This window comes from Rhinolophus sinicus, linkage group LG06 (genome assembly GCF_036562045.2).
Source record: "Rhinolophus sinicus isolate RSC01 linkage group LG06, ASM3656204v1, whole genome shotgun sequence".
NCBI classification, from domain to species: domain Eukaryota; kingdom Metazoa; phylum Chordata; class Mammalia; order Chiroptera; family Rhinolophidae; genus Rhinolophus; species Rhinolophus sinicus.
Window position 1 is genome coordinate 124,669,000 of NC_133756.1, and position 232,117 is coordinate 124,901,116.

The 232,117-nt window shown below is 45.5% G+C and overlaps 3 protein-coding genes and 2 non-coding genes across 18 annotated transcripts; 3 read left to right on the forward strand and 2 right to left on the reverse strand.

Annotated features, from left to right (window-relative positions):
- Window positions 1-2,957: 2,957 nt before the first annotated feature.
- Window positions 2,958-63,865, reverse strand: TRIM66 (tripartite motif containing 66). Of its 6 annotated transcripts, none has more exons than XM_019728508.2 (21): window positions 61,416-63,865; window positions 54,336-54,642; window positions 38,553-38,656; window positions 37,271-37,418; window positions 36,259-36,391; window positions 35,807-35,923; window positions 34,464-34,578; window positions 33,737-33,883; window positions 31,219-31,336; window positions 28,786-29,699; window positions 27,283-27,444; window positions 17,232-17,753; window positions 16,879-17,071; window positions 15,342-15,402; window positions 14,710-14,884; window positions 14,134-14,423; window positions 13,544-13,670; window positions 13,176-13,250; window positions 12,654-12,806; window positions 12,013-12,231; window positions 2,958-11,300 (listed from the first exon to the last, which is right to left on the reverse strand). In XM_019728508.2, the coding sequence occupies exons 1-21, from the start codon at window positions 61,422-61,424 to the stop codon at window positions 11,241-11,243; spliced, it is 4,149 nt and encodes a 1,382-aa protein (XP_019584067.2). In that variant the 5' UTR covers window positions 61,425-63,865; the 3' UTR covers window positions 2,958-11,240. The 6 variants fall into 6 exon arrangements, with proteins under 6 accessions (XP_019584067.2, XP_074192056.1, XP_074192054.1 ...); XM_074335954.1 differs by lacking the exons at window positions 54,336-54,642; window positions 61,416-63,865 and adding exons at window positions 45,108-45,276; window positions 45,820-45,922 and having other exon boundaries at window positions 2,960-11,300; XM_074335955.1 differs by lacking the exons at window positions 54,336-54,642; window positions 61,416-63,865 and adding an exon at window positions 44,851-44,856 and having other exon boundaries at window positions 2,959-11,300.
- Window positions 63,866-63,998: 133 nt separating this feature from the next.
- On the forward strand, window positions 63,999-66,901 carry RPL27A (ribosomal protein L27a). The gene is made up of 5 exons (XM_019728522.2): window positions 63,999-64,088; window positions 64,466-64,529; window positions 64,940-65,015; window positions 65,686-65,860; window positions 66,735-66,901. Exons 1-5 carry the CDS (start codon window positions 64,086-64,088, stop codon window positions 66,861-66,863), a joined length of 447 nt encoding a protein of 148 aa, XP_019584081.1. The 5' UTR covers window positions 63,999-64,085; the 3' UTR covers window positions 66,864-66,901.
- Window positions 65,162-65,291, forward strand: LOC141572558 (small nucleolar RNA SNORA3/SNORA45 family). Its single transcript, XR_012497883.1, has one exon. It is a non-coding gene; the product is annotated as a small nucleolar RNA SNORA3/SNORA45 family (small nucleolar RNA).
- LOC141572557 (small nucleolar RNA SNORA3/SNORA45 family) lies at window positions 66,498-66,626 on the forward strand. Its single transcript, XR_012497882.1, has one exon. It is a non-coding gene; the product is annotated as a small nucleolar RNA SNORA3/SNORA45 family (small nucleolar RNA).
- A 5,911-nt stretch (window positions 66,902-72,812) lies between the features above and the next one.
- On the reverse strand, window positions 72,813-213,518 carry DENND2B (DENN domain containing 2B). 9 transcript variants are annotated; one of them, XM_019728554.2, is made up of 23 exons: window positions 213,374-213,517; window positions 212,993-213,126; window positions 197,320-197,373; window positions 172,770-172,858; window positions 120,278-120,382; window positions 105,922-107,196; window positions 102,352-102,488; window positions 94,962-95,113; window positions 93,192-93,407; window positions 92,174-92,270; window positions 91,523-91,567; window positions 90,315-90,499; window positions 89,253-89,362; window positions 88,968-89,037; window positions 86,131-86,208; window positions 85,407-85,547; window positions 81,542-81,690; window positions 77,548-77,725; window positions 77,207-77,248; window positions 76,091-76,202; window positions 75,156-75,395; window positions 74,206-74,292; window positions 72,813-73,581 (listed from the first exon to the last, which is right to left on the reverse strand). In XM_019728554.2, the coding sequence occupies exons 5-23, from the start codon at window positions 120,355-120,357 to the stop codon at window positions 73,547-73,549; spliced, it is 3,429 nt and encodes a 1,142-aa protein (XP_019584113.2). In that variant the 5' UTR covers window positions 120,358-120,382; window positions 172,770-172,858; window positions 197,320-197,373; window positions 212,993-213,126; window positions 213,374-213,517; the 3' UTR covers window positions 72,813-73,546. The 9 variants fall into 9 exon arrangements, 8 of the variants coding, with proteins under 8 accessions (XP_019584113.2, XP_019584104.2, XP_074192059.1 ...); XM_019728545.2 differs by lacking the exon at window positions 197,320-197,373; XM_074335958.1 differs by lacking the exons at window positions 172,770-172,858; window positions 197,320-197,373 and having other exon boundaries at window positions 213,374-213,518.
- Window positions 213,519-232,117: the final 18,599 nt, after the last annotated feature.

Below are 232,117 nucleotides of genomic sequence, written 5' to 3' on the forward strand. Positions count from 1 at the left end.
CTGCAAAATTGCCTGTTTTGTCATGCTTTACCCTTACGCCATCCACTTATTTTAAGAGATTGTTTTTTAAAAATATACCTCTGCATTTACTAAAGGGATTATTTAAAGAATTATACTTATTGCATCTGTGTAGTAGAATCCTATCACATCACCCAGCCCAGTGTTTTTCAAACTTTTAGACCATAATCCACCAAAAGAAATATGTTTTACATTATGACCCAGTACATATGTACCTATACATTTAATAACAAGTTTTATAAAATATTATCCATACCATATGCTATGTACCCTGATACTTGTTCTCTCTTTTTAACGCTGGTTTCCCCCTTTTAAATCCTTTCTTAAGCCCTAAATGAGTTACAAGTTACATTTTAAAAAGCAGCAGTATAGTCAGAGGTGTTTTCTGGAAACTAGTCCTGGATCCTCAGACAAGGTACTAGGCCACCTGGCTACAGTCCATTTCTCCAATAGTAGGTAGGTGACTCGAGCCAAGCCAATCATATCCCTTTCCCAGGAATTTGCAATTAGGACTGAGAGATTTCCGTTTTTCTCTGGGTAGCTAACATAGAACATCATAACTTAGAAAGTCAGGAGCTGTACACAGACATGCTTTCTCACCATGTGGCCTGGAGAAATGCAGAAAGCCAAGCTGCGAGAAAAATGTGAAAAGAACAGGAAGGGTGAAAAAGATTCACAAAGAAGAGAGAGAAGAGACCAAAAGAGTTCTGACAGCTTTCCATTCCTTATCATAGTATTTCCTGAAATGAGCTGCATTCCTGCCTGTGAATTCCATGTAATATTTCAAATCTTTATAATAAAGTGCCCTCTTTTGCTTAAGCTAGTTCAAGTGGCTGAGTTATTGTTACTGCAACCAAAATGAATCTAATAATATTGGTTTTATATGACTGTTGTAACAAATTACCATAAATTTGGTAACTAATACAATCACTCTATGTCCCTTATAGGAAGGTCCATGCAAGAAATGTATTTCAATTCTGAGTGCCAGAAAAAAAATCGTTTTCCTTTTGAAAAATTGACACCTCTTTTCCTTAAGAAAAAAGCAAATCATGATATTGATTACATTTCCCTACTCTCCTCGGCTCTCGGGAAGAAAGGAACCAAATTTGCAGCTCAACTTTAACAACTTTGTCGAACTCTAAGCCTTGAATACAGACATTACAACTTTCTCCTGTTCTCTCTCTTCCATTTACCCTCATTTCTACTTTTTTCCTTTTTGCAGTTTTTCATTGTATTGACTATTATTTTAGCTGCTTCAAATATTTTGCACTTACAGTTTCCCCCTGCCTAGGAGGCTCTACCACCACAAGGCTGGTTCTTTTTCATCATTCATATCTCAGCTCACTTGCTACCTCCTCAGAGAAGCCTTCCTGGATCATGAATCTAAAGTAGTCCCTCCCCATAATCTATCACATTACCCTACTTTGTTGTCTCAGAGCACTTCACGCCAGTTAAAACAATCTTGTTTATTTTATTTCTTCTCTCACTTGAAGTCAAGCTTCAAGCTGATAAAGACCCAATCTCTTTGTTTATTGCTTGCTCCCAGTGCCTGGGACAAAGCCTAGCACTTAGAAGCTATTTCATAAAAATTGTGGCATTGGTAAATGGAAGGAAGGAAAGGAAGGAAGGAGGGAAGAAGATTTGTACACAGTGAGATATACTCATAGATGGATAGAAAAATAGGTAGGTAGACTGACGAACGGACAAATACTCATTTCTTAGTGTGCAAATGTCACTAACATTTGTAGAGAGGAATCAGAGAAACTACACCAAGAAATAGAACAACTCCCTAAAATATATACATAGAGCTACTGGGTTTCCTTGGGAAATCCTTGATGTAAAAGCCTTAGACAAAACAATTTTTTTGAAGTTTTCAAGTGGCTCAAGACAGCTACATTAAATATTATGGCTAGTTACCATAGCTGAAGCCAGCAATTCTCAATGAGATAACGGATTACATCACCATGACCACCAACATGACAAACACTTGATATTGCCAAGGGAACTCAATCTATTGCAGGGGTCATTACCACACAACAATCTGCTTTCATCCTATTCCCGTAGTTATTAATGTCACCATTGGCAACAAGTGTTATATGCTGTTGACTTAAACACGCTATGGTAACGCCATGGTTATAATACATTATCGAGTTGCTTGACACTTAAGAAAGAGAGATCAGAATTGAAGTTTGTCAATATAACAAAATATAGATGCAATTAGTACAGTTTGTTCCAGGGTTTGTTGACCCTGTTGGTAAAAATACCAAAGTTTGGCAGGGGAACAGATGGACCTCAGTTTTTTAAGTCAAAAAGCAGTTGATTTATGCATTAATTAAAATGTATCTCTGTTATTCAAAAGATTTTTAGGAGATCCTACATCACACAAAACAACTCATAATTTTTCTGTTCTATAAGAAATTCAGAGATGTTTAGATTATGTGTTATATTAAGATTTCTTAAATGGAGACATGTTTTTGAAAAGTATATATTGCAAAATGTAACTTTTTCACAATAGATCTGTCTTTGATTACGGGTAGGCTCTACCAATTTATGCAAGTTCTCCCACTTTTCTCTTCTCCTACCTTACTTAACAAAACTAAAACTATACTTTATCTCCACAGCTCAAAATAAAATAAAATCTGGCAATTAATTCAGTTTGTTTGATTAACTATGGATGTTTGACCCAGCCTCCTTGTCTGATTAAACTAATTAGATGTTAGGTTAGTGCACACTTAAACTAAATTATTGTTTCATGGACTCAAAGTCTTGATATTAAAATGGCAATACTCCCCTAATTGGTCTACAAATTCAATTCAATCCTTATTTAAATAAATATACCATGATAAAAGTTAAAATATATATATATATTTGTATAAGTATAAAAGTAGTATAACTTTTTTAAACACAAAGTTTGGAGAAAAGGCATAAATATTACCCACAATGCTACCATTCCTAATATAGAGCCACTGGCAATATCTTAATATATATGTATTCTATCTTTTTTCTTTTATTTTACATGTAATTCTGTGGTGGTTTTTTTTTATTATTTAATATCATCTCCTAAGTATTTTCCATGTTGCTATTCTAAATGCAACATTGTGTGACTCGTATTTCATTTGTTAAAATTATTTGCCCCTCCCCACAAGAATAATGCAATGAACACCTATATACACTTCATCTAGATTTAACAATTGTTAACTTTTTGTCACATTTGCTTTACTTCTCTCTAGTAATATAGTCCACAGTTTTTCTGAATCCTTGAGAATTAGAGCCCTCATCCCTAAATATTTTAGTATGTATCACCTAAAAACAAGGCTATTCTCCAATTTAGTTGTTCTTTTCTATATTATACACTTAAAGTTTCTTAGAAGGGAAATTTTGTCTTACAGTTAACTGATAGAATTTCAGTGCCCAGTCTTGAAAATTTAGGCCATTCTAACTGCTAGTGAAAACCAACCCAGTCTAACTACCACTGAAGATTAAACAATCTTATCCTCCTATCCAGTGTGGAGATTGCATGAAAATTTATAATAACAAAAAACAGAGCAAGATTGTTCAATGAGTCTTAGAAATGCTACTCATACAAAAGCATCTTTTAAGAGGCCTGTGCTTCAAAGAGAGTTACCTTTTATGAAATGTAATCTAATGTGCAAATCTGTTCGCTGTCATATAATTTATTTCTCTTTTGATAATTATTAAAACTGGCATCTCTGTTTTTTGAAATACCTGAGGGTTTTCTCAAGTCAGAAGAAGAAGCCTGGAGTTTTCTTCTCCCTGTATGCATCACATGACTCTGTTAGACTCATAGCTCAAACAAAGACTTGGAGCGTCTTCGTCTCCTTTAAAGTATGCCCTATAGACTCCTTAAATATCATTTTACATTGTATCCTATTAATTACTTCACCATCTTCTATAGGCTCTCCATTATTTCTAGTAGTCTATTACAAATCTTGATCACACCTAAAAAACATAAAAATAAAATGATAACAAAAAATAATTCTTAATATCATCAAATATCCTGTTAGTGTTCAACTTTTCCCACTTGTCTCATGATATTTTAAGTTTGTTTAAACTAGGATGGAAATAAATTCTATACTTTGCAATTGGTTTATATGCTTTCCAAGTCTTTTTAACCTGTAGGTTTTCCCCCCATCTGACTTTTGTCCCCTTGCAATACATTTGTTGAAGATACCAGGTCATTGGTCCTTTGAGTTCTCAAAAACTGGATTTTCTGATTGGATCGTTGTGAAGTCATTTAAAGCGTTCCTCTAGTCTTGGCATTTCCTGTCAATTGCGAGCTACATCTGAAAATTGGTAGTTAGGTCTAGAGCAGGGGGGTCCAAACTGCAGCCCATGGGCCAACTGTGGCCCGCGATCCATTGTTAATTGGCCCGCAGCAAATTCCAAAAATGTACTTAGTTTACTTAAATAAACCAGGTGAGGCAATACATACTTCACCTCGAGTGAGTGGCCTGGCTGTTTGTGTATTTTACCTCATATGGCCCTTGGTGAAAAACGTTGAAAAAAGTTTGGACACCCCTGGTCTAGAGGCTTGATTAGATTCAGACTCTATTTTGTTTGGAAACACTTCCTAGGTGATGTGTTTTTCAGTCAGAGACATAACGTCTGGATGTTTTCTATTTTAAGTTTTTCTTTAGAAGTCATTGTCTATACTGCGTCCTGGCCACATATGCAGGAGGAGGAGTGTGCTGCAGACCGCCTGCCAGGGCAGGGCTTGCTCTGGAGGGCGGGCTTGCTCTAGCAGCTTGCCATGGAAACTGAGGAGTGGAGAGTGGAGAGGGACCTAGAGAAGGACAATGCTAATAAAATTAGTAAGGCCCAAACACAGCAGAGAAAGCTCAGAGAAGGCGTGGGAAAGCTTTCACATACCTGGGCCAGTCTGGGCAAGGGTGAGGGATCAGGGATGATTTCTAGGTCTCATCTTAAGCATTGAAAGTAGTGCTCATCCTTTGCTGAAACACAAACTTCTCTGATTGCCTTCCCACATCCCTGGTTTCTGAGACAGGGAGTATGTGAGGAAGAATACGTTAAGGGTGCCAGGGAATGCCTCGTGTGTCAGGTGACATTGAGACACACAAAGCTGTCCAATAGACCAAAGGACTTGTGGATCTGGAGCTGAAAGAGTGGGTCCATGCCTTTATCAGATTATCTGAGATTTCTGCATCAATTAGTATGCTCAGTTGCAAGAGAAGAAACTAATCATGGCTAATTTAAACAGAAAATGAGTTTATGAATACTTGTTAGGTAGTTCACAGAATTGCTGGAAAGGCCAGAAAATTAAGCTAAGAGCTAACTGGTCTGCTGAGGAAACTAACACTGCCATCAAGCACCACGTGCTTCAACTTGTTCTGCTGCTCCTGCTGCCATGGAAACCCCACCTCAGTGCAAACAACACCATCACCACAGAAGTCTCTGGGGTCCCTGCTTTTTTTGTTTTAATTACCACCACTAGACCTGTACCCTGGCTGCAAGGGATGCTGGGAAGTCAAGATTTTAATATATCCAGCTTCTGTAGTGAGAAGTGAGCTCTGCCTCTCAAGACTCCTGAGGTAAGACATTTCCCCCAAATAGGAAAGAGTTCAGATTCTACGTAGTCAAAATGAACGACAAATATCCTTTACATACAATGCCCTTGACTCTGAGAAACCACTGATGCAGAGTGGGCAGAAAGGACAGGTAAGGCCAGGCAACTGGGGAATATCACTATATAAAGAACATTCTGGAAATGCTTAGCACCTAGAAGTGGTAGGCATTCATAAGATGCTTTTCCCCTAACCCCACCTCAGTCTAGCTGCTGCGTTTGGAAGAACAGGCTGTGTTTGTGCAATGAGAGGCAGAGAGCTGAGTTCTTCCCTAGAAAGAAGGCTTCCCAGTCTATTCCCTACCTTGTGTCCTCGATGATGCTGGGAGTCCAGGGGCAAGAAGACCATTAAGCAGGTTCGACTGTCGTCACTGAAAAAACACTCCAGGACACAATTATTGGTAAAGAAAAGTGCTATTTTTTAATTTGTTCTTGAATGTATAGGTCCTGTTCAGATCAGTGACACTTCCCCTTACAATATTCCTTCCTCATGCCCCCAACCAAAACTTTGGATTCCAATGGCAACTTCTAGAAGAGGCCTAGGAGGAACTCACCCTACATATCCAAGAAAGGGGTGCAGCTTGAGGAATGGGCATATGGCTCAAGAAACAGCACCAGCTACCACGGACTTTCCTGAAAGCAGCTCACTTTGGCCTGAGGGTCCCTTTGCCCTGCCTTGGCCAGGGTCCCCCAGCCGTCGTCCTGCTCCCAGGGTTCCCTTGTTCCTTGTGTGGCCTGAGCTTTAGAGCTAGAATCACCATTACCATCGTCAGAGCTGGAGAACTTCTGAGAGTCACCGTTTTCAATAACTCCCACCCCCAACACACACACACAACTTTATAGATGGGGAAACTGTACCCAAGGTCACACAGCTCCTAATTGGCAGAGCCAAAATTTAGGTGTTCAGCATCTCAAATCACATATCTGTCTATTATACCTTGCTACCTCCAAGAAAACGAGCCACGTCTACCTTCAGCTCTAGGAACAACTGGAGCAAGCAGGTGGTGGTGATCAGAACAGACGGGAAAGATCTGATTAAAGGAGGCCAGGCTGACCCCAGCTGAGGCCCCGGCAAGTGTAAATCACAGAACTTCTCAGTTTTTCCTCTGGCAGAATATTATCAGTGGCAGACGCCCACCCGGCCAAGATTCTTCTCCCGGCTAGCAGCACTAAAACGTGCATGGAAACATGTTTTACCATGAGCCCCAGCTCCTCACCAACTGTGGCAAGCTCTAACTGGTACGGGGGTCATGGTGAAGAGCTGCCGGCTAGCCTGGTAACCCCCTTTAGCAAACTGCTTCTGTTAAGACCCAAGTCGCGCTCTTGGGTCCCCTTAGCAAACATGGCTAAAATCTGTCTCTGTGATGGGCTGGAAGAGACACAGGGGAGGCCTCACAGATGCTGTCATCCCAGCACAGCTCATAAACATGCTTGGCATGGGACAACTGAGTTCAGGGGAGACACGGACTCAAAGAAAATAGGCTGACAGAGAGTGGGGAGCAGGAGCAGCTGCACTTCCTCTTGCCTCCCCAACTCAGGAGGAGGAGAGACCACAGAAAGCCATAGATGTGTCCCCCTGTCAAGGTTTCAAGGAAGGCTCAGCCTGTGCAGCTGAGAGGCAAGAGGATAATCCAGGGACTTGCGGTGTCATACAAGCCAAGGGAAGAGGATGTTTCCAAAAGGAACAGATGGATGGTGTGAAATGCTATCAAGAGCTCGAGACAGTGGAGAAGTGAAAGGTGTTTGATTTGGCAACTCGGTGGTCACTGGTGACTTTCATGAAAAACTATAGAGGGTTGAAGAGTGACAGAAAAGAATTTATGAAAAACATTAGTTTTTAAAGAAACTTGGCTGACACGGGAAAAGTGTAAGGGGCAACAGACTCTGAGAAATTTTGTTTTAATCCTGAAGAGACCTTTGCTTATTTGTAGGCGATGCGGAGGTAACCAATGAAGAGGGAGGGTGAAGACCCCAGGAAGCGAGAGCAGTGGGACAGGTGATGGAGCAAAGTCTTGGAGGACATATAACAGGATTCAGGAGATAGAGCACCCAACAGGAACACAGGGAGGGTAGAGACAGAGAGATGGATGGAAACGGGAGAGGAACAAGTGGGCAAGAAACGTCTTGCTTTAGGGCCTCCCTTCTGGGGGGCAGGCAATGAGGTCAGTCATTTGCTGAGAACAAAGCTACAGGGCATGGGTGGAAATCAGAATAATAACAAGTCAAAGCTATACCAGTCAACACTGAGAGACCAACTGAGGCTGTCAGCTGAATCTGCCATGCTTAGCAGCCCAGAAAGAGCAAAAAATAGGTTGAAGGAGAAAATGAAGAATGGTTAACAGTTTCAGCAAAAGTTGGAGGAGAAGAGAAAGTTCAGGATGCTGATAAAAATGTCAGTGTGTGATGGGCCATGGGTTCAGGCTGGGGAGAGGAAGGCTGAGACTGGGAGAACAGCTGAGGTCGTGGCAACGAGCTACAGGAGCAGGCAGTTTAAATAAATAACAGCGAGGAAGTGGGAGCAGAGGAAGCACCGCAGTAGTGATACAGAAGGAGCAAAGTCTCGGCTCAGGAGTTTAGAAAAGAAGGCTATAGGTGATACTATGGACAGAGAGCGTGGAGCCGAGCCTCGGAACAAACAAGAAGGGGCCTTGGTCATAGGAGCAAGGCAAAGACCTGTTTCCAGAAATGGGTACAAGGATTCAAGAGTGTGCCAGGGTTGATGGCAGGGCCTTCATAGAACAGAGCCTACGGAGGGGCTGGTGGCTGCCACTAGGGAGGGTACATGCAGAGGGTATGTAGTTAGCAGCTGCACAAGTCAGGCGAGCCAACCTACCCGTGTTATGGAAGAGTCCTCTGCAAGTTCATCCTGCACAAAAGTTTGCACTAAAATCCCCTTTGCATCAACTGAAGCCACTTCACTCTCCTGTTTCTCAACACACCCAAGAAGCCCAACTTCTCCTCTAGGACGGCAGAAGAATCCAGAACTTATAGTACCTCCATTTCCTGACTTTGTTAAGGGTCAAAGGACTGGACTGACTTCAAAATGGGGCCATTATCAGACTAAGTCCAAAGCAGGTTCAGCTCAAGTGTTTTCAAAGAGCCACTGAAGTCAATCATTCAGCTAATAGTTTTAAAAAATATTTTTTTTTCTAAAAAGTCATGATGTTTTCTGCATGCAAAAACAAAACAAAACATAACCATGACTCAAAACATTGGTACTAAGCACTCAGGAAAAAACAGAGAGAGGGCAGTGCTATAGGTAACCGTTGTAGGGATGGTGTGATGGGCCAGGGCCTCGAACCCTTGGAGGAAAGGACACCCAACCTCCTGCCCCTCTCAAATCAGGTGCCTGAAGAGAGCCTGTGACCGTGCAGGGTCTCTGTGATTGGAAGGGAATATGTGACTCTCTACCCCAGCACTGAGGTCCTCTGGCCCCGCACGCTGATCCCTGGGCCCCCATCAGGCTATACACAAGCTGGAAGCTTCACTGATGAAGGGAAGCCAAGCATCTAACCAAGCATTTCGGATTCATATTTGTGGCCTCCAGCTAGTCCTAGGGAAGCATCTCAATCAAATTTGAGCCAGTCACAGCTTTCACCTGGCTGCCCAACACAAAGCACCATGGAGTTCACTCACGGGAGGTGGGAATGTGGGCCACGCAAAGGAAAGATGATCAAGAGCAGGAGTTAGTGAGGTAATTACAGAGGGAACCCAGCAAAGCCAACCAACCAGAGAAAAGGGTTCAAAAATGGAAAGGGGAGTGGCCGCAGCCCAAACCAGAAAGCCCCAAAGAACAGAGGGCTAAATCCAAAGATTGCCCGGCTCCTGGAGTATAAGACGTAGTTACCCCAAACTAGACAACGGGATTATGGAAGCCCACCTGCTTAGGCGAGCTTGGCAAGTGCTGGTGAAAGAATGGCAAGTCACTGGGCACCATTTGCTTTGAAGTGGAGATGACCTTCCAGCCTGGGTGGAGAAGGAAATGAGCAGTGCCATCACCTCACAAGGAGAGAAGAAACGTTTTCTCTGATCACAGTGTTCTCGTTAGCAAAGGCCCTGCAAACAAGAACTTCCTTAACCTGCATCTCTAAGCAAAAATAAAGCCATGACCTACGATTCCCTTGAAATTCGCTAGAGCACGACGGGCCGAGGGAGAGCTGTGTCGCCAGGCCACTGAAATGCCGAGTACACAGCATTCACAACAGGCTCTCCGTCAGGCAAGGCTTTGCTGGCAAGGTGGTGGGCTCCCCGTGCCTGCCTATGTTTCTTCCTCCCAAACAGCCTGAACAGACCGTGAGACCCATTCACAATGCAGCCTGGAGCTCGGTCCCTGTTCCCGTGGCTTCTAGAACATTCTGGTTTCTAGAAGTCAAGTCCTGAAGTTGCTTCCGGGTTACTGAAGGACACTGGCTTCTCGCCTCTGTCTTCCCCTTCTCCACCCGACACCGTGCTTCCCATGAACACTTAGGTCTGGCTTCTGCCAGTCACTCAGCTTTCTCCAACCTCCAACAAAAACAGGGCTACCAGTAGAGTCTTGGCTTTTTCTGGGTGTGGACAGCCTGAGGGCAGGCAAGTCGGAGGACTCACTCCTGATCTTTGGCTCTGTGAACATGGACAAGAGGAGGACTGGGATCTCTAAGCAAGAGGAGAGGCCCAGCAGAGTGAGCTGGTTGTGGGTCACTCTCCCTGCCCAGGAAACTATCTGAAGCAGCTGCCTCACAATTTCCCAAGCGGAACTTGGGATCCAGACCCCTACCTAAATGGACATAATGAAGGGGTGGCCCCCAACAATCACTTCTAGGAAGGCAGGTTCTGACAAAAGAAGAGCTGCTATTAGCCTAAAGAAAGTGGCATTGAGGGCTGGCTCTGAAGATGACATCTTCTTAAGCTCAGTGAAATCTGAGCTTGAAGATGTAAGTACTCTCTGTGCAGCCACCGAGCCCGCTCAAGAATGCCATACTAACCAGAGCACTTTCACAACAGCCACCTAAGTCAACATCAGGAAAGGGGGCATGAGAAACAAATACCCTGAAAACCGTTAGAACCCATATAGGCACCAATTCGAGACTTCTCGCCTCTAGAAGCCTCCATTACCCTGCCCAGGGCACATGCCTCTGTCCCGGCAGGCAAGCAAAGGCAAACAGTGACAGTCTTTGGCTGTGCTGGACCAGGGATCACAGGCTGCCATGTGTCAGAGCCTCGCTCCCTTCCTTTACCCTCTTCTGAGCCCCAGAGGAGTTCAGATGTACACCTTGCTCCTGAGCCCTGCACACTAAAAGGTGTAAAAATCCTGCTTTCACAGCAGGAAGAATTCACCAAGGAAGTGAGGTTCCCCCGAGCCTGACCAGGCTTGGTCTTGTCAAGTGGACCCTACACATCTGATTTTTGTGGTAATAGAGAACACCTCCCTCTTTGCTGTTTATTACTGAAATCTTCTCTGTAGTGGATGCACTATGGCTCCCAAATAAATGCTGGAAGATGCAAATGGCAAAGCAGGGCACTACACAGCTCGACGAGACTTGTCTCAAATCCACAATCTGAAGAGAATGAGCTGAAAGGTGGGGAGGAGTGGTCAACAGGATGGGGCACCATCTGCCTGTATTCGGGCTCCTTACAGCTCTCACACCTGGGAGATGCTGTTGGTGAGGCGGAATGACATTCTTTTTGTTCTTTCATTCTCCTGGAAGAAAAAAATATATATTTTTGGAATTGAAACAGCCCAATGTAGGATTTATTAAAGTGAAAAGGCTGCAAGTATCCAGATGCCAAAGGGTTTTACTCTACCCCAGGAATGCAACAGCAAAACTTACTATTCACTGTGTGTGAAGTATCGTAAACAACAGGGGGTGGCAGGTCAGACCCTGGCACCCAGTGAGCAGGTAATTCATTTCAGTGAAATTAAATAGCATTGAATTGATATTTCAGGTCTGCACAGGTGGGACCAGCCAAAAGGTCAGAGGAGCTCTCTTTGCTGCAAGCACTACCTCTCTTTCCTTCTCTGTCCCCAGGGGCTGAATAGATCCCTTCCTTTCTCCCAAACCCCAGTTGAGATCAGGCACCGAGATACTTCTCCTCTTATGGTCATCAAGTGTAGAATAACCAGCACTGAACTGGGAGTCAGGAGCCCTCGATTGTCACCCCCGATTCTGCTGTTAATTTATTGAGTGACCCTGGGCAAGTACATCCACCTCTCGGAACTTTTGAACCTTAGGGTAATTGGAGTTGAGAGCCCCACACTGCCCTGCCTTCCTCGTAGGGGTTGGAAGTAAGGATTCATTGCCACCATTCTCCTGTGCCACCTGAGCAGCTTCACTCCGGGTTGCTCTCTATATGCTGCCCAGGTGCCCCCTGCCTGCCCAGTCACCCACCCACCCACCTGCCTGCCACTTTACCATGTGTCGCCGCCGCCTCTTGGGCTGGGTGCCCTCCTGCATGTAAGGGGGCCACGGGAAGCCCTGGGGAGTGGAACACCCACTCTCGCTGGACACCTCCTCGGAGTCCGAGTCCTCCTGCCTTGGCTGCGCAAATTGTTTCTCTGGGTAGATCTCCTTCAACCAGCCCTCAAAGAACACTTCCAGGCAGCGGCCAGCTTCTGCCACCTCCGAATCGGGCTGAAGAGGGAGGAGAACAGTGATGGCCTGGCCTGTTTCCACCAGCCCGTCTCTTCCAGGCCATCCAGAGCTATACAAAGAGCACAAAGCCTAGCTGGGTCTCCAGGAGGTCTGGAACTTGACATTTTTGTCCTCAGGACTCAGAGTAACCAGCTTGGTATTAGCTCTTAAAGCAGAAATAACCCTGACAGGTACCCACAGATGGCCAGTTATTAGCACCCCAACCCTCACCATCTTCCTCCGGAGTCCATACTGACGCCCAATGGGGGAGAAACCTTTTAAACACTCACTACTACAACAGGCCCCAGGGGTCTACTTCCAGGTCCTCGTAAGCAGCCCAGGACCAAACCCAACATCCCACCCAGCCATGAGAGTCTTCGGGTCACCACGAAATAGGGAAGAGGCAAACAGGCAAGACATACATAATTGAACTTAGCACAATTCCAGAACATGAGGCGCACGTCTGACACCACCTCCTCTGGCGTGGTGTAGTGAGCTGGGTCCTTCTTTTGCAGCTTCTTCCGAATGATTGACAGGTCCATAGGCCTTTTGATAATCTGGTAGTAATGCCGGGCCTGGGGGAGAAGGAGGCAAGCGGGAAGAGAGAAGAAGTAGAGATATAGACAAGAGGGAAGAAGAGATGGAGATTGGTTGGGTTACACGTAAAGAACATAAGAAAGAAAGGCAGCAAGAAGGAAAAAAGTGTAGCAAAAGAAGACAAAGAGAAAGGGGAAAGGAGGAATGTTTTACTTGTCAAGTTGGGTCTGATGCAGCAGTTGCGGGGTTGGGAGGCTGTGGTGGCCATGCCCCCGGTCCACCCACAAATGACTGTACCTCCAGTGGCTGTGCTCGGAGCCACCTGAACCACCATGGTCTGCCCCCAGGCCTAGGGCCCTCTAAGCAGGAAGCACAGTAGCAGGCAGACACAGTGAGGTCTTCCTTACCAGCGGGCTGACGGGTTCATGGAAAGGCAGGCTGAGGCTGTTGCAGCACAAGGACAGTACCAGCTTCTCACACTTCTGCAGAAATCAGAATTGGCAATGGTGTTACGTTGTTCAGGCCCTGCCTCAGTAAGAACTAAGGATAGTCACCCTAATAACTCTAGAGGGGTTGGCTCTGTCCTACAGGGTAGGAGCCACTAGACTAAGGCACAGTTCCACTGGCAGAAGGAAAGTCACAACAAACTCCCAATGGGCCAAGCTGTCAGGCAGCTGGAGAAGCCTCTCATCGCCTTGGAAAGGCCTCAGGCCTTTGGCACAGGGCGGCGGCCCCAGGCAGGGAAGCTTGTTTGTTCCCAGAGACTGCTCCCTACCTTCTGGTCGGATATGCTCAGGCCAGCAGGGCCCCGTGCTCCAGGCTGGTTATAGCGGGCGTTCTCGCAGTCGTACTCCATCTCGGGCTGGGTCAGGCTGCAGCACAGGGTGCACACCCAGTCTCCCCTGCAGAGGCGGGTGGGGCCAAGTTAGGCCTCAGCACATCGCCCAGCGCTCCCTCCCCATCCCTGGGCCCCAAGATGGGCATGGGGGGCGTGGGGGCGTGGGAAACCAAGTCCCTAGTTCTTCCTATGGGGAATGGCTTCCTAGCCACAAGTTTAAGAGAAATCAAGTAACTCAGGATTGAATGACTATGGAAAATAGGAGTTAGAAAAGGCTAGGACAGGACTATGGGGACAATCTGTGTGCAGGAGGACGCTGGGAACAGAGAAGGAAGGGAGCTCCCTGAGTTTCAAACCCCCACCTTTCAGTGTGCAGAAGGAACACAGCTGTAGGACCACTAACTCAGACCTGCAATTCCTACAGGCCCAGGGAGGGGAGGAAGACCGTCCACTGGCCAGGCCTGGAATAATCATCCTTGGAAGGCCCCCTGCTGGCCAGGCGATGGCCCTGGATTGGCATGACTCACCCCGGGAAGCTGAGCAAGGCTGGCAAGTGGCAGGAAAGGTGGTACACTTTGGGGCAGCGGTCACAGCACAGCAACTCGCCCCCGTTGAGGCACACAGCACAGAAGTCCTCGTTCTCTATTGGTGTTGGGGGCCCCTTCTTGGCTCCAGGGGCTCGAGGAATCAGTCTGTGTTCTTCCGGAGACGCCCCCTCCACCTCTGTTGACCGCTGCCCAGCCAGAGATGTGACAGTGACCTTTCTTCCTCCCAGACTTGGGGCCTGGATGGCATCGGGCGGGTTGTTCTGACTGACCTTGGGGAAGAAGTGAGCCTGAGCAGTCAGGGTACAACACCAGCAGGTTGCTGAGGGAGGGAGGCAGGGCGAGGAGGGAGCGATTTATGCCAGGACCACAAGCCAGCCAAGCCCATGATTCCTGGCAGAATGCACGTCACGGACCCCTTCAGCAGGGGACAAAGTCTGGCCAAGCTGCAGCCCCACTCGGGACAAGACCAGAGCTGGAATTCTGGCAGTTGCAGAGAGAAAAGAGAGACTCCTGGTCTGGGTCAAGGTTCAAGGCCAAAGCAGAGCAGAGTGGTACCTTAATGGACATGCTGGAGGATTCAGTGCCACACTCGATGACCAGCAGGAAGCTGCCGTCCTGGTCATTCTTCTGGGGCTTCAGTTTGAACACAGGCATCTCTCCCGAGGAGGCAGCACAGATCTTGAGCCGTTCCAGACGCACGTAGGGAATCTTGGGCTCACTACTGAAGGGTCTGTGGCAAGAGCGACACCCCTGGGTCTCGGTGGGGGCCTCCTCTGGCCCCAACCTCTAAGGCAGGCTCCTCCATGACCCCACCACTGAATTACGCTGAAGAGCTCCTCAGTCCCGCCCTCGACAGCACCATAGTCCGCCCCCCTGCCCCTTCCGCCAGGCCAGGCCCTGTCAGCCTCTGGGAAGCCCTTTGGTCAAAGAAGGGGGATCCTGGAAGAGGGAGGACTGCACAGAGCGCGTGCCTCATGGTGCAGGAGCCGCACATTCTCCTACAGCCCTCCCAGACACCCAACCCCACGCCCCACGCGAAGTCTGGGGGTCGAAGAAGACAGTGCAGGCTAACTTCCACCTCTAGTTAAGTCATCAAGGATGCTTACTTCCTGTGCAAACCTCCCAGGACACGAAGAGCGGGGCGGGGGCGGGGGGAGGAGAAAAAGGTTGGACCAAGAGTCTGTTACCTGATGCTCTGGTTCTCTTTTGCGTCCAGCTCTAGGTCTCCTTGTTCCAAATTCTCATAGTCTGAGGCAAAAGACAAATAAATACTTGCAACATATATTTATGACAACACATCCCGTCAGCCTCACCTTCCACTCACATCTGCTATTCATACCTTTGGCCACACACCTGTCACACACCTGTTACACACACTATAATCATTCATAGTGGTGACAATCCTGCCATGGCTCTCCTTCCTGAGACGGGAAGAAGGCCAACTTCTTTTAAACAGATAAAAACAGTAATACTCAGATGCTGCCTACAGGTGAGTGTTGTTGGGTCAGGCGCTGCAGGGCCAGCTTCTCACCTTCAAAGTGAGCTCGGAAACCACTTGTTGCCCATACACTGGCGTCACCTACTGTCAGGAGTCATTCTGTCCAGCCTCTGCCTTTTCAGCCAAGCGCTGAGATTCTAGGACTGCCTGAGACCCCAGCTCACATTCCACGGGCAAGAGGCTCCCAGGAGCCCTGCTCGGAGTAGGCGGGCAGGAGGTAGTGCGGGGCGAGAGGAGGAGACCAGCATTTACTGAGCTCGCACTCAACACCAGGCACTGTCCTGGGTACTTCCCACAGGCCAGCAGGTTATGTGATTGTGCGGTTAATAAGAACCAATAATTTTTCAGTTGCTCATTGAGTCAGTGTGAGAAAAAGAGGAGAAAAACTCTTTCGTTATCACTTATGAAACGAATAAATGAAAACGTTTATACGTTTTCATTTATATGTTACATTACAAACTACACACACATCATAGGCTGCACTGAAAAAGTCCCATATGATCACTAGTCAGTTGCTTCCTAACTTCCCAACTAGCCCTCCCCTTCCGCAGAAGAAAGGAGCTTTAGCCTAGCCCCACCAAGAAGGGGTATAGGTAGCTGAGAAGAGGATTCGAGGCCATCTCCATTGGTCCAAATTCCCTTTACTACGAGGCACAACACAAATCCCTATTACTGCCAGGTGCAAGGCAAATTCTTGTTACTACAGAGTAAGTCCCACGTAATTTTACTGCAGTGATTTGTTCCAGCAGCCTGAGGGCTAGCCCCATAAGATTAGCCCCATTCACAAAGAAACTAGCTCAGAAAGGTTACGTGTCTTGCCCAGGATAAAACATAGAGACAGAGCTGGTTTTCTAACTTAGATCTATCTGACTACAAAGTCAGATATGCTCTTTTCCCTAAAATAGTTTGCCAAGGCTAGCCTTTCTGGGGTGACTTCTTCCTGTTATCCACTACCTATAACCCAGACCCCAGAACTGTTTGCATGGAGAATGTTCCAAGGAGGCTAAGCCCTGGCCATGCCTGGGTCAGCCATAGCCCCAGCGAGGGAAATAGAACAGGCAGCAGTGAGCCAGTTCTGGAGGGGAGAGTAAAGTTGGCCTGAGAGAGAAACGCTGCTTCCTCGGACTTAGAGCCTGTCTGCTGACCTCTGTCTTACCTGGAAATGCTGAGCCCATCTGCTCAATCTGTGGCCAGCACGAAAGGAAGGCAGCTTACTTGAGTCTCACCTTTTGGATCCCGGTACTGCTGCAGAGCCACGGATGTGTTGACCACTGGAACCAGTGGTGGTTTTTTCACAGAGAGGTTAATTGGCTCCTCCAGTTCTGAGGGGATAGCCAAGTCCTTGGAAATATCCAGACCAGGGGCTGTGGGGCCTTGTCCCAGAGAGTCAGTGAAACGGGTGGAATCCTCACTTTCCATCTGTCAAAAGTAAAAGGCCAACATGGATCAAGGCAATCAGACATTTGAGCCACGAGCAGTCACAGAGCTGCAAAGCTAAAGCCACAGTAAGGTATTCAGGGTCCACCATTCTGCCCAGTGATGAGCAGAGAAAGTTGAATGGTGTTTTCCCAGGACTTACCTTACACAGGGCATTCCCCAGGGAGGGGTCAGCCCCATCACCAGGGCACAGGCTCCCTGCAGCTCGGCCAGAGCCAGGACTACAGCGGGATCCCGTTTCCAGCTGCATGTCTGAAGCCGGAGGCATGCTCTGCAGAGGACAAGCTGCCAGACTCGGCACGGCCTGGGTGGGACCAAGCATCAGGTTGGGCTCAGCCTGTGAGTGATCACAATCCAGGCTGGTGACGGCCCGAGAGGAATCACTCATCAGGTTGGGCATGGACTGGGGCGTGCCACGCACGAGGGTGGGCACAGTCTGCAGGTGACTGACTGCCAGGCGGGGCATGGCCTGGTTTTGACCACTCATCAGGCTGGCCCCGGTTGGTGTGGGGCCACTCAGCAGGCTCGGTCCTGTCTGGGGGGGCCCAGCTGTCAGGCTGCTCACACTCGGGATCTGTGGCTCCAGGGCCCTTGCCAGCCTGGTAGATGACAGCTCCATCTCCAGAGTGTTGGAAAAGCCCAGAATGCTCACAGAAGTGGAGTGCTGCAGGAGCAAAGACAGGGCAGAGGCAGGCTGTTAGCAGGGGGTGGTGAGAGGGCGAGGGGAGATGCAGCCCACACGAACTTCCCCCTTTGTGCTCTCATCACTCCTTAGACTTTATTCTCATAGCACAATCTGTGACACCATCTCATTAATGGCTGCTTCCCCTACTAAACTGTAAATGCCATTTGGGCATGGATTTTGTCTATTCTGCTTACCCTCTGTATTCCTCGACCCGAGAGCAGCGCCTGACTGAATAAATAAATCAATGAGCTATTTCAAAAAACAACAATAATGCATGAGTGTCTATTCTACAAATCTTAAGCCGAATGAATAGCAGCTTAGTTCTACGAGTAACAACTGAGTCTATGAGTCTCTCTAAAATAATGATTGTTTTTATATTGCTAATTTATTATATGCAAGGCAATTTACATACATTTCCCCATTTAATCCTCACAACAAACATTAAAGGGTTGCTGTGAAGGTTGAAATAAAGAATCCGTGTGAACGTTTAGAACAATGTCTGCACACTGGAGGTACTCAGTAAACCGCAGCTGCTGCTGCTATTATTATTGTTGTTGTTGTGGGCCCAATTTCACACTGAGAAAAATGAGGCTCAGAATGGCCTCAGAAGTTTTTTTGTTAGTGCTTTTGGAAACCTAATTTTGTAAATTTCTCTTTACTTCCACTCACATATAGAAATACAATTGATTTTCGTATGTTGACCTTCTACTCAGAGACCTTGATAAAGTTGCTTTGGGAGTTTTCTATGCACACAAACTTATGAATAGTTTTATTTCTTCCTTTCCTTATATTTTTCTTGTCTTACTCCACTAGCTCAGACCTCCAGTACGAGGTTGAATAGAAGTAGTTATAGTAGCCCACCTAGTCTCATTCCTGGTCTAAGGGGGAATCCTTTCATTATTTCTCCACTACATAAGGCTTTTATCGATTTAGAATCTACGTCTCTGGCACCGAAGCCACACTCTTCATTTTGGCCTGTCTGTCTCTCTGTGCCTCGCTTCTCTGTGCTTGCTCCCTTCCCCTATCTCTCCTACACGCTGCCATCTCTCTGTCCTTCCCTCGCCTGCTGTTTCTCTCTCTTCACCTTGTTCTCTCTTCCTCTCCCCTGTTTTCCTTTTTTCTTATCATCTCTCTTCTCTCCCAACTCTTTTCCCTTATTATTTGTTTAACTGCTTTAGTGAAGCTTTTATTTTCTATTCTTAATTCTCAGTTTTAAAAGCAGATAAGCTTTCCAGAGAAAAGTTTGCTTTTTATATGTTCCTTGGTAGTTCAATAGTCTTCCACTAAAAGGGTTCAATTTGTTCTATAGTCTAAGTCCAAAGATAAGAAAGGTTGAGGAGGAGGATGGGGGGAATGAATGCTCAAATCAAATTGGACAGACTAGGCATGGAGCCCAGCTGAAAGGACTGTGGTCAGACTCCAAGGGCTATCTCAGGCACGCCCTCGCCTGCGTCTGTCGGCGTCCCCATGCTGTCCTGGTTATGCACTAGCATAGCTTTTTAATATTTTATATTTCCTTACCTATGGACAGGAATATCCAATGATTGTTGCATTCCTTTTGTAAAATAAGACAGTCTAATCCTTTGCGCTGGATTTTTTCACCTTTCCCCTATCTGACATGTATATTTAATGCAGTTCTGGTGTTCACTTTATCTACCAATGACATAGATGGTTCTCAGGGAAATCCTCAGTGCAAAGCATTAAAAGCACCAAAAACCCATCTGGGACCATTCTAAGAAATAGTGGTCAGGTACTGTATGTCACAACATATGCACAAGATTAAATTCCCAAAGACAAAACTTTCCAGATTAGGGGTAGAGATCACATTTGTCGGATATCACCTTCCCTAGAAGAATTATGAAAACTCTGTCACAGTTTATTTTAAGACAAACCTGACAGACCTGCTCCCGTAAACACCTATAACAGTATGAGGTCAGCAACAGGTCCTAAGATACTGCAAACTAGGCTGGTCTCTTTGTCTCCGTGTCTACAGCCAATCTCAAGGAGGTCAAAGCTATCAGGAGGTGGGGTGAAGCTCTGGCAGTGGTAACAAGACCCTGGGAAACATCCATGGGGGAATTCTGAGAAGGGACTCAAAGCAAGTGCTATGAGGAAGCCAGCCCTGACTCCATTTCTACAGGCTATGCAAACACAGTGGCATTTCTGGAACTATGCATGCTGCTGTGTGTTCGTTATTTTTGATGCCCTATCTGTCTCTCTTGAGTGAAGGGCTATAAAACATTAAAACAAATTTTCACGTATAGAAATGAAGAGGGGCACTGAGAACCTCCGTCCTACGCTGCTGCCAGTGCTACAAGGTGAGTAGGGATAAAGGGGCGGTGGCGGGGGGTTGGGGGTGGCTACTTTCAGGGCCAGGAAAGCAGGCTGAGTCTCTAGGGCCTACAAGGAAGGAAAGGGCTTCTCAAGCACATGCTAGGGTTGGAGAAGGGCTGGGGAATGTGGCCACAACTGACATCTGGTGCCTCACACACAGGAGGAGCTTGTCTGTCAATGGAGATGCTGCCGCCTGCTTTCTCTAGCACCCAGGTCACATGATAAAAGGTGACAGTGTCTGGCCAGCTGCAAAGTCTATATAGGGCAATCACTGACACGTCCGACCTGTCAGGTATGTAACTGATACCTTGATTTCATCTTTAATATACAAACATACAAAAGTCTTCAGATTTCATGAGGGAAAATATGTATTCAAGGTTAGCAAGTGAAAATAAACCATTTTCTAATTCAGGGAGGAAAAGAACAAAAACATTCACTCTGATAACCCATTCAGGTCCCTGTGGGGTAAGAGGGGAGACTGCTCTGAGACTTAGCGTCTCCTCACTTGCCCCTAATTTTCTCTCCTCCCAAATGATATGCCCTGTCCCTGTCCCTTTCCTCTTCTTGTCTCTTATTTCTTTACCTCTGTCTCCTTATCTCTGTTTGCCCTTTCCTGACCTGTGACTTGTCTGAATCACCTCACTAGAATTTACCTGTCTGAATATAATTTACCTGTCTGAACCACCTGCCTCCATAATTTGCCTGGCCTGTTACCTACCAGATTTGTCTGACGCTCAACTACGAGTCACCTATGCAATCCTTCACCCATCTAACCTGTCTCCTGTTTGATCTGTGCTGTTACCTGCTGCCCTCCCTCTCCCCACCCTCACGGCCCAGATCTTTTTCTGGAGTTCAATGTGTTTATATTATTATTCTAATGATCACCACATAGTGTTGTCAAAATTCAGAGGAAGCATTGTTCTTTCATTTTAACAGGAAGGGAAGTTGAGACACAGAGTGATTACCCAGATTTCCCAAGCTCCTATCAGCCCAAAACTAGGTATGTGAGTCCAGCTTTAAAAATCTGCTGGCTCGCCTTGATTTTGTGCCATTAGCTAGAAAGCTAGTGCTCGAGCAAGCTGGGATTGAGAAGTCAATAAACAGACACTGAGTGCACATGCCCTGAGTTTAATATAAAGTTCAGGTTCTTACAAGCAAGATAATATTGCCAGGGATAAGGTAGCACAGATAGGGTGGTGTTCCACAGAAATTCATTTTCCAGATATCTGAAACATACTCTTCCAATTACAAAATGTAATTGGCTTAAAAATATTTTGAAGGGGAGTACTTCTAAAACACTTTATACATTACCCGGTCTTATTAAACAGAGTACATGGAGCCCAGTGAGACCATTTGTTAGTGATGCAAAGAAACCGATGAACTTCTGTTACTGGGGTGGGCTGTAGTTCAGTGGTGCTTCAGGGAACTTCTAAGACTGTAGGGCTTAGTTTGTCCTTTCAAGGTCCTCACATTGTGCCACTTCTCCAGGTGATGTTTCTTGCCTTCTCCCTTGTTGTTTGTTAGCTGCCATTATCGAAGTCCTGACTCCCTGCTTCTAATCCGCTTACTGTTATTTACAGGAAAACTAAAGCGTTCCATAGAAAACCATATCACTGAGCTTGCTAGACCAAGAACGCTGACTAGATAGATGCCTGAGTATGGCCTGATAATCTCACACAGAATATAATGTGTGGAATTTGTGACATCTGTTTTGTTGCTGCTCTGAAGCTTTGACTGGTCACTTCCAGTTTCAAGTTTTTGTTCCAATCATTAAAATTGTCAAAGACTGACCACCGTGTAAATGTGCAATGGGAGAAGGGACCAAAGACTTGGGAGTTGTGTCTTAGAGATGCATTGAAGGCCTGCACACACTCTGGCTGAAGGAAATAGATAAGGAGATGGCAGTAAACAGATGTGTGAACTAAATCCTTGGAATATTTGAGTGCTTCAACAGCTTCAGAATAGGCAGACTGTTTAACAGTATAGCAGATCTTGAAACAACTGCGTCAGATAGCAAAGGAAGGAACTAACTTACCCAGTAAGTGGTTTCACAGGCCAATTTTTAATAGTGAAATTGTTGCCCTTGCTCCTCCAGAGCAAGTGAAAAGCCCTGGTATGAATTAGGGCCATGGCTGCGAATGTAACAATGCTGATTTGTGCTAACTGACCAAGGTCAAACGAGAAAAGTTCCTGGGTGGTGAAGAGAGAAGAACTGAGTGCACAGTGCCTTGATGATCCCAGAAAGACAGAAAAAGCAGAGGATCCCAGAGTCTGAGGGACAAGGAAGAGGAAAGGAACAAGTGGACTCCAGTAAATCTGAATTGAAAGCCAGAATAAGTGGAAGCCTCAAAACACTTGGAGGGGTTCAAGCCTTGGAGACTAAGGAGAAGCAGGCCAGAGGTATTTGGCTGGGCCAGGAAGGGAATTTAAGGCCCAGAAGCAAGGACCTATTTTCTCATGGACCAGGAGAACTAGACAAAGAGCTGGGGTTTGGTCTATGAACCACATCAGACTAGAACAGGCTTCCTAAAGGGAGCTAAAGTCAGGGAACCAGACCTGGGGAATGTTTGGCTTGATTCCTGAGTAGGACAGAGTGGATCTCTGTATAGCTCTGCACATGCTAACACAGGCTATGCTCTAAGAGAGCCTCACCAGCTGCTTTGTTCAGCAACATTCTGAGCAAAAGCTGCTGTCAGGGCTGGGCTACAAGGAAAAGATCGTTCCCGAGATTAAGCACCCAGGATCTGGTCCATAGCAGTGGATCTGGAAACTCTGAAGGCAGGATGCTAAGTATTTCCACATTTATGCCGGGGTTTAGAGTATGAGTTAAAACCCATCTCTGGGCTTTAATTCCTTCCTTCCTTACAGGCTAATGTAAATTTCACTGAGTTGTAAGAATCACATTTATAGCTCCGGTATCAAAGTGCTTTAATAATGGTAATAATGCTATTTGTGTGAGTCATAACCCTTTATATTGCATCACTCTTAATACTGTGTTTCCCCCAAAATAAGACCTCACTGGACCACCAGCTCTAATGCATCTTTTAGAGCAAAAATTAATATAAGACCAGATATAGTAATATTTTACTATAAGACCAGATCTTATAATATAATATATAATATATAATATAATACCAGATCTTATTTTAATATAAGACTGAATATAATATAATATAATATAATATAATACAATATAATACCGGGTCTTATATTAATTTTTTGCTCCAAAAGATGCATTAGAGCTGATGGTCCAGCTAGGTCTTATTTTCGGGGAAACACGGGAATCTGGATCACAGGCATGCCTACCATTTCGGTAATGTTTACTGAAAATACATCCCAGACTCCTCTCAAGCCACAAACAGCGTTCTGGGGGCCTTAAAGTCCTCTGTGAAGATCTACGGTCACACTACGAGCAGAAGAGAGATCCCTCTTGCAGGTGAGCTGGGGTTCAGAGGGGGCTCTCTGTGATGCGTCAGCCTTGACTCCAGGAGAGCTTCGAGAAAAGGGCTGTGTGTGTTTTTCAGCAGTCGACTAGTTCAGAAGTATGAAATGAAGCCATCAAATGTCTTCCAGTTTCACTTGGGATGTAAGAGGTTCTGTTGTAGAGTTGCAACCATGGCCTTTCTTCAGAGCGGCTAAATCGAGATTAGGAAGCTTAGGCAACAGCTAGTGTCAGACAAATGCCAAAACTCATTCAAAAGCAGCCTGCTGGATGCAGGGAAGGTAGAGGGGTAAGATGCTCCTGAGATTGTGGAGCTCCAGCCACTAGAAACCCCATTCTAGAACTTTCACATCTCATTTTCGGCAGCAATCTGCTTTCAACCGCAGCTCATTTAGTACCAGCTCCTTGGTACTTGTGCACAGCGGCTCTGCGGTAACAGAAATCTTCCTTGTGGTGATAAAAAGTCAGTGAGACACTCAGAGCATGAACAAGTCCCTGTGGGACACATGGAGAGGTGCCCGGGGCCACAGGTTCCTCCGACCTGTGACCATCAGATAGACTTCTGACTCCCCTGGCACTCAGGCCGGCACAGGCTGAGGAGAGGGCAGAAGGCTAAATCACCTTTACCAGATCAAGAAAAAATAGACCAAACGAGGCTGGCTCCTGAGACCTCTCCCCAGCAAGGCCTCAGGCTACTTCAGAGATTGTACAGACAGGAAAACCCAGCGGGTAAAAGGCCAAATGGAGCCCTACCTCTCCCACTGCCGTGCACAAGAGGGGTACTCGAACCTAGTCACTGAACACAGGGTTGAGTCAGAAACCTGTACTCTCGACCTAACCTTGCCAATAGTCAATGGGAGAACCCTTAGAACGGTCACTTAACCTCTGTGTCTCAGCTTCCACGTCTTTCAAAGGGACATAAGAAAGTGGCTTCCTCATATCATTTCTAGGATAAACAAAGACATAAAATGGAAGAATCAATGTAAAAACTTATGGGAAAAAGTAGAAAATGCTATACAATGTATTAACACTCAGTGAGAAGATACTCAAAATGTTATTTGGTATCTTCAAGCTTCATACCCTCCACCCTGCCCACTCCCAGGCTCAAAGTAATGAACTCCCTCAAAAAGAAAGCCCTTTTTTTCTTATTTCAGTAGCTTTGTGTATAACCAGTGCCTCTCTCAGTCAAGTAGACACAAGGGATCCTCTGGGCGAGGATGGCAACCTTGAGGTTATTTTTTCTGGGAGTCCAAGCCTTGAAGAAGCCTATAAAACTGAAAAATTCCAGGCTGCCTGTCCTCCAAACCTCTGCATGAGCCCAGGTTAACAAGGGCCAGGGCAACTGAAACAGAGAAGTTCAAGTTCCTAGGACTTTCACTAACCCTACTGTCAACTTGCAGCCACACTCCCTGCTGCTCAGAGAGCCCGGTGGGCCACCCAGCGAGGCAGCACACACACCATGCTTGCGCGTGGCTCACTTCCTTTCCTCCGTCCGGTGTTTAGGAACAGAACCGAGGCTCGTTAAATGAGCAGGGCCTTTTCTGCATGGCTTCCACTACCACTCGAGCCCTGGCAATTCCCGTGCTCCCTTCCAACTACGGACATCCACAGCTCGCTGCCTGCTGGTCATCTTCTAACGCAGCTTCCACAGGAGAACATCAACAATTCAAAGCGTAACTTTTTCCTCCCCCCAAATATGCCTTCTTCCCGTGCTCCTGTCTCAGTGAATGGCAACCCAGGGGCCAAAACAGACCTGGGCGCCAAGCCGAAAGACTTTCTCTCCCTCAGATCCCACTGCAGATCAGACTGAGTCCAAAGCGCCTGTGGTCTGATCCCCTGAAGTCCTTGCTTCGTCTGTACTCCCATTGTTACTCATCTCCTTTAACGTCACCTACTTCTCCTCTGTACTATTTTGGTCTCCCTCACTACAGCTAAAGTGACCCTGCTAAAATTGAATTCAAACCGGGTCCCTCCTTGCTAGAAATGCTTCATTTACTCCTCACAACCCACAGGACTGAACGCCAACTCTAGAGCATAATTTACAAGGCCTTCTGACCTCTGTGGTTCCACTCCCATTGCTCAGGATACCTCAGGTTCCCACCAGGCCAAATCATCGGAAACCCCCTGACTTCCCCTCAGGCACTTCTGGAGCTTCCTACTTTCATTCCCTGTGACTAGTCATTCTAGCCCCACCCCCACGTGCCCCCTTCACTCGCCCAATAGCACCTAACTTCTCATCCTTCAAATCTCAGCTTAAAATCAAGTCCTCCAGGAAGTCTTCTGTGAACAGATCCTCCTCCCAGGGTTAGGTGCCCCTTCTGTACACCGCAAGCCCTGTCACAGCATGTCATCACACTTCATTGTTGTTGCCTGTTTAATTGTCTCTCCCTCCAGATTGTAAGCTCCACTGTGAAACTTCCTCATTCACCAATGTGTGCCTGACACCTAGCAAAATATTTGGCACATATTAGGAGATTAATATATATTTTTTGAATATTGAGTGAGTAAATAAATGTTTGGATGGATAGGCAGCTAGCCCAAGTATTAGAATTTAAGGACCCATTATTAAACCCTAAGGAGCCACAAAGGGCCTATTTACAGCATCGCTGTGGCCTCTAGGCCAAAGCGTTTTCAACAGGTAGGACAGGCCAGGCATAAACAAATAGCCACTAATACCAGAGACCTACCTAGACTTCAAGAGTCAACCGGAGTTTCTAAGTTAACATTTCCTTTTTGCCATCCCTTACTTTTCTAAACTCTCTCCTCAAGTATCACCGAGCTAGACTGATCTAAGACATACGGCACTGGTGCTGCCAGGGGAAACGTGGTCAGGGGTAGGTACACAGAACAACGCACAAAGCTGAGGCTGTAGGTCCAGAGGGATGCTGCAGGGCTGAGGGTGCAGGCTGGGAGGGCACAGAATCGCTGACAGCGCTTCAGGTGCAGGGCTAAGTGTGGCACCAGGAGGGCTGAGCGCACCAGAGCAGAGAGGGCAACAGGTAAGAGGACTGGGGCCAAGGCACAAGGGAGGGTTAAGTGCAGGACCTGGCACAACACTAAGGGGCAGCCAGGAGGAGGACAGGGGTGGGGTAAGGAGCAGGGGTAAGAGTTGTGGGGTTCTGGGTAATCGCCAGAGCAAACAAGCACACCAGCAAGCAGGGAGGGGGCTGGGCAGGAAGGCACCTCTGCAACCACTCACCCAACAAATCCCGTTGATTCCAATGCTAAGGCCAACCAGCTTAGAGGTATGGAATCACATACAATCTTTTCCTCATTTTCATCGCAGAGAGGAAGAAGTTCAGGCTTTGGATTCCGACAGATCTCGTTTTAAATAAACTTTAGCCCTCTCATCTACTAGTTACAGGGCCCTGGACCTCAGTTTCCTCAGCTATAAAATGGGGGTGCCAACCTCACAAAACTGTTGGAAGCACCGTGCACAGTTCCAGGCACAGAGTAAGTGTTCAGTAAATTGGCTCTCTTTCCCTTTTCCTTTCCACCAAATGAAGCTAAGCTGGTCCCATTTTAAGTGTGTGTGTGTGGGTGTGGAAATGGGGGTGGAAAAAGACCTATGGTGCTGACTCACTAGGACAGCAGGCATGAGTCAGGGCTGTGTAACATCCAGGGATGGAACAGGGACACCCCGCCCCCCGCCCAATCCTCCTCATCCGGCTCCCTGGGGTCTTGGCTGGCAGTGGGTCCCAGGTGTTCGGGGAAAGCAGGCTCCGATAGTACCTTTCGCAGCACATTTGGAGAGGAGTGCTGGACGGCGCTGTCCAGTGGGGGGACACTGGGAGGGGTCTCTTCCCCAGAGGCCTGGGGCAAGTTAGCAGCAGTATTCTTGTCAAGAGAGAGAGCTGGCTTTGGGACTTCCGATGCTGGGGGCTCATCTGTAGCCTGGAGAAGAAGATAAGAAAGTAGGTGGGTTTCACGCAGAGCAGCAGCAGTAGCAGCAGCAGTACTAAGAGTTAATGCCTGCCCTGCACTCCCCGTTGTCTCCACCTACACATTGTGAACTGCTTAACATTTTTTCAGAAACAAAGATACTCTTATCTAAACTCTTCCTAAGACTATATCCTAATGACAGTCTTAGGGTAAAACCCAAACCAAGAATTCTGAACTCTGTCATATTCACCTTAGCAATCCTAACAGTTATAACTTACATTTAGCTTGTGGTCCTCTATGAACCCTAGACCCTTCTCTGCCATCATGAGGATTATTCTACATCCCCTCAAAGGAAAGGAGCCTCAGAGGAAGACATTGAAGCATGATCTGGAGTTGTCAGTACTAAGCATAAATGTGAGGCCTTACGTTTTGTAATAAAGTCAAAGTCTATAGAGCTGCTTTGAAGATATAAATGTGATTACAGATTTAAAGGAGACATCGCTATGGGAAAAGTGAGAAGAAACAGAGGGAAGGGCTGGAACAGGAAGCTCTGGAATAAAAACACAAGAGTTAAGAATGAAGATGCAGAATGCAGCAAAGATCCCAGAGGTACAAACTGTACCTCTTCAGTTGGCTGTTAGCTGAGAAAAGAGAAGAGCAGCATTCATCATCCCCCCAGGGAAAGTACGAGACCTTCTGTGACATTAGTCAGCAGACCTAAACCCCAGTCTTGGCTCTACCACTCACTGTTTTACGATCTCTAGGCAGCCTCCTTGCCCCCTTGACCTCTGCACCTATCAAATACAGACAGTAAAGCCTGCCTAACCACATTGTTGATAGGATGAATGATACAGTCTATATAAAACATACCTAGCTTAGTAGGCGTGAAATAAATTTTAATCTATAGCTGTGCAGTTATAAAGCTGCTGCCCACTAGCATCTAATGCATACATTCCCTTCACTCCTAAAGCTCTCCCTTCCCCAGTCTGAGATTCATACGTTCCCAGCAAGGACGGGAGGAGGTTACAAAGAAAAGAGATGGCTTCCCTTCTGCCCTGGCACTGGCAGGAGTCTAGCACAGCCCACAGGGTTCTCGTCATGGACAAGTTCCAGTGTCCCGAGGAGGATAGGGCTAAGCTAGGCCTCTCTGAAGAGCACTGAGCCCAGCTCTGCGCTAGGACTCGAGCTTCCCTGAAATGGGAGGTAGAGAGAAAGGCAGACCTGAAATGTGAGGGCGGTGCTCAGGCCACAGATGAAGACCTGGTCCCGGGCCAGCCTGAGACTGGGGAGGCTGTGTTCCCTGAGAAATCCCGGGACGCAGAGAATATCTGCCTGAGCCACCCTGAGGCCCACCTGCACCGTGTCCTCCTGGCTCTGGGACTGGACAGGTGCCGGCTGCCTCACGATGTAGTTGATCTGCCCCACAATGGTTTGCTGAAGATGCTGAGGTGATTTGGTCTGACTCAGTTGCAGGCTGGGCTGTTGAGCCTGAAGGAGAAGCTCCAGGTCCTTCTGCATTTCCTCCAGCTCAAACTTGTGGTGCATTATGTCCACGTTCTGCGAACAGGCAGGCCCAGGAGTGCTCTCATGCTGACCGGAAGCCAGATGCTGGGATGGAGGGAGAGGAGGGGGTGGCTGCTGCTGGGGTGGAGGCGGCAGAGGCGGCAGAGGTGGCAGAGGTGGCAGCTGCTGCTGTGGCTGCTGCTGAAAGTGGCTGAGCTTCAGCTTCTGGTGGTGGCCAAACTGGACTTGGATAGAGGGTGTCTGTAAGGTGGGCGGGGCGTGGGCTCCTTGCTGAACGTCCTGTGGGGGGACGATGCACACTGGCTGGGAAGCCAGCTGATGCCCCAGCCTCTGGGGTGTGCTCTCCGGCTCCACAGCAGGCTGGGTTTCCAGCCAGGGCTGCAGCAGTTTTGGTGGATGAGGGGTGCAGGGAAGCTCCTTCTCCCTGGGCAGCAGGGTGGAGCCCTGCAGGGAGCCCAGCTGTTGGGGCACCATCTCAGAGGGCTGCCTAAAGCTGTGGCCCGGGTGTATGCTGGGTGGGGGCACCTGGCCTTTGAGAGAAGGCGAGACTGGGGAGCAGTGGGAGCAGCACACAGACGAGGAACACAGCGCTGGAGGCTGGAACTTGTGTGAGGGGTGGCTCAGAGCCTCTTGCTGAGCCACTGGGGACTGGTGGCCTTGATAAAAGGATGATGGTCCCTGTAAGGCTCCATAAGCAGGAGCATCTGCCCGGGACAGCTGTCCACCTTCAGTAGTTATGCAGCCTGCAAATTCAGAATGGAGAGTGTTTCCAAAGGTAATCTGCAGTTGTTCCCCACTTGCTACCTCGTGCTCCTGAGACCAACAGACCTCATGCAGCAAACCTGCCCCAGGCGCAGAGATTAAGAAATTCAACCCCTGATTTCTAAGACTCAGTCTAGAATGTGGCCACAATAGAATCTGTGGGGACCAGCGCTGGGGTCCTGGGACATTCGAGACATTGCTCTGCTTGGACCAGATGCTCAGTCCTGACTCCGTCTATAACCCGTTAGAGAAACCATAGCCTCCCTCAAAGAGCACCCACTCTTTTTATTAACAGAATGGCCCAACAGCGACTCAGACCGAAAAAAAAATAATTCAACACTGGGGGTTGGGAGGGAGTGTGCTGGAAAGCAGCGAAGGAGAGAGTGGCATCCCCAGGACAGACGAACAAGGCTTCACAGAGCTGGGGAACTGTGTGTTGGGCAAACAGGGTGGAAGACGGAGGGGGGGCTCCAAAGCCGGCTGACAGCCAGGCAGCAGCATTGTGCTCCCAGGCCCTGGGCGCTCGTGCATGCGTACAGGGTGTCTACCGCTAGCCCAGCCGAACGGCTCCTTTGGCTCATTGTTTCGATGGGGTTTACTTAGGGCAAGACTGAGCAACTTGAGACCAGGAGGTGTTTCACTCACTTTGGGCCACTCAGTGCCCAAGACAGAGCCTGACCTAGGGCAAGGGCCCACCCAAAGTCTGTGGAATTAAATCAAAAAGGAGATGGCAGCAAAATAAAACCCTAAATATCATTCATCATTCTTGTCAAGTTCAAAAAACTTTCAATGCGGTTAACAGCCCAGGTGAAGGCAGCATTTGGCCATTAGTTTAACACAGACCTACTACTAGGTTGTCAACATAAGCACAGCCACAAGTTGTCTGCATTCTGCCTAAAGACGGACTGTCAGCAAATAAGTTCAGCAGGGAAGAAAAATGCACATTCTCTTTCTCATTCTCTCTCTCTCTCTCTCTCTCTCTCTCTCTCGCTCTCTCTCTCATTCTCTCTCTCCCTCCCTCCGTGTGTCTCTCTCTCTCTCTCCCTCCCTCCCTCTCTCCCTTCCTTCCCTGCCCCTCGCTGAGATACCCATGGCGCCCACACCTATGTATACCCGCATGACCAGACCCAGGTTCACCTGCTCTGTATACAGCTCTCTGGGGAGCAGGGCCACTGTCTTGCCTCCTCTCCAGCAATGAGACCAGGGTAACAGGGACATTCGTGGAGAATGGGAAGCTCAGATTTCAACTGGCCCTGTTACAAAAGTCCTGTATAGCCATTGGGATTTAAGCTGTCCACTCTCTCACGCATACCCTAACGCCCCCCCCACCACCACTCTCCCCTCCCCCAAGGAAAGGTTTGCTGAATGACTCCATGACCTCTGGCAGTCTCAGTGAGTGCTTTCTCTCGGGCATATGCTGACCTATCCAGTAAGTTAAGCAGATGCTCTATAATCCTTTTAGCAATTATGTAAAAGCCCACAGGGTGGGCCTGGGCTCACCAAGGGAAGCCAGTTGCTTGGTCCAGAAGTTTGGCTCCCAAGTGAATCTGATACTCCAAGGGGAGCCAGGATCTGTGTTGCAATTTGACTCCAGCAATCGTTGCATCTGAAACACAATCTGACCACAGCACCAAAGGTCACCTCTTTGGACATTTTGTGCCTGAATGACAGTTCTCTTTCCCTCACTGTTTGGACAGGTTGAAGGACTCAAAGCCACGGCTCTTTCGCCTCGAGTCCTACGCCATGTGCTCATTTCCTTGCTTTTTAGTATCTTCATACCCTTCTCCTGCTCCCTCAACCTCCCACCCACCCTGTACTTCTCCCCACAGCCCACTCATCCCCTTCCTCTTATTGAGGCTTCTGGAATGCCTAAATTCTTATTGCTTCCAGGCCTCAAATGATTTGTAATTCTCCCTCAGAATTAGGGTTTCCAGGCGAGAATTCTCAGGAATTTTTTTCGCTTTCCCATTCCCAAATCCCCAGAAAAGTTGGTCGGGAAATCAGGAAAATCGGCTCCTTGAACCCAGGTGGTTGGTAGTATAGGCCGTCACTTTGTGGAAACGATTCATCGTGGAAACAGAAAACAGTTTATATCTCGGGATTCGGGAACGGGAAAGCGGAAAAAATTCCTGAGAACGGGCGGGAATTCCCGCCTGGAAATGCGACTCAGGATATCACTTGCCTGGCAGCCCTCTCAAGAGTGCTCCGTTCATTCTACCATATCTCAAGTTAAAAGCCTGAGGGGGAAGACATCCTCTGAGCCCCCACTGCTGTCCTTCCACCCACACAGCAAACTCCCTTCCATCCTAATCAACTGCCCTCTTCCTCCCTCATCTCTTTCAGATATTCACTAACTCTCCCCTTTATTTAGGACTTTGGTAAATATCCAACTTATCCAGCCATCGTCTAGTTAACTAATGTCCCAGTCAACATCTTGACCACTTACTTCTTTGAGGTCAATCAACTTCACCTCTCTTTTCAGTTCAGTCACCCTTTACCTCATCTAGAACCATTCTACCTATGAGACCTGAAATGCCAATCAGCTATTACCTGATCATAACTAGCTCTCACTCTTTCAGAACATGCTCTTCAACCTCACCAAACTCCCTAAGCCTGCTCCAATCCACAGGACCCTCCGAGCTCCCCATCATTTTCAGTAACACTAGCACTAGTGCCCTAATGCCCTCCCCACCACCAATGCCTCACGTTAGGTCAATCTAGCCATTCCCAAACCGTGTTACCTGGGGTTACTTCAGTGATCAGTAACCTCAGAGGCACGCTGTAGTCCCTTTTTCCGTCACTTCCTTTCTTGTCAGCTTCCTCTTCCAGTGTCCTTGGTGACTATTTAAAATCTCCACTTCTCTCCTCAATGCCACTTACTCAATGCCTAACCCTCTTATTAACACCTTCAACTTCGCAAAGGACAAAAGAGACCATAAAGGACAAACTCCCCCAAAGTTGTATCCCCTCTACCTCCAAACTTAACTACATTATACTGATACTTCCCTGACCTTCCAACTCAGAGGAAATGAATGGCTCTTATGTATAAGGTCAACAGCTCACTCTAGATCCCACTTCTTTCTGCCTTCTCAGTATGCTCACTCCACCACGCAACTTCTTCTCCCAAATAAATGTGTGCAAATGTTTTCCATACCTAAAAAAAAAGTCTGTCTCCCTTTTTCACTTCTGTCTCTACTTTACCTCTCATGCTCAGTCCCCTCATTTTAGCTCTTAGCCCTTCTACTTTGCTGGAATTTCTTTTCAAAGATCACCAGGGACCTCCTGATTCCCAGATCCCAGGGCTTCTCTTCATGACTCATCCTGTTTCTCCTGTGTGGCAATGTTAACATTGACCATTTGGAATTTGAAACTCTGTTAATTTCTGTGTACCACACTCTCCTATTTTTCCTCTGGCCTTTGCTTCTCACTTTCTTTCACTCATCCTCTTCTTCTCTCTCTGCTGAAAATCGTGGTATTTCCCTGGGTTCCAGATTTGTCCCCTCTTCTTTACATACTCTTCCAAGGCGATATTACAGTTATCCCAGCGACTCCTACATCTCTGTCCCCAACTCTGACGTTTCTTCTGACTTGCAGACCCATCCATCAAAACAGACTTCAGACATCTCCTTTTAGATGCCCTAAAAGCACCTTAGATTCAACACCTCCAAATACAAACCTCACCAACTTCTGTCAGTGTTGTTGCTCCTTCACCTGGACATCACCCCACCCCTCAAGCCCAACACTTCAACACAGCCCTCAACTTCTCCTTTGCTCTTAGCCCCCCACTTAAACCCAAATAACTTTGTATGGGGTGTCCAATACACTGTTAATGTCTAGGATAATGTCTGAATCTGTGACCCAAGACAAATCATTGCAGAATTTCCCAGCTGAGTTGCCTCGTGGAAGGCAGGACCATTTCAGCACCTAGGTCCTTTGCACTGGGGGGTTTGGTAAAAAATAAAATGGCACTAACTTACTAACTCAAAAGCAGTGATTGAGGAGTTGGAGTTCTTCTTACCAGCTCTTTGCTGAAAAGGAAAGGGACACTGGTTTTGCTGCAGACAGCCCAATTGATGAAATTCTGCACATGCTCGAACTGACGGTTGAGGACCATGATGCCCTGTAACTGCTGCTCCAGCTTCCGCTTTCTCTCATTAGTAATGCCCTGGGTACAGAGACAGAACACAGAGTCCATGATCCTGTTACTGGACTGGAGTCCACCTGCTTGGGAAGTCCACGGGCCTGTGTGTATCAGTGTGAACACTGATGGGTGAGATGAGACCACACCCCTGACAGGGGACAGCAGAACAGTGCTGTCGTGGGCTGCTGAGGCATGGAAGACAGGCCGGAGAAGGAGTGGGTAGATTTTATGGTACAAATATGGAAGGAGTGATAAACGAATGGGGAAATGAATAAATGTCTACATCTCTTGCATAACTTGATGACGAAGGTGGGTTGTTTCATGACTCTTCCAAGGCTATAACCCTGTATAGTTCAGGAAGGCAGTTGCCCTGGAGCCATAACATGGATGGGAGTTTGAACTAATTTTCCAGCCCTTAAGGAGCCACCCTCCCAAAGTTAGACTGGACATTTTAAGATATAGGGAGCAGGAGAGAGCTACGGAAACTATACATCCAAATTCCAGCCTAAGTGGTTTTGAGCTCTGGGATTAGTTTGATATGTGCCTGGTTTCTGAGCCAGGGAGAGCCAGAACCCATCCGTCTGACCCATCCGCCCGCATTTACCTCCAACTCTTCTATAAGCCCATTGGCCTGTTTGTTCAGCTCATTCATCAGCACCATCTTGGCCATTTTGATCTGGTTTTCCACCTTCCTGTGCTGATGCTTCACCTCAAAAATCCTGTAAACAGGATGGGACATAGCACGGTGAGCCCTTCCCTCCAGGCCTGTGACAGCAAACATAAGATCCAACAACTTGGAGGCCGCCTGTTGAGATCAGGGCCCAGCAGGCCCTTCTTCCACCACCCCACCCTTTGTATAACCCAGCCCACTCGATCTAAGTGGGCCAATGGCCCAACATGCAACCCTGTTTTCTCTAGGTAAACCGCAGATCCACACCCCGGTCAGCCCAGCAGCTAGCTCACCAGTTCACACAGCACTAGAGACATGACAGGGTGAATAAGTATGGGCATAATTTCATGTAATTTGTTGTCTTAAAAAGGAGGATGCTCCACTAAACAGTGCCATGCAGTAAAAAAAGCATAAGCAGAAACAGAAAGTAGACTAATGGCTGCCAAGAAATGGGGATGTTGGGAGAAATGGGGAGTGACTGCTAATGTGTACGGGGTTTCTTTTTGGGGTGATGAAAATGTTGTAAAAGTAGACAGTAATAATGGTTTTACAACTCTGAATATACTACAAACCACCGAATTATAAGTTTAAAAGGAAAATTTTATGGTACATGAATTATATCTCAGTAAAGTTGTTGAGAGAGAGAACATGGGCTTTAAAGTCACACAGACCTAGCTCCCAAATCCAGCTCGGTCACTGACAAGCTGTATGAACTCAGACAAGTCACCTGACCTCTCCGAACCTCAGTCTCTTCATCAGTAAAATGGAGATAACCCAACCCAAATAATTGTAATAATTGAACAAAGTAATGCATGTATTATGCCCAATCCAGGGCCTGCCACTGATAAGCTCTCAGCACTTACTAATTCCTCTTCATAGATAAAATACCAATGATTTCATATCATTTGTAGATTTCTACAGAAAACACTGGGAAAGGGGTACCGAAAGGCCGATTACCACTGACATGTTGCACTCACAGGATAAACAGCACTCTCTTCCCCAGTTATCTACTCCATGCCCTGTGCTCCAGCACCTACCTCGGCCTATTTCACAGCCAGTTTCGGAAGGCATGCACTTGGGTCCAGACGGACTCTGATCATCCTGACCTAGCTTGGTTCTCACACAGCAAGTGACGAGCCGAAGCACGTGCACTGGCCTGAGACCTCGAAGGCCAGACATATGCCTCCAAGTCATGTGCCCACATGTGCTTGATGGCATGCCCAATATGTGAGGGGACAGAGCATTTCCAGTGCAGACAAGGTGCTAGGCTGTGCTACCTGTCCTCAATTTGCTTTGCAGAAGTCTGCAGACTGGATTTCTTATGAGCCACCTGTGTAGTCACACTTTCCAGAAGCATCCTCTGGTTTTGCAGAACTTCTTCAAGATGTCTGCACCTAGAGGATGAGGCAGAGAAGAAAAAGCTGAGGAGGGCTGAGTCTTATTCTGAGCACGCCGGCCAACCAAGAATGACGCCAGTGCGTGTCTCAGTCAGGCCAATGAAGCCTGGGATTACCTCTAGGGAAAGTCAGAGGTAGTGCAAGCTCTTGGCCCCAAGAAGCTCTTGGCTTCTCCAGAGAAGCCCCACAACAGGAGCAGAGGAAACTTCAGCCCCGGGATGCAGGTTGACTTGGGCAGGGAGAGGATTTTGCTGCACTGGGAGCCCAGCACTCTCACAAGAGGGAGAGTCCAGAGCCTGCCCAGCCCCTGTCGGGCAGCTGGCCAGCCCCACCTGTGTTCCTTGTGTTCTACCATGAGGCAGCTGTGGCACGTGAGCACATCACAGGTCTCGCAGAATAGCTTGAGCACTTCCTGTGTGTGAAGAGGACAGTACAAGGCGAAGTCCCCAGAACCACCATTCACTCCTGCCAGACAAGATGGAGAAAGTGGGCTTCTCTCAGCTCAGGAAGACATCTCAGGTATGCTCTGCGGAGCAGCCCTTGGCCCTCACAGCACACAGGGGAGACACAAAGCTTAGAGAAAAGGTGGTGCAAACAGGAGAGGCTTTTCTCCGGGCACTGAGGTTCCAGGAGCACGAGAAGGAAAGCAGCCTTAGCCTGGCTGGATTAGCCCAGCTGTCCCGTCAAGCCCCGGGCGTCCCAGCACCTGCCAGACGCTGAGGAAGGTGCTTGCTACTGCAGCACATGATCTCCTGCAGAAGAATGAATCCTCTAAAACTTAACCTAAACCTCTTCATTAACCAGGATTTTGTATGTTGGGGCTGAAACCAGCTCCCCAGCCTAGCAAGCCAGGCTCCAGACCAGATCACATGAGTCATTAAATCTGGTTCCTGCGGGTGTGACAAAGGTAAAACCCCTCCCACAGTTCAAGGGCCTTGGAAAAAAACTTTCATAAAGATTGTCATTGAAAACAAAGGGCACTGGATGGACAAATGGACAGCCCTGATATAGGCTGTTCAAGTAAGTAACTAAATAGAAGCGAGGCGTGATTGCTCTACATAGAGGTGAAAGTAGGGAACTCATACAGCCTCCATGATAACTCACAACGATTCCTCCCTGCACCAGCTCACCCACTCTCACCCCCAACAGGGAGAGCCTAGAGTGATGTACGCTGTGACCGTGACTGTGGAGGAGACTTCTCTCCTGTGAGAAAGTCTCTGAGACTACCCCTCCCTCACCTGCAGCTGGGAAACAAGGTCAGAGAGCTGTTGTGCAGCGATTGGACAGAGCAGCACGGCTTCAGGGCATGTGACCTGGTGGGGAGAGCGGAGGGAGGACTGATACCTGGAGATCCCTTCTGGGCCCGGGGGAAGAGCGGCCCCCCGGGGACGGGGCCATGCCGGTGCTCCTCCGTGCACGAGCTGCACAGCCAGCGGTTGCAGTAGGTACAGAGGATGTGTGCTGCCCTCTTCTCCTTGCACTCAGAGCAGTTCTGGAAGCAGAGAGGTCTGGAGTTACTGCCATATCCTTATTTGGGCCTGCCTCTATGAGTGGTAAATGCTCTGGGAACTGGGATCCTATAGGGCGGTTCCTCCACTGTTTGGCAGTGTAGTCAGTTCTGGGGAGCTGCCTGGGAGCGACATGTGAGGGCATGTGAAGGAAAGCACCCTTTGTGGCTAAAAGAACAGTGGCCTCAGGAGCTAGTAACACAAGTGCTGTGCTGAAGATGAGGACACCCTAATGAATAAGGCAAGGATCTGCTCTCAAGGCACACAGCCTCCACGAGGTGACGGACGTTCAATGAGCAATAAAATGGAAGTGATAAAAGGAAGCAAAGGGAGCTTTCCAGGAGTTCAGTCTAGGAGGCCAGGGAAGGTTTCATAAAGAAGTGACATTTGAGTTGGATATGGAATGACAAGTAGAAGTTCACCGAGCAGACAAAGAGGAAAATGGGAGAGCACAGGCAAAAGCAGAAAGATCAACATGCCTGCAGAGAGGAGGAACCCACTGAGGTGGGGTACACAGAGAGTTGATGTAGGAAAAAGCAAGCACAGACCAACTCTCAGAGCCGTGTGTCCACCACTGGGGCTGGCTGGGCCCCAGAGCACCCAGTCCCCTCCTAGTCCAAATGCTCATTCATTTGCTCAGCAATTATCTTGCAGGGCTGGAGAAGAGGACATGTGGAAAAAATTAGCCTGTCTGTGCCTGAATAATACAGGCCACTAAACTGATGTGGATTCTGACAGCTTTCTCCTCACACTGGCATCTGGAAGACTTACGGGAGGGGGGGAAAAGGAGAAATGCAAGATTTACTAATTAAACAATGAATGCCTGAGGGTAGAAAACATGGGACTCTGTCTCCCCATCACCCAGCACAGGGCCTATCACCTGCAAGATACTCCATTTTGATTTCCCCAACTCAAGTATTTTGATTCTCTTCTGGAGAGAAGGAAAGAAGGAAAGGAGGGAAGGAGGGAAAGAGGAAGGGAGGGAGGGAGGATGATGAGGTAAATTGACAGAGGAGTAATAAGTTGGATGGAGTGATGAATAGAGAGACTGACTTATGGACAGGAGCACTACAAATCTGTGAAGAGGATCGGCTGCTTCTTTGCTTGTCCTGACTTACCCTGACCATCTTGGATTGCCCAGCAGAAAAGCAGTGCAGAAAGAAATCTTCAGTTACATCCCTGGTAAGGTATACTTGCTTACACCCTGGACAGGAAATGAACTCTAGGAGGGGGACAGAAAGATAGCAGAATCAGGGCAACATGGCAAATTATACATAATGTAAGGTCCAGACACGAAGATTTCTAATACACAACACCAAGATATGTGCCAATGCCACTTATGCCAAAATGAACTATGATGCTATAGCCTGCACTTATCCATCCAGGTACTCTGAACATGACCATGCCATTAGGGGTCTGCTGCACAGACCTCTTCACATCCTGGTCTCTGCCTGATCCTACCTTCCTTCTCCATCCCACAAGCCATGCTATTGCAGGCGCAGCCCTGCTCTCGTTCTGATAATCAGGTGCCTTCCTGTTGTTCCCAGTCCTCTATCCACAGCCTTGAGAACCCAGCTCTCACTATTGGCTAAGCTTCAGTGGGGCGGTTTAGGGCAGCGCACAGTTCCAGCCATGAAAGTTACCTCAGAGCAGAATTACTTTAAAGATCTCAAAGACTAGAGCTTCCAAAAGGCCCTCGCCAGAGAAAGGCAAAGCCCCGATGCCTGCTCATCTAGTAGGTAATTTTCTCTTGTTACAGCCGATGCCAATCGGTCTGCCCCTGGGGCTCAGAGAGCTTTCGTTGGGCCTCCTCACCCAGCCCATGTGGGGTGTCACACACACATGTAAGTTTCACCTGTGAATGTGAAATCTTGTCTTACCCTCTGTCCCTGGAGAAATCAACGGTCTCCAATACGTTCCTCTGCATGGTGGGCTCCTGAACAAAAGTGGCATCAGACTGCCACCCAGAGACTGTAGTGACCTTCAGGCCCACCCCAAGAGCCATCAGCCTGCTGGTGCAAGGAAATGAGCCTTCTGAGCAGGAGTGGGTACCTGTGCCCAGGAACGAGAACAGCATGGAAAGGGGCTGCCAATGGCCGTGAGTGCTGCAGTCCCATCACAGGCTTCTCTGCCTTGTATCGTCGGAACGACACAGTAGCCATTGCTCTAGACTCGCACTCAAACACCAGTTTACCACCCATGACCTTGGCTGGACAAGTCCCTTCATCTCACTTAACTCCTCTGTGCCCCAGTTTCTGCATATGTCAGAGAGAAAGGGCAAATAAGAGTTGCTGTGGGGATTAAATTAGATAATACTTGAGAAAGCACATGATCCTCCATGAATGTTGAATTTGAATTCAAAAGATTTTTCATATCCTATTCATGGTAATAACCTCAATTGTCAACTCTCCCAGGTGATGAAAGTCAGATAGTCTGAGAGGTAGACTGAAGAAATGGCCACAAATTCTTCCCCTCTGTGCATCCATGCCCTTGCAATCCTAACCATTAAAAGGTAGAGTCTGTTCTCCACCCTTTTTTTAAGTTATTTTTTTCAGTTATAGTTGATGTTTAATATTATTTTATATTAGTTGCAGGTGTACAGCGCAGTGGTCAGACATTTATATAATTTATGTGGTGATCCCCCAATTAGTCTAGTACCCACCTGGCACTCTTTACAGTTGTTGCAACATTACTGACTATATTCTCTATGCTGTACTTTACTTCTCCATGACTATTTTGTAACTACTAATTTGTATTTCTTAATCCCTTCACCTTTTTTTACCCAGCTACCCAAACCCTTCCCCTCCTGGCAGCCATCAGTTTGTTCTCTGTATCTATGCGTCTGTTTCTGTTTTGTTTGTTTATTTTGTTCTTTAGATTCCACATATAAGTGAGATCATATGGTATTTGTCTTTCTCAGCCTGACTTATTTCACTTAGCATAGTGAAATAAGGTCCATCCACGTTGTCGCAAATGATGAGATTTCAATAGATGACTTGATAAAGAAGATGTGGCATACATATATACAATGGAATACTACTCAGCCATAAAAAAGAATGTTCTCTGCCCTGTAAAGCTAGGCTGGCCTCATGACCTGCTTTGGCCAACAGAATGCAGCAAAAGTGACCCTGAACAAGTTCTAAGCCTAGACCTCAAGTGGCTTTAAGACTGCCGGTGAATAAGCTCCTGTTAGATCGCTGGAAGGTGACAGACCAGCAGAGAGTGGCCTCAGGTGCGTCAAGTGTCCCACCTGAAACCATCAGAAGCCAGTTAGCCCCAAGTGACCCACCAGCTGAACACAGACACAGGAGTCGGCACAGCTGAGATTGGCCAGCCTGGCCCAGAGGAGCCCAGACCACACTGCCAACCTGCAGAATCCTAAATGAAATCGTTCAGTTGTTGTTTTAACCACTAAGTTTTGGAGTGGTGTATTATGCAGCAAAAGCTAACTGATAGATGCTGGGTAAATCAAAAGCCACAAATTATGCAGAATAATACTTTAATACTCTTCTTCCCCTCACCCCCCTCCCCACCAAAACAAGTCTCCCCCAACCTTCAAAGAGCCATGGACGTTAATGACAGAACTAGATCTGGAATCTCCTGGATACTCTCCTGCCTGTCAAGAACAGTGGCTACAGGTGGAGAAGGACGCTCTCCACAGGTGGCAACATCCAGGGGAATCAGGTAACTGTTCCTCCCTTCCACTTGGCTCGCCCTGGGGAGACCCTCCTCATCTACCCCTAGGCCAGAAATGCTGCTCTAATGGTTGAAAATAACTTCCACAAGGCTCCCAACTCCCTGGTACCAGATGCCCACACATTAGTCATAATAACACAGTCTCATTCGCATCATGAAAAAAGAGAAATAACTGAATAGGTCAGAGAAGGCCCCATCACACATCCTCTTCCTCCCGTGGTCTTCAAGGTGCAGATCCTCAGCTTCGTGCTCAAGGCCTTTTCACGCTCGCCTTACTTCTTTCTAGTCACATCCCTAGCTTCACCTGCCACACACCTATGTCCTTGCCATGACAAATATCTCTGCTACCTCCCGAACACACCAAACCTTTGCATAACTCTGTGTGTGTCAAATGCTGCTCCCTCTCTCTGAAATACTCTTTCTTTTCAGATAAACTCCTATTCATCCTTTCAAACCTGTTCCAACTGTTCTGCCTTTGAGAAGCAAGGTTCATTTCCCTCGGGATGAGTTAATTACCCCCTCTTCTGGTACCCCCACAGCATCCTGAACCTTCTTTTAATATAACAAATATCACATTGCATTTTAACTATCTGTTCATATGTCTGCGTACAAAAATGATCCACAATTGGTGTTAAAAAATATTATTGCATGATTTTTAGCAAATTGGACAATAATGTTTCTTTTGGATTTGAGTATTCCATGTGTATTCCTTGCACTCATAGCCACTGAAAGTAATAAGAAGCCATCTGGAAGTTTTCAGGGTGATGGAAAACAAAAGCCAACCCAGGATGATAAAGGAATCATCTCTGAGGAATCAGCAGAGGTGTGGGGTTTGGGAAAGGCTCTGAATTGGGAGATTTGGGTTCCAGGCCCAGGGCTGGCACTACCAACCACCTCAGGTAAGTGACCCCTTTCTCTGAACCTTACTTTCTACATCATTAAATTGAGGGGAAGGGAATAGCAGGGGAAGTATGGATTATCCAATCCTCTTCCTCTGCCTACTGCAGCCGGGCTTCAGACATATTTCCCTGGGCAAGATGGGAAAGCACAGGCAGCCCAATAGCGGCCTGGCCGTGACCCTTGTCAGAAAGTCAGGGGACAGGCTTGTGGCTGAGGGGAGGCCTGGACCTAAAGGTTCATCCTGTCTGAAGTGGGGCTGCTGCTGCTGACAGCAGAGATGGAGAACCATGGCCGGGGTGCGAGCAGGTCCCAGGGAGGCTCTGGGGCCCAGAGTGGACAGAGAGGACATGTGATCTCTTTGTGTCACAACAACCTTGGCCACAAGTTCTTATCCACCCTCAGAAGGTCCCTAACCCCATCAAGCTGTGTCAACCTTGAGGTTTTTTAAAGAGAATTCCCCATTTTTCAACGAGGCTACCAAAACAAAACAACAAAAAATGTTTAAGACAACTGGAATACATGAACTCTGAGGGCTATGGATGTGTCTAAAATACCCAAACATCTACTTACAATATTTAACATCAATATATAGTTATAGTAGTTATTAATGTATATTTAAATCACATATTACATACACTATTATTTAGATATATTGCTTTTTTTCTATTTGAATTATTCAAGCAACAGCCTTGAGCTTTTATTTCATAGACAGGAACATCGATTCTGAGAAATGTAGAGCCAGGGCCCAAAGGCCACACAACCGTCCCTGAAGGAGGTGGGGCTTCTACTTCTAGAATAAAGAAGTCACCGCCATGAGAGGTCCTCCTGGGGACCTAGGGGCCTGGTAGAGGGGCTCTGAAAGCCGAGAATGTTCAGTCTGTCTGTCACAAGAGTGAGCATTTCTGGCCCCCAGGAGGCGTGGGACAAATTTATCTTCTACCACCACTCCCTGTACCAGAGACTTTACATGTGTTCTCTCATTTAATCATCAAGCCATCTCTGAGAGGTAGGCATTTTCCCCATTTCACAGTTGGAGAAACTGAGGCTCCAAGGAGTTGTCACCCATCAAAGATCATACAAAGCAGGGGCAGAAGTACAACTGAAACCCAAGTCTGTCTCTAAAACCCAGCCCTTTCCACTTTGCCATGCACTTCTCTAATTCAAGTGTAAATAAACAAGGTAATTTTAATTAACTAAATAATTTGATTTTACGAAAATATTCCATAATAATGATCAGACTCTAATGATGACAAAACTAGCTCTGGACCTGGAAATCCAGAAGGAACTGAAAGCCAACCCCTGCTGTGCTTAAAGTTTTAAGAAATATCACCTTTGAGAAAAGGCAAGTGGAGCAGTTTTTCTGCCTGGAGAAAATAAATCTGGGGCAGTTTCCTTCCATGACCGGCGGTTCCCACACTTTGTTACACATCTGAATCACCAGGTGCTGGTGAGCACCTCATGTCCAGTCTGCATCCCAGAGCAATTAAATCAGAGGTTCAGGACATGGGATCCAGGTAGCAGTATTTTTAAAAATTCCCCAGATGATTACAATGTACAACCAACTTTAAGGGCCAGTGCCTTAGAGAGAGCACCCCCTGCCCTGTGTCTGAGCCTGATAGCTCTGTCCCCTGTATCATGCAGCTAAGAGAGGCGGGCTCACCCAGTTTTACAGAGGCGCCAAAAAGTTACAGACTCTGAATGTAGCTCTGATATATTTCCCGCCTGGCAGAGAAGAGTGCAGACGCCCAACATACAGGAAGGTACCCTGATACCTAGGTACCCGGGCGGGTGGTGGTGAGTCGGCTGACATGTTTTGCCTCCCCTAACTCCCAGCTGCACCTCCCCTAACTCTCACTGCACTGAAGGACCCATGAGTAGGCTTAGGGTGCAGCCTGAGGTTTGGCCCCACAAGACTGCCGCTGGGGCCTGGACAGTGCGCTCACCCGGGATCAGTGAGGCAGCGAGGAAGGGGGCCGAGACTGGGTAGTCCACCCTTCAGACGTGACCGGCAGAGACAAGGCAACCTGGGCACCTGGGCATCTGGGGGCTGGGGTGGGAGAGAAATCCCCCAGAGTTCTCCGAAAGTAGCACTGGGTCAGCTCAGCCCACCAGGAGGGATACATACCCCCCAGGCGCATAAGCCTGAGCTCAGTGCTAAGCCACCCTCTGAGGGGAAGACGCCCGTCGTTCTACAGCTCCTGCCCAGGACTCCAGGAAACTTGGCAGCTGGGGCCCAAGCTCTGACTCCAACGGAGCAGTGGCACCCTCTGAGGCAGCCTCATGCTCTTCTGCCAGCTCTCACCTATAGAACCAAAGCTGGACAGACCTAGTTTTCAGACCTAGCTTTTCTCACTGCTCATCTAGCCAATCCCCTCACCGTAAGGATGGTATCATGGAGACCCAGAGAGAGGGAGGCACTGAGCTAAGAACCACAGAGCCCTTATAAAACACAGGTGGTGCCCTGAACCACTGAGCACTTCTTGATTACCTCGAGAGTCACATGTGAGACATTCTACCTCCCTATGCCCGTCAGACACTATATAAGGAGAAAAAGACATTCTGGTTGTATCCTCTGCTGGGCTGACCATCCTCACCAACGATTCCTGTCCTCCCAGCCAAGGGCAGCTCCACGGTGCTGGGCATCAGCTCAGGCCCCCACCACACAAGTCCCTGAAGCCTTCCTCTAGCCTATAGCTCAGGCCAGCACCACCTTTGAGAAACACATTGTACCCACTCCCCAGATGCCCAGTCCTTGCTAGAAAGATAGATTTTGATCCTAAGCTGACTGCTGCTCCTGCCCCTGGCTGCCAGTAGGCTTACCTGTGGCCCCTGCTGCCCTGTGATTAGAGCAATACCTGGGAGAGAAGTCAGAAGAGCGACAGGTGAGACCAGCACAGGTCCCAGAGGATGGTGCTTCCCAAGCGCCCAGCAACACCCACCCTGCATGCTGCAGCCAGCTGGGCCGCAGGGCCTAAGCCTCGGGGACCTGGGTACTGGGTAGGGTAGGGGGAGCAGCCTGGATCCTCTCCTCCTTCCTCTGATGCATCCTCAGCCAGGGCTGCATTTCTCCAGCTCACCTGAGATGCTGCTGCAAGAAAGGGCTGGGTTGACTCCTCCTGTTCCTGTTTATCTTGAAGGCTCTGCAGCAGTTTTCCCAAACTGAACAGCAAGAGGGAGACCTCAAAGAGGCGACTCTCTTCCTAGCTGCATCTCCTTCCTAATCCTCTGGGTGCCTTGGAATAGAAGCTCAGAAGGAAGAAAACGAGATTTTCAACTTTCAGGAACTAGCTCTGTCGCTCTCTGCTCAGCTCAGGAGGCCATCACTCTCAGCCTTTTAGGACTCGATCCAAAAAAAATCCTTCAGCCCTCCATGTTCCCCAAAATGACAATGCTCATGTGTGGCTGGAACCTGCCCGGATCCGGCAGCTCATTTAAATAGAGCTCATCAAAACAACAGTGTTGGTGGAGAAGTGAGTAGCTGCAGGGCCCTGGGGACCCCCTGTTTATACGTAGGAAGAATGATGCAATCTGTGTATCAAAATAGCAATCCAGAATGGAATAACAGGCTCACGCAGCAGCGGTGCCTGCACAGCCAGAGCTCAAGTTGACACACTCTGTCAGCCCCACACTGCTGCAGCACGCAGATGCCAGGCACACACTCTCACCGGATCATTCTGAAAATCAGCAGGAGCCCGAGCTATCCCTCCATGCCCCCGAAACTGAAGGAGGGTGTTGGGGGGAGGGGAAGGACTTCGACAGACATTAAAAATCTGTCTCCTACACACTCACCTGCTCCTGCCACTTCACCTGAAGTCCTAATCCTGTGACGTCACAGTCAGTTGCCATAGTGACCAATTGTCCGTCACAAGTGGAGGATTAGGACTTCAGATGGAGAAGACACACATTTTATGATGCACAAAGGTCCTGGGAGGGATCCCTTGGCAGCTAACTCCACCCCCCAGGGAGATACAGTCATACACAAGCAGGGAGAAAAGAAGGGAAGGAGTAACAGGATCAAGCGCGAGGAAGGACATCAGGATGGGGCAAGGCTACAAGTGTAGGATAACTGCAAAAGTAGAAGACAGGAAAATTTCAAAAGCACAGAGAGGAAGTGGCAGGGAATGAGCCTGGAAAGATTGGCAGGAGAGTAAGCTCCTGAAGGACCCTGAATGCTAAGCTAAGGAGCTTGACCTTTATCCTAAAAAGCAAAGGCAGCCCAAAAAGTTCTGGGGAGAGACCAGGCTGGGTTTTATCATTAATTGGAGACAGGGGTGTCAGGGAAGAGGCTTGGGTAGTCGAGCACTAATGGGATCCTGAACCAGGGTAGAAATGGAAAGAAAGGGACAAAAGAGTCGTTTCAAAGAGAACAGACAGGATGTGACCAAAATAGGGTGTAGGGGGGAGTGGTGGTGTGTGAAGAAAAAGGAGTCAAGGGGCAGCCGGATGGCTCAGTTGGGTAGAGCGAGCTCTTAACAACAAGGTTGCCAGTTCAATTCCCGCCTGGGATGGTGGGCTGCGCCCCCTGCAAAGATTGAGACGGCAACTGGACTCAGAGCTGAGCTGCGCCCTCCACAACTAGTTTGAAGGACAACGACTTGGAGCTGATGGGCCCTGGAGAAACACACTGTTCCCCAATTTTAAAAACTTACACACACACACACACACACAAAAAAAAAAGAAAAGAAAGAAAGAAAGAAAGAAAGAAAAAGGAGTCAAATGAATGGGTGGGCTGTCCTGAACAGAAAGGTAACAGGCGTAGGAAGAGGGCAGTTGCCAAATCCCATCTTACCTGTGTCCTCCTTTCTCGGGCATCCACAGCCTCTGAAGCTCAGGCCTTATCCTACCTTTGCTGGAGCAGGATTCACAACCTGGAGGGTTTGTTAGAAATCCCAAATCAACCAAATCCACATCTCTCAGGTGTGGGTGTGGGACTAGGAATCTATGTTTCTATCAAGTTTCACAAATAATTCTTAGGCATCCAGACCGGCTTGGTTCAAGGACCAGTAATCTAGAGCCAACTGCAGTAGCCTCCTAGCAGGTTTTCCTGCATCCAGTCTTGTCGTCTCCAAGGCAGAATGACTTTTTAACAATACAGATTCGATCATATTCCACTGACCAAGAACTTTCAGTGGTTCTCCACTGTCTACTGAATAGCTTACATTGATTGGGAGCCTTCATAATCTGGCCCTAAATTTCCCTTCCAGTGTTCCCACTTCTCCCCTCCAAGCTATCCTATATCCCAGCCAGAAAGGCCTCCCCTCCGTGTGCCTCCTTCCTAACACTATTCCCTACCTGCGATTCCCCGACAGAGTTTTCCGGCCCTGCCTGGCTCCTGCACAGCTATTCCTACTTGATGCCACCCACAGGTTCAAATCCACCCAATTCCCCAGGCAGAGCCTGAAAAGGGCGTCAGAAAACTACAGTGCACCTGTTTTTGTAAATAAAGTTTTATTGGAAGTCATGCCTATTAATTTCCATATTGTTTATGGTTGTTTTTGTGCTGCAGTGGGAGTTCAGTGGTTGTAAGAGAGCCTGTATGACATGCAAAACCAAAAGTATTTATTATGTAGCCCTTTACCGAAAAAGTTGGCTGACTCCTGGCCTAAAGCAACAGCTACTTAAATTATTCCAGCCTTGCCCTTTGGAGTTTAATTCTGGTAATGGGGATCCTGCTTCTTCCCAAATCATCCCACATCTCTATGTGCTCTAGTTCTGATAACTGGGTCACATTTGAGCTGGGCCTTCAGTTGGGGGTAGGATGTTACTAACAAGGAAAGGGCATTTCAGGAGTAGGGGACATCATAAACAGGATTACAGATGTCAAAATGTGAGGTCTCTTAGGGAAAGATTGGCAAAGCTAGATCACGTAGAGGAATGACAGGAGATGAGGCTCTAAAATTAGTTTGGGGTCAGCTTGGGGAGAGCCTTGAAGACCACGCTAGGTTTCTGTTCTGAAGTGCAAGCAACTGGGATCCTTTTGGGTAGTTAGAAATGCAGGCCCAGAACAGGAGAGAGTGATCAGAATTGAAGCTAAAAGATTTGAGAAAATAACCCACAGAGGCAAAGGGTGAAGTGAGATCAGGCAGGAAGACCCAGGGCTGTGGGGCAGGGCCAGGCAGCAGATCTGAGCCAAGAGTCTGAATCTGGGCACGAGGGCAGGTGCCAGGCTGACACAGGAGATGGAGGGTCCAAAGCCTTCAGAGCCCATGCTGCTAGGAACCACTCAACTGTGAAACAAGCTTTCTGTGCCAAGAAGTACCCATGGGGGAATGCAGAAGCCACACGTAGGATGAATCTGGGCTCATCTCATCTCTCTTTTCACTTCAAATCTCAAGAGATAATCCAGGGATTGATGCACTGACATACTCCATGCAAAGGCACTGTCCCCATTTCCACTGGGCCTGGACAGAGGGACAGTGGAGGAAGCAAGGGCAGTTTCCTACTCTAGGTCTGCAGTTCCTACTGGCTCTCAAGCCCAGGCAAGTCCTGGACTGGCAGGCAAGGGAGTTAGATTTTCTGGTTCTGTAAGTGACATTCAGCAGGATTCTAGCCCTTTCTGGGGCCTCCTGAAGCCCCGATGCAGTGAGGGGTTAGCGATAAGCTCTCTGGCCTCCACAGCACCTACTAGGATGGGTCCCCCTGAATGAGAGAGTTCCAGCAAACAAGAGGTCCCTCCAAGACCTGTCCTTCAATGACAGCCACCTTGAACTCCCTCCCTCAGCAAATCCGTTCTAGCTGTAGCCTTCCCAGCAGTGCTGGCAGCAGCAAGCACAGCCCCCTGCCTCCTCCCTATTACCAGGGGAAGTGCTCTCCCAGTAACGGGTACTGTTCTGAGGTGCACAGTGCTACTCCCAGGCCCCTAGAGAGCCAATTAAGGTGAGGAAACTGTTCAGGAACTAAAACACCATCCCGCTGGTCGGGCTCTGGAGCTCCAGCTTCTGCACCTGCTGCACGCCCCACTCAGCCCAGCTCAGCACCCGACCTCCACGTGGGAGAGCTGGGTCGCTGCCCACCACAGACCCCACAGTGGTAGGACACTGTCCAGCACCTGGAACAGGTAAATAGCAGTCACCTTGCCTGCCATGCTCCTGTAGGCATGGTCTCACCCACCCCCCTGCCTCCCACCCTCACCCAGGCCATTAGAGCCCCCCCAGCTGAGCTGCTCATTAAGGTAGACGTTGTTTCCCTCTCTGACTCTCAGGTTGTAGCATCTTGCATCAGTTCCCTCTCTTTGGATCTTCCCAAAGCCCCAAGGCCTGTCCACTGAGGGACAGAGATTGCTCCCCCTTTCAGCATTTGTAATTTACAAAGGACATGCTGTCACCTGTCACTAGCTTCAGGAGGCATGAGGCAATGGTGATTATTCGGTGTTCTTAGAGCTCTTCAAGTCCAGCCCTGAAAGCCAGAGAAGACCCAGAATTGGGCAGACAATTAGTACTAGAGTCCAGACCAAGTTCCCGGGGCTACAACTGCCAGACCAGGGCTCAGGCCACATCTCAACTGCATCGCCCACGTTGACAACGGGAAAAGTAAAATTCCAAATTAATTCTGGAATTTAGATCTCAGAATCAAAGTCTCCTCACTAGGATTTGTCGTTTTGTAGATTTTAAGAGAAAGTATAATATTCTTTTTACTTACATGGGGAAGGAAATATCCAATTATTTGCCTTTTCTCCCCTAAAACAAACAGAGCCATAGGAGCTCTGAGAATTTTGAAGACCGATCCAGCACATAGTGAATGTCAGTTTCAGGCATGCCTGCCCCCTCAGAGCTTGCTACAGTTATTTAAAATATCACTTTGGGACTCAATGGCCAACTTTCCAGATAGAATTTGATCTGGGACCTTTTCAATTCGGCTTAAAAGGAAATAGTCCCAAGTAGGCATCCGCATTGGCTGAGTAAATCCATTTCCAGTATCAGCCTTTCTGCACAGAGCCCGCAGCTCCAGCCGCCCAACTCGCTGCAGCGCTGAGCCACCGCGTGCTCAGTACACTGCTGCCTCTGCTCTGTCCCACCACCAGCCTTCAAAGACCTTCCCAGCTGGTCTCCTCAGAGCCTGAGACCTGACGTGGACCCATTTCCTAGTGTGATGGGTTGCAGGGGAGAATCTCAGCTAGGCTGCCTTCATTAAAGATGGCTCAGCTTGCAGGGTTGGTTCTTTCCTCAAAGATTCTCCATGGAGTCTCCCCATCAGTTCAGTGATTCCAGGTGAGTGTGAAATCTCCCCTGAGCAAAGTGCAGATCACAAGCTTGGAAGACAGGGGAACTTGAATTTGACTTGACCTGACACTTAGTAGTTGTTAAACCTTAGACCTTACATAATCACAACCCCCAGGTTTTTCATCTGTAAAATGGGAATAAAACTTACTTTATAGGGTGAAGTTTGGAAAAGATAACACATGTACAAGTACCCAGTACAGTGTCTGCTCACCAGTAGGTGCCTGATAAATGTGTTCTGAATCTTGCAACTCGAGGAACAGAAAGGGGCTGTGTCACAAGTGAAAAAAATCTTCTTCTAGGCAAATGCCACGGGAGATCTTTGTGGATTCACAGGTTAAATCAATTGTTCAATAAACATTCACCTCAGGCCCCCCATCCTATGGAGGTTCTGTTTTACGCTGTGGGGTTGTAGAGAGGAAAGGCACAGTCTAGCTGAATGAGAAGATGCCCAGCTCAGGCCCTCGCCCGGTGCTGAACCCCACTATAGGCCTGCAGGCCTGGGGAGGCCCTATTGAGAGATGAGGACTGAAAACTAGCTGGACAGACCCTGAGTCCAGGCACAGCCTCTCTTCCATTCCACACAGCAACTGCCCGGTGCTGCCCAACAACCAAGAGAAATCGATGTATGGAAATGGACTCATCTCTATGCAGCGTGGCCCCATCTGGCTGCAGGCATTGATGCTAGAGACCTACGTTTTTTCAGCCTCCACCTGTCTGTCCTGCCACCTCTACCTGCTCCCACATTTTACTTTGAAAACCTCAGATTGGCAGAAATTGGATAAGCCTTTTAGGAAGTCTGTGCTCCTCCTCTGCTGGATAAAAGCTCTTTCTGAAGAACCAGACTCCAAAAGCATGGCTTCTCAAATTATGGACCAGAAATCTAAGGTCAGGTATCGGGTATCTCACTAGACTTACTGGAGATAGGCGACAGCTCTACTTCTCATTGGTCAGCTCACTTGGGCGCCATTCTTTTTCAGTCCTTCAGAAAACATTCAGTGAGAAACTGATATCACCAGTCCTAGTGCATGAAGAACCTCCCAGAGGTGCTGTTCCTTTGCCTGAACGTGAAACAATCTTCTCTTCACATCCCTGCTGCACGGTATGATTATCATCTGTTTAAGTGTCTGCCCTTTTGTAGAACATGAGTTCCTTGAAGGGAAGGACCCGGTCTTTTTATCTCTGTACCCTAAATGCCATAGAGTCTGGTACACAAAAGTCAATAAATACCTGTGAATAAAACAGACAGACACACCAACAAATTCCATACAGCATAAAGTCCTAAAATCTCCAAGTGATACAGGAAGCTTATTCCATTCTTCACCTATAAATGCAAATATAGTAGGTAACAATCGCCTGGCCTGACCATAGGACTTACTAAAGATATAAGATGCCACATATTCAAGAAATTGCCTCTGTCTCCAAAATAAGCATATTCATATCTAACAGATTTCTTCCTACTTCAGTTTCACAAGTTCTAAATAATAGTATTTTTTCCCATTGCTTGGTCTTACTATATCCTAAGCATAACGCAGAATGTTCTATGTGTATATTCTCATTTAATCTTCCTAACAATCCAAGTTAATTACTACTATCATTAACCCCACTTTATAGGCAAGAAAACTTGCCCACGCTACTTGGCTTTTAAGTGGCAGGCAGAGCAGGACTCAGACTCAGAGGCCCAGATATGCTGACACCAAAGCTTATGTTTTCAGTCTCCATTGCACTTAGAAAACTCGGCAACAAACACAATGGTTCTGATAATTGTCATTAATATGAATTTAGTTTTTTGACTTTAGAGTCAAAGTCTTGAGACATGCATATTAGTTCATGTTAAAAATCTTAAGGGAGATCAAAGACCTGAACATAAGAGCTAAAACTGTAAAACTCTTAGAAGAAAACATAGGATAAATGCTTCACACAATGGATTTGGCAATGATTTCCTGGATATCACACCAAAAGCACAGGCAACAAAAGAAAAAATAGGTAAGTTGGATTTATCAAAATTAAAACTTTTACACATTAAAGGACACTATCAACAGAATGAAAAGGCAACCTAAGGAATGGGAGAAAATATATGCAAATCATGTATCTAATAAGGGTCTAGTATTCAGAATATATAAAGAACTCCTACAATTCAACAACAACAAAAACCTGATTTAAAAAATGGGCAAAGCTAAAACTATACCATTAAACAACAACTCCCCATTTCCCACATCCCCTCCCCCCAGCCCTTAGCAACCACCATTCTACTTTCTGTCACTATGAATTTCACTGCTCTCGGTCAGTATTTGTCTTTTTGTGACAGGCTAATTTCATTTAGCATTATGTGCTCAAGATGCATTCATGTTGTAGTATGTGCCAGAATTTCCTTCCTCACTAAGGCTGAATAATATTCCATTGTATGTATATATCACATCTTGTTTATTCACTCACTTGGGTTGCTTCTACCTTTTGGCTACGGAAAATAATGCTGATATGAACGTGGGTATACAAATATCTCTTTGAATCCCTACTTTTAATTATTTTGCGTATATACCCAAAAGTGCAATTTCTGGATCATATCGTAATGCTATTCTTTAATTTTTTAAGGAAATACCATACTGGTTTCCACAGAGATTGCACCATTTTATATTCCCACCAACAGTGCACAAGGATCCCAATTTCTCCACATCTCACCAACAATTACCATTTTCAGTTCTTTTTTTCTTTTTTTTTAATAGCAGCCATCCTAATGATCCTAATGAGATGATATTTCATTGTGGCTTTGATTTGTATTTCCTTAAAGATTAGTGATATTAAGCATCTTTTCATGTGCTTATTTGGCTATTTGTATATCTTCTCCAGGGAAATGTCTATTCAAGTCCTTTGCCATTTTTTAACTGGGTTGTTTATTTTTTATTATTGAGATGTAGGAGTTCTTTATGTATTCTGGATATTAACCCAACAGTGCTGGAACTTTTAAGACATATTTAGGATTCACTATATTGATCAGTTAAATTTATTGGATTTCTAAGAGTTCTTTCAGTAATTAGGAATGCTTATTTGCTAGAAAATTGCATCACTTAAAAAGAAAATACATTTAATTGATAAAAACAAATATTAACTAAATTTGTAAATATGTTCAAATATTAATGAAAAGCCCTTAAAAATGATTGTTAAAATTTGCCATATTTATTAATAGTGTAATATTTGTAAGCTAAAATCAAAGCTCAAGGAAGAACAAAGTTTAAGTTATAAGCTTGAAAATCATATATTCAGTTAAAAAATCAAAGTAGACCATATCTTCTGTGCTCCAAACTCTCAACAGAGACACAGAGAAGTTAAGTAGCCTGCCCAAGGGTTTAGAGGGCTCAAAATTCAGATCTAAAGACAACGCAATGTTACGCTGCCTCAAAGACAGCCTAGATTTGTGCTACAAGTCACTTTCAAAATACTGCAGACAATGAAACAAACCGAAAAGATAATGCTGCCAAATGCTGTCAACTTATTTGACTTTCTCATCCTGTAAGTTCATTCAATAGATACTCACTGCCCCTCCATAACGTGCCCTGAGCTACAATACTGAAATGAAGGAACCTGGTTCCTGTCTCTGAGGACTTCACAGTTTTCAAAGAGATTGTTTCCTAGGAAACCTGACATTCAGAAGCAAGACACAAGCTCCTCCCTGCTGGGCCACAGCTTAGACAGTGAATGGTTCACTAGTCAGCCTGTCTGTTCAAAATCTGTTCCTGACCCAGGAGCCCAGCCCATCTCCCCCTGCCTGCCTCGGAAGTTTAGTGAGCCAGGCCACGTCCTCTCCACCTAGGAAGTCAGCCAAACCTTGGATCAAAACCTTCCCAGGTTTCTTAGTCTGCTACCAATTTAAGGAAATCCCAAACATGAAAAGTCCCAGCTTACAAAACAGATATATTAGGCATCAAGAGGATTTGTTTCGTCTCACAGATTCCCCAAAGAATCGCTTTCAGCAACAAATGTCCCTTGAGCATTTAAACACTGATTCTTTCTATACCTGAAATTCAGTTCTTATGAAACAGGAAGAGACCTGTTACATAGAAAGAGGTGAACACGCGGGGCTTTTTTACTTACCGTCTGAGACAGTGCCATGAGCCTTGGCAACCTGCCCCAGCTCCTGGATCAAGCCCTGGAAGCAGTGCTTACAGAGCAAATGCTGGCCGGGTAGGAGCCGGGCACCCACGTACCGCAAGTCCAGCCGGCACAATGAGCAAGTCAGTGCCACGGCCTCCGTCTGTCCACTGCTGTGTTTCTGGTCAACTGGTGGCAGCCCCATAAAGCTCACGCCCATATTCATGCCCATGCCTGTGCCTGGGACAGGGGCTTTTCCATTGATATCCTCACGCGTGAAGCAGCGTGGAGAGCGAGTAAGCTCCACTACCTGTAAGTGAAGCACAAAGCAGAGTGATTTATTTCTTTGGGGAGGAAGATGTTCCTGGACAGGTCAGAAAGGACTCAGAGAAGAAGGCTTCAGAAATGCAGGCCATATTCCTCCCAAGAACTAAAGCGCATGTCCCACAACAGGGCGCAGCCTCAACCTCTCGCTTGGGCCCAAAAGAGTCCAGCATGTCTGCTGTGGAAAACAAAGCCTGGCGGGGGCTGCTAGGTTGTGTGTTTCTTACAAGGTTTGTTTTTGCCTTCAAAAGGGTCCCACATCTACCCATGTCTCTCTTTATTAGTGGACAAGCTGGACCTAAGATTCCATTTTGGAAAAGAGGAGAAAACGTATTAAATGTCAAGTTGATGCCAGGTGCTTTATATACTTTATCTCAATCCTCACAACTACCCTTGGAGATAGGGATTATGATATTTTCACAAATTACATAAAACCATGAGGGACAGGCTGAGGAAACTGAGGCTCAGAGAGGTTGGGTAATTGCACAAAGACAGGTGGTAAATAGCAGAGTTCAAATTTAAATTCAAACCCAGGTCAGTCTGATTCAAGACTCCACGCTCTTAACTACTGAAATGTTTCTCAAGCTGAGGTTCACACACATATTTTCAGGAGTTCTCTCCAATATTTTTTTTTAATTACTGTTTCATTCAGGTAAGAGTTTTTTAAAGTATAAATATTGGACCATCTACATATGCACAAAGATGAGATTTTTAAGGGCAGTGTTAAGGGTTTAGGATCTAGTTCACCCCAAGCAGTATTAGTTTATCTCAGGCTAATAAGAAAAAGTGGTAGCCTTAACATGTAAGGATGGATTCTTGCCACATGAAGGATAAATGACATAGCAGCACAGAATGACAAATATTTCACAGTACATACTTGAAATAGACGAAGGAGGTAGGGAAACTGGGCCTTATCATTGTGGGATAAGTCTGCTAAACTTAGCCCCGACAGGGAGCGCCACATTTCAGTTCTAGTGGCAATGTAGTTTAGAAACACATCATCTGCAGATGGAGTTAACATTGTTATTCTTTTTTATATTTGTAAACATAAGAGCAAAAAGAATGTGCCTAGTTTTATATTTGTACTTCTTTGAGAAACGAAACAAAAATCATTTAATTCAAATCTGGAGCTCTGCAATGATGCAAATTTGAGAGAACTTTCACTTCGGTCCACAGACTTTGGGAGCCAAGTCCATGGAGGACAAAAGGCGATGGGGCTGGGAGAGGCCAAGCTGCTTGGGGGCCCAGCAAGACGCCACTAAATAAAGTAATGGATGGGCCTTCACCTTGAATCCACTGCGGAGCTCTAAGGACAGTTATTTTCCAGAGAGCAGCCATAGTGCCAGCTGCAGTGGAGGTGAGGGCAGTCTCTCTTAGAAGTTTTAAGTGGCTAAGTTTATTTCATTAGACTTTGAGAATACCAAACTTTTTGGTCTTAGAACCCCGGTACATTTTTAAATTTTTGAGTTACATCTAGTCCTATTTACCATATTATAAATTAAAACTGAGATCATTTAAAAAATTAATTCATTAAAAAACACTAAACCTATTACATGTCAACACGTATAACATACTTTTTAGAAAAAAATAACTATTCATATGTTTCAAAAAAATAAATTGAGAAGAGTGACATTGTTTTTTCTTTTTGCAACCCTCGTTAATGTCTGGCTTAATAGAAGACAGCTGGATTCTCACACCTGCTTCTGCAGTCTGTTACATGTTTTGCTTATAGTATATGAAGAAAATCCAGCCTCACACAGCTATACATTTAAAAAAGATAGGAGTATTTCATAGCTTTATCAGATAATTGTCAATATTCTTCTTTGATACTACACCAAAATTCAATTCAAGGGGCAGTTTCTTAAAGGTTAGTTGTAATGTAGAATCTGAGACTACATTAATGAACTTTTCTCATTCTATTATATTAAATTCCACTGATCTGTCTTGCACTTTGAGCTGCTCTTTTACCCAGGAATAATTTTATAACACAAGCATTGGTTATCTGGAAAATACTGGTTCAATAACTGTCATGCGGGAGACCCTGCTCGCTGCGCCATTTGTCATGCAGGGAGGCCTGCGGGGTCTCTGCTAGCGCTCCCCACACAAGAACGCAGGATATGGTGAGGCCAAAAAGGAACACCCACGGAGCCATAGGTAGGGGAGTCATACCACTATATTCTCTCTGGCGGCACTATACTCTCAATGGAGGCTGGATTCACACTGTCCGCAAACCGCCATCCACACTTGCCAGCCCAGCCACCATCTTCTTGCTAGCCCCCATTCTTCTCATCTCCTCTCTAGCGTAGCCACAGCAGTTATATTAGTGGCCAATGGCTCACTGGTTACAGCTGACAGCCAACTAGCCACAGCTGATGGCCATCCCATCACAGTTGATGGCCATTTACTACCTGAGCCAGCACCTGTCTATGTGAGGCCGAGAGCCTGGAAACTACTTTCTGGGGCTCTGCCCCCACAATAATTTATGCAGATGTTCCAAATTTTGACACGTTTTGTTATATAATGAGCAAAAAAAAAATCACTCTCTTTAATAGCACCTCTAATCTCATGGAAAATTCTTTAACTATTAGGAAGTTTTCAAACATGGAGGCAGCTATAACTTTACCAGAATTCTATTTTTTGCCTGAAAACTCCAATTTTATCAAATACTGTCCATTTTTTCTTTGAAATGACAGGCTCACTAAATTTTTGAGAAAATATCTGCCAAATTCACAAGCCTGAATAACCAGAGTTTGCCTGTCAGCTGTTCTTTCAAGTAAAACAGGTGTTCTACCAAAAAAAAAAAAAAAAAAAGGAGGTGGAAGCTAGTTAGGTTGCAACTCAAATAGTAGCACAAGTGCTTTTTGCATACTTGCAATTTCTTCACACAGGATATTAGAAAGACATGTATTCAAGGATTGAGATTTAATATAATATTTACTGCTTCATCATGGACATTCTTAAGTGAAAATGGTTTATTTCTTTTCTTTTTTTTACTGCAAATGCCTGGCAATGTACGATGACTGGTACCAGCAGTTTTATATCAGCTTTGGCTTTGGCTTTGGCACCATCAGTGCAAATGTCAACGCAGTGAAAGGGGCAAATAACATCTTAGTATTATTATGAAAGTTGTTTTGATCTTGTAGACCCCCTGAAAGGGTCTCTGGGACCCCCATAGGTCTATAGACCACACCTGGAAAACTGCTGGATTAAACTTTGAATTGTTATTCTGAGAATTCAAGGGGGTGGCATGGCTTTCCAACATCAGTGGGCACCACCTAGTAAAAATATAAAGAAATAGGTATTTCATCCCTGTCTTAGAAGAGCAATTGAAGTAACTCTATGGGGATAAAGATTAAATTAAAGGCAGAGCCAAGCAATGAGTCTCTGATTTGAGGATAAGGAGGGGGAGGTCAAATGACATTTTCTATCCCCTTCTTCTGGCTGCTTTTCACTATCACTTAGTCCTTCCTTCTCCTTCCTATCTCCCCTGACCTAGGAAAGTGAATGGGGTAGAGTTTGGCAGAATGTACCTAAGCCAGGGGTAGCAAATTCAAATGCCTACAAGGGCCAGGCATATAAATAGTGAAGTGCTCGACCTTAAAGAATGTGGGTCAGTGTTGCCAAACCTTAGTTTTTCAAAACACCAGAAATTCAGATTTTTATTTAAATTTTAAAACATTGGCAACTACTTAAATTAAAAAACAAGAAAACATCATGAATCGAATAAAGTATACCAGCAATCAGATTGTGACCTCTGCTTTAAGTCACGGAAAAACCTGAACTATCAAGTTTGGAAGGACAGGAAACCTCACATACAAGATTAGCTTGCTCACAAACCACCTCCTTTTAATATTCCAAACTCAGGGATTTGAGAGAAGGGAAATGTTTACCAGGTTTTTGTAATCTTGCCAAGGAATGACAGAGAAAATCATTCCATAACACATTGGGAGTAAGAATTTCAATGATTGTTTGTATGGGTAATACAGAAGAAATTATCATTAAAATGTACTCGTTTTAGGGAGAAAATGAGAGAGAGAAAAACACTATGTAATGAGAGAGCACCTAGTCTATGCCAGACTGTGCTGAATGTGATATATTGTTTGTTTACTTGTTTACTGTCTGTTTTAGACACAGTCAGAGGGCAGGACTTTTTCTTGTTCACCTCACCTTTGTATCTGCCCCTCCCTGCCTGGCATATATATATATATATTGTCTGAACTTAGCACACACTCAACAAATATTTCTAAAGTGAATGAATGAATCTGTCATTTTTCATTATACAAACAAGAAAACTAAGACTCAAAGAGAATATGCTAGTTGTTCAATATCATTCAGTTAGTAAAAATAGAATTAGGAAATGAACCCAAGTTTCTGTGTCCTTTGCACTAATTTTATCATCTGAAATTAAACTAAAACTCAGATATTTAAGGCCCTCTTTGTTGTGCTATTGGATAAACTGCCCACAAAGATCCTATAATTCCTCTCTTCACATTTTGCCATTTTGAGTTTAATGGCAGCAGGGTTTCCCAACCTAGCTTCCAACAAAGTTTCTAGGAATGCACTTGTCATGTAGTACACTGAGATTAAAAAAAAATAATAATAATTATCCAACACAGAAAAGATTCCTAGAAATTCCTAATCCTCAAATTAGACTATTTTTATTTGTGCTGATGAAAACCTTGTGGTCCTATAGATTTCCCCCCTAGATGCCATATTGCCATATATCAAAAACTACTGATAAAAGAAAAATAAAACAAAACCCTGAGCCTGGAGTAGTTGAAATTGGAAATTATACATGCTGCTGATGCATAAATTGGTACAATTCATTTGGGAAAAATATATAGCAATATAAAATGAATAATAAAAATGTTCATACTCTATAATCTAACAGTCCCACTCCTGTGAATTTATCCTAGACAAGTTATTCAATAGAAGAAAAAAACTACATAAACACAAATGTCCACTGTACCAGTGTCTCTAATAGCAAAGAACACAATAAGAAAAAAATGAAAACAAAATACACTTGAAAATGGCTTAGTAAGTTATAATACATGCTAACGATAAATTACTCTTCAGCTGTTAAAAATAATAATCATTGGAATATTATGCAGCAATAAAAGAAATGAAATCTTGCCATTTGTGACAACATGGATGGATCTAGAGGGTACTATATGCTAAGTGAAATAAATTAGGCAGAGAAAAACAGATACCATATGGTTTCATTTATATGTGGAATCTAAAAACAAAACAAAAACAGACTCACAGAAACAGAGACCAAAGGGATGGTTACCAGAAAGGAGGGGGTAGGGAGATGAGTGAAAAGGGAAAGGGGAATATAGTCAATAATATAGAAATAAGTTTACATGGTGAAAGATTACTAGAATTAGTGGGGTGATTACATTGTAAGGTATAAAAATGTCAAGTCACTACACTGTACACCTGAAACTAATATAACCAATATAAGATTGTATACAAACTATACTTAAAAAAAAATAATTAAACAAAATAATAATCATGAAGACTGGGTAGCGATACAGATAAATATTGCATTAAACGAAAAGCAGAATACAAAGGAATTTGTATACTATGGTCATCAGCTTTGAAGACAGCTATGTCTCCCTGTAGATGAGAGCTGAAAGATAATATTCAGACATGAAAACAGCATTGTATGGTGTTATGATTTGAGATGTTTTTACTTATATTTTTTCTCAGAATTTTCTTTAATGTTTTACTGTCGTTTCTATTACATAAAAAAATGTTAAATTCTGAAATAAATTTGGATTTCAAAGTTTTCTCAAATTCTCACTTAGAACAGAAATCTGGCCCTTTCCATCTTAAATTAACAATCCTCTACTTGAAGAAGAAAGTGTATTTCCAAACGTCCAAATCTAAAGATGAAGAGCCAGAAAACAAGGCTGGATCCATCCATGCTGTTGCTGTCTGAAGAACTGTTGATGGACTCAGGAACCCAGAGAAGAGAGAAAGAGAGAGGAACCACCGGCCCTCTTCAGAGTGGCAGTGTGCTCACAAGGCCACCTGGAAAGAAGTCTGAGATAGCAAAAATGTCAGCACCACTTTTATCTGCTTTGCAAGGCTGCTGCCTGGCATCAACTCCCTTCTGCTCATTTCACAGGTTTATTTTCTGAGGCTCAGACTCTCTGGGAAAGCCCAGATGCCTGAGATGTCACAATGCCATGCTCTACTTCAGAAGAGATGTCACAGAGAAGATGTCTCAGGCGTCAATCACATCCAGGGTCTGTGTGCCCTGATGGGGACAGGTGACTTAATGCCCAATATCTGGCTGCTGCTCAACTTTGCAGATCTAGAACTCAGCTTTGTTTGCTCTCTCAGAGCTGGCTGACCTAGGGAAACTGACCCACACTGACAAACCCCACATGAGCCTTATGTTGAAGCTACATGATTACCTTGTGAAGGAGAGGGAGCTGGCTGGAAACCGGATCCCGACAACCACCCAGGCTCTCCCTACCCTGGAGACCATCAATGAGAAGAATGTTAGGTAAGCACAGAACCCAACGCAGGTGCTGGTCCACTCAGGGAGGCCTCCCATTCAGCTGGATGGCCTGACAGATGGGATGTAGCTCCTCTATAACCAAGGAACCTGGCAAAACTATCCAGAAGCCACGTATCATCACCCAGAACCTTCCCTCCAACCCCAAGGACAGTCTTAGTTCCTGCTCCAGGCCCTAGTTACACGACACCTGATGGTTACCTTTCATTCCCAAGCACTGCCTAGCTTACCTCCTCCATTCACAGACCATCCTCCCAGGGTAGTTTCCAGGTAGCTCAGCTCATCCCTTGTACACTTATTGGCCAGTTTTGATGTCAAATAGACTATGATCTCTTCTTAGACCTTGTCCTCCACCCACAAGGCCCCTTTCTGCTGGTCACAGGCAGTAAGTGATTAAGGATTGAAGGAGTGATGAAGACCACAATGCTGTGAGGTGAGAAGTGGTCACTGCGGTAAAAGCAGCGGATGTGGAGAGAGAAGACTGAAGTTTAGGTCCAGTCTCTCTATCTTAGCAGCTCTGTAGCCTCTGGCAAGTCACTCAAATTTCTGTGTATTGATTTTCTCATTCACAAAATGGGGTTGGTAGTGTGCCTTCTCAGGCAGACGCATTTTGTACACTGCAAGGTGTATTTGGCTATTATCACTGTGGACTGGAGTGTTTTAGGAAGCAGATTATAAGGTGGGCTTTAAAGGTTAAGGATGATTCAGGCTATCTGGGCAGGAAGATGAGCACTTCAGGCTTGAGAAATGGGTCGAGCACAGGCAAAAAGGCGGAGCAGATGTACCAAGTTTGCCTGCAGTCGAAAGCTTGTGCAGGGGAGAAGCTGAGGTAAGGCTGGAAAGACAAGCAGGCTGGATTTTGTTGGTAACAGGGAGATATAGAACTTTTTGATAAAGTGAAAGAATGAGTCATGTTTTAGGAAGATGAACCTGGTGGAGGCGTGATGGATGGAGGGATTGGAGGAGGGTCAGAATGCAGGCAGGATAATCACAGGAGGGCGTTGAACTCAAGAGATATGATGGCCTTAATGAAGTCAGTGGCAAGAGGGCTTAAGAGGAGGATTTGACAGGTATAGAATAAAAGTATATAGTGACAGTGTATTAGAGGAAAAGAAGGCTTGGGGACAGTTTTCAGGTGTCCCTCACATCGCTATGGGAGTCAAGGGTGCTATTCACCAACATACAGAATAAAGGGGAAGGTACCGGTGAGCAGGGAAGATCCAAGTTTTTCGATATGTTTATCTAGTTTGTCTCTAGAATGTCCAAGGGATACTAGCCAGAAATTAAGTGAATATATGAGAGTGGAGCTCAGAAACAGATGTGAATTGAAGCCACCCAAGATGAGTTCACCCAAGACTGCGTACCATGAAGAGGGGGAAGGACAGGAGGCTGAAGAACACCAACATTTAAAGGGTGGTCCAAGTTAGAACCTGAAAGGAAGACCAAGAAGTAGCCAGAAAGATAGGAAGACGGTGAGTTTCTTCAGAAAAAGAAGTTAAAGGGGTAAAGTGCAACAGAAAGAACAGTGGTATGAGGAATAGGAAGTCCATCCAATTTGGTGTTTAATTGATGACTTTGCTAAGAGCAATTTCATTGAAATAGTAGGGCTGAGAGGTAGGCTACAGTGGATTAAACAACCAATGGGAAGTGAGCAAATAGCATTTCAGACTTTTGGGGAAAAGAGTAAAGGAGCAAGGATAGTAGATGAGACAGACAGTCAGAGAATTTAGGATATTTTAGCTAAAATATATTTTAGCTTAAGAAAACAAAACACATACACGCAGAATAATTGACGGAATAGGATCTTGAACACAGGTTGAGACTGTGAACTCTGGTTGACTTAAGACAGGAGGGTTGCCTCTTCCACTATTAGTGAAGAAAGAGGCAAGGGTAGGTGCATTCATTCACTTAATCATTTGTTGAACATGTACTACCAGCCAGGAACTGGGGAGGGTGGTGCATGGATAAAAGAAAATAACCCTCGAGCTCCTTAAGGAATTTGGTCTAGTAGGGAAGACAAATGTACATTAACAATTATCTAAGAGCTATGTACTAGATTTTGTGGTGGCACAAACCGAGTAAGTGAACAACTACGACTAAATGGGTCAGGGTCAGAGAAGTTTCATAAAACGCTTGTAGTGGAGTCAAAAGTGGGGGCCACAGGCGTGTCGAGTTATTTAATACGGTGGTTATAAAATTCACAAGGTCTGGCTAAAAAGGACTCTAAAGCAACCAGGTGACCAGGCCCCTGAAGCAGAACAGGTTCACAGTGAATAGTCCTCGATGATAGCACCAAGGCAAAGGAGAAAGGCGCCCATTCAGGAGTGTGGGAGAGCAGGTCCCAGAGGGTGGTAGCGACATCTAGGGAAGGACTTCAAAGGCCCCAGAGCGAGACACACGGAGGGCAAGCTAAGGGTCAAATAGTGCCTCGTGGGTCCTCACCGCGGCCTGGGAACAAGCAAGCAACGGCAACCAGCGGGGCCGATTAGATCACTAAGAACAGAGCAGGGTGCGTGGAGCCGCTCGGGGCTGGGGCGTTTGATGAGGAGCTGAGAGATACGGCGGCCTAAGAGGGTTCCTGGGCCATAGCGCCAGGAAAAGGGCCGGCCCACAGTGCCCCAACTCCCACATTCCGCGACAGCTCTCCGCCTCCGAGCCTCTGCGCAACACGGACTGCGAGCAGGGATCCCAGACGATACAACCACCAGCACAGCCCAGGGACAGCGAACTGAACCTGCAGAAAGAGGAAGCAATACAAGCCATAACGGCGCGAGACCGGACACCCGAGACATGCCTTAGGCCCGGCCTCCCGGGCCGGAAGTGAGGTATTGGTTCCGCCCCCATGTTCCATATCTCGCGAGACTTCGCAAAGGCTTTCCTTTTTCGTCTCGACTGTCGACATGGTAGGTTATTCGTTTCATGCCTCCTCTTCGTTGTTGGGGCAGGCCACGAGCTCTCCTCGCCTTGCACCCCAGGCACCTACCCTCGACCTTATTAGTCCGGTCTTCTGGGCCGCGCACAGCGGGCCGCAGGGTAGGGGGCCGGTGTGGGCCTGGGAGCCTTGGGGCCGCGTGTTCCGACCAGGGTTCGCATCTCTTGAGACGCGCAGGCCCTGGCACCGCCCAGATGAGGTCGCCGGCTCCGGGCCGGTCTGTAACCTCAGCTTTGCTACAAGGCAGATGCTTGATCTTAAGACCTCCGGGCCTCTCACAATCTGGCAGACTTCGCCCCCTGCCCCACCTCCCTTAGGCCTAATCACCAAGCACCTTTTCCCACACAGCCATCCAGACTGAGGAAGACCCGGAAACTTAGGGGCCACGTGAGCCACGGCCACGGCCGCATCGGTAAGTGCTGGCTTTCCATCCTGGCCGGCTTGGGCTCCCCTGCCTGGTGCTTAGCTCGTCAAGAGGTAGATAGCTTAGAAGTGAGGTAACTGAGAGCTTTGTGCAGTCGGGTCGGATTGAATCTGACCTTTGGCTGTCGACCTTTTTCTTTGAGAATCCTGTAGTGCTCAGTTACAGAGAGTTGAACATCAATTGGGGAGTGGATGAAAATTGAGCGGGGCACAGTGTTGAACTGGTTGGCAGTGCTGGGAAGAGATGTTTAAGCTGGAGTCTTGAAGGAATAGCAATGCTGAAGTATTGCAGATTGGGAACAGCATAAGCAAAGGCAGAGAGGTGGGTAAATACTTTTGCAAGAAGTATTGAGGGGCTGGAGAAGGCTGTGTTAGCCATGTAGCTTTGTTTTCCTGCAGGCAAGCACCGGAAGCACCCAGGAGGCCGCGGTAATGCTGGTGGCTTGCATCACCACAGGATCAACTTTGACAAATAGTGAGTGTTTGTTGGACTGCTTTTACTAACAGTTTTGGCGTTAGGGACAGAGGGCTGGCTCAGAACATCTTCAGTGGGAAACAAGCCTCTTACCTTTTGATGGCTTTTACCAAGTTAACACTTGATGTGAATTGAGCAAATTTGTCATCGAGGCTAGAGTCACGCTTGGGTATCAACTATTGCCTTAGTGTGCTAGAGTCCTCGAAGAGTAACTGCTGACCTTATTCACTGGCTGTGGCCCCCATGGTATAGTCAGTCACCAGGTTAGTGACATGCATCAATCAGGTTGACCTATACGACTGTTAGATTCACTTATGCCCACAAATTAGGGATGGTATTTTAACTATTTGTACTGAAGATCTCTTGTAGGAGTGGCTAGCATATCCATCAAATGCTGTCAAGTGACCTGAATTCTAGTCTTGCTACTGCCTCCGACTTCCTCAGTGACTTATCCTGGTTCCATAAAATAAGGCTAGTCTTTTTCCTCCTGAAAGTCTTTGGTGGGCTTTTTTAAAAGATTTGTTTCGTTCAACAAATGGAGTACCAGTTATGTCCCCATTCTACACCAATGAACAATTTACACTAATTGGGTGGGGCTGGACTATAAAGATGATAAACAAAGCTTCTTAATTGGAGTGAGGTTGTGAAAGTGTTTGCCTTCTCTTCCCAGTCACCCAGGTTACTTTGGGAAAGTTGGTATGAGGCATTACCACTTAAAGAGGAACCAGAGCTTCTGCCCAACTGTCAACCTTGATAAACTGTGGACCTTGGTTAGTGAGCAGACACGGGTAAATGCTGCCAAAAACAAGACTGGAGCTGCTCCTATCATTGATGTGGTGCGATCGGTGAGTGAATGAGTATTTTTGCTGTTACACGGGTCCTTACCTCTGAAAACTCTAAATAATCTAATCTACTTGATCTCCACCTCAAGTCTATAGCCAGTTACCTACTAGAGTTCCACCTTTTGGAAGAATTTCCAGAGGTAATTCACTGATCAGAATTAAATCTAGTTCAGTTGAAGAGTAATCCTTCCTCTCTCGCTCTTTCAGGTATTTCATTTTCACCTGAATATTTTTCCAATCAGTAATCTCATTCCTACTGTTATGCCCTGATTAAAGGTTTGCATTTCTCACCTGAGCTATTGGCAGTATCTTAGCTCAACTAGATTTGGTCTGTTTTACACAAGACTACAAGGCCCTACATTATCTGAAGAGATCCTCCCCCCCCCAAAAAAAAAAACAACACAAGCATTTTATGTATCATTTGGAGTTCTGGTCTTTGTGTCAATCTTATCTTCCATGGGTATAAAAGTCGTCTGAACCCTGAGGGGGCTTTTAGTTAAGGTTTAAATTCCCCATCCCAGCCTGTTTACCATTCCCTGAGCAATTCTGATGGTCCAGACTTCGTGGAACACGCTGGGAACATTATTTTCCTTTTTTGGTTATTAGCCCATAACTGAGTGAGAGGGGGGTTTGTGTTTTGTCCGAGACTAGAGTCACATCCTGACAGCTCTTGTCCTGGTGTGCTACAGTTCTCGGAGAGAATCTGCTGGTCTTGATTCACTGGCGAGGGCAATCAGTGCCCCCGGTAGTGCCCAGATCAGAAACATGCCCTTCCTGGCTCCTACATAGAGTGGGTTGATGTGCATCTTTCCTCATACCCATCAAGGAGTTAGTACCTGCCATGGTGTGCTATAAATCCTTTTCTCTGTTCTTTTAGGGCTACTACAAAGTTCTGGGGAAGGGAAAGCTCCCAAAGCAGCCTGTCATCGTGAAGGCCAAATTCTTCAGCAGAAGAGCTGAAGAGAAGATTAAGGGTGTTGGAGGGGCCTGTGTCCTGGTAGCTTGAAACCACACAGGAAGTTCATTAAAACTCCAATGTTTTTCTCTTCTGGTCTGAGTGTAGGTTCTTTGGCACCTCTACCTCTCCCTTACCTATATGTCAGAAACCTGCTTAACAGGTTCTGGGAGTAAGGGTATGAGGGTCTGGGCTCCAGCCAACTCCCCTCAGAAAGTGTGCAAGAGATAGCACCAACGCTTAGGAGGCCTTGGCCTGTTGCCTAACTTGAACCTTTTCATTTATCAAGCGATAATACCTGTTGGTGGGGTGTGAGTGTGTGTAAAATAGTTGAAAGGCGTGTTTTCATTGTATACTCTGAATTTACATTGAGTAGAAGAATTTGCCCTTAACTGTTCCATGGGGCTCAAAAGGGGACAGAGTGATAGGAATGAGGCAGTTCTTCTGGACAACTGCTGAACTTACTAAGGGTTTTCCACCTGGCTCCCTGATCTTGGACTAAACCATTCTAGTTTATAACCAAAATCTTGAGATGGAGCCCAGCAATCTGAATTTTAAACACACCAAGGCTTTTACCTATCAAAGTGGTTTGGATTCTATGAGGCAATTGTCAGGATTTTTGGGTCCCTGAGCGTAGGAGTTTTAAATGTTCAAAGAAATACATCATGAAATGCTAACAGTTTTTCTTCTAGTCTGAAATGTATCTAGTGGAGAAATTTGGGAAATCATAAAGGACTGAAACTAGAATCAGGTTTTCCAGGGTTTGTATCTCCTGCAAAAATGATGACTAGTGCTTGCACATAGGACTCTCATAGATCTCAGGGTAAGTTATAACTTGCTAGCTTTTATAGTTCCAAAAATTTTGAAATTCTTTTCCACCAAAAATAAAACTCACAGTCTAGAACCCTGGCCAAAAAAATAGTTAAGATGGCACTTAAACTTGAAACTCGGCTACTAGGTTAATTTGGTGGAGAGTTGTTTCCTTAGTGTTCTAAGGGATCATACATGGGCTAAGAACCATTACTTTCTATGGGACTAATCTGTCATGACAAGCTTTAGAGGATATGGGGGGCCATCAAATATTAGGTTGGTGCAAAAGTAATTGTTTTTGCAATTTTCAACCCTTTAAACTGCAATTACCTTTGCACCAACCTAATATATAAGGAAGCACGGGAAGAGACTTAAGTGAGTTAAATAATGGGAGTTAAAAGGGGTCAGGAAGGCTTTCCTCAGACAAACTAATAACTGGACTGTTTGGATTTGCATCTTCCATAATGGTGCTGAGAGAAAGGTAAGGTGATAGGTTTTCCCTTAGTGTCTTCTGGCTAAGGGTATGGATCAAAGACTCTTAGCAACCATTATGTAAGTGAGCTGTTAGGGGAGCAGACAAATCAACCTTGGTGTGATTCAGTTAATGGGAAAAGGGTCCAAGTAGAAGAGCAAATATGCCTTTGGGAAACCAGTTTGGAAAGGTTAGGCAAGGTACTGGATATGTGGAAGATGAGTCTGGGGAGGCTCTAGTTTCGGGGCTGGGGTACAGGGTGAGGCTGGAGGCAGGGCCAAGAAAATGGGAAAAGTATTCAGAAGACAAAATAAGCAGGACTTGGTGACTCACCTAATTGGGGTGGGGCTGACCACAAAATGGTTAGGCTTGAAAAGGTGGGATTTAGGGGGAAGATGGGCACCAGTCCCTTAGTGTCCAGGTCTTACCCAGGAATTTGTTGGTACCCTGTAGTGGTAACTCCAGAAACAGGATGGGGTTGGATAGGATAATACTCATCTCAATCCTATATAGGGGAGATGACCTACCGTGTTTACCTGAGAATAAGACCTAGCCGGACAATCAGCTCTACTGGTCTTTTAGAACAAAAATTAGTATAAGACCCGATCTTATATAGTAAAATAAGACCGGGTCTTACATTAACTTTTGCTCCCAAAAATGCATTAGGGCTGACTGTCAGGCTAGGTCTTATTTTCGAGGAAACAGGGGATTTTGAGCTGCCTTGTTCCAGCTTGGTCACTCACCAGTTTCTACAGCTAACACCTGGACAAATTCTCCCACTCCTTTCCAAGTAGTAATGTTGCCAGAGGAAGCTTGGGTGACTGGTGAAAAGCAAAACGTTCATGTCTGAAATAAGTGAGGGACACAAACCTAGAGTGACCACTTGGCTTTCTTTATGGAACCAAAGACAAACCTTATATTTTGATGTTATATTTCAGTTGAGAATGAAAGGTGCCACAGCTGACACGTAAAATACAGTCAATGTTCATGAGACTAACGTGTCCTGTAGGCACAGCAGCTCATAATGCCCCCGTGTCTTTATTGGCCGATAATGATGTTCTCCCATCTATGGGGAGCTGAGCTTTATCAGGTACCCCTCTAACAACGTGGTCTTGAACCTTTCGTTCAAGTACCTCTGGAAATAACTGGGAAAATGGTAATCACCTAGCACATTAGGCTGACAGCTAAATTTTCTGTAAGTTGGAACTGCTAACGACATTTCCAGCCTAATAAGTGGGCTGCCTAGCCTAATCTCTGGGCTGCAGCTATAAGTTAAAATTTATGGGCGACGTCTACCACATATTTTGCAAAATCAACTAGGTTGGATTTAAATTTTCAAATATTTCTACTCGATGACTAGCCCACGAGCAGTCAGCCCCAGGGACGAAAGCAAACCTGCGGCGCGCAGCACCGGCGGAAGATGCACAGTGTCCGCCTACACTGGGAGGCCGTAGGCTGCGGGAGTTCAGGCGGCCGCAGCCTCGCTCCATTTACCCCGCCGGACCTCCGAAACGCCCTCACGGCGAACCAAAGCTCGGTTCACTTCTTCCCCTTCCGCCCCTGTGCCACTTCCGGAGTGAGGTGGTTCCGGGGGTCACTGACCACCGCGTGACCGGAAGCACGATCGGCGCCAGCTCCCTCCCCTTCCGGCAGTGGGCGGGGCCGGCCCGCCTTACGCGACGTAGATACTTTTGCCCGGCGAGGCGGGAGGTTTAATTCCGGCCCCGGTCCTTGGACAGCGTGGGTCGCCTTCCGAGCGGAAGACTGTCACCGTTGCACACTACAAATCGCGCTTTGGCTGCGCTTAACAACAGAAGGCGTGGTCTTTGTACACATTTTCAAGGTGGGAATTTCCAAACCTCAGGATTAACTTTCAGTTGTCAAAAAGGTAACGAGCGCCAGCTATGTTCAAAGCACCTTCGGCTAAAAAGAAAAAAAAATGCTTGTACAGATAGAAATGTTCTGGAAGAACTTAAAACAGACGGGATTTCCCCAGTTTCGGAAGGTGAGGTAGATGTTTTGGTACAGTTTGAGTTTCTTGCTTAACCAAATTCATACTATTTTCATATTAAAAGGCAATATAAACGGACAAAAAATAAGATGCTAGTAATTTGCCAGTGCTGAAAATGAAAAATAGTATTTTTTCTTGTTCTAGAGTTTTCATTTATACTCATTTAATTTATACCCACCCTCACCTCCGTAAATGTAAGATACCACCACACACTCTGGCTGTAGAAACTACTTTTGTGTATCATCCCTAGTAAGAATATAGGTTAAAAGTGTATGTTTCATTTCTGGCTCTATTTTACAGCCCACTTTTTGTTTTATTTCCATTTTTTTAACCTTGTTTCTGTATCCTTATAAATAAGTCATTTTATGTACAAGGCAGGTTTCAAGTCCACATGTGAAATAAAAGGTATTATTTTAAACAAAAATTTAACGGTTGTGACTAATTAGAATGATTTTCTTGGAGCCCTAATTCAGACAATCGAATGTGAACCACATTTGGAATAATACTACTTTCCAAGGGCATTGCCTTCCAAATACTGCCTTTGAAAAGCCAACTCCAAATTTCTGCACTACAACTTACTACCAGGATGCGATTCCTTACTGAGAAGAGCATTTAGAAAGATGTAGGGCAGCCTGCCCTGCTTTAAAAGTTACCAGACTGATTACAGGAGAAAACCCAGGGCCTTTAACTCCTGAATAGAAGAGGGCTGGCTGACACCACATAGGCACTGGGACCTCTAGCACAGGAGACACCACTGCTTTGCCCCTAAGCAATTGCCCCAGGACCAAAGTGGGGGGCTGGGGGAGGGTGGCATCCATAATCATGGAGGGGGAACAACCAGGGATGTTAGATGTTGATTCTTAACAACAAAGAAAAATCTAGCTTAGAAGCGACTCCATTTATACAAAATAAGTTGGTTTTTTTCTCTCGTTTGCATATACTTCTCAGTTTTCCAGGATTCCAAATAGTTTAAATCAGAGGAAGCTCATACTGTGTTTTGTTCAGAATATTACCAAAAATTGTTCATTTCAGAAAACTGCCAACGGTAACACCTACTCAACAGAATGTGAGTTCTGATGCAACACACTTTTCTCTGCATGTGTAGCTATTCCAGTCCCAGTAATTCTGTACAGGTAAAGACATGTTATTTTCTAACAAAATACTTTCCTTTTATTTGTCCTCTTTTATATTACAGTTAAGAGGTGTCTAGGTAGGTTATACTATCTATAAATTTCATTTCAGGATAATAAAGGGAGGAGTTACAGTATTGGCTGTAGAAAAAAGGCGAGTGTTAGACCTGACAGGGTTGAGAAGCAGCTGTTTAGGGGTCCAGAGATCATGTGAAAGCAGAATGTGGAAAGACGCCCCGAACACTTGTCAGCCCCAAACCAGGCCCCCTGGACACACCCCCCTCTACCATCCCCATGAGACTTCTGTGCCTTGGTCTACAATGTTAGAGTAGTCATTGTATGGACCCTTGCAGCCCATTCCAAAATGTTATGTGCCTCAGTTTTCTGAATTGGGGTAAGAGCTGTGGCCATAGAGGAAGAAATCCCTAGGGTTAGTCTTAGGTCTCTTAAAATTTCAAAGATACATAAAAGTTTCAAATTTTGCAAAAAAATTTATAGCTATATATCTTGTCATCTGATCACATATCTTAAGGATGCTTTGAAGCCACATTAAAAAAGGGGGAGGAAAGGAGAAAAAGCACCTTTTGGAAACTTATTTTATTATTAAGGAATCCACTTCTGACTGTCATGAAGCCCAGGCTGGGTAAACAGTGACACATTCGGGAGGTAACTGAAAAACCAGACGAATGAGGCCTCAATCCCCGCCCTATCCTGGAAGATGCCAAGGCCCACTATGTAGGAGACTTTTTCAGAGAAGATGACTTTGTCTTCCCAGAAGACAGCCCTCTACTTTGCTTTATGAAGCAGAGCAACCCCAAACCACAGACAGGTTGGGACCTGCGCAGGTCTCAGTGGAGATGGAGAGGAGGAAAGGGAGCTCAGGATGGAATCGCCTCCTAGTAGCTAGGATGGAACGACAGGAAAACTTGACTCCATGGCTCAAATCCTGCCAGATCCAAACCCAATACCAATGATGAAAATTGCAGCTTAATGCCTCATCTTGGGAATTTCCAAGGTCTCTACTCTGGGAAGGCCTTGCGTGGGTAGAAAGCCTAAGTCACCCATATTCCCCATCCTGCTTATCTCTCTCCTTGCTCTTCATGGAATGTAGCAGAATGTCTGTATTCAAACCTACAGTTGCAAACAAATGACTATTTACAGAGTAATAGGAAAAAGCCATATGAGCAAGCTTGGTTGGCTTTAGCTGTGCTTCACTCCACCGATGTCAGGATACCCAGTGCTGTCCTGTGGGCTTCATACTGAATAGGAAGATGTTAAGATTCACCTAATAGTGGAGCCAAAGGGCAATGAGCATTCTTTCCATCACTGGAAACACTGACAACAGAATTAGAAACACTGAACTAGAAAAATGATTAGGTAACTTCTAACTCTAAGACTAGTCAGACAACCAGGCCAGAGAACCCGATATCAGGGGAGGTCAGTGACCCACACTGAAGTTAAATGCTTAATCAAGTACTCAGTTCACAGCATGATGGTGTTTCACCCCTGAGTGGCCTTCTCAGCCCAACCCCCAGGAGAGAAAGTTCTGGATAATGAAGCCAAGAAACACATGGGACTCGGGCCCAAACAACTGTACACTGTTTATTGAGAACACCCGTAGATGGTGGGAAGGAGGGATGCCCTGTACCGCATCAATGGCCACCACTGACGGAGCTGGGCCTGCAGAGCACTGGCAGAGCCAGGGGTGGGCTTCCCATGACTCACTGACCATCACCGAGGTGGGAGGAACAAGAGGCCAGGCCCCAGAGCCTGGTACCATGCAGCAAATGGGGATCAATTGGCCTGTGCCCTTCAGAAACAGGGGAGGGGGACTACTAGAAAAAAATAGAAACTCTAAGATTTAAAAAAAATAGTCCTCCTGTACATAACAAGATAGCATCTGCTCTCCAGGGCCCAAGACTGGCAGCAGGGGCCTCAGGCAGGCAGGCCAGGAGCCTCCAAAGGAAGATCAGAGGTTCGGCTGAGACAGTCAGCTGCACATAATTGGCCAGTCACCAGCACCCAGCAAAATTTATCCATCCTCAGGCAGGGCAGGAAAGCACCCTGCCCCTTGGGAATATACAAATATTTACCAGATTCTCTTTGCTTGTTACAAAAACAGATAAGAAAGCTTACAGCAGATTATTTACAAACAGTATCCTGGGATATTGTGAAGGCAGGGGTGGGCTGGCTTGGAGGGTGGGGTCTGTGGGGGCAGAGCAGCCACAGCAGCCCAGATGGTCCCAGGCTGGGCCCGCCCCCCAGGCTCCAGGCTCTGCAAGGCACTGGACTCTGTTCCTAGGAAAGGAGCTTAATTCTTCTTGTGGAGGAACTTCATTTTGTTGCCTGTGGGCCAGAAAGGGCAAGAGTGAGAATGTTTCACTATCATCTCTTCCAACAGCCCTAAAGCTTTCAGCGGGAGAGAAAGCATTAGAATGACGAGTATAGCTGTGATCCATCTGATCCAGGAAAGGGAAAGCACTGGAGCTCTAAGGAGGCCACTGGTATTATTCACTGTGTGGCTTTGGACAAGCCACTTCTTGGGCCCCAACTTCCCTTTAAACTGACACATGCTATGATTCTATGATCCAACTGGCTGAGCTCTTTGAAAGGAGTGGAGGTTTTCAGAGAAGGGTGCTCTGGCATGGCTACTTTTGTAGACAGACCCCCTTATGGCCTAGAAGAAAGCTCACTGGTTCTATGGCTTTCATATTAACTAAGGAAGGAGTGCAGCCTCTTAGGTGAGTTGCTGTGGTTTCTCTTGGTTCTACAGTTTCGTAAGTAATGAGCAAACTGCCCTTGGAACACTGCACTGGGAACCTTCTCTTCACCAAGGGATTTCTTCCTGCTCTGTCTGTAGCCCCAGTGTAAATGCCCATTGGCACTGGTTTAGAATAGTTTGGGGGTACAGATGCCCCAGACCCTCCCTTTTTGCTTAGTGTCTATCTTATCTGTGACAAGGCTACTTACCCAAACCTCGAAGAAACTTATTCATTCCACTCTGCTCAGTATCTGGAAGTTCCTCTAAATACTGCTCTACTCGCTGCTCAAAGAGGCCTGGGGAAGAGGAGAGGCAGGCAGGGAAGAGAACAGTCATTGGCAGAAGGGAAAGGGCCTGCTGGAGGGGGGCCATGAGGCACTGATCCCCGAGAGGGAGAAACCAAGGGTCTACAATTGTAACTTGTAGGAGCATCTCAGAATTCAGACGGGCTCATCAAAACCAGCATTAACGACATTGTACTGACATTCACTGCTGATAGCAAGAGGCCCTTAATACTTGCTTCCCGGTACACGTTCCTGAGCTGCATTACGGTGAAGGTGCCACTCCTCGTTTCTAAGCTGCCCCTGAGTGGACACCGTCTCTACTTCTGATTAGACCACTCTACCAGGTTGTTTCAAAAAGGTTTGTCAGACCAAATTATTGGACAATATTAGTGGACAGAATAATAACCCTGAGGTTAGACAGAAAGATCTTGATGAGATGGGAAAGCCCTGGTGATCAGAGCTGATGAAAGAACTAGAGATAAGATGACCTGCTCTGACTGCAGACTGCCACCACCCCAAGATAGCTCAATTCTCTTCACGAGCTTTCCCAGCCTGGATTCTCAGAACCCCCCACATCGCTCAGCTTGGTCCTTTTCCCTGGATAAGAATGGACTGGGCAACAAATGGCATGCAGCTCTTGGTGGAGATCACATGGCTCCAGCCTGTGAACAGCCTTGGGAAGGCATTTACTGGGACAGCAGGAGAGGAAATCTCCCTTGGAAGTTTCTGTCAGAAGAAAAGGGATGTTTGGAGGCCTGGCCCTAGACAACACCCACAAGCTGCCATCACAGTGCTTAGCTATTCAGCCCTGCTGTTAGCAGAGAAGTTAGAGAAAAGGGCCCATTGCCCCCAACCCCAACCTCTTCTAACCTTACCCTTTGCCCGACACTTCCTTAACTCCCTGTCTTGGATGAAGCCAGCAAACATCTGAGACTCCATAAAAACCTCGAGAAAACGGCGGATGCTCTTGGAGGCCACAGACTTGCGGAAGGCCTCTCGCTGAAAGGCCCTCTCCCCCTTCTCATTCTGGGTCAGGAAGAGGGAGTAGTGCCCAACAGTCTCCACAAAGAACCGGATAAACACCTCCGACACCAGCCCATTGAGGGTATTACATTCTGGAAGAGAGAAGAAAACCTTTGAGGTTCAGGTCAAGAGCCTGCAGTCTCCAACCTACAACCCCAAATTCCAGCTGGTGTTGTCTGTCTCTCCCCAATAAAACTCCCATCCAGAACCAATATCTGTTCTTGCAACTCTATCTCCTATGCTCTTGGTCTTGTACTAGCCCACAAGCCATGAGGCTGGCAAATACTTGCTGGATGAATGACAGTGGACCCTTTTCCCCACACCCCTCACCCTCGCTGGTTTTACTGGCTTCACAGGAAGAGGAAGTTCCCTCTATCTCCTGCAGTGGCTCGTGGAAAGGCCCAAGAGGGAAGAATAACTAGTTTCCTGTCAGCAAGAAGAGTCTGTAGTTGCCACATGTCTTTGGGTTTTCCTTCCCAAACCTCCACAGGTAGAGAAGAATTAGAGAGAAGAGGGTACTTTGTCACCTGGGCCACCCTAGAAGCAGCCCCAATGTGGTTTATGTTCCTGAGCTCCCTGACAAAATACCACAATACTTCCCTGTCCTCAGACCCAGGCCAGCCGTAACTCCCTGAACCCCACTGGTAGTGGGGCTAGAGAATTCGAGGCTAGAGTGAGACCAGGTGCGACATCTGGAGGCTCATCAGCCAGAAGGATCTGCACAGAAACAGGGTCCCAGCCCCACGACACCCAGACCCAGAGCTGACTGCGCAGCAACCTCACTCACCATCATCAGACTCGCTGTCAGAGTCCTGGGAGATCAGTTCATTCTTCCTCTCTAGAGCCTGCTCTAGAGCCGCCTGTAACTTCCTAGGTAACAGCGTGTCCTCATCATCCATCTGCAGGAGAAGGAAAACACACAGTGACAATCACAGCTGACATGACTGAGCACTTACTATGTGCCAGGCCCTGGCGAAGAACTTGAATATACAATTTCACCGAATTATCCTAATAACCCTGATATTTATCAACCTCATTTTAAAATAAGAAGCTGAGGCACAGAGAGAAGTTAAGAAACTTGTCCAAGGTCACACAGATAAAAAGTGGTGGGGCGTGTGGCATTCACTGACCAGGACAAGCTAGGGGTTCCTACCCCAGCACCCTGATGAAGTCTCCCCAATTCCTCCATCTTCAGCGCCAGGTGAGAAGCACATCTGGCTCAGGATGGGGAGACTGTGGCCCAGCCTGTCTCAGGTATGAGGTTAGGCTGTCGTTCCTGTCTCTACATGCTGGTTCAGTGTCGTACCTTGATGTCTTGTACCTAGGAGTCACAGCTCTGTCAGTGGTGTGTAACAGACTGTACATTCTCCGAGGGGACGGCACTGGGCCGTGCTCCTTTGTGGAGAGCCAGGAGAATTTCTGTGACTAACAAAGGCTTTTTGAAGTTGACAGCAATGATTGCAAACCTTTATATTCCATGGCCTTCTATGCATCATGTGTAGTCTCCTAGAAGTATTCCGAGGCAGGTGCTATCGACATGCCTGGTGTAGAGATGAGAACTCTGGCTCACAGAAGTGCACGGATCTGTGTAAGATCGTGTGGCTCAAAGGTGGCAGAGCTCACACGTCAAGTCTGTAGACTTCCAGGCCATGTCCCTTGCGCTCCCACACTGCCTTCCAGAAACTGGTGATGCCAACCGGAAAGGCACGTCCTGCTTGAGGACTAGACGTCTCAGATCAGCTTCTCCCCACCTGTGTCTATCCGTGAATATGGAACCCAGGGAGCTCAGCCAATAGGCTGTGAGGGTTGAGCAGTGTATGTGACCGTGTTGGGTACTCTGGAGTCTGCGTGGAATAAGCACCCACCCGAGAGCAGGCCACGTTCTGCGGTGTCCCACTCTTACCTGTCGGATGAATCGGTCAGATCCCAGATTCACCATCAGTGCCTGAGAAAGAGTCATTGGTAGCAGTGATTCAGGGTGCGAATCCCTGCAATGCCCTCCCCAGGCGTCCAGACCCCCAGATTCCCAGGGTCAGATGAAGGGAATAACTCTAGCTGGGGACAGTGCTCCCAGGGAGAAAGGTTAAGAGCTGGGTAGAGAGACCCAGAGGTCACAAGTGAGAAGATCCAGTGCCTTTCTTCCCTCCGCCCCCCCTCCCCCCCCTTTCTTCCTGGGGGTTTCTGTTCCTTCCATCCCTTCCTTCCTCCACCCGTTCCACCCAGCAGGTTCCCCAGGTGGCCCACCTCCTCCACTGGCAGCTCCTTCAGTTTGGGGAGGGAGCTGGAGAGCAGGCCAACCAGGAAGGGGGTGGGACAGCAGACGATGTCAATCATGGAGGCCGGGAGGACAGGAATGAAGGTGTGCTGCCAGGAGAAGGGGTAGAGCAAGGCCACCACCGCGTGGGAGCAGCTGGACAGGGTACTAGAGACAAACAGAGGCGAAGTACCTGAGCCCCGGCCCAGCCCCTTCAGGGAAGGGGAGTTAGAACTGACTGGGGGCTCAGGACATCCTTTTATGTTAAGCCTCCCAATGCAACAAAAATGCTAGTGGGGCTCAGGCCTGGGTCTGACCCTACAGATGGTGAAGTCGCCACATTCCCACCGCTCAGGGCCCCGAGGACGCTGGTACTACCCTCTGTGGTGACACTACCTAGAAACAGCCAGGAAGGTGTCGCCACATTCCCACCACTCAGGGCCCCAAGGACGCTGGTACTACCCTCTGTGGTGACACTACCTAGAAACAGCCAGGAAGGTATGTAGCAATACTTGAACACACAAAGGACTCACACACACACCCAAAGGGCCACCCAGAGGCAAAGGCAGGCCTGACTCGGGCGGGAGCATCAGCTCAGGGAGTACACAGGTAAAATGTGTAAGAGTTGCTCACACATCCAGCGTGTAAGAGCTGGAGGGCCTTACAGAGGTCATCTTATCAATTCTACATTTTACAGCTGGGGCCACCGACAGCCGGGGTCAGTCTGGTCATAAGTGGAGACCTGGGACACAATCACATTTCCTGTCTCTCAGTCCGGCATTATTTCTATTCTCTGTCCTCTACCCATTCCTGCCTCCCCACTGAAGACCACTGACAGGTGAGGGGCTGGCACCATTCTTACCACGCAGAAAAAGGTGCCCACTCCCACCTTTCCTTTCAGGCACCCCAAAATAACCACAGGTCTCAGTGGGGTTATTCCTCTTTTGATCCAAAGAGGAGTCCAGGCCTCTAAACCCAGGAACACAACAGGGCTGACTGTCCAAGCAGGATGACCACCGGGAGACGTAGGAAAACCCCTAGGGTGCTAGCTAGAAGGTACAGAAGTGAGTGCACACTCCCCATGTATGTTGAGGGCTGGGGAAGGGCTCCAGTAAACACAGGGGACACACCGGGCCTGAACTATCCATCTGTCAGGAGGAGAGTCAAAGACCCTCCCTTAGGGACCATATTACAGATGATGAGACAGAGGCCCACAGTCAAGTTCATTTTCAAGCTTGACTTTCCTAGGCTGTCCGTCCACATCTATTGGTCCCATCTATTAGCCAGAAAGCCCTGGTCTCTACTTGATCAGCTCTAGTAGGGACTCTCACCCTTTCATGACTAATGCCCCACCAGTCAGAGAATATGGGTCTAATCCATGACAGAAACAAACCCCCTCCCTCTTCTAGAAGGATCTCTGGATGTTCATAAGTGTTTTGTCTGCCAGTGCCTTGATTGGCTGCCCTGCACCCCCATGGACACCTGAAATACTGCTGGGCCTTGAAGGAGAGACACAGGTATCCTGGCCCCCAACAACCCTTCCTCCGGGACAGCAGCTTCCCATACCCCAAGGAGAGCCATCTGAAAAAGATCTGGAAAAGCGCTCTCTCAGGGCCAAGGGACACACTAATCTCCACTGTCCCCTCCCTTGGGCCTGAGAGGCAGACAGCTTTGTACACCCCCTAGGTCTGACCTGCAGAGCCTGTGTGTGCGCACGTGCATACACACATAGCCACATTCACACACTCCCACATACAGATGTCAGAGCGAGGCCAGAGGGACAAAGGACTTACGGAAAACCTAAAACGTGAGCAATGAAATATGAACTGGCTGCACTTCCTGAGCCCTGAGCCCAGTCCAGGCCTGTGTGCCGTCCCTGGGCTGCCTACCCTGCCTGTCTCCAGTCAGAGGCAGACCCCAGATGGGAGGACATCTTCTCTAAGATCCAAGACTGGCAGAACTTGAATGCCAAGCCAGGCCAAGAACAGGGCCCTGGGGCATTTTCTCCCAGAATGGCCCTGGAATGTGCTCAGAGGCAGCTGTAGCCACGGGGAACAATAGCAGTATTCACGGCCCTATTGGAGCTGGGCTGAGGGTAGGGGAGAGGCTCTGCCCCAAGTGAGGGAATGGAACCTTCAGGAAAAGCAATCTCAGGGTCCTGGCTCTGTTAGGGGCACCAAGGTCTGGCCAGCCCAGAGCCTCACAGCTGGGTAGCGGGGGTTTGCTGGAGGACAATGAACATGGATGGCAGAGTGGCGGCAGGGCAGGCAGGGGTCGTGTGGAGCTGCCGGACCTGGCTAGTGCTAGCTGTGGCCCCACGAAGTACACAGAACTGTGGGATACAGAAACACCAGGCTGTGACAGGAAGTGAGGCGACGTTTCCATTTCTAAACCTGACATTTTCTAAAAAGTCAGCTTCGGTTTTTCCTCTTCCTTCTCCTAGGCTGAGGGTAGACCTCGGCTCTTGCCCTATGAGGGAGTCCATTTATCCTGTTCCCCTCAAGACCCCTCATACATACTGACAGAAATACCCTAGGGATCCTGAGTTTATCGGGGGACAAACCAGAAGATTTTTCTTTTCTGCCCCTCATATCAGCACGTGGCATATGTATGGTATGGCACACAGCAAGTAGCTTAATAAATATCTACATGACTGAATTAATTCTACCACATTAGGGAAACTCTGCTTCCTGTGGATTGACAAAAAGAAATAGGCAATGTGTTGCCCAGATCTCTTCCTCTTCCTGCCTGTCCCACCTCCCATATATACACTTTGCTATAGTCTAAATGTTTGTGTGCCCCCAAATTTATATGTTGAAATCCTAACCCCCAAACATGATGGTATTAGGAGGTGGAACTTTGGAAGGTGCTTAGGTCATGAAAGGAACCCTCATAAATGGGGTTAGTGTTCTTACAAAAGAGACCCTCCAGGCCCGAGCCCCTTCCACACGTGAGCACACAGTGAGAAGGAGCTGGCTATGGACCAGGAGGCAGGCCCTCAGCAGAATGCGACCATGCTGGCACCTTCATCTTGGACTTCCAGCCTTCAGAACTGTGAGAAATACATTTCTGTTGTTTGTAAGTGACCCAGTCTATAGTATTTTGTTAGCAGCCCAAAGAGACTAAGACACTCTGTTTTGTTAAAAACGTTGGCTGCCTAGAAGAGCTTGGCTTCTTCCAGTGACCTTATGTCCAGTGACACTTCTGCCACCCCTCCAATGGCCACAACCAGATCTTGGCATCTGGAACTCCTCTACCTCTAATATGCCGATACGTTGGAATGAGATTTGTGATCTACCCAGTTCTTTTCTTATTCCTCCTAAACCAGCCTCCCGGCCTCATTGGCACCTCGTTCCCAGACATCTTGTTCCCTTTCCTAGTTTGACTGGCCAACCTTCCTGCACTCGCCTCCCCAGCACCCCCAATGCCTCACCTCATCCACAAATTCCCAAGTGCCTGGCCCTGAGTCCCTCCAATCAATCGCCTTCTCCAGGTGACGCCTCACCTGGCCCCCTCAGTGGATGGCTCGGTGCTCCCTGTACTACCTCCGGGCAGTGCCCTGGCCCTCTGCTCATGGTGGCTCTTCCTAAGGTTCATCATTCTCCTCACTCAACAGCCCACAGAGACGGCCTTGCCTCTCCTTCCAGAGGAAATGTGGCCATCAACCAGAAGTCTCCTTACTTTCTTATCTTTCTCTAAATATATTTGCATCTGCACAATATTGCCAAAGAAGTGTCCCTCGTCTTCCCTCTGGCCACATCGTCCATTGGGCTCTCAATCCTGCCAACTTGTGTGCTCCCAAGGGCTGCTCCCTCAACCATCCTCTCCTCCCGGGTTTGCTAACCTTTCCCTCTCCATTTGATCTTTATTTCAACACAGACACACACCAAGGGGCTGGCACATACTAGGGCTCATAAATACACGTTGGATGAATTAGCGGATATGCCTCCCTCCTCTTCTTCACCTTGCCCTATTGGGCCCTACCTGAGCTTATCTGCCACAAAAATGACCCGGCGCTCCAGCAGCAGTGAGGCAAAGATTCGGATCAACTGGCGCACACTGAGGCAGGTAAAAAGGCACTCAAAGTCCACGTGCTCCAGCCGGGAATCCATGGGCCGCCGCAGCTCTAACACCTGCAGGGGAGCGATGGGGAAAGTGGTTCAAGGTGGCCAGGTGGTGCCACTCCCAGGTCCTTCACAAAGTGACTGGAGGCTGGTTTCTCTTCCCACCCTCTCTTTTCCAGGGTCTCGAAACTACCCCACTATGCAATAAGACCCCATCTCTTCCTCCCCTCAGACCACAGCTCTGTTCCCCATCAGACACCCAACCTGAGGGCAGGAGGGCTAAGTCTGTGAATGTAGGGGAGGCTCCAAAAGGAAGGATCTGACGGGCCGTCCATCACGCTCTCAGGAAAGGGAAGAGGACAGCTGACTGCGCTTACAGATAAGAAGGATGAAGGAACAGCATAGCTTTATCTGTAGGTCCTCCCTGCCGTCTTACCCATCTCCCCAAGCAAACATCTCGGCCCCCGTGCTGACCAGAACCCACAACTGATGGCTGCTCCCCAGGCCTAAGGAAGCACAACATCTCTGTATCCCAGGACTCTATTCGCACCCATCTCTGGAAAGACAATGCTAGTGTCCTTGTTGCCATGTCCCCTCCCTTTCCGGCTAGAAAGAGTTTCCTTCCACAGGCGATGTTTGTCCTGCCATCCTGGCCTCTATCTCTATCAGCCTCTCTAATCCCTGTGCCAGGGACAAGAAAGGGCTGGCTATTCCACAAAGTCGCCAGGAAGCTGGACTTTCTTTATCAGGGCCAGACCTAGCAATCCTTCCTCCAAAGGGTTTGCTAGGCCACTCCCAAGGTCAGTGCCATGGCGCAGAGTCACCTCCCTGGGTACAGTTATGAGGGTGGAGGGTAGCAGCTGACCCAGCAGCGCGAGCAGGAGGAACTGCTGATGCGCAGGCCACAGCAGAGCACTGTCCCTGGGGCTGCCCACTCTTGCCCTTGGTCCCTCAGCATATGATGCAGGCAGCACGGACGTGCAGAACTACAGCCCACTGGTATCAGCTCTCCTCAAGGGGCTTCCCCCCAACATCATCTCATTTGTTCCCCAAGGTCTAAGCAAGTGAGGTTCTAACTCCAGGCTCAGTATTCATATCTCTGGCCCCAGAGAAGCAGCAAAATGGGCACAAGTTGCCCTAACAATCGCTTTACACTCTGTCTCTCCCACCAGCTGGTGAACTCCCAAAGGCCCAGTGACTAGCACGGTGCTGGGTGTACCCCAAATGTTCAGTGAAGGTGGGCTAAGAGAATCCTCTATCACAGTTAGGCCAGAGGCCTTTGGACTCCTGCTGTCTTTCCCAGAAGTCATAGTGAAGTCCCCCCGTCCCCGCCTCCTGAGAGCCTGTGTGTGGCCCAAGGGGCCCCGCTCTGCAGCACACAGCCCCACGAGTGAGAATTCAGCCAGGCGGCTCCCCATGATCTGGGCCTCTTTTCAATCATCCTGCCCTCAGGAGATCACAAAAAGACTGGTGTCGGGACAGAGAAAATGGATGAGAAAATGGATGATTAACATCTGCAGAGGCAGCTGACAGGGCTTTGAGGAAGGGTGCCAGCCCCATGTGGGGCAGGGAGGGGGCAGGGCAGCAGCTCAAAACACAAGGTGTTAACTTGGTTGCCCCACGAGAGAAGGAAGAAGTATCTTCCAGGGAAAAAGAATCAAGGGACAGCAAGCAGTTAAGTCAGTGACGAGACATGAGGCTGAGGGGGCTGGGGCCACGACCTGAAGAACCCCAGGCTCGCTGTTGGGCTCTCAGGACAGAGTCTGCCGTCCCACCCCCAGACCACTCACGAAGACTGAAGTCCCTCCAAACAAGAGCGGGCAGAAAGAGGCTAAGAGAAAGGCCTGGAATGGTATTCGCCAATGCCAGCAAACCCAGTATTTCTCCCACTCTCTACAACAACTAATTGATTTCTTCTTCCCTCTCCTAGAACTCAACACCTACCTCTCACTCTCAGAGGATGATCTTGTTTTCTATTTTGAGAAAACCAAAGCCAGCACATGAGAATCCAAACTCTACAAGCCACAGCCCTACCCCGCCATTACATAAGGAAGTGCCCTTCTGGCCTAAAACCAAACAAAAGCTAGTCCCTGCCTGGCCCCTAGCACCAGTGCCTGCTCAGTGACAGCCTGAATACCCCTCCCTCCTGCTTCCTTCTTTAACCTCTTCCTGGAGGGCGATTCCCACCAGCAACCAAACAACCATCTTCAACAAACCCCCCTGGCTCCACATTTCCTTTCAACCACTGCCTCCTGCCTATGTCTCTCCACAGCTAAACCTCTTGAAAAGATGCCTAGACAGGCTGTTTCCACTTTCTTACCCCCACTCAGTTCTCAACTCACTCCACTGAAGCTTCTGGGGCCCTTGCCCCCCACTCTTCTGAAATCCACTCTTCTGAAGGCATCTTGCCATCCTCATCCTGACCTCTTGGCAGTATCTGGTCACTCCTTCCTTCTTGAGATGTTCCCCCCGCCCCTTGGCTTCCAAGCCCCCTCCTCTCCTGGTGTCCTCCTATCCTCTCACTCTTCGGGCCGCTACTCCTCTACTGCAGGGCCTCTACAGTTAGACAGAGTCCCTCGGACTGGAAGGACCGAGGCCAGGGCTCTGTCCTCTTCCCTCACTACACTCTGCTACTAAACACTTCCTCTCGGGTGTCTCCCAGGTAGAACACGTACAAAACCGAACTCTTCCTCTTCCTCCTTACAAACCTGCTCCTGCTTCGGGCATTCTATCAGCTACCGTGATGCTCAAGCCAAAAAGCAGGGAGCTAGTCTGAAAATCTCCCTAACACTTCTTCCTTATTGCTCCTCATTCTGAAATACATCTCAAGCCCATCTATCCCTCTTCATCTGTTCTCCCGCACCTTAATCCAGCCTCCTACCATCCCCTACCTGCAGGACTGCAACAGTAGCCTGGCTACTATGCCTATTTTCACTCTAATCCATCATCTACAGAACAGCCAGAGTGAAATTTTAAAAACCTATCTCAGATCTTATAACCCTGCTTTAGATTCAAAATCCTTATGTTGGCCTAGCAGGCACATCGTGATTTGGCCCTGCTGCCTCCCCACCCCGCTCACCTCGCTTCCTACCATTTTGGCCTGTTTCAGTTCTTTGACGAGTGTATGCATTTCCCCCAATTTTACCTTCGCATGTGCTGTTCCCCCTGCCTGGGATAATCTTCTCCCATCCACACCCTTCTCTTTCAGTCTCCTTCCTCCCACTTCATTTAGTTGACTCTACCCATCTTAGGTCCCTGGTAAAATGTCACCTCCTCAGAGGAGGCTTTCCCTGCCCCTGATCTAAAGCAGATCCCTGTCACACACCCTCACTCCCGTGCTTTCACTTGGCACTTAGCACTTTTAGGAACTCGCTATTTATATGTAGAAGGACTTCTTTCATATCAGTCTGTCCCACGAGACTGTGAACTCCACGAGGACAGAGCTGTGTCCCTCTGACTTTACGACTCGGCCCTAAGGTGTGACCCGATCCCTGACTATGAGCGCACGTACTCAGTACCTATCTGATAAACGAATAAAAGGAGGGCAGACGGTGTGCAGTTTAGTACAAACAAGTCAGGGAAGGCCCCCAGGAGTTGCAGAGAGTTGGGCAGAGAGAATGGCAGTTCCGTCATTCACTTTTTCAGCCCCTATCGGTTAGGTGTACAAGCATGGTGAGCAAGGAAGGGGCCGTGCTCTGCACCTCCCAGAGACCACAAACTTGGCCAGGCAGGCCTTGCTCCAATGCCAGTCCATAGTCTGCGAGAAGAGGCAGCAGAAAACCTACCTCATTGCCAGCCCCTGGCAGGAACGTCTTCACTTTGATGGTCTTCCCTGGAGCAGGGAAGGGCGACTCCATGAGACTTCTCATGAACGGATAGACCAACGCAGCGGAGATCCCACGCCGTCGCTCCACCTCATCTAGGACCTGTGCCCCCCGCCAGCAGCCCAGAGAGGAAGGGTGTCAGGGCGCTGCCCTTCCTTAACTCCTGGGCAGAGAAGAGGGCAGCCTGGCATCTGACCAGCCTGGCACAAAAGCTGGGAGCAGGAGGGCTATCTTGCCAGGAGCTTCACACCCTACTTTTCCCACTTCCCTTGGCACTCACTGACTGCTCTGCTTCCTAACCAGTCCTTGCCTCAGACCCCAAGAGCTGAGTAGCTGCCCAAAGCAAATACCACTTGAGAGTCAGGTCCCTGGGCACTGGGCTTCCCCAGGATGGTCTCTGTCCCCAGTAACTCTGGCTCTGCCCATGGCCCAGGCTGTGACATTAGCAGACACTGCTGGTGCAGGAGCTGGGGACATGCCAGCTGGTTAGATGAGGAGCCATGCTTGGGCATCAGGAGGGAGTCAGAGAGCTTGCTTACACTTGCTCTTGCATTCTCTCTTTCTCTCGTCCTCTCACTCACTCACACACACACAGGTGGTTTTCTCATCTCAGCTGGCTGCACATACTCACATGGGAGCTGTCAGCTGCGGGGAGGAGGAAGGCGGGAAGCCAGAGCCCTCTTACCTTGGAAAACAGGCCGAAGCAGCCAAGGCGGCTGATGACACAGTATACCTCTGGCAACCGAGGTCCTTTCCCACTTGGCTGGGCCGGGACGAGGAGGAGGAGGAAGGCAAAGACACAGAGAGAAGGCATAATTACTATATCGGGCTCCTTTGCCTTGGGACCTGAGGACTAGGGACTGCTCTTCTAGGAGAAGAAAGACTCCAAGACTCTTCGAAACCTCTACTCAACAAGGTCCCAAAGTAGGGGCTGCCACTCTTGGGGGGCAGGCTTCAGCCTCTGTGGGCCTTCCAGCCCAAGGTGCCAGACACTTGCAAAGCTCCACACAAGCTCCCCCCTGCCCCCAGGTGGACACTGATGGGGCTGGCAAAGGACAGAGCAGTTTAGCAGAGGCCATAGCACGATTTGTGGATTTATATCCCTAAGGCTGAGACTCCCAAGGACACAGTGGGAATGAGAGGGACTTGTGTACATTCTTAGCAACAAGCCATGTAGTCTTCTGCCCCCCATAGGGGGCATTCCGCAAAACAATCCTGTTCCCCGTTGCTCTTTTCTCCCTTCCTTGACCCACCCCCTTCTAGGAAGGGTCATTGAAAATAGATTAAGAAAAGCAAACTACTATTTATTGAATGTTTACCACATCTGAGTCCTGGGCTTGGTACTTTACAAAAAACTTATGAGACTGGCATTATTATCTTCATTTTATAGATGAGTATCCTGAGTTTAAAAATATTAAACCATTGCCCAAGGTCCTGTATCTCGAAGTCCTGGGACCAGGAGTCTGTTTTGGCCTCTGACATGCTGCTGTCTTACCTCTAAAGCATGCTGCTTTCTGATAAGACGAAAGAGACACAAAGACACAGGATAGAGGTATGCTACAGAGTAGAGGAGAACAAAGAGAAAAAGAGATTTAAAAGGTAGGCAGCTGGAGGAGATGTGCACCAAGAGCGCCCCACGCCAGCAGCCCCCAAATGCAGCCTGAGGTGAGTCCACAGGAGTCTACTTCTCTAGCCAGGGGCTGGCAGGGCTCTGTGGCTGCCTCTGGCTCAGAGGCCTGGAGTGCCTGGCAAGGTTTTGTGCGGTGGGAGGAGAGCAGCAGGTGCTGGCCCCTCATGCAGGCAGCTAAGCAAATGCAGATGGGACTATTTCAGTCTCCAAACCTGCTGGCCACACGTCACAGATCTAAAGAGAAGGCAGAATCTGTTTTTGTCCATATTAGGCCTGAAACTCACTCTTCAATCTTTCCCTCTCCCCCGCCTCCCCTAAAGCCCCAAGTGATTAAATCAAGTATGTGGGATTTGGGTTAGAATCATTGTGTCCAATCTGCAGGAATGCCGAGCTAGTGCCAGCCCCCTTGGCAGGGACCCAGCCCAGGCCCTCTCTGAGCACGCCAGGACAAACATGCTCTTCCCTGGGGGCGGCAGGCCCGTTGCAAAGGAGCAGCTCTGCTCCATCTCTGCTCCTGCAAAGGGAGCCTTCGGAATGCTCCCCTCCAGGCCCAGGTGAACCTGGGGCATGTCGGCCTCTGCCTGGCCCCCACTGCATCTGCACTGCTCCCCATTCCCTTAGCCTCACTCACTGGGCAATCTGGACCCATATATCACTTCTCCCCAGACCACCCTTTGGGGTGATCCAAGAGTACCAGACTTGGTGTTAAATGGACTTGGGAGTCAATCCTGGCCTGTCCCTCACTGGCTGTGTGACCTTGGGCAAATCATTCCACTCTGAGTCTCAGTTTCTTAATCTATAGAATGGACACAATGTTATCTCATAGGCTATTATGAGGATTAAAGAAAATGACATACTTAAAGCATCTAGCCTGGAACATAATAGGTCCTAAGTAATAATTTATTCCCTTTGCCTTCCTTTCTACATTGAAAGTCCTACCTCCTCTGCTTGACTCTCTCAAGTTCCTTGAGGGTAAGATTCATGTCTCATCTTTATGTGCCTTTAGCATGTTGTTGACCCTCAATAGGCGTATGACACGTGTTTCTGAATGAATGAATGCATGCATGGCCCCAAATCCTTCAAATGGGGTCCCTGCTATACATTACGCTTGTCAAGGAGCCCCCTCCCCTGCCCCTAAACTGGCATCTCCTGAGGTCTTCTCCCACTAAGGCCTAGGAACCCTGACACACACTCGACAGCCCAAGCCAGCAGCATCCCTAGTAAGCTCCAGGATGGAGTGCCACAGGACTCTCTCTACTGCTACCTTGATCTATTTCCCAGGAATAATGGGAAGGAGATGGGGAAGGACTGGCTAATATTTTCAAAACCTTCCCTTTCCCCTGAGTTCAAGGCGTCTCTCCCAGAATCCCATAGAAAGAGCTGCTCCGTTCCTGCTCAGTCTCCAGCCCTACCAGACCACAGACAGGACACCTCCCCACATCAGCCTGGCCAGGTACGGAGGTGAGGAAAGCTGTCCTCCACCTCCATCTGATGCACACACACAGTGCTGGGTGAGATGGTCCTGCAATCCAGGACTGGCAATCAGAGCTCAGAAACCTGAGGCAAATGAATGATAAGAAAAGTATAGGCGAGCTAAAAACATATGATGGCCCAGTAGAAGGCAATCCACTCTCTCCCCTTATTACAGATTATCTTAGATCCCAGGGCCCAGTCAGAGAGGCCACTCTGAGTCCTGCCATCCCAGTAGTGCCTCATCTGGGAGTGTGCGTGTCTGCGTGTGCGTGTGTGTGTGTGTGTGTATGTGTGTTGGGGTGGCCTCAGGGAGCGTACAAGGGAGCAGAACACAGGATTTTATATAAGCTGAAGTTGAAGGGAACACAAACATAGAAACATGGGGGCCCAGTCCCTGAGGACTGAACAGCCCTACTCACCAGTAAGCGCCTACAGTAGCCAAAGCGTCTGCTGCCATCCTCCCCAGTCAGCATGAAAGAAAAAGTCTCGCTGGAACAGGGAGAAGTCTGGCATCAGGGAAGCATCAGAGGACCCAGGAGACAGCCCCCAAGAAGAGTGACTGTCATCCCCGGGAGGGGGTGAAGGGCCGGGTTGCTGTAGGAGAGGAGGTGGGACTAGGGTGGGCCCCATTCAGTTGCTCACCGCTGTGGGGGTACAGAGGCCTTGCCCCCTTCCACCCTCTGGTCGGGGCGGCCGGGCCTCACCTGCTGTACTCTGACACGGGGAGCCAGTCCTTGGCGTCGGGGAAGCAAAACTGGGGAATGGCCTTGAGCCGCTCCTCTGCCTCCCGCATCTGCTTGGTGGGTCGGTCCAGCTGCAGGCAACAGGAATGTGGGGAGACAAAGGAAAGCATGGAACCTGGGGTGGTGGGGGTGCTGAGAGGCGTCTCCTCCCCTCAGAGCCCGAGATGGCATCCTACCAACGGCACGCTTCTCAGCAGGCCCTGTCCCCACTCCCAGTTCTCACAGAGGGGTCTGGGGTGGTTTGAGTCACCATTTATTCATTCAACACATGCCAAATGAGCACTTTCCACGTGGCAGCTGGCACTGCGCCATGTGCTGGGGCTACCAATGGAAACAAAGTGGACAAGGTCCTTGTTCCTGCACAGTCTGGTCTGACACCAATTTCAGAGGGTGTTACACATGAAATAAGTAGGGTGATGTGACAGAGAGAACTGGGCAGGGGGAGGGGCGACCTTAGGGTACCTGGAGCGATCTCCTGGGAGAGGTGCTACTTGAGCAGAGAATGAAGAATGAGAAAGAGCCAGCAGCCATGTGAAGAGCTGGAGAAAGAACACGCCAGGCAGAAGCAGTGGCAGAGAGAAAGGTGTGAGCATTAAAGGAAGAGAATGGAGGCCGGGGTGGAGGTGACGAGCAGGGAAGGAGTGGTGAGAGATGAGACGGGGGGGATGAGGAGTGACTGCTTCTGGGCACAGGGTTTCTTTCTGGGGCAATGAAAATGTTCTGAGATTGATTGTACAACTCTGTGAATGCACTAAAAATCATTGAATTGGACATTTAAATAGGTAAATTATACAGTACCTGAATTATATCTCAATAAAGTAGTGAGAGAGAGTGCGTGTGTAAGCAGGAGAAGTAGCTGGGGACCCTCGTGGTCCTGGTAAACAATTTGGATTTTATTTTAAGGACCCTGGGTGGTGCTCTGTCTGCCTTCATCCTCAGCATAAGCACTGGCCCAAACCCACAACCCCGAGCCCTCTCTTCCCTCTGCGGTGGGGGCCGGGAGGGGAGGGGAGATGGCCTCACCTTGGGAAACTGGTAGGAGACTTCAGGGAGGTAGGTATTTCGGGACGGCTTCTTCTTGAGGGATACCACCACAAAGTACTCGAAAAGCTCCCGCTCCTGCCACTCGAGCAGCTCCAGCTCCAGTGTTCGGTAACTGGGCGCTCGCTTCAGCATCGACTGGATGTGGACTAGACGTTGCGTGTGGGCTGGGGGCAGGTCACACATCAGAGGACAAGCGGGCTTAGCCTCACAGACCCCTCAGCAGCCCCCTCCACACCAATCTCAGGGCTGGGTCTCTGTGGATCAACCCTAAGTGCATGAGCCTAATCTGACACCCTTACCCAGGTAGGTCTGGGCGAGAAGCAGCGGGGCAAGGTGTCTACATCCGCACAAAGGCTCCACCCTGACAGAGGGAACTACTGGTCCGGCCTCTTGGAGCTTCTGGAGGCTGAGCTGGGCCAATAGGACTGCCCACGCCAGGCAAACCCAGGGATGTATCACGGGCACCCACCCACCCCTGCCCCTGCCCCTGCGTCAACAGAACTAGAAGATATGAACATCCAAGAAAGCTTCATCCTTGGGCCCCTAGTCCTTGGACTTGAACACTTTGTCCCTGTTCCCAGGCCAAAAGTCCACTTGCCTGGGGCCAGCAGAGGAGAGAAACAGGGAGCTAGCTCCCACCTACTTAAATCATCCAGGAAGGTCTAGGCAGGGCTTCCCAGTAGAGAAAGAACGAGATTTGTCCAGGCCCCTGGAATGTGAAGGTCCCAGAGCCTTTTCAGGGAGGTGGCAGTCCTCCACTCCAGGGATAGGGGAGATGAGTGGCCTCACGACCTCTAAGGACTAGTTTCCTCAAACTATGACACATTTCTTATAACCAGAAGAGATATTTGTAATCTTCTGAAGCCATCTCTGACGCTCCAGATTCACAACATTTACCAGGCAAATCTGGCACCAATTCTCATGGGCAACGGCTTGGGAAAGTATGGCAAGGTCACTAGCCTACGACTGAGGCAAAAGGTCCGAAGTTAACCTCCCAGGGCTGAGCTTGCAGGACCACAGGGACACACTCCCCTACAGCTCCTTGCTCTGCTGGCCTGGTATCCTGCTGGCCTGTTGCCCCTGCAAACCAGGCCAATTTGGGACATGGGAACTATCCATGCAGAGATGCAAAGGAAGGGAAGGCTGATCCCCTACAGCCAGGGCTGGGAAAGGGTTCCATGCCTCACCTTTGAACCTGTCGTCAGAGTCGCTCTCGCTCTCACTATTCTCATCTGGAAAAGTAACAGCAGGAGTGCATGCTTGCTGAACCACTGCCCACAGCAAAAGTTTTCTGTGTCCCCCTCCCAACTCCTCTCACAAGGGATGAAGCTGTACCTAGTCTGGGCTCCTAGGGGCCCATGGCCAGGTGCTGAGTGGCCTGAGGCCAGGGTCCCTCAGAGCTCAAACTGCAGGTGCTCATCTATATACAAACCACCATCCATCTGGTCCAGATCTGGGGGAAGCTGAGGGCCCCAGTTGGAGGCTGAGCCAGCAGAGAGGCCTACGGGCCTGAAACACAAGGGCCCTGCCTCCAGGAGACCAAGATTTGAAATGGGAACCAGACCACAGCGCTCAGTGAGTCTGAACTTTCCTTTTGCCAGAAGCAGATTCCCACACCCACCTCCCTACTCAGGGCCTCACAGCCCAAGGCCTGAACCAGCGCATCCCAGGACTTTCTTCCCTCTTTGGTCCTCCCTTCTTATGTGGCCACTTCTTGGCAGGGCTCTACCTGCCTAGAAGGCCCACAGAAAGATAAACTGAGGCTAGTCCATGCCTCTCCCCATTCCTAATGCCCAAGAGCCCCAGACCCGTGAACCAGTTCAGCCATCAAGGCCTACCTCTCAGTGACGCTGTCTCAATGCTGGACATGGACAGCTTTTTTAACCTCTTCTTTCCTCTCTTGGCATTGTAGATGGAGTTAATTCTTTGGACAAGCTGGGTGAGAAAAGCCGGAAGGATGAGATAACCTAAACACCAGCTATTCCTACTTCCGAGAAGGTTGATTAGCACAGGCCGTGTGTTCCCTTATTGGTCCAAGCTTTCTGCCCCCCACCCCCACCCGGCCCACTACTGGTCTCCCTGCTGCACTGACTCCAAGAGCTGCCTGGTAGCTCTCCATCTACCTAACCCCCCAAGTGGTCTTCTGCCCCATTAAACTTAGTTCCCCAGAGGAAGGAACTGTGATCAAACGGGACAGGATGGGAGCTCCTGGGTCCCAAGAGTCACTGAAGCAACTGAGACAAAGAGCTCCTCAGATGCAATAACAGGAACAGGGATTCAAGTCTTTCCCCTCTGGACTACAACCTGGAGCCCCGACAGGAAGAAGCTCAATTCCCATTATACCCAAGCATTGTTTGCAGGCTAAAAATACCAGTTGCCTAAATCCTGCTGCTTTGGGCTGAGGATTTGGGTCTGGCTGCCTATGTGTGCAAATCACTGCTGAAAACTCTCAATTCTGAGAGTTATAGAAAGGGAGACCCACGTTTGAGTCCGAGGTCTTTCAAAGCCTGGAAATGTTTATGTGTGCGCAGAGACCTCAACACCCCCCCCCCCCCCAGCCATTAATGTGGAGCCTCCTGAGGACAGGTTTCCACCCACCCAGAGGCATGGAATGTTCCCTGGGTGCAGAGGCTGGCTTGTTCTCGTAACATCTGCCTACCATTTATCACTTAATGCATCTTTATTGATAAGAAAAGGGAATAATTGGCCAGATGAAAAGGAAAGGCCAGTGCGTGGACCCAGGATATGCTCAAGAAGAAGTGAGGAAGCAGCCCCAGATGAGGGAAGGAAGGAAGGAAGGAGAGAAGAGCCGCCCGCCTGCCTGCCCAGTGGCCCAGACCCATCTGGGAAGCCTACCTTGGGAATGCGGCGGGCCCGGCGGCTCGAGAGCAGCTCACTCGTGGTGCTGAGGCTGTCCTCGTTGAGGCTGGAGGGTGAGGACGGCAGACTCAGCTGAGCCAGCAGCAGCATGTCGTCATGGCTGTGCCTCTTGGGTAATCGTGGCAGCCGGTGGCTCTTCCTTTCCGACCAGTTCCCACTGCGCAGGGACTGGCTGCCGGGTTTCAGGGAGAGCTGGCATGGGGGAAGAGCACATGGGAGAGGAAATCACCACTGAAGCCTTGGCCGGCATCTGTCTGCTAGGGCCTGGACAGAGCAGCCACAGGGGGCATCCCTGGCTCCCCGAAACCTGGAATTTCCATCCACCAGGGTTTCCTCTTTCAAGACCTCAGCTGCTAATCAGTAGGTCAGGGTTAGATTAGATACTAATCTTCCACAAAGGAAGTTTAACTACTTCTGCCAGAATAAAGAATGCAGAGGCTAAGAAAACTAGACTCTGAGTGGAAAGAGAAGGCCAACTGGGAATTCTGGGAACTCCTCCTGAGCTTTGGGACAAGGCTTAGACTTTGCTCATTACTAAGCCTGGCTGATGGAGCCAGTCTTCCCGTCTCAGCCCGATCCAGTCCTAAAAGGCTTCACTAGCAGAGGCCATAATCTACATGCCAGCCTGGTCCTGCTCACGTCTTCCAGGGGGCACAGAAGGGTTTCGGGCTCTGACCACCAAAGCCCAGCAAGGAAGGCCTCATAGCCAGCTGGCTCCCTCCCCACACAGCTCTGGCCTGCCTCCATCCCCAGCCCTGATCTACTTCCTGCCTCCCTCCATCCAGACTGACATCTTATAGCACAGACCACCTGTCTCTCAGCAGACCCAGCTCACTGCTAGGAAAGCAGCACCCTCTGCAAACTCAGCATGCAACCCACCCATTGTCTAGAGCTGGCATTTCCTCTCATCACTCTTCAGCAAGTCCTCCTTCCTCCCTGTCCCCCCATTTCCTCTTCCCACCCAATCAGTCTGGCAATACATAGTCCATGGAAGCCTGTACGAACAGAGCACATTAGAAAAGTAAATCTTTTATAAACACAATCATACCATTCCAAAGCCAGAGGAAATAATTTTTATATTCTCTAGCCAATGTTATAAAATATCTGGGCCCCTCCATTTGCATAGAGAGTCAGAGTAGCGTGGGTAGATCCAGAAAGCATCTCAATTCTTCTGCTTCCTTTCGACCCTGGACAAGGACAGCAGTGGAAGGGCCTCCTTTGACCTTTCACCTGTCTTCTCATTCCATCTTCTGTCAGTCCATTCCCCAGAGATTCATCCTTCCCCCCTCCAACACGAGTGGCTCCAGGTCTCGTGCACACCTGGCCAGCTCTCAGATCCGGTTTTTGGGCCTATGCCTGGCTCCCAAATGCTAGTACTGAGATCATTTCTGCCAGCGCTGCAGAATACCAAGACTCCAACCAGGGCCCTGTCTTCCTGTTTCCCACAGAGGAGGAATAATAAGACAGCAGACTGCAGGAGCTCCTGCTTTAGTTTGGCAGCTCAGAGCTCTCGTACTGAAAGGAAGATGATAGGACAGGATGCCCCTCAGAGCATGTCTCGATTGTCCACAAGGGTTTCAACAAGGCGGAAGTGCCGGAGTGCAGCGCTCTTTCCTGAGGTCACCTCCTTTGCCAGCACTAGTGAGGGAAAAAGGCCGAGCAGAAGCTGGCCCACGCCTTGGTAGAACAGGCCCCCACTGTGGCCCTCGTGCTGACCCTACAGGCACAAGTAGGTGCTGCTGTTACCTGAGTGGGTGGGTTGTTGTACTTCCTGTCCTGAGGACTCCACATCCTGTGCAAAGAGTCCAAGGAATTTTCAGACAGCTGCTGGGATTTTCGTCCCGCTCTTCTGCTCTTCAAGTCCACATCCTCATATGGATTTTCCTTGGGCAGATCTCCTGCAGAGGAGGAAAAGTTAGAGTAGGGGGAGAAAGGAAGACGGAAACATATGCACACACACACACACACACACACACACACACACACCCCAGCAGAATTCCTGTGAACCAAAGAGAATGGCTTCTGCCTGGCTCTTCAGCTCATGAGTCATGCAGCTGCCCGTCTGCAGTGGGAGGCTGCAAACAGATCCTGGCTCCAAGTGCAGAAGCTGAACTCCCCCACCCCCGGTTCAGCTCAGCCTTGTCTGGCCTCTGCGTTATAAATTCAGGCATTGCTCATGACTGGCTCAGCCACCCCTGCCTGTGCCCAGCCAGAGGACAAAGCCAACACCAGGCAGCCTTCCTTGACTCCAGCCCCTCCGCTGTGAAACCCCCTGAGACATACAGTTCAAGGTAGAAAAGGCTTTCAGAGGTTACACGGCTGTCCCATTACCCTTTACCGACTGCTCCCTGAGGACCCACTTGTGGGGCGTGGGCATGGAGGAACTCTAAAGAACTCCAGGGAGCAGGGCTTTCGCAGACCTCCCTCTCACCTATTACATGGCTCAGCAACGCTTCAGGGCGTCTTCTGCCTGGTCCACAGAGGGAACCCCGCAGCAGTGATTAGTAAGTAGTGAGTGAGTGCTCCGTCATTATTTGCTCAATGAGCGGCTCTTACCACTGTGTCACTCTATTTCCTCTACTGCTGAGCTCAGCAAAAAGAATGGTCCTCACTCCGCTTTTGGAATAAACTCTCCTGCTGTGACCCAGGGAGGTGTGAAAGGCTTGAAAGGAGTCTGGCCAGAGGGGCAGGGCTGGGAAGAGTTCTCGCTTCTCAAATCTCTGGCAGCAGGCACAGTAGTGGTAGGACCAGGGAATGTCCGAGTCCAAAGCATAGACCCTGCCCTGGATGAGCAGCCCCTTCCCATAAAGCCTTCCCGCCAGTACGTGCCCATGTGCCTGGACTTTTCTAAAACACAACATTATGAGCCAGGTCCGTCCTGCCTCAGTCCCGCAGCAGCAGCAGCACGGCGGTGATGAGGGCCCTGGGGACTGTGAGTGTCTTGCCTTACCCACTCCTCCATGATTCCCACCACTGTGTGGGACGTGGGACCTAGATACCAGTGAGGAGAATCAGGCTTCGCTGGAGGCAGCAAACATGCTGAGCGCTGGGCCCGCTCATCTCCTCTCTGTTCAGTAGCAGGACTGAACCTGGGTGACCACTGAGCCCCCGGGAAAAGGATCTGGGACTGGATCAAGTGGTTCCCAACACCAGCCGAGTCCCCAGCCACTGAGCAGCTGTTTTCCTGTAACACAGTCATGATATGAAAATGACTTGTCTCCATTCCAGAGCCCTGACTAAGCAGAGCTGGCCCAACAACCCTGCCTCAAGAAGCCAAATATTAGACCTGGCATCCCTGCATGTTTTCCCCAGCCTACCCTGCTGTGGGCACTCGGGAGGAGTTAGGACAGACTCTGTGCTTCTTGGCGCCCCTCCAACACATATCTTGTAGCAGTGAGGTGGGGGGTCAATGATTAGACAATGAAAGGATGGTCTTCCTGCTGCTGGGAAACAGGACCAGGGCATCACTGTGCAGATGGAGACGGGAAGAACATTTATTCCAAGCTCCAAAGTGAAATCCAAAGTGCCTTGGGCCAGATGATCAGCCAGAGACCTTATCATCATCCCCCAACCTTGTCTCAACTCCTTTAGACAAGGATGACCTTGTCTCAACTGCTTTCGATCAGACTTTCTCCGAACTACTGACATTTTGGGCTGGGTAATTCTTGTCATGGTGGGCTGCCCTGTACACTGGTGGGATGTTCAGCAGCAACCGTGGCCTCAATCCACTAGAGGACAGTAGCAACCAAAAATGTCTCCAGACACTGTCAAATGTCCCCTGAGCAGATGGATGGATGGGTGCATGAATGGATGCTAGAAGGAAGGAAGGAAGGAAGGAGGGAGGGAAGAAAGAAGGAAGGAAGGAAGGAAGGAAGGAAGGAAGGAAGGAAGGAAGGAAGGAAGTAGGGAGGGAGGGAGGGAGAGAAGGAAAAAGGGAGGGAGGGAAGAAAGGAGAAAAGAAGGAAGGAAGGGAGGGAGGGAGGGAGGGAGGGAGGCAGAAAGGAATTGCTCCCCCTTAATTAAGAACCACTGCTTTAATAGGGAATATGGTAAATAATATTGTAATAATCATGTATGTTGTCAGATGGGTACTAGACTTATGGGAGTGATTACTTCATAAGGTATATAAATGTTGAATCACTACGTTGCACACCTGAAACTGATATAATATTGCATATCAACTGTAACTGAATAATTAATTTTTAAAAAAAGAACCACTGCTTTAGATAGATGTTTCTAAATTTCCTAATAGTTTGAATACCATGACGAGTCCCAAATCAAACCCTGTTTTTCTCTATTCTTCCCCCTCCCTCCCTTCTTTCTTTCCCCATAATGAGAGTCTTGAATATTGATACAAAATCCAAGTCTCCAAAAGAGAAACACAGACGCAGGAGGTTGAGGCCCAGGAAGGAACAGATGCACATCAGTGATACCCTGGGAGGGACCAGTTGGGAGCAACCGGGTTCTCAGCACTAGTCTTATCTCTGGAAACTAAACTCAAATGCCTGCTCCTCCTGCCTGCCCAGCCCTAACACCAGCCTCTTTCTTCTCCAACAATGTTTAACATCCTCTCTGATATGGCAGGACACTAATCCTTTGGGAAATGACCACTGCCCCAGCCCAAGTCCTTCCTCCCCATCCTCAGCTTGGGCCCTTCACAGCCCTAGTTCACCTGCTACTCTCCACTTCCTAGACTGTTCCTGACTACGCCTTTGGAGCTGTCTCACAGAGGCACTGCCAGTTATCCCCCAGGTAGTAAGGGTGCCCAGGGGCTCGGCAAGTGCAGAGGCTACGCAGGCCCCGAGTCCTGGAACCACTCCACGGAACCTGCTGAGATCAGCTTAATACCAAAGCAATGGCTTAGCGCTGGGCAAGGAGGAGGTCTGGGAAACAGGGCTCAGGACTTCCTCCGGGGGAGCAGAGCTACAGCAAGGCTGGAGAAACATGGTGAAGATTTAGGAGGGGCACGGATGGGAGACAGAAAGCCTGGCAGACCACAAGACTTTGATGTACACATCTGCCCACACAGCTTCCCTGAGGGCAGCCCACGTGGCCCTGGGAGAGGGAGAAGAGGTAGGCCCTCTTCCCTGGAGGCCTGGTCCTAAGCAACCCCATCTCATCTCATGATGCTCAGCTGGGGAAGCCAGAGGTCTCAACCCTTCCCAGCTTTGCTGATGAGATAAGGGACAAGGGCATGGCAAAGAATTTCTGCTCTGCACTCTTTTAAAGGGGCTTGTCACAGCCCAAACTTATCACACGGATTCTCTTGAAGGGAGAACCCAGCCCCTCCCGACCCTGCCCCCGCCCCTCCCCACAGCTCCTTTGGTCATTAACCACATGTGCCAACACGCCCCCTCCCCCCAACACACACCCAACTGGAAGAACCAGTTCGGGAAGGGGTGTGTGTGTGAGTGTGTGCTAGCGCATAGACACTAAGGATTTCTCCAAAAAGAATCCTAAGTTTCCTGGACCACACCCACGGCTAGGGCCCTGGGTCTGCAGCTTCCTTCCCCATCCCCTTCCAGGTTCCAATTAGCCTTTTCCCCAGGTTCTCAGCCTCTCCACCTCACCCCAGCCCCCTCTTACCCACACACACACAGCAGAGACAGCGTCAGGATAAAGACCGCCCCCACCCCCCACCCCGTCCCCAATGCACAGCACATCAGATCGGGAGTTCTAAGGAGCCTCCAAGCCTGGACACCATTTCCCAACTGTCCGGGCACCACTCCCTGGGCTGCAGCCTCTATGCTGTGAGGTGCCCGCTGCTCCTTGCTGCTTCCCAGCCTGGGCACAAACAAGAGAAGAAGGCAGAGAGAGCAGAGGCTCAAAAAGCTTTGCAGTCAGGCTGATTGGCCCTGTCCCCAGCTCCTGTCCCACTCAAGTTCCTGGAAACTGTCCCTCAGCCCGAGCTAGCTGACAGGAGTGGGAATCTCTGGAGGAATGCAGTCCGGACTCCTGGGTCAGGCGCCGAGGCCACTCCACACAACTCCCTATCAAGCTGCTTCCTTGGATGTATGTTTTTAAGGGTCAGGCTCAGAATGCAAACGATTACAAGGCTTTGTAGAATAGCAGCATCTTCCAGGGGCAGATGTCAAATTGGACAGGCAAGAATTAACAGCCCCAGGAAGCACCCCAAGGCAGTCGTTTTGTTTTTGAACCCCTCTATTGCAAATTAGCAGGATAAACCTCAGCCTGCTTTGGAGAATCCCCCCCCAGTTCCCCAGGGTACAGGGCCAGCAAACTCCCAAGGCCCCTCGTTCAAGCCCACTGCTCAGAGAGAAGACACGTTGGTCTCTGGCCCCCAACCTCTAACAGACCAGGACTCCAGTCCAATCGGTCGGTCCCCAAGATGGAGACTTGGCAAGAGTGTTGTCTAACCCCCTCTCCTCTCCACGCCCCCACCAATCCCCCTAATTATCACACATCCCAAATAGAGCTCTGTCTTTCCCTCTGCAAGAGGCAGGTCATCCAAAAGGAACCGGAAATGCCCATACCCTCACAGAACACAGGCTGGGCCAAGAACGGAGAGGCTCCTGGGAAGTCCGGCACTGGTCAATCTGAGGCAAAAAGTAAAACTGACATTCAGAGTTCAGCAACAAGCCCCCACCCCCCAAGCCTCTGGGGGAGGGTCCAAATTCTTGAGCCTGTCTCCAGGGATGGAGAAAGGGATGAACCAACCAGAATCAAAGAGAAAGAGATATTCTCCCTTGTATTTCCCTCTAGCCTCCACAGTCAGGTCTAGAAATCCAGACACAAAGAAGGAAAACATGCCCAGGACACCAAACTAACTAAGGAAACCCACCCCAAAGCAAAACCCAGGTCCTGGGTCACTCCCCTGCCCTCCCTGCTACACTGTCCCATGTACTCCTCCCCTGCTTCTCTACACAAGGCACCAAAGATTCCAGAATCTTGTGAGCAGCGAAGGAACATGCCCCAAGTCCGACCTCACCCCGTCCCAGCCCGACCCCTGGCTCAAGCTCATCCATGCAAGAAGCATCCAGCTGCTCCTGTATTTTCTCGCCTCCTCATGCAACATCCCACAATGGCAGAAAGTCCCCTCTCCTGAGGGAGGAGGCTGAGGCGCAGGTACATTTGCCTCCCTCTTCCTCTCTCTCTAACCTGACCTAAGAAGTCCTAGAGAACAGTTCTGTTGCTCGGGACAGTAGCTCCAAAATTCTGGTGTCCCCCACCACCAGACACTGCCCTCAAACAACCCCAAACAGACCCTGGACTCATGGAACTCTGGGCAGTTCAAATGGTTGAAGCCTCCCTTTCTCTTACTGCAGTTCAGTTGATACGAGAATATTCCCCCACCTGAAGTTCCTGGGCAGCACAGAAGGGCTGCCGAAGCTTCTCAGAGAAGCGAGAACAGTGATGCCCGCAGTGTTGGCAGTGCCTCCTCTGCCCACTGCAGCAGCCACCCGGGTGCTCCCAAGGGCCCTGGGCAGTAACGACATTACAACTCCTTTCAACTAGAGGAAGTAGGAACGTACTTGCAACAGGGTGGGAGGGAGATGGGGTTGTGCCTCTCTCCGATCCCCACAGCTCTTGACCTCGACTTTGGGTGACCTATGCGTACAAAGCTTGTTCCCAGTGGTCAGGGAACAGGCCTCCCTCCTCAAGCCCTTTTGCTGTTCTAGGGAATCTCCCTCCCACATCTTCCTGTTATGACCTAATTTTGGATGGCTGCAGACTGTACACTCCATTCCCGGGAAAGCAGTGCCTGTGTGGATCTGAGCACCGTGCTGTCGCCTCAGAGATGCTGGCCCAGCAAGTTCTAAGGAGCAAACTATGAACCTGATGGCTCAGATCAAATGAGGGAATCAATGATTCTCTTCCTAAGATTCCACAGTCTTAGGGGAACCTAGGGGGCTCTCCACTAGGACACTCTTCTCTAACGTGTTAACTAAAATTTTGTTCTCAGTCTCAAGGCCTAACAGAGATAAGGCTGAGAGGGAGTGGACAAGCGAACAAGCACACTGCTTCTCTTTCTTCAGCCACCCCACACTCGGACACACATTTCACGTGAGCAGAATTGAAGCCCCCACTAGGGAATGAGGCCAGAATTAAAATGAAAGCCAAAAAGAAACCCAACCCAACCTAGTATTGGTGTTTCATTGACCCTCAAACACAAGTTTGCCAACACCAAGTTCTCCCAGTTGTTGGAGGACAATTCTCCACGGTATCTTACATTTCTGATTTTCTGAGCAAGAGGAATTAATGGTTCCAGACTATCTTTCCAAAGATGTTTATATAGCAAACAGCCTTGGAAGATAGAACTAGCATCTCCCTCCAGGGCAGGGGCACATGTGTTTCCTGACAGAGCAAGAAGGGTAATGTCTTCTCCTGGGCAGGTTTGTTGGCAGCCCCTTAAAAAGATGGGGGTTTCCTAAGCTGAGTGCAGTCTCTACCTGGACCTCCTCCTCACTGCCCCATGGGAGGGGGGAGGCAGGGAAACCCATGAGAACAATACACTCATGCTGCTTGTTGTGCCACGAGTGATAAAGTCCCTTTCCTGTGATCCAGGATTCTTGTGTCTCCTGCCAGCATCTGTGACACTGGGGCAGGCTAAACTCATTAACTTGCAAGCAGAGTAAAATCTCAGATGCTTTCACAGTTCTTAACACCAATTACTTTAAGGGAAGAATAAGGGAGATACATATCAAGAAACTAGGTACTGGGCTAGATACTCTGATGTGCATTTTACCTCATTTAATCCTAACAATAATCCTATGAAGTATTATTATTATTGTTGTTGTTGTTTTTGTTATCATAACATCATCAATTGAGAAAACAGAGGCCTCAGGAATGTTGAGTTGCCTAAGGACACACAGCTAAGGAAGGGCACTCATTGGACTCCAAAGCCTTCTGAAAATAAAAGAAAGGGAAGGATGTGGTTTTCCACCTTTTGTGGTCCCAGAGCCCTTTCGGTTTCAGTTCATTCAAAGCCAGGTTTTAATCTCTTAGCTGCTCAGTCTTTGCTAAGCTGCTCCCTGATGCCCATTTCCTTGAGAAGTTCCAGAAGCTGGGCCGTGGTTGCCCACGGTGAATGAACTGGAACCTGGGCGCGTTCCTCCTATTCCTGTTCTTCCGTAGCCCAGAGACAACCCAGCCCACCACCTTGGCCACTGCTTACCCACAATATCTTCATAGGCATTCTCTTCTAAAGTGCTTTTGGATCCAAACTTGGGTTGGCTCTCAGTACCATTCTCAGTGGGAGAAGAGGGGTACAGGGACTGGAGACTGGATGCATCCTCAAACTCAAAGGATTTTCTGTGGATGACAAGAGCATGAGTCATTCCAGCGGAACCAGATTCCTGGGGCCTTCTTGGGGAACGGCCATGGGCAAGAGCAAAGCTGAGAGGTCCTCCTCACAAGACCAGTTACTGAGCAAAGCACAAGTTGGATCCAAATTTACCACCCCAAGTAAAGAACTAGATGATGTGCAAGGCCCCAGCCTGGGTGACTGCAAATAATACCAATAACAACCACCACCGCTGGAAAGGGTGCTGAGTGCCAGATGCTGTGTCAAGTGCTGAGGTGTGTTATTTCATGAGTCTTCATAAGGCCGCTGCTAGGTACTGTGCCATTTTTTACCAATAAGGAGACAGGCTCAAGGGGATGACGTGACAGAGGCAGGACTCGCCCGGGCTGTCTGACTCCAGGGTCTGAGCTTTTGACTGGGCCTCTGAGCCTTGAGAATATCCTCCTTGAGAAGTACCTGCCCTTGCCACAGGAACTGAGTGCCAGATCTGCCTTCAGAGCCTCACAGCACAGCATGGCTGCATCCGGGCACGGGCTCCTGCATGGAGCAGGCAGCAAGGGCTCAGCACTGGAGGGTGATGCCCAGGGTTGTTTGGGGGTCAGAGAAACAGTTCGTAGTGAGTGGTTTGTAGAAACAGGAGGGGCTGTCTTCAGAACAAATCACACCACTTCTGAGGGGGAACTAGGAGGGTGATTTGCAGCCAACAGCTACTTCTAAGCTCCAGCTTCCCTTCCGTTTGTCACTGGCTCCTTTCCATCCCCCAGATACCCTTCCCCTCTACTGTAGAATTTCAAAAGCACAGTTTGTTAGCTCCTCAGATATCCTGAGCCCACAGCACTCTCTACAACTGTCCTTCATCATGGAGGCACTTCCCTCACCTAAGACTTGACCCAGCTGTGTCCTCTCCCTCTCTGAGGCAGGTCTGAGAGGCTACCAGAGAAGGAGAGAAAGAAAGGCAGGGACAGATCCCTCCTCTCACCCATTAACACCTCCCTCTTCTTTTGGGTACCATTAGATCTTTCAGCCGACGAAACCTTATTTAATGAGCAACTCCTGCTAAGAGTCCTGGGGTGTGGGTCAAGGATTAAGTGTTCTAAAGGCCACGTCTTGTTCTCAGCTTGCCTGGCTACTCTGTAGCACTTGACAAAACCGAATATTCTACACTGGCACCCGCCTCCTTTTGCCTCTATGACGCAGTTTCTCTTGGTTCTCAATGGCCTCTCTGGCAATTACTTTTCAGGCTCTTGTGAGAGATCTCCTTTTCCACTTGCCTTTCAAATGCCAGGGTCTCTCACAGTTCTGTTGTCAGGACTCTTTTGCTCACTGCACTTTCTGGGGGTCCAATATTGATGGCCATCACCATACCTACCATGATGACTCCCAAATCCCTGACTCTAGCCTAGACATCTCAACCAGTTAAATAGCCAATGACTGAGCACAACGGTTCTGGAATGTAGGCCCTCAGACCTCTACTGGTCCGAGACCAAGCTTTCACTGATGTATATATAGTGGAGCCAACATCTTACGCAGGTAGTTCTCAAGTCAGCACATAAGACACAAATTATGTTCAGCCAAATGATCCTTGAAAATCCCTTAGGGAGGTACCATGTCGAAGATCAGCATACTGTCTTTCATTAAGACTGATCTAGTCAGTTTCTCCCTCAGATTTCGTAACAGATTTCTTTTCCTTTGGTCCAATACCAGAAGAAATATTTGGCTTGTCTTTTTTTTTAAATTACCAAGTACATTAAATATAACAATCATACCTGGCACAACACATACAAACTTACCATCTCATGCTCCTCAGGGGAATACACTCACTGTGTGGAGAGGCAAACAAAACAACCTGTACTTTTTGAACCGTTTCTCTTTTTTTCCCCAACATCACAGATTGAAATTAGCTAAGTTAATTCTTACAGGAAGTGAGTCCACCATATATGGCATATGTGTGTGTACATATTCTATAAAAATGTAATGTGTGTGGGAGTATGTGTAAAATCTTCAGGCTGATGCACTGTCGCCCCATCCCCCCCTTTCACCCAGCTGCTTTCTGCTGTTCTAAATTTAGCTCAGCAACTCCATGAGAAGGCTTCCCTCACTCCGCAGTCTAATTTAAACGCCTCTGCTCCCTCTGGGTCTCTGCAGGGCCTGCACTGACATGGACTGGGGCACGTAGCACAGCATCTATGATTTATTTGTGCATCAATCTCCTCCACCAGACCACGAACTCCTTGAATGGAAGAACCATGTCTTATTTGCCCTTTTCTCCTCTTGAGCAACACAAGACCTGGTGTACAGCAGGCTCTAGATAGGTGTTTATAGAAATGGATGAATAGAGACAAAGCAAACATTCTCGGTAGGCTGTTAAAAACTTAAAGAGCCAGCGACCTTGTTGGGGTGGGACAAAACAAGGGATTACCCTTCGCTAAGGGCTGTTGTGGCTCATGGCTCTGAACCTTTATGATATCTTCCTGTCTGTACATGGCAGGAAAGTTTTTGTATGAGATGGGATGTGCTGGATGAAGCTGGAAGAGTGGGGTCAGACTGAAGAATCCCAGAAGTGAAACAAACCCGAACGCCCACCTGACTTTGGGTTAGAAGAGAAAGGCTTAGGGGTAGGAAGACAGGCGTCCCAAAGGGAGCCCAGCTGCCAACCTATCCCAGTTCAGAGAACAAGATCCCTGTTAACTTTCCCCAACTCCAACAGCTCCAACTCCCAAGTCACTATAATTGTGGAGATGGCCTGGGGAGTCAGGGTCAGGAATGCTGAGACTGACAGGAAAGCAATGCGAGTCTCAGAACAGGTCATTCTGGGACCCGGCCAAGATGTAGGTGAAATGTTCTTTCACTCCTGTCCCATCAGTCTCCCGCTGCAGGATCCAAGGATCCCCTCTTCATACAGGCCCAGGTTCGTGTATGGCCAGGCCGCACTCAGGAAAGAGGCAATCATGTTCAATGTGCCAGGACTACTGTGTTGATGATAGCATGCAGTATTCAGACATTGCCGCACTCAGAGAAATACATTTCTAATAGCATTTCAGGCAGCTATAGGTTAAGATCCTACTAGTCTTCTAGGCACTGCCTAGTCTGTCTAAAAACAAGGTGGCCCTATCCTCCCACAGAGGACTGAGGAAGTTCCGGCAGGGCTCGGAACACAGCCTAACTCGACTCCAAAGGCTAAACCCAGCCAACATCTTCAGTAGACTGCATTTGGAAGAAGCGCTGTTACCCTCCCACTCATGTTTAAGTCCCCTTATCCTGAAAGAGCAGAAGAACAATCTCTTTTTCACCTAAGTCATGTTACCACCAACAATTATCTGGTGCCTCAGAACTTACAAGGCACCACTGACTGTGACTCACAACTACCATCAGCTTTTGCATCCTCCCCTGGAAAGAAAGCCACCGTGCCCAGCTACAAGACACGGGAGAGGCATGCATTACCTGCTCTGGGACTTGCGGTGACCACGCATGTCCTTCTTAGGTCTCCGGGTGACTGGTGGGGCTGGGGTAGAGGGCAGGGGGGGTGGAGCAGCAGGCGTGGGCGAAGGAGGTAGACCATTGCTTGGCTTACTCTTGGGGTTCTTGTCAGCCTCATATTCAAAGGTGCGCTTGGGTTTGGGGACAGGATTCACAGCGGGATCAGGGGAGCTCTTCGATGGCAGCAGCTGAGAGCTCGGGCTATTTCCAGGGGTCCCTGTCTTAGTGGAGCCACTGCTTTCCCTTTCCAAGGGTGGGCCCGCCTCCCCCCCAACTCCAGACACTCCTCCTGCCCGGATGCCAGCGCTCACACTCGCGCTTCCTGTTGGTTCCTCCAAGGTACCCAAGGTCCCAGTCTTCCTTCTCCCTCGGTCTACACTGTAGCAGCTGCTGGGGAGCTGCGGAAGTCCCCGGCCTGGTTGCTCCTTCAGGGCCTGTTCAATTTTCTGGATGCGACTCAGCACTGCTGAGCTCTCTTTCCTGCTACCATGCCCCCTGAGGAAGGCACTGGGCTCACTCCGACCTGGCCGTTTCTCCAGCCGGTAGAAAGAGTCCCGGACAGGGAGTGCCTCTCCCTCCTCCTCGGTCTCAGGGTAGGAACACTCAGAGAAGGTCCTGCTCATCCTCCGGAGACCCTTGAAATCAAAGGTCTTTTCTGAGCTACAGGGGGATGGCACCACGCTGGGACAGCCCACGCTGGGACAGCCCACACTGGGGCAGCCCTCACTGACCGCCCACTCGCCCCCAGAGCCCTCCCGTTTCTCTCCACACATGCTCATTCTGGGCGAAGCCTCTTGGCGACCCTCCCATGCTGAAATCTTCTCCCGGATGCCCAGGCTGTGGGCACGGGGGCCAGTGCGGTTTTGAAAGATGCTCCGTGGGCCAGCTGCTGGTCCCAGGGACGGAGTGCTATGGGCAAGAGGGAGGCAAGCAGCTACCCCCTCTATATCCTGGGCTGCCCCGTGAACATTCTCCTTCTGGTCTTCTCTCTTGCACACTGTAGGGCTTCCGTCCAAATAACTGAAGCTGGTGGCCTTGAGGGGACAAATGGGTGGTGAAGTGTCTGGGGAGGAAGGTTGAGGATTCTGGGGTGAAGGATCACGGGGGTGCCAGTCCTTGAGGAGCAGCCGGGAGCTGGAGCGGCTTGAGTACCTGCAGGCTGACGTTTCACTATCACTGAGGGGGTAGATGGGACTCCTTGGTGGGGCAAGAACTGGAGGTGGAGAGACTGACTGAGACCTAGGAGCAAAAAAAGAAAGGGAAACAAGAGAAAATGGCAGTGAGTGAGTGAGTGGCCTGACAACCACAGGCATCGTGTTTTAATCTTAGAGAGCTCAGTACCTCCTTCCCATAAAACTCTCAAGCTAAAAGTACTCTATTGAAGTCATGCACCTGCAAAGCTGTCCTCAAGAAAAGAAATAGCTCCTTATGCACAGGAGGCCAAACTCAACGGGTCTCATCGCCAGACACTCCACGTACTGTCTGGAACAGAAGCCGGTTCCATGACAGGTGAGAGCATCCCAGGAGACTACATCTGCCAACTAGACAACAGTAAGACCAGTGGTGTGCTGTTATATGTTTAACAATCAACTCTCTGGGGAAAAAACATAGATATGTAGCATTTGCCAGGTTCCATGGTATAAATGTTCCTACAAGGCTGATTTCAAGCTATCAATGTGATGTCTTAGAATGTGGAGCCGGGAAGGATGCTAATGATCAGTTTTCATAAGCTGGTGTAAAGCAGCTCCAGCAACCACTTCCTGAAGGAGCCCCCAAAATACATTCAAGCCCTTTGATCTGTCCCCTTAACAAGAAGTCTATCTCCCCCTGAGACTTCTACCAGACACAAGCTACTGCTCCTCAGCTTGGGTCTTGATCAAAATTCAGATCCTCGAAGGTCTCAAAAGGATCATGAGGGCCCCTCAAGAAAGAGACCTTCCCAAGCGGATGGGTAGCTCAGTTGGTTAGAGCGCGAGCTCTGGGCAACGGGGCTGCCAGTTTGATTCCCACATGGGCCAGTGAGCGGCCCCCTCTGCAACTAGAATGAACTCAATGAGCTGCCACTCAGCTCGCAGGTGGCCAGATGGCTCAGATGGTTGGAGCGCGTCCTCTCAACCACAAGGTTGCAGGTTCAACTCCCACAAGGGATAGTGGGCTGTGGCCCTGAAACTAGCAACAGCAACTGGACCTGGAGCTGAGCTGCACCCTCCACAACTAAGACTGAAAGGACAACAACTTGACTTGGAAAAGTCCTGGAAGTACACACTGTTCCCCAATACAGTCCTGTTTCCCTTCCCCAATTAAAAAAAATAAATCTTAAAAAAAAAGAGTCCTTCCCATTCTAACCATTCTAACTGAGAAGGCCAATGGGAAGGGAGACACCTCCTTATGCAGCTCTACCTTCCAGCAGGGGCATCCCATCAAACAAACAGCAGCCATTTCCCAGCTCCAAGTCCACATACAGATCTTGGCAAATATTGTAGCAAATATTGGGAATAGTTGTAAATAAATGTTTTTATATATATTAACTCATTTAATCATCATCAAAACTCTATAGTGTTATTATCACTTATTATCTTCATATTATAAATGAAAACACTGAGGCATAGAAAGATTAAATATGTCATCGAAGATCACTCAGCTGGTTAAGTGGTAAAGCCAAGACACGAACTTACACTACGTTGCCTCTCTAAAGGGGAAGCAGTGGCCTCTGTTATCTTTGTGAATGATGGGGGCCCCCCAGACATAGCTCAGCAAAAACCCCCAGAGCACTAGGCACAGCCGTACCTTTTTTTTTTAAATTACAGTTTATTGGAGGTGACAATGGTTAGAAAAGTTACATAGGTTTCAGGTGTACAATTCTGTAATACATCATCTAAATATCACATTGTGTGTTCAGCACCGAGAGTCAGATTTCCTTCCATCACCATATATTGGATCCCTTTTACCCTCATCTGCCACACCCGCCTGCCTCCCCAAAGCCCTATTGTGAATACAGCATCATTCAAGTGTCAGAGGACCTCTTGGCCTTCCCTGCTAGACCATGATTTCTCCTAGGTGGAGAGACACATACTCAGTATCTGGAAGGTGCTCAGTGAATGATGAACAAATAAAGAAAGAAAAAAAGATAAAGGTGAGCTTATTGCACAGAACTGATTATACTTCCTTTTCAGTATACTTTTCTTGTTGTCTACTTGGGTAATCACTGTCAACTTGCAGGGTTCTTCCTACTTTTAGCTCAGTGACAGCAGGACATTGCCAGCACTGCAAGCTACAAAGGCCTACCTGACCCTAATGTCACGCATGGCCCTCGGAGCTGGGCAGTCCAGCCTTGCAGGCTCCAGAGTGCCATGCCATCCACAGGAAGGCAGCCAGCTGCCCCCGAGCCAGGCGGCTGTCACTGCTTGCTCACACACAGAAAACTAGAGCTCGGGTGAGTCAGGGATTGGCCGACAATTCCCTGTTGGGTCATAGCCTCTGGCTGCCCCCGATCAACAGGAAACCTCAACATGCTTAAGTTGTTTTAAAAAGGGCAAGTCAAACAAGAGCCATCCCACGTGTACATGGGCACAGATGAGAGAAATTCGGTGCCTAGCCAAGCCAATGACCAAAGAGACTATGCTCAGCGAGGAAGTGTGAACAGAATAAGCCTCAGCACTCCCTAGGGTAGGCAGTGGCAGGGCACTACGCCAGCCTTGAGCCTGGGGAGATCCCAACCTCCTCATAATCAAGAGAGGCCTTAGGTCCCTCACTTATTTTACAGAACCATGGATGCAAAAGGTCATCAGTCTAACCCTGAGAGCCAGTGACTGTCTGAGCTACACAAAGGACTCTACATTTCAGTTATTCTCAATTGGAAGTGGAGAAGATGCCTTTAATAAAGGATGACCTTATCAATTGTTTATTCATTCAACAAATACTGAGTAAGCACTCACCATGTGCTAGGCCCTGTACTAGATGCTAGATATAAGAATAAACAAAAGAGACAAAAATCATGTCCTTGTGAAGCTTCACTTCCAGTGGGAGATGACAGGCACTTAATGAGACTCAGAATCTCTTAGGAAGCCTTTTCAGACTACGTATGTCTCATCGCTCCAGACATTTTGATACATGCTCCCCTAAGGATGTGTCTCCTCCAACCTCAAGGTGAGAATTTACCAGTCCATGAAGCCACTATTACTTATGCAGGCGTGGTAGTAGGGTGGGGTGGTGGGTGGCACGGCTCCCGTAGGTGGCACAGAAAAAATGTTGATGATCTCTGCTTTGTCTAATTCCAGCATGCTTTCAGAAAGAATAATTCTTAACTTCCCTTAGTAGTTCTAGCATGTAGAAATCCCAAGTTAAGAAATTCCCTCAATGCCTAGCCTGCTTTAACTGAGTTTTAGTTTATTTCCTCTTGTGAAGGAAAACACAGAGAAAAGACTATGTGTTTCCTTTAAAGGTCCTGGCTGTGATCTGAGGCCCAGAGCTGTAAGGGCTCCTTGCCCAGCCTCCCCACACAGGCCAGGCCCAACGTGCTCCAGCAACTCAGGATGGAAAAGGGGCCCCACACTGACCTGGGGCACAGGCATCCGTGGGCTCATCACAGAGAAGGCAGCATTCACTCACTCCACGCTCCTCAGGGTGAATGTGTAAACAACTTCCCTTCCCTCATGGGGTGTGATTCTCACTTGAGGGTAGAACTCACTGCTATTTCCCCATGTTTATTGGGAATGTGACCATGGGCAAGCCACTCACTCTCTCTGAGCTTCCAGCTTTAACTCCTCAAAGTTGTGCTAATACATCACAGGGTTGTCCTATTGGGCCAATGAGACTGTGGGTGTGAAATGCTGTCATACACCGTAACTCACTGTGACTTAATTATCATTAGTATGGAGTTTTTCAGCAACTTATTCCAGGCCAGTTGTTCTCAACAGAGAGTAAAAACACAATGGCCCTGCGGTTCAGGTTTCAGCACAGCCACGGAAAAGTTACCAACTTTGGGCAAATAACCTTCTCTCTCTCAACTTCAATTTCCTGGTCTACAACAATGGAGGTTAAAAGAACACGTATCTCGGAAGGTTGTTGTAAGGAGCAGAGACAGACAATACAAGTCAAGTGCTGAGCTCAGTGGCTAACACATAGTCTTCATTCTTAGCTTGGTAATTACTAGTATTAACAGGGAACTGATGATTCAGTCACTGCTTGGCAAACTTTTTCAAACAGCTAACTTCTCTGTCCCTGGATTCTAAACATTCGGGGCAGGAGGAAGAGGGAATAAATTAAATATGGCCATAAATGCTTTGCAGCTCATGCTATCAAAAGGTGGAATCTATTTTTCTGTCCCTTGAGTCTAGACTGACCTTGTGATTTGCTTTGACCAATAGAATGTCATGGAAATTAAGGTGTCAAAGTTCCAAACTTAAGGTCTCAAGAGGCCTTGCCGTTTCCCCCTGCACACATTTGGAATGCTGCCCTGAGACTGTCATGTAAGAAAGCCAGTCTAGTCTTTTAGAGGATGAGAGGCCATGTGGAGCATAACCAAGGAACCTCAGCCAAGAGCCAGCTACCACGTGAGCCTGACACGTGAGTGTGGTCATCTTGGAGCCAAATGAACCCAGCTAGATGAGTGAGCCCGGGGGAAACCAGTAGAGGAACTGCCCAGTGAATGCACAGAAATGTTGAGAAATAATAAACTGTTCTAAGTCACTACATTTTAGGGCGGTTTGCTACAATGCAATAGTAAAATGATGCAGGTGGGAAAGGCCAGACTTGTGTATAACTGGCCTGCCTCCTCCCCCTGCAGAGACACTGCCCTGGGCCTTGTATCCCCATGCCCGTCTCTTTCACGTCCCATCCTCAACTGGGCTGAGTGTCTTCTCACATGGTCTCATCCCTATGCTGCTTTATGCATCCTCAAACCCTGATTTTTACTGCTACATTTCCAACTCATTCCGCAGAGGACAGAAAAGGTCCATATTTGTCCTTTTTCTCCCCCTTCCTTCAAGTATCTGGATCCAGCTCTATCCCCCAAACACTGATCTACTTGATGACTAAGTCCTGTCAATTCTACATCCTTCGCATCTCTCAGACCTGTCCCCCTCCTTGCTATTTCCACTGCTCCCGCTACTTCCTCAGTTCAGCTCTTATTTTTCACCACGACTATTAAAACAATCTCTCAATTTACCTCTCTGCCTTCGGTCTTAACCCAGTTCCAGTCCATCCTCTCATCTTCCGACATTTTTATAAAATACAAAACTCATCATGCTTGAAACTCCCCACTATCTATAGAATAAAGTGCAAATTCATTGGCACGGATGACAAGGCCCCCCATGATCTCGTCAATGGCTGTTTTCCTTTGTCATCTCATATGGTCTTTTCTTCAACACAAGCCTACCTCCCACCCTTAGCCACATCCAGCTCCTTGCTTTTCACACCTCTAGGCCTTCACACATTTTCTTTCCTTTGCCTGGAATGCTGGCCTATCCACTTGCATATCTCTGTAGCTCCTCTACAGAATCTCTCTTGACTTTACTCCTCTCACCCAGGAGGAGATGGCCAATTTTTGATGCCTATACTGTGCCTGGAAAAATGTCTATTATAGGACTTGTAACACTCCATTGGACTCTATTGTTTCCTCACCTACCTCCCTTACTAGACAATGAGTGGACCTACTTGAAGGTTGTGACAGTGTCTTGTTAATCTTGATATCCCCTGCTCTTTGCAATTTAGTAGGAATTAACACAGTATTTGTGTTGAATGATTAAATTAATGAGTAATAAATAAATGGCTAAAACCTTGGTGTCCTTATGCCTGCCCAGGGCATTATTCACAGACTTCTTGATGCCTCCTTGTGCCATGTGGCCGGAAGAATAACACAGAAAGGGATACTTAGTACAGCCCAGAATGGCTGTCAGTCCCCACATCCTTTCTCGTGAGGCAAAAATCGTAGATTAGAACAAGAGTCTAGTGAACTGGGTTCTCCTCTGGTCCCTGTTCCATCACTTCCTGGGTGTGCTCATGGGCAAATCACCTAAAAATTCTCAGAGCCTATAAAACAGAGGGAAAAAACTTGCTATGAGTATTTTAAAATACTAGCTGGGTGACTGAAATGATGTAAATTTTGAAAGTACACCATTATGAGCACCATAAATAGTTCCATGAAGGCAGAAGAAATATGAAAGAAGGGTAATTAATTATAAAGCGGCTAAAAGACACTGAAGACTCTGCTCTTCTCATCTCTCGCTCTTTATTCTGAAATCACAGAGCTTGCCCCTAGGGAGACAAAACCTGTGAAAATGGGCACTCATGCCATCGCCGTGTCAGCAGGCAGCCAATTGTGCTGTTCAGCACAGACGTGGATGCCAACACTGCAGCACATGACTGGCCAAAACCAACATTTCAGGAGAGGGAGCAAGATAAACAGATAAAGGCGAAGGGGGGAGGAGAATGTAAAGGAAATTTAAAAGAAACAGAGGAGCATAAATGCTCGCACACAGACAAATACATAAGACAAATGGGTAGGATAGAAAGGGTATGAAATAAGGTATGGAAAGAGAAATTTAAAGAGAAAGCAGTGTGTGTGTGTGTGTGTGTGTGTGTGTGTGTGTGTATGTGTGTGTACATAAAGTGAGAGTTAAAGTACAAAATACTGCCCTCCCTTCTGGTACTGTTTCACAAGAACATGACCCAGCCCTTGGGTTAGTGACCTGGGCCACTGTCAAGTAACACAGCAGGAAATATTTGTGGCTAGGGATGCCTCGTATATTGTCAAGTGCACCCAGGGACTTTTTTTTGGAAGAAAGGCTATCTTTAGTCCTTAATGACAAGCTAGTTCTGAACTCAGCATGTTCTGGCCACAGGGCTAGCAGGAAGAGGACCGAGTTGGGGCCCGCTGGGGAAGGTTTCTGAGAGTGCAGGAAATAGCTCAGGGGCACCGAGAGGAGCTGTGGGTGCCTGTCTGCAGGTTAAGGTTACACAGGGCCCAGCTTCCAATATGCGTAGTCCCTTCTAAGCAGCGGTTTAGCCTGGGAAACGGCCATTCACCATTCCAGGTGGTGCCCATTGGCTCAGTGGGCAACCACATCCGCCCACTACTCAGCGACTGCCCCAGCTCTGGACGTGGCATTCCCACTGTGCTCTCCAGAGGCCATCCTCTGCAGCACCCAGGAGGAGAAAGTGGAGAAAGGATGCCTGAGTTCTCCATCAGCAAGTCCTCCAGTTTGTTCCCTAGGTCAGAGCAGAGGCTCAGCTCAACTCCCACTGACACCCCACTCTGGGACAGCTCTGATACAAAGCCAGAGGACAGGGTGACACTCACAGCTTGGCTTTCCCGTTCCCAAACAACCTCATCTCGAATGGGTGGGAGGCTGCATTAGGGTCTGGGACAGCCTCATCCTCCAGGTGGCGCTACATACAGGCCACCAGCTACAGAGACTCCTGAGGTCAATCTCAGGAGCTGGCTAAGTAGAATGGTAGCTACCTAGAGTCGGAGCAGAAAGGGAGCCACCTTTTCACCTCCAGAAAGCTCACCAAAGCCTTACCTGCCTGCCCTCAAGCTGATTTCTAGGGAAGCACAAAGAGGATTGGTGAGCTCTTCTCTGGCTGGGAACCCCAAGTTCTTCTAAGAAGTAGCAGCAATGAACATAGAAAATTTACAAGGTAGCTGCCCTGTCCGAGGCACGTAAAAAATGATGCCTTATGGGAACATCCCTTGTGCCCTAGTCGAGTTAAAATGGGAAGGCTATACAAAGCAGAACCAGGCACTATGTAAAGCCCAGAGGGAGAGAAATGCGGGTCCAGGAAACCATGCTAAAGACACTTGTGATGGTTTTGAAACATGCCCCCAAATTCTTTGACATGTCTCCTGTCAAAAAGGCCCCTTCTCTTGAATCTAGGTTCTGTGACTGCTTTACCACCAGAATACAGTGGAAATGAATGTGTGCCACTTTTCAGATCCAGACTTCAAGAAAGCAGCAGCTTCCACTTCCTGTCTCCCACGCTGTGAGGAAACGCAGGCTGTGTGGAGAGGGCACATGTGGGTGTCCTGACTGACACCAGCCAGCGTCAACCCCCAGACATGCGCGGTAAGCCACCCAAAGGCGATGCCAGTCCCTAGCCAGTGAGTCACCCTAGCCCCGAAGTCTTCCCAGGCATTGTGGAATGGGGACCAGCCATCCCTGCAATGTTCTGTAGAATTCCTAATTTATAGTCTAGAAGCACAACACAATGGTTGTTTTACACCATGCATTTTAGGGTAGTTAGGTAGCAGTAGATAGCGGTAACAGGTTTGGGTGACTAGAACTGGGGTACTGTTGAAACAAAATCCTAAAATAATGACTTTGGGATTGAGTGACAGGTGGTCAGGAGGAGCTGAAGGGAAAATAGGAAAATGTTCTTAGAAGCTAGAGGAAAGAAGACCGTGGTAATGTTGAAAAGTTTGGTAATTCCGTCATCTGGGGTAACACAGAAAACAGGAAACATGCCTAATAAATAGATAAACTAGCTAAAGATATTTGCAGGCAGAGTGCTGAAGATGCTATCTGACTTATTCTAGCTACCTACAGTAACAGAGAAAAGAGATGAGTCAAAAAGGGAATTGTTCAGTTTTCAAGCAAAATTTAAAGGAAACATAAATGGGCTTTCTGGATTAGAAAATAAAACATGTTTCATTCTCAGTCTCTCTAGACCAGAAAAATTCTCAAATTAAGAAATGACTTCCAGATGATGGTGATAATTTTATGGCATGTATGAATGTGCTTGTGTGTGTGTGAGTGTGTTTGTGTGTATGTGTGAAGTCATCAAACTGTACACTTTAAATTGCACAGTTTATTGTACTTCAATTATTCATCAATAATTTTTTTTTTATCTAGAGTAGGACTGAAAGATCCTTTGTCAAGACGAGAGAGAGAGCGAGAGCGAGAGCGAGAGCGAGAGAGAGAGAGAGAGAGAGAGAGAGAGAGAGAGAGAAAGCATCCCACTGTCACTTAGCTGTGTGGGCTTTAGCTGCCTCATATGTGACATCAAGTAACTGAACCAAATGAATCCCAAGGTCCCCTCCAACTCTAACATTCCACAGGAGTACGTGTGACGCCTGCAAAGAGTTCCAACTGAGTAGCGAAATGAGCCTCACACAAATACCCATCCTATGAGGTGCTGTTTAAGTGCCATTTGGAGGCTCCAAACTGAGGGTTCTAAGAGTGAATACAGAGGAGAAGAGAATCCTTCCTAGCGGGGTGGTCAAGAAAAGCACTGGGAGGGAAGTCACATTTGCATCCAGACTGGCAGAAATGTAAGGTGTGCGTTAGAGAGCAAAGGAAGATAAGGGTAGAAAGAAAGACTAGGGCTTTTTATGAAAGCTTTACAAGCCAGGCCAAGTTTGACTATATCATAGATGACAGCAGATTTTGAGTAGGGAGAGCCCAGTAATGTTTGCAGGGAGGTGAATGTAGTAATACAATAAAACAGCAGAAGGATCAAGAGCGCTAGGCCTGAGTTCCTCCTCCCATTAGCTCTGTGTCCTCAGGGAGCACCTCCTTTTCTCTCTGTTTTCCAAGCTGTAAGTGGGTTAGATTGAAGGAATTCTAGGGTTCCTTTTCGGCTCTGCCTTTCTAAGAGTTTCCGGACTGAATGCAAAGGGAACCCAAAGTTAATAAGACCCATGAGGAAGGTACACAGGACTCAGGTGGCACAGTGGCCTATGCTCTAAGAAGCTGAGCTCCCAGCCATCTACTTAACTGGTCCACAAATAGTTACTGTTTTCTACATATTAGGTGTTGTTCTAGGCTCTCGGGGGAGATGGAAAGAAGTCAGTCAAAGTCTTGACCTCAAGAAGTCTTCTCTCACCTACATCCGGAGGCAAGGTTCCCAAACACAATATTGACAGCCTGTATTTCCAAGTCGCAGTGACCCAGGTGCTGGGGTTTCATAGTGAAGAAGCTGTGGAGGAAATCAGCAGGCACGGCAACTCTTCTCACAACAGCCCCTGCTGCCTGCCAGGCCTTACAGGACAAGTGAAGTCTACCGAGAGCAACAAGTGGCAAACTTCATTCCATGTAGGGGCTGAGTTAGCGCTAAACATAACTCTTCCTTGTTTGCAAGTCACCAAGCTGCTTCCAGTCCCACCCCAGCTCATCAGCAGCGACATCAGAAAGCCTGACCGCTGGAATTCAGGGGAGCTCTGAGAATCTCACCTCCCACCCCCAGAATTGGATGCAGCCAAATCTTATGAGCTGGAGTAGGAACAGCCTGTGGGGAGCGTGTCTCTGGTAACTAAGGGTGAAGCTCCATCAACAAAGGAAAAGGGAAACTTCTCCGGGAGACCAAAACAGCAAAGAACAAAACTCTGTTGGTTAAACGAAAAGGCTTAGAGATCCTCCTGCTACATACATATCTTGCCAAATCAAGACTGGGCTACAAAGGAAAAGGAAGAATATAAATTAGCAAAACACCTGTAAAAACCTAATAATGGAAAGGAATTTAGGATCCTTAACTCATACTGGCTTAGCGGTAACACCAGGTAAAGTCTTATTCAAATTACAGATACAGCCTTGCAAATACTTATCCTGACAGTCCCACAGGGTCCCATCTGCCCTTCCTCACCAGTTTTCCATGCCCCAGAGTACACTCTGCCTCCAGAGCTTGATAGAAAGGCCTCTTAATACCACTGGGCTCCTCTGCCTCCATGTGGATGATGTGGAGATCCCCAAAGCAGCCAGCAGTCAAAGGCCCAGCTTTCCAAGCCCCCCGCACCCCAGCAGCCCCCAACCAAAGTTCCAGTCACACCAGGGAGCCACTGGAACTCCTGGGCTGTCAGTAATAAAAGGGCCCCAGGTCACTGCCAAACAGCTACTGAAAGGTCAGACTGAGAAATTCAGGTGCTAAGGTCATCAATCCCAGTTGCAAATGCCTTGAAGAAAGAGGAAGGACCATCCCTCTTTGTCCCCTACAATCCACCCCAGAGCCTGGCGCCTAGGAGGAGAGCTCCCTGAGTTCACTGACAATGACTTCCTAACAACTGGTGATTTACCGCCCCACTCAGCCCAAAGAACACCCCCTAGATGTGGCTGGGGGTGAAGGCAGCCACAGAAAGTACCAGATGACAATTTTGAAATGACACCTGCAGTCCCATGGTAGCCTCTGAGAGAAGGGTGTAGTTAGCCCCAGAGGCATATGAGTCCCTGCAAAACGTCCAGGAAAGGAGGGAGGGAGGGAGGGAAGGAGGGAAGTGGAAATGTGGCAGGAAGGAAGCGAAGACTTAGAAGGGAGGCTGGAAAAATGCTTTTTTTAGGCACATCAGAGGCTCAGATATTTACAAACATCATCCATCATGTTATGATGGCAAGTATGCTGGGAAGCTAAAGAAAGAGCAATTTCTGAAAACGTTTAAAGCCATGTAGGTGTGTGTTCCAAATAGAAACTGGGAACCCTGTCAGCGGTCCTCTCTCTGCTCTGTGACTGATGTAACCAATGCATCTCCCACCCCACCCCTACATGATGGAAATTAGAAGAAAAAAGTGATTAAGGGCTGTTGGGTGTGGTAATTTCTGGTTCAGGTTCTAAATATACCATTTCTTTAAAATTAAGAATAAAAGCATACAATCACATATAATGCTTATTTGCCCTCTACAGTTTCACATAAAAGAAACGGGAACCTCAATTCCCAGACTCCATCTGCTACCAGCCGGGTGAGAGCCCCACAAAGTGGTTCCCCAGAAACAGACAATGGGAGACAAAGAATCTAAGATGGAGACCTATTTCTGCCTTAGCCACCACAGGCCCTGGGAAAGTTCAGTTTTCCTATCTGTTTTACCCAAGACGCTGGCAGTCCCTGCCATTCTCAGCCTCACCCAGGTCAGGGAAGCAAGCAAGCGAGCCACTGCAGGCTAGGTTAGAGAGGGTGCGTGAGCAGCGGCAGGGGTACTTATTGGTCCTGTTGTCACAAAGTGGATATTCGGTTTGTCTAAGTACTTAACAAGTCAGAACCTACCAATCTCTGTTCGTTCGCTTGGCACAGTCCACCCAGACCATTTCCACTGGGACCAAACCCTGTACGTGTGGTGTAGGGAACTCCTCCTGCCTCATGCATGCCAGTCGCTCCCCAGGGGCTACGCCCTACACGCCATTCTACCAACCATCTCTGGACTCCAGCTTTGAATGAATCAACCCCCCAGCACCGCCTCTGGCCAGACCTGGGTGTGCCACATCCCGCTGCACTCAGCCTGTCACTGCATAGCCCAGGCATCTAGGAAGGAACAACCCACCCCAGCCCCGGCTGAGCATCCTTCTCGTAGCTGTCCATTCTAGCAGCCGAGGTAACAAAAGCCAAATTTGTTCATCTGAGATTCAGCAGAAGGGGCTGTGAAAAGTATGTGGCTTTAATAAAAGAGTCTGGAGGTTCTTCTAGAAGATGCTTCAACATCCAGCCTTGGCCAAGACCAGAGAAGCCCTGGTGAAAGCTGTACAGACGTCTACCTGCCGGCTCTGAAAGCTTTCATCCTCTCATGGGGAGGAGGCTAACATTTATTGAGTGGCTTTATGCCTGACGCTATGCTAAGCACTGACATATATTATCTCATTTTATCCTCACAGCAACTCTGTGAGTTAAGTATTATTATTATTTTACAGATGAGTAACCAAGATTTTAGAGGGCATAAGAAAATTTCCTGAGATCTCACTATTTGGTAAGTAGTTAGAGCTTGGATTTTAAGTCGATTCTATATGATTCCAAAAATCCATGGTTTTTCTATGGTCCTACATTCCCACTTTTAAAAAGAAGACAAAACCAGCAAAGTAGATTATAGGTTACACTGGCTAAAATTCTCCAAGCTGCTTTGTTTGCAGCTCAGCCTAAATTTGTATAGAACCTAGACTTCTGCTGGCAACTTGTACTAATATGCATAACTGCTTCCCCACCGTTACCCCCAGTGTGGTCCGCCTCCCTCACTATAGCACTGCCTAGCTCAGATGGTGACAGTTCCTAAGCTGTCCCCATCTTGGGAAAAAGATACAGGCAGAAGACCATCAGCTGCTTCTCGCTGGCTCCATTCTTGGAGCTCTAGGCTCCTCCAATAGTATAAAGCAAAGTTTGTTTTAGGGTCCCTGCGTGCTCTCTCCTGTGGAGACTGAAAGAACTGGAAAATGGTATATACTCGTATATTAGAGACGACTTAATTCATGGTCAGCACCAGCTGGGCCCAGACCATTTACATGGATGACTGTCAGTCATGATGATAATCATTTACACTTTGGCAGGGATCCTACCCAGGACCCAGGCCATTGGCTGTCCCTTGGTGCCACCCTCCAGTGAGCCCCATTCCCCCAACAGTGATCCCCTACTCACCTGCTCAGAGTCCCCCGAGGGGCCTTAGTGCCTCCAGCTCCGTGGGTGATGCTGGAATTCTTGTTGGCAGTCATGGTCATTTCGGCTCTCTGCAAACCCAGAGCCCTGCAAAGAAGAAAGGCCTATAAGCCAAGTTTCCACGGGCAGCCAAAAGCACCTCAAACATTTCCAGATGACCTCCAAAACTGCCAAGAGGGTGTCTGTGGCGGGGGGTAGGAACCACTTTCCCATACATATTTAATTCCACGTGTTATAGCTTAAGAGTCTCAAGGGCCCCCTGATCTGGTTTGGGAAAAGAGTCCGTGAGCTAACAGATAATTTATCTGGTTATAGAAAAATGATAAAAAACTCCATCTCTATCCCACCTCATCTCACTTAAGTTAGAGTTTCCCAAATTTCTAGCATGCCATCCATCCTTTGTAAATGTTGCCATATTTGCATACCTCCTGAACAACTATTTATTCAATATTTTTCTTGAATCAACTTGAAACTGACTTGCCTTTCTTAAAATATTTAAGCTTGTCCTAAATAATCATTCATTTATTGAACAAATATTTACTGAGCACCCTGTGTCCTAGGCACTGCCATCCAGCGAAGAGTGAAATAAAATGTCTGCTCTCATGGAGCGTATGTCCCAGGTGGGAGAAACAAACAACAAGCATGCACGTGTCACATGTGTATGATACATCCATACATTTGTATATAATATGGATGGTGATGACAAGTGGTGTGAAGAAAAAAGGAAGCAAGGTAGAGGGAGAGTGAAGAAGGTCTGTTACCTTAAATACGATGTTCAGGGAAGAACATCTTGATAAAGTGACATTTGAGCCAACACCATAAAATCATGAGCTGTCATATTTTTTCTAATACCCATTAGAATAAAATTAATATACACGAAGGTATTTAAGTACTTACAAAGTGAAAAATGTCCATTCATGTGCCATATACAGTTAGCTAACATATCAACATTATTTAGGGAATATTATTTTATGCTAAAATAATGCAAGGAAGAACAAATTTAAAACTTAAGGGTACATCCATATTGGAAAGGAAGAAGTAAAATTATCTTTTATTTGCAGATGTTATGATCTTGTATGGAGAAAAATCTATGGAATACTATTCTGCCATAAGAAAAGATGAAATAGTACCATTTGCGACAACATGGATGGATCTTGAGATTATTATGCTGAGTGAAATAAGTCAGACAGAACAAGTCGAGAACCATATGATTTCACTGATATGTGGTATATAAATCTGAAAACAACAAAAGAACAAGACAAAAAAATGAAGACACAAAAACTCATAGACGCAGACAATAGTTTAGTGGTTACCAGAGGGTAAGTGGGGGAGGAGAGCGGTAGATGAGGATAAAGGGGATCAACTATATGGTGATGGAAGGAGAACTGACTCTGGGTGGTGAACACACAATGTGATTTATAGATGATGTATTACAGAATTGTACACCTGAAACCTATGTAACTTTACTAACAATTGTCATCCCAATAAACTTTAATTGAAAAAAGAAAATCCTAAGGATTTCCCTAAAAACTCTTAAACTAACATATAAAATCAAGCAAGTTTGCAGAATATAGAGTATTATGTTTTAAAATCAATTTGATTTCTATAGACTAGCAGTGAAGAATCGGACAATAAAGTCAAGAAAAACATTTCCATTAACAATAGCAGCAAAAAGAATGAAATACTTAGGAATAAATTTAACAAAAGAAGTGTTTAAGACTTGTACACTACAAACTACAGAACATCACAGAAAGAAATTAAAGAACACAAACAAATAGAAAGACAGCCTATGTTTATGGATCAGAAAACTCAAAATTGTTAAGATGGCAATATTCACCAAATTGATCTAAATACTGAACAGAATACCCATCAACTGCAGAACTGACAAGGTGATCCTAAAATTTTATGGCAACGTCAGGGACCCAGAGCAGCCAAAACAATCTTGACAAAGCAGGACAAAGTTGGAGGACTCATTCAGACTTACCAATTTCAAAACGTACTTCAAAACCACACTAATTAAGACAGTGTACACAGGCACAGGAAGAGAAATGGAGATGAATAGACTTAAGAGTCCAGATATAAACCCATACATTTATGGTCAACTAATTTTCAACAAGGATATCAAGATAATTCTATAGGGAAAGAAGAGTCTTCTCTACACATGGCACTAGGACAACTGGATATCCACATGTACAAGAATCAAGTAGGACGCTTACCTCAGACCATACAAAAAAATTAAGTAAAAATGGATCATAGATTTAACTGTAAGAGTTAAAACTACAAAAGCCTTTAAGAAAATATTGAGGTAAATCTTTGTAACACCGGGTTAAGCAATGATTTCTTAGCTATGACACCAAAAGCACAAGCAACAGCAACAAAACAAAAAGACATAAACTGCATAATGTCAAAATAAACTTTTGTGCTGTTAAAATAATACCATCAAGAAAATAAAAAGACACCCACAGAATGGGAGAGAATATTTGCAAATCATGTATCTGCTAAGAAACTTGTATCTAGAATAAAGAACCCTTACAACTAAGTAGTAGAAAGACAAATGACCCAATTAGAAAGCAGATAAAGGATTTGAATAGACATTTCTTCAAAGAAATAAAATTGGCCAATAAGCACGTGAAACAATGTTCAACATCACTAGTCATTAGGGAAATATAAATCAAAACCACAAAGAGGTATCACTTCACACCCACTAGCATGACTATAATCAAAAAGACAGATAAAAACAAGTATTAATGAGAATGTGGAGAAACTGGAACCTTTATTCACCGCTAGTGGGAATATAAAATGGTGCGGCCACTTTCCAAAACAGTTTGGCAGTTCCTCAAAAAGTTATACACAGAGTTACTGTATGATCCACTCTTAGGTACATTACCCAGAAAATATTATGTCCACATAAATACCTGTACACATAAATGTTCATAACAGTATTATACATAATAGGCAAAAAGTGGAAACAATGCAAATGTCCACCAACAAATAAATGCATAAACAAAATGTGGTACATCCATACAATGGAATATCATTCACACATAAAAAAGAATAGAGAACATCGATACATTCTACCTTCTACAACATGGATGACCCTTACGACATTTTTTTGAAATGTCCAGAATAGGGTAAATCTATAAATACAGAAATTAGCGGTTGCCAAGGGTTGGATTGAGGGTAGAAGAATGGGGAGTGAATGCAATGACAATGGGAGTTTCTTTTTGGGGTGAAAAAAAAGTTCTGGAATTAGGTAATGGTGATGGTCACACAACTCTGTGAATATATTAAAAACAACCGAATTATACACTTTATACGGGTGAATTTTATGGTATGAGAATATCTCAATATAGATGTTAAAATAAACTTAAGGGACTATCTCAATATAGATGTTAAAATAAACTTTTAAGTGCCTTGGAGAGTGGGTGTGAGAGCCTATCATGTGAATGTGCGCTCTGGCCTGGGCTGACTCCACCTTCACAGAAGCTTAACAATTCAGGAACACTAGTTCTCTCACTCTGATTGGCATTCTCATCACATTGACCGAAATGAAGTATTTGGATGTGAAAGTTAAACATATTTATTTATGGCCACTAATGACCTTAATCCAGGAGGCCATCTATGTATTACCTTGGTGCAAATAAGTGATGGGTCTCCATGATCAAAATAAGCCAAACCCTAGTTCCTGATATCGTTTATAGTTCTTTCCTCATTCGAACATGAACTGCGCTACCTCTAATTTCCTTAACCTCATGGAAGCTCTCAGGGTTGTGCTTCTGGTGATGGCGGTAGTGGGCAGAGTTGGAGTTGGAAAGGGAAGACGCCGCCAGTAGACATAAGGGCGGTTATCTGATGGTGACAGCAATGAAACACCCCTCCCAGGTGAATGCTACAGATGCTCTGGGAAAAGGGAAGCCAACCCTGAGCCCCATTTTTGTCCTTTATAAAGTGGAGAAAAGCCATCCTTACCTGTTGGGAAAAAGGTGTTTGTAGACTTAAGTACCCAGTACAACGTTAGTGAGGATGATGAGAAGGAGGAGGAGGAGGAGGAGTCCATCCTGCCTCCAGAGCATCTGTGCACACCGGCTGTGGTGAGGTGTTCGTTAGCTGCACCAGCCCAGTGCCAAGTTAAGTGCTTGGTCTACGGCTGGGTGTGCGACAGAAAGAAGGGAGAGAAGAGGCAGCTTCTGGAAGCTTTCCCAGGCCCATTCTCAGGCTCCTCCGGGAGCGCAGTGCTACCCGCTAAGTATCAGCTTTCGGCTGTGCCCATGGTAACAAGGGTCGCAATCACCATCCTAGGCCATGAAAACAGCACTGGACGTGATGGAGCAGCTCCAGGGCAGGCCCTCAGGGAAAGGGCAGAAGACTGGGGGAAGATCGGAAACTGAAATAATTAAAAGTGAGCATGATGAAAAATACATTCTTTCTCTTCCTGAATTTCTGGCCTAAGGAAGGTGAACCCACTGCTCTGAAATGCTATTATGTCACTGAATATGAGAACAGAGACAGCTTAGTAAGAAGGACAAATGTAGATGACTGACATTTGCTTGGGCCAAGAAGAAAAATCCTGTGAAGATGTAACCAAAATTGTTAATCAAAATTGCTCCCAGGCCCACGGAGTGAATCAAAATTGCTCCCAGGCCCACGGCAGGGATCCTTGGCCACACTTCTGCAGGGGCATAGCTGTACTCGGAAGTGGCCTAAGAGTTAACGGCGTCTTGGGCAGACACTGCAAAAGCCCCAAAAGGACCCATTATGTCAGAAAAACAGATGAAACATATATCCTCCTCACTGCCCTCCTTCCCACCTGCTCTCTCTAGGCCAGGACTATCAGGGTCAGGGAATAATCTGGGGGCTTGAGGAACTGAGGGCCAGGCTGACCCTTTACACCTGAAGCTCAGACTTGAGCACTCAGCGTGGCTAGCTTCCAGGGGGCGCTGCTGCTCCCGGGGCCTGAGGAGCAACTCTAGGCTCTCACCTAGGCTTTCGGTCTGACCCCTTGGCTAGTCAGGCTGCAAGGAGAGAAAACACTCCCAAGCAGAGGAAATGCCCACTGGGAATAGAGCAGAGAAGCAAGTGGGATGAGAGGCTGTTCCACTAGTTCCCAGGCCCATCGATGGCAAAGTCCAGGCAGAAACTGTGTGTTTGGAAAATGAATCTGTCCAATTCGCATCTACCACCAATCACGAGTTGCTCAAAAACCCAGCTCCGACCAATTATCAACAACTATCTTACAATCCAGAGAAAAGAACATAATAAAGTACCTCTAGAACTTTTCTACAAACTCTGCATTAAGACAAAGAGCCCACAGTCTGAGACACTTGAGGTGCAGTGGGAAGAATACCTGACTTGGAGTCAGATAACCAAGTCCAACCCTGCCTCTAGCAACTGCCAGTTAGGTGACACTGCAGGAGTGGAGTTCCAAAGACTCAACTTTCTCCCTGTAAGAGCAATAATAATAACATGACCTACCTCACATGATTGTTATGCCTGGCACATAAAAGCTTCAGAGTCAATGGGTTTTCTTCCAGTTCATGCTTCTCTAGGTTTTGGAAGGCAACCTCTCCATTCACAAGCTTGAATCATTTTTCAGACTCTCTGGCAGTGCCATTCAATCCTTTTAACTCTGTGCTAGGCGGCATGCAAGGTATCAGGTATAAAAATGGGCTGACACAACACATTAGCTGGAGGAGCTAACTGGAAAGGGAAAAAAGTCAAGTAAAACATGGACTCCAGGAAGGCCTCAGAGTGAGGTGAAATTTGAAGTAAGCCTTAACCTACTTGTTAGTCACAATAATTGGACCGAAGGAAAAGCAAGGGTACATTTATTATGAGACATGTTGCTAGATTCTTCCTGTAATTAGAATAGCTAAAGTTATAAGCACTTCACATGTATTAAATTATTTAATCCTTATAACAACCTTATGAAGTAGGTTCTATTATTATTTACACGTTACCAAGGAAACCAAAGTACAGAGCAATAAAACAGCTTGCCCCAGTCACACAGCTAGAAAGTGGCAAGGCAGGAATTTGAGCCCTGCACCAGGGTCCCAGCTCTGAGTCAGGACTCTGTATTGCCTCCAACCATCTTCTCATTCAGCTGTCACCGTTCTACAAGGCAGTAGGTAATACAGACCCATTTTTCCAATCAGGATATTTAGATTCAGAGAGATTAAACGACTGGCCAAAGATCACTCACCGAGTGAAGGAACGGAGCAGGAATGCAGACTCAGCTCTGTCGGACTCCACCATTCACTTGCTTTCCTTAACACTGATGGGTGCTTGTTAAAAATGCAGAGTCCCAGGTCCTTCCTCCATCTCCTGAATGGGAATCTGTGGGGATGGAGCCTAGGAATTTGCATTTTCAGAAAGCACTTTAGGCTAGTCTTATACACCCGTAAGTATGGAAACTTGTGTCCTACGACTCGCTCTCCGAGGACTTAGAAAAGTATGAAGGGTCACTCCTCACCATCTTCCCAAGAGTTTGCCCAGCTGTGGGCAAATAAAAATGGACACTCGGTGGCTCTTCCCCCTCCCACCCCTCAGCTTCTTCACCCCGGCACAGAGCCACTGACCCTCAATGACAAAGGAGCAGCTACACCACTGGACCCAGCGGAAGCATTACCAATGTCTCCTCTAAACAGTTTCCTCATTGCTTGGGTGTGCTCAGAGTTCTTGGATCTCAAAACAACCCTTCCTGCCACCCACTGCTTATAGCTAACAACGGCTGTCCTCACTTCCCCCTCATTTCCAAGCTCCTGGGGAAAAGAGTTTATACCCAAAGACACAAACAGGTTGGTTGTAAGAGCAAACGTGTGTCTTCCCTTTATTTTTAAACACTTTGAATTAGTTATCAAACATTTTAAAAATTAGGTGTGTGCAAATAGAATACAAATAAAAACTCACACAGTGGCTTCTCTTGAAAAATCAGAAACTCGACCATCACTATCTGCACTTCTACATGGCAACCATGGGCCAGCCCTGAGTGGAAGAGGCCCATTTAGATGCAACAAGCTCTCTCCCATTTACCACTGTCCCTTCCTGCCCACTGCCTACAGCTGGCCAGCCTTACACAGCTCTGAGGCCTGACTGGCCCAGGCAGCAGGGGAGTGGTACAGCCCCAGCCTGCATCCCAGCAGGAAAGGGTTAGGAGGTACTGCACTGGGAGCAGCCACACACAGCCTCTGGACGGCTGGGCGGGCTGAGCCTGAGCAATGCAGGGAAGAAGAGCCTGTCCTAGAGCAGGGCACCGCCTCTTGGCAGCTTGGGAGTCCCCCACCCCCACCACATCTATTCCCCTCTCTACCACTGGAGGAAAGAGCATCTGAAGTCTCCCTGCTTTTCAGGCCAGCCTTCATTCTGCAGCATCTCTCTACCTCCCTTCGTGCTCCCTCTCCCCACAATGCAATCTTATCACCCGATCCAGATGCTCTCCCCAAGGTCCAAGAAGGGACCCATTAGAGGTCAGGCTCTGCAGGGAGTGCCTTCTGAAGGGAGCCCAGCCTCTAAGAACGAATCTTCTTATCCTAGAGCAAAACACTGTTTCCCCTTGATTAGGGGACGTTTCTAAATGTCTGTTTGGTACTTTTCCACAGGCCTACCTGTGGACGTGACAGTATGCTTTGCCCCTGAAGAAGGAGACATTTGAACCCCAAGAGTGACAAGGAGCAGATGCAAGCATTTGGAGGGAAGCCTCCCATGCCCCTGGGGTTGAAGTTGCCATTGAGAGGAAACACAAACACTGCCAAGCATTCTGCTTTACTCGTCCAGGTAAGAAGCCAAGACACCCGACAAAGGAAACCTCGAAACCACATTAGAGAATTTCTGCCGACATCTACATTCCACCAATTTCTTAAGCAATCTCTCATGTGGAAGGAATAGCTTAGGAAGCAATCCGAAAAAAGGAAAAGGTGGGAAAGGGAGCTGAGCTGTGTGTGTGCCCTGAGAACCTGGTTCCAGCCCAGAGACTGCAGCTCTGCACAGCTGTAGTCTGTCTAAGCGCCCTGAGGTCAACCTGCCTACTCACCCAGCCCAGGGAGCACCTACTCAGACCCTCTTGACTTTCTCACTGACGCTGTCCTACAACCTTCCCTCATCCGGAGGCCCCAGTCAATGAGATAATGAACAAATTGGCAGCTCACCCACAGGAGGGCCTATCTCTTCAATTTCTTCCTCTAAGAGTCTCAGCAACCACTACTGGCACTGCGAACGTCAGGGAGGTTCGTCATTAGAAAGAGCTCCTTTTATTAATAAGTACCCAAACCACCATTCTCTAAAGTGTGAGTGTGTGATGCTTCCTTTCTCTCCTGTGGGCATCCCTGCACTGGGCTGAGGTGGGAAGGGCTTTATCTTCCACAGCTCTGCCTGGACTAACAGTTCCAGGCCTTGCTGAGCAGTGTAGCTGCACAGCCTCTCTGTTGTCCAGAATTCCTAGGAAGTTCACCCACCCCACTGGCCTCCTGACATCCTGGTCCCCTGACCCCACGTGGCTGAGAAAGCTGTAGGGCAGTGCTAACTAGTTCTCCCGTTTTTGAACAATCCTCTGTACTTAGCAGAGAAAAAAAGGTGCACAAAAAAAGGTGCTCAAATAAATGTTAACTGACTTGTTAACTAATGACAGAAGAGGGCCCTCAAGGGGTCACAGGCAAGGATGACAAAGGACCCTAGAAATTCTAGCACTGGACACATCCGTTCAGGTGCACTCTTTCCCTTCCAAAAGTCACAGCTGCTATAAAACCGATGGAAGGGTGTTTTCCAGCTGCAGCCCCACCCAGTAGGGCTGTCTGTGGCAAGCCTTTTCCTCACATCCCTCAGCCAATCTTGTTCTAGCTCCGGACTTTCAATCTCCTCACAAGCGTCCCTATTATCTTCCAGGACTCAGTTGCAGTAACAGGTTCTCAGCCAACACACCCGTTCATGTTGGTTTTTCTCCGCCCTCATCCCTTTATTCCTCCCCTCCTTTCCTGATTCATTTCTCACTGGTTTATCTGCCCACAACCTTGGCTTTGGCTCTACTGTGCCTAAAAAGAAGGGATTACAAGGGACGGGGAGCAAGGAGGCCCAGAGATTTGGGGGTGGACATCAAAAAGCTTCAGAAAGGGAGCCAGGAAGGGTTTTCTCAAGTCTATCCCATCACCCCTTCCAGAATGCCGGACCCCTTTTCTCTGTCACTACTACATACCTCGTACCTCGGATCTTTTCCATTCCAGCCCCAGGTTCTGGGATTTTAGGTTCAGGAAGCCCTTCAAGCACAAATACTGAGGAGATTATAAGCCCAGTCAAGTGGAGAAGACCAAGATTTGTTTTGCTGGAAGGTCAAAAGAATGGCCGGGTGTTTTGACAGATCCCTATGAGGCTGAAATCCTCCTCAAGTGGCCACAGGAAAAGACAGTTTTGTTGTTGTTGTTGTATAATAATAATTTAAAAAAAATTAAGTTCTCTTTCCATCTCTTCACTGTCCACTTATCACTCCCACATCCTCTTTCCCAACCCTCCTCCTCAAAGAGTCCTTTAGGTTTGGGGTTTAACCTCAACCATTTTCAATCCCTTTTCCTGCCAGATGGTCCTTCTCCACTTCAGTACAGATTCTGTAGAGGTTTGAAGCTGGTTTTAAACATTTCCTGAAAGCCTGGAATGGGGTGAGGGTTTGTTAGGCAATTCTAGGCCAAAGAAAATCTGGTTGCTTCCAAGATCGTTTTAAAAACCTAGACACAGCTGTTTCTGCCAGTCTGGAAACAGCCTCTCAGCAAGCGGCTTACCCCCTGCTCTGTGGGATGAAGGAGCCCCCTCTGCCCGATGACTTGCCACCACTTGGGAAAAGAAGGTAGAATGAAGGTTTGCTCTGCTCCTGGGGGCTAACCACTGCCTCTGCACGTGGGCAGGGAAAACCTGGCGGGTCCTATAAGCTGATGATGATTCAGGGGCCACAGACCTATCGCACACCAGCAGCTACAGACCAGCCAGCGCAATAGCCTAGTTCCCGTTTCCGGCACATGCCAGGAATGTCCGGCCTCCAAGCTTTGGTTCAACCAATTCCTTCTATCTTGACATCCTCCACACCCATTCTTCTTAAATATCCAGTTCAAGTGTCAGCTTTTTTCCGAAGCCTTTCCTGATCCTAACTTAACCTCATTCTCACCTCTCCCAGGCTCTCTGATCGAGTTGCTCAACCTGATTGATGGCAAAATGCCTCCCCTGCTCTCGAAACACACCAGCCCTAAGCCTGCTTTCTCAGAAGCAGACTAGGAAATAATAAGGGTAAAGTGACTGGGCAAGTCTCAGTACCTCCGTTTCCTGTCTGTAGCATAGGGAACATACCCCACCACTATAATGAAGACATGAAAATCAATGAGAAGCCATCTATAAAAAAATAGAGGACACTCAGCTCCAGGGAATACACTTGAAGTCTCTGGGCCGGGGTTTAGCTTTTCCTCAACTCGCAGCCTTAAGACCTCACTCTTTTTAGCTGACTTTGCTTCCCATTTCACTGAGAAAACAGAAACAATCAGAAACAATAAGCTACCACCATCACACGTACCCACCATTAGCATCGGAGCAGATCTTGTCATTTCTCTGCTCAAAAACCTCTATAAGCACTCAAATTAAAAGCCAACATTTTTACAATGACTTACAAAGCCCTTCATCATCTGGGTCCCCAGGATATCTCTGACCTCATTTCAACTACTCTTTCCTCTTACTCTTTCCACACCAGTCACACTGTCTCCTTATTTCCTTAGACACACCAGGCACATTCCGACCTCAGGGCCTTCACACCTGCTGGACCCTGTAACTGGAACAGACTCCCCTGAGAAGACCTGCCCCTCTTCTCCCAGGTCTTGGTCCAGATGTCCTCTTCTCAGTGAGGCCTTCCCTAACAACACCATAAAAAAATTAGGATTAAAAGAAAACCTTTTTCAACCTCACTATTTCAGTTTTTATTTTTCTCCATAGCATTCATCACCATCTAACATACTACTTTTCTTTTCCCCTTATTTATTATGATTATAGAAGATCCACGAGGCTAGGGATTTTTGTGTTTTATTCACAGCTGTATTCTCAGTGCCTAGAATAGTCCCTGGGACGAAGTACGCCCTCAATAAATGTTTTTTGTATGAAAAAACATTTGCCGCCTGCTCAGAGTGGCCTTCCCTGGACAGGGTGAGCAGCTTCGGGCTCCAATCTCCAGGCCCATCCTCCAACCCCACCAGTCTTCCCAGTTCAGAGTCTGACCTACCTGCAGCAATCAGACCCACTCAAAAAATTCAAACGGGGACCATGCCCTCTGAGCACCCAAAAGATTCAGGGTAGGGATGGCTTTAGCCCAAGAACTCTACTGCAATTGCTCTCTGCAGAGATTACAATCACTTTCCTATTGCAAAACGCAAATGTTTCTCTGGGGCTTAATGATTACAGGGCCTTCCTTTCCTCATGCCGACCGCCTTGGACACTGCTGAACAGCCCTCTCTGAAGCACCGTAATGCAGTTAACTCTCAATCTGGAGCACACTCCCTGGGGTAGCATTGCACAATCGGCCTGAGAGAGCTTTATGGTCATCAAAAGGAGGCACAGGTTAGAAAGGCTGGGAAAAGTAGAGAAAGAGAGACAGGTGTGGGCACCTGAGGCTTTCATTTCTTTACTTATTTGAACCCTTTGAGGGCATCTTCCCCAAGCTACTGTGCTATACTCTGGACCTTGACCTTGAGCAGTTCCCTGTCCTGCTTGAGAAAGAAAAGTAAAGATTTTGGTACAATGTACCAAGAGCGGTGATAGCAGTATGGACACAGAGCTCTGGGAGCAAGGAGAGAGATACCCAGTTAGGTGAGCAGGATGGACGGTGGGGAGGGCTGCTGCAGGAGACAGGAAGTAACATTGTGTCTTCCGGACTTGGGGGAAATAAAGAAGACAGAAGAACATTGCGAGCAGAATTAAAACCATGAGCAAAAGCCAAGCAGAGCTTGGAGCAAGCTGAGATTTTTTTCACTAGGACACAAAAAGCGATAATCCTAACGGAAAACATTGATAAATGAGACTATATTAAATAAGAACTCTGTTCATTAAAAATGCTATTTAGAGAGTGAAAAGGGAACCTACAGAGTGGGTACACGGGTTACAGGGCTCAGCGGATTTGGGAACATAAAATACACAGAGCAAAGTTATCAAAACGTAGAGTAATCCTCAAACTGCAGAGCTAAACCAGATCATTAAGGCTGAATGTCCCTTTGGAGAAAAGCCTCAGTTTTGGAAGGTAGTAGAAGAAAGTACACGAATACAGCCAGGCTCTGCTGGTTCCATCTGTGCATCCATCTCATTTAATCTAGCTGTTGTTATCTCTATTTTACGGAAGAAGAAACCGAGGCTCAGGGTAAGTAATCTGCTCAGGGTTTCATAGCAAGTGGCAGACCCCAGAGTCTGGAGAGGTTGGCACTGAGCTCTATGGTGATACCAGGCCACATTAGTCCTTTGGTCTCAGTCATATCTCGTGGCCAGATGCCATCCTCCATCCCAAGTGCACCCTTGCAGCCCAGCTCCGTCTGGACGGAGTTGGAAAAGAATATCGGCAGATGTCCATGTCTGACTTCAAAATTCTTGGTGTTAAAACCCCGTTGTCTTTTTTAAGCCATCGAGTTCAGAGGGCCCTGAATCAACACAAAATAAATACTAGACAAACTCCTCTCTTGCAGTTCTTCAGGCCTTTTGTCTTCATCATTCCCCCACCCCCACCCCCAGCCTCCAGGGATAGAGACACTGGTCAAAGTAAGGCCTTCCCACAACAATGCAGTCCAGCTAGAGCTGAGACTGCAGATAAGGGGAGTCTATCCATCTATCTGTCTAACTTCTTTAAGGATCACGATAGGGGCAGAATTTGCCTTTTTCTTCCTTTACACAAAGCAAGTGCTACTTGGCAATTGCAGGTCTGTGGTTCTCAGACTGTGTTTTGAGGTGCCCTAGAGCACTGGCATAAACTCACAGGACTGCTGCAAGAGATTTTTGCACTTTTGAGGAAAACAGAGCAATACTCAACGTTTGTCAGATACCCCATGAGTTCAGTTTTAACATTAGATTACCCTACATTCTTTTCAATGATGTCATTTCTTTGTGAAACTGGGTTTTCAGCAGCTGCTGTGGTAAAAAGTTAAGTACCATGTGAGAAGCAACATGGAACAGGAAACAAGGATGGCAGTATTCGCTCTGACTCCAAGATGTGAGATGTGCAGTGCACAGTACATCCCATTAGTTAGAAATTAGTTAGTGGCTACTGAAGCAGGAAATAATATTTTTCCTTTCACTTTATGTGTATAATTTTTTCAAATGGCTACTAGTTGTTAGGCTACAAGCACTCTTACTAAACTGTTTAGACTAAGTACTTAATAAATGAAACAGGTTTCCTTTCGGCCTACGGACACTGGGAAAAACCTACTGAGGCACTGAGGGCCTATGTACTGAGAAGGTCCGGCTGCCTCCACAGCAGGGCTGTTCAAGTCTGCATTCGGGAGCCCAGGAGGAGTTCCCGGGGCAGGCCCAAGCCTGTCCTAGAAGCAGGTGGACAGCGAGCCTTGGGACTACGGACGGACGGCACACTCAGGCCTCCCACAGCGGCTGACAGAACAGTGGCCCCTCTGCCGGAACAGAAGTGGCTGCACACCAGCTCCCTGTCAGCCCAGAGGCTGCGCACACCTGCTTCAGCTTCAGCCCAGGCTCCCAGGCTCTCTTCAGAACTCCCTCCTTGAAAAGCTCTACCTATCCAGCACCGACCGCATGACTAAAACCCAAAGTCAGCCCAGAAGCCAGCCAGCAGGGGACTTCCACACATGCTCAGACTTGAGCAATGCCCACAAAGCAAACCATTAATCCACAGACGGAGGGAGGGAGGGAGCGCTGGGATCTGGGAGAGGGCATCCACTGACAGCCCAGCCACTGAAAGGCCAGCAGGGCTTTGCGGGTGAAGATTTGCATGAAAATAACTCCTTTGTTCCCAAGGGGTTTCCTGCCAGATACACTCCTTTTCTCCATTCTTCCCTGAAGTCCTAATCCTCAGTTGGTGACATCACAGCTGTTGATACAATAACCAACTGTTGTGATGTCACAAGACTCAATTTTGGTCGTTTTCAGTGCGGTGGGTGGAGGTAGAGAATGTGACAATGGGCTGGAATAGAACCAAGTTATAAAACTGGAATTTGCTTTTTCATGCTAATTTCCCTGGTAAGGAAGGGCAGGGACTCAGAAAAGGAAAGGCCAGCTACGGACAGCAAGGCTGTGTGTAGATTCATCTATACCAAGGGGAGAAGGGCAGGGAGGGCAGGCAAGAGCAGAAAGGGGACACAAGGAAGGAGTTTTCAATTCCAGGATTAGCCAAATATGAAGGTCCTCTCAGTCTGGCCCAGGCCAGATCTTTCTCTTTCCATCATCCATCGTGTGAGCCCAGAGTAAGCGGAGAAAAGCTGAAACGTAGAAAAGGCTGAACCATTCCATGGAAATTGTTTGGGATGTTGAGTTCTGGACTCCACACTGTCAGAGGGACAGGCTCTGACTGGATTGCATCGTGAGGAGAGTGACCAGGTAGAGCGCGCACTCAGAGGCCCAGACAGGGAAGCAACTGGAGGACTGAGAATGTTCACCTTGGAGAAGAGAAGGCTATGGCGGGGGAGGCTGATAATTGCCTTGAGAATTCTGAAAGGCTGTCATGTGAAAAAGGGACTAGATGTATTTTCTATGCCCCCCCCCCCCCCAAGATCCAGAATGGTCAAAATGAGGGAGAACTTTTTATTTTTAAATTCCAATTAGAGGGCTGGCCCGGTGGCTCAGGCGGTTAGAGCTCCGTGCTCCTGACTCCGAAGGCTGCCGGTTCGATTCCCACATGGGCCAGTGGGCTCTCAACCACAAGGTTGCCAGTTCAATTCCTCGACTCCCGCAAGCGATGGTGGGCAGCGCCCCCTGCAACTAAAATTGAACACGGCACCTTGAGCTGAGCTGCTGCGGAGCTCCTGGATGGCTCAGTTGGTTGGAGCCTGTCCTCTCAACCACAAGGTTGCCGGTTCGACTCCCGCAAGGGATGGTGGGCTGTGCCCCCTGCAACTAGCAACAGCAACTGGATCTGGAGCTGAGCTGCGCCCTCCACAACTAAGTCTGAAAGAACAACAACTTGAAGCTGAACAGAACCCTCCACAATTAAGATTGAAAGGACAACAATTTGACCATTGTTCCCCAATAAAGTCCTGTTCCCCTTCCCCAATAAAATCTTTAAAAAAAAAAAAATTCCAATTAGAGACTGCAATTTTTATTTTCATTCCTTCTCAATTGGGGGCTATACTCTTGAGGACAAGGATTATCTTGTTCACTACACTATATCACAAAACACAAAGTAAGTAGCACATAGTAGGAGCTTATTAATATTTGTCAATTAAATGAACAAACGAAACAATGACAATGGTCTACTGAAGTTGTGGATGTTTCCAGGGACGCCCTCATTTGACAAGTATTTTCTGAATCCTTACCAAAAGCCACTCAGTCCCTTAAGATGCTGCGGATACAACAATGAAAGAGGCAGAAAAGCTTAGACTATCTTGCCCCACCCCACCCCCTACTCCATGCTTTGTAGGTGGTATGTAAGGTCCCTTCCAATGTTGAGATTCCTTGATTCTTAGAGGTGACTAAAAAATTTAAAACCCTGAGGAAAGATAATAAAACAATAAGACAAACCTTACCTATCTATCACCACTGCTACTCACAATCTAAGGCTGTCTTTCCAGCTGAGGGGAGGCCTCACGCTAAGATAGCATTGTGCTGGAGCGCACCAGACCACAGCAACCAGGCTGGGCATTTATCAAAGGACCACCACCACCACCAGACAAAGTACCTCCAATATGAACCTGGGCTCCCTCAGCCCAGCAATAAATAAGTATGGTCTAGTTAGGTAATATGAGGTATTTCAGATACCCTCATTTCTCTCAAGGAACTTAAAAATTCCCCATCAGCCTCAAGCAATTATCCTCCTAGGGGCCATTTGAATGACAACATAGTTACTACTGAGCAATTTTCAAAGAAATAATTCCTAGATCTTCTTTACCTAGGTTGTACTAGGGCTATAGGCTTGATTCCAACTGCTGAGGGCATGAAAGTATAACTACAGGTAATGAAACAGATTACTTAACAATAATAATAAAGTAATCCCTCTTATTCATGGGAGGTACGTTCCAAGACCCCCAGTGGATGCCTGAAACCACGGATAGTACCAAACCCTATATATATTTTTCCCCATGTGTATATATGATAAAGCTAAATTTATAAATTAGATACAGTAAGAGATTAACAATAACTAATAGTAAAATAGAACAATTATAACAATATACTGTAATAAGTTATGTGAACATGGTGTCTTCCTCTCAAAATATTTTATTATACTGTACTCACCCTTCTTGTGACAAAGTGAGATGATATAGTGCCTAAGTGATGAGGTGAAGCGAGGTGAATGACGGAGACATTGTGACACAGCGTTAGGTTACTATTGAACACAAGCACTGTGATACCTAGACTATAAATCTGAAGACCAAGACAGCGACTAAATGATTAATGGGCGGGGAGTATACAGTTGACCCCTGTATCTGTGGATTCCACATCTGCAGATTTGACCTACTGCAGATCAAAATATTTTTTGCAAAGTTACATTGTTGTACTATGTAGTTATGTAGGTGGCATGTACTATGTAGTTATGCCCAAGACGGTTGTGTCTGTACCAAACATGTACAGACTTTTTCTCTTGTCATTATTCCCTAAACTATATAGTATAACAACTATTTGCATAGCATTTACATTGTATTAGGTATTATAAGTAATCTAGAGATGATTTTAAGTGTATGGGAGGATGTGCCTAGGTTATCTGCAAACACTGCGTCATTTTATATAAAGGGCTTGAGCATCATGGATTCTCGTATCCACAGGAGGTCATGGAGTCAATTCCCTGGGGATACTGAGGAACAAGTGTATGCAGTGTGGCTACATTGGACAAACGGATGATTGTTCTGGGCAGGACAGAGCAGAATGGTGTGCGATTTCATCACGCTACTCAGAACAGTGCACAATTTAAAACTTATAAATTGTTGATTTCTGGCATTTTCCATTTAATATTTCCGGACTGCAGTTGACCACAGGTAACTGAAACCTTGGAAAGTGAAACCGCGGATCAGGGAAGACTACTGTACACAACATACCAGATGTTATCCTCTTCAAAGTAGTCCTTAGAGGCCTGCACTTTTATCTCAATATATTCTCAAAACATTTCTGAAATTCCTGTTTGGAAATTGCCCTCAAAAATTTGAAACATTATTTGAGTTTTCTCTAATGGAAAATTTGCATTTTTCAAGGATGCTAACTCATTCAGAGCCATATGACAAAAAAATGGTACAAACTAGAGAAATCCATCTTAGGTCATCATAAGCAGTAACTATCAAGTATACTGTAATGCCTTGGTATCAAGGGAATGCATATTGAGACTGTCCCCAATCTCTACTTTTTAGAGGGCAGCAAGCAGTTGTTATTCACTTGGAGGTCACAGAGCCCTGTAAGTAGTATCTATACACCCCAAGAACCTCCACAGAAAAGTTATACTTGTATACACATAAATTTCTGTCTACCATTTTAGGGGGTTCCCAAGCTCCCAAAGTTCCTTCATAGACTCATTTTAAGAATCCTTGTCCTAACTCATTTTACTTTCCTCATAAATGCATGATCGTTTTGAACAGAGGTCTACAGAGCTGGGCGCTAAGGTGGGCACACTTGCAATAAGGCATCCTGCTTCCCTGAGTCCATGCAGCACTGTGTCAAACGTGGAAGTCAGTAATTTACAGACTACTATCCATCACAGGCCTTCAAGAGTTTTAGAAATAGCTGAATCCAAAAATATTAGACTCACAAATGTCTGGGGTCCTGAGATTCAAATGTGACATTTTCTAATGTGGTTTGCAAACTGGTAGTAGAGACAATTCCCAAAGAAAAGTCAAATCTGCCCTCAGGTAACCACATTCCTTTAGCTGTGTAAGCACAGGTATGAAGAGCAAGCTATGGTCACAACAGGTATTTGCTCCCCTTCCCCTAAGTCCCCAGTTCTATTGTGTAAAGCATGGAGAAAATGCCTCCCCGCTGCGGGACCAGCCGGCATGCTCGCCAAGCAGCTCCCAACACACTAAAAGCCACCCAAGTCACTCTGACTCATGGCATTGCTCTTGGTAATGAGGTATGACATGTATCTAAGCTCTTGTATATTTTCATATTTGTAGCCTACAATTAGGCATTTTTGAGGGATGTAGCTGACTAGTGGTTCTGTTCAGTGACCTATAATTACTCACACAGGCATCCCGACCAATCCAGCAACGAGCAGGCTGGAGGCACTCTGAGCTCAGAGCTCGTGGAGGAAGCCCCGTGGCTCTGAGGCGGGCTAGAGAACACTGGTTAGAATGGGCCTCAGGAGACCGTCCTGCTCTTCCTTGGCTGCACACAGATACACTTCCCCTTCCCCCCTCTATCTCATCCACTGCCTGGCTCAGCACAGCTCAGTCCCCCAGACCAAGTGTTGGCACATTCGAGGGCCAATGCCCACAGAACTGGACGACGGGGCTGTGGGAGCCGACATGGGCCTCATCGCTGAGCCAGCCTCTCTGCCACCAGTTGTGGTGGCCTCACTGCTCCCAAAGGCCCAACAGAGTAATTCTCCCCCATGCAAATGCCCATCACCCTGCTTCCTCACCACTCTCCCCACTGGGAGGGAAGATTAGCCCTAAAGATCTGTCCTTAGTGACATTTCCCATATACATTTGGCTCCAATGAAAACTGTTTTCTCCATTCTTTAATGGCAGCTCAAATCCTGATTCTAAATATAATCAAAGCTATAGCCACCAGCCCGCCAGTGAGGCTGTGAAGTACAACCGCAGCCCATACTCCGAGCAGCGTACGCATCCAGTATGAGCCCAATGTCTGATGCAAGTTTCCCTTCTTCCCAGCTCCAAAGTACTTTCGAGTGCTTTACACTTTTCAAAAACACTTTCAAGTGTTTCCTCATTTGAGTCTACCAAACAAGCTTGGGAGGTTAAATGCAATAGGTATTTTCTTCATTTTACAAGGGAGACTGAGGTTCAGGGAGGCCTTCTTGCCCCCAAGGTCACTTAACTCCTAAGTGCAGAACCAGGTCTAGAACTACTCTGTAGCTGTGCGACCTCAGTTCTTCATATGCAACAGTTCATAGTAGCTCCCTCATGGGGCTTGTTGTAAGGATACATGGGCTAATATAAAAAATGTGCTTGGAAATGGCTGTCATCAATAAATCAACAAACAACAAGTGCTGGAGAGGATGTGGAGAAAAGGGAACGCTTGTGCACTGTTGGTGGGATTGCAGATTGGTGAAGCCACTATGGAAAACAGTATGGAGGTATCTCAAAAATCTGAAAATGGAACTACCTTATGATCCAACAATTCCACTCCTAGGTATCTATCCGGAGAAATCCAAAACTCTAATTCAAAAATCTTTATGCAATCCTATGTTTATTGCAGCACTATACACAATAGCCAAGACATGGAAACAACCGAAATGCCCATCGGTAGACGACTGGATTAAGAAACTGTGGTACATTTATACAATGGAGTATTACGCAGCCACAAAGAAGAAAGAAATCTTACCATTTGCAACAACATGGATGGACCTAGAGAACATCATGTTAAGTGAAATAAGTCAGACAGAGAAAGACAAATACCATATGATCTCACTTATATGTGGAATCTAAACAAAAGAATAAGTGAATGAACTAATCAGAGACAGTTTTGGAAACATGGAGGAAAAACTGAGGGTTGCTAGAGGGGTGGGGGGGGGGATAAGGGGGAAGGTGAGGGGATTAGGAAAAAAACATGTGCTTGGAATGATGTCTGGTCCATAGTAAGGACTACGTTATTGTTGTTATTGTCATTGAGAGTAATACCATGTTTCCCTGAAAATAAGACCTAGCCGGACCATCAGCTCTAACGCGTCTTTTGGAGCAAAAAATTAAAATAAAACCGGGTATTATACTATATTGTATTATATTATATTATATTATATTATATTATATTATATTATATTATATTATATAATTTTTGCTCCAAAAGACGCATTAGAGCTGATTGTCAGGCTAGGTCTTATTCTCGGGGAAACACAGTATTGCCACCACCACTCAGCATCTCCAATCCCAAGTCTAGAGCTCTTTCCTCTCCATCCTGCTGCAGTTTTGCAAAGATTGCTCAGGAAGCAATTTCATCTCACCTTGAGTGAGTCCAGACTAAATCCCTGTAATTTGCCTGTGGAACCTAGAACTCACGGGGCTCTCTATCTTACCACTCCACAAACTTCTTCATACTTTTGTGCACACACGTATACATACACACATACATCACCTCTTCTGCAGGTTTGGCCTCTGATGTCACTCGTGCTACACGTATGTTAGCCACCCTTCTGTGGCTTGCCCTGCCTGTAGTACCCAACTTTTGCTTATATCCAACTCTTCTTTCATTCAGTTCCTTCCTTCAAGAACCATTTCATGAGCACCCACACTTTACCAAACACTGTACTGGGTACTGGGGGAAGTACGGCTTGCCGTCCACATACACCAAATGAGAAGTGCTGGAAGAGTGGGATGTACAAGGGCAGTGATGTACAGAGGTACCAGAAAATAACTGTCTGAGGTCAGCACAACAGATTTCAGAGAAGGCAGGGCTGAAATGAGTTTTAGAGTGACCAGAGTTTTCTAGGCAGACAAAGGGAGAGAAGCACATTCCGAGCTAAGGGAACAGCATTTCCGTAAGGATTATACAGCATCACACACGGAGTATGATAATCTCATGCTGCCAGCATGTGGGAGGGGGCGGGGGGACGGCACACACGCGAGCAGAAAGAGACAGAGACAGAAGCAGAGAGAGACAGAGACAGGGAGACACAAACAAAGAGAAGACAGAAAAATTAGATGTGGGAGAGTAAGCCCATTACACCTGGGGTGGCAGGCCACTCGGACAAACATCGCGTCTGCCTTTCTATGAGCTGAGTGGCAATTTGGACTCCTTGGCTATGCTTACACTGTACCAATTTTAAATTCAAAATCCTTTAACAATTGTTTTCTCTCTCCTTCTGTTTCCCCCTCCTTCTATATAAGAGCTGTTTATCCCTATTCTCATTTCTGCCCAGCTCTGAGCCCTGAGTTTTAGTGTCAATGCTTTAACACAAATCCAGCTTCATGTCCTGAGTGAAATATAATTTCATAGGAATGTAATTCTGGAATGATCTCATTGAAAAAGCACATCCAGCAAAGGCCATGAGCAAACTCTGGGCCAGCCCATTCACACCCAGAGCCAAGGAGATTGCAGACCCCTTTCCCTTAAATGGAGAATGTGCCCGGGGCCCAGAGCCAAGTACACCAGCTGCCCACAGATATTATCCTGCCCACAGCAAGGCCGGGGCCCAGAGCAGCGACCACCACAAACCCCTTTGTGCTGCACAAGCACAGACTCCAGAGAGCATCCAGGCAGAGAGGCCTCACTACACAGATGCCCCGTGCTCCTAGGAGCGCTCTGGCTCCAGGCCACGAAACACCAGCTGAAACTATTAACACTCCCGCCACAGCCCCATCAGACAGAAGCAGGCCCAGAAGCCACGCTGCTCAGGATGCTCCCCACAGCTACCTGCCTTCCCTCATCTCTGAAACTCACCAGTTATCCAACTCTACGAAGACAGTCCAAAAGTAGGGTATTTGAAACGAGATGTCAAAGCCAGGTCCAGCCCAGTCCAGCGGAGCTGAGACAGAGTGGAACTGGGGAAGAAATAATATACTCTGATGGACTCTAAAAAATCCTAGCTGAAAAATCACCAAGTTGGAATCTTTAGAAAAAATGTTCTCACTCCAAATCTGTACCCCACCCCCAATGAATCCTCATAAAATGGACCAGAGGAGGAGAAAGAAAAAATTAATGGCTTATAGGGTCTACAGGAACTCTCTGTACTATCCTTGTAACTTTTCTGTAAATCTAAAACTATTCTAAAATTTAAAAATTTTCTAAAATTAATGGCTTGTCAGTTTCCTCTATAAGGAATGATGGGAAAAGAGTGGCCTTGGGTATAAATTCCAGCTCTGCCCCTACTAGTTACAAAGCCACGCATGAGTTAACCTGACCTATCTAAGCTTCAGTTTCCTCATCTATAAAATAGAGCTGACAGTTCCAACCACGCAAAACTGTTGTGCAGATTAAATAAGATATTGTACGCAGAGGACTCACCACTACCAAAGTGCTATCTTTTGGGGCAGTAGCAGTTTCTCGGTTCCCTCAGCCTTCACCCTGCGTTCTTGGCAGCTGTCGTTGGAGGCCCTTCTCCTACTCCACAGCCCTACCTGTCTTTATGATTCACAGTCCCTTCCACACATGGCATTACACTTTAAGCCCACAGTAATCACCCAAAGGGCTGAAGGCCGCCTCACAGCAAGTTCCAACTAGTGAGTGCACACCTTTGTTGACAGAAACATGTTCTTCTCCTTCCTGCTTTCTCTTCTTCCATTAGGGTCCAATGTCACTGCCATGAGCTGAAATACTTTCCTGAGGTTCGCAGGGGCCAACCAGAAGGAAAGCCAAAGGCTGACAGACAGAGTTGGGCTTCCGGTATGATTAGCTGTCCACGGTAGGGGGTGAGCAGGGGAAGTATGCTCTCAAAGTTGCCACAAAAGATTCCTTCCCCTCAGCAGCATGACTACCACCCATCATCTCCACTCATACCCCTCCCTGCACCCACCTCGACCCCACATGCAGCCTCACTGAAAAACTGCAAATCCACCAAGTCAATGGGCATAAGTTCCCCAAAGCCAAGAGACATGTCCCAAGGATGGGCATGAAGTCACCCCCCCAAACCCTGGAGCCAGACTGTCAAGCCTCAGCCACCCTGACTCCTGGCTCCACGATGTGTTATCCATTTATCCCCAAGGAAGAGGAGGTGAAGGGACAGGGCCCCATGCTGGTCTTACAAGTGGATGGGCTATGGGCCAAGGAAAGAATCAGGTGAAGAAAGGCAGGGCTCTGATGTCACGTTATCTCTTTGAAAATCACTCACAAGGATCTCAAATCCTTAAAGCACTCTCCTAAACCAAAGGAGAAGTCCAATCTCACCCTGAAAATTTAGTGTCCAAATAAGGGAGCAGGCAGTGCTAGAAGTTAGCCTGTTCCAACTTTGAAAAGCCCTGTGAGAGAAGCAGTTCCCAGGCTCAGGATTCCACTGACAGGTTGTAACCCCTCAAAGCACTAATGGGCACATTCTAATGGCTAATTTCTCTGACCTTCCAGATGGCTGGATTGGGGACACACCCCAGCTGAGGCCCAAGGACATTAGTTCCTGGCAGGGAGTATGCAAAAGCTCAGCAGCCCAGCCAGGCCAGATAACAGCCTCAGTACAAGCGTCAAGGGCAAGTTTTGGGAAGCGGAGCTCAAAAAGATGTCCTTGGAGCCATTTCTTATTTAACCAAATAAGAGCCAAATATAGCCAGATATGAAGAACTATGTTGTCTTTCGTGCAATTTTTCTCCAGTTCATCGCCTCATACGCAGTTTTACTACAGTGAACTCTGATTGCATGTAAAGCGCTGCCAGCCCATGGGAGGCACTAAATAAATGTGAAGTATTACTGTTCTCATTATTAGTCCCCTTTCCTCTTCCATCTCCAGTCCTCCCTGTCCATAAATGATGGACTTAATATCCTGGAACACTATCATGGCATTTGTCTGGGATCCTTAACTGCCAATCACACTAGATCCAGATTCCTCCAGAACCCTGTCAGATGCTACCCACCGATCTCTCTTCCCTCCTCTTCCTTCCTCCACCCTCCACTGTACCACCACACCCTGCATTCCCCTGCACACAAAGACACACACGCACGCACGCACTTGTCTCTCTAGACAGGACACCCCTATGCTCAAAAAAATGTCCATTTCTGACTCCATGCTTTTGTGTTCAAACTATTTCCAGCCTAGAGCACTCTCCTTCCTCTCTGCTTATCCAAATCCTATCTGTGCTCCAAGGCCAGTCTAAGGCACCTCTTAAACTCAGTTTGGGAAACATTTGATCCACAAACAATGACCAAGCACTTCCTCTGTGCTAGGCACGGGGCAGACACTTGAGGACACAGGAAGGAAAACAACACAGTTATACAGGCTCCTAACTAGTGGGAGGGGCTTCAACATATCCTCCCTGCTCACCTGAAACACAGGTAGGGGACTCAACCACCAGACCTCACAGACAGCTCATTCTGCTACTGTGGGGGCCGAGGTGGGCGTGGGAGAGGAAGTCCAGTTGGATGAAGTCCAGTTGCCTCTCCTTCGGCCTTTCCAAGAAGCCACCCAGGCCTGGTGGTTTATAACACGTTCTGTGACAAGAACGGCTGATTATTCTCTGACCAACCTGAAGAGCAGTGCCTCCTGCCCTGCTTTGGAGTTTTATTAGCTTCAGAACTCGGCTGGGTCCAACCCCATTCAATAATAGCCCTAGTCAACCACTCCTGCTAAGGACCAGACACGGGCTAAGCCAGAGAACGGAGAGAAAATGACCGCTTTCCACAGGAGTTCCCAGACTCTGTGCCACAATGAGTACAGATGATAAAGGTCACAAGGGAGGGGACTCTCCAGAGCAATGTGCAATTCTCAGACCCTCATGGTTACTCCGCTCCACTCTCTACTGTGCAAGAAAGGTTATCAGACTATGAGTCAGGTTGATATCATTATAGGGATAATCTTGCATACCTCTTCAATTATAAAAATAGATAACCCATTCACATATACCTTGGTCCTTTAACTCCTATAGTAAGTCACAAATGTAGTAACTGTGACGTATCATATGACATATCATATCAGTGCGGCTCCTTTTCCCCCCTGCATCAGGAACAGAAGAGGTGATCCAGATATAATCTTCGATGCCTTCTAGATCCAGAGAGGAAGGAAGAGAGAACACCCAGCCCGTCCCTATTTATATTTCAGCAATGCAGACTCAGTCTTCTTCATCACAATCTATCTGAATAAGCTCATCTCATGTGAGATACAACTGTTACTTCTCAGAGCACTAACTATCCCGCCTCCTGCTTAAGACCACCCTTCCCCGTGAGGCTGAAGCAGTCTCATACAAGGAAGCTCCCAATTTTGAGGCATTCACCCATACCACCAGTCACATGTTGAGGCGTACAGGCCTCAGGAGGCTTTCATAGGTCAGGACCGCCAGGAAGGCCACAGTTGCTGCTGACCAACATACACCACACGTGAGCACTAAAAGGGATCAGTGAGCAAAGCCTTAAAGAAAGGGCGGGACAGAAGGGAAGAGGCTGCCATCAGCCCTCAGATCACCAGCATCCAGCTTGGAGGAGTGTCTGCCTGAGCAAAGCTTTGCTTCCAACCGAAACAAGCACCTAGTCTTTGAAACCTGTGGCATCCAGATGCTATCATCTGCTCCTCGGCTGCCCAGGCTCCGCGCACTCAGCTGCTCCTAACAGCAGGCCTATCTGTCTCCAAAGGCTGGAGGGGAGACCCAGGGCATACTAAGTATCCTGAGACTCAGCCACACATTTTCAGTCCCCTTCTACTTCAGCCCTTCCCTCCGCCCCTGACAACTCAAATTTTCAGTCTCCGCATATATGTCTATGTGCCTGTGTGTCTGTGCTTTATTTACACTACCCATGTCTGTTGTTAGCAACAGAAACAAAGTACTTTAAGGCAGAAAAGGCAAGTCAGCCAACTGGCTTACGGCTCCCCATCCTGCTTCCAGCTCAGGGAAGAGGCTGGTAAAGGATGTGTCAAGCTCCAATATCTCATGTGTGCCTACAGCTCCATGTACTAGGGGCATGGACATGGTCAGGGCCGCAGGGGCCCCAGCCACCAGCCCCCCCTCTTCCCTGGAGGCCACACCCTGAACACCTCATTCCCTCACCCGCCCGGGTGCTGGGTGCTGACTGCTGTTCAAAGGCAGAACTTCAAAAGCCAGAATTCAGAAAGCCCACTCCCCTCCCTTTTACACTAGGAGATTGGAAAGATGAACGGGCATTGCCTCCCCACACCCAGACTCTGGAGAAGCAGCCCAAGGCTAAGTTTTACCTTCCTGTCCTTTTCCACCTTCAGTTATTCAGCTACTGATAATCTTCTGAGTTCGGCTATCAGGCTCCTCAATAAAATCAGTGGTCATTACTGATCACTGCTTTGTTTTCAGCAGCGAGAACAAAACGTGAGATGTGATTCTTGCACTCAAGGAGCTCACAGAGTAACTTAGGGAAACAAGACGCCATAGGAAATAATCCACATGGGACATACAGACTAAAAGCACTATCAAGTTTAATGGGTGGGGGTGGAGGGGCTGGAGTAACTTGGAGCAGGATTTCTGTGGGAGAGGAAATGTGAGACAGACCTTCAGGACAAACAGTAGTTGGGCAGAATGAGACAGGAGGCTGTTAGAAATGAAGAGTTAGACGATGACGCAAGGTCCCCAGGTAGGAATCATGGCAACTACCATGTCGATGTGTTTTCCCATGTCCAGCTGAGGCTCAGCCTGGGAGGTAAGGAGGAACGAGACTGGCCTGACGTGATGAAAATAAAACCCTCACCCCAGGGTCACCACACTCTCCAGCCCCTCTGCTCCCACCTCTGCCAAGAGCACTCTGTTTCCCGTACGACTCTGAAATCCTCTCCTCTCCAGTGCCCGGACGTAGCCAGCCTAGCGCCCTAAACCTGCCGACATCCTGATGGGACTCTTGCTACTCAAGCTTCTCACTCCCACAGTAGAACAAGCTTCATGCTCTCCCAGTTACGATGTGGGTCAGGAACGTGGTCTCTTCTGCTGGGCCAGGTGAAGCTAAGTTTTACTCTTGACTCACTAGCGCGGGAGAAGAGGAATGAAATTGTAAGTACAGTCTCTGATAAGCCAAGTCAACAGTCTCTCCTCCATCCTTTCACACATACAATCATGCGTGCGTTCAACTAAGACGTACTGAACACCAACCACGTGTACATGAACGTACTTAGTGCTGGTTGGGACACCAAAATGCATCAGGCAGGGTCCATCCTCAAAGAGCTTACATTCCAGTAAGGTAGATATGACAGACACATAAACATAACAAATACCAGGAAGACTATTTGAACTGTTATTAGAGAGATGCCATGAGATTGCCGAAATGCTGTGGACTTAGGGAGAGGGGGATTACTTCCAACTGAACAAGCAGAAAGGGTTGCCATCACTCAGGGCCTGGAAGAGCAAATGGCAAAAGAATCACGGGGCAATCCTGGGCAGATGGAAGTCCACGAGCAGAGTCTTGGACACAGAAAAGCAGAAGAAACATGAAGAACAGCAAGACGTTCAGTCTGATGGTAGTTTAATTGGAAGTAGAACAGGGAGAAGGAGAGTTGGAAGGACAGTGAAATGTCAGATTATAGAGGCCTTTGAAAGCCAAATTAAGGATCTTATCTTTTCTCTGGGAAATCACAGAAATTTTCTGAGAAAGGAATGCTAGGTCAGGAACTATGCTTCTGAAAGATAGAGCTTCTAAAAGATAAAGTAGTAGTCACAAATTTGGGGCTACAGAAAAAAAAAAAATTGATCGTGTAGCCCTCCAGCACTGAAGATCATAGGAAGAATAGAGAAGGAGGGAACTCAGGTAATCAAATACCTAACTGGAATTCTTTTGTCTTTGAGGCTCAAGCTGAATAAGAAAATAATTGGGCAGTCCCAAGGGCAGCTAAGAGGCTGTACAAGCAGGGAAAGCCAGAGAACCAGCTGTCCAGAGCCGGCAATGAAGGAGTAGGAGTCATAACATTCAAGAGACTGGAGAGAAAAGGGACTTTCAAAGTGCAGGATCCTGGAAATGGAATGGCTCCAAGTGATGAGGCCGAAGGTATGGCCATGCTATGAGCACTTAACAGGAATGAAGACGAAGTCTTTAGAAGTGAAAAGATTGAGGGACTGTGAGGCCAGAGCATTGAAGGATTCTCGGTATAAATTTTCAAGTCCTAGTTAGGCTACAAAGGGGACATATGAAGAAGGTTGTAAGCAATTAACATGGACGTCAAGAGGGAGTCCGCACCAAGAATGCGAAGAGGAGATACATGTGAAGGGAGAGACTGACTTCAAATGGGAAAGGTTGCCAGGCAAAGGCTAGAGACAAGGTCAGGGAGCACTAAGCACAAGTCGGGGGAGGGGGGGATGAAATTGCTTCATTAGAATGGGTCACAGGGAAGTGAGATCTTCATCGAAAAGCCAGGTTTCAGCTATAATAAAGAGGTAGGAATACTCAAAGAAAAGGTAGAAAACAAGGGAGAATACCACTTTTGTCTGTCAGATCAGGCAAGACGATAAAACTATTCCCAGAGTCAGATGGCATGGTGAATGGGTTATTTTCATACACTGATGGAAATACTATAAACTAGCACAACTTTTCTGGAGGACAATTTAGGAATATATATATACTTTTTCCCCCCAAAATGCTCTGAAAAATGCATGCTCACAATGATACCCTACACAAAGTCAAGCCACAGACAGGAAGAAAATAACCAACTGCAGAGCATATGACTGACAAATAATTTAAAGTCAGAATATATTGAGAACTTTGAAAAGCAAGAGAAAACAGACAAATAATCCAACTGAAAAACAGGTAAAAGATATGAACAGATGATTCAAAGACAAGGAAACCCAAATAATCAATCACATACAAAACAATCCTCAATCTCTCTAGTAAATCAGGAAAACGCAAATTAATGCAATGAAACATTATTTCATATTCATCAGACTGGAAAATACTGAGAAGTGTGGAATCTCCAAGTGTTAGCAAAAAATTGGGGAAATGAAAACCCGTACACGGGCAAATATATACAACCGCTATAGAGAGCCATCTGGTATGACCTAGGAAAGCTGGAGAAGACGCGCCCCACTACAGGTACCCAGTGTACATAAACTCTTGCACATTCCTTGCACAAGGATGTTCATCACAGCATTGTTTGTAATACACAAAAAGGAGAACTACTTTAACCATCGCTCACTATCATACAGTGGTGCATCATATACCAATTAAATGGAATGATTTTACATCAGTAACAAGATGAAGGTGGCAAGAGGGAGGAGGGAGGAGGTCAGCTGGAGATGGTTGTCCATAACTGACGGGCAGAGAGTATGGGTCAGAGAAAACAACGTAGTTCCCAAATGCCACAGAAAATGTTAATAATAATTCATACTCCATTACACATTCTGAACCCCATAGAGACCAGTTTCTTTTGGTGCAGCTTAAGTGATAGAAAGAAGAGTCTTGGTTAAGCTTCCTTGTATAGAGTCTATCGTAAGAACAGGCCCCAGGGGAGTGGATTTTTCAGCCCAAACTATCTTTCCTTTACTAGATGCTCCCCTCACCCTCCCACCCCGCATACACCTCCAGAAGCCCTAAGGAAATGCTAGGCATGACTGAAATATCTGCCATGAGGAGGGTGACTAAGGCAACCAAAGCCATGGCCTTGGTCTCATCTGCACAACCAGCAATTCTATTTCTCTAGAATTAGTGAGATAAAGGCTAGAGAAGCTCAAGGAACAGAGTGAGAAAAGAGGGCTGGCAAAGCAAGGTGGTAATCACAAGCTAGTCTTGCATTTAGGCAAATGTGAAACAGCAAACCTAAAACCCATGAAGAAAGTATTTGGTGTGTGGCATCTACGTAACAACACGGGCGTTCTCTTGGCTTGTCTGTCTTCCTTCTGGGTATGGTACCCCCTATTACACAAGCCCCAGAGGGCTGAGTAGCTGTTAAGAAAGCATAAGAAGGTACACCATCTGAGAGTCCATGGAAACTTACGCCACTCTTTGTACTTTCGGATTGTGGACCTCAGCCAAGGAGCCAGCTACCTGCATTTCCATAAGCAGTCAGCTTCATCCCCAGACCTCAAAGCCTGAATTCGCCCTATGTCAGTGAAAAACCGCCATCAATTTTTCTTTACATTAACTGAAACATTGACTGTGATCATAGCAGTTATTCCTGTTTTCTAAGATCACTGCTGCAAAGAGGAAAAGGTACAGGGGGATAAAAGCACACACATGCAAATGCTTTGGTGGCTCCAATTCCTCCTCTATCTGCCTCTGACCAGCAAGGATGGCAGAGAGCAAGGGGCACTTCTGCATTTTGAAGACAGTCACCTGCCTACCCTGTTGTTTTTCATCTTCTGGAAAAAGTCACCTACTCCCAACTAGGATCTCTCCCTGGTCACTATAATCCCATGATTTGTTTGTGATGTGAGCGTCATTCAGCAATTGCCCAGGGCAGGTGTTATCTAGAAGTGATGATGGTCATTTCCAGATCAGAAACAGTCACACAGATAAAGCAAAGGGCAGTCCCTGCCTGGCATTTATGACCCATGAGATGGAGGGGAAGAAAGAAGAGGAATGCAGTGGGCTTATTCATGGGATCTCTCAACAATGAGTCAGCCTCCCCTCTGTAAATGGAGGAAAAGTCCAATACTTGGCACTTCAGAGGGAATTCAACCTTTGGTTAGTCCCCTTCCTCCCAGGTCTATTATAAAGATTAAACAAAATACGTCGTGTTTTTGATACAGGCAAGAGCACAAGTTACACGGCTCTGACTTTCTAGTAGGAAATCAACCTTTCCATCTGTGTTCCAAAGTCTGCTGATCTGCTCTCAGTTGGAAATACAGAGTAAAGAATATAGAACTCAGAATTTCTAAATTGATTGCTGTTGAATTCTCACAAAATTCCATCTGAAAAAAGTGATATTTAAAGAAGACCATCTAAGAGGTGTGATGAATAACCATGCCCCTGTTACTTTAAGCTCCATTTTTCTATCAGATCACTGGACAGTTATACAGATATACCAGTAGCTCAGCTCCTTATAGGGTGGTTTTCACTGAGTGGAATTTCATGTAATACATTTGTATTTTATGAGCAGTCACCATTAGTATTAAGAGAGCTATAGGAAATCGAAACCATGTAAGCATTTGTTATAAAAATGGTTAAAAAAAAAAGTCCTTGTGGTTGTAAAAACAAGAAAAAAATAAAACACAACTCTCAATTTAAAAAATGGTAAAGATTACTATCTATCATTCAACATCTTCAACAAAGATATCCATATAAGAAATTTCATTAAAATGCAAAAGTAAAAAACAAATTTTGTCTGTTTTGAGAAAACGGTGTTTCCTCTCTCCTAAAGGTAAGGTATCAGAAGGTCAGTCGATTTCCTCAACTACCAAGGAACTCAGAGTCTAAGTCCAAGGTCGTTCACAGAAACCATCTTAATAGCTAGATTAGGACATTTGCATGCTCTTCTTTCCTTTGGTGGTGATGATCTGTTTCTATGTTATTAACATGATTAACGCCTCCTTTTCCCAGTTATCTACTGTGTGCCAAGCATTGTTCCCAAGTGTTAATTATGTTAATTCATCTAATACTCTCAACTATCCTATGAGGTAAATGTTATCAATTCTATTTTACCAAATAAGAAAACTGAAACCCAAGGTCATACAGCTAGTAAAAGAAGAAGCCAGAATTCAAACTAGATCTCGCTTGGAAGTTCCTGTCCTTCCACTAAGTACAGTAAGGTGTTCTCTCTATTATGTCTTCGCAGCCAGCCACCTGAGTTCCACTTCTGAAAAGGTAGAATAGACAGCCAATGAAATAATGTGTGTAAAAATATTTTATATGTTGTAAGTTACTATTCATATGCAAATAACTATCATTATCCTCCATAAAGAGATGCATAAAGCAGAGCTGACATTTCTGCTTACACACACACACACACACACACACACACACACACCAGTGAAGTCAGCAGGAAATGAACTCCAAATGCAGCCAAAGGAAACATTTTTTTCTCAACATGAAAACTAGGTAAGCATGAGGGTCAGTCACTCCCTTAAACATAGGTGTTTAGCAAAATAGTGAGAAATCATCCCACTTCCAGACTGCACTGGGCACAGACTCTGTTTGCTTCAGAATCAAGAAGATGCTCGTATCAAGCCAGGTAAGGCCTTCTTTTCTCCCAATTCCCCTTTAATCTCTTCTCTTTCAGTGATGAACATCCCAAAAGTATTATTTCAAGAGATATCTTGGGAAAAGGAATTATCATTTCACATTTTCATTTCCGGTTCTTCCACAAGTCCATGACTTTAGCTCAAAATTCTTTAAAACATTGAAACCTTCAATGTGCTTCTTTCCTGTAAGCAAAGGACTTCCCTGGTATGTTAGACACAAAGTTCAGAATAGACAGGTCAGAAAAGGGGACAACACGCCACCTCTAGTCCCAAGGCATCAATGACTTTCTAGAAGTTTATAAGGCAAGTGGTCACTAGCGTCAAGAAAATGCTGGGAATTCTCTAGACCAGGCTTCATCGAGGGACAGGCACCCCCTCTACCTGCCCCCACCCAAAGACTGTTAGCAACGTGTAAAGAATGCAACATAAATCATCACAAAGATTGGCTATGAAAACAAACCTCAATCAAAAAGGCATCAGGGGCTACTGCAGTGAGCAGGGACTCACGGGCCAGTTCCTGTAACGCTGGCACTGCTCAGGTGATCAAGTGCGGCTCCTCAACCCCACCCACATATCACACTTCTTTTCCTGTTCAGGATTAATCCCCTAGGCCATTAGTCTCCGCCCACCCCAACCAGGGGACAGAACTGTCGACTAGAGCACAACAAGCTTAAAAGCTGTTTAAAATGATGTTTTGTATTCTTTTCACCTTGCCGTCTCCCACCACTGACTGTGCTTCCAACCTATTCCATAGAGCTACTGCTCTACCCTAAAGCAACGAACCCCACGTCTCTAGGCTTTTCACAGGTGTATGCACCGCCTCCTGCGCCAACATGCACCAGGCTCTCCCTGCCGGCTCTCTCTTCACCCTCGCAACTTCTTTGCCTATGTGGATGGATCCACTCCAAATCCTCGCCTCATGGCTGATTCCCTGGCTTCAGGTGACTTTAGTCATCCATACCTGTGGACAAACCTCGGACCTTGTCCCTGCCTGAGATTACATACCTCAATCTTGTCCTCCAAAATCCTGCTCCGATACAACCTCCCTTCCCGCCTGCCGCTTGGCCCTTTTACTACCCAATGGCTGCTCTTTGACTTTGGGGTAGGGCTCTCTTCCCTGGAGTCCTCCTCCTTCTTCCTAGTTTACATCAGCTACTACCTTTTTTGTCCTTCCAGGCAAGAATCCACGATCCATCACTCCCTCAAATCCCTAGCCCCTTTCTCCTTCTGCTGGACCTCCTCGTAAAGCCCTAACTCTGGATCGATTCAATCATTAGGACGCCCCGTTCCTTCTTAAGGACAACTAAAAATTGCTGGTCAGAAATCAATATGTCTAAAACATGTCTGAAAAGTCTTTTAGAGATACATTCTGAAGTATTTAGGGATGAAAAGGTATGATGCCTAGAATTTGCTTCCAAAAATACAGTAGAGAAGAAGGTAGGATAGTGAATAAGGATAGAGATAAAATAAGCTAGTCCACATGTTGGTAACAGTTGAGGCTGTTTGATGGAGATATGGGTGTTCATCTTCTAGTCTCTCTACTTTTGTGTGTGTTTGACATTTTCCATAATAAAGTTAAAAAAATAAAACCACTTAAGTGAAAGATTGATGGGGAACAGTGCCAAAAGTCACCCACAGAATATCTGTTAGTTATAAAATGAAAACTATAATTTTACAGTGGAAAACTTTGCCTGGCCCTACCGTAAGGAGTGACCAAAATTAACATCTATAATATTGGGAACACCAGACATTATGTGCCTCTGGTCTGCTGCATCATTTATAAAGGGTCCCTGCACCCTCAAAAAACACTTAACTTAAATCGAATCAAGCCTCTATATCTAATTTACAGTTTACAGAAAATACAAGGGAGAAAGAACCTAAGCAATAACCCATGGAACAATCAGACAAATCCATAAAGTGGCAAGTGAATTCATGTCTAAAAATTTAAGAAAAAGGAATGCCCAAAACTGAACTCATCATTTCGCACTCCACCCCTAATAAAACACTTTCCCCTCCTGTACTTTTTCCACAAAGTCACCCAAATTTCTACAACTCATCCCTGACTTTTCACTCTCTTTCCTCTGGTTCAATTCATCACCACGTCCCGCAAGTTCTACCCCCTGAATGTCTCATATTCACCTCCTCTATTCCCCTGCCACTCTTTAACTCAGATTTTATTATCGATTGTTTGATTTACTGCAATAATCTCCTTGCTCCTACTTTTTATTTTCCTTAAATCTGCTCTCTACATGTCAGCCGAAGTGATCTTGCAAATTGATGTCACTGCAGTGCTTCAATGCTTCCAGCAGCTCCACTGCCCACAGCAGTGCCTCCCAAAATGTGGTTAGGAAACTGCATGGCAGGCACTGGACATCGTATTACACAGCATTAAACGGTGTGAAACCACAAGGTGATCGAGTCATTCACTTTTTAATTCTTTAAACATTCTCACTAGATTAAGAAGAAAGTCTCCACTTGCTGCTGTCTTTATCTAACACTTGATAATCTCTTAAGAGATAAGACTTTCATAGGCAGATTATCTGGCTAAAATATTAAAACATCTTTTGTTTTCATTGTATTTAGCTTAAAAGTCATCCTCTATGTATAGCAAGTAGTATTGATTTTCCACTTTAAGAAAGTGAGATACCATTTCCTTTGAAAATAAATTTAAGTTTGAAAGTTAGCTGATGTAAACATTATGTCCGAGCACCTTATAAGAGGCTATGACAATATTGCGAAGATGGTAAGCAATGAATTAAGTCTGGGAAAAACTGCCCTACAGCATAAGATTCAAGCTTCTCTATAAGACTGTGGTGATTTCAAAACAAGTTTGCACATAGTTTGATATTCCTCTCCTTGAACCAGATGGCCCCTGTAACTACCTCAAGGAACGGAAGGTGGCCTACGTGAGGGCACCGGAGTTCCAAGACTAGGTTAGAGAAAGGCCAGGCAACCTCTTTAGGGGCACTGGCTTTCGGGTCCTGAGCCACCTGATAAGAAAGGCAGCTACCCCTGAGGCCACCAGGCTGCAGGGAGCACAGGAAGTAGTAATGCGGGTGGGGTGAGGGTGGAGTGAGGCTGATGGACTGAGGAGAGCCAGGGACCCAGGGCTTGAGTTTTCCCAGCTCAGGTACCACACAAGGGGCAGAGCGAGTCTTCTGATGATTCCAGCCCCAGCCACCATCTGACTAAAACTACACGAGAAGACCCTGAGCCAGACCCCCCAAACCATGAGAGAATAATAAAATTATTGTTGTTTAAACGCCCACTACGTGTTGGGGTGATGTGGCACACAGAACAATGGTAGATCCAGCCTTGCAGGAGCGAGTCCCTGAGCCACGTCTCTGGTCTCATCTTGACCCTGATGACTCTCGCCGCCATGGACAGTCAGACGACCAATGGGTAGTTACGTGCACCTACCTCTGCACTTACTGCTGCACTCCTGTCTTTGTACGTGCTAATCCCTCTGCCTGGAATGCCCCTCCCTGCCTTGTCCACTTAAAAAATAACTATTCCTATTGGTCAAAAAGTACAAATTTTTTTAAAAATTGATTCCTCTTTCAAATTCTGAACAGGCGCCATTTCCCTTGTGAAACCCTGTGCTCATCTTCCTCACGCTCTTTCCTCCCAGTGCCACTTGTATAGCGGCGTAAGTCACACTACAGCATATTGACCTTTTGTATGCCTGGTCCACTACAGTATTAAGTTCCTTAAGGGTAGGGATTGTATGTGTGTAGCTGGTCTTACAAGGGGCCTAATGAATGTTTGCTGATCTGAAGTAGTTTCTCCTTCCGCTTCCTTATTTAGCCTATTTCTGTTAAAACCATTTCCTTCTAAACTCCCGGCTGACAAGAAAAGAAATGTCGGATCAATGTTCTTCTCCTCAGTTTCTCAAACCCTAAATTTCGGTTCCAGGATTTTACTTACTCTGACCCTTGAAAAGGCTTTCTTTTCTGGGTTCACAACCCTTAGAAGCAGCAACCCTAAGTTGACCCAGCATTAAAAGCTGACTTTTCAAATACAATTAGGTGAGACCTACCAGTTTAATATCTGGGACATAAGTGGATCCTCAAAAACATTATTCCTCCTCCTTCTCTCACTTCAGAAATCCTCCTTAATCTGTCCTCTAAACAGAATATGAAATTTCTTCACACATCTTCCCTGCTCCTCTCCCTCAGAGTCGCGCCATCCTGAGTCTTCACATCCCTTCAGACTTTGGCCTTTCAATCTCCTCAGCACCAAACCATGCATCTTGCAATTGCCTCTCTGTTTGCACCTCAGCCAGACGGAGTTGATCAAATCAGGTATAATCTGAGAGGAAGGCTTTTATGTCACAATATCTAGGTCTAGTGTTTCACTACAATTGCATATAGGATTCACTGTGAAGTTTTTCACAAGGGGAGTGATGCAATTATCCCCAAACATTAAGCAAGGGAGTCTGGCTGTATCGTATAAGAACAACAAACAAACAAAAAACAGGATTGGGAATCAAAAGACTAGACTTGGGTGCAATTTCTTGATCTGCCTCTCTCACTAAACGCTTTTTGGTTTTGTTTTGTGGGGTTTTTTTTGTAAACTGAGTCTAAGATGTTCCTCTATACATGCTACGGAAAATGTTTTTAATGGTTATGGTACAGACTAAATAAGAAATACAACAAGAATTTGAATATAGATAGCCTCACTCACTAAAAACACTAAAGTGGACAGATGTTTACAAATTTTATATAAAGAGCAAATTAATAGGGAAAAAATTATTTTTGGTTTTTATCAAATTACAAACTTACAGTTTAAATGTAAAAATTGGAACCATGAAAACATGAGTAAATTATTTTTATAATTCTGATAAGTGAAGAACATTTTTCAAAGTATGACAGAAAATCCAACTCAAAAGCTATGAAGGGCCGGAAATGCTATGAAGGAAAATATCATATATTTGCCTACATAAAAATTTAAAACGTGAAAGGCAAATAATTAGCATAAACAAAGTCAATTAAAAAGAAACAAACCGAGGGAAAAAATAAGGCAAAGAGTTCTAATGCAATATGTGTATAAAAGCTCTTACAAATCTAGAAGAAAAAATAATGACCACACAGAAAAGTGAACATAGTATTAAAACAGAAAATTCACATAAAAATAAGCACAACTGCCAGTGAGCATAATGGGTGTTCAATTTCATTAATAATTAAAGAAATCCTAGGTAAAGTAACAAGAAATCCTTTTTCATCTGTCAGATTGGCAAAGATTAGTAACACCTGCATTGCCAAGGGTGTGGTGGAAACAGGTACCTTTATACACCGTTGACAAGGACCAAACTGACGTAGTGTCTTTTTTGGAAAGCAGTTTGGCAATATTTATTAAAATTCTAAATGAGCATACTCTTTGATCAGCAGCTCTTTCCTTCTAGGAATTGTGCCTAAGGTAATATAAGCACTAGAACACTTGGGCAAAGACAGCTTATCTACTGATGTTTATTGCAGCATTGTTTATAAAAAATTGGAAACAACTCAAAAGTCCATCACTAGGGCTTGGTTAAAGTCTGATTCATCCACCTGACGAAAGACAATGCTGCTGTTAAAAGGAATGCACCGACATGGAAAAATAGCCTAGGTAAATTATCAAGGCAGAAAGTTTTCAGTAGAGTATAATCACTTTTCTTCCCAAATTTTATGTGGTGAAAAAATATATATAAAATTTGCCATTTCAGCATTTTTACGTTAACAATTCAGTGGCATTCATTACATTTACAATGTTGTGCAGCCATCAGCACTATGCATTTCCAAACTTTTTCATCACCCCAAACAGACACTCTATAACCATTAAGCAATAAGTCCCCATTCTCCTCTCTCCCTAAGCTCCTGGTAACCTCTAATCAACTTTCTGTGTTTATGAATTTGCTCATTATACACAGTTCATTTAAGCTCAGGTGGTTGGACCACGATGCTTGTAACACCAAGATTGCCGGTTCGATACCTGCATGGGCCAGTGTGGGCTGTGCCCTCCATAACTGGATTGAAACAACTACTTGACTTGGAGCTGATGGGTCCTGGAAAAACACATTTTAAATAAGCAGAATCATACAATATTTGCCCTTTGGTATATGGCTTATTTCACAGTGTTTTCAAGGTTCATCTGTGTTGTATGTAGCATGTATCAGAACTCCAAATCCTTTTAAGACTGAATAATCATTGTATATGCCACATTTTGTTTATTCATTCACCTATGAACACCATTTTCACCTTTTGGCTACTGCAAATAATACTGCTATGAACATTGGCATACAAGGGGTCTGAATCCCTGTTTTCAATTTTTGGGGATTTATACCTAGAAGTGGAATGGCTGAGTCATATGGCAAGTTTTAGGTTTTTGAGGAACCAAAAGCATCTGGTTCCACAACAGGTGCACTATTCACATTTCCAACAGCAATGTATGAGGGTTCTAATACGTCCACGTCCTCACCAACACCTTTTATTTTCCATTTTCTTCTATTAGAGGATAATCTCTTTTTCTAAAAAGAAAATAAATGTGTATATAAATCTATTGTAGAAAAAGCAATCCATTGTTATCCGACTGTTAACAATTATTGCATTTCTGGGGCAGGAGTTTGTAGGAGAGGCTCATATTCTGACATCTATTTTTCTATTTTGTAAATGTTTTTAGAAATAATGTATTGCTTTTGTTATTAAAAATAACAGGAAGAAATTCTAAAACAAAGATTAGCCTGAGACAGTTTCGTGCATGTTTGCTAATCTGAAATTGTAACACGTTACAGTTCTTGTGTTATGCAAACAGCAAGACCCTGAATCAGCAAAAGTGAAAGGACCTGACTGGGTCCCAGTCCTGGCTTTGCCACCTTGGGTGCTCAGTTTTCTCACCTCTAAACTCTGAGTTCCCAACAGGTATGCCAAGAATGGGTTACAGCTGTGCAAACATGGTGACTCCTTGGCCCCTGGGACAGCACTGGGGCTCAGTGCTACCAGTAGCCTCCTCCTTTTATCCCAGTGTGTCTTACAAAGATTATCACCTCCTTAAGGAAAATCCAAGTCACTGACCGTGAAGGAGAAATGAACATATGCTCCCCAAAAGAAGCATGCACAGACAGAGATTCAAGAAATGAGAACTCCGAGGAAGAGAGGGCGGCTTATATTTACTAATTCAAGTGTGTCACCTGAAGCCACGGGTCCCGAAGTCAACAGTAGGGGGCAGAGCCTGGAGCCATGCTACTCTGGGAGAAGCTTCCCCAGATCACCTGCTTGGGCAGAGGACAAGTAGAAAACCTGACCTCTGTGGGAAGAGGCACTGAGGCCTGGATAAGTGAAAGCCAAGTACAATCCTCTCCTCCAGGTGTTCTCAGCCTCTCCGCTGCCAGCAATGGACTTTGCCCTTGAAATTCAACTCTGGGGCTAAAGAGATAATCTGCCAGGCACTAATCAACTGACACAGTCAGTGCTGAGCCTGCGCGGCTGCCAACCAGGAGGCGGTGTTGAAGGGCGGGGGGAGCTTATCTCAGCATACATGTCACCTATCCTGATAGAGTCAAGTGGCCAGGATGGGCATGTCCCCAAAATCTGTCAAACTGCTGTTTAGAGACAAGCACATAGCTGGAAACCTCACTGTGGCGGGGTAAGGGTGGGGGCTGGGGGGTGGAGGGCAGTCTCTGTTGACGCAAGCCCAGGAGATTCTAAAGTACAGACATGAAATTCTAGGTGAATGAAAGGAGGTTACCTATTAGCGTCTGGCCCTCACACTCTCATTTGAATCTCAGCTGCTGAGCCTCTCGGGCGATGGTTCTCAGCCTACAGCAGCACTTAGAAGTTTATTAAAAATGCAAATTCTCAGGCCCCACTTCAGAACTACTGGATGGGAAACAAGCTCTGCAGGTTCAGTTTGGTGCACACGCAAGTCAGAAACCCACTGCTCTAAGGCTCCACAGAACTCTGCCACGTGGAGTTCAGCACCCCCTAGACTTTTCCTACATTCTGTTTTAAATGAATTTTGAGGGACTGGAATATCACCTCTTAGTGCCACCCAGTAAGATAAACAAACTTCCTCCCACACCAATTTTATCTTCTGCATGGTCACATAGGTTCTTTGACCAACCAAATCCAATTGTGTTCCTTTGCTGCTTTCAGAAGAACGATTCCCCAGTTCCCAAGAGTTCAAGCCCTTCAAGATCTGACCTTGATGGATCTTTTCAAACCTCATCCCCTTACTCATCTGTGTGTTCCTGCTCATGGAGCATGACTATTTATTGTCCGCCAAGTGAATCAGTGCTAAAGATAAAAACACCGTCTAAGGAATCTTCCCTAACCACTTATCTTTTCCCTCAGAAGCCAAGTAGTTACTAAAACAGGCAGGGATAAGGAAGATAGGAAAGGAGAATCCTATTACTTACAAAAGAAATTCCTGTGTGTGTCAGGAATCTATGCTAAATCTGAAATTCAATCTCACCCTGTTCTGCCCGTCACAAACTATTCATCTAAGCCGGCTGGCTAGGCCGAACACAGATCACATGAACACCGAGAAATGTGGGTTTATAAATACCCTACACATTTTCATTTCAGAATTCTGACCCTTGATTTACAGACTCCAAAGAGGACCAGTCCCTTGAAAAAGAGGTGTCCACCAATGGAAACTACTCAATGTTCAATTTCCAACCAGTGAAAAGTTGTGGCCTGACAAACTTCTTTCCTCAAACATTTCCAACAAACATGGAGACTCTAAGAGAGACCTGGTAAACCAGGAAATCAGAGTTTATTTACAAATGTTAGGTTACTGTCCTTTTTTTTTTTCTTTTCCAAAAACAAATTCTATTTTCTCACTATCTAAAATAGGAGGAATGGTAACCTCAGAAATCCAATTACTTATGGAGCATTAACAGAAAGACCACCACTCTTCCTACCCAGATAAAGAGAGGTGTTCGGATGATCTGTTCCCAAGTCCTGCCACACACACACCCCCACCACAGTTTTTGATGGACTGGCATTCTCTATATTTTACCAGGTACTCCTTCCAGAGAAAGCTAACAACACAAACCAACAACAAAAACACTCATTCAACTCCACAAATATCCTTGCTTCCAACATACGGAAAGGAGAACATGACAGTAAACAACTCATGACAATTCAGGAAAAAATGCTCCTTAAGTATTACAGATAACTAAGAGTAAGTGCGTGGGGCATACGATGACAGTGCAGGCGTAGAAAGGGCACATCCTTTGGACTCATACAGATTTAGATTTGATTTTAAGCAAGTTGGCCACTTGGAGTTCCTTATCTATAGATATCAGAACATCAACAAATTCATTCATAGATTTTATTAAATTTACTAAAATCATAGATTTTACTAAATTCATAGATTTTATGAATTTACTAAAATAATGTAAGTGAAAATGCCCAGTATAACACAATGCCTGGAACAGAGTAAGCATTCTCCTAATGATATACCACAAACCTAAAATCTACAGAAATTTTTAAAACACATATTGTTTGCTCCGTAGAAATATGCAGAACTAAATTATATTTACTCAACTTCCTTTAGCTAATAAGCTATGTGCCTATCCCCACTCCAGATAACTTCTCTTTCCCCATATTCTTTTTCTTGATTCTTCTCAATAGAATTCAATGTTCCTCTTAGCCCACCCTCTCTCTCAGATTCTGCAACCTTACCCCTAGTCATGCTTACAGACCTAGAATATATGCCCCTCATGTTGTTCTCTAAAGCCCTTAACGCAGCCAAAAGGCTCTGCCTGAGCTAGCCTCCACCAATACCTCACACCCTCCAGCCAGGGGATCCCTATGTTCTGACAACAAAGACTTTCTTCATGTTCTGTCAACATCCCAAGCTCTTTCCTACCTCAGGGCCTTTACCTTTGCTGTCACCTCTTCCAGGAATGTACTTCCCCCAAATCTGCACATTCACGGTGTCCTCTCCTCCTTGAATTCGCTGCTTCAATGTCACATTCTCAGAGAGGCCTTCTCTAGCTTCTCTTTTGAAAAGAGCTTTCAAGTTCCTGTTACTCTCTCTCTCTCTGACACCCCAATGGTTTCCTTCGTAGCTCATATGGCTATCTTGGTCTCATTTATTGATCCCGTTACTCATCTACTGACTGCTCCCCCACTACACTTGAAGCTTCATGACATGTAGATTTTGCTGCCTCGGTTATCTCTACATCCCCAGCATGGAGAGCAGTGCCTTATACAGAATGGATGCTCAATAAATACGCATTGAATTAATAAATAAATTCAGACAGTTTCTAAACCAGAGAGGCAGAGCTGGACACCCCCCTTCTTTCTCTGACTAACAAGATAGGGCTATGAGCTATGAAGGAAAGGCTAAATTAAAAAGAGAAAAGCCTGAGGAGAAATAAACCCTTCTGGAACACAAGCTGAGAGTCACCCCACTGACAAAACATTAACATTAGGGGCTGACAGGATGTCACAGGTGTTGCCACCTCCAGTGTTTTGTTTTGTGTTTTGTCCACTAGTTTTTCTTACTGTGGCAAAATACACATAACTCCACGGTTTTCTCCTTTAGTTTCTACAGCTTCCCAGGGCTCAACTGCTTCTAGCAAAGCTATGTAGACATCAGCCCTTGGGTGTTTTTCAGGTAAAAAGAAGTCTGGATATCACTGCTTTTGAAAACCACCTGGCTTTACCAAACAGTTGTGGGTTTTGAGATTGAAAAAAAGCTTTTCTGTTTCCATTTAAAGAGATTTAAATAAAACAAAAATTTCCGGTTGTTCCTCGTTGTTTTCTTTTTAACTTGATCCCTGCCACTTCCCTTTGGGCACTTACTCAGAGTTAACAAAACCCACCCTCCTTACCACCAATATCCTCACTGCTGGCTCTCTGAGCGCAGCTGAGTAGTAATTCCATCCTGAGCAGCAGTGATGACTCAAACTCGGAAAGACGGGAACCCAGAGAGGACAGTGATGCCCATTTCATTTCAAAAACACCAATTTCTCTGGCAGGTTTTGATTTTTTTTTTTTTTTTTTTCATGTCTGAACCCAAAGGGGTGAGTGAATCAGGGGGTCAGAAGGAAGCAAAAAAAACAAGGAACTTCAGTGCTCTTTTTCTTTCTAGATTCCAAAGCCTCAATTCTCTCAACACAGCAGCTGAGTTAGTCAAGTCACAGACTGCAAACCAAGGTCACCGCCATTGCCAAGTTCATGTCGGCTGTCTCAGGTATTTTCCTCTGGCACTCAAGTACTACCACACTTCTTTATAGTTGCCAGGGTCAGTCAAGTTCTTGAATTACCTTTCCCTGTTTGCACCCATTTTGCCAAGTGACAAAGTAGGTACCGTACACTCATGGGTCTGACCTTCTGATCCTCAGATCTTTACAAGTGAGTAAAAGCCCCATGTGTGGTTTGTACACCATGTGGTCTTCACCTCTTTTAAGGACTCCTTCAGAACACACGGTGGGTCAAAAACTGCTAATAAATTGAATAGGGTGAGGGATCCTGGCACAACTTTGTGCCAAGGAAACTTGCCTCCAATAAGGAGCATCGGGCATAGTTTTGGTAGCTGTAAGTACCACCGAGGCTGAGCGTGTCCTGATTGTACAGGGAGCTACTGTGGAGTCTGAGCTCCTGCCTGTGACAGTCTACAGAAGTTACAACTGAAAAAGAAATAAAATGTTTGACCCTGATCTGCAGAGTTTGGTCTTCTAAAGGACAAGAAACCTTAAATTATCAGCAGCCTCTCTCAAAGGAAACATTTGTGAAGTACCTACTCCCAGGAACTCCCCATCCTGCCCTAGGCCTGCCTGGGTTCAGCAGACCCATAAATTGGCACTGTTGATATGACCTTTCCAGGCTATATTTCAACAAGAGATAACAACAAAGCTGAGAGCTTTGGTAGCACTCAAAGGAGATTTGAGGGACTTAAAACACACTGCTAAGTTTGGCAGCAAAAGTTCCTGTTTCTTGCAGATGGAAAAGGAAATCTCTTTATAATTACACTTGTAGATAAGATGCACCAAGCGACTCATGCTACTCATTCTTGTTAAGAACAAATCAGAGCCATTTCTCCCAATGCCCCACTGCTCTGAGAGCGGTCTGAGTGGTCACTGATGGGGCAAGTCTCCCCTGGCGCTGGGACGTCAGCATGTCTCTCAGCAAGATAAAGTGCCAGGAGCTGCATGATGCCGCTTACTGTCTCACCCACAAGCACTTGCCCAGATACATTCACCAGTCTTCATACCTAGCTCTCTCGGAGTGTACACGCTCCCTTGGTCCACGCCCCAGCTCTTTTACCTAGGGTTCTGCCATGTCCCACCCCCTCGTGCCATACAACATATCTTACTTATCAGACAAGGTCCTTTCAACCTAGATGTCCCTTTGGTTCCACCAGATCCCCCCTCTGGTTTATAGATGTCTTTATCACAGCAAGGTGCAACAGCTACAGCCTATGTACTGACTGGGAGACACTTAGTATGGCTCTGCTCATACTAGATATCTGCCCAAGACACAGAGGAAGGAGATAGCATTTCTCAGCGGAACAAACCCGACAGACGAGCCACTCAGGAACAACTCTGCTTGGCTTACAATATAATAATGAATACAACAATTGCTCACATATCATTCAGCACTAGAAACAAGGTAGTATTCTAAGCACTTGACTTTTGGGCCTCACCACAACCCTGTGAACTACTACTGTTACCGCCTCCATTTTACAGGAGAGGAGCTGGGGCATGGACAGGCTAAGTAACTTATCCGAGGTTACAGAACTAGTAAGTGGCAGAGCCAGGATTTGAACCCAATGCTATGATCCCAGAGCCCAGGCTATAAACGTTACTCTTTCCTTGGATGGCTCTCACTTATAGGTTTGTTTTTTAGCACAACTGGCTCACTCCAAAGTCTAAAAGGGAGAGGCTCAGTTAGAAAACTGCCATTTTTCTCCACCCAGAGAAGGAAACAGCAATGCCAGTTATTTATTCACAGAACTGGTCTAAGTCTATACAGCAGAACAAACAAGTACCCCTCACATTTGTGGACCAAAATCTCCCCAGGGCCACCAAGTGGAACCCAGCTGCTTTCTGACTGACCTGGTGGGCTTTCTAGCTCACTATGGGCTGGAGCCTCTTTGCAAGTTGTTGCAGCCAAGCCCTATGCATCTGAGAACAAGCTGCCACTCTCCAAGTTATGAGAACTGAGTACAAATGCTTCCTAGAATCCAGGTGATGGGGTTCAAAAAAAGTTACTCAAATATTTTTTAAGCATAAACTTTATATGCTGGCCAACTAAGGAAAATAAAATGTATAAAATATTATATTTAACTTCATAGAACTTCAGGGAATCTAGTTGGAAAGGTAAGTCCAAGTGTCAATGAAAACAGTCCAAACCTCCCACTTTCTAGAAGTGGAAACTGAATCCTAGAGAAGCCAAGTTACTTCCCCAGGGTCACCCATAAAGTCACAGATAGAGCCAGGTCTGCTGACTACCTGGCCAGGGCTCTTTCTACTACTCTAAATACAGGCCGAGAAACTCATAGGCGGAAGAGACCTGTAACACAGTTAAAATTTACTGAGCGCACTGGTGCCAGGAACTAAGTAAGCTAAGTGATTTATATAAATGAACTCATTTAACCCTTACAACAAACCTTTGAGATGGGTAACATTTCTCCCAACTTACAGATGAAGACACTAACGTTTACAGAGGTTAACTCACCAGAGGTCACAGACAGTAAGAGGAAGAGCCAGACTAGGAACCTCCAGAGCCAGCTGCAAAGCCTGTGCTCTAAGCTGGGTCCTGGAGGACACACAAATAGGGTTCATGGAAGTGCTGGGGGGTGCTGGCGCAACCTGTGTGCAGAGCACTAAGAGCGGCTTGTGAAGGGCCTCCCGTGCTGGCTTAAGGAGGACCTCAGGCCCTGCCCGGGCTGCCCCGCAGCAAAGGGGCAGGCGAGAGGCAGTTGTAGTCTCCCCCGCCTGGAGGGTAAGCATCCTACAGGAAGATAAAGCTGAGCCTGTGAAGCTTGGGGGAGAAGGACCACCTCGGAGACTCTCCTGGGGTCTTAATGCGAAGATGAATAAAATACACAGTAGAAACTCCTACTGAAAGAAGAGTCTGGTTTGACTTGCCTAGCATAGTAACCCAACCTACCTGAGAGATGCCAGTCTTACTCTCTTGGAAATGCTGCTTTAGGTGGATAATACTCATGGAAAGCACTGAATGTTTACTATGTGCCAGGCACTGGGCTGAGAGCTTTATAAGTTATCTTTTCATTTTTCTTCTCACCGTAACTCCAACAAGCTAAGTATTATTATTATATCCATGTTACAGATGCCTCACAGAGAACTGAGGCTCAGAAAAATTAAAAAGCTTGCCCAAGGTCACCCAGCCAGTAAACAGTAATATCAAGTTCTAAATGTAGGCTTATCAGACCCCTGAGCTCCAGCATTTAATCACCAAGCTACACTGAATGTAAAACAGTCATATTAAGTGCAAATGGTCCCATCAGAGCTGCTCTAAGGCAACACCATACACTCACTGAGTAATCATCACTGATCGTTAAACAAACACGTCACAGGTTGCTTCATTGAAAAGCAATCGATAAAACAGTTACCAGAACTCCACAAGGGAGCACAAGTGAGCCCACCAAAATTGCTCCTCAAACAGAGCAAAAGAGTTCTAAAACCTAACTGACTTTATAGTTTTCTTTCCAATTTTCCCAGTTCCCTTTTCCTATTCCTCCTCCACACACCCCACCCTTTGACACTCTCAGAGAAGCTTCCACCTACGTCTGGAACCCTGGCCCTCCTCATATTGCCAGTCCTTAGTTGGCGCTCGGCCATCATCCAATCAGTGCTTTAAACCAGTGTCTAAGAGTTGGACCCGCCCCATTTTTCCCAGCCTAAAGAATGAGATGGTCATTCACCCTACCATCAAAACCCACCACTTTAGGTCTATGTTCTTTTCTCTTCATCACACAGACAGAGGCTCCCACTGAGGAGAAAATAACTATATCTAATAAAACATATATGTGTTACGTCCCACCCTTAATACTTTTTTAGATCCTGCCCAGCTCTTCGCTCAGATCCTCCGTGTTCACCAACTAAATGAGTGAATAGACCAAGAGAGCACAGGGACACCAGAGATGCTGCGAGGCCCAAGAGCAAGTGAACAGGGGAACCAACCCCAATGCCAGCCCCCCAGCCCCCCAGCCCCCTGTCTCCCTACCCCCCCCCCCCAGGGCTAGTTAGGAGCTACACACCAGTCTCCTTGAGTCCCCTGGGGGCAAGCCAGCCTTCCGCTGGATTGTGAGGGCCTCCCAGGTACCACCTTCTATTGTGTTTATCACCCCTGCTGCCTCTGGGAACTACCTTCTCCCCAGTCCTTCTGCCCAGGGACTCTCTCCTATTTCCTTCTAGTCGTCTTCCTACCACTTCAGAGCTTGTCTCCCATAACCTTCTGTTTATATAATTTTTCCCAAATAGTCGTTCATCCACTGTGCTACTTCCTATTAGTCAATCTCCAGCTCACATACAAACCCCTTCAGTGACAAGTCACACAGAAGAGTCTGGATCTTTGAAAACTGGGGGTGGTTTCAGAACAAACCCTTAGGAACAGGTCAGTTTTGGTTAAGAAGGCTTCATACCCCTATTGTATATAATTCACCCTTTATAGGGAAAGTGCAATCAACATTCAGGCAGTTTTTAGATGAGACGAGTATTGTGATAATTTCAACAGCCTCTCAACAGAGCCAGAGAGAGAGAGAGAGAGAGAGAGATAGAGAGAGAGAGAGAGAGAGGATCTTTGGGAAAATCCTTCAACAATGTAGTCTAGGCTCATTTAACATCTTGCTTTTCCCTCAACACACATACACATACATACACACTCACACACACGTTAAGTTTTCTAGGGCCTCTGGCTAGAAACAGAGACCCTAGGTTTTGTCTATCAGACACTATTGCGTGGCATGTTCCCCTAAGACAGATGCACCCAGCACTTCCCCCCACTCACCTCCTGAGACAGATGTGTACTGTGTCCCCTCCCCAGCATAAAATAGACACACAGAGCCCCCCTTCCCTGCCCCAAGAAGACACTCGCTAAATTCAAGTTTTCCCACAGGCTTTAAACAGAAATCCCTGCAAACTATGCCAGATGGTCATTTTATTTTTTTTCTTTCATGCCCTCCTGGCCCCTTCTCCATTTTCCATGGTTCCTCTAACTCAAAGAACTCAATTATCTGCCCGCAGATTCCCCTTCCTCTCCCTCCCCCACCTACCCTCCACAGCCTGTCTTCCCAGGTCATGTAGCACACAGAAGGGAGACCAAGCCAGAGTCTGCAGGGCTGTTGCCTGGTCTCCTGCAGCCTCAGATACATGTTCCCTTTGCTTGTGCCTCAGAAAACGCTCTTGGCCCCGACTTTTTGGAAATCGGGAGCCTCTAAGGTAACAGCTAAGAGAAGCAAAAGGAAGACGTGCTTCCACCAGCCTGCCCGGAAGGGCTGTGGAAGGCCTAGGACTCAGACCCTCCCCGTTCCCACCTCCTGGGGGGCGGAGGGGCCAGGAAGGCCTCTCCAAAGCAGTCCTTAGAGTCAGATGAGGCGGGGAACAGAGCACAGTCTCTCTCTCCGCTCCGGGCCAGCAGGGTGGCCACGACACCTGGAGTCTGGGGGCCCCTCCCAGCTGTACACCAAGCCCTCAGCCCGAGTGTGGAACGGAGGATGCTCGTGGCCTGTCCTCCAAGGTATTTCCAAGGTTCAGCTCCTTGGGTAACTGATCATCCTCATTTTAGAGAGAGGGAGCACAGGGGGGCTATGTAGGAAGGGGAGTGGAGGGAAGGGGAGAGAGGGAGTGAGAACAGGAATGTTACTTTTTAATCCTTAAGGAACATGGTGAGATCCAATTTGTGACTCAGCTCTGGGACGCTGGATTGACAAGGAGTCGGGGAACAGCTGCAGCCCCAATCTAAGCTGCGGACAACTTCTCCTTCGGGCCTTAGTGGCTGCTGTGACATGATTCACCTGGAGAAAGGGCTCCGTTGTTTAAATCCAAAAAAAAATCTGCCTACTCTGGGTCTTTCCAGGGCTTCTTCCCAGACAGCACTCCAGGGCATGGCTGGCAGGTTTTCCCCTGTCTGACAGCAAAAGCTGAGGCGCCAGGTGGGTGCTCAGTCCCTCCCTGTGTCCCCACCTAGTACTCCATAAGACTGCAGAGTCCCTGAGGACAGATCTGGGATGTCCTTGCTGGAGTCTCCCCTCCCCTCCAGTTCTGTTCCTTGGCACTGTCCCATGGCATATCAAGTATCTCTGCCCTTGGAATTCCCACTTCCTCGTTTCTTTCTTTCTGTTTCCCTCTAAACTGTAGCCACACAAGTTCCTGAAAGAGCTGCCCAGCCCCCAAGGAGCATTTCAGAGCAATAGCTCTGTCTGCCAGTCAGAACCTTGCCTTTCAAACTCCAAACAGAGGAGAACGGCCTCTCCGGGCTCTAAACAAGTTTCCCCAGCAGAACCCAGCAGGATGAGGGAACCAGCCCTGGCAAGGAGCAGCCTCTCTTCCAGCTACTAAAACTGATGACATCAAACCTTCCAGGCAGCTGTGGGACACTGGGAAAGCAAAGGGTCTTTGGATTCCCTCTCCTCTATACTCAAACATATGAGTCAGGTGCCCTAAGGAAAGCACCGTCTCGGAGGGATCATTCCTGAGGCTCAAAGTCTATAGCGAACACCACTCACTAAACTTCCCAATCCAAAGAAAGCACTGTTTTTTCTAACATCTTAAAGAAGTCTTTTAAGGTTTTTCTCATTTTTTTTTTTAATTTATAAATGCAAAAGAGAAGAGGTACTTTATAAATGGGGAAACCAGAACGGAAGCAAAGTGACTTTCCAGAAGAGAGTTGGGCCATCCTTCAAGTTTCAATTCATCTTACATTATATAGGACTTGACTTGTTTAAAACTACTTCCATGGAAATTGTCTCATTTGCTCCTCTCAACAGTCCTGTGAAGCAGTTTTATCACTAACTTCACCTCTGAAGGTCATAGAGGTTAAAGGACTTGTCTATGGCCACCTGGAGAACCTGGCCATGGACTCAAGTCTCCTAACCCCACATCTACTATTCCTTCTGCAACGCCAAAAGAAAGGTCATCTGCTAGGCTCTTCCCACATGTAGGGAACGACAGAATGAGAGGGGCCCCAACCACATCCACACGAGTGGAGGAGAATTGAGATCCTGGGTGTGCATTGCCCACCGACGGCCCACAGACTCAGAGAGGCCTCCTGCTCCCCTGCTCCAACTTTAATCCCAGCCGACAGGGCTATGCCCTGTCCCCCAATAAAATGGCAGTTTCAACCCAGCAGAGGGCTGTGGAGTAGTAAAAGGAGGACTTAATTTAGAAGTGGCCTATCTGAGGTCCAGGACCACCGCGTTCACCCTCGTGGAACCTCAGGCCACCACACTCACGCGTGCATGTCCACATTCAGGGAGCCCTAACTTGGGGGTGGCCGGTGCTTTCACTGGCAAGCTGACCCGAAGTTAATCAGAAGGCCCCCTCATTGTTCGCCAGAATACAAAAGCCATTCTGTTCAGAAAGTCTGTGAAGAGAAACCTAAGAGCCAGGATAGCAGCTGTTCCTTCATCCCACAGAGAAACCAGCGGCATCCATGAGGTTGCCTGAGGTCCAAGAGTAAGTTAAGATATAACGTGGCTGAGCAGAAGCCCAGCTACTGGGTCCCCACCACAGGGAGCGTCCCCTGCATTAACCCTCCTAAAATGATTACTGACAAGCTAGCTAGTTACCCTATCACCTAGGAAAGTGCCTTTCTGGAAGGATCTCCTCTCCTAGGCCACACTGAGCTCACCACTCTGCTAGGTCAGAACAAGTTTTACCCAAACACAGGACAGAGTAGGAATCCACAGCAAGCACACTGCGCGCCCTGAGAGCTGGTTAAAATATTAACCCAGGGAACCCATCGGCACAGCCCCAGCACCTCATGTCTCCTCAGACAGCCCAGCTTGTAGCGGCTGCAGCTGAGAACTCACTGAGATATCTGGATAAGGAACCTCTTTGCAGGGCCCCCAACCCCAAGACCCACCCCTCACTCACTTCCCCCCTATATGTCTTTAAGAAAAGCCTGTGATGGACCTTCTGAATGGGGGAGGACAGCTTGCTTCTTACCAAGCTACCTGGGAAGGAGGGACACACACACACACACACCAGATATCCCTAAGATAGTCCCTCTGTCCTAATAACTGCTCCAGAGAGACTTAGAATTCACCACAGGCTCCTAGCGGAGTTCACTGGCTTTCTGTCTTTCTTTTTTTCATTACAGGTCAGACATAGCAGCACCAAGAGACAAAACAGACAGTGATCACTAGAACAGACCGAGCCACGCAGAAGACACTGGAGTTTCCATGTAAGAACTACAAACACAAGGCTGGAGTGATGATAACTCTTTTTACATATAAAAAACTCTTCTTATCCGAAGCCTTTGTTCTAAATAAAAGATGATGGTTTCTATAGTGAAGTCTGAACACTTCAGGTTCAGCAAGAGTGAGATCAACTAGATTTGCAAAGTCAAGAAAATTGGCTGTTTCCCTCCTCCTTGAGCTAATAGAATCCAACTGTTGGAGCATGACATCATTCCTGAGCCCCAAACCCTGAGCAGAGAGTACAGACACTCGCCTGCCTCCCACCAAACAGCCCAAGACTATAGCCAGGAAAGGAGGAAAAACAATCGGAGTCCAGAGCTGACCTTACCTGAAAGTCCCGGTGCTTTCCTGCCCACTCCATTTTCTGCAGAGTTAGGCTCAAACCACAGTTCGTTAGGGAGCCCAGGGCCCCCAAACACACTCGCTTAAGCTCTGATACCTGCTGTGAGCTTCCCACAGCTCCTTCCTCTGACCTTTCGCGGTGCTCCTTCCAGCCAAATGAGCGGAGCACTGCTAGCCGGCCAGGCCAGTTGTCATGGAGACCCTGTTCTCACCAGCGTGCTAGCTCTGGCTCGCTCTGGCTTGCTCGCTCATGCTTCTCTCTCTCTCTCTCTCTCTCTCTCTTCCCCCCCCTCGCTCTCTCGCTCTTCCCCCGCCCCCCCTCAGTTCTGGGAGGCTTCCATGAAACAGCACTGTCTTTTGATCAGCTCGGTTTTTGCACGCATTCCACTCCTCCTACCTCCCTTCCAGTCAAACAAGGGCTCTGGGCTGCTCCTGGGAACTTGATTGAACAGCTCAGAGGGAAGAAGGGAGAAGACAGTGAGTGGACTTGTTTTCCTCCCCTCTAGTGTCTCATTTTTTATAACTTGGAAGAATCCTGGCCAGGGGGAGGGAGCTAGCCGGAGCGCTTGGAGGGGAAGCAAGCCCTTCCTCTGGGTCCTCGAGCACGGGTAGGAGGACCCAGAGGCATTGCCTTGACTTGTTTGTGCACTTGGGATTTTCCGGGCAGCAGCTGAGGCGGAAATGCACTCCCGTCCCAGGCGCTCGCCTGGACTGGCCTCTCTGCTTACCTTGCTGCCTGCCCAGGTCGTGGCGATGGCTTTAACCAGTGCAGGGACTCGAGGTACTAGTGCTGGTGCCCAAGCAGTCTCTCATCTTCCTGCAAATGGAGAGGAAAGACACTAGGTCAGGACCAGTGCGAGTCCTGGGCACATCCAGTCACTGCGCAAGCAACAAAGGTGACACAAATACAGACTCATCTCTCTGCCCTGCTCTGGGCCTGCAGCTGAAGCCCAGCCTTTCTGTGAGCTGCTGTCACAGCCAATAACATCGCTCCTATCCAAGAGCTAGCCCTCAGGTTTACGCTCCCCTGTGCACATTTCTCTACTTTGTAACATTCTTTACAGGCACTGTTTGGTTTGTTCTCAGAACCTTTTGAAATACACTGGACAGATATTATTGTCACCATTTTATAGATGGGAAAACTGAGGCTCAGAGAGATCAACGGTTTAGTCCACAGTTATGAAACCAGTTACACAAACAACTGAGTACTGCTCCTAGTCCGGTGCACTTTCCACTAAAGTACACTGCCATCTGATCTTACCAACTAACAACTTTTCTGATAACCAGTCATGAAATACAAGGCTGGGTTCCCAGGGAAAAGGAGGAGACTCTCTGAGTCACGGTGAGGTAGGCCTGACGACCATCCTTCCAGCCTGAGGACTCTATGACAGCATCTACGAGATGCAGAAGTACTGGTGCACAGCGTAGAGAACTAAGTCCTACCCTAAAGCTACAAATTCTGTTACACTTTTCCAAAATACTGTGTGGGGGCAGAGCCCCAGAAAGTAGTTTCCAGGCTTTCGGCCTCACATAGACAGGTGCCTGGCTCAGGTAGTAAATGGCCATCAACTGTGATTGCATGGCCATCAGCTGTGGCTAGTTGGCCGTCAGCTGTAACCAGTGAGCCATTGGCCACTAATATAACTGCTGTGGCTACGCTAGCAGAGAAGGAGAGGAAAAATGGGGGCTAGCAAGAAGATGGTGGCTGAGCTAGCAAGAGCGGATTGCAGAGAGGCAGATGCCGCCAGCAAGAATATAGTGGTATGACTCCCCCATCTATGGCTCCGTGGGTGTTCCTGTCTGGCCTCACCATATGCTGCGTTCTTATGGAGGGAGCGGGACCAGAGACCCCGCGTGACACCCCGCACGACATACTGGAACAAATCTTGGCCCCTCTGTTCAACACGGTAGGCCTGAAAGTTAGGGCTGGTATTATCGTACTCGTTTAAAAGATTTAAAAACTAATAATAATGTATGAGAGAGGTCAAATGACTTGCCCCAGGTCACAGAACCAGAAAATAACAGGTCTAGAAATAGTCCCCACGCCTGTCGATGCTCTACCATGTGTATTAAGCAGAGCAGTTGCAAGAACAACAGGCAGAGCACGAATCAGAAGACCTTGGCAGTGCCTGGCTCCACCACTAGCCGCGTGCCCTTGGGCAAGTCACCTGACCTCCAGTGCTCACCTACAAAACCTAACACCACTGCTAGGGCTAGGAAGAGCATACAAAGAGATCAGGTGTGTGAAGGCACTCTTAAGTCAGGCACTAAGCTGAGAACTTCATTCATCTCAGCTGTTCCTCACCACAAACAAACAAAAACCTGGGACCGTTGGTATCCTCCCAAGAAGACACCGAGGCTCAAGGAAGACACTTTTCAATGCCGCTTCCTAACATGTGCTAGAGAAGCCCTGTTGGAATCTTGAATGCAGTGTCCCCTTGCAGAATCCTTGTGTTTTTTATTAACCTCCAATACACCACAAAATTCTCAAAACAAGATTTTAAGTAACTTGAGTTTAAAAGCTAAATAAATACATGCCAGGAGTGAAGGTAGGAAAAGTGTTGCATAGGCAATGACAGGATGGCACAAATCCTAAGTGGCGGGCACTGTTGTTGCTTTAAAGAAGCAATCAGGGCTTCGAAGGGGCCAATCGCATACTGAAATGCCCAACCTGACCCCGGTACCAGCTCAGGAATCCCTCATAGGCCGTCATGTGCCGAGTCCGCAAAGGAGGAACCAGCAAGTTCAGCACCATCACATCACTGAGCATCTCCTGCTTCCCATTCCCAGCCGGCATCCCTCTGCTCTTCTCCTGACTCGCAAAACGCACATTCCACTTGCCCAGTCCCCATACTGAGAAGGAAGAGGTGATGCCCATCCATTTCTAAAGCACGAAGTTATTCAGTTTTAATATTATCACCAAGATTTATTGAGCCCCTACCATATGTCAGGCACTCCTCCAACAAGTATGAGGGGCTCGGGGCCAGGGCTAAGTACTGAAACTGATACAAGTCAGTCTAGTCTCTGAAGCAACCTGAACTTAAAAAGCCCTCCAGACCAGACCCAGAATGCAGGCCATGCTCCCCCTAGTGGCATGCTGGAGTTACAGCGGTTTCTCAGGGCCTGTCCTCGTTAGGGACGTAGGGAAGGGCCCCCGTTCCTGGGTGCTGCTCTTGTGTCTGAGCTTCTTGAACTGAGCAAAGCCAGAGGACAGCTGAATCCCTCTGCTGCCTCTGCAAGACTGGATTTGGATCAAACCAACTTGTCCTGTCCTGAAGGATAGTGCTTTTACTGTCCTATGTGGTCTAGTATCTGGTGAGAAGCCCACGTGCATGCTTGTGCCAGAAACCTGGGAGACATCCTTGCATCTATCTCCCTACCTTTCTCCCCACATCCAATCCATTTACCAATTCCAAATAATTCTACTTCCAAACTATATCTTTTACCCATTTTTCTGCAACTCCATTGCCACCTCAGTCCCTCACTGTAATTTTTGCAAAATTGCTCCCACTTCTACTCTCGGCCTCATTATTCCATTTTCTACAGAGCTGAATCACCTTTTACACCAGACCCTGCCACTTCCTGCTTAACACACTTCAGTGGATTCCCACTGCGCTTAGGCTCAAATCTAAAGTCTCACCAGGACATAGAAGGCCCATAGGATCCTTCTGCAGCCTCCTCTACATACGTTTCCTGCCCTCACCCTCTCTGTGCTGGCTACACAGGCCTCCTTGTAGTTCCCTAAAACTGCCAGATGTTTTCCAGACTGTTACCCTCTGCCTGGGACATTCCCCCACACCCTAGTCTTTGCCTGGCTGATTCTCACTCACCTTGCCTCGACATGCCTCTCACCTCCTGAGAGAAGTCTTCCATCATCCTCTGAGCTAAATGAGGACGTAACCTTCATAGCATTCACCATCATGTTACTGCACATTTGTGCAGTGTTCTGCTTAGTGTCCGTCTCCCCCCATGGTTCCTTATGAGTAAGAACCTAGACTGTTTTTGCTAACCACCCTATTCCCTGCATTTAGTAATAGGGCCCACCTCACAGCTGGCACTCAATAAATATCTGAACGAATGCATAAAAACCCATTTCTTCCCGTCCTATAGGAAGGAGAAACTTAGAACAGCTAGTTCATGTCATTCATTGTATCTTTTCATAGACTAACAAACTATAATTACATCTCCTTTTCTCATGTGCCTTGCCTATGGGCTCAACCAAAAATTCCTGTAAAGTTTCCTTGTGGTTTGTTTCCCAGAACTTTCCTCGTAAGGTCACTCTTCTGGGGACGCGCTCCAGGGTTTTACAGCCTGTCCCATTACCAGAGTGCCACTCAGAGGCACTCCATCACCAGTGTCACTGCCAAACCAAGCGGGATGCAGGGGTGGCCCAACTCCCATAGATGAGAAGGTTCAAAAACGCTTACTCTCACTTCCACTGTGCTTCCAGAAAATATAGTTTTACTGGGGAAAACAAAGTCATTGTATGTTTTATAATTTGGAGGTGGGTGTAAAAATTGAAAACTATTGTCTGGGGGGTGAAATAATGCGACTTAAGCAACAGCAACAGCAGTGTGACTGAGTCCACCCCCATCTCACAACATACGTTACCACCAACACCGGAAATCCTTTCTGGCTTCTACCCTGTCACTACCACCCCACTGCAGGCACGACCGCAGCACGCCACCCGGCGCTCTGAAGACTGCGTTTTTCCTCTCCCTGTAATGCTGTTGCCTCTATCTCAGTGCCTCTCCTTCTCCAACTAGCAAAAATCTGGTTGCCTTCAAGGCCCAGCTCAGTTAACACGTCCTCCATGAAATATTTCTTGATCTCCTGGCAGAATCTGTTTGTCTAATCTGCAAGCCCACAGCAGTTTGAAGATGCCTTTTTATGGTACTTACATCACTTAAACACTGTTGCTTGCACCCCTATCTCCCTCAGTCGTGATCCCCTTGATTTCTATCCACTTCAGTATTTCATTCAGAGTGAGCAATCAATCAGTGTGTACAGGATAAATGAATCATTGAAAAAGACTCTTTGAAGAACAAAGACAAAAACAGTTGTCCCCTCCGTAAGATGATGGAATTTCAGTGGCTAGATTTACACTGTACCAAGAGAATATATATATTAATATATGTATAGGATAATTAGAGTCTAGACTTGATCACTCAAAGAGTTTATAATATTTTCTTGTCTCTTTCAAAATAACTGAAATTCTGTACCTGAAAACACAGGAGCAGAGTAAATCTTTTGAAGTCACTCCTTCCTTTGAGATCAAAAGAAGATTCAAGGACAGCAAGCTACTGTTTTGATACTACTGGTTGGATTCTAGAATGCCTAAGAGATGCTCTATAACTTCCGAAGCCTCGGGGAGCCCAGCTCCCAATGCTCACCAGACTGGAGTCCAACAGCATCTCCCCTGAAGGTGTCCAATTCTACCCAGGTAATTGGGAGTCAAGCATGTGTCCTGCCCAGTTCTCCTACCTTGGGCTCTGGCTGCCGTGAGAGCAAGCAGGTTAGCACAAGAGCCCTTTAGGGCTTTACAATTTTCCTTTTCTACCTCTCAGAGGCAGTGCGGTTATGAAGGGAAAATTAAAATTCAGGAGTGGACAAAGAGTCAGCAGACTGGACCCCACATCATGGTTTCTAGGGTGGTGAGATCTTGGGCAAGTCCCTGTACACCTTAGGGCCTCAGCTTTCCCTGCATATAATGAGGGCTATTAGAAGAGCTGTTCTCCAAGGGCCCTTCTAGCTTGAATGTTCTATTGTAGTCACCCAACCTGATTGTTATGTCCTCGTCACCTAGTCCCATTGCTTTTTGAATGAGTCCAAAGCAGCAGAAAGTCCTTGTTTCATGGGTTAGAGTCTCTGGCTAAGTCTTTCAGCAGAGACCCTGCCCTGGAGTCAGCTGCTGGGATCAGACAGAAGACCCTCACCAACAAAAGGCAGACCTTCCCGAAGGAAAAGAGGGGAGATTCAGGCTTCCTGCCTAAGGAAGGCTGGAGAGAGAAGAAAGACACCAAACACAGGCTGGGGACGTTAGGAAATGGCCTGGGAAGTGCCTGGAAGAGGACTAAGGCTCTGCCAGGGGCTCACTCCTAGCCATCATTCTGAGACAAAGCCGCCTTTACAGAGCAGAAGAATTGGCAGTGTCTAAGTCCTCTTGGAAGACAATCTGCCTACTACAAACCAAGCAGTCTCTTCATGGGCTCTACTAGGGCCTTTGAATCAACAAAACAAAGGCCTCCCTCCAGATGGCAATCCCAGCCCTCCTCTTGCTGAGAGCCACATCTGGCCGGACCTCCAGTGCTACACAAACTTTGCTTGCACAGCCTTCCTGGGAAAACAGAAATACCCATTCTATGTTCAAGTCCTGGCATTTATGGTAGGAAATTCTCCCAGGTCCTTACTCCTGCGCTAATCCCACCTCTTCCCACCCATTTACCACCCACCTCCCACACTCCCAAACACCCACCCCCACCAACCCTAATGCTCTGAACTAGAACGGTGTAGAAGTCAGCCTGTAATTATCCTAGATCTCACTGTCCTGTGGTGAGGCAGTTACTGAACACCTTCATGCTGGGTGGAACACGCTCTCCTTCGGTCTGCCAGGCTTCCAGCCCTAGTTCACCTCCACTCAGGTCACAACCCTCAACACGAAGCTCAAAGCTCAGATTCCCAGAGCACAGGATACTCGGTGGATACTTGATCCAGCCTCCTGGAGGACCTGTCATAAAGCTCATCTACGGGCTCATTTCCTAGAATCTCTCAAATGCACAGGCCCCTGATCACTGCTACTTATCAAGTCGAAACATTTTAACACCAGGCCACATAAACACAGTCTTGGTGCCGGGGAAGACTGGACTGAGGAGGCAATATCCCAGACCCTACCGCAAAGCACCATTTACCTCTCTAGAATGGCCTTCTAATGCTTACTTCCCTTATAATTCCAATCTCAACCAAGATCGTAACCTGTCACAATTGAAGCTTCAGGACAGGGGAGGTAGAGTACAAAGTGGGGGGAAAAGAGACGAGGAATAAGAGGAACGTGGACTCAAATGGCTTTTCCATGATATAACGAAGAAAATACCGTAAGCCTGGGAAAGGAGTACCCGTCAGAATAAGATCTGGGCAAACTTATGAGAATGTGGGCCCAGACTGTGTCACCTCCTCCAGGCTGTCTCCCTTGATTTTCCCTGGCTGGACTGGATTCTCTATCCCTACCCCCTACTCTTTGGAACAAACAGTCTACTACTTCAGTGTCATCTGTGCTCACTGCCTTGTATTTTAATGCACCAAGGCTTATTCAGCTTAATTTTCCTTCTAGCCTGTAATACTCTTTAGGGCAAGAATTATGTCTTAACTCTGAATCCAAGTTTAGGGCTCTGTACCAAGTACAATTAATAAATATTAAATATATGAACTAATGAAACCAACCAACTAACTAATTAATCTAATTAATATGGATCAACAATATCAGCATAGAACCTAAAGCATTTGCTGCTTAGTACCTTAGAGTGGTCCAGGGTTCCCACGGTGTAGTGGGTATACCAGATGACTATAAGTGGTATATGGACAAATATCTTTTAAATTTTCAGTACTTTTGTATTTATCTTAATGTACATTAAAAAAAAAACGGAGTGGGGGGAGGAGGCGGAAGAAAGAGGGAAAGAAAAAAAAGAGAAAAAATGATATCCAGCTACTAACCCGATTTTCACTGATCTCACTGATTAGACCAATGCTAAAGAAAGTATATAACTTTTTTGTTTACTTTTAGTCTTGTTTTGCTAAAATTAGTGGATAAAAGTTTAGAGAACTGGGACACTTGCACAGCCTCAGAGTATCTCTCCCAGAATATTAATTAATTACAGTGGCAGAAATAGTTGACAGTGGAGGAACCTGGCACACACTATCTTCCCCAACTGATCAACGTCAACATTACTAGTAATTAAGACATATTGACATCACGTACCCCTTACATGACTCATTGGGAAGGACAGTTCACCTCCGTGGTGTTCTTCCCCCAAATCCATAAACTCAATCTAATAATGACAAAACATCAAACAAACCCAACTTAAGGGACATTATATTAAGTACCTGACCAGCACTCCTCAAAAGTGTCAAGGTCATGTAAAACAAAGACTGACTGAAGATCTGTCACAGACTGGAGAAGACTAAGAAGACACACCAACTAAATGTAACGTGGGGTCCTGGGTTAGATCCTAGAAGACAAAAAGGACCTTAGAGATAAAAACAAATGAATCCCCAATTAAGTAAGTCTATAGTTTATATTATACCAATATTAATGTACCATGATGATATGATGATTGTACCATAGTTATATAAGATTAGGGGAACTTGTACTGTCTTTGAAACTTTTCTACAAGTCTAAAATTATTTAAAAAGAAAGCTTTCAAAAAGCCAATTTAAAGATAAATAAATAAATAAAAGTATATATGGTACAAATCACAAAGGTGGATAAGAACGACTGAAGTTTGAGAATTACGGGAGTAGTCACCCTTCACACCTACATTCAAGAAAAGCTGTCCCCAGAGTGAGAATCATGGCTGTGGAAGAATATTTAGTAAAATAGAGAAATGTTCACTTTATATTACTTGGAAAAAAATAAATTATCCCATTTTGTTAAAAAAAAATATATGTAGGGGGCGGCCGGTTAGCTCAGTTGGTTAGAGCGCAGTGCTCTTAACAACAAGGTTGCCAGTTCAATCCCCGCATGGGCCACTGTGAGCTGCGCCCTCCACAACTACATTAAAATAACTATTTGACTTGGAGCTGGTGGATCCTGGAAAAACACACTTAAAATAAATAACAGTTTTAAAAAATATATGTATCATATATAATGCATAGAAATAATGTTAAAATAAATATAACCTATATTGAACAAAGAACAGATGGCACTTATTAAATAGTAAAAGGGACATAGCTTTCGGAAAGTAACTTGCCTAGAGCAATTAAAATGCTCACACTCTTTGACTCAGTATCCTCATTTCTAGAAGTTACACTAAGAGAAAATTCCAAAGTATGAGAAAAAACTGCATGTCCCAGCATTATTTATAATGAAAAGAAACAATCTACGTGACAATCATTACTAGATTAGTAAATTTCAAGTGTTTTTCGATCATGACCCAGAGTAAAAAATACACTTTATGTTGTAATGTAGTATGTGCATGTGTGAGAGAAATTGTGTGCGTTTGTGTGTGTATAAAATTGAAGCAAAAAGGTTTCTCAAAATAATACCTATCTTTACTGCATGTGACGCTCTCTGCTACTTTCTAGCCTAATCTAATAGATTTACCAACCCATTGGTGATGACCTGCAATGTGAAAAACATTGTACTCGATGGACTACTGTGCAGCCATTAGTAGCGATGACTATAAGCCACAAACCGGTAACAGCGATTACCTCTAGGGAAAGAAAAGAGAAGGTGGAAAGAAAAGAGACGGTAGAAAGAAGGCTTGCTTCTCACTGTATAGTTTTTAGCCTTTTTGAATTTACAACACATATATGTATTACTTACTTAGAAATTAACTTTAAGTTATGATTGTAAGTTGTGATTAAACAGCATCAGACTATGCTAATTATGCATAACTAAGCTATACTACACTAAAATGGAAAAACATACACGTGAAAGAGAAAATTATACCTAAACAATAATCACATGTTAGCATTTTTTCCCTTTTTACAAAGTTCTAAATGCTCCACACTGTTACTATTTTACTTCTACAATTTAACATATTTATTTGTTTAAATTAATGCAATTATTGAGGACACAGATTTCAAATCTAATGGTAGTGCCTTCTTTATTAAGCTGGGTGGTAGGTACACGAATATTCATATTTAAACTAAACATATAAAAATATATATACTATGTATCTTTTTTTTTATTAGTTTCAGGTGTACAAAACAACATAATGATACTCACTATATTTTTAATAATATTTTTTAAATTAAAGTTTCCAGAAGTCGGCCCTCCTTCCGGGCCTGCCTCTCCCCACCCTCTAACTCAGGAAGACACACCAACCAAGTGTGGAGATAGGATTGAAAATCATCAGTCAATTGTATGCCTTCAATCTTTGTAAAGAGGTTCTAACACGGATCATACCACCACCATGGCTTCTGAAGATTTCCATTTAGAACTTCGTAGGTGAGCTAGTTTGGGCATTCCATTCACACTCAGGACTCTCGTTTTTGTCTTCTTTTGCTTTCCCTCTTTCCCCCACCAAGCCATTATTCACTCCTTCATACATTTAATCACGTATTTTTAATCACATATAAGCTTTTCTGTGCAAAGGGACCATTTTTTATCCATCTGTAAATTTCCAACAGGCTGTAATGTAGTAATTTCTTTACATACAGTAAGTGCTCAATAAGTATTTATTAAATAAGCAATCTCATAGGCAGAACTCCAGAACACAGTACATGAAATATGAAAAGTGTCAAGGACATAAAGCACTGATCACTGGAGATCAAGTATAAGTCATGCTTAAAATAATGTCATTACTTTTATTTAATGAAGTTAATATTGAATTATCATAAAGAATAAAGGAGTAAAAGAATAAAAGAGTAAAACACTCAGCAACAAATAGCAAGTGGTCTATAAATAATAGTTTGGGAGTTTAAAAATAATATGCATACATATTTACATGATATATATTTGTATATGGTATATGGTATATGTTAGCATCATATAAACACATAGACATGCACACACATATATCAAAGAATGCAAGAATGCCAGGGACACAATTTGCCTGGATTTCAGAAAAATATCTCTTGATCTTGTGGATAAAACATACGTATACTGGCTGCTGGATGGTCTGGTAACTCAGGACAGCGAGGCCCAAACAATGCTGCAAAAAGGCTGAATATGAACCAGGAAGAAGCACTCTGGAACTCTTCGAAGTCTGGACCCTTCCCATCTTTTTCAGATCCTAGCATGGTCACCCTTTTTATCAATGACTTGGGTAAAATATGCTTAACAAAAAACGCATATGACAAATTAATTGGGAGCGATAATTAATATACTAGAGATAATAATAATATAAAAAATCAGGCCTCCACAAACTATGAGGTTGGTGCAAAAGCAATTGCGGTTTTCGCAATTATTTTTAACTTTTTAAATAGCAATTACTTTTGCACCAACCTAAGAACCATAGGTTAAATATAACAACATGAAATTTTAAAAGGACCAAAGATATCATTTTACACTTAAGTTTAGGAAAAAGACTGCATGACAACAGGACAAAGATGGTATAAGTGAAGAGACTTGAGGGATGGATTAATATGAGTCAACTGATGAGTCAGTGTGATTTTGAGTTTCATTGACTGGAACATAGAGCACAGGTCAAACAAGGTCCATATCTTACTCCACTCCATTCTGGTTAGAATATTAGTGGATCCAGGGGACACATACTATTATTTGCAGACCCAGGGGGACATGGAGTCTTAAAAACATCTCAGGCAAGAATACTGAAAGAAAAAAGAAAATCAAGTCTGTGCAGTCCCTTAAACAGTGAAATAAGATGACACGTCTGATTCATGAGGCTCTTAAGTCCTCCTACAGAACAGGAAGATTTTAAAAAAAAAGTGACCACTTTTATCCCTCATGGAATCATCTCTGGGGACTTGTGGCCAGAAAGCTGACAGAAGGAAGAGACAGCCGAGCTCTGCCTGACCCTCCCTTTGTCCCTCCTGCTACTCACAGGAGAACTTCCCAATTGGGGCTCCGACCCTTCAAGCTCTAGCAAGGACACAGAGGAGCTCAGGAATCCAAACAATTCTTACCCATTATCTCCCCAAACCATGGTTCACCATGATCAGAATTACAAAGTGATATTTTTAACCACCAGAGTGAATTCTTGTGGCTCTTTAACCTTCTATACTAAGCTGCCATCTGAGAGCTGTTTGTGAACAAGGACTCGGGTTTGACTGTTGTACGTGAAACGTTAGACTGCAGGGATGCAGCACGTCAGCTCCGGCAGGCATGCTGGGATGTACACATACCAGCTTATCTCCCATAATGGGAAACGATGATGCTTCTTCTAAGGTCTGAGGAAGAACCAGGAAGAGAGACGAGCAGGGGCTCCTCAAAAATCCTGTTCTTATTCTAGGTACATGGAAGGTGGCCCTGGTACAGAGATGAATGTCATACTAAATAAACACTAACATCCTATAGTAGAAGATGACATCTTTTTAAACCATTCTCTCCCTCTTTTTCCCCAAGGACAGGAACCTAGAAGTTTCTAATTTATGCAGTGATTATCTCCTTCCTTAACAATACATGCACTAGAGGTATTCCATTTTTATGTAGACAAGAGCTAGTTTGCCTTTTGTATAAAAAGAGGTGCTTATAAACATTCATTCACATAGAAACCAACATAGAGCAATCTATGCAACGGGGGTGGGGGGAGGAATAGACCCTAGGTTGCAAGGAAGGGAAGATGGGTGAAATGATGAGCAGAAAAACAAAGGAATGTGGAGGGAGAAAAGGAAGCAATTTAAAATCCTGAAAGACAGAAACAGGAGGAAGCTTGTTTGGAAATCTGAGAATAGCATATTTGGGGGAATTCCTGAGCATTTCTCCCAGGGATGTCAAGAAACATATTTGAGTACCACTTAGTCTTCTGAAGGAAAGAAAGAATTCCCTTAGTGTCGGGGTTTCTTACCCTGGGTTAACACGATTGTCCACACCCCATGTCACTGGCTGCCCATGACTTGGAGAAGGGAGGCAGAGTGAAAAGAACAAAGGGTCAAGGACACTGTCCCCAGCACAGCAGATGCCAGCAGAAGTCTTCTTTCTCACAAGCCGTGGGACTCCAGAAGCTACACTGGCGCTCCTCAAACCTCAGCAAGCAAGGGAGGTCAACCATTTGAGAGTCCTCAAGGTGATGACGGATTGCAGCCACTCATCGTCAATGCAGACACCACATGCAGTCAGTAATGGGGACACATTTCTTCCGAGGAAAATGCCCAAAGGAGCTGACGAGGGAAAGTCCACTTAGGGAGCATTCAACAAGAAGATGAGGCTTGACTTTTGTCTGTGTACTCCCAAGAGTTACCACTGCTTACTAAATTATTGTTCCTTTGCAGACTTAAGACCTCTCCACATACAGCCAGCAGAAGCATAGCTACCAGACAATCACAGAGCGTCAGAGACCCACAGAAAGCTGCAAGAGTTCTGAGAGGCAGAGATGGAGACTAAATTGGGGTTTGGCAGTTTGTAAATGTGTTTGAGGACACTGAAGGTGAGCCTTTTCTCTATTTTGCTTTCTGCAGCCATGATCTCTCTCCTGCTGTACGGGCAATAAGAATGGACACAAGGTGGGAGGATCAAGGGCTATTTTAATAGAAAACAAGAATCTGAAGATGACTGACTGTAGAGATGAGGAAGGGTCCAGAATGGCTGTCAGATTCTGGCTCGGATCACTGAGGGCCAATCACCACACCAGGAAATGCAGACAAAATAGAAAGTTCCAAGGTGTTTTGCTGTAGTCATGTCTGAATTTAACCAAGAGGGGAGGTTGCTCCAACACAGGAAGTTGTTTAGACAAGACATACAAGAGTGGACAGGACAGAGATTGTGGAGGGAAATGAGACAAAGAAAAACAGGGAAGGAAAAAGAATGAAAGAGGAAGGGAAGGAGGGAGAAAAAGGAGAACGGAGCAAAGTGTGTGTGTGTGTGTGTGTGTGTGTGTGTGTTGAAAGGAGGTGAGCAGACGTGGGTAACACAAACAGAGCCATAAATGAAACTGCGAATCCTGAGGTCCTGGCTGCTGATTGTCTCTGGCCACAGCCTGCACCCAGCACAGGTGTACCCTCCTCTGCAGGTAGGCTCTGTGGGTAGCACAGAAGGTGAAAACCACATGGAGTCATGATCACTCTTGAAATTCCCTTCGAAAGGCACCACATGGGAAACCAGCCGCAGTCTCTCAGGAAACCCAGTTCAATTACTTTTCATATACATTATTTTTGTGTACTCTTATGAATCTCAGAACTAGAAGAACCCAAGGAGCCCATCTTCCTTGCCTAGTGGGTCTCAAAAAAAAAAAAAGTCTTAGTAGTAGAACCATTGATCTGGTCTGAATAAGCTTCATTTTGCTCAGAGAGATTGGTAATCACCTACTGTCACCCAACTAGATAGGATTCTAGGACTCTTCTCTGACCCCACACTCCTCCATGCTACTCTCATCTTAAAATTCCCCTAGGAGACAGAAGGCCAAGGTTGGGGGTTCCACTCTACCACTAAATAGCTGTGTGAGTTGCAAATAGTGCTTTCCCCTTTCTTGGCTCTAATCTCCCCATCTGGAAAATAAAGCCAGACTAGATGAACTCTAACAGCCCAGACAACTCTGAGATGTTTACTGAATGAAAATTGCTTTGAAAAGTGCAAAGCACTTTATAAACACAAGCTAACAGTAATGGAGTAATGGTCAACTCTCGCAGGGCAGACATTTTGGCATCCTCTGCCTTTCCCCTCTACTTCATCCTTAATAGCCCATGTCTACGTCCGACCTGTTCTACTTTGGAATATTCTCTAGGATTCACCCCCTCCTCTCTATTCCAGTTGCTGATGTCCCATACTGTTGAGCAGGTCTCCTTACTGCCAGTCTCCATCCTCTCCAAAATTACCCTACTTTCTTCTACAAAAGTGATTTCCACAAAATTCCACATTCACTGCATCATTTCCCTCTCCTGTGCACCAAGGCAGAACATCCAGAGCTCAGATTTCCAGCTCTGCTCTTCCAGACCTACACTCCCAAGGCAGACCATCACGGTGACCCCAGAACACCACATTCTCTCTCTGTTCTGGCTGTTGTCCACATCCAGAACATTTCCCACCCCTCCTTTGCTTATATAAAGCCGATCTAACTTTCCAAGACCAGAAAAGATCCTGCCTCCTCCAGGAAAGTTTTTCTACAGTTTTAAGATACAACTTTCTTATTTCTGAACTACAAACCTATTTAGTTACCATGTTTCCCCAAAAATAAGACCTAGCTGGACAATCAGCTCTAATGCGTCTTTTGGAGCAAAAAGTAATATAAGACCCAGTATTATATTGTATTGTATTGTATTATATTATATTATATTATATTATATTATATTATATTATATTATATTACATTATATTACATTATGTAAGACCTGGTGTTATGTTATGTTATGTTATGTTATGTTATGTTATGTTATACCCAGTCTTATAGTAAAATAAGACCAGGTCTTGTATTAATTTTTGCTCCAAAAGATGCATTAGAGCTAATCGTTCAGATAGGTCTTATTTTTGGGGAAACACAGTAATAAATACAGTCAAGATCTTCAATATTCTCTAATTCTTTAACAAATTTTGTCTCTCCCAATATATTATAAATTCCCTCTATCAGAAAAGAAGTTTTATATAATATTTAAAGTACTATGTTGCTAAAGCTGAAAAAAATTCAGCAAGTACCTGTTGGATGCCTGATGGCTGAAAAGCAAGATCTTAGTTTTCTCTCCTGCCCTTCACAAGAAGTGTGGGGGGTGAATCCAATACCCTGCCAACTCCTGAAGTACCTCCCCACCTTTCCTCCCTGCTTTCACCCACTTTGTTTGGGGTGGAAAGGCCCCCTCTATCACAGGTTCAGATCAACCTCTTCTCTAAGGCTGTGTCTGAGCACATCAGAGCAGACAGTTATATTTAGCTCCATTCTTAAAGTCCTGATCAGTCTGTGTGATAGCAGCGGCTGCTCCCAACCCCTGACGGAGATGGGAAGATAAAGGGAAGAGAGACACAGAGAGAAGAGCCAAGACTAGCAGTAAGTTTGTAACACACATTTCAGATTTGGGCTTTTGACGTAGATCTGCTTCAAATCAAGCCTCATCTGTTCTCAAGCCCTAAAGGGGCGAGGCATCCATGAGAAGGCTCTGTAAACTGCCTGGGCACAGACACCTCTGCCGGCCACACCAGTGAGGCCTGGCAACTGCAAAATGCTTCTCATCCTTAGGGAGCCAGCAAACCGGGAGGTGGGGACTCTCAGACCCAGTGCCTCTAGCCCAGAACACTCTAGGCCAGGAGCCCTGACAGGCAAGAATCACAGATACAGTTGACCCTTGAATAACACAGGGTTTAGGGGTGCTAACCCCCTGTGCAGTCAAAACTCTCCGTATAACTTCTGACTCCCCAAAAACTTAGCTACTAATAGCTTACTGTTGACCAGAAGCTTTACCAACAACGTAAACAGCTTATTAGCACATATTCTGTATATGTATTATATACTGCATTCTTAAAAAAAGGTTAGAGAAAAGAAAATGTTATGAAGAAAATAAATCATAAGGAAAATACATTTACAGTATTTATTGAAAATAATCTGCATATAAGGGGACCTGTGCAGTTCAAACCCGTGTTGTTCAAAGGTGAGGGAGGCTGTTGAGGGACCAGCCCTCTCCCCCGAGAAAGGCACTCATGGCCATCATTCCCAGGGTACTCGGCAGTGCCAGCAGAGTGGGCATGCCCAAACTGCCTCCCACCACATCTGGCCTCTAGCCACTCCACAACACATCGCTGCAAAAATTCCCAGCTTCCATGCTCTCCACAGCCACCTTCCTCCATTCCCTTTCCAGATTTACTACCCTTGTTTGTTCATTAGAAGTGTTCACTCCCAGCATCGACTTCCAGCCATCACTCACACACACACACACACACACACACACACGCACACGCACACGCACACGCAAACACACATGGGACAGTATCTAGGGCAACGAGTCCCCTTCTCAGGTTCCTCTTCTGTTCAGCATGTTCATTCTTTATAATGCTCTCTGGGGCCTGTTCTACTTTACAGGAGTTGATCCTTTTGCCCCCTGTAAGATTTTAAACTAGGTAAAGGTGGTGCCCACCTTCCAGGGCTGGGGGTGCCAAGGTAAACCATTCAGAGTGTCAACACAGCAACCAGAAGGCAGATTCTCTCACCTGCCTCTAAGCTCCTTCCTCACAAAAGGCATCCGCTGCACCCATCTCCAGCGCCAAAGAAACACCACAGGAAACTGAGCACTAACCTCTGTACTTTCCAGAATGGGAAGGAAACAGGAAAGCAAGCTGGAGACAGTTTTAAGAAGAATCAGTACCACACTGCACTCTATGAAAAGCTAGCTCCTGGTTTCAGGCCTGCAAGAAACAGCATCATTCCATCTTCAGACTCCTAGTTATCTCCAGTGGCTCCACTGTCTCAGGGAAGCTGTGTTAGCATTCCTCCTCACAGAGGCATGAAGCAACCGCACCCCCACAGAGCCCCAGAGGCAGAGAGTTGGACAGAAAGGAATGTAGACAGCTTCCCAGAAGTGCCCGGCTGAGAAGGAAACCAGGAGCTTACCACAGCTTCCTGGGGCCACAGGGGAGGAACCAGGCTTTCAGAAGGACTTTGGCAGCTCAGAGACCTTGAAAGTCCCCATATCTAAAAGCTCAGAAGAACGGAAAGCACAGTGGTTGGAAGACGCCCAGACAGAACAAGCCTGGGCTGGCCCCATATGGCTTCAAGTCAGCAGTGGCTATACTGGAATGTAAGCAAGAGTCTTAGAGAAACGCTAAACTATTGATGGTCCCAAAGAAACCCAGGGCAGGCCTGGGATGGGGAGGTCGGAACCTCTTAGCATACGTATAAGCTTTGTCTAAGCTTTGTCCTGGTGGCTTCCCATGCAGAGGCTTCATTTCTTTTCCCCACTTCTTGGGGGAGGAGTGTGGAACCAGATTGGATGCCCAACATCTGACAGGAAAACAAAGACAGGTAAGCAGATGGGCTTCGCAGCTCCAGTGCCTCCCAGCTCTGTTCTCTCTGTCATGCTTCAGAGGTCATAAAGCTTTTCCTATTCCTACTGTGAGTTGTAGGCTTCCCACGAAGCCCCACCACAGTTTCCAGAATCCTGTCCGTGAGGGAAGGCTGAGCACAGAGGAAGGGCTTCCCTGAAGAAGTGCTTTCTCCAATTTGTCACATGTTATGGCTTTGTGAGGCTCTGTTCTAGGATATGCATAGGGGAAAGAACAGAACATAGAAAGCAAGTTATTAGAAACACCTGCCAGTTATATACTAGGTGTCCACTTTAAGAGTATCAAAAGAAAATAATCAAATAATTTTAATAAAAAATGAGTTAAATCATAAACTGCTTTCCCTTCCCAGAAAAGGGCAACTCCTGATACAGATTCCAAAAAACCCAGACATCACTTCCTCTTCCATCTCATATCCAACTCCCAGTTTGGAAACCCTCATCAGTTGTTAGTATTAACAGAAAATACACACACACAGACACAGAGACACACATGTCTGTTCATTCCTCAAAGCTTTGTTCCCACAGCCAAAGTTGCAAGACCCTTTCCAATTTCATGTCCCTGTGGGGACAGCAGGAGGCAAGAATGAGATGTAAGCTTTTCCCAAGCAAAGGCCTTGGCTGCCATCAGGACCGGGGGTGGCTTCAGACAGCCGCACATGCAGGAGGAAGGCTGAGCACCTGGAATCTCCTCTTCCTCCACAGCACCCACCAGCGAACTAGCTGACGTCATCTCTCTAGTAGCCACATGTCTGCCCCAGACCCTGGGATTTTGCCCATCTTCACCTCAAAATTGCACAATAAGTGTCTGTAGCCGGTTAGGTCAGTTACTTACAGCCTGGTACCACAGAAGTAAAGGGAAGAGGCTTAGTACTTCAAAGAGCCGTTAGTTTCACCCTGCCCTGTGGCCACAGATTTCACTCCCAAACCTTGATCAAAGGCTTCTTTTTTCAGACACGAGACCAAAGATGAGCTCAAACCACCTCTGGACACCATAGAAAGAAGGACAAAGAAAGAGGTAATCGGCTATGGACACACTCCTTTGGAACTTCATGATACACACAATCCCCAGGCAAAAACACATGGACAGGTTGTCCCACTCGACAGGAAATTCTCAGTCACTTGGAACTTAGCAGAGCCTGGAATTTTATTCAAAAAATTGTTCCATTTTCCTGAATTGTTCATTCTACAAGGAGATGCTGTAGCTTACACGAGCACAGGGACATCTTCAGTTTTCATAAATTGGCAGCAGATTTATCCCACCGGAAATATACAAAGCTTCAAACTATCGTAGAAGCTTTCCATTTAAGACCTGACACAGCATCACAATAAGAATGCATTATTTCCTACTCAAAAATAGGTTTAGATAATTCAATTAACTCCACTAAACAACATGTTTAAAGAATGTGGTCCTGTCATAATTAGATCAAGATTTTCAAAGTGGGAGAACTTCTTCAGAACTATTTCCCACATGACACACGGGGGGGGGGGGGGGACAGGTGGAGCTTAAGCACCCCTAACTACCAAGGTGAAACGCAAAGGGAAGAACTGAACTCTCCTGATCTAGGCCTCCCTGGGAAGCACTCTCTCTTCCTCCTCTGCAGACCACGGGGACACAGGGACAGGAACAGAGTCAGCCCCTTCCACAGTGGCACCACCAGTAGGGGCTGGAGGACGAAGACTGTTTTCACTGAACGCTCCTTTGTTAGTCAGTCACTTTTATAAGTTGAAGACATTTTCCCCAAGGGACAATATTAGACATGTTAGTTGGATGCCCAGATAAACTCATTATTGAATAGAATGGCTAAAATATTGTTTATACATAAAATCAAGATACAAAAATTACCTGTGTAAATACTAGCAATAAAACAAAACACAGAGGACTAAGGTTAAATGATTTTTACATATCCCAAATTGTAGTCCTGGAAGAAGGACAGATTAATTAAAAGACAGGTACTTTTAGGGATTTCAAAAGGCTCTCACGAGGACAGGACTGAGAGCACTGATTCCTCACACCAACTAATTGCACTCCCAAATGTCTGACTATCGTTCAGAAGGATTCTTACGTCATGCTGACCAGCTATGCTTAGGGCTAGCTTTCACTCCACAGTCCAAGAGGGAAAGGGACAAGGAGGGTATTTCCTGAGGCGTCGAAGCAAAATAGATAGGAGAGAAAGAGAAGAAGAGGGTCAAAGAGGATGTAGGTAGCTTGAAGAACACCTGCCTGAGGGGAATCTGTGGAGCGAGGACTGGTAAGAGACAAAGAAACACGAGAGTTCATGATACCCAGAACTGGAGTGGCAGGGAGGACATGCTAGGCATTGTGTGACACACAGCTACCAAATGGCCCATCTGCCTAGTACAACTTGGTTGAAGGCAAAATGGTTGGGGTGAGGGGAAGTGCCAAATAGCCAGACCTGGGCTCACAACTCTTATCAAGCCCCAAGTCAAACCATTACTCCGCCCCGATGATGTTGGCATTCACGATGAACACATTTACAGAGCCTACAGGAACTGCTTACGGCCTGTTGTCGTGGAGCTGGATGAACTGGAGTGCCTACCTTTCTAAAGAAAAGGCACCATCCCCGAGTTCCCGTTACCTGGCTCTAGCAGTCCCAGGCAAGTAGAAGACGCCTTCAGTGGCAATGTAGAATCATGATGGAATCAGGGCTTATGGAATACAAAAGATATGGGATGAGTACTGTGGTTTATGTCACAGGGACTCAGAGATAAATAAAAGGACTGAAGAATAGCAAAGAAGGCCCACTTGAAAATATACAGTCAGTTACGTAACTCTTCTTCCCGGAACTATTCTACTCAGTTCCTTGACTTTCTCTAGCAAATTGCAGCAGCCCAAGAGCCTCCCAGGCTTGGGCTTACGCAGGAATAGCGAGTGCAGGTCCTTATCACTAACCCTGCAGGGACTGGTATTGCTCTGCGCTCATTTAGAAAAGTTTCTGCTGACTGCCTGACAAAGGATTACAGGGAAGCAAAAGACTTTGGAGAGTGTCCTCATCCACCTCATTCCGTACTGGAGGAAACCAATGCAAATCTTTAACTGGAAAGAAAGAGTATAAACTAGGCAAGATCTGATTAAATCCCAGAATCATTTCAGAGGGGACAGGGAGGGATAAGGAAGAAACGCAGCTCTGCCTCTCTGAGTATGTGTTTGCGGGGGCCATGGTTTCCTAGGCAGAAGTCAAACCACTTTGCTTCTTCTTCAAAGACCTGCTTCTCATGAACACCAAGGGGGAATCTCTCAGTTCTTTTGTCTACTTGTATTTCCTAGCTCCGAGTGTTGTAATCCCCCAAGTAGTACCCCATTTCTTGCTGGGACAAAGCCATGCCACCTTCAGGGCACAAGAATTGGAACACAGCCATGCACAGGAGTGATCAACAAATACAGAAGTTGGACGTGTTGGCCAACATTTAAGCTTTCTGGAAACTACAACTTCTAAGGACCATTCTCCACATGACGGGGAAATCAAAGCCAGGTGAAGATCTGGGCTGAGTTTCAAATATTCCTTGGTTTACAACAGAGGTGGAAGGCGGGAGGCAGAATTATGGAACCGAACCCACAGAAGGCCAAGCCTCCCACATCCTGAGGGTGACAGCAAACAGGTGTGGACCCAGAGCAAGCCCAGGGCTGGACCCGGCAATTATCTCCTGAACTCATCCTCGTCAGAGAAGTTCCACCATGTTGTTACCACATTTTATACTTTTTCAAAGTGACTATATATATAAACATTTTATCTGGATTTGAGTATCCTTCAGGTTCCATTAATGATACTCATGGTAATGGTTCTCTGCCTCTAGCCTGTCTATTCTTGCCTCGATCCCCCAAGCTTACTCTCTGGGTTCCCATCTCATATCCATAGATTCCTATCTTCTTGATCATAAGGTCTCTTTTGACAAAAGGAAACTGAGACATAGAAATGTGCTTTGTGCAAGATCACACCACCAATTTGTGGCGCAGCAGGGATTAGAATCCAATTCTCCAAACTCTAGTCCAGCACTCTTTCCAACTGACCACAATACCTCTGTTATAGGAGAAACATCTGCCCTAGAGCAGCAAGACCAAGAATCAAAACAGTTTATCTGCATGTCTTCTTAAGCAAAACAACACAGCCAAAATGTTTGGCAGAGACTAACTAAATATTTCATCTGTCATCTACGCCGGGGGGGAAGACTGTGGGAATGACGTCAGCACAGCACACGGGGCTACTGAAGACCACTGCAACGGCCAGCAGAGGGGTGTCCAAAAGGAAAAATGCAGTTTTAACGTAAGAACAAGCTAGGAGCAAAGGAATCAGATTTTTTATGTTAATTGTTGAGATTTAAAAAGAGGATTCTGGATCCAAATGTTAATGTGAACGGACTGTCATCTGAGAGCTGACCAAAGAGAAGCCAGAAGAAAACATTACACTATCAAGTAATGGAGACAGGGATCCATGAACGTGAGGTGCGAATGCCTAGGAAATCAAAGAGAGGGCAGACAGGCTACAGGTAGAGAACCGCCAGCACACAGCACTATGAGTGAACTGGAAGGGAACGCAAGGGGCCCAAATAAGGGTCTTCTGAAAGGAGAAAAAGCACCAAGATCAATTAGCTGGAGAAAGGCTGGGGGAACAGAAGTCACTATACAGAACTAGGTGCACTGGTTAAAAAAAATAAATCCTACCAATCATCCCAGAGAAAAACTCTCCAAAGAGCATGAAAGCTATGAAGAGAGGGAAAAAGTTATTACCACCAAGTGAAAGTCACCTGAGCTTCCCAGTGACCTCTGATAAAGAAAACGCTTCACAGGGCAGACATTACCCCTCGATTTCATCCGAGGCTCTGATATCAGGACTGTTCAAATAGACAGGAAGAACAAAGGGGACTGACACAGGCCTCCAACCACTTCCCGAGGGGCAAGGCGTTTTCTCTTGCACAGACAGCGGGCCAGTCTTAGAAGGCTTCCAGAGAAGTCAGCCTCAGAGAGGGTTGGAGCTGTGCCTACACTCTAGGTGGGCAGAGGGACACTGAGAGCAAGGACGAAGTGACGTCACCAGGAAACTCAGCCAGTGGCGGTCACCCTCCTGCCCACAGGTCCACCTCTGCTCTCCCATGCCATACTTACTACTGGCTGTGGGAAAGGGACAGGAAGAACCTGGGGCTTTTAACCTCACAGGGTGTACATGCTACTTGAGCAGCGAGGACACACATTCCAAAGCACTAAGAAATCCTGCATCAACACTGGAGCTGCACAAGCACCAATAAGCAGCCCAGCCCCTGGGCTTGGAAGACGATACTCTTTCTTAGGGGAGAGTACTGACAACTAAGGCAGTGACGGGCAAATGAGAAAAGGTCTAATAGTCACAGAACTCAGCAAAAGGGAATTTTCAGAGGCAGATGAATTGTTTCCCGATTGTGAACTGATTCACTCACTAGGCAAAGTCTCCGAGAAAAGTAGTTAAGCCAAGGAAAGTATTTTTAAAAAAAGAAAAGAAAAAGGCAGCTCTTCCCCAGGTAGAAAGGTTGAGAAAGCCAACAAAAGGAAGGAGTGACCTCCATGGAAGTAGGGAAATCCTCCACCCAAGTCATTTGTAATCAAAGGCAGAAAGGACTAAACTAATGTAAACAGGCCATGAAAGCTAATGTGCCCTTCTCCAGAGAGGCCAAAACACACACTTCCCCAGCCTGGCCCTGCAAATGCAGACGTGTGTGTTCCCTTATACAAGAGAGGCAGGCTAGGACAGTGGGGAATTCCCAAGCCGCTTCTAGGCATTTGTTTCCTGCACCCAGGCAGTCAGAGCACTCATAAAAACTCCAGGACACCCACACCAAATGGAAGGTGAAGCTAAGACTTTGCTGCTTGGAGGAAAATGCAGTTTGCCTTAAGTTCCCGTAAAAGAGACTCCGAACAATCAGGCAGCTGGACCACCCCCAAGTCTGAGCACCTAGGCCACAGTCCTGCTGCTTCCCCACCCCTCCTTAGCACCAATGCACTAAACAGCTGCCCGGGAGAAAACAATGGGCCTTTGTCTGCGCCTATGCCTTTAGATTATCTTAGAGAACCAAACAGGATAATTCCTTTAGAGGAGTGGTTCTCTTAAATACTTGTCCAGGCCATGATGAAAGTTTTGTTGTTTTTTACCATCTACAGCATCCCTTTCGAATCAATTCCTCCCAGTTCCCTACTGGGCAGTAAGGGTCCTGTACAGCCCTCGCCCCCACCCGCATATGACTCAGCGGCAGACAGGTCCTTGCAGCTCTTCCTGGAGCCTTCACCAGTCACACACCAGCTTCTACTTCTGCTTTCTTCTGGCCTGGCCACAGAACGGAAAGCCTGTGAAGTTTTCTTACTCCCCTTCTCTCCATGCACCAAAATATCCCAGATTGAGTAAATTATATCGATTATTGATACTGTTTTCATCCATATACCTGTCAAAATGGACTGTTAACAGTAACTGTGATTAAAAAAATAAAGTATCAAACAAGCTGGACCATCGAGCTTCTCCTAATGTTGCACTACCAAATAAAAGTTCCCAAACTGACAAACACATCAATACATTTTATGCTGTAATTTTTCGTGATTCAAAATATAACCTAATTTCGTAATAGATGAGTATACGGTGCTTTCTTGGAAAGGGCTGTCCTATTATGCTATTTCTTTGTTTTTAATTTATTATTCTGGTTTTCAAATTTCCTTTATGTGATGTGAAGATAACATAGGTGTGGGATTCTTGTTTATTTTTAGTCTCTTTTCCTGGAAAAAAAATTTCAAATCTGGGAATGCTATGTGGTCTGAAAAAACAAACTAACAAACAAAAACTGTGTTTTGTGAAATCCCATATCCCTATAGTACGCTGGGCTTCTCCCATTTTCCTTCACAGAGATAACTGGCAGCAAATGAATTCAGGAGCCACTTCCTCCAAACCACCAGCAAGGACGAGATGCGACAGCACAAAATCCCTTCCGTGAAACAAAGTCCGAAGAACTCCGAAGTCTCTTCCCCTCAATTCCTCCCTCCTAGCCAGCATCACTCCTCTCCCCAAATGCGTCCAAAAATTCTGTACTCAGGGTTTTTCAGAACAATTAGCTGGATACCATGAGTTCCCTAATTCAATCCAGAATATCATTCATTTTCCATGATTTCAGCACAAGGAGGCCTCACAATGCAGAAGAAAGGGCTTTGGAATCCGATGAACCTGGGTTCCAATTCTGGATCTCGGACAAGTTACTTGGTTTCTCTGAGTCATGATTTCCTCTTCTTTTAGACAATTAGTGAGATTTATGAAAGCAACAAGTAGTGAATGGCACATAGTAGGTCTCCTGTACTGATTCAGTACTTCCTTGACAACATTCTTTCCTTTTGTCCCCCAAGAGGTAGGCTTTTTTGAAACATTTTTGAAAAGAGAGCTGGAAATAATGAAAAACACAACATTTTCCCACAAGAAATCAGCGTTATGCAGCTTTCCTTACCTTTCCTTGCTGGTCGCATTCCCATGGCTGTCCTCAATTCCTTTCCAGGCTCTCCTAGAAAAGGCCCAGGGCATCTATTTAATGGTGTAAATCTCCCATTTCTCCCTCTCAAGAGCCTGTGAGAACGAATTATTAGGTGGCTCAGGGTTCTCTAAGGGCAAGGCTTTCGGTGTCATCCCGGAAAATATTAAAATGTGGAAAAACCGCTCATCTCACCACCTCGTGTTTCTGTGTAGAGTTTCTTCAATCTGCTCTACGCAAATGCTGAATCACGTCTCTATCACTTTGCTGAACAAATGTTCCAAACAATCAAGAAAAATTAATCAGTTTTTCAGGACTACACGGTCTCATTTCACAGCACTCCTATTTGATCCCTATTAATGGAAGCCTCTCTACCATGAAAGCAAAAGAATCCCCAGTACCAGATGGACCAGAACAGTAACCTTACATGCTAACTTTTCTGGGACTACTGACATTTTATACAGTTGAATTCTGTACAGTAGGATGATTTAGTAAACGTATATGTTAAGTTTTATTTAATTTGCAGAAGTTTGTAAAAGTTTTTCATGTAAACAAATTCATAAGCCGGGGAGAGGAGGGAATCCTTTATTGGCCCAGGATATCAAATTTTGACCCCAAAGTTGTAGTCAACCTTTGTAATGACAGCTGAGGGCCTCAAACAAGCAGTAGCCAATGTGTTTAGAACCCGTGGTTTCCAGCGTTAGTCTCAGTCTGGCCACTGCTACTATGGTACAAAACCTGTGAGAGGAACAGACCCTTGCTGGGCCTCCTTCTTTTGCCACAGCAGAATGTAAATAGGATATCTACATTTGTAAGCATGTCCAGAAGATTATTAATATGAAAAACATCACTGGGGAGGAAGCACCATTAATGGATCGCTCTCATTCTCACCCATCTCATGCCTGACCCTTGGCAAGAGCTCCCTCCACAGACATCTACCACCACTGCTTCTCCTTTCCCGGACACCAAAGTACACTGTCAGGCTGGCTGTAAATCGCCACCCTGCTCATGCGACTCCTGCCATTTCCCCCAAAGTTTTCATGTTCTGTTATACCTGTAGGCTTTTGCATATACTGTTCCCTCTTCCTGGAATGCCTTTCCGCCTCAATTTTGCTTAGGCAACTCCAACAGTCCCTCAAGAGTCAGCTCCCACAGCATCTCCTCTGGTTGCTTTCCCTGACCCTGGGGCTTCCTGTGTGTGTCTTTTCCTTATTATTCTTCCCTTTTCTCTAGGCAAGCACCTGTATCATAGTCTGCTGTAAATGTTAGTTTATCACTTAAGTGCCCTAAATAAATTTGAAGTACTCCTCCCCATATACTTAACATTTAAAATTTTGATGCTTAAAATTCTAATACCAGATGCTTGCCAATGACTTCTAATTTGCCTCATGAATCCCTTTATAGTTCGGTATTAACCTTTAGCTCTTTATTGTAGATGTTTTATGCCTCTTGGAGGGCAGGCTCTGTGACCCCTTAATCTGCTAAGTCTGTGTCTTTCCTATCCCACAGAATCGGCCCCCAATGCTTTTACCATGCAGGATACCTGCTTGCTTACAGTTTCAATGGAGACACTGTCTCCCTTGCCTTGTCCCAAATAGACACCTCTTTTATAGACACAAATAGACACAAATCTTTCATTTGAACTCTGCTTGGGCCCTTCATGATCTCCCTCTTACTGTTTCACACTTGCTAAGCACTCAGTGACACTTTGCCCCGTCACTAAGGTGCTGCGGTACCTGGAGATTGTAATACCAATCATCCTCTCCAGAAATACACCCAGATGGTATGTCTTTCAGGTACAAACCACATCCTATGAAAGGATAATCAACAAGTAAACTTGAAGAATGAATAAACAGAAAAAAGATATAAGCAGTCGAAAAAAAAAAAAGTGTATGGTAGAAAACAACAAAGCTAACCCCAGGAATGGAATGCCTTCCTTTCAGTAAATACTCAATAAATAAGTAAATAAATAAAATTGACAGAATTGCTGATAATGATTCTCAAGGAGATGAAACAGATGATCATAATGACTATGCACGGACAGGTTGCAAAAGAAACATTAAAAACATCAGGTTCATACTGAATCAATGAATAGATAAATGGAAGTCAACTTACAACAATACTAACAGAGGATAGAACAGTGTCTACACCACAGTTTTGTTGAAAGTGTTAGAGTCAGTACATGTAAAACATGTGTCTGGCATAACAGTATGCACTCAAAAATATTAGCTTTTATCATTATTATTATTATTACTATTATTTCAAAACAGAATAAATTCCAGATTGAGTAAAGATTTAAATGTAAAAAAAAATGACATCATAAAAAGCAATAGAAGACTAAATGATGGGTATTTATCTTAATCTTGCTGAGGGAAGATCGTTCTAAGAATGACACCACAGGTAAAAAGAGAATGTTAAAGGCTAATAAATTTCACTACATTAAATTATTAAAAATGTTTATATGTGGAAAACACTAAAGTAAAAAGATAAATGACAAACTGAAGGAAATATATGTAGTATAAGCCATGAGTTAGCATCCTTAATATTAAAAGAATTGCTAAAAATCAGTAAAAATAAAACATAAAAATACATGAACATGTAAATCACAAAAGAAATATAAATGGCATTAAACATATGAGAAACTATTCAACCTCAGCAGCAAACAAAGAAATGCAAATTAAAACAGCAATGCAATACCATTTTTATCTTACCAGATTTGCAAATATTATTTTATTCTTTTTAGTTTGGCAAGGATGGCTAAAATCAGGCACTCTCACTCACCCTAGCTGAAGTGATGCAGGTTAAAGACTTTCGGGAGGGCAATTTGGCGAAGCGCATCAAAAGCCCTTGAAAGTGTTCATATCTTTCATCTATCCATTTTACTTCTACAAATATATCCTCCAAAAACAATCGGGTAACTGCACTAAAATATAGGCATAAGGATGTTCATCAGAGTATTTTTATAATAGCAAAAAGGGGAAAAACTAAACATCAATAATATTAAGTAGATACATATTTAGTATTTTTGTGACATATGTTTGTTTTATAGTATTCCTACATATTTTAGTATATATGTAAAAAATGGTTATCTGTGTATAGTGGGACTGTGGGGGTTATTTGTTCGTTTCTATTTTCTAATTTTTCTAGAAAGAACATGAATTACTTGTGCAAAGTTCAACTAACTAATTAGGAGGGAACTGCGCCATCCATGGGCTCTTGAAAGTGATGAGTAGGGGAAAAAGACAAATAACTAACTACCTATAATAATCATGCGTCCAGAGTGCACAGAAGGGCTTGATTCAGCCGGGAGCTGAGTCCTGAAGGATGAATTTGCCAGGGAATGAAGTCAGAAGGCCAAGAGAATATCAGCTGCAAAAAAAAAAAGAAAGAAAGGGAAAAGAGCCTATTGTGTTGGTAAACTGCATGTGATTTCAGCATGGCAGGAAGGGCAGGCTCTGTGTGAAGGACTTGAAGTAAAAAGCCAGATGACAAGATTTTTGAATGTCATGTTATAAATAAATTTGGACTTATCCTGTCTAAGGAGATTCAATAAAGAGCTTTTGTGATTCACTTACAAGAAGATCAAGAAAAGGCAGGACAAAAGGTACAGGAGAAGTGGGTCGAGAGAGGAGTGTGGATACTATGTGGGAAGAGGCAGAAGGCAAGCTTCCGGGTGCTGGAAATTTCCTCACCTTGATCTGAGTGGTGGCTACGCAGGTGAATACAAAGGTTGAAATCCCTTAAGACATACGCTTAATATTTGTTGCACTTCACTGTATGTTATTCCTCATAAAAAGGAAGTAAGTGTGGTCAGTAAGCTGTTATGTTAGAAAGCTCACTGTTGGGAGCAGCCTAGAAGATTGACTGAAGAACATGCAGGGGCAGGCATTCTGACACATTCAAGCTGCATTCCAGGAAAAAGACGGTCAAGGCTTTAAGAGGACTGGAGGCAGCAACAGTAAGGAGGACTTTTGGGAAATGGAACTGACAAGACTTTATGAGTGTGATTACTGAGAAAGGAGGAATCAGAGATGAATCGTTAAAGGAGCTGGTGAATACAAGAGAAGAAAGAGCAGCTTTACAGAGATAAGTACTGCACAGGGGAAGGCTGAGGTGCCTGTGGATCAGCCAGCTGTCCAACAGCAATAACTATATGCCAGGTTGTCTCCTAAGTCCTTTACATATATTAGTCCATTTTACCTCGCCAAGACCTTAGAAGGGAGGCACTATTATTATCCCATTTTACTTATGAGGAAACTGAGGCACAGAGAGGTTAAGTGATTTGTCCAGGAAAACACACAATAAGTGGTAGATGAAGGATCTGAACCCAGGCCATCTGGTTCAAGAGCTCATGCTCTTAAGGTGACCGTTGAGATACAGGTGATGTATCTCTGACATAAAAGAAATAGTTGAAGGCCTGGGGATACCTGAGACCCCACAGGAAAAGGATAGACAAAGATGAAGAACACTAAAACATGCTTCTCTGTGTTGTTCCAAGGATTAAATAAAATGACATTTATAAACCCCTTAGCAGGACAGGTCAGAGTCAGTACTCAATTAAAGACACCCACTAGGGATAATTTTTTCAACAAAACAGTATCATACAAAAGGAACTGGGTTAGATGAAAAGAAATTTAAGGGACGTAACATCCAGATATAACACATGGTTGTAGGTTCAATTCTGGTATGGAAAAAACAATGGTAAGGACACTTGAGGGGTCAGTGGAGAAATCTGAAATATGGTCTGGGTATTAGTTAAAATAAAAATTTACTGAACTGGAAAAGTGGGAAATTAGATTGAAAAACAGTAATGTATAGTATGATCTTGCTTTGGTAAATAAAAGAATACATACATGTACATATATGCACCTAAAAAAAGATCTAGAACAGGGTACACACTAAGATATGAACAGTGGTGATCTGGGTGTCGGGAAAGGGGAGCTTTTTATTTTTTATAATGTACTACAATGCATAAATTACATTTTTTAAAGAACCAATTTAAAGTGGAAAATAAAGACAATTTTATATTTTACAGTTTTCTATTAAAGGAACTCACAGATACAAAGAAAGCAGAGCAAACCTCAAACAATGTACTAGGTGGCTCTTGGATGCCAAGCAAAGGAAAGGAAAGCAGCCTCACTCCCGTCGGCAACCCAAAGGCTCAATGAAACACATTTCTGTATCCACCTTCTTTTGCGTCTTTTGCTCTGAGCAGCTGCCTTTCCAAATCATGAGAGATTTTAGCCTGATTGCCTCCCTCTCGTTGTGTTACTCAGTCTAAGAAAACAAGACACCGTACCCCTCCCTGCTTCCCCAAAAGAGCCGGGGAAGCAGGCAGAAATAAAGAGCCTGAGAAACAGGGACTACTGCATGCCCTGTATCCACACTGTAGGCAAAGGAACTTTCAGAGGAAGGAAGAAGGATCTCACGGAGAAGCCTCTTCTTTGGGATTACACAGGCAGGAGAGGTTCTTCTGGAAAAGATTTCAAACTTAAAGGTTTCAGCAGGGAAGTGCTGCCCTCAATGGAACTTCCCAAACTTACGGCAAAGGAGCTAATTTTCATTTCTCTTAAATTTAAAGATGGAGATGCTGGGCAGGGGTAAGGGGGAGAGGGCAGGGCTCCGTGTGGGCAAAATAAGTAAAGGAGTATACATTATTGCTGCCTACACTCTCCTCTTGGCTGGGATCCCAGCAAAGTGGAAAGCTGCCAGGTCTACCTGGTAAATCCCAGTCAACCAGTTGAGGACCCTCACCAGTTCTTATTCATCTTCAAAAACCGCCTCAGCATTCAGCATACTGCCTGTTACGCAATGAACGGGCTACAAGTGAATGCAAACGTAAGTCAACAAGTCTAAACGAATTGAGGTTTTACGTACTGAGCTATGTAATCTTTGGGGCTAGAAAACTTTAACGTGGAATAGAACTAAATGATAATAATCTATTAATAACATGTGATGCAATATGATCAAAAGATGAAAGTTCCAATGCTCAGCACAGCAGCTGGCGGTCAGCAGGCCCTGCTTGGTATTTGTTGGATGCTCCAGGCTTTGTTCCACGACTCAAACTTTCAGATCCAGTATGAGATATTATTTACAGGTCTGTGTTCTCACTTTCATGCTGACCTTTAAAGATTTTCTTTAGAGACAGAAAAAGATTCCTGAGGATGGAAAACACTTTGAAAGTAGCTTAGCCTGTGCCAGTTCACTGGCCTGGTAAGGGCTGTCGATCTATTCTCATCAGCGCAGGCTGAAAACGTACGTGGACCACATCAGTGGGTCTGGGCTTCAGTACAACCCATCTGTCCAAAGTATTTGTGGGCCCAGGAGGCAGGTCTTATTTCCACATGCCTCTTGTGTCATAAAAAAAAAAAAAAAAGCGGTGTAAGGTTGGGGTCGTGGACGCCTGACTCCCCAGCCACCATGCAGCTCTTCTGACAGAGAGGTCCAGGCCCTCTCTTGGAAGCTGCTCCCTTCATTGTCCATCCGCTCGTCTGCGCCTCCCCAACCCGTCCACCACGATCTTCACACCACTGTGGTGTTATCTTCTAGCCCTACTTTCATTACCTGGCCCAGGTTGGGGAAACCCAGGAATTGTCATTTGGATACTAAACTGTCATTTATAGCCATATGCAGAATTAAGGCAAAATACCAGTTCTTCAGCTTCATACTTCAGAATGCTCTTAGAAACCTGGGTACACACCAGAGAATTAGGTCACCTTCAAAAACAAAAAACAAAACAAAAAACCCAAACAAACAAATGCTTCTAGGCCCCTAACTACACTAGTACCTGGATTGTTATAAGGGTTTCCTAACTCCTCCAAGGCTCCAGTTTCTTCCTCAATCCCAATCCATTTTCCGTATTATCAATTATATATCACCTTCACTGAAGAGAAAAGATAGAACAATATTTCAAGCGCTTTCCATGCATGCCTCCCTGTCTTTCCACATTTAAATTCTTCAAGATAACTTTCAAGATTCTTCCTGGTCTTCGCCTGATACAGCCGCTGCATCTCCCATGGGTCTCCCGTAAACCTGCTGATCCAATTAGGACAGCCTAGTTCCCATCCAAATTTCTGTCCCACACAAGCCAACATCTTTTCTGCCTCTGGGCCTTTGCTCATGCCATTCCTAGTTACTTCTCATCCCCCAAACTGTCCTCCTCGACTCTGAAGGCAGAATTGTATGGAGGCAGGAGAACTGACCTAGGAATTAAAACATCTGGATTCTAGACGTGGTTCTGACAGAAACTAGTTGTGTACCTTTGGACAAGTCCTTTGCCTCCCTAGGCTCAGTCTCCCCATCCATAAATGGAAAAATTGACCTAGATCAGCTTAATAGTCCATCCAGCTTTAAAAAATTACTCTGTGATTCCTACATGCCCAACAAATCCAATCTCCTTCAAAGTCTGCAAGTCCTCCACGAATTCTCTCTAAGCACTCCAGCCCACATTATCCTAACCCTTCTCTGAACTACTATGCCTGGAACCCAAAACAAATCACATGGCACATTTATTCAGCTAAGATTTTCTGAGCATTTTCTTGGCCAGATATTATGGCAAAGCATTGGTAATAAACAGAAAGCCAAGTAAGACCCAGACCTGTATATATCACCTGCATAGCCCTTTCCTCTCCACTCCTCCTATCCAAGTGGAGTCATGTTAAACATGAACATCAGATGCAAATGATATCATTTATTCATTCAACACATATTTAAAGAAAACTTACCATGTACTGTTCTAAAAAGTGAAGATACCAGTAAACAGATGGACCAACTCCCTAACCTCATGGAGTTTATTTGCATGGGAAAGCAGACAGGAAAAATGCACAAGTATGTATATAACTCTAGTGAGAAAAACAAAGCAAGGATTAAAGATTGATGAATAGCAGTAGTTTCACATAGAATGGTCAGGGAAAGGCTTCCTGAGGAGCTGCATTTGAGCTGCTACCTGAATGAAGTGAGGGTACAAACAGCATCCCCGGTGTAGAAGAAAGGCTGTGAGACAGAACAGATGGGGAGGAAGGAAGATGGGGCGCAGGTGGGAGGGCTAGAGGTTAGCGCACTTAAGGGCTTGGTAGTAAATGTGATTCTCTTTCTAAGTATGATGGATGGGATTCCATGTGAGGGGTACAGCAGGGGAAACACGGAGTCCTTTGGTTGCCATGTGGAGGAGACACTGTGAAGGGACAGGAGTAGAGGACTCAGGACCAGTTAGAAGGCTGCACAGAACCGTTATGAGCTTGGCATCCTGTCTTCAACTGTCTTCAACGTAGGCTCACATCCTGACTCTTTGGCTTATAAGCTGTGTGATCTCAACACAGTTCATTTCATTGTACGTCAGTTTCCACATCTTTGAGTGAGGATAACAGTACCTAAATCATAAATTTGTCGGGAAGATTAAACTAGTGCACTAAGGCCTTTAGAACACGGTCTGGCACAGAGTAAATACTCCATGAATGCTAGTACTTTAAAACCACGAGATCATCCACGTACGCATAAAGTGCAGACAGAGAAAAGAAGGGGCTGAAGCCTGAGCCCTGGACACTCCAACAGCTCCAAAGGCCTCCATCCAGATTTCACCATAAGCCTGCATGTCCTAAGCTTTGTCTGGGGCCCTACAGCCCCTGCATGTAACTCACAACTGAAAGCTTGATAACGTAATACTTTATATGGTTCCTTGGGCAACAATTACATGTTCTAAGTTCAGATTCTTTTTTTCGTTTTGTTTTCTTCACATGCTTGTCTTGTATATACACCATGCTGCTTGGCATAGAGTTAAACACATACTCAGGAGTTCACAAATACTCACATGTAAATATCAAAAATAAGTAAATCAATGTAATGCACTATGCATTCTCTTAAGAAAAAAAAAATCTTCTTCATGAAATGATGTGGATTATAAGATATCCTTAGTACCACCTGACCATCCAACCATCAGGTCCATCTTAGCAGACAGCCACACTGACCAAAGCAGTTACACTACCTGCTGTGCCATTTTTCCTCTGACTTCCCAATCCTTATGCTTTGTATATAAACTTTTCTGTCTCTTCTTTCCTGGAGATTTGTCTAAGTACAGAAGTCTCTCATTTCTGGCAACACATCACACTCAGTCCCCCGGCCCCCAGCACGCATAGCTCTGAAAGAATCTAGACAATGAAGCCATAATATTCCTAAAAACAAACAAACAAACAACAAAAACAAAAAACATCAAAACTTGGGAAATAAGGGAAACAATATGGGGAAAGCCCAAATACATATGTAGAGAATCATCCAGGAGACGTCTCACCAATGTACAGAAGTCTCAGTGCCGTCAGCTAGTTACTGCAAGTATTTATAAAATGACCTCGAGTGATAAGCGTTTCCAACAGAAAAAAGGTCCAAGTCAGTGAGGGGGAAAAAGTGCTAACTTTTTCATTCCTTACTCAATCTCCACAGAACTCTATGCCCTTCTATTTTTTCTTCCCAGACTCTCCCATCCATCTCCCCACACGCCGGTCCTGGTGATGATAAACCTCAGAAAACAACGCTGACCTTCCAGGACCAGCTCTTGATGTGGCTTCAACCAAGTCTGAGCCTCACATCCTGAAATCTGCCCCTAGCCCTCCAGGGACCAGTAACAGTGACAAATACATGGGAACTATGTAGGCGACGTGAATGTGGGCAGAACTGGGCACATGACACTGCTCCCAAATTGGCTTTCTCACTCAGATCCAATCCTGCAATAGACAATGGCTGCTCGATGTTACTCTACCAGTACCTTTCAGCAAAGCTATTTCTAACTAATTCTGACCACTGGTCTACTTATGGGTTGTTTTTTTAAATGGTCCATCCTAAGTAAGGTATAAAATAGCTTCTGCTCATCTCCCATGATTCCGCCATCACTTTCTGTATAAACACTTTGGTCCTAAATACTATTCTAGTTCAATGCAGTGACCTGTCAAAACAAAGACATAGGGGGAAAAATAATAAAACAGAAACCTCACAAGTGATATCTCTAATTAACTGAACATTGAGGATTCAAATAAACACTTTGATGTCAAATCCCACTTTTCTACACGCTCCTTAACCCCGCAGCACTAAACATCCATTTAAAATTGGGTTTTCTTCATATCCAAGTGTCTGTGCGCAGATTCCAGCGTCCACCGAGAAGCAAAAAGCCTGATTCCCATCTAGGACACAACTGTCACGAGAACTTACATTTCCCTTGGACTTGGTGCCAGTGTTAGGATCACTCTGGTTTACACAGAAGCTTTTTGGGTCTAAGCACCTAGAATCCATCCATCTCTGGCTCAAGTGGCGAGACCAGACTTTCAGGAAAGCTTCTCCAGGCTACCACTGGGCACTTTCTAATGCAGGGGATAGATATTATGCTAAGTGGAGTTCCTAGAACAGTAAGGGTAATCTAGCACAACTAATAGGAAAAATAACTGATTGTGCCCTGTTTACTCTCTAGAAAATATACCCCCACATGTTGAGCCTTCTTATAAGGAGTCGTGTCAGCACTTAGAGCAAAAGCCAGAGTGATGTATTAACAGCCACTTCCCAATAGCAATATGTGAATCAGGAGGTATCCCACATACAAAAAAATTTTCCATCTAATTTCTTAACATGACCCACTCATTAGTTCTTCAGACACCTAATATTAAGCATGTTCATAAAGAAAAGTAATAAGAGAACAAACAGATGCTTCAAAGCACTAGTCCAGTGCTTTTTCCATAGTATTCAATAAATGTTGAACACAGGAAAGAAAGAGTGTATGAATAATAGTAATGCAGAGCTCCTCCTTGAAGACTAGTGTCTGACAGAACGTCCCAGGACACAGACTCCTAGATTAGAGGTTCCTTCTACCCCACTCCAGTGAGCCCTGGGGAACAGGAAGAATAGGGAGAATGGACAAAAATACCCACAAATATCTAGGTTCAAACTTGTCCTTAGCTAAATTAATATCCAAGATCCCTATTTCCCATCAAAGAGAGACAAAAAGCCACCAATATTAACACTTGCCCACTCAAAGTAGTTTCCAGAACACTGACAACCACAGTTCCCATCATAATCACTATCACCCTTTATCAGAAGAAGTACGTAAAGAAGGGTTTTATTTCTTATGCTATTAATAAGGGTTAAGCAGTTTATTTCTATAATATTTGCCTGAGGATCCTAACTTCCAGTTTAAGCAAATGATTCTCACACTTCTAGAAAGGCTTTAATTGGGCTAGGCTGTTACTTTTAGTGCAATCTTACAATGGCTGGATTATTTTTAAGCCCTTAAAGGACTTGAACAAAATTCTTTCGATGATAATTTTTTTAAAAAATCATCTCCAGAGTTTACAAATGTTCCATAATTACTCATGCTGGTGTCAGGGGGAGGGGGCACATTTTATTTCCAAAAGGCTCCCTTCAATCTGAAAGCTCTAATTGCCAACATATCTGATATTGACTTCCTGCATAAAACAAAACACAACAAGTATAATCATGGATCTAAACAATGAGACTTAGAAAGAAAAACAGAGAAAGCTCTGCTCTTTTAGCCAGAGGAAGGCAAGGAAAGGATGGGTACAGAAGGGACAATATATACATTTGGTACAGCCACTGGGATCCAGAAAAGACAATTTGTTCACTCTGTGAATATCTGTGCATTGAAGAAAGGTGGGAAAACAGTAAAAGAAACACTGAAAGAAAACTTAGGCAAACTACAAGGAGATAATCTGTGCTCATCAGTCTGGAAAGCTCAGAAAACGTTTCTTAGGAAGGTTGTGTAATCTCTTGAGAGAGATTTAAGGATATTTGGAGGTGGAGTAGGTTAAAATAGTCAAATGGTTCTACTGTACTCAGAGATTACATCTGAGTATCAAAAGGCTATTCCAGTTTTATTTTTCTAAGCTTTTAGCTAGCTTAGAAAATCTACATAACTCCTTAATAAATTATAAAAATGACAAATGCTTACCAAATATAAAACACTAACAACTATATGAGTAAGCAATGCGCCAAAATACAACCCAACATCTCTGACATTTAAATAAGAGAATTGTGAAAGTCTCTTTTTGAGACCTCCCCACACCCAACTCTCAAAACTAACTTCAAGAGCATTCTCACAGGAACTCATACCAAAAGATCACCGATGGACTAACAACAAGCTTTGCCATTCTTGGGAGGAAATCCTACGTAGACGGTTTTCCTTTCTGATCTATAACTAGAGGCTACAGATAAAACAAAATGGCTTTCAGGTGATACCACATTCAAACTGAGAGAAGGAATAATTGGGGGCATGAACTCTGTCTGGTCCTAGGGGGATTACCCTGATCCAGACAAACTAGAAAAACAGCTAAGAGATTCCTCCAACGTCAAACTCCAGAAACTTCTAAAGAAATGGCAACGCCGGAACTTTAACCCATATCTTTGGACTCTAAATCACCTACACTAAGACAGTACATTCCTCAGAGATCCAAAACCCAAACTGAGTCATCCTGACACATTTAGAGGTGCTGGTGAGAATTTCACATATCAAAGTGTCCTTCAATAGGGCAAGCTCTCTGGTTAGAGGCTCTTAAAGGTAAAAATCGGTATAAAAAACTGAGGTCATATTTTGGTTTTGCAACCATGTTGATGCTAACATTAATTAATATAAAACTTCTCTAATTGACAAAACTTGATTTTTCTGCCTTGTCAGCTGCCCTTTTTGTGTGCAACTTTATGCTACCTGACATTCCTTAGCCTAAGAACCAAGTCTTCAAAACAGTAACAAGTTCAGAGGAAAAGGCCTAGAGGTTGCACAAAGAAGAGCAAGAAATCTAGATTGTACACAAAGTGCAAGACAATTCTAGTAAAATGGCTCCACCCACTGCTGCCCTTCCTGAGCCCATTATCTGCAGAGAATCAAAGGGCTTGTCTATAAACTTGGGTATTCAATGGTCCTGTAAGCTCCCTAGCTGTATATATGAACAACACAATTAACTGGTAAGAAATGTGGAGGGGTAGGAAGAGCTTTGTGCATCTCTAAACCCTGGCTTTCATATCCCTTCCAAACTCTCCAAAGGCATCCTATTGCTTTTCCATAACAGAAAGTTTAAGAAACGTACATTTTATCTTAATTGGTCTTATTATTAAGAAAGGTAATCTCAATTCATTTCTACCTTGCCAGTACCAAGTTTTTGTTAACTTAGCATTTCTAAGAAACAAGAAAATGTGGAAGGTAAGGGACACCTCAACTTAAATCAAAACTGTAGGGCAGAGGCCCTGGTTTAGAGCTCAACTTTGCCACTTAGTAAAGGCTCTTCCAACAAATTATAACATTGATCTACGTTCCAGGGGTCCCAGGGTAGTCCTGGAAGAGAAAAACTCACCACAGCATTGCAAACCACATGGGGAACATGAAGGACAAACCACCAGTTGTTGCTCCACAGACACATTCCATTTCAATGTCCGCTTGGTCATATCCAGCTTTCTTCTGATCCCCAGTAACCCTGTGGTCAGTGCAGCTAGTTCTTACCCAGTGAACCCAGCTATTGAAGGGTAAATCGGGCAGACTTTCAACACCCAGATATCTTGGCTACATTTACTTTTTTTAACCTCCTAATTAAGAACTATATCTTGCACATGACCTGTGATGAGTGTGTCACATTCCTGAACACAGATGTCACATTAATCTTCCAAAAACATTGCTTTGCCCATCGCTCCTTTTCTCAAAAATCTTTAAAAGCTAGACAATGTGTGTAGGATAAAGTTCCAGTTCCTGAGCCAGAATTCAAGCTGACCACAGTCTGCTTCAACTGAACCTCCCACTGCCCCGTTGGGGAAGGCAGCTGTGGAATCACAAGCTTTAGAGTCAGATAACAGGGAGTTAGAATTCCAGCTTTCCCACTTACTACTTGTGGATCTTGAGCGGATATTTATCTTTCTGATCTCTCTTTAAAATAAGAATAACAATGCCTACTTCACAACACTAGAGGATGAAAGAGAGAGCAGGGCATCTGGAAGAGCAGCTCACTAAGCATTACTTTTCTCCCTAGCTCAACCCAAATGGTCTACTCTCTCTTGAAAACCCTCCCCAGCAACTCTCCACTAGTTTCAGAACCACACTGTGTTTCAAGGCCTAAGTGAAATCCCTTCTCTTCTATGAAGCCACCCTGGCTCACAATTGTTTTCTCCTCTGACCTTCTATCATCTGAAATGGTTGTAAAATCTCATTCCTCTTTCCCCAAGAAGTTCACAAATCCAAGAGCAAATTTTTTTCTAATTACCAAGCTAATCACAATCTAAGTGTTCAGTAAGAAATACTTTGAGAATAGAGTTGCCTCAGAGTTGTCCATCAAGGGTCCAGGAAGCCTTTGCTTCACTCCATGCATTCAACCTGCTACTCTTGAGCTCTTGCTTTGCGCTGTCTTAATTCAGCATGGAAGACAGACTATGAGCAATTAATTCGGTGTCTATCACCAATCAGCTTTCTGGGACCTAGACTATTTCTGACTCTTTAGAAATCCCTATTTCTGAAAAAATCCCATCAATGAAGGGCTTCACCTTCTGAGAATATAACTTGGAGAAAAAAATAGTAATAGTCACTTGGGTTTTAAACCGTGTGACTCTATCTTAAAATGGCCAGCTAAAGTATGTGCATATGAGATAGTTCAAAACAGTCCTAGAGATGAGCTAATGAGCTCTTCACCCTTCCCAAGACCCCACTGTCCAAATGGCAGAAACACCTGCGTAGGGATACCAGCAAGAACTGGACTGAGGCAGCATCCGAGCAAATTCTCTCACTTGATGAAGAAGTTGTTTTATTCACATTCAAGTAATTATAAACCACGTTCACATAAAGATCCCAGGACAATGCAATAATCTCTCTTTGGAAACACTTGATAATGTTCAGTCTTTTGAACTCTACTAAATTACGAAAGTCTTGGATAAGGTAGCATAAACGTTAACTAAAGCGTGTTCTTTTAGTCTTGGGCCACTTCAAAAAATACATCTTTAATACTTAGTACACTTCAGCCGAAAGGCAAAAAAGGAAAGATAATCATTCCGATAAATACAGTTTAATTTGTTAAAGTGATAAGAGTACAAAGTTAATTTTCCTTTGTTTGAGTTCTGTGTGTGTGTGTGTGTGTGTGTGTGTGTGTATTCTTTAAGGAGCCTGCACACAAGCTACCACAGCTCCAGGTAAGAGCTCAACAGCCGTTGCAGAGCAGCTTGGGCATGTCCAGGGGACAAGGAGGCTTGCAAAGCTCACTCCCAGGGCCGCCCGGACTTCGCACACCACAGCTCTGCACTCCCGCAGACCCCCGTCTCGCTGTTCCCCACCCCCAACCGCGCAGCCCCAGCCAGGCGGAAAGCAGAGCCTGCCCCGGCAGCCCAGAGGGCAGTCCCCTCCAGCCCGGTGGAGCTGCCCTGCCGCCCTGCTCCTCTGCGCCTTCCGAGGCCCCCCAGAGTCCGGGCGCCAGGATGCAAATACTCACAGAGCTGGAACGCTGCCGGAGGGAAGGAGTGGAGAATAGCGGGAAAATGGCTAGGGCTGCAGCGGCAGGCAGGGCGCGGCACAGCTGGAACCCTAACCCTCCTGCTCGCCACCCGGCCCAGAGCAAAAGCACTGAGGCAAGCAGGCAGCCACCCGGCCCGCGGGCAGGCGGGCAGGGAAAGCAGGGCGGCGGCTGACTGCACTTACCTCTGCGCTGCCCAGCCAGGCTGGACGCTCACACCGATGGGGGGCTGGCCTGGAGCTGTGCAACCCGGAGGAGGAGCGGCTCCGGAGAGAGGGCGGGCGGTGGGCAGGCATCCGCACCCGGGGCTGCGGCCGGGCTGGAGGGACAGAGAAAGGAGGGAGCACAGATTTGAGTGGAGGGGGCGTGGAGGAGGTGTGCCTCCACCCGAGACAGAGAGGGTGGGCTGCTGGAGCCTGGCGGAGGGGTGTGCTCAGAGGCAACAAGAAAACCCGCGCTGAGAGTGCGCGAGGGGCGGGGTGGGGTAGGAAGGAAAGACACAGGGGTAGGGGAGATTGGGGGTGGGGACAGGATGAGGAGTTGGCCCTCAAACTGAATGGTCTCACCTCCGCACCATCCGACCAACACTCGTCTGGGTCTGGAGCAAAGCACAAGGGGGTCTAAAACTTTATGTCATTTTCTCATACACACGTGACCCTCGTTCAGTCCAGATGGTTTCAATCACTGGAGGAAAAAAGCGGCTCTGCTGGTATGCATGAAAAGCCGGAGCTGGGAAAGTCTGGGAAAAAGCTGCCTGGACAGCCTGCCTGCCTTCAAACAAACCGATGAGCTCTTTCAGTTCTCCCAGACCTCAGCCTAGGGAAGCCCTGCAAAACACAAACAGACATTAAAAGAAGCTACATTTGGTACCGCAGCAGTAGCAGCGGAACTCTGAAAGCATTGGGGTTCCAAAGAGTCTGGTCTGAACCAAAAGTTCCAAGGGCATTCTGATAATTTGTGTTAAATACTTCATTAGCTTGCAAAACTAAAAGCTGGAAAAGAGTGTCATTAGACAATAAGCAACGGAATACCCAGTAGCAGTGAGAATCTAAGATTTATTAGCGGACTCCTGAAAGAAATTTTTAACCCAGTATGACAATCCACTTGGAAAAGAATAATACAAATCACTTAAAATCTAAACCCATACATACATGGTGGGATATTAGGAAACCATGTAACCCAATTTCTCCTCCCATAAATCACTATAAACAGACCTTGATACTGAAATACACTAATTTGATTTTCACAAACCTAGTTGAAGGAACAAATGTGTATGAATGAACATAAACCAGCTCCAATGGCCAAGGTATGTTTCAAAGCCCAAGCCAATTCAATTGTCACATATCCTAAGGAGCATTTACTCAGCTGCAGGGCAAACATAAAAAATACTGGGGAATTTAAGATGCATTCTGAAAATAATTTAACTTGTTCATGATCAAAGAAAAATAGCGTCAAGAACCAAACTGATAAACTCTATTGTTCCTTTGCCTAAAAAGGATATTGACATGAATTACCAGTATGAACTTTTTATCTCAATAATATAGATGCCAGAGGATATGTTTGGCCTTTCTAGAACAAGGCTACAGTGTGACACAGTGATCTGTGTGGGAAAAATAAATCTTGGTAAAATGAATTGGTCTACATTCGCAAAACCCAAGATTTCAGTTGCTGTTGAGGCACTGTGGGAAACCCAGGAGACTACTTGAAACAAGGCAAATCAGAACAAATTTTACTTCAAACTCAAAATCCAGCAGCGAGTTTCTACTCTAGTTCGTTAAAGTGCTTAAACCCTTAAGGAGACCTCGGCCATATTTGGATGGACTTAGCCTTTTCCAATCGTCTCCAATCTCAACTTAGGGTGGTTCTAACCTCTGCATGCAACAAAAGAACACAGGTACAAAAATCCTCAGGGGACAGGAGCCACAGAATTTAACAATGCTCCAGGCAAATTCCACCTGCAGCTCCCTAAACTCTGGAAGGAGGTTCTTCAGTGTCCCATTTCCAAACCTGTTAAAATCTGTACTATTAAAGTCCTGTTTTTATTGTGAGTGACGTCTGTAAAGAAAGTCAACTCAACGGAAAACATCAAGATTTTCTCTGTTCAGACCCAGGACAGTAATTGTCTTCATCTCTGGCAGCTGCTGCTGCTGCCTCTTATGTGTGCAATGTAAGAGGGCAATCATGAGATACAAATAGTTGCTCTTTTTCTTTGCCAATTCCATTGCAAATTATGCATGGGACTTTTTCAGTTCCTAAGAAAAACCTTAATTCTTAATTAGATCTGCTCTTTCAGAAAGAAAATTAACATCCCCTACGTTTCTGAAACATAGTCTTGAGTCTAAACTCCACTGATGTCAGGATTAACCTTAATACAAGCCAAAGATTTATTAGGGACACGACATCTGAAATGTTTTTAAAACTATTTTAAATGGTGCTAATTTAGTACTGTGCATTAACCTAATGTCCACATCACTTGACAAAAAAAGCCAACCACGTATGAAGTGCTACGGGAGATATAAGCTCTATGAAGAGAGGGACCGGGTCTCTCTTGCTAATAATTACATCTTACGCACCCAGCCCAGTGCCCAGCATGAAATAGGTGCACAATAAATATATGCTGTCTGAGTAAATGAAAGAAAAATAAAAACACTCCGCATGAGGTTACAATTCTGTGGAGGCATGTGACTTGTAAACAACAGGATGAACTAACAGCTTTAGGAAGGATACGAGCAATAAAAAAAGAGGAAGGAGTAATTAACATTAGCGGGCTTTGGCCTTTAATCACAATATATATTCAGAAATGTGCAGAGATTGCTGCAAATAAGAAGCACTTACAGAAGGAATTTGGTATATTTAGTGCCGAATTTAGGGATCTCAGAGATACACTTTCCCATGTTCCCATTATTCAGTCCCCTCAACACAGAGCCAAGACAAGATTTGAGCATAAACATCCTGGCTCTAATTTGGATAGTATGAATACTGTTCCTTTCATCCTTTCTCGTACATCTCCTCCACCCCCAAGCCATTTCCTCTGTACTGTCTTCTGTCAGTCTAATGAAAGTTTCCTAATCTTTAGAAGCAGTAGCTTTGGTTCTTTGTGTGGAGAAGTACAATACACTCTGATTACATGGTTATATTCCATACAGATGCCTGGCAGCACATCTTATAGCTAAGGGTCTGTTTAATATTTTAACTGTGAGGGACTTATAATTCAACTATTTTGTTATATACCAAAATAGCACTTGACATCAGATGGGCTTTACTTCCTTTTGCTATTTTAAATCCTGCACTTAAGCATGAGTAGTTTGGGTTTTCTGGTTCATGGATTTTGCTTTGTTGTGTGTTTTTTCTTTGAGGGACAAAGGGATTAAGATTTTCAAGGAAGTCTCTTGGGCTTTTGCAGGTCTAGTATTCATGAAGCAGTTATTTCCTCCTAAGGACTCTGCCTATAATATTATATGTGGTCATTAAAGGGGATTATTTATGCCTCATGATCCAAATAACAAGGTTTCTCTAAAGTAGGCAATTGGCAAAGATGGTTGGCCTAGATGACCCTTAAGTTTTCTAGGTCATGCTTTTTCAGATGTCAATTCTTTCCTTTTTTTTTTTTTTTTAGGATAAGGACTTGCTCTTTTTTTTCTTTCTTTTTATTTTCTTTTTTTTTTTTTTTATTGGGGAAGGGGAACAGAACTTTATTGGGGGAACAGTGTGTACTTCCAGGACTTTTTTCCAAGTCAAGTTGTTGTCCTTTCAATCTTAGTTGTGGAGGGTGCCATTCAGCTTCAGCTCAGCGGCAGCTCAGCTCAAGGTGCCGAGTTCAATCTTAGTTGCAGGGGGCGGGGCCCACCATCCCTTGCAGGACTCGAGGAATTGAATTGGCAACCTTGTGGTTAAGAGCCCACTGGCCCATGTGGGAATCGAACCGGCAGCCTTCGGAGTTAGGAACATGGAGCTCTAACCGCCTGAGCCACCGGGCCGGCCAATTCTTTCTTTTAAAAAAAAATTTTCTTAGTTTTAATAAAACCAGTGTGTTTTGTTTAAACAGTGAAACATAAATGCTAAAGGTTGAAATCATCCTAAAACATTTTTTAAAGAAAATAATTATTAATCACTAATCTATAACTCCAACAAGTACTATTTAATCCAATCCTGTTTTCCATTCTCCCCAGATTTGAGTAGAACCTCATTTCTAAAGCACCCCATATTCACCCTCGAAATTTTTTCATGAGCTTTAAAACTTTGGGCTGGTTTTAACATAAAACACTTTTGATCTATAATCTCCAGAAGCCCAGCATATCCTGACAAGGTCATCCCTTTACTCCTAAAATAGCTATAAGGAAGGCAAAGGGATGACTGTGTAACTCCTTTTGGCTTTTACTTTCCTCTTTTCCAAGCCCCTCAAAAGGCTAAAGGGGCTTACATTCACATAGATGCCACTAAGTGAACCCTCGTGACTTGTTTTTGCAGTCAGTAAAGCATGATGGTGCGTACTCCATCACTAGTTCCTAAATCTGATAGCCCTTCAGAATCATCTAAGAAGCTTGTCAGAAATACAAATTCTGGCCCCAGTCCCAGACCCACTGAATTAGAATCTCCAAGTTTAAGACACACTAGACTAAATAAATTATATGATCTTTACTTTGTCAGTTCTACATGTGGCAATTTTCCCTTAGAGGAAATCCCCACTAGCAACACACACACAGACTTCCCAAAAGAAATCAAGAAGACATATGAATTGAAATATAATGTAGTCCTTTCCTTTACAATAACCACCTTACTTGGACATAACCACCTCTACAGCCTACCTCTGAAATTAAAATATCCTTAAACGGAATGTTTTAAAAAACGTATTCCTAATAAATGAAGTTTAAACAAAGTTTAATAAGATATTAAAATAGATTATTGAGGAATCAGCAATTGTGTTATACAAACATAATAGCACAATAGGCCACTGAAACTACTGATTAAATTTCTATCTTTTGTAATCAAGTGAAATAATTCATAATAACTGCCTAGTTGTTAGAGCCTATGATGCCTGTATCCTATTAAAATATCCTATACTCTGTTAAAAGCTACTTAATTTTAAAAATTGTAAGGGGTAAAAGCATAGAACCCAAAATTGTATGCAAAATTTTTTGACATTGTGACTTATAAAAAGCAATCATATATATTATATCTATATATGTTTTACATACATGTTTATAAAAACTTCAAAAATACTATAGAAATAAATTGAAAAAAAGAAGTCTTCCCACTCTTGCCATCCAGTTCCCTTCTCTTCAGGCAATCACTGTAGTTGCTTGTATTATTCTTCTAGAGATATTCAAAGAGAATGCAAAATTACTTATGTGTGCACAATGCATTTTGGGGAGGAGAGGTCCAGAGCCTGTATTAAATTCTCAAAAAGGTTCATGATCTCAAAAAAGGTAAGCATCATCATTCCAGAGCAGGGCTCACGCTCTACCCCAGTCCATTGGTAGGATTAGCAGAACTGCAACCTTCAGTTTGCTTGTGAGTATTACTATGCACAATTCCAGATTACAAAATAGCTTCAGTAAGCAACATTGGTTAACATGCAGATGTAGTTATGAAATACTACATCTGTTTGTAAATAACTTTCTAATTTTTATGTTTTTCTCAAACAATCCCTCCAGTAAATAGTTCCTTTGGTGACTGTCTCGACTGACCGACAATGAAAATCTGTAGGAAATTTCTGGCATATCTATATATAAACACACAAAGATAGCAGATGTGTTTCTCTCACAACCTGAACATTTTCTATTGGGATAAAAAAAAAAGGTTTTATTTATATCTACACAGAATTTTAGGGGCAAAATTAACTTAATACTCCTGGTAGATATAACTAACACAAGTTAAAAGGTTATTAATAAGATCTTAAGGACCATATTCTTTTTTTTTTTTTTAAGATTTTATTGGGGAAGGGGAACAGGACTTTATTGGGGAACAGTGTGCACTTCCAGGACTTTTCTCCAAGTCAAGTTGTTGTCCTTTCAATCTTAGTTGTGGAGGGTGCCGTTCAGCTTCAAGCTGTTCTTTCAGTCTTAGTTGTGGAGGGCGCAGCTCAGCTCCAGGTCCAGTTGCCGTTGCTAGTTGCAGGGGACACAGCCCACCATCCCTTGCGGGAGTCGAGGAATTGAACTGGCAACCTTGCGGTTGAGAGCCCGTGCTTCAACCAACAACTGAGCCATCCGGGAGGCAGCTCAGCTCAAGGTGCCGTGTTCAATCTTAGTTGCAGGGGGTAGAGCCTACCATCCCTTGCCGGACTCGAGGAATTGAACTGGCAACCTTGTGGTTGAGAGCCCATTGGCCCATGTGGGAATTGAACCGGCAGCCTTCGGAGTTAGGAGCATGGAGCTCTAACCGCCTGAGCCACCAGGCTGGCACCCCTCCACATTTTCTTTACTTTCTCTTTCCAGAACTCCTATTATTTATGTGTTGGACTGCCTAGATTAATCTCCTAGTTGTCCATCTTATTGTCTTTCTGTTCTACTGAATGGTAAATTTTGTAAAAATTTTCCTTCTAACTCTTCTCATCAATTTTTTTTTTAATTTCAACTATTATATTTTTACTTTCCAAATGGTCTTTCTTGTTCTGATTGTTCCTTTTTTCTACAGCATCTTGAGCTTCCTTCTTGACATTCTCTATAGTTCCAGCATTACTATCAACTCCTCCTATCTCTAGGACCACAATTTTCCAGTGTCTTTCATTACTACCTCTTCTTCTGCATACCCTTCAATTGGAAGATTTTCTTCTGGCTCTTTTCTACATATAGCCTCTCCCTAAGGCATCTTATCTGTTTGCATCGTTTCAATGAAATATGCTGATATTTCCAAACTATTATCCCTAACTCCAACCTTTTCACTTGAGTTCTAGACCTGAACTTCCAACTACATAGTGGATATTTGCACCTGGATGTACCAAAGACACCATAAACTTTACACCTTATTACTGGCTTCTGGCCAATCTTTATGGTCCAATCTCATAAATAACTTGGCATTCCCAGAAAATATCAAGGAAGTTCACACCTTTGATAGATCCAAGTAAAATGACACCTCTTCAGTAAAGCCTCTTATGACTTCTTCCTATCCCAAGCAGAATGAATTATTCCCTCTCTTTGCACACTAAGCACAGTTCATAGCCCATTACGCCTGTTCACAAGTATTGTTCACCAGGACCCAATCTGTTGACTCTGTTAGAATGTGCATCTCTTGAAGTTGCAACCATCTTCAACATATACCAAATGGCAGTTACTCAATAAATAGTTGTTGAACTACAGTACTTTCAAAGGAATACAAAGTATAAATATTTGACTATGTAATTAAATAAGCAAGGAATGTCACCAGAAACCTAGCCCACTAGAAAAAAAAAATTACATGACTTTAAAAATGCACCTGTGGATATTTTTCATCTTAAAAGATTATTATTTTTCAACCAAACAGTTCTAATCTTATCCAAAGGCACATTCTTCATAGTCATTTACACATGTGCAAATTCAGAATGTAAAAAGCTAATCACTTTTAAATCAACTGCTCACCTAAACAGGCACCTGAACAGCTTCCTTAGAATACTGAACACATTTTTGTTGTCGTTTGGAATAATCAAAAAAGGTAAAAAAAAAAAAAAAAAAAAAAAGATTTCTTTAGAATGTATCACCCATATAAAAATGTAAGTAATGGGTAGCCAACCCGCTGGCAATTTTTTCCAGAAATGTTAAGTTTTTAAAGAGTAAGGAAGAGATAGTGTAAACCCTAACTAGAGCAGCTGCTAAGGGCATTATAAGGCTGGATAAAGAATGTTGATTCGTATGCAGGGATATAAGTGTTGTTGTTGTTTTTTCTGTGAGCTTTTTGTTTACTTTAGTTTGGGTTTGATTTTCTTTTAAAACTATGCCCTAATGCCAAATCTTACATTTTTTTCCTTTTTCCTGTTGAACTGATGCTATGTTAAGATATAAGTACAAATATCTCCTAAGTGTTTTAAATCCATCCAATTGTTTGAGAAGGCATACGTGCTGGGCCAATGAAGCCAAAACATTAGAGCTAGGAATTTTGATGAAGATAATAATTGCTTACAGACCAGCTTGTTTTAACTTGCTGAACAAAGAATACAATTTTATACCACATTTTCATCACAGGCTTTTTCTCTGTATAATCACTACTATAATGAGCACTTTAAAAAAGGAGATTATCCACAGGTTAAAGAGTAAGGAAGTTATCAATTAGATTCCATCATCTTCAAAATTTCACTTACTCAAACTTCATATTAATTTTTAAAAATTACTGACCTAAGCACTATTTTGAATCTTTATAAACCATTTGTTTAGTGTGCATAGCATAAATCTAGGAACGAAGACACGGTTAATTTCCAGTGCTGCCCTGAATGGTTCTATAGCCTTGGATAGGTCAACCATTTCTTTGTGCCTTAGTTTATTTCTAGGATATTCCTGTCTACCAATACGGTTCCATCTTTCTCACATCTGAAAGCTGCATTCAGGCTCTGTGCCTACATCAGGAGTTACTCCCTCCCTCCGTGGCCCACTCAGTTACTTCCATCACTTGCAGACTCTATAATTCAATATTCAACCAGTATTTATTCAGGGCCTACTCCATGACAGGCAATGCAGTGAGTGTAGGGATGAGCTCGGTCCCTAAGAGGACAGCAATACTCGTTTCCGAACAGAAAGGATTGTCTCAGTTATTCTGTTTGTTTCACTCTGACTCTGGATTTCCTATTCTTTACTTCCTCTGGAATATACAGCTAGAAGCCTTAAAATTAAGGTGGTGTAGATTCAGAGGATTGTCACTTAGTGATCAGATGATTACAGAGCCAGGCAGTCCAGGAGTCAACATGGTTTCAAGACAGAGATAAGAAGTCATGGAAGGCACCAAAATAACAAGACCAAGATAGCTCTGTGCAAAGTACCAGCAGCGGACCCTAGGTGTGCTGCATCCTTTTGCCCCTTACCACTCCACCTCTAAGACAGAACTCTCAAGACCTCAGCAAGCTATACTGACTTCTGGTTCCCTTAAAGCAGGGAGTCATTCATCTCAGTGCACAAGCCTTCAGTATCAGTGTGTGAAAGCATGGTCACAACTTCCATCTAAGTCTGAAATCTTGCAAATTACAGAGAGGAAGGGAGGGTGGGAAGTGAGAGACCAATGCTGTACAGGAGTATTAAGGGGCCAGCTTCTACTGGCAGACTCTAAATTTGAGACTCCAAACTCTGGACATGTGCTCATCATTCCCTGTCTACCCACCCTACTGGTGTGTGTCCGCCGATCTCCTGTTCGCTTTGTCTTGATCTGTTGCTTAGCCTGATCCTTGCCATTCAGATGTATTCTGGGTCTATTGCACAGCCTGGTTCTGATGTTGGACCACGGATATGCTCCCAATCTGAAACACTTGTCTGGCTCGAGATCCCTAGCCCAGACCTGATCACAAACTTTATTCTCTTTCCACTTGTTCCCATGCCATTCATTCAGTCTCATCACAGCTTCTGGTCCTGCTTCCCCATCCATTGCTGTACGTTTCTAGTGCTGACCAGAATTTTAGAAACTTTTTTAGCTCATTCTGGCAGGACAAAGGAGGTGAGTAATAATTAGTTTATTTAACAACAGTATTCAGAAAAGATCTAACTTTGTTCACATTTACCTATAGTATGTACATCAAGTTTCTGTATCTTTCTGTACCTCCAGTTTCTCATCTTTAAATTAATACATTTGCCACCACATTCCCTCAAAGATATATTTATACTTAATTAAAATAACATACATTCTGGGATTACAATAAAGCTATACTATGTTCCTCCATTTCTAATTTTTAATGAGTTTTAATGAGTAATAAAAACATTTAGAAACAAATTGGCTCCCCAAAAGGAATAAATATTTTGAGTAATTTATTTTTCACATACAGTATCTATCTCACTTCACAAAATATTTCTGAAATGTTATGCAAAAAAGAAAAATATTATAAATGAATTAAGTAGAACATACTCTTCAGAAGAAACTCAATGGTGGGTCTTTTTTCTTAGTGCAGGATTTTGGAAATGTTAACAATTATCCCATAGTAAGTTTTATATATTCACATATAACTTCACTGAGTTTTCTGAAAGAGACTTATCTTAACAATCTTATGGGAAAAGAATATTCTAAATACATTTTATTGGGTTAATTCACTGTAGGGCTTTGACTTTTCTACTAGTGAATTATAATACTAAAATAGATGCATTTTTAAAGACACAAGAATTTTCATTGTGCTAGTATAATGAGTAGATTCTAAAGTGTTATAAAGTATGCTTCTAAAATGTAAAAGAGTTCAAGGAGATTCCTCATCTCAATTCCTGGGAGATGCTGTATGGAAAGGGTCAACAGAAACAAACAGTTTCCTGAAATTGTGCCAAGGCTACATGTCAACTGCCTGGCAGGAAATGCTTTTGGAGGGCCTAGATAAACAGACTATCATCTTTTTTTGGAAAAAATCTTTCCCTCTGGCTTCTTATAAAGCAAATGTACTGAGTTTAGCATCATAAACACAATAAGGAGAAAGGGCACTGAGGATTCTTGAATAATGGCATCTGTAGGGGCTATATGACAATCACGTGATCTGTCCTTCACTTTTAACACACACGAACCTCACTGCTCAACAAGCATATACTCCATACATGCTTGTTGAAATTTTGTGTAAATGAAGTCTTATTTTTCCATTCATTTTCATCATGATTTTGGTGAAGATTTATCTTATGAGAAATTTTCATTTAGCAGCAACTTTTAATATGTTAACATTATACAATGATAATATTTTCTTGCATTTATATAGCAATGAATCTTTCAAAATAACTTACATCCATTGACTTAATTTTTGTATTAATATCTCATTTTATAATGAATTTATAATAAAAAATGAGATGTTAGTACAAAAATTAGGTCAAAGATTAAGTTAGTCAGAAGATCAGAACTAAAACCAATTAGTCTGAAACAGTGTCTAATATATTTCCCTCTGTCCCCACTATGTTATTAGATAATGGACCCCAAAATCCAACTCCCGTAATTACTAAAATAATCCTTTGACCTCATCTCACTTTTACTTTCTTAAACTGCGAAAGGGATAATGAGAATCTAGGTGTTGACTCAGAACACCTACTTACAGCCAGAGAAGTCTGCCTCACATAAAGCCTGGGCAGCCATTTTGCACATCCTCTCCCCACCAGCCTATCTGTTCAGTTCAGCTACAGTCCAATCACCCATCTTAACTTCCTCCTTTCTCACACTGAAAGCATCCTCTGCCTCACTCACCTTATGCCCAATCTTGCCCAGTCCTGAGGAGCAGCATTTCCCTGGCGCAAGGAACAAAGTAATACAACAGGTAGCATACCTCTCTAATTTGCCATACCTCCTCCTAGCGTCAAGTCACCTCAGGTAAAAATTTGAGCCATCTCAACTTTGGGGTCCTTCTCCATATTCCACTAGCCATTACTTACAATATCCACCCAATCTGCTCCCTTCCTTCCAAACAGAATACCTTTGCCTTAGTTACTATTGGGCCTCACAGGGGGAAAAAATAAAGAAACTTTTGTGTGGACCATTTTATGTTCTCTCCAAAAAATGTGAAGGGGATGGTGTGTGACTAAAAGAAAGTGACAAAACTGAAGGATACAAACATTAGAATGTAAACAGTATATTTTAAATAATATAATCCCCTTATTCATTGTTCATTTTTAAATTTATTTCTATTATTTCTTCAAATGGGGTACACCTATAACTATAATTAGGTAAATTTAGTACAGACCAGGAGATACAACCAAAGTTTTTTCTAGAACTGGTATAATTCTAACCCTAGAAATCTGGCTTTCTACTTTACTCGTTAGAGCTTCTTGGAATGGAAATGCATTCCAACATCAATATAGAACAGAGGCTTAATAAATGACCACTGAATAAATAAAGAAATGTTGCTGGAAGGAATAAATATAAATTTCATCCAAAAAGAATATATAAAAGTAAACCTTAAGAGAGTTAGGAGTTATGTTCTAAAAGGATAGGAGGAATATAAAATTGGAAGGGAACAGGATGATTAACATATTCATTCTTTAAAAGCTGCTGGATCTGTCAGGATATATTGTGCTAGTTTTTAGACATTAAAACTCTACCTAGGGGATACTTCCAGAATGACAGAATGAGGAGGATGGCAAATCATCCAAAAGTGCCCAAACAATCATTTCAGGATTTTTTTTTTGGAACTTGACCAGAGCTACACAACAAATTGAAAAGCATTTATTTAAAAAACAAACACCCAACCTACTCAACTTCTGTAAGAAAAGTGGGAATCTGAGGCATCAGAGACTGTAATTCTATCAGGACAGGACAAGCCATGAAAACCAGCAGTTCTGCTGCTGGAAGGTCACGACTTGATTTGGTGCCAGGGTATTGACAGAAACATGTGATCTTAGAAAATAAGTGGTAAACAATCAGGGAAAAGTCGACATCACATATGGCTGAGACTACAGTACTGGTTGGGGCAAGCAATAGACCAGCCAAAAATGTAACAGTGGATCCAGGTAACAAGACAACCAAAGTGGACTTTAATAATCACTCACATATCTTTGGTGGTCTGGAAGGTGTGCATTGTCCAAGGTTATGCACTGGCTGAATGTGAGGGCTCACACACCCAGAAAATAAAAGTCACAGCAGACTTGATTGAACTTTAAATGTGTTTCCCAACCCATACACAGACCAATCGGCAAAGGGTAAAAGCCCTACTAGACTCAAGATATTTAACTACAACCTCTTACCAATTCTTAGCTGACCACTAAGCTATGCTGACAATCCCTAGGAAGTCAGGCTTAAAAACAAAAACAAGAATTAAAAGAAAAAAAACCGAGGAGAGACATGATGACCACACACTGCAAGGGAGACAGACTCTACAGAATTAGTCCAGGCAAGTCATTAAACAAACAAACTAACAAACAATAGCAGCAGCAACAACCCCCGGAAGCGGGGGCAGATCAGAATCCAGAGTTGCTACATTATCAGAGGTCAGCAAACTATAACCCATGGCCCAGTTATGGCTCATGTCCTATTTTTTTTTACATAAAGTTTTACTGGAAGACATTTATACTCATTTGTTTATATATTGTCTATGTCTGTTTTCACACTATGACAGCACAGTTAAGTAGTTATAACAGAGACCACTTTGCTTGCAAAGCCTAAAATATTTACTATCTAGTGCTTTATAGAAAAAGTTTGTTGGCCCCTGATCTAAAAACGTTGTTTTCAAAAAAAAAAAATATATACGAGCCATACAAATAAACAGGAAAGTGGGACCGATACACAGAAAAAGACGCAGTTAATAGAAACTACATCTGAGGGGCCTAAATGTTAGACTTAGCAAACAAAGACTTCAAGGCAGCTGTTATAAATATGTTCAAAGAAATGAAAAAATATTTTTTTTTTTAATTTAAGGGAAGTATTACAACAACACAATACAGAATATCAATAAAAAGATAGAGATTATTAAACACACACACACAGAAATGCCAGTTTAAAAGTATAATAACTGAAATGAAAATTCACTAGAGGGGTTAGGCAGCAAATTTAAGATTGCAGAAAAAAAGAATCAGTGATCATGAACCTAGAACAATAGAGGAAAGAAAGGCAAAAGAATGAAGAAAAATACACAAGCCTCAGAGACCTATGGGACACCACCAAGTATACTAACAGATATATAAGGGGAGTCCCAGAAGGAGAAGAGGGAAAGAGAAAAGGGTAGAAAAATATATTTAAAGAAAAAAATGGCTAAAAAGTTCCCCAAAACATTAATCCACACATATAAGAAGCACAATAAACACAAAAATGTACAAAAAAAACCTACTAGTAACTAGTAAATGAGTTTAGAAAGGTCACAGGACACAATATCAATATGCAAAAATCAGCTGCATTTCTATATACTAGTATATAATCTGAAAATAAAATCGAGAAAACAATTCCAAAATAAATTACACAATAGATCTGTCAAAAGAAGTACAAGATATACACTAATAACTATATAACACTGCTGAGAGAAACTAACTAGATAGATAGATAGATAGATAGATAGATAGATAGATAGATAGATAGATAGATGATAGATAGATAGATAGATAGATAGATAGATAGATATTCCATGTTCATGAATTCAAAAACTAAATGTTGTTAAGATTACAATTCTACTCAGATTGATTCAGTACAATCCCTATCAAAAATCCTAATAATCATTATGTATAAGTTGACAAGTTGAATTTAAATTTTGTGAAAATGCAAATGACCTAGAATACCAAAACAATTTTGAAAATTAAGAACAGAGTTGGTAGACTTATACTTCCCAATTTCCAAACTTAGTAGAAAGCTATAATAATCAAAACAGTATGATGCTGGCATAAGGACAAACATATAGATCAATGAAACAATTAAAAGTCCAAAAATACCCTTATATTTACAGTCAATCGATTTTTTAACAAAAGTGCCAAGGCAACTTAATGGGAAAAGGATAGTCTTTTTGACAAATGGTACCAGGACAATTGGACATCTGCATGTAAAGAGATGAATTAAGACCCTTACCTCTTAACACGCACACACACACACACACACACACACACACACACACAAACACACAAATGCAAAAATGGCATAAATCTAAATGCAAAACTAAAACATAAAATTTTTAGAAGAAAACACAGAGAAAAGCATTTTCATAACCTGCTGTTAGGCAAAGATTTCTTAGATATGACACCAAAAGCACAATCCATAAAGATAGATAGATAGATAGATAGATAGATAGATAGATAGATAGATAGATAGATAGACAGACAAATAAATAAACTGGACTTCATTAAAATTTAAGATGTTTGTGCTTCAAAAGACACCGTTAAGAAAATGAAAGACATGACACAGACTGGGAGGAAATGCTTATGAATTATACATGTGATAAAGAATTCTTGTTCAGAGTAAGAGCTCATAATTCAGTAATTAAAAAAATAAGCCAATTTAAAAATGAGCAAAAGATTTGAGTAGACATTTCACAAAAGAAGAAATAGGAATGGCTAATAATAGGAGAAGCGCTCAACATCATTAGTCATTAGGGAAATGCAAATTAAAACCACAATGAGCTATTACCTCACTGTCACTATAATGACTATAATCAAAAAGACAAGAAAAAGTATTGGGGAGGATGTAGAAAAACTGAAATCCTCACACATCGCTTGTGGAAATGTAAAATTGTACAGCCACTTTGGAAAACAGTTTGGCAGTTTCTTAAAATTAAGTTAAACATAAATTTACCATACCACCCAGCATTTCCACTCCTAAGTATCTCCTCTAGAGAAAGCAAAACATATATCCACAAAAAGTCTTGTATGCAATCTTTCATAGCAGCATTATTCATAATAGCCCCAAAATGGGAACAATTAAAATGGCCATCAACTAGTACATGGATAAACAAAATGTAGTAGATTCATATAATGGACTATTATTCAGCCATAAAACGGAATGAAGTACTGATACAACATGGATAAGCCTTAAAAACATTATGTTAAGTGAAAGAAGCCAAACAAAAAAAAGTTATATATTCATTCATGACACATTTATATGAATTATCCACAAAAGACAAATTTATAGCGACAGCAAGCAGAATAGTGGTTGCCTGGGTCTAGAGGTAGGAGCTGAGACTGCTTAAGATGGGCACTAGGGATCCTTTTCAGCTAATGAAAATGTTCCAAAACTGGATTATGGTGATGTTTGCACAATTATGTAAATTTTAAAATTATTGAATTGTATACTTAAAACAGGTGAACTTTATGATATGTAAATTATGCCTTAATAAGGTAGGTTTTTTAAAACTCTACATAGATTACAACTATTTATAGCTTTCAAAAATTGCTATTCTTTTAATCTCTGATAGTTTTCAAAATGACAAAACCTGTCCCTAATCAATCCTGTTCTGCAACCAATTTTTTAACTTCCAGTCAATTTTTAACAGGTTGTGAAAGCTAATTCTCAGAAGTTTGATTCATTTTCTTTAATCTTTATAATCAAGATGACAAGCTTGATAATGACTTTCATTCATTCCCCAATAACCCAATGAGTTGATGTAATCAGGCAAAATGAATGATCCAATGACTCACACTGTAATACTACTTTACAAAGCTGTAATAATCCTAAAGCTCCTAAGTCTGCTGAAGAAATAAAAATACCACCTGTCAAATGAAATGATTTATACATTCTCTGGTATGTACAGTATAAACCATTGTTCTACTCTAGCATGATACTCACTTTTGCATCCTAAGTTTTTAACCCTTTTGTGCCCCATTCACATAGAGAAAAATAATTTACATTGCTCTTCACTAGACTTGTTTTTTTTCTCCTCAAAATGTTCCCCCAAAATACAGAACCAATTGCTGTCCCTAGATCTCAGAAATAAAGACTTCCTCCAACTTATCTATTCCCCCAACCATACAACCTAGACAAATAATTTCTGTGTTCTCTGTAATGAATTTACCTCATGAAGAGAGAAATCATGAGACATACCAACAGTTGCTCTCTCTGTTGATGACCAGGCACATGCCTGAGTTGCCCTCCTTCCACTTGCTGTTCCATTTCCAAGTCTCACTGGTGGCTTTCACGAGTACCTGGCTTAGGTTGTGTTGGATCCCCAAGGACCCTGAGGGTAGGTCATGCTCCATCATTATTTTTATTCAATCCTAAAAAAGAGAAGAAGGATTCTCTCAATCTGTGGTTTATAGTACAAACCTTGAGATAATATAAATGTGTGTGTGTGTGTGTGTGTGTGTGTGTGAGTGTGTGTGTGGTGTGATCAAAAAATACAGTGAATGTTTAAATTTAAAAAACTTATTACAGCAAAAGACACATTGGCATTAATCCCCTCAAAATATTCCCCCTTGCTTTAAATACACCTATCCCATAGTTCTTGCCACTTTCTGAAGCAGTTCTGAAGGTCCTCTTCTGTGAGTGTCTTTAGTTGTGTTATGGTGGCTGTCGTGATGTCCTGGATCATTTTGACTTTGAAGAAGAGCCAAAAGTTGCATGGTGCCAGATCCAGGGAATAAGGTGGATGAGGACACAACTGTGTTTTTATTTGACGGAAATTGCCGTATACCAGAAGCAATGTGTGACACAGAGCAGTGTCATGATGGAGGACAATTTACGGCACACTTTAAAACACACCTTCTCTCAACCGTAGCTCACACCCGACTGACTGCATTGAACAAGTTGGAACTTGTCACACACTGTTACTAAGGTTCGATGCGCCGCTTCCCGTACTGAAGATCTCTGCTTTTCCATTGGATGGTACTGAGCAGCAGCATTCACCATATGTTGTAATCACAACAGAAAGGCTCCATGTCACACATTGCTCCTGGTATGCCAATTTCTATCAAATAAAAAGATTATGGCATGTTCTAATCCACTGTATTCACCAGATCTGATGGTGTGCGACTTCTGGCTCTTCCCCAAAGTCAAAATGACCATGAAAGGTAAACGTTTTAAATCAATTCAGGACATCGAGGCAGCCATGACAGTGCAACTAAAGATACCCACAAAAGAGGACTTCCAGAACTGCTTCAGAAAGTGGCAAGAACAATGAGATAAGTGTATTTGAAGCAAGGGGGGGCATATTTTCAAGGGGATTAATGGCAATGTGTCTTCTACTGTAATAAATTTTTTTAAATTTAAACATTCACCGTATTGTTTGATCACACGTCATATACATATACCAAGGGTGCCAAAAAAATGTATACAAGTGGACACATTGGTCAACATTGCTCAAGCAGTAATTCGCTGTAATCAGAAGTGTCTAGAAGCTGATGGTAACCACTTTGAGCACCTCTTGTAATTGCAGAAGTCAAACGTGACTTATATTCATCTTTTGTTATTGGTATGTACAGGTATTGAGTATCACAATTTCAATATTTTTTTTTCTTTCTTAAAATCTGTATACATTTTTTTGGCACCCTCTGTGTGCCATATATATCTATTTATTTATAAATATAAAAATAAATGCAAAGATTTTAGTGTTAGTCTTTAGGCTTCCGTTTCATTCCAAGCATCATCTTTCCAATATATTTCTAAATGTTAAATTCTGGGAAAATTAGTTATAACTGAATATTCATTACATTCTTTAAAGTGCATATAGGTAAATTTCTTTTTTTAAAACCAACCCTATCTGGCCTAATGGATCTATTTAAATTAAAAATTAAATCAGAGTAAATTCAAGAATGTCTATTGAATACCCACTAATTAACAGGCCCTGGATATTTAGGAACAATTAAGGAACAGTTTCTGCCTTCAAGGAGTTCATAAGCCATTGAGAGAGAGAACAAACCACAACTACATACAGTTTAAATCAGATTGACATAAGTATCACAATATTTTTAAAAAGCTATGGAAACAGAGGTTGCAACTGGGTATAGCTGAAGATTTCAAAGAGTTGACTAGACAAAAAGAAAGTAATGCTTCATTTGAACCAAAATGGGGGGTTGGAGGTAGTAATAGAATCCTGCGGAAGAGTCAAGTGAGGTGAGTTGTGACGGTAGCATTGGGTGAGACATATTGAGAGACCAGGCTGCTGTCTGATTAAGATAATAATACTCTCTAATATTTATTGAGCATTTACTATGTGCCAAATACTATTCAAAGCACTGTACATTTGATAACTTATTTGATCCTCACAACAACCCTACGAGGAATGTACTATTATTGCCATTTTATAGATGCTGACAAAACTGAGTTATAGAATAGTTAAGTAACGTGGTCATGGTTACACAGATACAGCTAAAAGTTGTGGAGCCAGTATCTTTAAATCCAAAAACAATAAAAGAAGACCAAATTGTCTTACCACTCACCACACTCATTACAAAAGCAGTTAACATGTCTTAACTACCCCTTCTCTCATTAATTCCTAGGCCGTCCATCAAGGTCTAGCTCAAATAATTCCTTCTCTACAAAGTCTTCTTTGATTCCCCCACAACTAAACATGATCTCTCTCTCCTCTAAGCTTCATAGCACTTTATCTGTTTCAATCTTATTGCAAGTCGTGTTTTGTTCTTGACATTACAGATTTTATGTGTGTCATTCTTTCTGTTTTATTCTTTAGTCTGATCCACTTTCCGTTCTCCCAGGACAGTGCCTGACACATAATAATAGAGCACTTATTCTTTGCAAGGCATTGTGCTAAGCATTTTACAGGAATTATTTCACAAAATCCTTACAGCATCCCAATTCACAATAGCTATGTTTAGCCTCTC

Coding starts and splice junctions, on each gene's coding strand:
- TRIM66 (XM_019728508.2), bottom strand. Junction 36,392..37,270: donor GGCCCAGAAGGGATCTCCAG/GTATCAGTCCTC, acceptor CTTGTCTGGCAG/GAGTGAATGGTGGTTCTGGG. Junction 33,884..34,463: donor GGCTTATAGAAGAGTTGGAG/GTAAATGCGGGC, acceptor CTCTGTACCCAG/GGCATTACTAATGAGAGAAA.
- RPL27A (XM_019728522.2), top strand. Junction 64,530..64,939: donor CCACGGCCACGGCCGCATCG/GTAAGTGCTGGC, acceptor GTTTTCCTGCAG/GCAAGCACCGGAAGCACCCA. Junction 65,861..66,734: donor TCATTGATGTGGTGCGATCG/GTGAGTGAATGA, acceptor CTGTTCTTTTAG/GGCTACTACAAAGTTCTGGG.
- DENND2B (XM_074335957.1), bottom strand. CDS start 129,499: ATGGAAAAGATCCGAGGTACGAG. Junction 85,548..86,130: donor GCTTCGGCCTGTTTTCCAAG/GTAAGAGGGCTC, acceptor CGGGGGGCACAG/GTCCTAGATGAGGTGGAGCG. Junction 74,293..75,155: donor AAGGAAGTGTCGGGCAAAGG/GTAAGGTTAGAA, acceptor CCTCTTCCCCAG/GCCTCTTTGAGCAGCGAGTA.